The following is a 288,358-nucleotide window of genomic DNA, read 5'->3' on the forward strand; positions in this document are numbered from 1 at the left end:
TAATATAAATAATTATATTAATTATATAATATAATTAAATAATTATCTATAATTAGATTATTTAACTAATGAATATTTAAGTTAACTTAATATAAGCTTTATTTTATATTAATAACATATTACATTAAATTACATAATTGTATAAAATATAATTATTATATTAATTAATCTTTATTTATTATTAGTGAAAAGAAAGATTAAATAATAAAGAATATAATACATTTATCTGTATACATGTTCCATATTAATCTTTATTTATATATAATAGAGAAGTTGTGGTCATACGTGGCTCCGTTTCTTTTTTTTTCTGTCAATGTTTGTGATTTTTTTTTTAAATATTTGGATCTTTTATTTTTTCTTAATTTTATAAATTTTGAAATTTCATATTTTTGTTTCCAAAAGTTTCATTCTTGCTTGTTTACTCACTTTTTCTTTGTATTATATGTAAGTTTTGTTAAACTAAATGTTCTATTTTGCAGTAATTTGATTTAATTATCAAGTTATTTTGGATTTAGCAATTGATTTAGTATCGGCATAATTCGTGCCAGCAGCCGCGGTTATACGATTGATACAAGTGAATATTATTGGTTAAAACAGTTGTTTATATATTTTGGGTTAAAATATAAATTTGTAAGGTGAAATGTTAAAATTTATTTATAGCTCTTTTTATGAATCTGTGAAATTTAAATAATAAACTAGGATTAGATACCCTATTATTTTAAATGTTAATTATATTTACCAGGGTACTATTAGTTAAGGTCTTTAAACCCAAAGAATTTGGCAGTATCTCATTCCATTCAGAGGAACCTACCCTGTGATTGATAGTACACGATTTACTTTACTTAATTTATTTGTTTGTATATCTCCGTTATCAGAGAATCTTTTTAGAGTTACAATTCTCAAGATTTATAATTATAAAATATTTCAGGTCAAGGTGCAGCTTATAGTTAAGAGGAGGTGGGTTACAATAGATTTTTGTTTATAACAGATTTGATGGTGAAATACTATTAATGAAGGTGGATTTGATAGTAATTTAATTTATTTAATTTAACTGATATTGGCTCTGAGGTGTGTACACATCGCCCGTCGCTCTCATTATTGATTATTCTATCTTATTATTTTAAGGTAGCTTCAAGTTAGATAAGTCGTAACATAGTAGATGCACTGGAAAGTGTATCTAGTTAGAGTTTCAAGATATAACTTATTAGTAAAGTGTTTCACTTACACTGAAAATTTTTCTGTGCGAATCAGGATATCTTGATTATTTATTTCATTATATTTATGTTTTGTTTATTTAATTATTTAATAAAAATAATTTTGTCGAATTTTATCTTAGTATATTTTGTAGAATTGATATTTTAGATTATAGTTAATTAGTAATGTAAGTGTTTTATGAAATGTTATTTTAAATTTGTTAAAGTAGATTTTATTTACTGTACCTTTTGTATCAGGGTTTATCAAAATTTTGGTATTTACTTTGCTTGTCTCGATTTGGGTTGATTTATAAATAATTTATAGTTAATGTATCATAATTATTATTAAATTATTTATAGAAATGATATGTTAATCGTTTCCCAATTATCTAGTTACTTAAGAAAAAATTTAATTTTTTAAAGTTAATTGTTTTATTTAATTTTTTAATTATAAATATTAACTTATTTATTCTTTAAGGGATAAGCTTTGAAGTTAATAACCTATAATTTAATTTATAAAATATAATAGTAAGCTTTAAACTAGCTATCTTAAAGATTACGTTTTAGTTCATTATTATTTATCTCGATTTTATAAATATTTTAGATTTTTTATTAAGATTATAAATTTAATTTTAATATTTTTGTAATAATATTAGAATTCATTATTATATCATTTATTTATGTTTGTTGTTTTGATCCATAATTTATGATCATAAGATTAAGTTACCTTAGGGATAACAGCGTAATTGTTTTTGAGAGCAGATTCCGACCTCGATGTTGGATTAAGAAAAATTTTGGGTACAGGAGCCCATTAATTAGTTCTGTTCGACCTTTAAATTCTTACATGATCCGAGTTCAGCCCGGCGTGATCCAGGTCGGTTTCTATCCTAAGATTATTAATTCATATTAGTACGAAAGGACCATATGTTTGAAATATTTTTTATTATATTGATTAATATTAATTAGATTACTATTTTGACAGATTAATGTGTTGAATTTAGTATTCATTTATGTAGAATTTTTCTGCAAATAGTATTGATATTTTATGATTTATTTATGTTTATTTTGAATTTTTTATTAGTTATTTGTGTTTTAATTAGTGTTGCTTTTTTAACTTTATTAGAGCATAAGGTTTTAGGTTATATTCAAATTCGAAAGGGTCCAAAGAAAGTCGGATTTGTAGGAATTCCTCAACCTTTTAGTGATGCTATTAAGTTAATATGTAAGGAGCAGCCAATTCCTATTATATCTAATTATTTACTTTATCATTTTTCTCCTGTTTTTAATTTAATAATTTCCTTAGCTGTTTGAGTAATTTTTCCTTATTTAACTTATATATGTTCTTTTTCTTATGGATTTTAATTTTTTTTATATTGTACTAGATTAGGTGTCTATACTGTTATAATTGCTGGTTGGTCTTCTAATTCAATTATTGTTTATTAGGTTCTCTTCGGTCTGTTGCTCAAACAATTTCATATGAAGTTAGTTTGGCTTTAATTATTTTAATTGGTAGTTTTAACATGTTTGATTTTATAAATTATCAGCTTTATTGTTGATTTATTATTATTTCTTTTCCTTTAGCTTTAGCTTGTTTTGCTTCTTGTTTAGCTGAAACTAACCGAACCCCTTTCGATTTTGCCGAGGGTGAATCTGAGTTAGTTTCAGGTTTTAATATTGAATATGGTGCGGGAGGGTTTACTTTAATTTTTTTAGCTGAGTATACTAGAATTGTTTTTATAAGAATATTATTAGCTTTAATTTTTTTAGGAGGTGATTTTTATTCTTTTATATTTTTTATTAAGCTTGCTGTTATATCTTTTGGTTTTATTTGAGTTCGGGGTACATTGTCACGTTTTCGTTATGATAAATTAATGTACTTAGCTTGAAAAATGTTTTTACGTTTATCTTTGAATTTTTTTATTTTCTTTGTTGGTTTAAAGATTTTATTTATGTCATTTATTTAGTGAAATTTTTTAAAAAACGATAATAGAAGAGTTAAACTTCTAGTTTTATGTTTTCAAAACATATGCTTTTCCTAAGCTAATTAACTGATTATTCCTTAATTAGTTTATCTCAGCGTTTGCAACATGGACATTAATTAAGAAGTATGTAAAGTAAATAATTGTTAAGATTTGTCCTGTTCTAATATAATGTTCTTCAACAGGTCGCTTACCAATTCATGTTAATAAGCATACAACAACTACTATAATTCAGAATAAAATCTGATTAATAGGATAGAATTGAATACCTCGGAATGGTGTTTTATTATAAAATGGTAAAATTATTAAGATTCTAATTGATAGAAAAAATGCAATAACACCTCCTAGCTTATTCGGAAATGATCGAAGAATTGCATATGCAAATAAGAAATATCATTCTGGTTGAATATGAACGAGGGGTTACTAACGGGTTAGCAGGTACAAAATAATCTGGATCTCCTAGGAGGTAGGGATTAATCAAGCCTAGTATGATTAATAAAGATGTAATAGAATCCTTGAAAGTAAAGTATGGGTGAAATGGGATTTTTTCGATATCTCCATTTAGTCCTAAGGGGTTATTTGACCCTGTTTGGTGGAGAAAAAATAAATGAATTGTTGCCATTGCAGCAATAATAAATGGTAGTACGATATGGAATGTACAGAATCGAATTAATGTTGCGTTATCAACAGCAAAACCTCCCCACACTCATTGAACTAAATTTGTTCCTAAATATGGGATTGCTGATAATAAATTAGTAATTAATGTCGCACCTCAAAATGATATTTGACCTCAAGGTAAAACGTATCCTATAAATGCAGTTGCTATAACTAAGAATAAAATTACTGTTCCAATTATTCAGGTGTGTATGTATATGTAAGATCCATAGTAAATCCCTCGTCCTACATGCAAATAAATACAAATAAAAAATATAGAAGCTCCATTTGCATGTAAGGTTCGAATAATTCAACCATTATTTACGTCTCGGCAGATGTGCACTACACTACTAAATGCTATTTCAATATTTGATGTATAATGTATAGCCAAAAATAGTTCAGTTACAATTTGAATTACCAAGCATAACCCTAGCAGGGACCCAAAATTTCATCAAAATGAAATATTTGGTGGTGCGGGTAAATCAACTAAAGAGTTATTAATGATTTTAATTAAAGGATGTCTTAATCGTAAGGGTTTATTCATTAGTAAATTATCTTATTTTACGAATTAGTCCCTGGTTAATATTAGTGATTTTAACAACTGCTAACAGTGATAAAAATAAATAAATTATTATTATTATTGTAATAATAAATGTTGGTCTATTATATAGTTTTTCTAAAAATATTGTTATTTCTTGATAATTGATTGAATTGTCAATATTTATAGTTTCAGTATTTTTGAAAAAGTCTATAAATATTGTTATATCTAAGATAATTAATGTTGATATAATAAATATCCATATTGTTAAGGTAATAATTATGGTAATTGATTTAGGTTGAAATATTTCGTTTGATGCAGTTGTCGTATTATAAATAAATAAAACTAATATACCACCAAGAAACGTTAAAAATAAAATATATGATAATCAATAACTTTCCATTATTGTTCCTGTTATTAGTCCAACTAGAAAAGTTTGTAGGATAATGAAAAGTATTATTGATATTGGGTGTCTTAATTTAATAAAATTAATATTCATTACGTTTGATAGTGATATAATTATAATTTTGGTCATTTCAGGGGTTAGTTTACTTAAAATATCGGTTTTGGGGACTGATGATGGAAGCTTTTTCACCTCTAGAGTTTGAAAAGTGGGGGCTGGACTTATTTCCGGTTTACAAGACTGGCGTTTTTTTTAATCTATTAAAACTAATGTTTATATTCTCTGTCTTTACTTCTTTATTGGTTTATTTTGCTGGTGTTTATGTTATTTCTTCTAATCGTACGCACTTATTAATGGTTCTTTTGAGATTAGAATATATAGTTCTTTCTTTATTTATATTGATTATTATTTTTCTTATTGAGTTTGATTATGATTATTTTTTTCCTGTTATTTTTTCTGTTTTTTCTGTTTGTGAAGGTGCTTTAGGCCTTTCTATTTTAGTTTCGATAATTCGTTCTCATGGTAATGATTTTTTTAAATTCTTTTGGTTTATCCTTATGTTAAAGTATTTATTTATGACTATTTTTTTGATCCCTCTCTGTTTAGTTAATAATTGTTGATGGTTGGCTCATTCTTTAATATTTCTGTCTAGTTTTGTTTTTATAATTAGTGTTTATTCGTATGCTGATTTAAATATAATTAGATATTATTTTGGTATTGATTATTTTTCTTTTAGTTTGATTTTGCTAAGTTTATGGATTAGTTGTTTAATAATTACTGCTAGAGGTTCTGTTTATTTAAGTTCTTATCATTCTAATTTTTTTGTCTTTATGGTCTTAATTTTGATGGTTATGCTTTATTGTGCATTTGGTAGATTGAGTCTTCTTTCTTTTTATATTTTTTTTTGAGGCTAGATTGGTTCCTACTTTGCTTTTGATTTTTTATACTTTGTTTGCTAGATTACCTTTATTATTAGATTTTTTTAGGGTTTACGATTTTTCTAATACTTTATATTTTCGTTTATTGGTTGATTTTGGTTCTTATTACTTTAGATTTTATGTATTTATAATTCTTGCTTTTTTAGTTAAGATACCAATATTTTTGGTTCATTTATGGCTTCCTAAGGTTCATGTTGAGGCTCCTATTTCAGGTAGAATAATTCTTGCTGGTGTTTTATTAAAGTTAAGTGGTTATGGTATTTTCTGTGTTATGAAGGTTATTTCTTATCTTGGGTTAAAATTTTAATTATTTTTGATCGTCCTTAGGTTTATCTGGCAGGGTTATTGTTAGATTTATTTGTTTTCGTTAGGTAGATTTAAAGTGTTTAATTGCATATTCTTCTGTTGCTCATATAAGAATGGTTATTGGAGGTTTGATAACCATGAATTGATGAGGTTGCATAGGTTCTCTTCCTTTAATGGTTGGTCATGGTTTATGTTCTTCTGGATTATTTTATTTATCTAATATTATTTATGAGCATTTAGGTAGACGAAGATTATTAATTAACAAGGGTATAATTAATTTGATACCAAGAATGGCTTTATGATGATTTCTTTTGAGATCATCTAATATGGCTGCCCCTCCTTCTCTAAATTTGGTAGGTGAACTTAGATTATTAAATAGAATTATTTCTTGATCTTCTTTTAGATTTTTTGCTTTAATTTTTTGTCTTTTTTTAGAGCTGTTTATATATGTATTCTTATCCTCAGCATGCTAATTATTATTGTGGTGTTTATACTTGTTCTCTTGGTTATTTTCGTGAAACCAACTTTTACTTTTACATTGATTGCCTTTAAATATTCTTTGTCTAAAGGGTGAATATTTTTTTGTTTAAGTTGCTTAAGTATTTTAATTAAAAATGTTGTTTTGTGGAATCAATGATACGAATCTTTTTCATCTTAGGCCGTGAATTTATTTTCTATTTTTCTTTGAGTTTTTTTCTTTATTTTTTTCTCGAACGATAATTTTTATTCTTTTCTCCTGATATATAATCCTCTCTATAATAAATAACCAAAGAAGAAATATATATAACAAAAGACATAAAAATAAGAGACATTCAATCAAAAATTAAATTCATAACAACCATAGAACCATTTAAATTAAAAAGTTCTCATTCAACAAAAACTCTATAATCAATTATTAAATAATAAATACCCAAAATAAAAATTATAGTTCTAGAAAAAAATAAAGAAAAAGACTCAATGAACAAATAGAAAATAAATTCACGGCCTAAGATGAAAAAGATTCATATCATTGATTCCACAAAACAACATTTTTAATTAAAATATTTAAGCAACTTAAACAAAAAAATATTCACCCTTTAGACAAATAATATTTAAGGGCAATCAATGTACAAGTAAAAGATGATAAACATGAAAATAACCAAGAGAACAAGTATAAACACCAGAATAATAATTAGCATGCTGAGAATAAGAATACATATATAAAGTATAAACAGCTCTAAAAAAAGACAAAAAATTAAAGCAAAAAATCTAAAAGAAGATCAAGAAATAATTCTATTTAATAATCTAAGTTCACCTACCAAATTTAGAGAAGGAGGGGCAGCCATATTAGATGATCTCAAAAGAAATCTTCATAAAGCCATTCTTGGTATCAAATTAATTAAACCCTTGTTAATTAATAATCTTCATCTACCTAAACGCTCATAAATAATATTAAATAATCAAAATAATCCAGAAGAACGTAAACCATGACCAACCATTAAAGAAAGAGAACCTATACAACCTCATCAATTCATGGTTATCAACCCTCCAATAACCATTCTTATATGAGCAACAGAAGAATATGCAATTAAACACTTTAAATCTACCTGACGAAAACAAATAAATCTAACAATAACCCCGCCAGATAAACCTAAGGACAATCTAAAATAATTAAACTTTAAACCAAGATAAGAAATAACCTTCTTCTTCTTCTTCTTCTGCTTTTATGTCCTCATTGGACCACTTCAGTCAATCATTTCTGGTCCTCTTCTTTGGTATTTTCCCCTTTCGAGTGGCCCACGAAAAATACCATAACCACCTAACTTTAATAAAACACCAGCAAGAATTATTCTACCTGAAATAGGAGCCTCAACATGAGCCTTAGGAAGCCATAAATGAACCAAAAATATTGGTATCTTAACTAAAAAAGCAAGAATTATAAATACATAAAATATGAAATAATAAGACTCAAAATCAACCAATAAAGGAAAATATAAAGTATTAGAAAAATCATAAACCCTAAATAAAACTAATAATAAAGGTAATCTAGCAACCAAAGTATAAAAAATTTAATAAATACCAGCCTGTAAACGTTCAGGCTGATAACCTCAACCCAAAATCAAAAGCAAAGTACGAACCAATCTAGCCTAAAAAAAATATGAAAAAGAAAGAAGACTCAATCTAGCAAATGGACAATAAAGCATAATCATCAAATTAAGTCTATAAAGACAAAATAATTAGAATTTTGGGTCCCTGCTAGGGTTATGCTTAGTAATTCAAATTGTAACTGGACTATTTTTAGCTGTACATTATATATCAAATTTTGAAATAGCATTTAGTAGTGTAGTGCACATCTGCCGAGAAGTAAATAATGGTTGATTTATTCGAACCTTACATACAAATGGAGCTTCTATATTTTTTATTTGTATTTATTTGCATGTAGGATGAGGGATTTACTATGGATCTTACATATACATACACACCTGAATAATTGGAACAGTAAGTTTATTCTTAGTTATAGCAACTGCATTTATGGGATACGTTTTACCTTGAGGTCAAATATCATTTTGAGGTGCGACAGTAATTACTAATTTATTATCAGCAATCCCATAATTAGGAACAGATTTAGTTCAGTGAGTGTGGGGAGGGTTTGCTGTTGATAACGCAACATTAAATCGATTCTTTACATTTCATTTCGTACTACCATTTATTATTGCTGCAATGGCAGCAATTCATTCATTTTTTCTTCACCAAACATGGTCTTATAACCCCTTAGGACTAAATGGAGATATCGAAAAAATCCCATTTCACCCATACTTTACTTTCAAGGATTCTATTACATCTTTATTAATCATACTAGGCTTGATTAATCCCTACCTCCTAGGAGATCCAGATTATTTTGTACCTGCTAACCCGTTAGTAACCCCTCGTTCATATTCAACCAGAACGATATTTCTTTGCATATTTGCATATGCAATTCTTCGATCAATTCCTAATAAGCTAGGAGGTGATATTGCATTTTTTTCTATCAATTAGAATCTTAATAATTTTACCATTTTATAATAAAACACCATTCCGAGGTATTCAATTCTATCCTATTAATCAGATTTTATTCTGAATTATAGTAGTTGTTGTATGCTTATTAACATGAATTGGTAAACGACCTGTTGAAGAACCGTATATTATGACAGGACAAATCTTAACAATTATTTACTTTACATACTTCTTAATTAATGTCCATGTTGCAAACGCATGAGATAAACTAATTAAGGAATAATAAGTTAATTAGCTTAGGAAAAGCATATGTTTTGAAAACATAAAACTAGAAGTTTAACTCTTCTATTAACATTTCTTAAAAAATTTCACTAAATAAATGAGATAAATAAAATCTTTAAACCAACAAAGAAAATAAAAAAAATCAATGATGAAGGTAAAAAACTTTTTCAAGCTAAGTACATTAATTTATCATAACAAAAACGTGGCAATGTACTCCGAACTCAAATAAAACTAAAAGATATAACAGCAAGCTTAATAAAAAATATAAAAGAATAAAAATCACCACCTAAAAAAATTAAAGCTAATAATATTCTTATAAAAACAATTCTAGTATACTCAGCTAAAAAAATTAAAGTAAACCCTCCTGCACAATATTCAATATTAAAACCTGAATCTAACTCAGATTCACCCTCGGCAAAACCGAAAGGTGTTCGGTTAGTTTCAGCTAAACAAGAAGCAAAACAAGCTAAAGCTAAAGGAAAAGAAATAATAATAAATCAACAATTAAGCTGATAATTTATAAAATCAAACATGTTAAAACTACCAATTAAAATAATTAAAGATAATAAAATTAAAGCCAAACTAACTTCATATGAAATTGTTTGAGCAACAGACCAAAGAGAACCTAATAAAGAATAATTTGAATTAGAAGACCAACCAGCAATTATAACAGTATAGACACCTAATCTAGTACAACATAAAAAAATAAAAATTCATAAGAAAAAGAACATATATAAGTTAAATAAGGAAAAATTCCCCCCCCCTGAACCATGGACCTTGCCGTCGGTGGGGAGGCTTGCGTGCCTCAGCGATACAGATAGCCGTACCATAGGTACAACCACAACGGAGGGGTATCTGTTGAGAGGCCAGACAAACGTGTGGTTCCTGAAGAGGGGCAGCAGCCTTTTCAGTAGTTGCAGGGGCAACAGTCTGGATGATTGACTGATCTGGCCTTGTAACAATAACCAAAACGGCCTTGCTGTGCTGGTACTGCGAACGGCTGAAAGCAAGGGGAAACTACGGCCGTAATTTTTCCCGAGGGCATGCAGCTTTACTGTATGATTAAATGATGATGGCGTCTTCTTGGGTTAAATATTCCGGAGGTAAAATAGTCCCCCATTCGGATCTCCGGGCGGGGACTACTCAAGAGGATGTCGTTATCAGGAGAAAGAAAACTGGCGTTCTACGGATCGGAGCGTGGAATGTCAGATCCCTTAATCGGGCAGGTAGGTTAGAAAATTTAAAAAGGGAAATGGATAGGTTAAAGTTAGATATAGTGGGAATTAGTGAAGTTCGGTGGCAGGAGGAACAAGACTTCTGGTCAGGTGACTACAGGGTTATAAACACAAAGTCAAATAGGGGTAATGCAGGAGTAGGTTTCATAATGAATAGGAAAATAGGAATGTGGGTAAGCTACTACAAACAGCATAGTGAACGCATTATTGTGGCCAAGATAGATACGAAGCCCACACCTACTACAGTAGTACAAGTTTATATGCCAACTAGCTCTGCAGATGACGTAGAAATTGAAGAAATGTATGATGAAATAAAAGAAATTATTCAGATACTGAAGGGAGACGAAAATTTAATAGTCATGGGTGACTGGAATTCGAGTGTAGGAAAAGGGAGAGAAGGAAACGTAGTAGGTGAATATGGATTGGGGCTAAGAAATGAGAGAGGAAGCCGCCTGGTAGAATTTTGCACAGAGCACAACTTAATCATAGCTAACACTTGGTTTAAGAATCATGATAGAAGGTTGTATACATGGAAGAACCCTGGAGATACTAAAAGGTATCAGATAGATTATATAACGGTAAGACAGAGATTTAGGAACCAGGTTTTAAATTGTAAGACATTTCCAGGGGCAGATGCGGACTCTGACCACAATCTATTGGTTATGACCTGTAGATTAAAACTGAAGAAACTGCAAAAAGGTGGGAATTTAAGGAGATGGGACCTGGATAAACTGAAAGAACCAGAGGTTGTACAGAGTTTCAGGGAGAGCATAAGGGAACAATTGACAGGAATGGGGGAAAGAAATACAGTAGAAGAAGAATGGGTAGCTTTGAGGGATGAAGTAGTGAAGGCAGCAGAGGATCAAGTAGGTAAAAAGACGAGGGCTAGTAGAAATCCTTGGGTAACAGAAGAAATATTGAATTTAATTGATGAAAGGAGAAAATATAAAAATGCAGTAAATGAAGCAGGCAAAAAGGAATACAAACGTCTCAAAAATGATATCGACAGGAAGTGCAAAATGGCTAAGCAGGGATGGCTAGAGGACAAATGTAAGGATGTAGAGGCTTGTGTCACTAGGGGTAAGATAGATACTGCCTACAGGAAAATTAAAGAGACCTTTGGAGATAAGAGAACCACTTGTATGAACATCAAGAGCTCAGATGGAAACCCAGTTCTAAGCAAAGAAGGGAAAGCAGAAAGGTGGAAGGAGTATATAGAGGGTCTATACAAGGGCGATGTACTCGAGAACAATATTATGGAAATGGAAGAGGATGTAGATGCAGATGAAATGGGAGATACGATACTGCGTGAAGAGTTTGACAGAGCAGTGAAAGACCTGAGTCGAAACAAGGCCCCCGGAGTAGACAACATTCCAGTAGAACTACTGACGGCCTTGGGAGAGCCAGTCCTGACAAAACTCTACCATCTGGTGAGCAAGATGTATGAAACAGGCGAAATACCCTCAGACTTCAAGAAGAATGTAATAATTCCAATCCCAAAGAAAGCAGGTGTTGACAGATGTGAAAATTACCGAACAATCGGTTTAATAAGCCACAGCAGCAAAATACTAACACGAATTCTTTACAGACGAATGGAAAAACTAGTAGAAGCCGACCTCGGGGAAGATCAGTTTGGATTCCGTAGAAATACTGGAACACGTGAGGCAATACTGACCTTACGACTTATCTTAGAAGAAAGATTAAGGAAAGGCAAACCTACGTTTCTAGCATTTGTAGACTTAGAGAAAGCTTTTGACAATGTTGACTGGAATACTCTCTTTCAAATTCTAAAGGTGGCAGGGGTAAAATACAGGGAGCGAAAGGATATTTACAATTTGTACAGAAACCAGATGGCAGTTATAAGAGTCGAGGGGCATGAGAGGGAAGCAGCGGTTGAGAAGGGAGTGAGACAGGGTTGTAGCCTCTCCCCAAAGTTATTCAATCTGTATATTGAGCAAGCAATAAAGGAAACAAAAGAAAAATTTGGAGTAGGTATTAAAATCCATGGAGAAGAAATAAAAACTTTGAGGTTCGCCGATGACATTATAATTCTGTCAGAGACAGCAAAGGACTTGGAAGAGCAGTTGAACGGAATGGATGGTGTCTTGAAGGGAGGATATAAGATGAACATCAACAAAAGCAAAACGAGGATAATGGAATGTAGTCGAATTAAGTCGGGTGATGTTGAGGGTATTAGATTAGGAAATGAGACACTTAAAGTAGTAAAGGAGTTTTGCTATTTGGGGAGCAAAATAACTGATGATGGTCGAAGTAGAGAGGATATAAAATGTAGACTGGCAATGGCAAGGAAAGCGTTTCTGAAGAAGAGAAATTTGTTAACATCGAGTATAGATTTAAGTGTCAGGAAGTCATTTCTGAAAGTATTTGTATGGAGTGTAGCCATGTATGGAAGTGAAACATGGACGGTAAATAGTTTGGACAAGAAGAGAATAGAAGCTTTCGAAATGTGGTGCTACAGAAGAATGCTGAAGATTAGATGGGTAGATCACATAACTAATGAGGAAGTATTGAATAGGATTGGGGAGAAGAGAAGTTTGTGGCACAACTTGACCAGAAGAAGGGATCGGTTGGTAGGACATGTTCTGAGGCATCAAGGGATCACCAATTTAGTATTGGAAGGCAGCGTGGAGGGTAAAAATCGCAGGGGGAGACCAAGAGATGAATACACTAAGCAGATTCAGAAGGATGTAGGTTGCAGTAGGTACTGGGAGATGAAGAAGCTTGCACAGGATAGAGTAGCATGGAGAGCTGCATCAAACCAGTCTCAGGACTGAAGACAACAACAACAACAAGGAAAAATTACTCAAACAGCTAGGGAAATTATTAAATTAAAAACAGGAGAAAAATAATAAAGTAAATAATTAGATATAATAAGAATTGGCTGCTCCTTACAAATTAACTTAATAGCATCACTAAAAGGTTGAGGAATTCCTACAAATCCTACTTTATTTGGACCCTTTCGAATTTGAATATAACCTAAAACCTTACGCTCTAATAAAGTTAAAAAAGCAACACTAATTAAAACACAAATAACTAATAAAAGAAAATTCAAAATAAACATAAATAAATCATAAAATATCAATACTATTTGTAGAAAAATTCTAAATTCAACACATTAATCTGTCAAAATAGTAATTTAATTAATATTAATCAATAAAATAAAAAAATATTTCAACCATATGGTCCTTTTGTACTAATATGAATCAATAATCTTAGGATAGAAACCGACCTGGCTCACGCCGGTCTGAACTCAGATCATGTAAGAATTTAAAGGTCGAACAGACCTAATCACTGGGCTACTGCACCCAAAATTTTTCTTAATCCAACATCGAGGGCGCAATCTGCTTTTTCGATATGAGCTCTCAAAAACAATTACGCTGTTATCCCTAAGGTAACTTAATCTTATGATCATAAATTATGGATCAAAAAACAAACATAAATAATGATATAATAATGAAGAGTTTATTTATTCTTCATGTCACCCCAACAAAACATCATCATTAAATATAGAAAGGCAAACAAAAAACTATATAAAAGTTAAATGTTAAGCTCTATAGGGTCTTCTCGTCCTAAAAAAAAAATTAAGCCTTTTGACTCAAAAGTTAAATTCAAAAATTTATTGAGAGACAGTTGATTTTTCGTCAAGCCATTCATTCCAGCCACTAATTAAGAGACTAATGATTATGCTACCTTTGCACGGTCAAAATACCGCGGGTCTTTAAAAATCTGCTCAGTGAGCAGGCCAGACCTCAAAGTATTTTCAAGAGGGTATGTTTTTGATAAACAGATGGAAATCAATTTTGCCTAGTTCCTTATAATAAATTTACAAGGTAAAAATTTTATACAAATAAATATACTAATTCTATCATTATTACAAAAATTTTAAAATTAAATAAATTATCTTAATAAAAAACCTAAAATAATTATAAAATCAAAATAAAAAATAATGAACTAAAACGTAATCTTAAAGATAGCTGGTTTAAAGCTTACTATTATATTTTATAAAATAAATTATAGGTTATTAACTTCAAAGCTTATCACTTAAAGATAAAATAAGTCAATATTTATAATTAAAAAATTAAACAAAACAATTAACTTTAAAAAATTAAATTTTTTCTTAAGAAACTAGATATCTTGGGAAACGATTAACATCTTATTTCTATAAATAATTTAATAATAATTATGATACATTAACTATAAATTATTTATAAATCAACCCAAATCGAGACAAGGAAAGTAAATACCAAAATGTTGATAAACCCTGATACAAAAGGTACAATAAATAAAATCTACTTTTAAAAATTTAAAATAATATTTCATAAAACACTTACATTACCAATAAACTATAATCTAAACAATCAATTCTACAAAATATACTAAGACAAAATTCGACAAAATTATTTTTATTAAATAATTAAATAACCAAAAAATAAATATAACAAAATAAATAATCAAGATATCCTGATTCGCACAGAAAAATTTTCAGTGTAAGTGAAACACTTTACTAATAAGTTATATCTTGAAACTCTTACTAGATACACTTTCCAGTACATCTACTATGTTACGACTTATCTAACATGAAGCTACCTTAAAATAATAAAATATAATAATCAATAATGAGAGTGACGGGCGATGTGTACACACCTCAGAGCCAATATCAGTTAAATTAAATAAATTAAATTACTATCAAATCCACCTTCATTAATAGTATTTACCCATCAAATCTGTTATAAACAAAAATCTATTGTAACTCACCTCCTCTTAACTATAAGCTGCACCTTGACCTGAAATATTTTAAAATTATAAGTCTTGAGAATTATAACTCTAAAAAGATTCTCTGAAAACAGAGATATACAAACAAATAAATTAAGTAAAGTAAATCGTGTACTATCAGTCACGGCTTAGGTTCCTCTGAATGGAATGAGATACCGCCAAATTCTTTGGGTTTAAAGACCTTAACTAATAGTACCCTGGTAAATATAATTAACATTTAAAATAATAGGGTATCTAATCCTAGTTTATTATTTAAATTTCACAGTTTCATAAAAAGAGCAACAAATAAATTTTAACATTTCACGTTACAAATCTATATTTTAAACCTAGAAATATAAACAACTGTTGTAACCAATAATATTCACTTGTATCAATCATATAACCGCGGCTGCTGGCACGAATTATGCCGATACTAAATCAATTGCTAAATCCAAAATCACTTGATAGTTAAATCAAATTACTGCAAAAAGAACATTTAGTTTAACGAAACTTACATATAATAGTGAATAAACAAGCAAGAATATAACTTTTGGAAACAAAAAAAAGAAATTTGAAAATTTATAAAATTAAGAAAAATAAAAGATTCCAATATTTAAAGAAAAAAAAGAAAAATTCACAATCATTGACAACAAAAAAAAAGAAACGTGGACACGTATGACCATAACAACTTCTCTATTATATATAAATAAAGATTAATATGGAACATGTATACAAATAAATGTATTATATTCTTTATTATTTAATCTTTCTTTTCACTAATAAAAAGAAAGATTAATTAATATAATAAATATATTTTATACAATTATTTAATTTAATGTAATATGTTATTAATATAAAATTAAGTTTGTATTAAGTTAACATAAATATCCATTATTTAAATAATCTAATTATTGATAATTATGTGATTACATTATATAATTAACATAATTATCTGTATTAATATAATAAATTATATTTTATATCATTAATTATAATTATTATTACCAATTATAATAATATTTAATATTAAATTACATATTATTATATACTTTATAATATAATAACCTATTTTAAGCTAAAAACATAAGTAGCAATAATCCTAGGTAAATAAATGTATTAAAATAATCAGTTACTACTAATAATAATAAAATAACATTATAGGTATTGAAATTTAATTAAATATAATATATTAATATAAATTATATATACATATATATTTATCCGATCAAAGTAACCCTTTAATCAGGCACTTCATTTATATTTAATATATAAATTAAAAGTTTTTTTAAAAAATTTTTTATGTATTATTTTGGTTACTTGTAATAAATTTATCTCTGTTCGGATTATTTGAATATAAGTATAAATATATATATATATATATATAAATATATATATATATATATATATAAGCTTGTTTAGCTTACCTTTTTACATTATGGTGTGTGATGCACGTTAGTTTTTGATACTAAAGGAGGTAGTTTAATTCTGTCTTATGTAATTTTTACTGAAGGTAATTTTACTTATTTGATTTACCCTATCAAGGTAACCCTTTAATCTTATATTTAATATATATATATATATATATATATTTATTTATTTATTTATTTATATTTATATTTATATTCAAATTATCCGAACCGAGATAAATTAATTACAAGTAACCAAAATAATACGTAAACATATTTTTAAAAAAACTTTTAATTTATATATTAAATATAAATGAAGTGCCTGAATAAAGGGTTACCTTGATAGGGTAAATCAAGTAAATAAAATTGCCTTCATAAAAAATTACATAGGACAGGATTAAACTACCTCCTTTAGTATCAAAAATTAACGTGCATCATACACCTTAATGTAAAAAGGTAAGTAAACAAGCTAATGGGTTCATACTCCATTCATAGAGGTATCAATCCTCTCCTTTTAAATGACCAACAACTCTACAAAACTTCTCTTCCTATCAACATTAATGATAGGAACGATGCTGTCCATTTCATCAAACTCCTGATTTGGAGTTTGAATAGGACTTGAGATCAACTTACTTTCATTTATTCCGTTACTAACAAGAATTAAAAATAATGCTATTATCTTATTGTATTCGACTAAGAACTTTCATTTGAACAATTATCATTCTAAGAATTATTATTGGGGCAATAGGTGGATTAAATCAAACATCTCTACGCCAACTTCTAGCATATTCCTCAATTAGACACTTCAGGTTAATAATTAGATCCCTAACAGTCAGAGAAAACGTCTGAGAACTATATTTTATTGTTTACTCACTATTAAGATTAATTATGGTTTTATTATTTAAGCAAATAAACCTATTTTTTATAGACCAAATTTATTCGGCCAGAAATATAAAAACTGAAATTAAATTCATAATATTTTTATCTCTCCTATCCCTAGGTGGTTTACCACCGTTTCTTGGGTTTCTACCAAAATTAATTGTAATACAATCATTAATAGAAACCAACATAACAACTATTATAACCATTATGGTTGTATTAACTACAATTACACTTTATTATTACATACGTATTAGATTCTCAGCCCTAATTATGTCATACACAGAAAATTCATGATCTCTAAAGATAAAGTCTCAAAAATCAAGAATTATTCTTCCTATAACAGTAATAATTTCAACAATAGGATTAATCTCAACATCAGCCTTAATTTCATTATACTAAGGACTTAAGTTAATTAAACTAATAACCTTCAAAGTTATAATTAAAAGAATAATCTTTTAGGCCTTAGTAAAATTTTACACCTCTAGAATTGCAGTCTAGAATCATAATTGAATATAAGACCTAAAACATGGTAAGAGAGAAAACATCTCATAAGTAGATTTACAGTCTACCGCCTAAAATTCAGCCGTCTTACCGCAAAAATGATTATTCTCAACAAACCATAAGGATATTGGTACTTTATACTTTATATTTGGAGCCTGAGCAGGAATAGTAGGAACATCAATAAGAATACTTATTCGTGCTGAACTTGGTCAACCAGGATCTTTAATTGGAGATGACCAAATTTATAATGTTATTATTACAGCCCATGCATTTGTAATAATTTTCTTTATAGTAATACCTATTATAATTGGTGGATTTGGTAATTGACTTGTACCATTAATAATTGGTGCACCAGATATAGCATTCCCACGAATAAATAATATAAGATTTTGATTATTACCACCTTCATTAACCCTTCTTCTTACATCTTCCATAGTAGATAACAGTGCTGGTACAGGATGAACAGTTTACCCACCTCTAGCAGGAGCTATTGCACACGGGGGTGCATCTGTAGACCTAGCTATCTTCTCACTCCATTTAGCAGGTGTATCATCTATTCTTGGTGCAGTAAACTTCATTACAACAGCAATTAATATACGATCAGAAAGTATTACTTCAGATCAAACACCTTTATTTGTATGATCTGTAACTATTACAGCCCTTCTTCTTCTTCTTTCACTTGCAGTATTAGCAGGAGGTAGGTGAACTTAGATTATTAAATAGAATTATTTCTTGATCTTCTTTTAGATTTTTTTGCTTTAACATTTTTGTCTTTTTTAGAGCTGTTTATACTTTATATATGTATTCTTATTCTCAGCATGGTAATTATTATTCTGGTGGTAATACTTGTTCTCTTGGTTATTTTCGTGAATATCATCTTTAACTTTTACATTGATTGCCTTTAAATATTCTTTGTCTAAAACTTCTTTTATCTTAGGCCGTGAATTTATTTTCTATTTGTTCTTATAGTTTTTTTTCTTTATTTTTTTCTAGAACTATAATTTTTATTTTGGGTATTTATTATCTAATAAATGATTATAGAGTTCTTGTTGAATGAGAACTTTTTAATTTAAATGGATCTATGGTTGTTATGACTAATTTTCGATTGAATGTCTCTTATTTTTATGACTTTTGTTATATGTAATTCTTCTTTGGTTATTTATTATAGAGATGATTATATATCAGGAGAAAAGCATATAAATCGTTTTATTATTATTGTTTTAATATTTATTATTTCTATAGGGTTTTTAATTATTAGCCCTAATTACATTAGAATTTTATTAGGATGAGATGGTTTGGGGTTAGTTTCTTATTGTTTAGTTATTTATTATCAAAATGTGAAATCTTATAGTGCAGGTATGTTAACTGCACTTCCTAATCGTATTGGTGATGATGCTATTTTAATTTCTATTGCTTGAATATTGGATTTTGGTGGTTGAAATTATATTTATTATTATGATTTTATTTCTAATTCTTTTGAAATAAAGCTTATTACTATATTAATTGTTTTAGCGGCAATAACTAAAAGAGCTCAAATTCCCTTTTCTTCTTGACTTCCTGCTGCAATGGCAGCTCCTACTCCTGTTTCTGCTTTAGTTAATTCTTCTACTCTTGTTACTGCTGGGGTTTATTTATTAATTCGTTTCAGACCAATATTAGATACTTATAATTGTGGTTGATTTTTACTTGTAATTGGTTGTATAACTAAATTTATGGATGGGTTGGGGGCTAATTTTGAATTTGATTTGAAGAAGATTATTGCTCTTTCTACTTTAAGACAACTTGGATTAATAATAAGAATTTTGTCTATAGGTTATCCAAAACTTGCATTTTTTCATTTACTAGCTCATGCTTTATTTAAGGCGTTATTGTTTATATGTGCAGGTTCAATAATTCATAATTTAAAGGATTCTCAGGATATTCATTTTATAGGTTCAATTGTTAATTTTATACCTTTAACTTCAGTTAGTTTTAATATTTCTAGTTTGTCTTTATGTGGTATGCCTTTTTAGCAGGTTTTTATTCAAAGGATTTAATTCTTGAAATAGTTTGTTTAAGGTGAATTAATTGTTTAATTTTTTTCTTTATTTCTTTTCTGCTGGTTTAACTGCTTCTTATTCTTTTCGTCTTTTCTATTATTCAATATCTGGTGATAATAATTTTTATTCTAGATTTTCTTTTGATGATAAGGGTTATTATATTTCGTTTGGTATAATTGGTTTATTATTTGTTGCTGTTTTTGGTGGTAGCCTTTTGTCTTGATTAATTTTCCCTGTTCCTCATGTGATTTCTTTGCCTTATTATTTAAAGTTTTTAACTGTTACTGTAGTTGTTTTAGGTGCTTATTTGGGTTATCTTATTTCTAATTTTGATTTTTCTCAAAATTTATTTTCTATAAATATACTTTCTTTGGTCAGATTAGCTGGTTCTATGTGGTTTATACCTTTTCTTTCAACTAAATTTATTAGATATATTCCTTTAAATTTAGGTTATTTTTCATCTAAATCATTTGAATATGGTTGAGGTGAATTATTTGGTGGTCAGTGCTTGTATAGACTATTTATTTATTTAATTGGTTATATACAGGGTTGATATGATTCTAATTTTAAGATTTATCTTTTAAATTTTAGTTTTTGAATATTTATTTTGGTGATATCATTTTTCGTTTACTTAAATAGCTTATAATTAGAGCATGACACTGAAGATGTTAAGGAAGTAATTTTACTTTTAGGTATGTATAAATATAGATATATTATTTTTACAGTGAAAATGTAATGTTTTATTTCAACTATATAAATTTTAGAAATGTTAACGGAGTTTAACCGCTAATATAAAAAGTTAGCAGCTTTCATATTGGCTATACATTTCCTTAATTGGAACTTTACAGTTCAATTATATTATTAACAGTAATATGCCTCTTTTTGGCTTCAATTAATAAGAATAAGGGTATTTTATTTACCAATCTTCCCGGTCGAAACTGACTGCAATATTTCGCTTCTTAATCTATTTAAGGTTGATTGATTATATCAATACTTTTTGAATGCAACCCAAATGTTATAGTTAACTACAACCCTTTATTCTGCTCATTGTAAAGCTCCTTGATTTCATTCATGGTATAATCCACCTAATAATACTAGGATAAAAAATGTTGTTGATACTGTTCAGATTATAATGTCTGAGGTTTTAAAAATGATTAGAATTGGAAGGATTAGTGCGATTTCTACATCAAAAATTAAGAAAATTACTACGATTAAGAAAAATCGTAGTGAGAATGGTATTCGTGCTGATCTTTTTGGGTCAAACCCACACTCCAATGGTGATCTTTTTTCTCGGTCATTAATTAATTTTTTTGATAATGTTGTTGGAAAGGTTATAACAATTATTGGGATAATAAATCTAATAAAAATTCTTGTATATAGATTTAGGATTGTTTTTCTTGATTTATATCAAGCTTTTTGTTTGGAAGTCAAAGGTACTATTTATACTAGAAAAACATTTATCTACCTCATCAATAAATAGAGATGTATAGGAATAATCATACCATGTCTACAAAGTGTCAATATCCCGCTGCTGCTTCAAATCCAAAGTGGTGTCTTGGTGAAAATTGATTTATTGAATGTCGAAGTAGGCATGTTGATAAGAAAATTGTTCCAATAATTACATGTAGACCATGGAATCCTGTTGCAACAAAGAATGTCGACCCATAAACTGCGTCTGAAGTGGTGAAAGGTGCTTCTCAACATTCATACGCTTGAAGTATAATGAGATGTAGTCCTAGTAATACTGTAAAGAATAGTCCTTGTAATACTTGAGTATGATTAGATTCTATTAAACTATGATGTGCTCATGTTACTGTTACTCCTGATGCCAGAAGAATAGCTGTATTAAGTAATGGAATTTGTATAGGATTAAAAGGTTGAATTCCTATTGGAGGTCATAGTTCATTGTATGAATCTTAATCATATAGGTAGAGTGATTGGAAATGTTAATGCTAAACGTCTTGTTCTAGTAAAGATGTAAGGGAATAATCCTATAAAATTATTAAATAGTATTATAATAAAAATTGAGATAAAGATAAATGTTGTTCCATTAAATGTTGGGATCCGTACCAGATCGGGTTGACGGAGGAGAAAATCCAAAGAAGAGCGGCGCGTTTCGTCACAGGGTTATTTGGTAACCATGATAGCGTTACCAAGTTACTCAAGTGGCAGACTCTGCAAGAGAGGCGCTCTGCATTGCGGTGTAGCTTGCTCGCCAGGTTTCGAGAGGGTGCGTTTCTGGATGAGGTATCGAATATATTGCTTCCCCCTACTTATACCTCCCGAGGAGATCACGAATGTAAAATTAGAGAGATTAGAGCGTGCACAGAGGCTTTCAGACAGTCGTTCTTCCCGCGAACCATACGCGACTGGAACAGGAAAGGGAGATAATGACAGTGGCACGTAAAGTGCGCTCCGCCACACACCGTTGGGTGGCTTGCGGAGTATAAATGTAGATGTAAATGTAGATGTAGAAATGATTTTGGTCCTAGTAATGTTTTAAATTCATTATGTAAGGTTAAGTTTAGTTTGTTTCAAATAATATTAATCCGTGATGGTGTAAGTCAAAACATTGATGGGATTAATAATAGTCCTAAAAATGTTCTAGTTCAATTTAATGATAAGTTGAAGATGTTAGTTGATGGGTCAAATGTTGAAAATAAGTTTGTTATCATTTTCAGTTTAAGTTTTTTATCTCAGTTGTTATTTTTTCTGCTCTTTTAATAAGTTTTGGCTTAAATTAGAAAAAGTTTATATGGTTAAATAGAATTAATGTAGCCGAAAATATGATGAATAGGGAGAATCATATCAGAGGGGATATTTGAGGGATTTGGATTAAAAATTTCCCCATCAGAAGTAGTCATTAATTTACTATTTTTTGGTTTAAGAGACCATTACTTACTTTCAGTCATCTGATGTATTTCAAGGTGTACTAATTGTTTAGTTATTTTAGATTGACACTCTAATGTTATATATTTTAACTAACTCCTTAGATTATTTTAGATAATCACTTGATAAATAAGTTTACTGAAGTTCTTTCAATTACAATTGGTATGAATCTGTGGTTTGCTCCACAGATTTCTGAGCCTTGTCCAAAGAACAGTCCAGGTCGGTTTATTGTAAATGTTCCTTGATTCAGTCGACCTGGTGTTGCATCAATTTTAACTCCTAACGCGGGGACTGCTCATGAGTGTAGAACGTCTGATGCTCTTGATAATACTCGTGCTTCTGTATTTATTGGTAGGATTGTTCTATTATCTACATCTAGAACTCGAAATCCGTCGTTTTCTAGGTCTTGTTCTGGTGTTATATAAGTGTCAAATTCTACGTCTATAAAGTCTGAATATTCATATCTTCAGTATCATTGTAGTCCAATGGTTTTGATTGTGATTAATGCATCTACTGAATCATCAAGTAAAGATAATAGTCATAATGATGGAAGTGCAATAAATATTAGTGTAATTGCTGGTAATGCTGTTCAGATTGTTTCAATTAAGTGTCTGTGAAGTATGTTTCGGTTTGTATAGGCAATAAATAATATATAACTTAGGTCATAACCTACAATTACTGTAATTAATAATAATACGACCATAGTATGATCATGGAAGAATGATAGTTGCTCCATTAATGGTGAAGCTCCATCTTGATGGGATAAATTAGATTATGTTGCCATTAATGAATTTTCTAATAAAAGGTCAAACCTTTATTTATAGAGCTTAAATCTACTGCACTAATCTGCCATATTAGAATCTAGAAATTAATGGTAATTCTGAGTAACTGTGTTCTGCAGGTGGATTGTTATGTAATCATTCTTCTTATATTAGCTCTAAATATGATTGCTCGGTTTGTAACCATTCTTTCTCATATAATTACAATGAATATAATGATTCCTACGATAGAAATTGTAGACCCAATTCTTGACACTACATTTCATGATGAGTATGCATCTGGGTATTCCTGCTAACCCTAAGAAGTGTTGAGGGAAGAATGTTAAGTTTACTCCAATAAATATAATTGTAAATTGGATTTTTAATCATGTATTATTTATGGTTAATCCTGTAAATAGTGGGTATCATTGGATAACAGCTCCTATAATTGCGAATACTGCTCCTATAGATAATACATAATGGATGTGGGCTACTACATAATATGTATCATGTAATACAATATCAAGTGATGAATTTGCTAATACTAATCCTGTTAGTCCACCAATCGTGAACAGAAAAATAAATCCTAAAACTCATAATAGTGGTGGATTGAATTTGAATTTAGTTCCATATAGTGTAGCTAATCATCTAAATACCTTAATTCCTGTAGGTACAGCAATAATTATTGTTGCTGATGTAAAGTATGCTCGTGTGTCAACATCCATTCCTACTGTAAATATGTGATGTGCTCATATGATAAATCCTGTTAGTCCAATTGATAATATAGCATAAATTATACCTAATGTTCCAAATGATTCAATTTTTCCTCTTTCTTGACATACAATGTGAGAGATAATCCCAAATCCTGGTAGAATTAAAATGTATACTTCTGGGTGCCCGAAGAATCAAAATAGGTGTTGATATAAAATTGGGTCACCCCCTCCCGCAGGGTCGAAAAATGATGTATTTAAATTTCGGTCTGTTAGTAGTATAGTGATAGCTCCTGCTAATACTGGAAGTGAAAGAAGAAGAAGAAGGGCTGTAATAGCTACAGATCATACTAATAAAGGTGTTTGATCTAAAGTTATACTTTCTGATCGTATATTAATTGCTGTTGTAATGTAGTTTACTGCACCAAGAATAGATGATACACCTGCTAAATGGAGTGAGAAGATAGCTAGGTCTACAGATGCACCCCCGTGTGCGATAGCTCCTGCTAGAGGTGGGTAAACTGTTCATCCTGTACCAGCACCGTTATCTACTATGGAAGATGTAAGAAGAAGGGTTAATGAAGGTGGTAATAATCAAAATCTTATATTATTTATTCGTGGGAATGCTATATCTGGTGCACCAATTATTAATGGTACAAGTCAATTACCAAATCCACCAATTATAATAGGTATTACTATAAAGAAAATTATTACAAATGCATGGGCTGTAATAATAACATTATAAATTTGGTCATCTCCAATTAAAGATCCTGGTTGACCACGTTCAGCACGAATAAGTATTCTTATTGATGTTCCTACTATTCCTGCTCAGGCTCCAAATATAAAGTATAAAGTACCAATATCCTTATGGTTTGTTGAGAATAATCATTTTTGCGGTAAGACGGCTGAATTTTAGGCGGTAGACTGTAAATCTACTTATGATATGTTTTCTCTCTTACCATGTTTTAGGTCTTATATTCAATTATGATTCTAGACTGCAATTCTAGAGGTGTAAAATTTTACTAAGGCCTAAAAGATTATTCTTTTAATTATAACTTTGAAGGTTATTAGTTTAATTAACTTAAGTCCTTAGTATAATGAAATTAAGGCTGATGTTGAGATTAATCCTATTGTTGAAATTATTACTGTTATAGGAAGAATAATTCTTGATTTTTGAGACTTTATCTTTAGAGATCATGAATTTTCTGTGTATGACATAATTAGGGCTGAGAATCTAATACGTATGTAATAATAAAGTGTAATTGTAGTTAATACAACCATAATGGTTATAATAGTTGTTATGTTGTTTTCTATTAATGATTGTATTACAATTCATTTTGGTAGAAACCCAAGAAAGGTGGTAAACCACCTAGGGATAGGAGAGATAAAAATATTATGAATTTAATTTCAGTTTTTATATTTCTGGCCGAATAAATTTGGTTTATAAAAAATAGGTTTATTTGCTTAAATAATAAAATCATAATAATTTTAAAAGGAAGAGAAGTTTTGTAGAGTTGTTGCTCACTAAAAAGGAGAGGATTGATACCTCTATGAATGGGGTATGAAACCACTAGCTTGTTTAGCTTACCTTTTTACATTAAGGTGTATGATGCACGTTAGTTTTTGATACTAAAGGAGGTAGTATAATTCTGTCTTATGTAATTTTTAATGAAGGTACTTTTATTTACTTGATTTACCCTATCAAGGTAACCCATTAATCAGGCACTTCATTTATATTTAATATATAAATTAAAAGTTTTTTAAAAAAAATTTTTAATGTATTATTTTGGTTACTTCTAATTAATATATCTAGGTTCGGATAATTTGGATATATATATATATATATATATATATATATATATATATATATATATATATAATAATTTAAATACATATATTACATTTAATTAAATTTAAATACCTATAATGTTATTTTATTACTATTAAATGATTATTTTAATACATTTATTTACCTAGGATAATAGCTATTTATGTTTTTAGCTTAAAATAGGTTATTATATTATAAAGTATATAATAATATGTAATTTAATATTAAATATTATTATAATTGGATATAATAAGTATAATTAGTGATATTAAATATAATTTATTAAATTAATATAAATAATTATATTAATCATATAATATAATCACATAATTATCTATAATTAGATTTTTTAACTAATGAATATTTAAGTTAACTTAATATAAACTTTATTTTATATTAATGACATATTACATTAAATTACGTAATTGTATAAAATATATTTATTATATTATTTAATCTTTCTTTATTATTAGGGAAAAGAAAGATTAAATAATAAAGAATATAATACATTTATCTGTATACATGTTCCATATTAATCTTTATTTATATATAATAGAAAAGTTGTTGTGGTGATACGTGGCCGCATTCCTTTTTTTTTGTCAATGTTTGGAATTTATTTCTTTTTTTTTCTTTAAATATTTGAATTTTTTATTTTTTCTTAATTTTATAAATTATCAAATTTCTTATTTTCCATTCCAAAAGTTTTATTCTTAGATGTTTATTCACTTTTTCTTTGTATTCTATTTAAGTTTCGTTAAACTAAATGTTCTTTTTGCAGTATTTTGATTTAACTATCAAGTGATTTTGGATTTAGCAATTGATTTAGTATCGACATAATTCGTGCCAGCAGCCGCGGTTATACAATTGATACAAGTGAATATTATTGGTTAAAACAGTTGTTTATATTTTTATGGTTAAAATATAGATTTGTAACGTGAAATGTTAAAATTTATTTGTTGCTCTTTTTATGAATCTGTGAAATTTAAATAATAAACTAGGATTAGATACACTATTATTTTAAATGTTAATTATATTTATCAGGGTACTATTAGTTAAGGTCTTTAAACCCAAAGAATTTGGCGGTATCTCATTCCATTCAGAGGAACCTACCCCGTGATTGATAGTACACGATTTACTTTACTTAATTTATTTGTTTGTATATCTCCGTTATCAGAGAATCTTTTTAGAGTTATAATTCTCAAGATTTATAATTATAAAATATTTCAGGTCAAGGATCAGCTTATAGTTAAGAGTAGGTGAGTTACAATAGATTTTTGTTTATAACGGATTTGATGGTGAAATAGTATTAATGAAGGTGGATTTGATAGTAATTTAATTTATTTAATTTAACTGATTTTGGTTCTGAGGTGTGTCGCTCACATGATTGATTATTCTATTTTATTATTTTAAGGTAGCTTCAAGTTAGATGAGATAAGTCGTAACATAGTAGATGTACTGGAAAGTGAATCTAGTAAGAGTTTTAAGATATAACTTATTAGTAAAGTGTTTCACTTACACTGAAAATTTTTCTGTGCGAATCAGGATATCTTGATTATTTATTATATTATATTTATTTTTTGTTTATTTAATAATTTAATAAAAATAATTTTGTCGAATTTTGTCTTAGTATATTTTGTAGAATTGATTTATTAGATTATAGTTTATTGGTAATGTAAGTGTTTTATGAAATATTATTTTAAATTTTTAAAAGTAGATTTTTTTATTGTACCTTTTGTATCAGGGTTTATCAAAATTTTGGTATTTACTTTACTTGTCTTGATTTGGGTTGATTTATAAATAATTTATAGTTAATGTATCATAATTATTATTAAATTATTTATAGAAATGAGATGTTAATCGTTTCCCAAGATATCTAGTTTCTTAAGAAAAAATTTAATTTTTTAAAGTTAATTGTTTTATTTAACTTTTTAATTACAAATATTAACTTATTTATTCTTTAAGGGATAAGCTTTGAAGTTAATAACCTATAATTTATTTTATAAAATATAATAGTAAGCTTTAAACCAGCTATTTTAAAGATTATGTTTTAGTTCATTATTTTTTATCTTGATTTTATAAATATTTTAGGTTTTTTATTAAGATTATTAATTTAATTTTAAAATTTTTGTAATAATGATAGAATTAATATATTTATTTGTATAAAATTTTTAGCTTGTAAATTTATTATAAGGAACTAGGCAAAATTGATTTCCACCTGTTTATCAAAAACATGTCCTCTTGAAAATACTTTAAGGTCTGGCCTGCTCACTGAGCAGATTTTTAAAGAGCCACGGTATTTTGACTGTGCAAAGGTAGCATAATCATTAGTCTCTTAATTAGTGGCTGGAATGAATGGCTTGACGAGAAATCAACTGTCTCTTAATAAATTTTTGAATTTAACTTTTGAGTCTATATTTAATGATGATGTTTTGTTGGGGTGACATGAAGAATAAATAAACTCTTCATTATTATATCATTTATTTATGTTTGTTGTTTTGATCCATAATTTATGATCATAAGACTAAGTTACCTTAGGGATAACAGCGTAATTGTTTGTGAGAGCTCATATCGACAAAGCAGATTGCGACCTCGATGTTGGATTAAGAAAAATTTTGGGTGCAGTAGCCCAGTGATTAGGTCTGTTCGACCTTTAAATTCTTACATGATCTGAGTTCAGACCGGCGTGAGCCAGGTCGGTTTCTATCCTAAGATTATTGATTCATATTAGTACGAAAGGACCATACGATTGAAATATTTTTTATTATATTGATTAATATTAATTAGATTACTATTTTGACAGATTAATGTGTTGAATTTAGAATTCATTTATGTAGATTTTTTCTACAAATAGTATTGATATTTTATGATTTATTTGTATTTATTTTGAATTTTCTTTTATTAGTTATTTGTGTTTAAATTAGTGTTACTTTTTTTAACTTTATTAGAGCGTAAGGTTTTAGGTTATATTCAAATTCGAAAGGGTCCAAATAAAGTAGGATTTGTAGGAATTCCTCAACCTTTTAGTGATGCTATTAAGTTAACTTGTAAGGAGCAGCCAATTCCTATTATATCTAATTATTTACTTTATTAGTTTTCTCCTGTTTTTAATTTAATAATTTCCTTAGGTAATCCATTAAATTTCGGGCATGCAGCCGCGCAAATAAAATTTCTTCTACTGATATTTCGGCCGCGTATCGTCCGGCCATCTTCAGAGCGAGTCACAAGACTGATGACAAGGTGCCAAGCGCGGCCTTATATGCTCCACCGCGGCGGTACTGCGCATGCGGGTCACAGATGCTGCGCCGCCTGTGGCGAAAGCGTACGGACGTTCGATGTGCTTATCGATGTTTGATCGGCGGCGGTGACACGGCGTCGACTTCTCTGCAATTTAATTAGTCCAAGAGCCGGATTCCATGCTTTGTCCAAATTGAAACCTTTATCTCTGTTTATTAAATTGTTGGCTAATCGAATTTCTATGGCTTCCTTGAACACAAAGTCCCAAAAAGAAGAGGTGGATGTTAAAATCTTCACATCACTGTAATTCATTGAATGACCCGTATCAATACAATGTTCGGCCACAGCTGACTTGTCTGGTTGTAATAGGCATGTGTATCTTTGGTGCTCCACACACCTCTCATGAACGGTGTGTGTTGTTTGACCTATGTATGACTGCTCACAATTTCTGCAAGGAATCTGGTACACACCCGCCTTACGAAACAATAAATCGTCCTTCACTGAGCCGAGTAAAGCCGCAATCTTCGTGGGGGGCCGGAAGATCACCTTAACACAGTGTTTTAAACCTGCGGTCTTCTGGAGGTACGTGGACGACACATTCGTGGTATGGCCCCATGGTATGGATGAATTACATCGATTTCTTCAGCATTTGAATTCTATCCATGCTAGCATTAAATTTAACATGGAAATAGAAAAAGACGGGTGCCTCCCCTTTCTGGATGTTGTCGTTCGCCGTAAAAGTGATGGCACATTAGGACATGCCATACATCGGAAACCAACGCATACAAATCTATACCTTCATGCCGGTAGCTGCCATCACCCTTCTCAGAGCATGGGTGTCCTTAAGACCTTAGTGCATCGGGCGCACTGTGTATCCGATGAAGACAATTTACAAGGAGAGCTAACATACCTTAAGAGTATTTTTAAATCGAATGGATATTCTCCGCAACAAATTCGTAGAGCATTCGATGTAAAACCTAAAAAGAAGGTATACGATGCGGAAGAAGATAGTAATTTCTTCAGATCTAGGGCGTTTCTGCCTTATGTGGGTGCTCTTTCTTCAAAAATAGGCCGTATTCTTGAGAAACACTGTGTTAAGGTGATCTTCCGGCCCCCCACGAAGATTGCGGCTTTACTCGGCTCAGTGAAGGACGATTTATTGCTTCGTAAGGCGGGTGTGTACCAGATTCCTTGCGGAAATTGTGAGCAGTCATACATAGGTCAAACAACACGCACCGTTCATGAGAGGTGTGTGGAGCACCAAAGATACACACGCCTATTACAACCAGACAAGTCAGCTGTGGCCGAACATTGTATTGATACGGGTCATTCAATGAATTACAGTGATGTGAAGATTTTAACATCCACCTCTTCTTTTTGGGACTCTGTGTTCAAGGAAGCCATAGAAATTCGATTAGCCAACAATTTAATAAACAGAGATAAAGGTTTCAATTTGGACAAAGCATGGAATCCGGCTCTTGGACTAATTAAATTGCAGAGAAGTCGTCGCCGTGTCACCGCCGCCGATCAAACATCGATAAGCACATCGAACGTCCGTACGCTTTCGCCACAGGCGGCGCAGCATCTGTGACCCGCATGCGCAGTACCGCCGCGGTGGAGCATATAAGGCCGCGCTTGGCACCTTGTCATCAGTCTTGTGACTCGCTCTGAAGATGGCCGGACGATACGCGGCCGAAATATCAGTAGAAGAAATTTTATTTGCGCGGCTGCATGCCCGAAATTTAATGGATTATTCATTACGCCGCGAGAAGTTGAAAATGCACAATTTCCTTAGGTGTTTGAGTAATTTTTCCTTATTTAACTTATATATGTTCTTTTTCTTATGGATTTCTATTTTTTTATGTTGTACTAGATTAGGTGTATATACTGTTATAATTACTGGTTGGTCGTCTAATTCAAATTAGTCTTTATTAGGTTCTCTTTGGTCCGTTGCTCAAACAATTTCATATGAAGTTAGTTTGGCTTTAATTTTATTATCTTTAATTATTTTAATTGGTAGTTTTAACATGTTTGATTTTAAAATTATCAGCTTTATTGTTGATTTATTATTATTTCTTTTCCTTTAGCTTTAGCTTGTTTTGCTTCTTGTTTAGCTGAAACTAACCGAACCCCTTTCGATTTTGCCGAGGGTGAATCTGAGTTAGTTTCAGGTTTTAATATTGAATATGGTGCGGGAGGGTTTACTTTAATTTTTTTAGCTGAGTATACTAGAATTGTTTTTATATGAATATTATTAGCTTTAATTTTTTTAGGAGGTGATTTTTATTCTTTCATATTTTTTATTAAGCTTGCTGTTATATCTTTTGGTTCTATTTGAGTTTGGGGTACATTGCCACGTTTTCGTTATGATAAATTAATGTACTTAGCTTGAAAAAGTTTTTTACCATTATCTTTGAATTTTTTTATTTTCTTTGTTGGTTTAAAGATTTTATTTATATCATTTATTTAATGAAATTTTTTAAGAAAAGTTAATAGAAGAGTTAAACTTCTAGTTTTATGTTTTCAAAACATATGCTTTTCCTAAGCTAATTAACTTATTATTCCTTAATTAGTTTATCTCATGCGTTTGCAACATGGACATTAATTAAGAAGTATGTAAAGTAAATAATTGTTAAGATTTGTTCTGTCATAATATAATGTTCTTCAACAGGTCGTTTACCAATTCATGTTAATAAGCATACAACAACTACTATAATTCAGAATAAAATCTGATTAATAGGATAGAATTGAATACCTCAGAATGGTGTTTTATTATAAAATGGTAAAATTATTAAGATTCTAATTGATAGAAACAATGCAATAACACCTCCTAGCTTATTAGAAATTGATCGAAGAATTGCATATGCAAATAACAAATATCATTCTGGTTGAATATGAACGGTGGTTACTAACGGGTTAGCAGGTACAAAACTATCTGGATCTCCTAGGAGGTAGGGATTAATCAAGCATAGTATGATTAATAATGATGTTATTAATACAAATGTAATAGAATCCTTGAAAGAAAAGAATGGGTGAAATGGGATTTTTTCGATATCTCCATTTAGTCCTAAGGGGTTATTTGACCCTGTTTGGTGGAGAAAAAATAAATGAATTGCTGCCATTGCAGGAATAATAAATGGTAGTACGAAATAGAATGTAAAGAATCGATTTAATGTTGCGTTATTAACAGCAAACCCTCCCCACACTCACTGAACTAAATCTGTTCCTAAATATGGGATTGCTGATAATAAATTAGTAATTACTGTCGCACCTCAAAATGATATTTGACCGCAAGGTAAAACGTATCCTAAAAATGCAGTTACTATAACTAAGAATAAAATTACTCTTCCAATTATTCAGGTTGTACGTAGGCTGTTTAGGTTCTTATATGTAGGCTGTTTAGGTTCTTATATTGGTAACGCCGCCGCCATGTAGCGCTCTCTGTATGAAAATCACTGGCTGTGCTGTGTGCATTCTGTGGCTAGTTTGCATTGTTGTCTGCCATTGTAGTGTTAGGCAGCTGGACGTGAACAGCGCGTAGCGTTGCGCAGCTGGATGTGAACAGTGCGTAGCATTGCGCAGTTGGAGGTGAGCCGCCAGCAGTGGTGGATGTGGGGAGAGAAATGGTGGAGTTTTGTAATTTGTCATGAACTGCTCTATATATTATGACTATTAAGGTAAATACATTGTTTGTTCTCTATTAATATCTTTCATTTGCTAACTATCCCTATCAGTAGTTAGTGCCTTCCGTAGTTTGAACCTTTTATTTAGCTGGCAGTAATGGCGCTCGCTGTATTGCAGTAGTTCGAGTAATGAAGATTTTTGTGAGGTAAGTGATTTGTGAAAGGTATAGTTTAATGTTACTCAGGGCCATTCTTTTGCAGGGATCTTTGATAGTCAGATTGCGTTGCGCTAAAAATATTGTGTGTCAGTTTAAGCACAGTCTTGTACAATTGTTCTAAGGGGGACGTTTCATATGTCGACCCTTAGCCTAGGATACCTCACTGGACTCTTCTGATTTTTTGTTGTAGTTTGTGTAATTAGTGTAGCTTTTGTTTACTGCTAGCGCGTAATTATAGAGAGAATTTCCTTGGTAGTTGTGCTTTTTCATTGTTGCACAGTAAAACAGTTGTGGCATGCATGTAGATTTGCACCAAGTATTTCGCACAGCTGCGCTTGCTATTAACTAGATATTATATTCAGTTCTATGTTAATGTGTTCTCTTATTTTTGCTCTTAAAATTGTGCTTTCCTGTGTTGTTGTGTGAAATATTGTGACAATAATGTCGTGTGAAAAACGTAATACTAGGCTCCAAAGTAAACTGAGAAATGACAGTGAAGACGAAAGCAGTGTGTTAGCGCCACCAAGTAATGAATTAACTAATGTTCAAAGTAGTAATTTGGTAATTGTACATAGGGAAATGGAGTGGGCTGCAAACAATGGTGTAGACAGTGAAACAATTAGTGAACAGGGAAGCATTATCGATCGATCGGTCGGCAACAGCTCGCCTCAGGAATCCGGAATGACCGGACACAATCTTGCAAATACTGTAGATTCAGGTTTTGCGTCCTCACCCTTTTCTCAAATAAGTCAAGACACATTTTCTGCTATTCAAACTGCGAATATTGCTGGTTCAAATGCGTTGCCGAATAGCACTGAGGAACATGTTTCAGACACCAGTGCACTGTTTTTACAGTTAATGCAACAAATGGGACAAAGGCTACAAAAGTTAGACACAACGCTTGAACAAAATCAGAAACAAATGGGACAAAATCTTCAAAAGTTAGACACAATGGAACAACACCAGAGACAAACACAGCAACAGTTAGACAGAATGGAACAAAATCTTCACACCACGCTTGAACAAACACGTGAAGATTTAACTACTGAGTTACATAACATCGAATCGAAATGTCAAAAAGTCTGTAATGACGTAAAAACACAAATTTGTGAGCATTTTGAACCTATTTTTTCACGGCATGAAAATGCATTACAGAATCACGAAGCAGCCATAAAAGAACTGCAAACCATTGTTCATGAAAATCATGAGACCTTGTGGGCTAAAATTGACTCAGTTGCATCTACCGATTCGGTTACGCAACTTGCAAAAACTCAGGAAAACTTAAAGGACACAGTAGATTCGATTTCAACACAAATGGACGCTCTGAAACTTGGTTCAGAAAAACACACTGAGGAAATGTGTTCACTATCGGAGAAAGTAGCCGAACTTTCGGATCAGGTCACTAACTTATCTACAAAGGTAGATGATGATCTGAATGACACAAGACCCGTAGCCTTCACTGACACAGAAGAGTATGAACAAATAAGAAAATTCAAACAAAATCAAAATCAAATCAATACACAGTGCAAAAGAGAAATCCGGGAAGTACAAGATCAGTTGACGCAGGTGATACAAGAATTACATATTTCAGAGGACACTCTCGCTCCAAAACGGGAAGAGGAACTTAGAAATACGGAAAAGCCACAAAATAATAACACAGGGCATTTCGGTAATTATGAAAGGAATTGGCAAGGTGGACCGAATTTTGAGATGGAACCGCCGACACGACGTAACAATGACCGATATGCTACTCGCCGACACGATGACTTTGACTATAAGCTGTTCATTACTACAGGTAAATTCAAAACATTTAAGAATTCTGCCAACGACATTCATCCACAAGCGTGGCTCCATCAATTCTCTCTTTGTTTTCCTCCCAACTGGTTATTAGAACACAGATTAGAATTTATGTGTGGCTACTTGGAGAATGAACCAGCTGTAAGAATGCGATCGGTCATTCACGATTGTCACAGTGAAGGAGAATTTTATCATGCCTTCCTCTCAGCATATTGGTCTCAAGCTACACAATACCGAGTAAAACATAGCATCATAATGATGAAACGTTTCGAACAATCTGAATTTTCCAGTCTTATGAAATATTTTGAAGACATGTTGCATAAGAATCAGTATCTTTCAAACCCATACAGCCCCTCAGAACTCATCCGCATTTGCTTAATCAAACTGCCTGAACATTTACGACATATTATTTTAGCAGGACGTTGCAAAGACGACATTGAAGCTTTTCAGGGACTGTTACAAGAACTAGAAATTGACACTGACAATCGCGTAACGCGAAAACAGGAACACAACAACTACAGGTCACATCCGTCGCAATTCCGCGATGAAAGAAATAATAACTGGACACAACAAGGCTATTCTCACAACACAAATCGTGACCAAAACAGACACCACCCGTATGACAGAGCAGTAATAATTACAGGGAAAGATCACTTCTCCGCGGTAATCACTATCACAGAGACAATCAGAGAAACAGACAATATGGGAACCAAAACAATTATTATCAAGGGAGACAGAATAACTTTAGACGCAACGGTCCAGCGCGCAGTTACGACTCAGGGAGAAATTCTCCACCACGTGACCGTCAAGAAAGAAATTATGGAATCTACCGACATGACGACAGACGATATGATCGTAACAACAGACCTGAACTGCATCAGAACTGGCGGGATTCTCGTCATGGTGAATTTGTAGAAGGTAGGTCTCCAAATCCCAATAACGTCGCCCGCCAACAAAGAGACAATAGACAATGACTCACACCGCTGGCAGCCACAAAACGTACTTATGAAACTGACGACGCAGCTGCCGTAGCTAGTAATTACGTAAGAATGGAAGACATTAGAGACATCTTACTCCAGGAACACGACGTAAAACATAACAACATTGCATATCCTGTGATTCACATTACAGTAAATGACGTAAAATTTACGGCAGTACTTGACTCTGGCAGTCCCATTTCAGTAATTAGTGAAACAGCATTTAGCAAGTGCAACAAATCGAACGATTGCCCCACACTACCGTTATGTAAGATTAAATTACAAGGTGCAATCTTTGGAAAAAGTGTAGATGTACACCAACAAACCAACTTAGAATTCTTTTGTCAAAGCCACAGCTTCTCTATGAACTTCCTTATTGTTCCATTATTGTCGACGGAAATTATACTGGGAGTAGACTTTTTGAATGAATACAAAGCAATCTTAAGCTTTCATGATGCTGAAATAAGTTTAGAGAAAGAAGGTAAGTCAATAGCTTTGAAATTTGAAGATTGGCTCTCAATCCATGACGAGGAAATTAATCGGTTTTACCTTCTGTTAGACAACAGTTCGGAATTTTCTACGGAACTAGACACTAACAATCACTCTGCAATTACTGACAGGGATGACATCGACGGCATATTTGAAATTAATCAGTTAATTCAGAATAAAATTCAAACAATTGAGAATTGTAATGACACTGATAGGCAGGACCTTTTTGAGATTTTACAAGCACATTCCACAGTTTTTACTCACAAAACAGGAACAATCAAGGGATTTCAATACCAATTTCGTGTTCGTGAGGATACTAAATATCGTGTTAGACCATACGTAATTCCGGCGCATTATAGGGACCGTGTTAGAACAGAAATACAATCTATGCTTAATGAGGGCAGTATTGAGCCTGCAGTAAGCTCATACAACAACCCATTACATGTTGTTGAGAAGAAAAATGGATCGATCAGGCTTGTTTTAGATTCGAAACAAATCAATACTATCATCATTCCTGAAACAGACAGGCCGCAGACGATGGAAGAATTTCTTCAGAATTTTAATGGTGTAAAAGTGTTGTCTTCCATTGATCTCAGATCCAGCTTTTATCAGATCGAACTTCATCCAGAATGTAGAAAATACACAGCTTTCCTTTGTTTCGGCGTTTGTTATCAGTTTCGGAAACTTCCTTTTGGTTTGAACATTTCTTCAGCAGCATTCATTCGCAGGCTAAATTCCATATTACCCGAGTTCTTAAAACGTCACATCACCTTATATGTGGACGATATTCTAATAGCAGAAGCTTCAAGGGAACAACATAATCGCATCCTCAACAGTTTGTTACGTATTTTTGCAGAATCTGGAATTACAGTTAACTTGGAAAAGTCTGAATTCGGTAGGACAAAGGTGAAGTTTTTTGGGACATATTATTTCTTCTGAAGGCATTCAGCCGGATCCTGAAAAGTTAGAAGCAATCAGAGCCATTCCAGTTCCATCCACAAAAAAACAAGTCCGCAGTTTTCTAGGTCTCGTAAATTTTTACCGTCGTTTTCTGAATATGCAATTTCTTGTTACACCAAAACTTTGTTCTCTCACTGGAAAAAATACTATTTGGAACTGGGACGAACAAGCACAGTTGGAATTCAATTCTTTGAAAGAATCGCTACTTAACGCGCCAATACTAGCTCATCCAGATCTGTCACAAGATTTCTGCCTTAGCACGGATTCTTCTAAAGTCGGTCTTGGTGCACATTTATTTCAAGAAGCCATTGAAAATGACACTACCATTCAGAAAACCATTGCTTTTGCTAGTCGAGTGCTAACAAAATCTGAAAAAAATTATTCCATTACTGAATTAGAAGCTTTAGCTATCGTTTGGGCATTTAACAAATTCCGTTTCTTTCTTTCTGGTAAGCACGTAGAAGTATACAGTGATCATCGTGCATTACAATTTCTTATGTCTTCAAAATTAAATCATGACAGGTTAAAACGTTGGGCATTGTTTCTGCAAGAATTCCACTTTACAATAGTCTACATTCCCGGCAGGGAGAACATTGTTGCGGACGCGCTGTCACGCGCACCGCCTGGGCTTGAGAAAAGTAACACAGAACGCAACCTCGAGAAATATTTCAGTATTCTTTACATTCAGAAAGTCACCTTTGAAAACTTCATCACCACATCTTTAAAGGACATTGCTCATGAACAAGATAAAGATCCGATTTGGAAAGGCATCAAGAGCAAATGGCATGAAAAGACACACACTCAGATTCGGCATTATTACCTGGTTAGAAACAACATACTCTTCAAACGCTGCACTGTTGATGACAAGCTATGGGTACTTTGCATAACAGACGATTTTGTTAATAAGCTCATTTGGTACATTGGTACATTCATCTCAGCTACGCACATTTTGGTCCACGAAAATGTTATCATATTCTTCGAACGACTTGTTATTTTAACAATATGGAAAAGTGAATTCGAAGAGTCTTGTCTATTTGTAAACTTGGTCAAAAGGCGAAACCATCTACTATCTCACATCGTGCTCCATTGTTTCCTACTATTCCTTCTAAATTAAAAGAATTTGCTGCTGTTGATCTCTTAGGACCCCTTGTCAGAACATCGAATGGATTTTCGTACGTTCTAGTCGCTGTTGAACTTACTTCAAAATTTGTTTCTTTCACTCTGTTACGTAAAGCCACTGGACGGTCTGTATCCAACGCCTTTGTTAAAAATTTCTTACGTGAAGTTGGCCACGTTTCTAAAGTCATTTCAGATAACGGACCGCAATTCAGATCTGCTGTTTGGTCCCGCATGCTTCGGAATCATAAAATCAAACCTGTTTTTATTTCATTGTACTCACCACATTGTAACCCGTCTGAACGGATTATGAAAGAAATCAATAAGTTTTGCAGACTTTATTGTCACAGAAAGCATCAGCATTGGGACAGATATTTACACTTATTTCAAAACGTGCTGAATGAAATGCCTCATGACCCCACTGCTTTACCACCTACTCTTGTACTAAGGAATGAAGAACCACCGAACAGAATCAGAGAGCTTGTACCTTTCCCGAAGACACGTAAACTTCGACACAAAGACATATTTGATTTGGCTCTTAAAAATGTAAAATCTGCAGCAGACAAAAGGAGAAAACTACACGGTAAAGCAAATGCAAAGAAATTGTATATTGGTCAGAAAGTTCTCATTAAAGCTCATTCATTGTCACATAAGAAGAAACACTTGAGTCACAAATTCTTTCTAGTTTACATTGGACCTTACAGAATCCGACGTATACCACATGATAATTGCGTTGAAATTGAAACTCTGCGTACTAGGAAGAGTAAAGGTTTACACCACATTTCACATGTAAAACCGTTTGTTGAAAGATAATCTGCTTTTTAACTTTGTCTTTGCCATAAAACGTTTCACTTCACGTTACTAGTATGCTTTAGAAACTGTTACCATGCAACAATGTTTGAAGTTAAATATCCAGTCAAGAACCAAGAGAACTTATTTAAACAGAAATTACGAATGCATTGTTATTGCGAACAGACGACACAGTGTAATTGTGTGTGTACATTCTTGCTTGTTAGTTGCACGATTAGAACATTTACCAGTACTGCTAATGAGATTTTAATGCAACATTTTGGTTTACTTGAAAATACATTTGAAATTTAAAGTACTTTCTGTGAGATTAAAGATGACTTAGTATTTGGTTCCTTTGACAGCTACACGGTTATATTACGACACTACTAATGTGTGACACAATTTACATTGTTGCTTTTGCGGTGTATCTGTTTTATATCTGCACAGTTTTTCTGAATTCTTCTGGAAAGCAAAACATGTTTTATTAGTAACTTTTGTGGTATAGCTACAAGGAGACAGCCTTTTCCATAGCACAACAATACGTTACAGACAGTACTTTCATCATCACAACAATAAGCATAATAACTAAGATATCTCTACGCAAAGCATTTCACTTTTGTTTATCATGAGGTAAGTACATTGGCTTCTGCAGAACTTAGCTTGCAGAGGAAAATAACTACGACACTTCCACAGAGATTATCTTACAACAAGATGCACATTTAGCGCTACAGGACACGCATTTCAGTGATTAATTTTGTACTTAAAACATTTATTTTTAAAGATTTTTGAATTACAAAGAAAGTTTTCCGTGATACATTTCATTCCATTGCTGTAATCTGTAACACCTGAGGGTATAATTACAATAATCCTCAGGGGGGTACATGCTTACTTTGTGTACCATTTGTTTGGCAAGCACAAGGAGCCCTAGGTAGTATGGTATTTGCTTACACAACTTTACACATCGGTACCATATTTCTCTAACACACAAATTACACAGCTATCTGATCATTTAACTGAGAGATAAACATTTTTTTTTCTACATCAGTGACACATGTTTACTCAATTACACCGTTGGATAACTTCACACTTACGAAATTGTATTTTGTCTGTACTTTGTGAACTGTTCATATTTTTTTGGACCGATTGTGATATTATGAGAGCTTTGAATGACATATTTGTAATTGGATCATGATTTTTAAAGTACGTTTGAGGCAGATGACACTTTTGACATGAGCAGAGAATTTTTTTAGGTTTTGAAATTATTGGAGGAAGCTATGACGATTTTGAGAGTTGACTGAGGTCTTATGATGTTATTATTACGATGACTATGTGTATTATGCTGTTACGGTATGTTTATGATCAATAAGCTGATGCTATATGAGTTATTTGATTATGCTATGTATGTTATGATGAAATATTGAAGAAGTGTCAACGAATAAGGTAAGGAATAATGAGTAGTGGTTAGGGACTCTGGTTTGTGAATAAGGATGTTGGTAACCAAGAATCATACTTTAAGAGTTATGAAATGTATGTAAATGCGTGAATGTATTACAATGCCGACGAAAAATTTTTGGGCACTGTCATATCAATAGGATTTTGTTTCTACAGATTTGTAACCCAAATTCTTGACCTGTGAAATATTTTTACATGAGACTGTCACTGTAGCTAACTAGTGTCGTAAATATTTCGGTAAGAAAGCCAAGTGACCTTGACGTAATGCGTCTTGAGCTGCCAGCTGTGCGTCGCCTGGAAAAAAGCCATTAGTGCCTTTCGGAAGCACAGGTAGAACAAAAAAGGGATGCCATTCTCCTCGCTATAGACATTTCCTTGTTGAAAGCATACTGTGGAGCTCGTAATTTATGATATTTACTGAAATGCCTAATGTTGTAGAATTTCTCTAATACTAAGCTATATTCACTATGATGAGGAATACTGTTATCCTCAAATATAATTGGCATTAATAACATGTTATTTACCTTGTAAATATGCTTAGACATTATTTATTCTGTTTTGTTTTAATGCTCATGTGCGAAGTTGATGTTTCAAAAGTTATTCTGATCTTTTATGTAGGTACTTATAATTCCTGTAACACTGATGTATATGTTATTTCTATTCTTTTGTAAAGCCTGTATTACTACAAATATTATCTGTATTGTTATGTTTTTAATGATGTATTTTGTATGTTTGTAATTGTATTCTTATGTTATAATATTGTAATTGACACCAGTTCATCAAATTAAGTAACGTGTAAGCATTCATTTCACTGCACACAATTCTGTTGGCCATAGTAAGGCACAATATGTAAGAAGTTGGGACTGTTAGTGTTTGGACGTGTGTTACAAATTGAGCAAGGGACTGGATAACAGCAATGCTGGTTCTAAGGACAATTCCAAAAACTTCGTGAGTGTCCAAGTGGTGGTTTATGGACTTGCTATATTGTCTGCAAGACTTCTAAGGACAATTCGAAAAACTTTGTGCGTGCACAAGTGGTGGTTTATGGACTTGCTATCTTCTCTGCAAGACTCTTCGATGGTGATTGTGCACCCAGTCGAAGCAGATGGCTGGTGACCATCATCTCTACAAGGACTGCAGTGGGTCTACACCTTTGATGACCCACCAATACCATTATCTCTACAAGGACTGCAGGGGGTCTGCACCTCTGGTGGCCCACAAATACCACAATCTCTACCAGGACTACAGTGGGTCTGCTCTGTGATGACCTACCTACTAATATTCTTCAAAAGTTCGAATGACTCTGCTGTGGGTTTGCTCTATTGTGGCCCATTACCTGTCAGCATGTCAAGAGTCAGCACTGTCTTTCTGTTGGAAGGACAACACTACTTCTTCAAGACTGCATGGACATCCATTACTTCTGTGTGCATTGTCTTTTACTGCTAAGACTTTGATAAAAGAAACGGCAGTTTTACTGTGATGAATGATCAGGACTGTCTTTATGGACTGTGAGAAAATTTTAGCTTTTGACCGACATTGTATCAATAAGTGTGTGCATTTGATTTCTTTGTTAATGTAACAACGATTGTGAAAAATTTTAACAAATATGTATTGCCCAGTGCCCAAAACAATTAGTAAAATTTTTGTGGGGAGCATGGGGGCTATGTAAGTAGGCTGTTTAGGTTCTTATATGTAGGCTGTTTAGGTTCTTATATTGGTAACGCCGCCGCCACATAGCGCTCTCTGTATGAAAATCACAGGGTGTGCTGTGTGCAGTCTGTGGCTAGTTTGCATTGTTGTCTGCCATTGTAGTGTTAGGCAGCTGGACGTGAACAGCACGTAGCGTTGCACAGCTGGATGTGAACAGCGCGTAGCGTTGCGCAGTTGGAGGTGAGCCGCCAGCAGTGGTGGATGTGGGGAGAGAAATGACGGAGTTTTGTAATTTGTCATGAACTGCTATATATATTATGACTATTAAGGTAAATACATCGTTTGTTCTCTATTAATATCTTTCATTTGCTAACTATCCCTATCAGTAGTTAGTGCCTTCCGTAGTTTGAATCTTTTATTTAGCTGGCAGTAATGGCGCTCGCTGTATTGCAGTAGTTCGAGTAATGAAGATTTTTGTGAGGTAAGTGATTTGTGAAAGGTATAGTTTAATGTTACTCAGGGCCATTCTTTTGCAGGGATCTTTGATAGTCAGATTGCGTTGCGCTAAAAATATTGTGTGTCAGTTTAAGCACAGTCTTGTACAATTGTTCTAAGGGGGACGTTTCAAGGTGTGTTTGTATATGTAAGATCCATAGTTAATCCCTTGTCCTACATGCAAATAAATACAAATAAAAAATATAGAAGCTCCATTTGCATGTAAGGTTCGAATGATTCAACTATTATTTACGTCTCGGCAGATGTGCACTACACTACTAAATGCTATTTCAATATTTGATGTATAATGTATAGCTAAAAATAGTCCAGTTACAATTCGAATCACCAAGCATAACTCTAGCAGTGACCCAAAATTTCATCAAAATGAAATATTTGTTGGTGCGGGTAAATCAACTAAAGAGTTATTAATGATTTTAATTAAAGGATGTCTTAATCGTAAGGGTTTATTCGTTAGTAAATTATCTTATTTTACGATTTGGTCCCTGGTTAATATTAGTGATTTTAACAACTGCTAATAGTGCTAAAAATAAATAAATTATTATTATTATTGTAATAATAAATGTTGGTCTATTATATAGTTTTTCTAAAGATATTGTTATTTCTTGATAATTGATGGAATTGTCAATATTTACAGTTTCAGTATTTTTGAAAAAGTCTATAAATATTGTTATATCTAAGATAATTAATGTTGTTATAATAAATATCCATATTGTTAAGGTAATAATTATGGTAATTGATTTAGGTTGAAATATTACGTTTGATGGAATTCTCGTAATATAAATAAATAAAACTAATATACCAGCAAGGAACGTTAAAAATAAAATATATGATGATCAATAACTTTCCATTATTGTTCCTGTTATTAGTCCAACTAGAAAAGTTTGTAGGATAATGAAAAGTATTATTGATATTGGGTGTCTTAATTTAATAAAATTAATATTCATTACATTTGATAGTGATATAATTATAAATTTGGTTATTTCAGGGGTTAGTTTATTTAAAATATCGGTTTTGGGGACCGATGATGGAAGCTTTTTCACCTCTGAAGTTTTAAAAGTGGGGGCTGGACTTACTTCCAGTTTACAAGACAGGCGTTTTTTTAAACTATTAAAACTAATGTTTATATTCTCTGTCTACTGCTTTATTGGTTTATTTTGCTGGTGTTTATGTTTTTTTTCTAAACATAAGCATTTATTAATGGTTCTTTTGAGATTAGAATATATAGTTCTTTCTTTATTTATATTGATTATTATTTTTCTTATGGAGTTTGATTATGATTATCTTTTTCCTGTTATTTCTTGGTTTTTTCTGTTTGTGAAGGTGCTTTAGGTCTTTCTATTTTAGTTTCGTTAATTCGTTCTCATGGTAATGATTTTTTTAATTCTTTTGGTTTATCCTTATGTTAAAGTATTTATTTATAACTATTTTTTTGATCCCTCTCTGTTTAGTTAATAATTGTTGATGTTTGGTTCATTCTTTAATATTTCTGTCTAGTTTTGTTTTTATAATTTGTGTTTATTTGTATGCTGATTTAAATATAATTAGATATTATTTTGGTATTGATTATTTTTCTTTTAGTTTGATTTTGCTAAGTTTTTGGATTTGTTCTTTAATAATTACTGCTAGAGGTTCTGTTTATTTAAGTTCTTACCATTCTAATTTTTTTGTCTTTATGGTCTTAATTTTGATGATTATGCTTTATTGTTCATTTGGTAGATTGAGTCTTCTTATTTTTTATATTTTTTTTGAGGCTAGATTGGTTCCTACTTTGCTTTTGATTTTGGGTTGAGGTTGTCAGCCTGAACGTTTATTAGTTACGTTTATTAGTTTTATTTAGGGTTTATGATTTTTCTAATACTTTATATTTTCTTTTATTGGTTGATTTTGGTTCTTATTATTTTATATTTTATGTATTTATAATACTTGCTTTTTTAGTTAAGATACCAATATTTTTGGTTCATTTATGGCTTCCTAAGGCTCATGTTGAGGCTCCTATTTCAGGTAGAATAATTCTTGCTGGTGTTTTATTAAAGTTAGGTGGTTATGGTATTTTTCGTGTTATGAAGGTTATTTCTTATCTCGGTTTAAATTTTAAATATTTTTGATTGTCCTTAGGTTTATCTGGCGGGGTTATTGTTAGATTTATTTCTTTTCGTCAGGTAGATTTAAAGTCTTTAATTGCATATTCTTCTGTTGCTCATATAAGAATGGTTATTGGAGGTTTGATAACCATGATTTGATGAGGTTGTATAGGTTCTCTTTCTTTAATGGTTGGTCAGGGTTTATGTTCTTCTGGATTATTTTGTTTATCTAATATTATTTATAAGCGTTTAGGTAGATGAAGATTATTAATTAATAAGAGTATAATTAATTTGATACCAAGAATGGCTTTATGATGATTTCTTTTGAGATCATCTAATATGGCTGCCCCTCCTTCTCTAAATTTGGCAGGTGAACTTAGATTATTAAATAGAATTATTTCTTGATCATCTTTTAGAATTTTTGCTTTAATTTTTTTGTCTTTTTTTAGAGCAGTTTATACTTTATATATGTATTCTTATTCTCAGCATGGTAATTATTATTCTGGTGTTTATGCTTGTTCTCTTGGCTATTTTCGAGAATATCATCTTTTACTTTTAAATTGATTGCCTTTAAATATTCTTTGTCTGAAGGGTGAATATTTTTTTGTTTAAGTTGCTTAAGTATTTTAATTAAAAATGTTGTTTTGTGGAATCAATGATATGAATCTTTCTCATCTTAGGCCGTGAATTTATTTTCTATTTGTTCTTTGAGTTTTTTTCTTTATTTTTTTCTGGAACTATAATTTTTATTTTGGGTATTTATTATTTAATAATTGATTATAGAGTTTTTGTTGAATGAGAACTTTTTAATTTAAATGGTTCTATGGTTGTTATGACTTTAATTTTTGATTGAATGTCTCTTATTTTTATGTCTTTTGTTATATATATTTCTTCTTTGGTTATTTATTATAGAGAGGATTATATATCAGGAGAAAAGAATATAAATCGTTTCATTATTATTGTTTTAATATTTATTATTTCTATAGGGTTTTTAATTATTAGCCCTAATTTGATTAGAATTTTATTAGGATGAGACGGTTTGTGGTAAGTTTCTTATTGTTGAGTTATTTATTATCAAAATGTGAAATCTTATTGTGCAGGTATGTTAACTGCACTTTCTAATCGTATTGGTGATGTTGCTATTTTAATTTCTATTGCTTGAATATAGAATTTTGGCGGTTGAAATTATATTTATTATTATGACTTTATTTCTAATGCTTTTGAAATAAAGCTTATTACTATATTAATTGTTTTAGCGGCAATAACTAAAAGAGCTCAAATTCCCTTTTCTTCTTGACTTCCTGCTGCAATGGCAGCTCCTACTCCTGTTTCTGCTTTAGTTCATTCTTCTACTCTTGTTACTGCTGGGGTTTATTTATTAATTCATTTCAACCAATATTAGATACTTATAATTGTGGTTGATTTTTACTTTTATTTGGTTGTAGCACTATATTTATGGCTGGGTTGGGGGCTAATTTTGAATTTGATTTGAAGAAGATTATTGCTCTTTCTACTTTAAGACAACTTGGATTAATAATAAGAATTTTGTCTATAGGTTATCCAAAACTTGCATTTTTTCATTTACTAGCTCATGCTTTACTTAAGGCGTTATTGTTTATATGTGCAGGTTCAATAATTCATAATTTAAAGGAATCTCAGGATATTCGTTTTATAGGTAAAATTGTTAATTTTATACCTTTAACTTCAGTTTGTTTTAATGTTTCTAGTTTGTCTTTATGTGGTATGCCTTTTTTAGTAGGGTTTTATTCAAAGGATTTAATTCTTGAAATAGTTTGTTTAAGATGAATTAATTGTTTAATTTTTTTCTTTATTTCTTTTCTACTGGTTTAACTGCTTCTTATTCTTTTCGTCTTTTCTATTATTCAATATCTGGTGATAATAATTTTTATTCTACATTTTCTTTTGATGATAAGATTTATTATATTTCGTTTGGTATAATTGGTTTATTATTTGTTGCTGTTTTTGGTGGTAGCCTTTTGTCTTGATTAATTTTCCCTGTTCCTCATATGATTTCTTTGCCTTATTATTTAAAGTTTTTAACTATTACTGTAGTTGTTTTAGGTGCTTATTTGGGTTATCTTATTTCTAATTTTGATTTTTCTCAAAATTTATTTTCTATAAGTATACTTTCTTTTGTCAGATTTGCTGGTTCTATGTGGTTTATACCTTTTCTTTCAACTAAATTTACTAGATATATTCCTTTAAAATTAGGTTATTATTCATCTAAATCATTTGATTATGGTTGAGGTGAATTATTTGGTGGTCAGGGCTTGTATAGACTATTTATTTATTTAATTGGTTATATACAGGGTTGATATGATTCTAATTTTAAGATTTATCTTTTACCTTTTATTTTTTGAATATTTATTTTGGTGATATTATTTTTCATTTACTTAAATAGCTTATAATTAGAGCGTGACACTGAAGATGTTAAGGAAGTATTTTTACTTTTAGGTATTTATAAATATAGATATATTATTTTTACAGTGAAATTGTAATGTTTTATTTAAACTATATAAATTTTAGAAATGTTAACGGAGTTTAACCGCTAATATAAAAGTTAGCAGTTTCATATTGGCTTTACATTTCCTTAATTGGAACTTTATAGTTCAATTATATTATTAACAGTAATATGCCTCTTTTTGGCTTCAATTAATAAGAATAAGGGTATTTTATTTACCAATCTTCAAGATTGAAACTGACTGCAATATTTCGCTTCTTATTCTATTTAAGGTTGATTGATAATATCAATACTTTTTGAATGCAACCCAAATGTTATAGTTAACTACAACCCTTTATTCTGCTCATTGTAAAGCTCCTTGATTACATTCATGGTATAATCCACCTGATAATACTAGGATAAAAAATATTGTTGATACTGTTCAGATTATAATGTCTGAAGTTTTAAAAATCATTACAATTGGAAGGATTAGTGCGATTTCTACATCAAAAATTAAGAAAATTACTGCGATTAAGAAAAGTCGTAGTGAGAATGGCATTCGTGCTAATCTTTTTGGGTCAAACCCACACTCAAATGGTGATCTTTTTTCTCAGTCATTAATTAATTTTTTTGATAATGTTGTTGCAAGGGTTATATCAATTATTGGGATAATAAATCTAATAAAAATTCTTGTAGATAGAATTAGGATTGTTTTTCTTGATTTATATCAAGCTTTTTGATTGGAAGTCAAATGTACTATTTATACTAGAAAAACATTTATCTACCTCATCAATAAATAGAGATGTATAGGAATAATCATACCACGTCTACAAAGTGTCAAAATCATGCTGCTGCTTCAAATCCAAAGTGGTGTCTTGGTGAAAATTGATTTATTGAATGTCGAAGTAGGCATGTTGATAAGAAAATTGTTCCAATAATTACATGTAGACCATGGAATCCTGTTGCAACAAATAATGTCGACCCATAAACTGCGTCTGCAATGGTGAAAGGTGCTTCTCAATATTCATATGCTTGAAGTATAGTGAAATATAGTCCTAGTAATACTGTAAAGAATAGTCCTTGTAATGCTTGAGTATGATTAGATTCTATTAAACTATGATGTGCTCATGATACTGTTACTCCTGATGCCAGAAGAATAGCTGTATTAAGTAATGGAATTTGTATAGGATTAAAATGTTGAATTCCTGTTGGAGGTCATAGTATTCCTAGTTCAATAGTAGGTGCTAATCTTCCCCAAAAAAATGCTCAGAAAAATGAAACGAAGAATAGTACTTCTGATGCAATAAATAAAATTATTCCTCATCGTAATCCAATTGATACAAATCCTGTATGTAGCCCTTCGTATGTTCCTTCTCGTACTACATCTCGTCATCATTGAATTATAGTTAATAAGGTAATTCCGAATCCAATTATAAATAAGTTAATATTAAAAAGGTGGAATCATTTTGCTAATCCTGAAACTAGAACTATTGCTCCAATTGCTCCTGTTAATGGTCAAGGTCTATAATCTACTAAGTGGAATGGGTGATTTTAGTGAGTTGTTAACATAGGTTTAGTATACTTCTCTAGAATATAAAGTTCTTAAAATTGAGAAGACATAAGCTTGAATTATTGCTACTGCTGATTCTAGAATTAATAGGAGTACTTGTCCAATAATTAACAGTGAAATTAAGTTTATTGCTATAGATGGTCCTGTATTTCCTAGTAATGTTAATAGTAGGTGTCCTGCTATTATATTTGCTGCTAGCCATACTGCTAGTGTACCTGGTCAAATGACATTTCTAATTGTTTCAATTAATACGATAAATGATATTAATGCAGGAGGTGTTCCTTGTGGAACAATGTGTGTAAATATGTGATTGGTATGATTAATTCATCCAAATAATATGAATCTTAATCATATAGGTAGAGCGATTGCAAATGTTAATGCTAAATGTCTTGTTCTAGTAAAGATGTAAGGGAATAATCCTATAAAATTATTAAATAGCATTATAATAAAAATTGAGATAAAGATAATTGTTGTTCCATTAAATGATTTTGGTGCTAGTAATGTTTTAAATTCATTATGTAAGGTTAAGTTTAGTTTATTTCAAATAATATTAAACCGTGATGGTGTAAGTCAAAACATTGATGGGATTAATAATAGTCCTAAAAATGTTCTAGTTCAATTTAATGATAAATTGAAGATGTTAGTTGATGGGTCAAATGTTGAAAATAAGTTTGTTATCATTCTCAGTTTAAGTTTTTTATATCAATTGTTCTTTTTTCTGCTCTTTTAATAAGGTTGGGCTTAAATGAGAAAAAGTTTATTTGATTAAATAGAATTAATGTAGCCGAAAATATGATGAATAGGGAGATTCATATGAGAGGGGATATTTGAGGGATTTGGATTAAAAATTTCCCCATCAGAAGTAGTCATTAATTTACTATTTTTTGGTTTAAGAGACCATTACTTACTTTCAGTCATCTGATGTATTTCAAGGTGTACTAATTGTTTAGTTATTTTAGATTGACACTCTAATGTTATATATTTTAACTAACTCCTTAGATTATTTTAGATAATCACTTGATAAATAAGTTTACTGAAGTTCTTTCAATTACAATTGGTATGAATCTGTGGTTCGCTCCACAGATTTCTGAGCATTGTCCAAAGAACAATCCAGGTCGGTTTATTGTAAATGTTCCTTGATTTAGTCGACCTGGTGTTGCATCAATTTTAACTCCTAATGCGGTGACTGCTCATGAGTGTAGAATGTCTGATGCTCTTGTTAATACTCGTACTTCCGTATTTATTGGTAGGATTGTACAGTTATCTACATCTAGAAGTCGAAATCCGAGGTTTTCTAGGTCTTGTTCTGGTGTTAAATAAGTGTCAAATTCTACGTCTATAAAGTCTGAATATTCATATCTTCAGTATCATTGTCGTCCAATGGTTTTGATTGTGATTATTGCATCTACTGAATCATCAAGTAAATATAATAGTCATAATGATGTGTAACAGTTGTGATACTAAATGTAGCACTTCTGCTACTAAAAGTAACTGGGTTTTCTCCTTGATGCTGTCAATTGTCAGGATGAACATTCTCAAGCATTCTGTCAGGGTGAAAATATTAAATAAATAAACTTTTCTCTCTTAACAACATGTGGGCAGGGTGGGTTCTTCCTTGGCTCGGGTATGAGGTAGAATGAAACAGCATTTTTACATAAGATAACTTTTATCTTACTGGGACGTTCTGGTTCGGAGAGCGGCAGCCGTGTCGTTTGCGTGGCCTTCTCCTGCGGCATCGGCGGCGGCGGTGGCGGTGGCGTCTGATTACGCGTAGCGGTGTGTATCTCGTGTCGCCGTTTTGCCCAGCTGACCGGAGACGCGCAGAGCGAGGTGGCCCCTTTAATTATTGCGAGCGACGTCGTGCATCAGATGGTGATACCTTGAATGTGACGTCCCAGTGTTTCTCTTCTCTAAGCAGCCGCGTGTGTTGTGCGTCGACCAGCGGAGCGGCGCGGCGGGGGAAGGCCAGTGTCCCGGACTCGAACCACGGACTCCCGCTTGCCAGTCTTCAGCTGTCAGGTCATCATCCCAGCTCACAGGTGACTGCTGATGTGAGGCCATCTCCTTCCCGTCCTCACGAGTCACCCGGGTACGTAAAGATCAGACTTCAAATACCTATTAACTTCTGTCTTCTGGCACTGAGGCTGCTGCTTGCTATTCCATTACAGCGGTGGACTTGGTGCGTCTGTGCATAATGTAGTCTCTTCTTGCATGACGGTCTTCAGCACCGAAACTGACTTAAAACAACTGCTACGCTTCTTCACTTCTTCGTCTTCTTCATCGCTCGTCTCCGTCTCTGTCTCCGTCTCGTCTCGTCTTCCTCCGTCGGGTCCACCGCGTCTCGTGTATTTATTCACTTCAGTTCACTGGAGGTGAACGACTTTACGGCCATTGCCTCTTCTGTCACGTTGAAAAGCTTCTCGAAGACTCTTCTTAACGTCGGTTATTGGCTCTTGGGATGTAGGCGAGGGGCTTTGATCACATGTGACGACTGAGAAACACGTGAGCCGGTCATCGCCTCTTCTGTCATGTTGAAAAGCTTCTCGAAGAATCTTCTTAACGTCGGTTATTGGCTCTTGGAATATAGGCGAGGGCCTTTGCTCAGTGTGGTAAGATTGTGTAACTAACAGTTTGTAAAATGATGAGACGAAATCGTACAAATTCAGAGTCAGCACCACAAGCGGTTTCTACTGAGGAAGCTATTCAGAGCTTAGTTAATCAAATAGCACAGCTTAAAAATGGTAATAATACATTATTTAAACAGTTGTGTGAGGTTAGGCAAACCAGTTCAATCCCCCCCCCCACCCTAGATTCCTCAGCAGCAGCCTTGGTAACTCCTTTTTCAGGTAAACCTGGCGAAGACATAACAGCCTTTTGTGATGATTTAGTAGCAGCTTCAAAGTTAGGATCATGGTCAGCTCTTACAAATGACAAAGTTAAGATTGCTAGGAGAGGCTAAAGCACACATCTTATACCATGAAGAATTACGGAATGCTCCAACATTTGAGGAATTGAAGAAAGGATTGCTCAAAAGTTTTCAAAAACAAAACAGCTGTAGATTTTATAGGGAACAGTTAAACACTATCACTCAGAGGCAAAACGAGTCGTTACAAAGCTTTGTAGATAGGATTAGAAAAGTTAATATTAACACCTATCAGTTGACAAGTAGTGATGAAGCAAATAAAGTTATTTTACAAGAGGCAGAAGATAGAGCTCTAGATACATTTTTACGTGGGTTACCTCCTGAAATGTCCCGTCGTGTAAGGGCAGAGTTTCCTAAAAATTTAGCGGAAGCTGTATCTGTGGCGACGGCTTTTGAAGAAATTGACATTGCCACCAGATACAAGGAGAAGCGAAATGTATTTTCAGCAGGAGTACGATGTTTTAGGTGCGATCGACAGGGCCATATAGCAAAAAACTGCAGACAACCTCAATGAACTAATTGTCAAAGAATAGGTCACACATTCAAGGAATGCAGGTCTAAGAAAGTTTTTGGAAATAGAAATCAGTTAAACTCAAACGGGAATGTCGGAACCGCCGCCAGGCGTTCCCAATAAAATTTCATGCCATTAAGGCGAATGTGAAGGCGGAATGCTGGTTATCTGCTACCATACAGGATAAAGAGGCAAGGATACCGTTGGATACAGGCGCAAACGTATCAATAGTGAGTAGTGAATGCATTGGAGAAAAGAAATATGACCTTCCAAGGTTTAGATTGAGTGGGGTAGGAGGAGGTACAGTGAAGTCATTAGGATGTACATAATTGATTTTCTATATTCACGGTGTACAATTTCAAGAAGAGGTAGAAGCGATAACAAAGATAACTGATGGGTACGACGCGATCCTAGGGTTGGATTTCCTGAATAAACATCACGCTGCAGGCCGCGGTGGCCTTGCGGTTCTAGGCGCTGCAGTCCGGAACCGCGGGACTGCTACGGTCGCAGGTTCGAATCCTGCCTCAGGCATGGATGTGTGTGATGTCCTTAGGTTAGTTAGGTTTAAGTAGTTCTAAGTTCTAGGGGACTGATTACCTAAGATGTTAAGTCCCATAGTGCTCAGAGCCATTTTGAAAACATCACGCTAAAATTGACCTCAGACAGCAAACTGTAGAACTTAGCGGAATAGTATTTCAGCTAGGTGACACCGCTGCAAAGGGTGGCGACAGCTTTTGAAGAAATTGACATTGCCACCAGATACAAGGAGAAGCGAAACGTATTTTCAGCAGGAGTACGATGTTTTAGGTGCGATCGACAGGGCCATATAGCAAAAAACTGCAGACAACCTCAATGAACTAATTGTCAAAGAATAGGTCACACATTCAAGGAATGCAGGTCTAAGAAAGTTTTTGGAAATAGAAATCAGTTAAACTCAAACGGGAATGTCGGAACCGCCGCCCAATAATGGTGTTATCTTATTGTATTCAATTAAGAACTTTCATTTGAACAATTATCATTCTAAGAATTATTATTGGGGCAATAGGTGGTTTAAATCAAACATCTCTACGACAACTTCTAGCATATTCCTCAATTAGACATTTAGGGTGAATAATTAGATCTCTAACAGTTAGAGAAAACATCTGAGAACTATACTTTATTATTTATTCTCTATTAAGATTAATTATGGTCTTATTATTTAAGCAAATAAATTTATTTTTTATAAACCAAATTTATTCAGCCAGAAATATAAAAACTGAAATTAAATTCATAATATTTTTATCTCTTCTATCCTAGGTGGCTTGCCACCATTCCTTGGATGTCTACCAAAATGAATTGTAATACAATCATTAATAGAAAATAACATAACAACTATTATAACCATTATGGTTGTATTAACCACAATTACACTTTATTATTATATACGTATTAGATTCTCAGCCCTAATTATGTCATACACAGAAAATTCATGATCTATACAAATAAAGTCTCAAAAATCAAGAATTATTCTCCCTATAACAGTAATAATTTCAACAATAGGATTGATCTCAACATCAACCTTAATCTCATTATACTAAGGACTTAAGTTAACTAAACTAAAACCTTCAAAGTTATAATTAAAAGAATAATCTTTTAGGCCTTAGTAAAATTTCACACCTCTAGAATTGCAGTCTAGAATCATAATTGAATATAAGGCCTAACCACATGGTAAGAGAGAAACATCTCATAAGTAGATTTACAGTCTACCACCTCAAATTCAGCCATCTTACCGCAAAAATGATTATTCTCAACAAACCATAAGGATATTGGTACTTTATACTTCTTATTTGGAGCGTGAGCAGGAATAGTAGGAACATCAATAAGAATACTTATTCGTGCTGAACTCGGCCAACCAGGATCTCTAATTGTAGATGACCAAATCTACAATGTTATTATTACAGCACACGCATTTGTAATAATTTTCTTTATAGTAATACCCATTATAATTGGTGGATTTGGTAATTGGCTCGTACCATTAATAATTGGTGCACCAGATATGGCATTCCCACGAATAAATAATATAAGTTTTTGTTTACTACCGCCTTCACTAACCCTTCTTCTTACATCTTCTATAGTAGATAACGGTGCTGGTACAGGGTGAACAGTTTACCCTCCTCTTGCAGGAGCTATTGCACATGGGGGAGCATCTGTAGACCTGGCTATTTTCTCACTTCACTTAGCAGGTGTATCATCTATTCTTGGTGCAGTAAACTTCATTACAACAGCAATTAATATACGATCAGAAAGTATAACTCTAGATCAAACACCTTTATTTGTATGATCTGTAGCTATTACAGCTCTTCTCCTCCTTTTGTCGCTTCCAGTATTAGCAGGAGCTATTACTATACTACTAACAGATCGAAACTTAAATACATCATTCTTTGACCCTGCGGGAGGGGGTGACCCAATTCTATATCAACACTTATTCTGATTCTTTGGGCACCCAGAAGTTTACATTCTAATTCTTCCAGGATTTGGAATTATCTCTCACATTGTATGTCAAGAAAGAGGAAAAATTGAATCATTTGGAACACTAGGTATAATTTATGCTGTATTATCAATTGGACTAATAGGATTTATTGTATGAGCACATCACATATTTACAGTAGGAATAGACGTTGACACACGAGCTTACTTTACATCAGCAACAATAATTATTGCTGTACCTACAGGAATTAAGGTATTCAGATGATTAGCTACACTAAATGGAACTAAATTCAAATTCAATCCACCACTATTATGAGCTTTAGGATTTATTTTTCTATTTGCAATTGGTGGACTAACAGGGTTAGTATTAGCAAACTCATCACTTGACATCGTATTACATGATACATATTATGTAGTAGCCCACTTCCATTATGTATTATCTATAGGAGCAGTATTTGCAATCATAGGAGGTGTTATTCTATGATACCCATTATTTACAGGATTAACTATAAATAACACATGATTAAAAATCCAATTCACAATTATATTTATTGGGGTAAACTTAACATTCTTCCCTCAACACTTCCTAGGATTAGCAGGAATACCACGACGATATTCAGATTATCCAGATGCATATACATCATGAAATGTAGTATCAAGAATTGGATCTACAATTTCTATTGTAGGAATCATTATATTTATTGTAATTATATGAGAAAGAATGGTTACAAACCGAGCAATCATATTTAGAGCTAATATAAGAAGATCAACAGAATGATTACAAAATAACCCGCCTGCAGAACACAGCTACTCAGAACTACCATTAATCTCTAGATTCTAATATGGCAGATCAGTGCAGTAGATTTAAGCTCTACAAATAAAGGTTTGACCTTTTATTAGAAAACTTATTAATGGCAACATGATCAAATTTATCCCTTCAAGATGGAGCTTCACCATTAATGGAGCAACTATCATTCTTTCACGATCATACTATAGTCGTATTATTATTAATTACAGTAATTGTAGGCTATGCTCTAAGTTATATATTATTTATTGCCTATACAAACCGAAACATACTTCACGGACATTTAATTGAAACAATCTGAACAGCACTGCCAGCAATTACACTAATTTTCATTGCACTCCCATCATTACGACTACTATATTTACTTGATGATTCAGTAGATGCAATAATCACAATTAAAACAATTGGACGACAATGATACTGAAGATATGAATATTCAGACTTTATAGATGTAGAATTTGACACTTATATAACACCAGAACAAGACCTAGAAAATGATGGATTTCGACTCCTAGATGTAGATAACCGAACAATTCTACCAATAAATACGGAAGTACGAGTATTGACAAGAGCATCAGACGTTCTACACTCATGAGCAGTACCTGCATTAGGGGTTAAAATTGACGCAACGCCAGGTCGACTAAACCAAGGAACATTTACAATAAACCGACCTGGATTGTTCTTTGGACAATGCTCAGAAATCTGTGGAGCGAACCACAGATTCATACCAATTGTAATTGAAAGAACTTCAGTAAACTTATTTATCAAGTGATTATCTAAGATAATCTAAGGAGTTAGTTAAAATATATAACATTAGAGTGTCAATCTAAAATAACTAAACAATTAGTACACCTTGAAATACATCAGATGACTGAAAGTAAGTAATGGTCTCTTAAACCAAAATATAGTAAATCAACGACTACTTCTGATGGGGAAACTTAATCCAAATCCCTCAAATATCCCCTCTCATATGATTCTCCCTATTCATTATATTTTCGGCTACATTAATTTTATTTAATCAAATAAACTTTTTTTTCATTTAAACCAAATCTTATTAAAAGAGCAGAAAAAAGAACAATTGATATAAAAAACTTAAATTGAAAATGATAACAAATTTATTTTCAACATTTGACCCATCAACTAACATCTTCAATTTATCATTAAATTGAACTAGAACATTCTTAGGATTATTATTAATCCCATCAATGTTTTGACTTACACCATCACGAATTAATATTATTTGAAATAAACTAAACTTAACCTTACACAATGAATTTAAAACATTACTAGGACCAAATTCATTTAATGGAACAACATTCATCTTCATTTCAATCTTTATTATAATACTATTTAATAATTTCATAGGATTATTCCCTTACATTTTTACTAGAACAAGACATTTAGCATTAACATTTGCAATCACTCTACCTATATGATTAAGATTTATGTTATTTGGATGAATTAATCATACCAATCACATATTTACACACCTTGTTCCACAAGGAACACCGCCTGCATTAATATCATTTATAGTATTAATTGAAACAATTAGAAATGTCATTCGACCAGGTACATTAGCAGTACGACTAGCAGCAAATATAATTGCAGGACACTTACTATTAACATCACTAGGAAATACAGGACCATCCATAGCAATAAACTTAATTTCACTATTAATTATTGGACAAATACTTCTATTAATCCTAGAATCAGCAGTAGCAATAATTCAAGCTTATGTTTTCTCAATTTTAAGAACTCTATACTCTAGAGAAGTATACTAAACCTATGTTAACAACTCACTCAAACCACCCATTCCACTTAGTAGATTGCAGACCTTGACCATTAACAGGAGCAATTGGAGCAATAGTTTTAGTATCAGGATTAGCAAAATGATTTCACCTATTTAACATTAACTTATTTATAATTGGATTTGGAATTACCTTACTATCTATAATCCAATGATGACGAGATGTAGTACGAGAAGGAACATACCAAGGACTACATACGGGATTTGTATCAATTGGATTACGATGAGGGATAATTTTATTTATTGCATCAGAAGTACTATTCTTCGTTTCATTTTTCTGAGCATTTTTTAGAAGTAGACTAGCACCTACTATTGAACTAGGAATACTATGACCTCCAACAGGAATTCAACCTTTTAATCCTATACAAATTCCATTACTTAATACAGCTATTCTTCTGGCATCAGGAGTAACAGTATCATGAGCACATCATAGTTTAATAGAATCTAATCATACTCAAGCATTACAAGGACTATTCTTTACAGTATTACTAGGACTATATTTCACTATACTTCAAGCATATGAGTATTGAGAAGCACCCTTCACCATTGCAGACGCAGTTTATGGATCAACATTCTTTGTTGCAACAGGATTCCATGGGCTACATGTAATTATTGGAACAATCTTTTTATCAACATGTGTAATTCGACATTCAATAAACCAATTCTCACCAAGACACCACTTTGGATTTGAAGCAGCAGCATGATACTAACACTTTGTAGATGTAGTGTGATTATTCATATATATCTCCAGATATTGATGAGGTAGATAATTGTTTTTCTAGTATAAATAGTACATTTGACTTCCAATCAAAAAGCTTGATATTAATCAAGAAAAACAATCCTAATTTTATCTACAAGAATTTTTATTAGATTTATTATTCCAATAATTGTTATAATCCTTGCAACAACACTATCAAAAAAATTAATTAATGACCGAGAAAAAAGATCACAATTTGAGTGTGGATTTGACCCAAAAAGATCAGCATGAACACCCTTCTCACTTCGATTCTTCTTAATTGCAGTAATTTTCTTAATTTTTGATGTAGAAATCGCACTAATCCTTCCAATTGTAATTATTTTTAAAACCTCAGATATTAGAATCTGAACAATATCAACAATATTTTTTATTATAGTATTACTAGGAGGACTATACCATGAATGAAATCAAGGAGCCTTACAATGAGCAGAATAAAGGGTAGTAGTTAACTATAACATTTGGGTTGCATTCAAAAAGTATTGATATAATCAATCAACCTTAAATAGAATAAGAAGCGAAATATTGCAGTCAGTTTCGACCTGGAAGGTTGGTAAATAAAAATACCCTTATTCTTATTAATTGAAGCCAAAAAGAGGCGTATTACTGTTAATAATATAATTGAACTATAAAGTTCCAATTAAGGAAATGTTAAGTCAATATGAAAGCTGCTAACTTTTTATATTAGCGGTTAAATTCCGTTAACATTTCTAAAATTTATATAGTTTAAATAAAACATTACATTTTCACTGTAAAAATAATATATGTATATTTATAAATACCTAAAAGTAAAAATACTTCCTTAACATCTTCAGTGTTACACTCTAATCATAAGCTATTTAAGTAAACGAAAAATAATACAACCAAAATAAACATTCAAAAAATAAAAGTTAAAAGATAAATCTTAAAATTAGAATCATATCAACCTTGTATATAACCAATTAAATAAATAAATAGTCTATATAAACCTTGACCACCAAGTAATTCACCCCAACCATAATCAAATGATTTAGATGAATAATAACCCCAATTTTAAAGGAATATATCTAATAAAGTTAGTTGAAAGAAAAGGTATAAACCACATAGAACCAGAAAATCTGACAAAAGAAAGTATACTGAAAGAAAATAAATTTTGAGAAAAATCAAAATTAGATATAAGATAACCTAAATAAGCACCCAAAACAACTACAGTAATAGTTAAAAACTTTAAATAATAGGGCAAAGCAATAACATGAGGAATAGGAAAAATTAATCAAGACAAAAGACTACCACCAAAAACAGCAACAAATAATAAACCAATCATACCAAACGAAATATAATAACCCTTATCATCAAAAGAAAATCTAGAATAAAAATTATTATCACCAGACATTGAGTAATAAAAAAGACGAAAAGAATAAGAAGCAGTTAAGCCGGTAGAAAAGAAATAAAGAAAAAAAATTAAACAATTAATTCATCTTAAACAAACCATTTCAAGAATTAAATCCTTTGAATAAAAACCAGCTAAAATGGTATACCACACAAAGACAAACTAGAAACATTAAAACAAACTGAAGTTAAAGGCATAAAATTAACAATAGAACCTATAAAACGAATGTCCTGAGAATCCTTTAAATTATGAATTATTGAACCTGCACACATAAACAATAAAGCCTTAAATAAAGCATGAGCTAACAAATGAAAAAATGCAAGTTTTGGGTAACCTATAGCCAAAATTCTTATTATTAAACCAAGCTGTCTTACAGTAGAAAGAGCAATGATTTTCTTCAAATCAAATTCAAAATTCGCCCCTAAACCAGCCATAAATATAGTTATACAACTAATTAAAAGCAAAAACCATCCACAATTATAAGTATCTAATATTGGTCTGAAACGAATTAATAAATAAACACCAGCAGTAACAAGAGTAGAAGAATGAACCAAAGCAGAAACAGGAGTATGAGCAGCCATAGCAGCAGGAAGCTAAGAAGAAAAGGGAATTTGGGCTCTTTTAGTTATAGATGCTAAAACAATTAATATAGTAATAAGCTTTATTTCAAAAGAATTAGAAATAAAATCATAATAATAAATGTAATTTCAACCACCAAAATTTAATATTCAAGCAATAGAAATTAAAATAGCAACATCACCAATACGATTAGAAAGTGCAGTTAATATACCCGCACTATAAGATTTCACATTTTGGTAATAAATAACTAAACTATAAGAAACTAAACCTAAACCATCCTGTCCTAATAAAATTCTAATCAAACTAGGACTAATAATTAAAAACCCTATTGAAAGAATAAATATTAAAACAATAATAATAAAACGATTTATATTTTTTTCTCCTGATATATAATCTTCTCTATAATAAATAACCAAAGAAGAAATATATATAACAAAAGACATAAAAATAAGAGACATTCAATCCAAAATTAAAGTCATAACAACCATAGAACCATTTAAATTAAAAAGTTCTCATTCAACAAAAACTCTATAATCAATTATTAAATAATAAATACCCAAAATAAAAATTATAGTTCTAGAAAAAAATAAAGAAAAAAAACTCAAAGAACAAATAGAAAACAAATTCATGGCCTAAAATGAAAAAAAATTCATATCATTGATTCCACAAAACAACATTTTTAATTAAAATACTTAAGCAACCTAAACAAAAAATACTCCCCCTTTAAACAAGGAATGTTTAAAGGTAATCAATGTAAAAGTAAAAGATGATATTCACGAAAATAACCAAGAGAACAAGTATAAACACCAGAATAATAATTACCATGTTGAGAATAAGAATACATGTATAAAGTATAAACAGCTCTAAAAGAAGACAAAAAAATTAAAGCAAAAAATCTAAAAGAAGATCAAGACATAATTCTAATTAATAATCTAAGTTCACCTACCAAATTTAAAGAAGGAGGAGCAGCCATATTAGAAGAACTGAAAAGGAATCATCATAAAGCCATTCTTGGTATCAAATTAATTATACCCTTGTTAATTAATAATCTTCGTCTACCTGAACGCTCATAAATAATATTAGATAAACAAAATAAACCAGAAGAACACAAACCATGACCAACCATTAAAGAAAGAGAACCTATACAACCCCATCAATTCATAGTCATCAACCCTCCAATAACTATTCTTATATGAGCAACAGAAGAATATGCAATTAAAGACTTTAAATCAACCTGACGAAAACAAATAAATCTAACAATAACCCCACCAGATAAGCCTAAAGACAATAAAAAATAATTAAACTTTAAACCCAAATAAGAAATAACCTTCATAACACGAAAAATACCATAACCACCTAACTTTAATAAAACACCAGCAAGAATCATTCTACCTGAAATAGGGGCCTCAACATGAGCCTTAGGAAGCCATAAATGAACCAAAAATATAGACATCTTAACTAAAAAGGCAAGAATTATAAAAACATAAAATATAAAATAATAAGAACCAAAATCAACCAATAAAGGAAAATACAAAGTATTAGAAAAATCATAAACCCTAAATAAAACTAATAATAAAGGCAATCTAGCAACCAGAGTATAAAAAATTAAATAAACACCAGCCTGTAAACGTTCAGGTTGATAACCTCAACCTAAAATCAAAAGTTAAGTAGGAAGTAATCTAGCCTAAAAAAAAAATATAAAAAGAAAGAAGACTCAATCTAGCAAAAGAACAATAAAGCATAATCATTAAAATTAAGACCACAAAGCCAAAAAAGTTAGAATGATAAGAACTTAAATAAACTGAACCTCTAGCAGTAATTATTAAAGAACAAATCCAAAAACTAAGCAAAATCAAACTAAAGAAAAATAATCAACACCAAAATAATATCTAATCATATTCAAATCTGCATATGAATAAACACAAACCATAAAAACAAAACTAGACATAAACATTAAAGAATGAACCAATCATCAACAATTATTAACCAAACAAAGAGGGATTAAAAAAATAGTTATAAATAAATACTTTAACATAAAGACAAACCAAAAGAATTAAAAAAATCATTCCCATGAGAACGAATTATTGAAACTAAAATAGAAAGACCTAAAGCGCCTTCACAAACAGAAAAAACCAAAAAAATAACAGGAAAAAAATAATCATAATCAAACTCAATAAGAAAACCAATAATTAATATAAATAAAGAAAGAACAAAATATTCTAATCTCAAAAGAACCATTAATAAATGCTTACGTTTAGAGGAAAAAACATAAACACCAGCAAAATAAATCAATAAAGAAGTAAAGACAGAGAATATAAACATTAGTTTTAATAGTTTAAAATGACGCCGGTCTTGTAAACCGGAAATAAGTTCAGCCCCCACTTTTAAAACTTCAGAGGTGGAAAAGCTTTCCATCATCGGTCCCCAAAACCGATATTTTAATAAACTAACCCCTGAAATGATTAAAATAATAATTATATCACTATCAAACGTAATAAATATTAATTTTATTAAATTAAGACACCCAATATCAATAATGGTTTTCATTATCCTACAAACCTTCTTAGTCGGGCTAATAACATGAACAATAATGGAAAGATATTGATTATCATATATTTTATTTTTAACGTTTCTTGGTGGTATATTAGTTCTATTTATTTATATTACGAGAATTGCATCAAACGAAATATTTCAACCTAAATCAATTACGATAATTATTACCTTAACTATATGAGTATTTATTATATCAATATTAATTATTCTAGATATAACAATATTTATAGACTTTTTCAAAAATACTGAAACTATAAATATTGATAAATCAATCAATTATCAAGAAATAACAATATCTTTAGAAAAAACTATATAATAGATCAAAATTTATTTATTTTTGGCACTATTAGCAGTTGTTAAAATCACCAATATTATCCAGGGGCCTATTCGTAAAATAAGATAATTTACTAATGAATAAACCATTACGATTAAGACATCCTTTAATTAAAATCATTAATAACTCTTTAGTTGATTTACCTGCACCAACAAATATTTCATTTTGATGAAATTTTTGGATCCCTGCTAGGACTATGTTTAGTAATTCAAATTGTAACCGGACTATTTTTAGTTATACATTATACATCAAATATTGAAATAGCGTTTAGTAGTGTAGTTCACATCTGCCGAAACGTAAATAATGGTTGAATTATTCGAACCTTACACGTAAATGGAGCTTCTATATTTTTTATTTGTATTTATTTACATGTAGGACGGGGAATTTACTACGGATCCTACATATACATGCACACCTGAATAATTGGTACATTAATTCTATTCTTAGTTATAGCAACCGCATTTATAGGATACGTTTTACCTTGAGGTCAAATATCATTCTGAGGTGCGACAGTAATTACTAATTTATTATCAGCAATTCCATATTTAGGAACAGATTTAGTTCAATGGGTATGAGGAGGGTTTGCTGTTGATAATGCAACATTAAACCGATTCTTTACATTTCATTTTGTACTACCGTTTATTATTGCTGCAATACCAGCAATTCATTTATTTTTCCTTCACCAAACAGGGTCTAATAACCCTTTAGGCCTAAATGGAGATATTGAAAAAATCCCATTTCACCCATACTTTACTTTCAAGGACTCTATTACATTTGTATTAATAACATCATTATTAATTATATTATGCTTGATTAATCCTTACCTTCTAGGGGATCGAGATAATTTTGTACCTGCTAACCCATTAGTAACTCCCGTCCATATCCAACCGGAATGATATTTCTTATTTGCATATGCAAGTCTACAATCAATCCCTAATAAGCTAGGGGGTGTTATTGCACTATTCTTATCAATTAGAATCTTAATAATTTTACCATTTTATAACAAAACACCATTTCGAGGTATTCAATTCTATCCTATTAATCAAATTTTATTCTGAATTATAGTAGTTGTTGTATGCTTATTAACATGAATTGGTAAACGACCTGTTGAAGAACCTTACATTATAACAGGACAAATCTTAACAATTATCTACTTTACATACTTCTTAATTAATGTACATATTGCAAACGCATGAGATAAACTAATTAAGGAATAATAAGTTAATTAGCTTAGGAAAAGCATATGTTTTGAAAACATAAAACTAGAAGTTTAACTCTTCTATTAACTTTTCTTAAAAAATTTCACTAAATAAATGAAATAAATAAAATCTTTAAACCGACAAAGAAAATAAAAAAATTTAAAGATAAAGGCAAAAAACTTTTTCAAGCTAAGTATATTAACTTATCATAACGAAAACGTGGTAATGTCCCCCGAACTCAAATTAACCCAAAGGACATTACAGCAAGCTTAATAAAAAATATAAAAGAATAAAAATCACCACCTAAAAAAATTAAAGCTAATAATATTCTTATAAAAACAATTCTTGTATACTCAGCTAAAAAAATTAAAGTAAATCCACCTGCACCATATTCAATATTAAAACCTGAAACTAACTCAGATTCACCTTCGGCAAAGTCAAAAGGAGTACGGTTAGTTTCAGCTAAACAAGAAGCAAAACAAGCTAAAGCTAAAAGAAAAGAAATAATAATAAATCAACAATAAAGCTGATAATTTACAAAATCAAACATGTTAAAACTACCAATTAAAATAATTAAAGATAATAAAATTAAAGCCAAACTAACTTCATATGAAATTGTTTGAGCAACAGAACGAAGAGAACCTAATAAAGAATAATTTGAATTAGAAGACCAACCAGCAATTATAACAGTATAAACACCTAATCTAGTGCAACATAAAAAAAAACAAAAATCCATAAGAAAAAGAACATATATAAGTCAAGTAAGGGAAAATTACTCAAACAGCCAAAGAAATCATTAAATTAAAAACAGGGGAAAAATAATAAAGTAAATAATTAGATATAATAGGAATTGGCTGCTCCTTACAAATTAACTTAATAGCATCACTAAAGGGCTGAGGAATTCCTACAAAACCTACTTTATTTGGGCCCTTTCGAATTTGGATGTAACATAAAACCTTACGCTCTAATGAAGTTAAAAAAGCAACACTAATTAAAACACAAATAACTAATGAAAGAAAATTCAAAATAAACATAAATAAATCATAAAGTATCAATACTATTTGTAGAAAAAATCTACATAAATTAATTCTAAATTCAACACATTAATCTGTCAAAATAGTAATTTAATTAGTATTAATCAATAAAATAAAAAATATTTCAACCATATGGTCCTTCCGTACTAATAAGAATCAATAATCTTAGGATAGAAACCGACCTGGCTCACGCCGGTCTGAACTCAGATCATGTAAGAATTTAAAGGTCGAACAGACCTAATCACTGGGCTACTGCACCCAAAATTTTTCTTAATCCAACATCGAGGTCGCAATCTGCTTTGTCGATATAAGCTCTCAAAAACAATTACGCTGTTATCCCTAAGGTAACTTAATCTTATGATCATAAATTATGGATCAAAAAAACAAACATAAATAAATGATATAATAATGAAGAGTTTATTTATTCTTCATGTCACCCCAACAAAACATCATAATTATATATAGAAAGACAAACAAAAAACTATATAAAACTAAAATGTTAAGCTCTATAGGTTCTTCTCGTCCTAAAGAAAAATTTAAGCCTTTTGACTCAAAAGTTAAATTCAAAAATTTATTAAGAGACAGTTGATTTCTCGTCAAGCCATTCATTCCAGCCACTAATTAAGAGACTAATGATTATGCTACCTTTGCACGGTCAAAATACCACGGCTCTTTAAAAATCTGCTCAGTGAGCTGGCCAGACCTCAAAGTATTTTCAAGAGGACATGTTTTTGATAAACATGCGGAAATCAATTTTGCCTAGTTCCTTATAACAAATTCACAAGGTAAAAATTATATACAAATAAATATACTAATTCTATCATTATTACAAAAATTTTAAAATTAAATAAATTATCTTAATAAAAAACCTAAAATAATTATAAAATCAAAATAAAAAATAATGAACTAAAACGTAATCTTAAAGATAGCTGGTTTAAAGCTTACTATTATACTTTATAAAACAAATTATAGGTTATTAACTTCAAAGCTTATCCCTTAAAGAATAAATAAGTTAATATTTATAGTTAAAAAATTAAATAAAAAAATTAACTTCAAAAAATTAAATTTTTTCTTAAGAAACTAGATATCTTGGGAAACGATTAACATCTCATTTCTATAAATAATTTAATAATAATTATGATACATTAACTATAAATTATTTATAAATCAACCCAAATCGAGAAAAGTAAAATAAATACTAAAATTTTGATAAACCCTGATACAAAAGGTACAATAAATAAAATCTACTTTTAAAAATTTAAAATAATATTTCATAAAACAATTACACTACCAATAAACTATAATCTAAAAAATCAATTCTACAAAATATACTAAGACAAAATTCAACAAAATTATTTTTATTAAATAATTAAATAAACAAAAAATAAATATAATAAAATAAATAATCAAGATATCCTGATTTGCACAGAAAAATTTTCAGTGTAAATGAAACACTTTACTAATAAGTTATATCTTGAAACTCTTACTAGATACACTTTCCAGTACATCTACTATGTTACGACTTATCTCATCTAAATTGAAGATAAATTAAAACAATAAAATAGAATAATCAATAATGAGAGCGACGGGCGATGTGTACACACCTCAGAGCCAATATCAGTTAAATTAAATAAATTAAATTACTATCAAATCCACCTTCATTAACAGTATTTCACCATCAAATCTGTTATAAACAAAAATCTATTGTAACCCACCTCCTCTTAACTATAAGCTGCACCTTGACCTGAAATATTTTATAATTATAAATCTTGAGAATTATAACTCTAAAAAGATTCTCTGATAATGGTCATATACAAACAAATAAATCAAGTAGAGTAAATCGTGTATTATCAATCACGGGGTAGGTTCCTCTGAATGGAATGAGATACCGCCAAATTCTTTGGGTTTAAAGACCTTAACTAATAGTACCCTGGTAAATATAATTAACATTTAAAATAATAGGGTATCTAATCCTAGTTTATTATTTAAATTTCACAGATTCATAAAAAGAGCTATAAATAAATTTTAACATTTCACCTTACAAATTTATATTTTAACCCTAAAAATATAACCAACTGTTTTAACCAATAATATTCACTTGTATCAATTGTATAACCGCAGCTGCTGGCACGAATTATGCTGATACTAAATCAATTGCTAAATCCAAAATCACTTGATAATTAAATCAAATTACTGCAAAATAGAACATTTAGTTTAACAAAACTTACATATAATACAAAGAAAAAGGGAATAAGTAAGCAAGAATAAAACTTTTGGAAACAAAATAAGAAATTCAAAAAATTTTTAAAATCAGAAAAACTAAGAGATTCAAATATTTAAAGAAAAAAAAGAAAAAAACACAAATAGTGACAAAAAAAAGAAACGCGCCCTCGAATGACCACAACAACTTCTCTATTATATATAAATAAAGATTAATATGGAACATGTATACCTATAAATGTATTATATTCTTTCTTATTTAATCTTTCTTTTCACTAATAATAAAGAAAGATTAAATAATATAATAAATATATTTTGTACAACTATGTAAATTAATGTAATATGTTATTAATATAAAATTAACTTTATATTAAGTTAACTTAAATTTTAATTAATTAAATAATTTAATTATAGAAAATATATTTAATTATATTATTATAATTAATATAATTATCTATATTAATAAATATTTTATATTTAATAATATAGATTATATTTATTATATCCAATTATAATAATATTTAATATTAATTTACATATTATTATATAATTTATAATATAATAATTTCTTTTAAGCTAAAAACATAAGTAGCTATTATCCTAGGTAAATAAATGTATTAAAATAATCTTTTAATAATAATAAAATAACATTATAAGTATTTAAATTTAATTAAATGTAATATATTAATATAAATTAGTTATTGTATATAATATATAATATATGCTCAAATTATACGAACCGAGATAAATTAATTACAAATAACCAAAATAATACATAAACAAATTATCAAAAAAAATTTTTAATTTGTATATTAAATAAATGAAAAATAAAAATGAAGTGCCTGATTAAAGGGTTACCACGATAGGGTAAATAAAGTAAATAAAAATTACCTTCATTAAAAATTACATAAGACAGAATCAAACTACCTCCATTAGTATCAAAAACTAACGTGCATCATACACCTTAATGTAAAAAGGTAAGCTAAACAAGCTAATGGGTTCATACCCCATTCATAGAGGTATCAATCCTCTCCTTTTTAATGACCAACAACTCTACAAAACTTCTCTTCCTATCAACATTAATGATAGGAACGATCCTGTCCATTTCATCAAACTCCTGATTTGGAGTTTGAATAGGGCTTGAGATCAACTTACTTTCATTTATTCCGCTCCTAACAAGAAATAAAAATATAATAATAAATGAATCATCAATTAAATATTTTATTGTCCAAGCAATAGCATCGACAATACTATTATTTTCAATTTTGCTGATTCAAATAAAATATCCAATAGGATGAGAAACAGAATTTATTCCATCAATAATAATCAGATCTAGATTATTATTAAAGATCGGGGCTGCACCTTTCCATTTCTGATTTCCAGAAGTAATAGGAGCTTCAAGATGAAATAACTGTTTAACATGACAAAAAATTGACCCAATAATGGTGTTATCTTATTGTATTCAATTAAGAACTTTCATTTGAACAATTATCATTCTAAGAATTATTATTGGGGCAATAGGTGGTTTAAATCAAACATCTCTACGACAACTTCTAGCATATTCCTCAATTAGACATTTAGGGTGAATAATTAGATCTCTAACAGTTAGAGAAAACATCTGAGAACTATACTTTATTATTTATTCTCTATTAAGATTAATTATGGTCTTATTATTTAAGCAAATAAATTTATTTTTTATAAACCAAATTTATTCAGCCAGAAATATAAAAACTGAAATTAAATTCATAATATTTTTCTCTCTTCTATCCCTAGGTGGCTTGCCACCATTCCTTGGATTTCTACCAAAATGAATTGTAATACAATCATTAATAGAAAATAACATAACAACTATTATAACCATTATGGTTGTATTAACCACAATTACACTTTATTATTATATACATATTAGATTCTCAGCCCTAATTATGTCATACACAGAAAATTCATGATCTATAAAAATAAAGTCTCAAAAATCAAGAATTATTCTCCCTATAACAGTAATAATTTCAACAATAGGATTGATCTCAACATCAACCTTAATCTCATTATACTAAGGACTTAAGTTAACTAAACTAATAACCTTCAAAGTTATAATTAAAAGAATAATCTTTTAGGCCTTAGTAAAATTTCACACCTCTAGAATTGCAGTTTAGAATCATAATTGAATATAAGGCCTAACCACATGGTAAGAGAGAAACATCTCATAAGTAGATTTACAGTCTACCACCTCAAATTCAGCCATCTTACCGCAAAAATGATTATTCTCAACAAACCATAAGGATATTGGTACTTTATACTTCTTATTTGGAGCGTGAGCAGGAATAGTAGGAACATCAATAAGAATACTTATTCGTGCTGAACTCGGCCAACCAGGATCTCTAATTGGAGATGACCAAATCTATAATGTTATTATTACAGCACACGCATTTGTAATAATTTTCTTTATAGTAATACCCATTATAATTGGTGGATTTGGTAATTGGCTCGTACCATTAATAATTGGTGCACCAGATATGGCATTCTCACGAATAAATAATGTAAATTTTTGTTTACTACTGCCTTCACTAACCCGTCTTCTTACATCTTCTATAGTAGATAACGGTGCTGGTACAGGGTGAACAATTTACCCTCCTCTTGCAGGAGCTATCGCACATGGGGGAGCATCTGTAGACCTGGCTATTTTCTCACTTCACTTAGCAGGTGTATCATCTATTCTTGGTACAGTAAACTTCATTACAACAGCAATTAATATACGATCAGAAAGTATAACTCTAGATCAAACACCTTTATTTGTATGATCCGTAGCTATTACAGCTCTTCTCCTCCTTTTGTCACTTCCAGTATTAGCAGGAGCTATTACTATACTACTAACAGATCGAAACTTAAATACATCATTCTTTGACCCTGCGGGAGGGGGTGAACCAATTCTATATGAACACTTATTCTGATTCTTTGGGCACCCAGAAGTTTACATTCTAATTCTTCCAGGATTTGGAATTATCTCTCACATTGTATGTCAAGAAAGAGGAAAAATTGAATCATTTGGAACACTAGGTATAATTTATGCTACATTATCAATTGGACTAATAGGATTTATTGTATGAGCACATCACATATTTACAGTAGGAATAGACGTTGACACACGAGCTTACTTTACATCAGCAACAATAATTATTGCTGTACCTACAGCAATTAAGGTATTCAGATGATTAGCTACACTATATGGAACTAAATTCAAATTCAATCCACCACTATTATGAGCTTTAGGATTTATTTTTCTATTTACAATTGGTCGACTAACAGGGTTAGTATTAGCAAACTCATCACTTGACATCGTATTACATGATACATATTATGTAGTAGCCCACTTCCATTATGTATTATCTATAGGAGCAGTATTTGCAATCATAGGAGGTGTTATTCAATAATACCCATTATTTACAGGATTAACTATAAATAACACATGATTAAAAATCCAATTCACAATTATATTTATTGGGGTAAACTTAACATTCTTCCCTCAACACTTCCTAGGATTAGCAGGAATACTGCGACGATATTCAGATTATCCAGATGCATATACATCATGAAATGTAGTATCAAGAATTGGATCTACAATTTCTATTGTAGGAATCATTATATTTATTGTAATTATATGAGAAAGAATGGTTACAAACCGAGCAATCATCTTTAGAGCTAATATAAAAAGATCATCAGAATGATTACAAAATAACCCGCCTGCAGAACACAGCTACTCAGAACTACCATTAATCTCTAGATTCTAATATGGCAGATTAGTGCAGTAGATATAAGCACTACAAATAAAGGTTTGACCTTTTATTAGAAAACTTTATAATGGCAACATGATCAAATTTATCCCTTCAAGATGGAGCTTCACCATTAATGGAGCAACTATCATTCTTTCATGATCATACTATAGTCGTATTATTATTAATTACGGTAATTGTAGGCTATGCTCTAAGTTATATATTATTTATTGCCTATACAAACCGAAACATACTTCACGGACATTTAATTGAAACAATCTGAACAGCACTGCCAGCAATTACACTAATTTTCATTGCACTCCCATCATTACGACTACTATATTTACTTGATGATTCAGTAGATGCAATAATCACAATTAAAACAATTGGACGACAATGATACTGAAGATATGAATATTCAGACTTTATAGATGTAGAATTTGACACTTATATAACACCAGAACAAGACCTAGAAAATGATGGATTTCGACTCCTAGATGTAGATAACCGAACAATTCTACCAATAAATACGGAAGTACGAGTATTGACAAGAGCATCAGACGTTCTACACTCATGAGCAGTACCTGCATTAGGGGTTAAAATTGACGCAACGCCAGGTCGACTAAACCAAGGAACATTTACAATAAACCGACCTGGATTGTTCTTTGGACAATGCTCAGAAATCTGTGGAGCGAACCACAGATTCATACCAAATGTAATTGAAAGAACTTCAGTAAACTTATTTATCAAGTGATTATCTAAGATAATCTAAGGAGTTAGTTAAAATATATAACATTAGAGTGTCAATCTAAAATAACTAAACAATTAGTACACCTTGAAATACATCAGATGACTGAAAGTAAGTAATGGTCTCTTAAACCAAAAAATAGTAAATTAACGACTACTTATGATGGGGAAACTTAATCCAAATCCCTCAAATATCCCCTCTCATATGATTCTCCCTATTCATTATATTTTCGGCTACATTAATTTTATTTAATCAAATAAACTTTTTTTCATTTAAACCAAATCTTATTAAAAGAGCAGAAAAAAGAACAATTGATATAAAAAACTTAAATTGAAAATGATAACAAATTTATTTTCAACATTTGACCCATCAACTAACATCTTCAATTTATCATTAAATTGAACTAGAACATTCTTAGGATTATTATTAATCCCATCAATGTTTTGACTTACACCATCACGAATTAATATTATTTGAAATAAACTAAACTTAACCTTACACAATGAATTTAAAACATTACTAGGATCAAATTCATTTAATGGAACAACATTCATCTTCATTTCAATCTTTATTATAATACTATTTAATAATTTCATAGGATTATTCCCTTACATTTTTACTAGAACAAGACATTTAGCATTAACATTTGCAATCGCTCTACCTATATGATTAAGATTTATGTCATTTGGATGAATTAATCATACCAACCATATATTTACACACCTTGTTCCACAAGGAACACCACCTGCATTAATATCATTTATAGTATTAATTGAAACAATTAGAAATGTCATTCGACCAGGTACATTAGCAGTACGACTAGCAGCAAATATAATTGCAGGACACTTACTATTAACATCACTAGGAAATACAGGACCATCCATAGCAATAAACTTAATTTCACTATTAATTATTGGACAAATACTTCTATTAATCCTAGAATCAGCAGTAGCAATAATTCAAGCTTATGTTTTCTCAATTTTAAGAACTCTATACTCTAGAGAAGTATACTAAACCTATGTTAACAACTCACTCAAACCACCCATTCCACTTAGTAGATTACAGACCTTGACCATTAACAGGAGCAATTGGAGCAATAGTTTTAGTATCAGGATTAGCAAAATGATTTCACCTATTTAACATTAACTTATTTATAATTGGATTTGGAATTACCTTACTAACTATAATCCAATGATGACGAGATGTAGTACGAGAAGGAACATACCAAGGACTACATACGGGATTTGTATCAATTGGATTACGATGAGGGATAATTTTATTTATTGCATCAGAAGTACTATTCGTCGTTTCATTTTTCTGAGCATTTTTTAGAAGTAGACTAGCACCTACTATTGAACTAGGAATATTATGACCTCCAATAGGAATCCAACCTTTTAATCCTATACAAATTCCATTACTTAATACAGCTATTCTTTTAGCATCAGGAGTAACAGTAACATGAGCACATCATAGTTTAATAGAATCTAATCATACTCAAGCACTACAAGGATTATTCTTCACAGTATTACTAGGACTATACTTCACTATACTTCAAGCATATGAGTATTGAGAAGCACCCTTCACCATTGCAGACGCAGTTTATGGATCAACATTCTTTGTTGCAACAGGATTCCATGGGCTACATGTTATTATTGGAACAATCTTTTTATCAACATGTCTAATTCGACATTCAATAAACCAATTCTCACCAAGACAGCACTTTGGATTTGAAGCAGCAGCATGATACTGACACTTTGTAGACGTAGTGTGATTATTCTTATATATCTCCATTTATTGATGAGGTAGATAATTGTTTTTCTAGTATAAATAGTACATTTGACTTGAAATCGAAAAGCTTGATATAAGTCAAGAAAAACAATCCTAATTTTATCTACAAGAATTTTTATTACATTTATTATTCCAATAATTCTTATAATCCTTGCAACAACACTATCAAAAAAATTAATTAATGACCGAGAAAAAAGATCACCATTTGAGTGTGGATTTGACCCAAAAAGATCAGCATGAATACCCTTCTCACTTCGATTCTTCTTAATTGCAGTAATTTTCTTAATTTTTGATGTAGAAATCGCACTAATCCTTCCAATTGTAATTATTTTTAAAACTTCAGATATTAGAATCTGAACAATATCAACAATATTTTTTATTATAGTATTACTAGGAGGACTATACCATGAATGAAATCAAGGAGCCTTACAATGAGCAGAATAAAGGGTTGTAGTTAACTATAACATTTGGGTTGCATTCAAAAAGTATTGATATAATCAATCAACCTTAAATAGAATAAGAAGCGAAATATTGCAGTCAGTTTCGACCTGGAAGGTTGGTAAATAAAAATACCCTTATTCTTATTAATTGAAGCCAAAAAGAGGCGTATTACTGTTAATAATATAATTGAACTATAAAGTTCCAATTAAGGAAATGTTAAGTCAATATGAAAGCTGCTAACTTTTTATATTAGCGGTTAAATTCCGTTAACATTTCTAAAATTTATATAGTTTAAATAAAACATTACATTTTCACTGTAAAAATAATATATGTATATTTATAAATACCTAAAAGTAAAAATACTTCCTTAACATCTTCAGTGTTACGCTCTAATCATAAGCTATTTATGTAAACGAAAAATAATACCACCAAAATAAACATTCAAAAAATAAAAGTTAAAAGATAAATCTTAAAATTAGAATCATATCAACCTTGTATATAACCAATTAAATAAATAAATAGTCTATATAAACCTTGACCACCAAATAATTCACCCCAACCATAATCAAATGATTTAGATGAATAATAACCCAATTTTAAAGGAATATATCTAATAAACTTAGTTGAAAGAAAGGTATAAACCACATAGAACCAGAAAATCTGACAAAAGAAAGTATACTTAAAGAAAATAAATTTTGAGAAAAATCAAAATTAGAAATAAGATAACCTAAATAAGCACCCAAAACAACTACAGTAATAGTTAAAAACTTTAAATAATAGGGCAACGCAATAACATGAGGAATAGGAAAAATTAATCAAGACAAAAGACTACCACCAAAAACAGCAACAAATAATAAACCAATCATACCAAACGAAATATAATAACCCTTATCATCAAAAGAAAATCTAGAATAAAAATTATTATCACCAGACATTGAGTAATAAAAAAGACTAAAAGAATAAGATGCAGTTAAGCCGGTAGAAAAAAAATAAAGAAAAAAAATTAAACAATTAATTCATCTTAAACAAACCATTTCAAGAATTAAATCCTTTGAATAAAAACCAGCTAAAAATGGTACACCACACAAAGACAAACTAGAAACATTAAAACAAACTGAAGTTAAAGGCATAAAATTAACAATAGAACCTATAAAACGAATGTCCTGAGAATCCTTTAAATTATGAATTATTGAACCTGCACACATAAACAATAAAGCATGAGCTAACAAATGAAAAAATGCAAGTTTTGGGTAACCTATAGCCAAAATTCTTATTATTAAACCAAGCTGTCTTAAAGTAGAAAGAGCAATGATTTTCTTCAAATCAAATTCAAAATTCGCCCCTAAACCAGCCATAAATATAGTTATACAACCAATTAAAAGCAAAAACCATCCACAATTATAAGTATCTAATATTGGTCTGAAACGAATTAATAAATAAACACCAGCAGTAACAAGAGTAGAAGAATGAACCAAAGCAGAAACAGGAGTAGGAGCAGCCATAGCAGCAGGAAGCCAAGAAGAAAAAGGAATTTGGGCTCTTTTAGTTATAGATGCTAAGACAATTAATATAGTAATAAGCTTTATTTCAAAAAAATTAGAAATAAAATCATAATAATAAATGTAATTTTAACCACCAAAATTTAATATTCAAGCAATAGAAATTAAAATAGCAACATCACCAATACGATTAGAAAGTGCAGTTAATATACCCGCACTATAAGATTTCACATTTTGGTAATAAATAACTAAACAATAAGAAACTAAACCTAAACCATCCCATCCTAATAAAATTCTAATCAAATTAGGACTAATAATTAAAAACCCTATTGAAAGAATAAATATTAAAACAATAATAATAAAACGATTTATATTTTTTTCTCCCGATATATAATCCTCTCTATAATAAATAACCAAAGAAGAAATATATATAACAAAAGACATAAAAATAAGAGACATTCAATCCAAAATTAAAGTCATAACAACCATAGAACCATTTAAATTAAAAAGTTCTCATTCAACAAAAACTCTATAATCAATTATTAAATAATAAATACCCAAAATAAAAATTATAGTTCTAGAAAAAAATAAAGAAAAAAAACTCAAAGAACAAATAGAAAACAAATTCATGGCCTAAGATGAAAAAAAGTCATATCATTGATTCCACAAAACAACATTTTTAATTAAAATACTTAAGCAACCTAAACAAAAAAATACTCCCCCTTTAAACAAAGAATGTTTAAAGGTAATCAATGTAAAAGTAAAAGATGACATTCACGAAAATAACCAAGAGAACAAGTATAAACACCAGAATAATAATTACCATGTTGAGAATAAGAATACATGTATAAAGTATAAACAGCTCTAAAAGAAGACAAAAAAATTAAAGCAAAAAATCTAAAAGAAGATCAAGACATAATTCTATTTAATAATCTAAGTTCACCTACCAAATTTAAAGAAGGAGGAGCAGCCATATTAGAAGAACTCAAAAGGAATCATCATAAAGCCATTCTTGGTATCAAATTAATTATACCCTTGTTAATTAATAATCTTCGTCTACCTAAACGCTCATAAATAATATTAGATAAACAAAATAACTATATTAACTTTAAATTATTTATTATATATATATATATATATATATATATATATATATATATATATATAACCGTTTTCTCAAATAAGTCAAGACACATTTTCAGCTTGTCAAAATGTGAATGTTGCCGGTGCAAATGCACTGCCGAAAAGCGTAGAGGAACAGATTCCAGACACTAATGCATTGTTATTACAACTAATGCAACAAATGGAACAAAATCAGAGACAAACACAGCAAAAGCTTCAAAAGTTAGACACAATGGAACAAAATCTTCAAAAGTTAGACACAATGGAACAACATCAGAGACAAACGCAGCAATAGTTAGACGCAATGGAACAAAATCTTCACACCACGCTTGAACAAACACGTGAAGATTTAACTACTGAGATACATAAAATAGAATCGAAATGTCAAACAGCCTCTAATGACGTAAAAACACAAATTTGTGAGCATTTCCAACCTATTTTTTCGCGTCATGAAAATGCATACAGAATCACGAAGCAGCCATAAAAGAACTGCAAACTATTGTTCATGAAAATCATGAGACCTTGCAAGCTAAAATTGACTCAGTTGCGTCTACTGATTCGGTTACACAACTTGCAAAAACTCAGGAAAACTTAAAGGACACAGTAGAAAGACACATGGAGGAAATTAGTTCATTATCAGAGAAAGTAGTTGAACTTTCGGACCAGCTAAATAATTTATCTATGAAGGTAGATGATAATCTGAATGACACAAAACCGCTAGTCTTCAATGACACAGAACAGAGTGAACAAATTAGGAAACTGAAACAAAATCTGAATCAAATTGATACGCAACACCAAAGAGAAATCCGGGAAGTATAAGATCAGCTGACACAGGTAATACAAGAATTACGTATTTCAGAGGACACTCGCGCCCCAATAAGGGAAGAGGGACATAGAAATACGGAACAGCCACAAAATAATAACACAGGGCATTTCGGAAGTTATGAAAGAAATTGGCAATGTGCACCAAATTTTGAGATGGAACCGCCGAAGCGACGTAACAATGACCGACATGCGACTCGCTGACATGATGATTTTGACTATAAGCTGTTCACTACTACACGTAAATTCAAAACATTTAAGAATTCTGCCAACGACATTCATCCACAAGCGTGGCTCCATCAATTCTCTCATTGTTTTCCTCCCAACTGGTCATTGGAGCACAGGTTAGAATTTATGTGTGGCTACTTGGAGAATGAACCAGCTGTAAGAATGCGATCGGTCATTCAAGATTGTCACAGTGAAGGAGAATTTTACCATGCATTCCTCTCAGCATATTGGTCACAAGCTACACAAGACCGAGTAAAACATAGCATCATGATGATGAAACACTTTGAACAATCTGAATTTCCCAGTCTTGTCAAATATTTTGAAGACATGTTGCACAAGAATCAGTACCTGTCAAACCCATACAGCCCCTTAGAACTCATCCGCATTTGCTTAATCAAATTACCTGAAAATTTACGGCATATGATTTTGGCAGGACGTTGCAAAGACGACATTGAAGCTTTTCAGGGACTCTTACAAGAATTAGAAATTGACACAGACAGTCGCGGGATGCGAAAACAGGAATACAATCACTACAGGTCACATCCGTCACAATTCCGTGACGACAGAAACAATAAATGGCCACGACAAGCCTATTCTTACAACGTAAATCGTGACCAAAAGAGACACCACCCGTATGACAACCACTGGCAGAGTAATAGTTACAGAGAGAGATCGCATTTCCGTAGTAATGAATATGACAGAGACAATCATAGAAACAGACAATTTGGCAACCAGAACAATTATTATCATGGGAGACAGAATAACTTCAGACGCAACAGTCCAGCGCGCAGTTACGATTCAGGGAGAAATTCTCCACCACTTAACCGACAAGGAAGAAGCTACAGGAACTACCGACATGACGACAGACGATATGATCGTAACGACAGACCTGAACTGCATCAGAACTGGCGGGATTTAAACAGAGCAGAGCCCTATCGGCAAGGCGAATTTGTAGAAGTTAGGTCTCCAAATCCCAATAACGACGCGCGCCAACAAAGAGACAATAGGCAATGACTGACACCGCTGGCAGCCACAAAACGTACTTATGAAATTGACGACGCAGCTGCCGTAGCTAATAATTACGTAAAAATGGAAGACATTAGGGACATCTTACTCCAGGAACACGACGTAACACGTAACAACATTGCATATCCTGTGATTCACATTACTGTAAATGACGTAAAATTTACGGCAGTCATTGACTCTGGCAGTCCCATTTCAGTAATTAGTGAAACAGCATTTAGCAAGTGCAACAAATCGAACGATTGCCCCACACTTCCGTTACGTAAGATTAAATTACAAGGTGCAATCTTTGGAAAAAGTGTAGATGTACGCCAACAAACCAACTTAGAATTCTTTTGTCAAAGCCACAGCTTCTTTATGAACTTTCTTATTGTTCCATTATTGTCGACGGAAATTATACTGGGAGTAGACTTTTTGAATGAATACAAAGCAATCTTAAGCTTTCACGATGCTGAAATAAGTTTAGAGAAAGAAGGTAAGTCAATAGCTTTGAAATTTGAAGATTGGCTCTCAAACCATGACGAGGAAATTAATCGGCTTTACCTTCTGTTAGACAACAGTTCGGAATTTTCTACGGAACTAGACACTAACAATCACTCTGCAAGTACTGACAGGGATGATATCGACGGCATATTTGAAATTAATGAGTTAATTCGGAATAAAATTCAAACAATTGAGAATTGTAATGACACTGATAGGCAGGACCTTTTTGAGATTTTACAAGCACATTCCACAGTTTTTACTCACAAAACAGGAACAATCAAGGGTTTTCAATACCAATTTCGTGTTCGTGAGCATACTTAATTTTGTGTTAAACCATAAGTAATTCCAGCACATTATAGGGACCGTGTTAGAACAGAAATACAATCTATGCTTGACGAGGGCATTATTGAGCCTACAGTAAGCTCATACAACAATCCGTTACATGTTGTTGAGAAGAAAAATGGATCGATCAGGCTTGTCTTAGATTCGAGACAAATCAATACTATCATTATTCCTGAAACAGACAGGCCGCAGACGATGGAAGAACTTCTTCAAAATTTTAATGGTGTAAAAGTGTTGTCTTCCATTGATCTCAGATCCAGCTTTTATCAGATCGAACTTCATCCAGAATGTAGAAAATACACAGCTTTCCTTTGTTTCGGCGTTTGTTATCAGTTTCGGAAACTTCCTTTTGGTTTGAACATTTCTTCAGCAGCATTCATTCGTGGGCTAAATTCCATATTACCTGAGTTCTTAAAACGTCACATCACCTTATATGTGGACGATATTCTGATAGCAGAAGCTTCATGGGAACAACACAATCGCATCCTCAACAGTTTGTTACGTATTTTTGCAGAATCTGAAATTACAGTTAACTTGGAAAAGTCTGAATTCGGTAGGACAAAGGTGAAGTTTTTGGGACATATTATTTCTTCTGAAGGCATTCAGCCGGATCTTGAAAAGTTAGAAGCAATCAGAGCCATTCCAGTTCCATCCACAAAAAGACAAGTCCGCAGTTTTCTAGGTCTCGTAAATTTTTACCGTCGTTTTCTGAATATACAAATTCTAGTTACACCAAAACTTTGTTCTCTCACTGGAAAAAATACAATTTGGAACTGGGACGAACAAGCACAGTTGGAATTAAATTCTTTGAAAGAATCACTACTTAACGCGCCAATAGTAGCTCATCCAGATCTGTCACAAGATTTCTGCCTTAGCACGGATTCTTCTAAAGTCGGTCTTGGTGCTCATTTATTTCAAGAACCGACAGAAAATGACACTACTGTTCAGAAAAACATTGCTTTTGCTAGCCGAGTGCTAACAAAATCTGAAAAAAATTATTCCGTTACTGAATTAGAAGCTTTAGCTATCGTTTGGGCATTTAACAAATTCCGTTTCTTTCTTTCTGGTAAGCACGTAAAAGTATACAGTGATCATCATGCATTACAATTTCTTATGTCTTCAAAATTAAATCATGACAGGTTAAAACGTTGGGCATTGCTTCTGCAAGAATTCCGCTTCACAATAGTCTACATTCCCGGCAAGGAGAACATTGTTGCGGATGCGCTGTCACGCGCACCGGCTGGGCTTGAGAAAAGTAGCACAGAAGGCAACCTCGAGAAAAATTTCAGTATTCTTTACATTCAGAAAGTCGCCTTTGAAAACTTCATCACCACATCTTTAAAGGACATTGCTCATGAACAAGATAAAGATCCGATTTGGAAAGACATCAAGAGCAAATGGCATGAAAAGACACACACACAGATTCGGCATTATTATCTGGTTAGAAACAACATACTGTTCAAACGCTGCACTGTTGATGACAAGCTATGGGTACTTTGCATTCCAGACGATTTTGTTAATAAGCTCATTTGGTACATTCATTTCAGCTATGCACATTTTGGCCCACGAAAATGTTATCATATTCTTCGAACGACTTGTTATTTTAACAATATGGAAAAGAGAATTCGAAGAGTCTGTAACGTTGTTACTTTAATTTGGTATGCTGAAATCGGTGCTGATTGACAATGAAAGTGGGTTAAAAGCCGTGATCTGTCTGGGGAGATTAACCGTGGATTACTGGGCAACTGTTTCATCAGATATTTAGTCTAGGTTTACCAAGCAGACAAAACCGGTAATATATATATATATATAAAGGAGAATTTAAATAAAAGGAAAGAAATCACTTTATATTTGGAAATTTATTTTAAGATTGTTCATTGAAATTTCAGCATATTATACGTGAGTTATAACTGAGCTGGTGCCTTATTTACGATTAAAAAAAAAAGTGAGATTGTAATTTTACGGAACACATAAAATATGGACCCAAGATTGGGAGACTGGATACAACACTGCATTCATAAAATAACACACGAAGAACATTGAAACATAAGCAAGAAGAAATTAACCACAACCAACAGATTCAGTTTTTACCCAAAGAAATTACGTTCATACCACAATCCTGTCCGTCATGTAATTACCACACACTGGTATACTAAATTCATATTAACTCTTTGTGAAGTCTTCGCAAAAAGAATAGCTGAGGGCTACTTTGATGATTTCACCACATGCTCCACGTGGTCAACTTGGTTTACACAAAGCGTACAACTCCACAATAATTTTGATAATTAAAATACATTAGATCGAAAAGCAATTGACAAAAGAAAAACCTTGAACTGGTTATTAACGTCTTACTATTAACCTGATGGGTCAAACAGTTATATAAGCACGTGGTAGTGGTCTCGCAAAGTACACCCCACGTGGGCTGAACATAAAGAAAAGTTGCTATATTGAAAATATAGTCAAGACGAGACGTTATAATCACACAAACATTCGCATTTAAGATTGATGAACTTAGTTAGAGTTACTGATCAACACGTGGTGCCACTTTACTCACAAAGTAGTAACAAAGCAACTACCGCAAAATAATCTGAATTTAACACGAGAATTACACTCCGCTGCACTTTAAAATAGCATTAGATATTTTAGAGCTAAACCTGAAATCAAGGTGATTAAATTTTCAGTTAGGCTGAACTTAAGAAATCCATTGTCCTACGGACTTAACAGACACGCGCTTAGCCGGAGATCTTACCACTTCAGACGCTCGCCACGGCCACACAGCAACTCCTTACTGCCGAGCGTACTTCCTGAGGGTGGCTCACAAAGACCAACGGAAGTGGCCAGAGGGGCAGCTTCCTATACCAACATGACAACGGACGGACAGGACCATACTAAGGATAGAAACCTCTTTGCTTTTAGGAAGCGTAGCTACCTGTTCCGACGTTGGTCCTACTGTTCTCTAGCAGACAGCCTTGTCTGCTACCCTCAAGCATGCAACTAGAAATACATATGCTCATTCATCCTCTCACACAAAAGGGAAGGGGGATGACAGTATCTTATCATATACAGTATATAAAAGAAAGCGGATGTAGGTTCCGTATGAGACTGTGTGACATGAATTACATATAAGAATTACATATAAACTGTGCTTTAAAGTGTAGTAGTGTGACAGATCGTTCTTGTTTATGCGTAAAAGTAACACGTTCCACTGCTCAGTCTCCTCCCAGATAGTCAGAAACGCCACAGTACATTTAGAAGAGGAATTTATTCCATAAATGGCAACAGATTTAAGAAATTAAACATGAAAGGAATCCAACAGAGACCTTTCATAACCCCAACGCTCCGGGAAAAGACTGTGCAGGGAATTTTCTGGCCATGCTAGGACATTCCCAAGCAGGCTTCTCACACCCTACTTAAACTAAAAAAAATAAAGAAAAGGCAAAAGGTCACCATATACTTGCTAAAACACAATAATTTCAACACATCTTGAGAATCTACCAATTTCAAACAGAAAAAAAAGAACACAATCTGTGACACCTATTTAAAAGGTAGTGTAGACCTAATTCGGTCAGCAAGTAAAAACAATGGTTCCTGTGTCATTAATATGAAAACAATTTCTGGTTGTTACCCTTATGGAGTTCACCAGTATTTGCTCATTGCAAGAGCCAACTGATCACAGGAAAATTTATGACTGTTTATTAACAAGCAAAATTTATGAAAATAGCAAAGGTGCCACAGCAATTAAAAAAAAGAACATCAAATAACATCGGTATTAAAAAGCAGAACATAATGCACAATCTGCAAAAGCAACTAAATGATAAGAGAAAAAACATGTTTTACAAAGTGGTTATCGCAAAAAAATTCTATATCGTATAAAACTAATAATTTGTAGAATTAAAATAACTATGTGGCACTCATTTAATCACTCTACTATATTTCAATTAGCTAGCAAACAATGAGCACTGTGTCATTATACTGAAACTACAATAATTATGTGATTGTTACCCTTAAGGGGTTCCTCACAGTAAATATGCCCCATGCAAAGGCTAATCGATCACAGTTCAATGAGAATAAAAAGCTATCTGACTGATAAACGAAGCAATGCCACAGCAATGAATTTACGAAACAAAATATCACAAATCTAATACATCACACAAAAACAAACATTGATAAATAAAACAGTACAATAGTCAACATCTAAAACAAAAAAAAACACCTATAAATAAAACACCTGCAAAATACAAGAGTCAAAGTCTAAAAAAGATAAATAGAACACCTGCAAAATACAAGAGTCAGTCTAATAAACACCTATAAATCGAACTCCTGCAAAACACACGGGTCAGAGTTTCTCTGACAAAAACACACGTATATGCACTGGACTAAGAACCGTATAATCACTGTTCACTGACACACTCAGTACTTCCACTGTTCCGAGGCACAATATAGGGGAAAGAGGGGGGGGTTCGTCGCCGCAGCTGTCAGTAGGGATTTTTGTCCATCTGTTGCGTGCGATCCCGCCGTCTCTGCCCTCTCATGAAGTTTCTCTCGTGTCACGTACATCTCGATTTGGTTCCATGTTTGTATTGTCAAATTCGTGCGGTATACTCGTTTGACACGCCAGGTTGATATTCTCGGGCAAGGATGACACTTAATGGCTCTTCTTTTGTGCCACCCTTAGCGACCAGAGAACATCGAACCAAGATTTACTGTCGCTTGACAGTAGGCATCCATCAGGAAATGTCGATAGGCGTCGTTGACGTCTGCAAGTTTCTCTGGGCAGTACCTGTCAAAAGGCTCCACGCCCCTTGTGTTGTTTCACCGCGGCCGTCTAGCCACGGTCGCGTGCGTGTGGTGCGTTGCCAGCAGATGGATTTCCGCGCGGTGGACCGCTCGCCCATCTCAGGTCATCGCCTCGAGGAAGGGTCGCCCGGGGCGGCCGCCCATTAGCTCCAGGTACAAGCGAAAGTGTTTGCCGCTTACTCTCCTTTTGTTGTCGGCCGCACTCCCAAAGTGGCCCGGATGACAGCGTGTCCCGCTGGGAAACCCGCCAGTTTACAACTAGTCCGGCTGCTCCCGCTGTCTCTTAAGAGTTTTGCCGGTTCGCTTTCACGTTCTCAACTGCATTCACAGAAATTTTTCATCATCCTTATGTGATTACACAATGTCATACATAATACCACTTAGTATTGTCTTTCACAATTTTTAAGAACAAAGTGAGACTTAATTTTTTTTTAATAAAAAAATTAGATGAATCGACAATATAAAATAAAATTTAAATGACTTGACAATGTAAAAAAAAAATAAAAGTGAAATGACTTGACAGTATAAAAATAAAAATTTAAATGAACTGACAATATAATATTTAAATCCACATCACTAATGTGGTTCACTTACGTTTTAATAAATCAAATGCTATTTATTAATTCACTAAAATGAATAGGATTATGCCTTGTGCAAGTATAGGTCAGGACAGCATAGGGTCCACATGTTATTTACACACACATACATGCACACCTGTTGTCTATTCTACAAACTAACTACCCATAAACATGCATTACTCAATATTCTACTTCTATCCACTACTAGTTAAGCCAATAAGCTACTTCAATGCTATTTCAACACCGTGTATATACCACTACAACATTGTTCTAATTCGTCCTCTTCTTGACGCTCGCAGCATACGTCTTGTCACATGATAAATATGGAGAACTTTCCTTAAACATACACATTAAAAAGAACAATGGTTATTTACACGCCAAAACATTTATACCAGTTCGCACACCTGAAAAGAGACTCGCAATTATACATTTATCATACTCATATATTCACACATAAAACAGTAAGAAAATTTCACCTAAAATTACGTTATCACAACAATTAATCACGCAGATGACTCTGAGAAGGTTAAAAATATTTGCATTATACAGGTTATATTACATTTTCTTACCCATTTTGCTGCGATTTCGTTCCTTCTTTACGTTACCTTTCGCTTCCAAATCAGTTATTTCGCCTGTGGTGGTTATTCTGGATTCATTTCTCATGAATGGCAAAATTGTGGTCACCTCTATTCTGTAAAACAGTATCATCTTAACATATTGATCTTACAACAGACACAAAAGATCCGAATCCTCCTGTAGTTTAAATGACAAATGTTTTGCTTTATCCTTATTACCTTAAACCAAGCTTTCCTTCGTTCCCATAATCAAAATTATTTAATCATCCTCTACCTTCAAGAGGGATATTTCCTCAGTACAAATCATATAGGCTGCAGTGCATCCCGCACCAGCGAAAACAGTAAGCTGTAATGCTCACAGCATCAGCAAAACACATAAACGTCGCTTTTCTAGGACAAGTATTAACGCAGAATAATTTTTTTTAGGCTTTGGCTCAACATCAATCAAGACTACAAAAAGGATCCATATTTCCGTTCCATTCTCCATTTGCTGAAAAGCTGCTCGTATTTGACTACCACAATAATGTTTCAGAGCCACGTAAATTACACAAACCACAATTCTTCTTTCACCTTGAAGGGATTCAATATACTTACGAAATCCACAGACAGCACTTTACGTACTCAGCTATAAAGAACAAAAAAAGACATATATCATCAATATTAACATATCATCGCATATTGGAAGCCAATGGTTCAACAATCGTATTATCGCATTCTGTTTTCAAGATTCCAAACTTACTCATTCCTTTCTCAGAGTTCTCCTATCTTAAAATATTCATACAGCACGCATACTATAGTAAGAGATCCTCATTTATACTGACAGATATAGAATAGTAATAGATAGATAGTAGCACTGAAAGCAGAAAATCGGAAACAAGGCTACTAACAGCTGGGGACCTGGGTTTGCCAGACCCATAATACCCACAGATCGGATATTCCCCTGAGTTTTCCTATCTTAAAATATTCATACAGCACGCATACTATAGTAAGAGATCCTCATTTATACTGACAGATATAGAATAGTAATAGATAGATAGTAGCACTGAAAGCAGAAAATCGGAAACAAGGCTACTAACAGCTGGGGACCTGGGTTTGCCAGACCCATAATACCCACAGATCGGATATTCCCCCGAGTTTTCCTATCTTAAAATATTCATACAGCACGCATACTATAGTAAGAGATCCTCATTTACACTGACAGATATAGAATAGTAATAGATAGATAGTAGCACTGAAAGCAGAAAATCGGAAAAAGGCTACTAACAGCTGGGGACCTGGGTTTGCCAGACCCATAATACCCACAGATCGGATATTCCCCTGAGTTTATGCACTAATTCAACGCAGATATTGCTTCTCTCAGGAGCGGCTCTTTTCAATTTACACACAAAAAAAAACATAAACAGCATTTTACTCGTTCACAAAGAAACCTTTTATCTTCACGTTTGAATGAAACTAAATCCTAATTGCACAAGGAGAGAAAAAAATTAAAACATCACTTCAATCCATCACATAGAAACATCTTTATCAATAATTTTTATCAACATATTATTGAAAATGCATACGCCACAAATTTAAACTAATCAATTCTTTCTCCTCACCGTCCTCTTTACTTCTCACTGTCCTTTCTACTCATTTGCCATGTCGCTCATTTGTTCAGATTGGGCGCCTTCTGCGCTGATCGTTTGTCATTGCCGGTTTCGTTCATTTCTATTTGCTGGATTATGTCTAGGGTTAGCCGGCCGAATTTCGACATCATGAGGTGCTCCGCCTACAGTCCTATTCCCACCGTATTCATCGTAGTATCGATTCTGGTTGCCGTACCTGTAGCGTTCACGATCTTGTCCACGTCGCCGATCATTACCGTTGTTCCAGAAGTGTTCGCGACTGTTACCCCAGTATCTATACGGCCGGTCCCGATTATTGTTCCGTTCACGATTCTGTCTACGTCCTCGATCATTTCTGTTGTTCCCCCTGTGTTCGCGACTGTCACCCCAGTTTCTATACGGCCGGTCCCGATTATTGTTCCGTTCGCGTCGCGACGACCAGTCACGCCGTTGATTAGTAATACGGCCACGACTGCGATCGCGCTGCTGTGCCCCGTAATAACTTTGTGCCTGATTAGGCGGGCATTCTCCTGTATTGTATTCCAACTCTTGGAGAAGCGTCTTAAACGTTTCCACGTCCTCTTTGCATCGCCCCGCAAGAATGACGTGCCGCAAGTGCATCGGCAATTTGGTGATGCATATCCTAATTAGTTCCGCAGGCCCGTATGGGTCGTATAGGAATTGATTTGCCTGCAGCATGTGGTCGAATAGGCGTGCAGGGCTGCCGAAACCAGACTGGTTCAAATTTGGCAGCATAATTATGCCATGTTTGACCCTATCTTGTGCCGCTTCCGACCAATAGGCGGACAGAAAGGCTTGTCGAAACTCCCGAGTGGAGTTGCAGTGACGCGCTGCCGACCTCATGCGAATCGCCGGTTCGCCTTCCAAATAGCCACACATATATTCTATCTTATGTGAACTTGGCCAGTCGGGGGGAAGACAAAACTCAAATTGCTCGAGCCATGCACGTGGATGTATTCCTTTTTGCGAATTTCGGAATATCTCAAACTTTCTTACCGTAAGGAAATGTTTGAAATCAAATCCCCGCATTTCCTCCTGGCGAGGCCCTTGAATGTTTCTGTTTCTCTCATGTCTGCCCCTTAAATTACATTCTTCCCTGTCGTCAAAATCTCCCTCATGGCCGGAGTCCCTCTCTGCACTGTTCGTACGGCTATTTTTAGTGCTATTGGCGAGTTCGGAATCACACGCCATGCGGTTTTCCAGATGCGCCACGCGTTCTTGTAATTCGCCTGTTACAGCTTTGTGTTGTCTGTTCACTTCAAACTGTCCCTTCTGAAATCTAAGAAGCGAACGCACTTCTTCGGTCTCTGCGGCCGCTACCGGTGTAGTATTGTTCTCGTTTTCCGTCAGCTTCATCGTGCCTACAATGTCCGCTAATGCCGCAATCTTATCATCAATTTGTCTCTTGTCCTCCGGCCCAGTCTGCTTCAATTGTTCTACTTGCTGTTCCAACGCGTGGATCGCTAAACTGTTGTCCGCTATTGTGTTGCTAACGGACGTGGGACAATGCGTTTCCGCCTCTTGGAGCCTCGACAGTACCTGCTGGTGTTCTCTTTGGCATTCTTCCCTCAGCTCTTGGAAATTCCTAAGTAGCCGTTCTTCGCTTTCTTTAGATTGGGCATCGCCCCTCCGCTTGCTCTGTTCTAAGGTTTGCAGACGATCATCGATTTGTTCAAATGTACCGCCTAATTCTTTCATAATATCACTTTTTATCTCACTTGCCAGATTGTTTATTCTTTGTGAGATATCATCCGACACTCTCTGCATCGACTTGTCGACTTTATTTGTCTGCTGGATTAGTTTTTCGTCTATTTGTTCGCCTAGCTCGCGGATCGATTTTTCAGATGATTCTTTATGTTGTTGCAATAAGGCTTTCATGAGTTCTGCCAAATCAATTTGGTTAGTTGGAGGCAAATTAATTTGTGGCTCTGATGTGAGCCCGTTCGTCCTGTCTTGCATTTCGTCTGAAGTATTCCCCATTGCATTTTCGGAACCGCCCGACGCGTTAACATTCGAATTTAAATTATCCCCTTGGTCCATGTTGCTTAGGTTGTCGGACCGCTTACTTTTAGTTTGGTTACGTGTCTGCATTAGTGCAATTTATAACCGGTATGCGACACACTAATCAAAATAAATGTGTCCCACAAAAATTACGACAGTCACACGAAAGATACCCAACCTAGTACGCACTTTTTCACACGAAAAACAAATTTTTATCTTAGATCGAAACAGTGGAATTTACAAGCGAGAATAAAAAACACACAGACATATAAAACACACAAGTATAAAAAACAAAACAAGACAAACAACGCAACGCCGATCAACAACGCCGTGAATCTTTTGAAAGTCTGCTCGGAAACAACACAGAAGTTGTTTGAGCGCTGTAGGGAAAAAAAATCAAGATTATAACACGCTCGCAATCTCACCTTTCAGAGATTCCAGAGTCTAGCGGAATCACAGAACAGGGTCGCCATGTGTAACGTTGTTACTTTAATTTGGTATGCTGAAATCGGTGCTGATTGACAATGAAAGTGGGTTAAAAGCCGTGATCTGTCTGGGGAGATTAACCGTGGATTACTGGGCAACTGTTTCATCAGATATTTAGTCTAGGTTTACCAAGCAGACAAAACCGGTAATATATATATATATAATTAGGAGAATTTAAATAAAAGGAAAGAAATCACTTTATATTTGGAAATTTATTTTAAGATTGTTCATTGAAATTTCAGCATATTATACGTGAGTTATAACTGAGCTGGTGCCTTATTTACGATTAAAAAAAAAAGTGAGATTGTAATTTTACGGAACACATAAAATATGGACCCAAGATTGGGAGACTGGATACAACACTGCATTCATAAAATAACACACGAAGAACATTGAAACATAAGCAAGAAGAAATTAACCACAACCAACAGATTCAGTTTTTACCCAAAGAAATTACGTTCATACCACAATCCTGTCCGTCATGTAATTACCACACACTGGTATACTAAATTCATATTAACTCTTTGTGAAGTCTTCGCAAAAAGAATAGCTGAGGGCTACTTTGATGATTTCACCACATGCTCCACGTGGTCAACTTGGTTTACACAAAGCGTACAACTCCACAATAATTTTGATAATTAAAATACATTAGATCGAAAAGCAATTGACAAAAGAAAAACCTTGAACTGGTTATTAACGTCTTACTATTAACCTGATGGGTCAAACAGTTATATAAGCACGTGGTAGTGGTCTCGCAAAGTACACCCCACGTGGGCTGAACATAAAGAAAAGTTGCTATATTGAAAATATAGTCAAGACGAGACGTTATAATCACACAAACATTCGCATTTAAGATTGATGAACTTAGTTAGAGTTACTGATCAACACGTGGTGCCACTTTACTCACAAAGTAGTAACAAAGCAACTACCGCAAAATAATCTGAATTTAACACGAGAATTACACTCCGCTGCACTTTAAAATAGCATTAGATATTTTAGAGCTAAACCTGAAATCAAGGTGATTAAATTTTCAGTTAGGCTGAACTTAAGAAATCCATTGTCCTACGGACTTAACAGACACGCGCTTAGCCGGAGATCTTACCACTTCAGACGCTCGCCACGGCCACACAGCAACTCCTTACTGCCGAGCGTACTTCCTGAGGGTGGCTCACAAAGACCAACGGAAGTGGCCAGAGGGGCAGCTTCCTATACCAACATGACAACGGACGGACAGGACCATACTAAGGATAGAAACCTCTTTGCTTTTAGGAAGCGTAGCTACCTGTTCCGACGTTGTTCCTACTGTTCTCTAGCAGACAGCCTTGTCTGCTACCCTCAAGCATGCAACTAGAAATACATATGCTCATTCATCCTCTCACACAAAAGGGAAGGGGGATGACAGTATCTTATCATATACAGTATATAAAAGAAAGCGGATGTAGGTTCCGTATGAGACTGTGTGACATGAATTACATATAAGAATTACATATAAACTGTGCTTTAAAGTGTAGTAGTGTGACAGATCGTTCTTGTTTATGCGTAAAAGTAACACGTTCCACTGCTCAGTCTCCTCCCAGATAGTCAGAAACGCCACAGTACATTTAGAAGAGGAATTTATTCCATAAATGGCAACAGATTTAAGAAATTAAACATGAAAGGAATCCAACAGAGACCTTTCAAGTCTTGTCTATTTGAAAACTTTGTCAAAAGGCGAAACCATCTACTATCTCACATCGTGCTCCGTTGTTTCCTATTATTCCTTCTAAATTAAAAGAATTTGCTGCTGTTGATCTCTTGGGATCCCTTGTCAGAACATCGAATGGATTTTCGTACGTTCTAGTCGCTGTTGAACTTACTTCAAAAATTGTTTCTTTCACTCCGTTATGTAAAGCCACTGGACGGTCTGTATCCAACGCCTTTGTTAAAAATTTCTTACGTGAAGTTGGACACGTTAGTAAAGTCATTTCAGATAACGGACCGCAATTCAGATCTGCTGTTTGGTCACGCATGCTTTGGAATCATAAAATCAAACCTGTTTTTATTTCATTGTATTCACCACATTGTAACCTGTCTGAATGGATTATGAAAGAAATCAATAAGCTTTGCAGACTTTATTGTCACAGAAAGCATCAGCATTGGGACAGATATTTACACTTATTTCAAAATGTGCTGAATGAAATGCCTCATGATTCCACTGCTTTACCACCTACTCTTGTACTGAAGAATGTAGAACCTCCGAACAGAATCAGAGTGCTTGTACCTTTCCCGAATACATGTAAACTTCGACACAAAGACATAATTGATTTGGCTCTTGAAATATAAAATCTGCAGCAGACAAAAGGAGAAAACTACACGGTAAAGCAAATGCAAAGAAATTATGTATTGGTCAGAAAGTTCTCATTAAAGCTCATTCATTGTCACATAAGAAGAAACACTTGAGTCACAAATTCTTTCTAGTTTACAATGGACCTTACAGAATCCGACGTATACCACATGATAATTGCGTTCAAGTTGAAACTCTGCGTACTAGGAAGAGTAAAGGTTTACAACACATTTCAGATGTAAAACCATTTATTGCTTTTTAACTTAGTCTTCGCAATTTTCACTTCACGCTACTTGTACAATTTGTCACACTGAGAAACTGTTAACATGCAACAATGTTTGAAGTTAAATATCCAGTCAAGAACCAAGAGAACTTATTTAAACAGAAATTACGAATGCATTGTTATTGTGAACAGACGACACAGTGTTATTGTGTGTGCATTCTTGCTTGTTAGTTGCATGATTACATAACAACTATAAGGCTCACATACTTAGAACATTTACCAGTACTGCTAATGAGATTCTAATGCAACATTTTGGTTTACTTGAAAATACATTCCGGATTTAAAGTACTTTCTGAGAGATACCAGATGACACAGTGGTTAGTTTATGTGACAGCTACACGATTATATCACGACGTTATTAATGTGTGACACAATTTACATTGTTGCTTTTGCGGAGTATCTGTTTTATATCTGCACAGTTTTTCTGTATTATTCTGGAAAGTAAAACATGTTTTAGTAGTAACTTTCGTGGTATAGCTACAAGGAGACAGCCTTTTCTGTAGCACAACAATACGTTACAGCACAGTACTTTCTTCATCACGGCAATAAGCGTAATAAGTAGGATATCTATACGCAAAGCATTTCACTTTTGTTTATCATGAGGTCAGTACATTGACTTCTGCAGAACTTAGCTTTTGGAGGACGATAACTACGACACTTCCGCAGAGATTATCTTACAGCAAGACGCACATTTAGCGCTACAGGACACGTATTTGAGTGATTAATTTTGTACTAAAAACATTTATTTTCAAAGATATTTGAAGTACAATGATACAAAGGTTTTCCGTAATACATTTCATTCCATTCTTGTAATCTGTAACACCTGAGGGTAGAATTACGTTAATCCTCAGGGGGGTGCACGCTTACTTTGTGTATCATGTGTTTGGCAAGCACAAGGAGCCCTAGCTAATATGGTATTTGCTTATGCAACTTTACACATCGGTACCATATTTCTCTAACACATAAATTACACAGCTATCTGATCATTTAACAGAGAAACAAACATCTTTTTACTACGTCAGTGACACATGTTTACGCAATTACAGAGTTGGATTACTTCACACTTACGAAATTGTATTTTGTCTGTACTTTGTGCACTGTTCATATTTTTTTGGAACCAATGTGATACTATGAGAGCTTTGAATGATATATTTGGTATGGGATCACGATTTTTAAAGTACGTTTGAGGCAGATGACACTTTTGACATGAGCAGAGAATTTTTTTAGGTTTTGAAATTATTGGAGGAAGCTAGGACGATTTTGAGAATTGACTGAGATGTTATGATATTTTTACGACGACGATGTGTATTATGCTGTAAGATTTGGCTTCTACACATTTGCAACGCAAATTCTCGACCCGTGAAATTTTGTATATGAGACTGTCACTGTAGCGGAATCTGCTGTCGTAAATATTTCCGTAAGAAAGTTAAGTGACCACCTGCACGTAATGCGTCGTGGGCACGCAGCTGTGTCAGACGCCGGGAGAACAAGTCATTAGTGAGTGCCTCGTCAGAAGCACAGGTAGAGAAAAAGAAAGGGGAGGCCATTGTCCTCGCTATTGACATTTCCTTGTTGAAAGCATACTGTGGAGCTCGTGATATGATATTTACTAAAATGCCTAATGAAATGATATTTACTAAAATGCCTAATGAAATGATTAGAAACATTTTACATCTATTGTCTTTGTAGTTAAGAGATTGCTCATTTTGTTTAATATCTGGTTTCCAGCTGTGTTGCAGCATTAGTTTTATAAAATAAACTTAGATGCATCTCCTAATGTGAACACTTTCTGTCAACACATTTATTAAATAATTATTTTCTGATCCACATTCTTCGAAAATGGAGCTCTTGGAATGGAGAGAACAATAAGAAGGGAGTAATAACAATAACTGCATATATAATTTTCTTTTCAAGTACTTGGTAATTTTTTGTAGAATTACTTTTTATGGCGCACCACTTTAATTACTTAGACATTAAGATGTGAATATACATTTCCCTTATCTGCATTGTTGTTTTTACCGTAATATTTTGAAACGTCCCCTTAGAACAATTATACACGACTGTGCTGATAAACCTCTTACACTATTTGCTTTTCAAACAGCTGAGCAAAACTGAACGTACTCAAGCATTCACTAAAGTGACACACAATATTTTTAGCGCAACGCAATCTGACTATCAAAGATCCCTGCAAAAGAATGGCCCTGACTAACATTAACCTATACCTTTCACAAATCACTTACCTCACAAAAATCTCCGTTACTCGAACTACTGCAATACGGCGAGCGCCACTACTGCCAGCTAAATAAAAGATTCAAACTACTGAAGGCACTAACTACTGATAGGGATAGTTAGCAAATGAAAGATTTTAATAGAGAACAAACACTGTATTTACCTTAATATCATCAAAAGTCATAATATATGTAATTTCAAAACTCCGCCATTTCCTTCCACACATCCACCACTGCTGGCGGCTCACCTCTAACTGCGCAACGCTACGCTCTGTTCACATCCAGCTGCCGCTGCCCAACACTACAATGGCAGACAACAATGCAAACTAGCCACAGACTGCACACAGCACAGCCAGTGAGTTTCGTACAGAGCGCTACGTAACGTTGCCAATAAGAAAACATAAACAGCCTACTTACATAGCCTCCATGCTCCCCACAAAAAATTTTGCAAATTTTTTTGGCCAGTGGCCAATAATGATTTGATAAAATTTTTTATAATTACACTAACAAAGATATCCAATGCACACACTTATTGATACAATGTTGGTCAAAAGCTAAAATTTTCTCACAGTCCATAAAGACAGTCCTGATCATTCATCATAATAGTAATTACAGTTTTTTTCCCCAAGTCTCATTAGTAAAAAAAATTGCACACAGAAGTAGTGGATTTCCATGCAGTCTTGAAGAAGTAGTGGTGTCCTTCCAACGGAAAGACAGTGCTGACTCTTGACATGCTGACAGGTAATGGGCCACAATGGAGCAAACCCACAACAGAGTCATTCGAAGTTCTGACGAATATTGGTAGGTGGGTCATCACAGAGTAGACCCACTGTAGTCCTGGTAGAGATTGTGGTATTGGTGGGCCACCAGAGGTGCAGACCCACTGCAGTCCTTGTAGAAATTGTAGACAGGCCCACTATAGTCCTGGTAGAGATAGTGGTATTGGTTGGTCATCAAAGATGCAGACCCACTGTAGTCCTTGTAGAGACAGCCAGCAGCCATCTGTTGCGACTGTGCAGGTGCACAATCACTATCGAAGAGTCTTGCAGAGAAGATAGCAAGTCCATAAACCACCACTTATGCACTCACAAAGTTTGTGGAATTGTCCTTAGAACCAGCAATGCTGTTATCCAGTCCCTTGCTGAATTATTAACACACGTGCAAACACTATCAGTCCCTACTTCTCACATATTGTGCATTACTATGACCAACAGAAAAGTGTGCAGTGAAATGTAACTTACAAGTTACTTAATTAGATGAACTGGTGTCAATTACAATTTTATAACATAAAAATAAATTAACAAAGGTACAAAATACATCATTAAAACATAACAATACAGATAACATTTGTAGTAGTATGGGCTTTACAAAAGAATTGAACTAACATATACATCAGTGTTACAGGAATTATGACATAAGTAAATACATAAAAGATCAGAAGAACGTTTGAAACATCACCTTCACATGTGAGCAACCAAACAGTATAAATAATGTCTAAACATCTTTACAAAGTAAATAACAGAGTATTAGAAAATGTCTACAACATAGCTCTCATCAGCTAAACACATAAAGACAGGAAAAACACAAATACACAAGGGTACACAAACATATAGAGGGATGACACAAAAGGAAAGGACAGGGTTTGTTTTACTGCAGTATTTTCGTTCATCATTATTCCCAAAAAGTCCTATCTAAGCGTGCTTTCTGTATTCTGTTCACATCCTCTGTGAAAATAGTTTTACTCCACTGTACAGTATCCTTTTTTTTTGCCCAAACCATTTTCATATAGCTTCTCAATACATTTCTTCCAAGTCATCATAGTTAGTTTCTTATATAGTCTACCCCTCTTAAGCTAACTTAAATCTACTGAGCTCAGATGCTAAACTAAGGGACGAGGCAATGCAGAAGCATATAACAAATTAACACAAACAGCAATGCAAAAAAAATGGAAAATTGCAAAGCAAGCTACAGTAAATCTAAATTACCAAGCAATGCAACATTACAACTAATATGAGCCAATGTGCAGCAACAAGAAAAATAAGTCAGTAGTAAAATTAGCTTAACAGAGTAACACAATTTAAAATTCGGTAGCACTATGCCTGGCAAACAGCAGCAGCAACTTATATCTAAACATGACAAAGCTCAAGCAGAAAAAATATTACACTAAAATGGCCATGTCTAATACCTATGTCACATCTTAACACTAGAGTGATGCATCACGAGGACTTACACTAACAGATAAGTTACCAAATCGTAAAGAAATTATTTATGCAATTCCTGTGAAGGGAAATGTCTATTTATGTGCCCTCGTTTTCTTGGAAGTAGATCATAAATTTCTTATTGACTGGATCTGTAGGCATAAAATAACTATATTAGTACATATATTAAATTTTATTTTAACCAATGCTGCAGTGCAGCTAGAAACTAGATATTAAAGAAAATGAGCAAATACTGTATGTACAAAGGATGGCATGAAACATCATTCATTAGCCATATGGCATTTCATAACGCAGTAAAAATTCCCTCAATTCTAGAGAAAGACGCTTGTCATAATCAGGTGTGCAGATGTAAGCGTGTCCTGTTTGCGGTGCTTTCTACAAAGGTATGTCAAAAGCGAGTATAATGGCCTCCCTTTTTTTTCTTTTCTACCTGAGCGTCTGAAAAGGCTTGTTCTCCAGGTGTCTGATGCAGCTGTGTGCCCACGATGCACGTGCAGGTGGTCACTTAACTTTCTTACGGAAATATTTAAGACAGCAGCTTCCGCTACAGTGACAGTCACATATAAAAATATTTCACAGGTCAAGAATTTGCGTTGCAAATGTGTAGAAACAAAATACTATGAATATAACAGTGTCCAAAAAAATTTTCGCCGGCATTGTGATACATTCAACATCCTTTTTCACAAACTAGAGTCCCTAAACACTACTCATTATTCCTTACCTTATTACATATATACATATTCGTCGACACTTCTTCAATATTTCCTCACAATATATATGTAGCATAATCAAATAATTCATATAGCGTCAGCTTATTGATCATAAACATACCGTAACAGCATAATACACATAGTCATTGTAATAATAAAATCATAACACCTCAGTCAACTCTCAAAATCGTCGTAGCTTCCTCCAATAATTTCGAAACCTAAAAAAAAATCTCTCTGCTCATGTCAAAAGCGTCATCTGCCTCAAACGTACTTTAAAAATCATGATCCCATACCAAATACATCATTCAAAGCTCTCATAGTATCACAATGGTTCTGAAAAAATATGAACAGTTCACAAAGTACAGACAAAATACAATTTCGTAAGTGTGAAATTATCCAACGGTGTAATCACGTAAACATCTGTCACTGACGTAATAAAAAACATGTTTATCTCTCAGTTAAATGATCAGATAGCTGTGTAATTTGTGTTAGAGAAATATGGTACCGATGTGTTAAGTTGTATAAGCAAATACCATATTAGCTAGGGCTCCTTGTGCTTGCCTAACACATGGTACACAAAGTAGGCGTGTACCCCCCTGAGGATTAATGTAATTATACCCTCAGGTGTTACAGATTACAGCAATGGAATGAAATGTATCATGGAAAACTTTCTTTGTAATTCAAAAACCTTTAAAAATAAATGTGTTAAGTACAAAATTAATCACTCAAATACGTGTCCTGTAGCGCTAAATGTGCGTCTTGCTGTAAGATAGTCTCTGTGGAAGTGTCGTAGTTATCGTCCTCTGAAAGCTAAGTTCAGCAGAAGTCAATGTAGTTACCTCATGATAAACAAAAGTGAAATGCTTTGCGTATAGATATCTTAGTTATTACGCTTATTGTTGTGATGATGAAAGTACTGTGCTGTAACGTATTGTTGTGCTACAGAAAAGGCTGTCTCCTTGTAGCTATACCACAAAAGTAACTACTAAAACAAGTTTTACTTTCCAGAAGAATTCAGAAAAACTGTGCAGATATAAAACTGATACACCGCAAAAGCAACATTGTAAATTGTCACTCATTACTAGCATCGTGATATAATCGTGTAACTGTCACATAAACTAACCACTGGGTCATCTGGTATCTCACAGAAAGTACTTTAAATCCAGAACATATTTTCAAGTAAACCAAAATATTGCATTAGAATCTCATTAGCAGTACCAGATATAATGTTATTTTTCTCGGAGCCAGCCGGCGCACGTGTATGCCTGCGGTGCGAGTCATTGTCTGTCTCTTTGTTGCCGCCCGTCGTTACTGGGATTAGGAGGCCTAACTTCCACAAATTCGCCTTGCCGAGAGGGCCCAGCTCTGTTTAAAGCTCGCCAGTTCTGATGGAATTCAGGTCTGCCGTCTTGTCGGTAGTTTACACAGTTTCTTTTCGTGTCGGTCACATGGTGGAGAATTTCTCCCTGAATCGTAACTGCGCGCTGAACTGTTGCGTCTGAAATTATTCTGTCTCTCGTGATAATAATTGTTCTGGTTGCCAAATTGTCTGTTTCTATGAGTGTCTCTGTCATATTCATTACTACGGAAACGCGATCTCTCTCTGTAACTATTACTCTGCCAGTGGTTGTCATACGGGTGGTGTCTCTTTTGGTCACGATTTACGTGGTAAGAATAGAATTGTCGTGTCCAGTTATTGTTTCTATCGTCACGGAATTGTGACGGATGTGACCTGTAGTGATTGTTTTCCTGTTTTCCCATCCCGCGACTATCTGTGTCAATTTCTAATTCTTGTAAGAGTACCTGAAAAGCTTCAATGTCGTCTTTGCAACGTCCTGCCAAAATAATATGCCGTAAATGTTCAGGTAATTTGATTAAGCAAATGCGGATGTGTTCTGATGGGCTGTATGGGTTTGACAGGTACTGATTCTTGTGCAACATGTCTTCAAAATATGTGACAAGACTGGAAAATTCAGATTGTTCAAAGTGTTTCATCATCATGATGCTATGTTTTACTCGGTCTTGTGTAGCTTGTGACCAATATGCTGAGAGGAACGCATGGTAAAATTCTCCTTCACTATGACAATCGTGAATGACCGATTGCATTCTTACAGCTGGTTCATTCTCCAAGTAGCCACACATAAGTTCTAATCTGTGTTCTAATGACCAGTTGGGAGGAAAACAATGAGACAATTGATGGAGCCACGCTTGTGGATGAATGTCGTTGGCAGAATTCTGAAATGTTTTGAATTTACGTGTAGTAATGAACAGCTTATAGTCAAAGTCATTGTGTCGGCGAGTAGCATATCGGTCATTGTTACGTCGCTTCGGCGGTTCCATCTGAAATTTCGGTCCACATTGCCAATTCCTTTCATAATTACCGAAATGCCCTGTCTTATTATTTTGTGGCTTTTCCGTATTTCTAAGTTCCTCTTCCCGTGTTGGAGTGCGAGTGTCCTCTGAAATATGTAATTCTTGTATCACCTGCGTCAACTGATCTTGTACTTCCCGGATTTCTCTTTTGTACTGTGTATTGATTTGATTTTGATTTTGTTTGAATTTTCTTATTTGTTCATACTCTTCTGTGTCAGTAAAGGCTACAGGTCTTGTGTCATTCAGATCATCATCTACCTTTGTAGACAAGTTAGTGACCTGATCCGAAAGTTCGGCTACTTTCTCCGATAGTGAACACATTTCCTCAGTGTGTTTTTCTGAACCAAGTTTCAGAGTGTCCATTTGTGTTGAAATCGAATCTACTGTGTCCTTTAAGTTTTCCTGAGTTTTTCAAGTTGCGTAACCGAATCTGTAGATGCAACTGAGTCAATTTTAGCCCACAAGGTCTCATGATTTTCATGAACAATGGTTTGCAGTTCTTTAATGGCTGCTTCGTGATTCTGTAATGCATTTTCATGCCGCGAAAAAACAGGTTGAAAATGCTCACAAATTTGTGTTTTTACGTCATTACAGATTTTTTGACATTTCGGTTCGATGTTATGTAACTCAGTAGTTAAATCTTCACATGTTTGTTCAAGTGTGGTGTCTAACTTTTTAAGATTTTGTTCCACTGTGTCTAACATTTTAAGATTTTGTTCCACGTATCTAACTTTTTAAGATTTTATTGCACTGTGTCTAACTTTTTAAGCTTTTGCTGTGTTTGTCTCTGATTTTGTTCCATTTGTTTCTGATTTTGTTCAAGCGTTGTGTCTAACTTTTGTAGCCTTTGTCCCATTTGTTGCATTAACTGTAATAACAGTGCACTGGTGTCTGAAACATGTTAGACAGTGCTACTCGGCAACGTATTTGAACCGGCAATATTCGCAGTTTGAATAGCAGAAAATGTGTCTTGACTTATTTGAGAAAAGGGTGAGGACGCAAAACCTGAATCTACAGTATTTGCAAGATTGTGCCCTGTCATTTCGGATTCCTGAGGCGAGCTGTTGCCGACCGATCGATCGATAATGCTTCCCTGTTCACTAATTGTTTCACTGTCTACACCATTGTTTGCAGCCCGCTCCATTTCCCTATGAACAATTACCAAATTACTACTTTGAACATTAGTTAATTCTTTACTCGGTGGCGCTAACACACTGCTTTCGTCTTCACTGTAATTTCTCAGTTTACTTTGGAGCCTAGTATTACGTTTTTCACACGCCATTAATGTCCCAATATTTCACACGACAACACAGAAAAGCACAATTTTAAGAGCAAAAATAAGAGAACACATTAACATAGAACTGAAAATAATATCTAGTTAATTGTAGCTGCGAAATACTTGGTGCAAATCTACATGCATGCCACAACTGTTACACTGTACAACAATGAAAGACTGCAACTACAAAGGAGATTCTCTCTACAATTACGCAATAGCAATAAACAAAATCTACACTAATTACACAAACTACAAGAAAAAATCAGAAGATTCCAGTGAGGTATCCTCGGCTAAGGGTCGACATATGAAACGTCCTCTTAGAATTATTATACACGACTGTGCTGATAAACCTCTTACACTATTTGCTTTTCAAACAGTTGAGCAAAACTGAACGTACTCAAACATTCACTAAAGTGACACACAATATTTTTAGCGCAACGCAATCTGACTATCAAAGATCCCTGCAAAAAATGGCCCTGACTAACATTAATCTATACCTTTCACAAATCACTTACCTCACAAAAATCTCCGTTACTCGAACTACTGCAATACGGCGAGTGCCACTACTGCCAGCTAAATAAAAGATTCAAACTACTGAAGGCACTAACTACTGATAGGAATAGTTAGCAAATGAAAGACATTAATAGAGAACAAACAATGTATTTACCTTAATAGTCATAATATATATAGCAGTTCATGACAAATTACAAAACTCCACCATCTCTCTCCCCACATCCACCACAGCTGGCATAGAACCATTTAAATTAAAAAGTTCTCATTCAACAAAAACTCTATAATCAATTATTAAATAATAAGTACCCAAAATAAAAATTATAGTTCTAGAAAAAAATAAAGAAAACAACTATAAGAGCAAATAGAAAATAAATTCACAGATTAAGATGAAAAAGATTCCACAAAACAACATTTTTAATTAAAATACTTAAGCAACTTAAACAAAAAAATATTCACCCTTTAGACAGAATATTTAAAGGCAATCAATGTAAAAGTAAATGATGATATTCACGAAAATAACCAAGAGAACATGTATAAACACCGGAATAATAATTACCATGCTGAGAATAAGAATACATATATAAAGTATAAACAGCTCTAAAAAAAGACAAAAAATTTAAAGCAAAAATTCTAAAAGAAGATCAAGAAATAATTCTATTTAATAATCTAAGTTCACCTACCAAATTTAGAGAAGGAGGGGCAGCCATATTAGATGATCTCAAAAGAAATCATCATAAAGCCATTCTTGGTATCAAATTAATTATACCTTTGTTAATTAATAATCTTCGTCTACCTAAACGCTCATAAATAATATTAGATAAACAAAATAAACCAGAAGAACATAAACCATGACCAACCATTAAAGAAAGAGAACCTATACAACCTCATCAATTCATGGTTATCAAACCTCCAATAACCATTCTTATATGAGCAACAGAAGAATATGCAATTAAAGACTTTAAATCTACCTAACGAAAACAAATAAATCTAACAATAACCCCACCAGATAAACCTAAGGACAATCAAAATTAATTAAACTTTAAACCAAGATAAGAAATAACCTTCATAACCCGAAAAATACCATAACCACCTAACATTAATAAAACACAATTTTTCTACCTGTAATAGGAGCCTCAACATGAGCCTTAGGAAGCCATAAATGAACCAAAAATATTGGTATCTTAACTAAAAAAGCAAGAATTACAAATACTTAAAATATAAAATAATAAGAACCAAAATCATCCAATAAAGGAAAACATAAAATATAATAAAATCATAAACCCTAAATAAAAATAATAATAAAGGTAATCTAGCAACCAAAGTATAAAAAATTAAATAAACACCAGCCTGTAAACGTTCAGGCTGAAAACCTCAACCCAAAACCAAAAGCAAAGTAGGAACCAATCTAGCCTCAAAAAAAATATAAAAAGAAAGAAGACTCAATCTAGCAAATGAACAATAAAGCATAATCATCAAAATTAAGACCATAAAGACAAAAAAATTAGAATGATAAGAACTTAAATAAACAGAACCTCTAGCAGTAATTATTAAAGAACAAATCCAAAAACTAAGCAAAATCAAACTAAAGAAAAATAATCAATACCAAAATAATATCTAATTATATTTAAATCAGCATAATAATAAACACAAATTATAAAAACAAAACTAGACAGAAATATTAAAGAATGAACCAGCCATCAACAATTATTAACTAAACAGACAGGGATCAAGAAAATAGTTATAAATAAATATTTTAACATAAGGATAAACCAAAAGAATTTAAAAAATCATTACCATGAGAACGAATTATCGAAACTAAAATAGAAAAACCTAAAGCACCTTCACAAACAGAAAAAACCAAAAAAATAACAGGAAAAAAAATCATAATCAAACTCAATAAGAAAAATAATAATCAATATAAATAAGGAAAGAACATTATATTCTAATCTCAAAAGAACAGTTAATAAATGCTTACGTTTAGAAGAAAAAACATAAACACCAGGAAAATAAACCAATAAAGAAGTAAAGACAGAGAATATAAACATTAGTTTTAATAGTTTAAAAAAAACGCCGGTCTTGTAAACCGGAAATAAGTCCAGCCCCCACTTTTAAAACTTCAGAGGTGAAAAAGCTTCCAACATCGGTCCCCAAAACCGATATTTTAAATAAACTAACCCCTGAAATGACCAAAATTATAATTATATCACTATCAAACGTAATGAATATTAATTTTATTAAATTAAGACACCCAATATCAATAATAATTTTCATTATCCTACAAACTTTTCTAGGTGGACTAATAACAGGAACAATAATGGAAATATATTGATTATGGTATATTTTATTTTTAACATTTCTTGGTGGTATATTAGTTTTATTTATTTATATTACGAGAATTGCATCAAACGAAATATTTCAACCTAAATCAACTACCATAATTATTACCTTAACAATATGGATATTTATTATATCAACATTAATTATCTTAGATATAACAATATTTATAGACTATTTCAAAAATACTGAAACTATAAATATTGACAATTCAATCAATTATCAAGAAATAACAAAATCTTTAGAAAAACTATATAATAGACCAACATTTATTATTACAATAATAATAATAATTTATTTATTTTTAGCGCTATTAGCTAGTTGTTAAAATCACTAATATTAACCAGGGACCAATTCGTAAAATAAGGTAATTTACTAATGAATAAACCCTTACGATTAAGACATCCTTTAATTAAAATCATTAATAACTCTTTAGTTGATTTACCCGCACCAACAAATATTTCATTTTGATGAAATTTTGGATCGCTGCTAGGGTTATGCTTGGTAATTCAAATTGTAACTGGACTATTTTTAGCTATACATTATACATCAAATATTGAAATAGCATTTAGTAGTGTAGTGCACATCTGCCGAGACGTAAATAATGGTTTAATTATTCGAACCTTACATGCAAATGGAGCTTCTATATATTTTGTTTGTATTTATTTGCATGTAGGACGAGGGATTTACTATGGATCTTACATATACATACACACCTGAGTAATTGGAACAGTAATTTTATTCTTAGTTATAGCAACTGCATTTATAGGATACGTTTTACCTTGACGTCAAATATCATTTTGAGGTGCGACAGTAATTACTAATTTATTATCAGCAATCCCATATTTAGGAACAGATTTAGTTCAATGAGTGTCGGGAGGGTTTGCTGTTGATAACACAACATTAATTCGATTCTGTACATTCCATTTCGTACTACCATTTATTATTGCTGCAATGGCAGCAATGCATTTATTTTTTCTCACCAAACAGGGTGAAATAACCCCTTAGGACTAAATGGAAATATCGAAAAAATCCCATTTCACCCATACTTTACTTTCAAGGATTCTATTACATTTGTAATAATAACATCATTATTAATCATACTATGCTTGAGTAATCCCTACCTCCTAGGAGATCCAGATAATTTTGTACCTGCTAACCCGTTAGTAACCCTCGTTCATATTCAACCAGAATGATATTTCTTATTTGCATATGCAATTCTTCGATCAATTCCTAATCAGCTAGGAGGTGTTATTGCATTATTTCTATCAATTAGAATCTTAATAATTTTACCATTTTATAATAAAACACCATTCCGAGGTATTCAATTCTATCCTATTAATCAGATTTTATTCTGAATTATAGTACTTGTTGTATGCTTATTAACATGAATTGGTAAACGACCTGTTGAAGAACCTTATATTATAACAGGACAAATCTTAACAACTATTTACTTCACATACTTCTTAATTAATGTCCATGTTGCAAACGCATGAGATAAACTAATTAAGTAATAATAAGTTAATTATCTTAGGAAAAGCATATGTTTTGAAAACATAAAACTAGAAGTTTAACTCTTCTATTAACTTTTCTTAAAAATTTCACTAAATAAATGAGATAAATAAAATCTTTAAACCAACAAAGAAAATAAAAAATTCAAAGATAAAGGTAAAAAACTTTTTCAAGCTAAGTACATTAATTTATCATAACGCAAACGTGGCAATGTACCCCAAAATCAAATAAAACCAAAAGATATAACAGCAAGCTTAATAAAAAATATAAAAGAATAAAAATCACCTCCTAAAAAAATTAAAGCTAATAATATTCTTATAAAAACAATTCTAGTATACTCAGCTAAAAAAATTAAAGTAAACCCTCTCGCACCATATTCAATATTAAAACCTGAAACTAACTCAGATTCACCCTCGGCAAAATCGAAAGGGGTTCGGTTAGTTTCAGCTAAACAAGAAGCAAAACAAGCTAAAGCTAAAGGAAAAGAAATAATAATAAATCAACAATAAAGCTGATAATTTACAAAATCAGACATGTTAAAACTACCAATTAAAATAATTAAAGATAATAAAATTAAAGCCAAACTAACTTCATATGAAATTGTTTGAGCAACAGACCGAAGAGAACCTAATAAAGAATAATTTGAATTAGAAGACCAACCAGCAATTATAACAGTATAGACACCTAATCTAGTACAACATAAAAAAATAAAAATCCATAAGAAAAAGAACATATATAACTTAAATAAGGAAAAATTACTCAAACAGCTAAGGAATTTATTAAATTAAAAACAGGAGAAAAATAATAAAGTAAATAATTAGATATAATAGGAATTGGCTGCTGCTTACAAATTAACTTAATAGCATCACTAAAAGGTTGAGGAATTCCTACAAATCCTACTTTATTTGGACCCTTTCGAATTTGAATATAATCTAAAACCTTACGCTCTAATAAAGTCAAAAAAGCAACACTAATTAAAACACAAATAACTAATAAAAGAAAATTCAAAATAAACATAAATAAATCATAAAATATCAATACTATTTGTAGAAGAAATCTACATAAATGAATTCTAAATTCAACACATTAATCTGTCAAAATAGTAATCTAATTAATATTAATCAACATAATAAAAATATTTCAATCATATGGTCCTTTCTTACAAATATGAATTAATAATCTTAGGATAGAAACCGACCTGGCTCACGCCGGTCTGAACTCAGATCATGTAAGAGTTTAAAGGTCTAACAGACCTAATTAATGGGCTCCTGCACCCAAAATTTTTCTTGATCCAACATTGAGGTCGCAATCTGCTTTGTCGATATGAGCTCTCAAAAACTATTACGCTGTTATCCCTAAGGTAACTTAATCTTAGGATCATACATTATGGATCAAAACAACAAACATAAATAAAAGATATAATAATGAAGAGTTTATTTATTCTTCATGTCACCCCAACAAAACATCATCATTAAATATAGAAAGACAAACAAAAAACTATATAAAAGTAAAATGTTAAGCTCTATAGGGTCTTCTCGTCCTAATAAAGAATTTAAGCCTTTTGACTCAAAAGTTAAATTTAAAAATTTATTAAGAGCCAGTTGATTTCTCGTCAAGCCATTCATTCCAGCCACTAATTAAGAGACTAATGATTATGCTACCTTTGCACGGTCAAAATACCACGGCTCTTTAAAAATCTGCTCAGTGAGCAGGCCAGACCTCAAAGTATTTTCAATAGGACATGTTTTTGTTAAACAGGTGGAAATCAATTTTGCCTAGTTCCTTATTATAAATTTACAAGGTAAAAATTTTATACAAGTAAATATATTAATTCTATCATTATTACAAAAATTTAAAAATTAAATTAATAATATTAATAAAAAACCTAAAATATTTATAAAATCAAGACAAAAAATAATGAACTAAAACGTAATCTTTAATATAGCTGGTTTAAAGCATACTATTATATTTTATAAAATAAATTATAGGTTATTAACTTCAAAGCTTATCCCTTAAAGAATAAATAAGAAAATATTTATAATTAAAAAATTAAATAAAACAATTAACTTTAAAAAATTAAATTTCTTCTTAAGATACTAGATATTTGGGAAACGATTAACATCTCATTTCTAAAAATAATTTAATAATAATTATAATAGATTAACTATAAATTATTTATAAATCAACCCAAAATGAGACAAGTAAAGTAAATACCAAAATTTTGATAAACCCTGATACAAAAGGTACAATAAATAAAATCTACTTTTAAAAATTTAAAATAATATTTCATAAAACACTTCCATTACCAATAAACTATAATCTAAAAAATCAATTCTACAAAATATACTAAGACAAAATTCGACCAAATTATTTTTATTAAATAATTAAATAAACAAGAAATAAATATAATAAAATAAATAATCAAGATATCCTGATTTGCACAGAAAAATTTTTAGTGTAAGTAAAACACTTTACTAATAAGTTATATCTTGAAACTCTTACTAGATACACTTTCCAGTACATCTACTATGTTACGACTCATCTCATCTAACTTGAAGCTACCTTAAAATAATAAAATAGAATAATCAATAATGAGAGCGACGGGCGATGTGTACACACCTCAGAGCCAATATCAGTTAAATTAAATAAATTAAATTACTATCAAATCCACCTTCATTAATAGTATTTCACCATCAAATCCGTTATAAACAAAAATCTATTGTAACCCACCTCCTCTTAACTATAAGCTGCACCTTGACCTGAAATATTTTATAATTATAAATCTTGAGAATTATAACTCTAAAAAGATTCTCTGATAATGGAGATATACAAACAAATAAATTAAGCAAAGTAAATCGTGTACTATCAATCACGGGTTAGGTACCTCTGAATGGAATGAGATACCGCCAAATTCTTTGGGTTTAAAGACCTTAACTAATAGTACCCTGGTAAATATAATTAACATTTAAAATAATAGGGTATCTAATCCTAGTTTATTATTTAAATTTCACAGATTCATAGAAAGAGCTACAAATAAATTTTAACATTTCACCTTACAAATCTATATTTTAACCCTAAAAATATAAACAATTGTTTTCACCAATAATATTCACTTGTATCAATCGTATAAACGCGGCTGCTGGCACGAATTATGCCGATACTAAATCAATTGCTAAATACAAAATCACTTAATAGTTAAATCAAATTACTGCAAAAAGAACATTTAGTTTAACGAAACTTACATATAATACAAGGAAAAAGTGAATAAACAATCAAGATAAAACTTTTGGAAACAAAAATAAGAAATTAGAATATTTTTAAAATTAAGAAAAATAAAAGATTCAAATATTTAAAGAAAAAAAGACAAAATCACAATCATTGACAACAAAAAAAAAAAAGAAACACGGCCACGTATGACCACAACAACTTCTCTATTATATATAAATAAAGATTAATATGGAACATGTATACAGATAAATGTATTATAATCTTTATTATTTAATCTTCATTTTCACTAATAATAAAGAAAGATTAAATAATATAATAAATATATTTTATACAATTATGTAATTTAATGTAATATGTTATTAATATAAAACTAAGTTTATATTAAGTTAACTTAAATATTCGTTACTTAAATAATCTAATTATAGATAATTGTGTAATTATATTATATAATCAATATAATTATTTATAATAATATAATAAATTATATTTAATATCATTAATTATATTTATTACATCCAATTATAATAATATTTAATATTAAATTACATATTAATATATACTTTATAATATAATAACCTATTTTAAGCTAAAAACATAAGTAGCTATAATCCTAGGTAACTAAATGTATTACAACAATCTTTAATAATAATAAAATAACATTATTGGTATTTAAATTTAATTAAATGTAATATATTAATATAAATTATCCGAACCGAGATAAATTAATTAGAAGTAACCAAAATAATGCATAAACAAATTTTTTAAAAAAATTTTAATTTATATATTAAATATAAATGAAGTGCCTGATTAAAGGGTTACCTTGATACGATAAATCAAGTAAATAAAAGTACCTTCACTAAAAATTACATAAGACAGAATTAAACTACCTCTTTTAGTATCAAAAACTAACGTGCATCATACACCTTAATGTAAAAAGGTAAGCTAAACAAGCTAATGGGTTCATACCCCATTCATAGAGGTATCAATCCTCTCCTTTTTAATGACCAACTACTCTACAAAACTTCTTTTCCTATCAACATTAATGATAGGAACGATCCTGTCCATTTCATCAAACTCCTGATTTGGAGTTTTAATAGGACTTGAGATCAACTTACTTTCATTTATTCCGCTCCTAACAAGAAATAAAAATATAATAATAAATGAATCATCAATTAAATATTTTAATGCCCAAGCAATAGCATCGACAATACTATTATTTTCAATTTTGTTGATTCAAATAAAGTATCCAATAGGTTGTGAAACAGTATTTATTCCATCAATAATAATGAGATCTAGATTATTATTAAAGATTGGGGCTGCACCTTTTCATTTCTGATTTCCAGAAGCAATAGGAGCTTCAAGATGAAATAACTGTTTAACACTAATAACATGACAAAATATTGCCCTAATAATTGTATTATCTTATTGTATTCAACTAAGAACTTTCATTTGAACAATTAATATTCTGAGAATTATTATTGGGGCAATAGGTGGTTTAAATCAAACATCTCTACGCCAATTTCTAGCATATTCATCAATTAGACACTTAGGGTGAATAATTAGATCCCTAACAGTCAGAGAAAACGTCTGAGAACTATATTTTATTGTTTACTCACTATTAAGATTAATTATGGTTTTATTATTTAAGCAAATAAACCTATTTTTTATAAACCAAATTTATTCGGCCAGAAATATAAAAACTGAAATTAAATTCATAATATTTTTATCTCTCCTATCCCCAGGTGGTTTACCACCGTTTCTTGGGTTTCTACCAAAATGAATTGTAATACAATCATTATTAGAAAACATCATAACAACTATTATAACCATTATGGTTGTATTAACTACAATTACACTTTATTATTACATACATATTAGATTCTCAGCCCTAATTATGTCATACACAGAAAATTCATGATCAATAATGATAAAGTCTCAAAAATCAATAATTATTCTTCCTATAACAGTAATAATTTCAACAATAGGATTAATTTCAACATCAGCCTTAATTTCATTATACTAAGGACTTACGTTAATTAAACTAATAACCTTCAAAGTTATAATTAAAAGAATAATCTTTTAGGCCTTAGTAAAATTTTACACCTCTATAATTGCAGTCTAGAATCATAATTGAATATAAGACCTAAAACATGGCAAGAGAGAAAACATCTCATAAGTAGATTTACAGAGTACCGCCTAAAATTCAGCCATCTTACCGCAAAAATGATTATTCTCAACAAAACCATAAGGATATTGGTACTTTATACTTCCTATTTGGAGCCTGAGCAGGAATAGTAGGAACATCAATAAGAATACTTATTCGTGCTGAACTTGGTCAACCAGGATCTTCAATTGGAGATGACCAAATTTATAATGTTGTTATTACAGCCCATGCATTTGCAATAATTTTCTTTATAGTAATACCTATTATAATTGGTGGATTTGGTAATTGACTTGTACCATTAATAATTGGTGCACCAGATATAGCATTCCCACGAATAAATAATATAAGATTTTGATTATTACCAATTTCATTAACCCTTCTTCTTACGTCTTCCATAGTAGATAACGGTGCTGGTACAGGATGAACAGTTTACCTACCTCTAGCAGGAGCTATCGCACATGGGGGTGCATCTGTAGAACTAGCTATCTTCTCACTCCATTTAGCAAGTGTATCATCTATTCTTGGTGCAGTAAACCTCATTACAACAGCAATTAATATACGATCAGAAAGTATAACTCTAGATCAAACACCTTTATTAGTATGATCTGTAGCTATTACAGCCCTTCTTCTTCTTCTTTCACTTCCAGTATTAGCAGGAGCTATCACTATACTACTAACAGACCGAAATTTAAATACATCATTTTTCGACCCTGCGGGAGGGGGTGACCCAATTTTATATCAACACTTATTTTGATTCTTCGGGCACCCAGAAGTTTACATTTTAATTCTACCAGGATTTGGGATTATCTCTCACATTGTATGTCAAGAAAGAGGAAAAATTGAATCATTTGGAACATTAGGTATAATTTATGCTATATTGTCAATTGGACTAATAGGATTTATCGTATGAGCACATGACATATTTACAGTAGGAATGGATGTTGACACACGAGCATACTTTACATCAGCAACAATAATTATTGCTGTACCTACAGGAATTAAGGTATTTAGATGATTAGCTGCACTATATGGAACTAAATTCAAATTCAATCCACCACTATTATGAGCTTTAGGATTTATTTTTCTGTTCACGATTGGGGGACTAACAGGATTAGTATTAGCAAATTCATCACTTGATATTGTATTACATGATACATATTATGTAGTAGCCCACTTGCATTATGTATTATCTATAGGAGCAGTATTCGCAATTATAGGAGCTGTTATCCAATGATACCCACTATTTACAGGATTAACCATAAATAATACATGATTAAAAATCCAATTTACAATTATATTTATTAGAGTAAACTTAACATTCTTCCCTCAACACTTCTTAGGGTTAGTAGGAATACCACGACGATATTCTGACTACCCAGATGCATACACATCATGAAATGTAGTGTGAAGAATTGGGTCTACAATTTCTATCGTAGGAATCACTATATTCATTGTAATTATATGAGAAAGAATGGTTACAAACCGAGCAATCATATTTAGAGCTAATATAAGAAGATCAACAGAATGATTACAAAACAATCCACCTGCAGAACACAGTTACTCAGAATTACCAGTAATTTCTAGAATCTAATATGGCAGATTAGTGCAGTAGATTTAAGCTCTATAAATAAAGGTTTGACCTTTTATTAGAAAATTCATTAATGACAACATGATCAAATTTATCCCTTCAAGATGGAGCTTCACCATTAATGGAGCAACTATCATTCTTCCATGATCATACTATGGTCATATTATTAATAATTACAGTAATTGTAGGTTATGCCCTAAGTTATATATTAATTATTGCCTATACAAACCGAAACATACTTCACGGACACTTAATTGAAACAATCTGAACAGCATTACCAGCAATTACACTAATTTTTATTTCACTTCCATCTGTAACAGTTGTGATACTAAATGTAGCACTTCTGCTACTAAATGTAACTGGGTTTTCTCCTTGATGCTGTCAATTATCAGGATGAGCATTCTTAAGCATTCTGTCAAGGTGAAAATATTAAATAAATAAACTTTTCTCTCTTAACAACATGTGGGCAGGGTGGGTTCTTCCTTGGCTCGGGTATGAGGTAGAATGAAACAGAATTTTTACATAAGATAACTTTTATTGGAAGTTTCGTACAAGTGTATCTTACTGGGACGTTCTGGTTCGGAGAGCGGCAGCCGTGATGTTTGCGTGGCCTTCTGCTGCGGCAGTGGCGGCGGCGGCGGCGGCGGCGTCTGATTACGCGTAGCGGTGTGTATCTCGTATCGCCGTTTCGCCCAGCTGACCAGAGACGCGCAGAGTGAGGTGGCCCGTTTAATTATTGTGAGCGACGTCGTGCATCGGATGGCGATACCTTGAATGTGGCGTCCCAGTGTTTCTCTTCTCTAAGCGGCCGCGTGTGTTGTGCGTCGACCAACGGAGCGGCGCGGCGGGGGAAGGCCAGTGTCCCGGACTCGAACCACGGACACCCGCTTGCCAGTCTTCGGCTGTCAGGTCTTCATCCCAGCTCACAGGTGACTGCTGATGTGAGGCCGTCTCCTTCCCGTCCTCACGAGTCACCCGGGTACGTAAAGATCAGACTTCAAATACCTATTAACTTCTGTCTTCTGGCGCTGAGGCTGCTGCTTGCTATTCCATTACAGCGGTGGACTTAGTGCGTCTGTGCATAATGTAGTCTCTTCTTGCATGACGGTCGTCAGCACCGAAACTGACTTAAAACAACTGCTACGCTTCTTCACTTCTTCATCTTCTTCATCGCTCGTCTCCGTCTCTGTCTCCGTCTCCGTCTCGTCTTCCTCCGTCGGGTCCACCACGTCTCGCGTATTTATTCACTTCAGTTCACTGGAGGTGAACGACTTTACGGCCATTGCCTCTTCTGTCACGTTGAAAAGCTTCTCGAAGACTCTTCTTAACGTCGGTAATTGGCTCTTGGGATGTAGGCGAGGGCCTTTCATGACATGTGACGACTGAGAAACACATGAGCACTCTTGGTCGAAGATTGTATGGTGCCATGTCTGTATGTTGTGCTGGCGTGGCCACTCTTTTTCCTTTTCGGGTACTTCCTCCACCCTTCGGAAAAGCAGGCACTATTGTTGAAGGAATTACATCTGGGGCGCCCTTAAAAGGTTTTAAACGACTTACATGCACAACAGTAGTTCGGGTCGGCTGTTGCAATTTAACAATGACTGGTGACATGATCTCAATAATTTGATAAGGACCTCTGTAGTTTGTTACAAATTTCTTCGTTTTTCCTTTCGCAACATATGGAGTTGAAAGCATCACCCACTGACCGATTTTGTAATTTGGATATTTAACTTGGGTATTACCTAATCTTTCCTGTCGTTCCAAAGCCTTTGTATTAGATTTTTGAACCTTTTTCCATACATCTTTCATCATTCAACTGAAATCTCTTACTGTTTCTCCGACTTTTCCGTTTTTCTGCCTGATTACATCAAATGGGGACGGCATTTTTCTCCCATAGACTGCTTCATAAGGTGACATGCCAGTTGCTTCATGCGTTTTGGCGTTGTATACCGACACGATTATTGGTAAACACGTATCCCAATTAGAATGTTGTTCGTTAATATAATAACTAACCATCTTACCAATTGTCTGATGAACTCTTTCTGTGCGTCCGTTGCACTGAGGGTGTAACGGAGTTGTGCGTAATTTGCGTATTTTTAGTAACTGGCATAGCTGTTTCATTAGTTCAGACATAAAATTAGATACCTGATCTGTGATAATAGCTTCAGGTACGCCAAATTTAAGTATCCAGATGTTAACTAAAGCTTGGGCAACTGTATTTGCTTGCTGATCTGGGAAACTCACCATAGCTAGGTAGCGTGAAAAGTGATCTATAATTGTAAGAACATACTTCTTACCACCAGGTGTTTTATGAAAAGGCCCGTAGAGATCCACTCCACAGATTTGAAATGGACATGAAGCCTCGGGGAGCCTCTGTAAGGGTATTTTTGAACGAGAAAGTTCAGCTCGTTGTGCGCACGCAATGCAATTGCGAACGTACTGCGCAACATCCTGCTTTCTAGTTTGCCACCAAAATCGCTCTGCTACACGTCTTTCGGTTGTCCGCTGTCCACCGTGTCCCGCAAGGATATGGTCGTAGGCCTCTGCCATTATTTCTTGTCTAAGGTGTTGGGGAACAACAATTCGCGGTCCAAGTTTTGTTTTACGGCATAATACCCCATCTTCAAAGCAAAATTGTTTTTGAGTTGCGTATTTTTTGCATTCTGTATCCTCATCTTGTGCCTTTCTCCACCCCTCAATATCTCGGCCTGTTGCTTCCAAAAGTGCTATTTTCCGACTTAGACAATTTGCATTCATGTGTTTTTTGCCTGGTTTGTGGATAACTTCGAAATCCATTTCGTAAAGACATAGGGCCCAAAGCGTGAGACGACTAGATGGATCCTTTAATCCAAGCAACCATTTTAAAGCTGCGTGGTCTGTAATAACCTTGAATTTCCTACCATACAAGTAGCATTTAAAGTATTTGATACCATAACAATTCTTTCTCTGTTGTGGAATAATTTCTTTCTGCCATTGTTAGTTGTCTCGAAGCGTAGGCTATGGGGTGTTCCACGCCATTACTATTCTGACTCAAAACAACTTCTACTGAATAACCACTTGTGTCACAGGATAAAATAAATTCTTTATTATAATCTGGGTAGGCTAATACTGGACTGTGTGTTAACTTATCTTTAAGGGTTTGAAATGCTGATTCACAAACTTCAGACCAATGAAATTTTGCACCCTTTTTCAATAATTGGGTTAAGGGCCGGGCAATTTCAGCAAAATTTTGAACATATTTTCGGTAATACGATGCGAGACCAATGAAACTTTGTACTTCCTTAATGCGTTGTGGTGCTGGGAAGTCCTTAACTACCGAAATTAATCGAGGATCTGTTGTAATTCCTTTTTCACTAATGACATGCCCTAGGTATGTAACCTCTGTCAATGCAAAATTACATTTTTCCATATTTAATGTTAATTTAGCTTTTCTAAGTCTCTGAAAAACATTACGCAGACGCACAGCATGTTCATTAATTTCTTTGGAGAATACAATAATATCGTCTAGATATACACAACATTGCTGAGTTTTTAGTCCTCGCAATACTCCATCGAGTAGTCTTTGAAAAGTTGCTGGTGCATTTCTCAAACCGAAAGGCATTCTTTTAAATTGCCAGTGGCCTCCAGGGGTAGAAAATGCTGTTTTATGCCTATCTTCAGGTGCAACTTCCAATTGATGATATCCGCTACGTAAATCGATTGTTGAAAAGTATTTACTGTTACCCAAACTGTCAATGATATCTGTAATGATTGGAAGAGGATAAATATCTGAGATAGTTTGTTTGTTAAGGTGTCTGTAGTCACAACAAAATCTATATCATTTCGTACCATCGGGAGACTTCTTTGGAATAATTGCGATATTTGAATTATAAGGCGAATCAGAATATTCTATAATTCCATCTTTTAGGTGCTGTTCTAAAAATTCATCCAGTACTGGCTATAAGTGATGCGGAACTCTATAAGGCTACCTATAAACTGGGGGGCTATTTCCTGTTGGGATCCTATGCTGTGTGATATCTGTTGCTGGCAGTGGACCTTCTGCATTAAATAAATCTTGGAACTCAACTAAAACTGCTTCTATCGTGTCTCTATCCTTCCCTTGCAAATGCTCAATCTTCTGGCGTAATGCGGTTTTATAGGCGTCTGGTTTCTGACCATCATTAATATCTGACCAAATAAAATCTTCTTCTTCAAAAGTACTGAATGTAGCTACTAATATTCCCTTATGCAACTCTTTGTCCTCCACTCCCAAATTGTCAATAAGTACCGGTACTTTTCTTTCTCCCTCAACGTCTTGAACCCGTAAAACACTTCTACGTACAAAACAATGTGATACATCTAATTCCTCATTTTCCTCTAGTGGCTCTATTAGACATATTGTATCTATAGGTACCTCGGGGTCAACGGTCATCCAGAGAAGTTTTCCTCAGCCAGATGGTATCTGATCCCGCAAATCAACCTTCAAGGACGTTGCACGCAGTGTAGTTGGTTTCGCCTTCCGGTTAGGGAAGTCTTGCTCAATTAGCTCCTGCTAATACTGGAAGCAACAAAAGGAGGAGAAGAGCTGTAATAGCTACGGATCATACAAATAAAGGTGTCTGATCTAGAGTTATACTTTCTGATCGTATATTAATTGCTGTTGTAATGAAGTTTACTGCACCAAGAATAGATGATACACCTGCTAAGTGAAGTGAGAAAATAGCCAGGTCTACAGATGCTCCCCCATGTGCGATAGCTCCTGCAAGAGGAGGGTAAACTGTTCACCCTGTACCAGAACCGTTATCTACTATAGAAGATGTAAGAAGAAGGGTTAGTGAAGGCGGTAGTAAACAAAAACTTATATTATTTATTCGTGGGAATGCCATATCTGGTGCACCAATTATTAATGGTATGAGCCAATTACCAAATCCACCAATTATAATGGGTATTACTATAAAGAAAATTATTACAAATGCGTGTGCTGTAATAATAACATTATAGATTTGGTCATCTCCAATTAGAGATCCTGGTTGGCCGAGTTCAGCACGAATAAGTATTCTTATTGATGTTCCTACTATTCCTGCTCATGCTCCAAATAAGAAGTATAAAGTACCAATATCCTTATGGTTTGTTGAGTATAATCATTTTTGCAGTAAGATGGCTGAATTTGAGGTGGTAGACTGTAAATCTACTTATGAGATGTTTCTCTCTTACCATGTGGTTAGGCCTTATATTCAATTATGATTCTAGACTGCAATTCTAGAGGTGTGAAATTTTACTAAGGCCTATTTTTAGTTTAGTTATTAGTTTAGTTAACTTAAGTCCTTAGTATAATGAGATTCAGGTTGATGTTGAGATCAATCCTATTGTTGAAATTATTACTGTTATAGGGAGAATAATTCTTGATTTTTGAGACTTTATTTTTATAGATCATGAATTTTCTGTGTATGACATAATTAGGGCTGAGAATCTAATACGTATATAATAATAAAGTGTAATTGTGGTTAATACAACCATAATGGTTATAATAGTTGTTATGTTATTTTCTATTAATGATTGTATTACAATTCATTTTGGTAGAAATCCAAGGAATGGTGGCAAGCCACCTAGGGATAGAAGAGATAAAAATATTATGAATTTAATTACAGTTTTTATATTTCTGGCTGAATAAATTTGGTTTATAAAAAATAAATTTATTTGCTTAAATAATAAGACCATAATTAATCTTAATAGAGAATAAATAATAAAGTATAGTTCTCAGATGTTTTCTCTAACTGTTAGAGATCTAATTATTCACCCTAAATGTCTAATTGAGGAATATGCTAGAAGTTGTCGTACAGATGTTTGATTTAAACCACCTATTGCCCCAATAATAATTCTTAAAATGATAATTGTTCAAATGAAAGTTCTTAATTGAATACAATAAGATAACACCATTATTGGGGCAATTTTTGTCATGTTATTAGTGTTAAACAGTTATTTCATCTTGAAGCTCCTATTACTTCTGGAAATCAGAAATGGAAAGGTGCAGCCCCGATCTTTAATAATAATCTAGATCTGATTATTATTGATGGAATAAATTCTGTTTCTCATCCTATTGGATATTTTATTTGAATCAGCAAAATTGAAAATAATAGTATTGTCGATGCTATTGCTTGGACAATAAAACATTTAATTGATGATTCATTTATTATTATATTTTTATTTCTTGTTAGGAGCGGAATAAATGAAAGTAAGTTGATCTCAAGTCCTATTCAAACTCCAAATCAGGAGCTTGATGAAATGGACAGGATCGTTCCTCTCATTAATGTTGATAGGAAGAGAAGTTTTGTAGAGTTGTTGGTCATTAAAAATGAGAGGATTGATACCTCTATGAATGGGGTATGAACCCATTAGCTTGTTTAGCTTACCTTTTTACATTAAGGTGTATGATACACGTTAGTTTTTGATGCTAAGGGAGGTAGTTTGATTCTTACTTATGTAATTTTTAATGAAGGTAATTTTTATTTACTTTATTTACCCTATCAAGGTAACCTTTAATCAGGCACTTCATTTTTATTTTTTATTTATTTAATATACAAATTAAAAATATTTTTTGAAAATTTGTTTATGTATTATTTTGGTTATTTCTAATTAATTTATCTCGGGTCGTATAATTTGAGCATATATTATATATTATATACAATAAATAATTTATATTAATATATTACATTTAATTAAATTTAAATACTTATAATGTTATTTTATTATTATTAAATGATTATTTTAATACATTTATTTACCTATGATTATAGCTACTTATGTTTTTAGCTTAAAAGAAATTATTATATTATAAATTATATAATAATATGTAAATTAATATTAAATATTATTATAATTGGATATAATAAATATAATCTATATTATTAAATATAAAATATTACATTAATATAGATAATTATATAAATTATAATAATACAATTAAATATATTTTCTATAATTAAATTATTTAATTAATTAATATTTAAGTTAACTTAATATAAAGTTAATTTTATATTAATAACATATTACATTAATTTACAATGTTGTATAAAATATATTTATTATATTATTTAATCTTTCTTTCTTATTAGTGAAAAGAAAGATTAAATAAGAAAGAATATAATACATTTATTGGTATACATGTTCCATATTAATCTTTATTTATATATAATAGAGAAGTTGTTGTTGTCATTTGAGGGCGCGTTCCTTTTTTTGTCACTATTTGTGTTTTTTTTCTTTTTTTTCTTTAAATATTTGAATCTCTTATTTTTTCTTATTTTAAAAAATTTTTGAATTTCTTATTTTGTTCCCAAAAGTTTTATTCTTGCTTATTTATTCACTTTTTCTTTGTATTATATGTAAGTTTAGTTAAACTAAATGTTCTATTTTGCAGTAATTTGATTTAATTATCAAGTGATTTTGGATTTAGCAATTGATTTAGTATCGGCATAATTCGTGCCAGCAGCCGCGGTTATACGATTGATACAAGTGAATGTTATTGGTTAAAACAGTTGTTTATATTTTTAGGGTTAGATATCCTATTATTTTAAATGTTAATTATATTTACCAGGGTACTATTAGTTAAGGTCTTTAAACCCAAAGAATTTGGCGGTATCTCATTCCATTCAGAGGAACCTACCCCGTGATGGATAATACATGATTTACTCTACTTGATTTATTTGTTTGTATATCTCCGTTATCAGAGAATCTTTTTAGAGTTATAATTCTCAAGATTTATAATTATAAAATATTTCAGGTCAAGGTGCAGCTTATAGTTAAGAGGAGGTGGGTTACAATAGATTTTTGTTTATAACGGATTTGATGGTGAAATACTATTAATGAAGGTGGATTTGATAGTAATTTAATTTATTTAATTTAACTAATATTGGCTCTGAGGTGTGTACACATCGCCCGTCGCTCTCATTATTGATTATTCTATTTTATTATTTTAAGGTAGCTTCAAGTTAGATGAGATGAGTCGTAACATAGTAGATGTACTGGAAAGTGTATCTAGTAAGAGTTTAAAGATATAACTTATTAGTAAAGTGTTTCACTTACACTGAAAATTTTTCTGTGCGAATCAGGATAACTTGATTATTTATTTTATTATATTTATTTCTTGTTTATTTAATTATTTAATAAAAATAATTTGGTCGAATTTTGTCTTAGTATATTTTGTAGAATTGATTTTTTAGATTATAGTTTATTGGTAATGTAAGTGTTTTATGTAATATTATTTTAAATTGTTTTTGAGAGCTCATATCGACAAAGCAGATTGCGACCTCGATGTTGGATTAAGAAAAATTTTGGGTGCAGTAGCCCAGTGATTAGGTCTGTTCGACCTTTAAATTCTTACATGATCTGAGTTCAGACCGGCGTGAGCCAGGTCGGTTTCTATCCTAAGATTATTGATTCATATTAGTACGAAAAGACCATATGGTTGAAATATTTTTTATTTTATTGATTAATATTAATTAAATTACTATTTTGACAGATTAATGTGTTGAATTTAGAATTCATTTATGTAGATTTTTTCTACAAATAGTATTGATACTTTATGATTTATTTATGTTTATTTTGAATTTTCTTTTATTAGTTATTTGTGTTTTAATTAGTGTTGCTTTTTTAACTTTATTAGAGCGTAAGGTTTTAGGTTACATCCAAATTCGAAAGGGCCCAAATAAAGTAGGTTTTGTAGGAATTCCTCAGCCCTTTAGTGATGCTATTAAGGTAATTTGTAAGGAGCAGCCAATTCCTATAATATCTAATTATTTACTTTATTATTTTTCCCCTGTTTTTAATTTAATGATTTCTTTGGCTGTTTGAGTAATTTTCCCTTACTTGACTTATATATGTTCTTTTTCTTATGGATTTTTGTTTTTTTTATGTTGCACTAGATTAGGTGTTTATACTGTTATAATTGCTGGTTGGTCTTCTAATTCAAATTATTCTTTATTAGGTCCTCTTCGTTCTGTTGCTCAAACAATTTCATATGAAGTTAGTTTGGCTTTAATTTTATTATCTTTAATTACTTTAATTGGTAATTTTAACATGTTTGATTTTATAAATTATCAGCTTTATTGTTGATTTATTATTATTTCTTTTCCTTTAGCTTTAGCTTGTTTTGCTTCTTGTTTAGCTGAAACTAACCGTACTCCTTTTGACTTTGCCGAAGGTGAATCTGAGTTAGTTTCAGGTTTTAATATTGAATATGGTGCAGGTGGATTTACTTTAATTTTTTTACCTGAGTATACAAGAATTGTTTTTATAAGAATATTATTAGCTTTAATTTTTTTAGGTGGTGATTTTTATTCTTTTATATTTTTTATTAAGCTTGCTGTAATGTCCTTTGGGTTTATTTTAGTTCGGGGGACATTACCACGTTTTCGTTATGATAAGTTAATATACTTAGCTTCAAAAAGTTTTTTGCCTTTATCTTTAAATTTTTTTATTTTCTTTGTCGGTTTAAGGATTTTATTTATTTCATTTATTTAGTGAAATTTTTTAAGAAAAGTTAATAGAAGAGTTAAACTTCTAGTTTTATGTTTTCAAAACATATGCTTTTCCTAAGCTAATTAACTTATTATTCCTTAATTAGTTTATCTCATGCATTTGCAATATGTACATTAATTAAGTAGTATGTAAAGTAGATAATTGTTAAGATTTGTCCTGTTATAATGTAAGGTTCTTCAACAGGTCGTTTACCAATTCATGTTAATAAGCATACAACAGGTACTATAATTCAGAATAAAATTTGATTAATAGGATAGAATTGAATACCTCGAAATGGTGTTTTGTTATAAAATGGTAAAATTATTAAGATTCTAATTGATAAGAATAGTGCAAACACACCCCCTAGCTTATTAGGGATTGATCGTGGAATTGCATATGCAAATAAGAAATATCATTCCGGTTGGATATGGACGGGAGTTACTAATGGGTTAGCAGGTACAAAATTATCTGGATCCCCTAGAAGGTAAGGATTAATCAAGCATAATATAATTAATAATGATGTTATTAATACAAATGTAATAGAGTCCTTGAAAGTAAAGTATGGGTGAAATGGGATTTTTTCAATATCTCCATTTAGGCCTAAAGGGTTATTACACCCTGTTTGGTGAAGGAAAAATAAATGAATTGCTGCCATTGCAGCAATAATAAACGGTAGTACAAAATGAAATGTAAAGAATCGGTTTAATGTTGCATTATCAACAGCAAACCCTCCTCATACCCATTGAACAAAATCTGTTCCTAAATATGGAATTGCTGATAATAAATTAGTAATTACTGTCGCACCTCAGAATGATATTTGACCTCAAGGTAAAACGTATCCTATAAATGCGGTTGCTATAACTAAGAATAGAATTACTGTACCAATTATTCAGGTGTGCATGTATATGTAGGATCCGTAGTAAATTCCCCGTCCTACATGTAAATAAATACAAATAAAAAATATAGAAGCTCCATTTGCATGTAAGGTTCGAATAATTCAACCATTATTTACGTCTCGGCAGATGTGAACTACACTACTAAACGCTATTTCAATATTTGATGTATAATGTATAGCTAAAAATAGTCCGGTTACAATTTGAATTACTAAACATAGTCCTAGCAGGGATCCAAAATTTCATCAAAATGAAATATTTGTTGGTGCAGGTAAATCAGCTAAAGAGTTATTAATGATTTTAATTAAAGGATGTCATAATCGTAAGGGTTTATTCATTAGTAAATTATCTTATATTACAAATAGGCCCCTGGTTAATATTGGTGATTTTAACAACTGCTAATAGTGCCAAAAATAAATAAATTATTATTATTATTGTAATAATAAATGTTGGTCTATTATATAGTTTTTCTAAAGATATTGTTATTTCTTGATAATTGATTGAGTTATCAATATTTATAGTTTCAGTATTTTTGAAAAAGTCTGTAAATATTGTTATATCTAGAATAATTAATATTGATATAATAAATACTCATATAGTTAAGGTAATAATTATCGTAATTGATTTAGGTTGAAATATTTCGTTTGATGCAATTCTCGTAACATAAATAAATAGAAGTAATATACCACCAAGAAACGTTAAAAATAAAATATATGATAATCAATATCTTTCCATTATTGTTCCTGTTATTAGCCCGACTAAGAAGGTTTGTAGGATAATGAAAAGCATTATTAATATTGGGTGTCTTAATTTAATAAAATTAATATTTATTACGTTTGATAGTGATATAATTATTATTTTAATCATTTCAGGGGTTAGTTTATTAAAATATCGGTTTTGGGGACCGATGATGGAAAGCTTTTCCACCTCTGAAGTTTTAAAAGTGGGGGCTGAACTTATTTCCGGTTTACAAGACCAGCGTTTTTTTTAAACTATTAAAACTAATGTTTATATTCTCTGTCTTTACTTCTTTATTGATTTATTTTGCTGGTGTTTATGTTTTTTCCTCTAAACGTAAGCATTTATTAATGGTTCTTTTGAGATTAGAATATATTGTTCTTTCTTTATTTATATTAATTATTGTTTTTCTTATTGAGTTTGATTATGATTATTTTTTTCCTGTTATTTTCTTGGTTTGTTCTGTTTGTGAAGGCGCTTTAGGTCTTTCTATTTTAGTTTCAATAATTCGTTCTCATGGGAATGATTTTTTTAATTCTTTTGGTTTGTCTTTATGTTAAAGTATTTATTTATAACTATTTTTTTGATCCCTCTTTGTTTGGTTAATAATTGTTGATGATTGGTTCATTCTTTAATGTTTATGTCTAGATTTGTTTTTATGGTTTGTGTTTATTCATATGCGGATTTGAATATGATTAGATATTATTTTGGTGTTGATTATTTTTCTTTTAGTTTGATTTTGCTTAGTTTTTGGATTTGTTCTTTAATAATTACTGCTAGAGGTTCAGTTTATTTAAGTTCTTACCATTCTAACTTTTTTGGCTTTATGGTCTTAATTTTAATGATTATGCTTTATTGTTCTTTTGCTAGATTGAGTCTTCTTTCTTTTTATATTTTTTTTTGAGGCTAGATTACGTCCTACTTAAATTTTGGTTTTAGGTTGAGGTTATCAACCTGAACGTTTACAGGCTGGTGTTTATTTAATTTTTTATACTCTGGTTGCTAGATTGCCTTTATTATTAGTTTTATTTAGGGTTTATGATTTTTCTAATACTTTGTATTTTCCTTTAGTGGTTGATTTTGGTTCTTATTATTTTATATTTTATGTTTTTATAATTCTTGCCTTTTTAGTTAAGATGCCTATATTTTTGGTTCATTTATGGCTTCCTAAGGCTCATGTTGAGGCCCCTATTTCAGGTAGAATGATTCTTGCTGGTGTTTTATTAAAGTTAGGTGGTTATGGTATTTTTCGTGTTATGAAGGTTATTTCTTATTTGGGGTTAAAGTTTAATTATTTTTGATTGTCTTTAGGTTTATCTGGTGGGGTTATTGTTAGATTTATTTGTTTTCGTCAGGTTGATTTAAAGTCTTTAATTGCATATTCTTCTGTTGCTCATATAAGAATAGTTATTAGAGGGTTGATGACTATGAATTGATGGGGTTGTATAGGTTCTCTTTCTTTAATGGTTGGTCATGGTTTGTGTTCTTCTGGTTTATCTTGTTTATCTAATATTATTTATGAGCGTTTAGGTAGACGAAGATTATTAATTAACAAGGGTATAATTAATTTGATACCAAGAATGGCTTTATGATGATTCCTTTTGAGTTCTTCTAATATGGCTGCTCCTCCTTCTTTAAATTTGGTAGGTGAACTTAGATTATTAAATAGAATTATGTCTTGATCTTCTTTTAGATTTTTTGCTTTAATTTTTTTGTCTTCTTTTAGAGCTGTTTATACTTTATACATGTATTCTTATTCTCAACATGGTAATTATTATTCTGGTGTTTATACTTGTTCTCTTGGTTATTTTCGTGAATATCATCTTTTACTTTTACATTGATTACCTTTAAACATTCTTTGTTTAAAGGGGGAGTATTTTTTTTGTTTAGGTTGCTTAAGTATTTTAATTAAAAATGTTGTTTTGTGGAATCAATGATATGATTTTTTTTCATCTTAGGCTGTGAATTTGTTTTCTATTTGTTCTTGGAGTTTTATTTCTTTATTTTTTTCTAGAACTATAATTTTTATTTTGGGTATTTATTATTTAATAATTGATTATAGAGTTTTTGTTGAATGAGAACTTTTTAATTTAAATGGTTCTATGGTTGTTATGACTTTAATTTTGGATTGAATGTCTCTTATTTTTATGTCTTTTGTTATATATATTTCTTCTTTGGTTATTTATTATAGAGAGGATTATATATCGGGAGAAAAAAATATAAATCGTTTTATTATTATTGTTTTAATATTTATTCTTTCTATAGGGTTTTTAATTATTAGTCCTAATTTGATTAGAATTTTATTAGGATGGGATGGTTTAGGTTTAGTTTCTTATTGTTTAGTTATTTATTACCAAAATGTGAAATCTTATAGTGCGGGTATATTATCGGCACTTTCTAATCGTATTGGTGATGTTGCTATTTTAATTTCTATTGCTTGAATATTAAATTTTGGTGGTTGAAATTACATTTATTTTTATGATTTTATTTCTAATTCTTTTGAAATAAAGCTAATTACTATATTAATTGTTTTAGCATCTATAACTAAAAGAGCCCAAATTCCCTTTTCTTCTTGGCTTCCTGCTGCTATGGCTGCTCCTACTCCTGTTTCTGCTTTGGTTCATTCTTCTACGCTTGTTACTGCTGGTATTTATTTATAAATTCGTTTCAGACCAATATTAGATACTTATAATTGTGGTTGGTTTTTGCTTTTAATTGGTTGTATAACTATATTTATGGCTGGTTTAGGGGCGAATTTTGAATTTGATTTGAAGAAAATCATTGCTCTTTCTACTTTAAGATAGCTTGGTTTAATAATAAGAATTTTGGCTATAGGTTACCCAAAACTTGAATTTTTTCATTTGTTAGCTCATGCTTTATTTAAGGCTTTATTGTTTATGTGTGCAGGTTCAATAATTCATAATTTAAAGGATTCTCAGGACATTCGTTTTATAGGTTCTATTGTTAATTTTATGCCTTTAACTTCAGTTTGTTTTAATGTTTCTAGTTTGTCTTTGTGTGGTGTACCATTTTTAGCTGGTTTTTATTCAAAGGATTTAATTCTTGAAATGGTTTGTTTAAGATGAATTAATTGTTTAATTTTTTTCTTTATTTCTTTTCTACTGGCTTAACTGCTTCTTATTCTTTTAGTCTTTTTTTATTACTCAATGTCTGGTGACAATAATTTTTATTCTAGATTTTCTTTTGATGATAAGGGTTATTATATTTCGTTTGGTATGATTGGTTTATTATTTGTTGCTGTTTTTGGTGGTAGTCTTTTGTCTTGATTAATACTTCCTATTTCTCATGTTATTGCTTTGCCCTATTATTTAAAGTTTTTAACTATTACTGTAGTTGTTTTGGGTGCTTATTTAGGTTATCTTTTTTCTAATTTTGATTTTTCTCAAAATTTATTTTCTTTAAGTATACTTTCTTTTGTCAGATTTTCTGGTTCTATGTGGTTTATACCTTTTCTTTCAACTAAGTTTATTAGATATATTCCTTTAAAATTGGGTTATTATTCATCTAAATCATTTGATTATGGTTGGGGTGAATAATTTGGTGGTCAAGGTTTATATAGACTATTTATTTATTTAATTGGTTATATACAAGGTTGATATGATTCTAATTTTAAGATTTATCTTTTAACATTTATTTTTTGAATGTTTATTTTGGTGGTATTATTTTTCGTTTACTTAAATAGCTTATGATTAGAGCGTAACACTGAAGATGTTAAGGAAGTATTTTACTTTTAGGTATTTATAAATATAAATATATTATTTTTACAGTGAAAATGTAATGCTTTATTTAAACTATATAAATTTTAGAAATGTTAACGGAATTTAACCGCTAATATAAAAAGTTAGCAGCTTTCATATTGACTTTACATTTCCTTAATTGGAACTTTATAGTTCAATTATATTATTAACAGTAATACGCCTCTTTTTGGCTTCAATTAATAAGAATAAGGGTATTTTTATTTACCAACCTTCCAGGTCGAAACTGACTGCAATATTTCGCTTCTTATTCAATTTAAGGTTGATTGATTATATCAATACTTTTTGAATGCAACCCAAATGTTATAGTTAACTACAACCCTTTATTCTGCTCATTGTAAGGCTCCTTGATTTCATTCATGGTATAGTCCTCCTAGTAAAAACTATGATAAAAAATATTGTTGATATTGTTCAGATTATAATATCTGAAGTTTTAAAAATAATTACAATTCGAAGGATTAGTGCGATTTCTACATCAAAAATAAAGAAAATTACTGCAATTAAGAAGAATCGAAGTGAGAAGGGTATTCGTGCTGATCTTTTTGGGTCAAATCCACACTCAAATGGTGATCTTTTTTCTCGGTCATTAATTAATTTTTTTGATAGTGTTGTTGCAAGGATTATAACAATTATTGGAATAATAAATGTAATAAAAATTCTTGTAGATAAAATTAGGATTGTTTTTCTTGATTAATATCAAGCTTTTTGATTGGAAGTCAAATGTACTATTTATACTAGAAAAACAATTATCTACCTCATCAATAAATGGAGATATATAAGAATAATCACACTACGTCTACAAAGTGTCAGTATCATGCTGCTGCTTCAAATCGAAAGTGCTGTCTTGGTGAGAATTGGTTTATTGAATGTCGAATTAGACATGTTGATAAAAAGATTGTTCCAATAATTACATGTAGCCCATGGAATCCTGTTGCAACAAAGAATGTTGATCCATAAACTGCGTCTGCAATGGTGAAGGATGCTTCTCAATACTCATATGCTTGAAGTATAGTGAAGTATAGTCCTAGTAATACTGTGAAGAATAATCCTTGTAGTGCTTGAGTATGATTAGATTCTATTAAACTATGATGTGCTCATGATACTGTTACTCCTGATGCTAAAAGAATAGCTGTATTAAGTAATGGAATTTGTATAGGATTAAAAGGTTGGATTCCTATTGGAGGTCATAATATTCCTAGTTCAATAGTAGGTGCAAGTCTACTTCTAAAAAATGCTCAGAAAAATGAAACGAAGAATAGTACTTCTGATGCAATAAATAAAATTATCCCTCATCGTAATCCAATTGATACAAATCCCGTATGTAGTCCTTGGTATGTTCCTTCTCGTACTACATCTCGTCATCATTGGATTATAGTTAGTAAGGTAATTCCAAATCCAATTATAAATAAGTTAATGTTAAATAGGTGAAATCATTTTGCTAATCCTGATACTAAAACTATTGCTCCAATTGCTCCTGTTAATGGTCAAGGTCTGTAATCTACTAAGTGGAATGGGTGGTTTGAGTGAGTTGTTAACATAGGTTTAGTATACTTCTCTAGAGTATAGAGTTCTTAAAATTGAGAAAACAGAAGCTTGAATTATTGCTACTGCTGATTCGAGGATTAATAGAAGTATTTGTCCAATAATTAATAGTGAAATTAAGTTTATTGCTATGGATGGTCCTGTATTTCCTAGTAATGTTAATAGTAAGTGTCCTGCAATTATATTTGCTGCTAGTCGTACTGCTAATGTACCTGGTCGAATGACATTTCTAATTGTTTCAATTAATACTATAAATGATATTAATGCAGGCGGTGTTCCTTGCGGAACAAGGTGTGTAAATATATGGTTGGTATGATTAATTCATCCAAATAACATAAATCTTAATCATATAGGTAGAGCGATTGCAAATGTTAACGCTAAATGTCTTGTTCTAGTAAAAATGTAAGGGAATAATCCTATGAAATTATTAAATAGTATTATAATAAAGATTGAAATGAAGAGAATGTTGTTCCATTAAATGAATTTGGTCCTAGTAATGTTTTAAATTCATTGTGTAAGGTTAAGTTTAGTTTATTTCAAATAATATTAATTTGTGATGGTGTAAGTCAAAACATTGACTAATCTGCCATATTAGAATCTAGAGATTAATGGTAGTTCTGAGTAGCTGTGTTCTGCAGGCGGGTTATTTTGTAATCATTCTGTTGATCTTCTTATATTAGCTCTAAATATGATTGCTCGGTTTGTAACCATTCTTTCTCATATAATTCCAATAAATATAATGATTCCTACAATAGAAATTCTAGATCCAATTCTTGATACTACATTTCATGATGTATATGCATCTGGATAATCTGAATATCGTCGTGGTATTCCTGCTAATCCTAGGAAGTGTTGAGGGAAGAATGTTAAGTTTACCTCAATAAATATAATTGTGAATTGGATTTTTAATCATGTGTTATTTATAGTTAATCCTGTAAATAATGGGTATCATTGAATAACACCTCCTATGATAGCAAATACTGCTCCTATAGATAATACATAATGGAAGTGGGCTACTATATAATATGTATCATGTAATACGATGTCAAGTGATGAGTTTGCTAATACTAACCCTGTTAGTCCACCAATTATAAATAGAAAAATAAATCCTAAAGCTCATAATAGTGGTGGATTGAATTTGAATTTAGTTCCATATAGTGTAGCTAATCATCTGAATACCTTAATTCCTGTAGGTACAGCAATAATTATTATTGCTGATGTAAAGTAAGCTCGTGTGTCAACATCTATTCCTACTGTAAATATGTGATGTGCTCATACAATAAATCCTATTAGTCCAATTGATAATATAGCATAAATTATACCTAGTGTTCCAAATGATTCAATTTTTCCTCTTTCTTGACATACAATGTGAGAGATAATTCCAAATCCTGGAAGAATTAGAATGTAAACTTCTGGGTGCCCAAAGAATCAGAATAAGTGTTGATATAGAATTGGGTCACCCCCTCCCGCAGGGTCCAAGAATGATGTATTTAAGTTTCGATCTGTTAGTAGTATAGTAATAGCTCCTGCTAATACTGGAAGCGACAAAAGGAGGAGAAGAGCTGTAATAGCTACGGATCATACAAATAAAGGTGTTTGATCTAGAGTTATACTTTCTGATCGTATATTAATTGCTGTTGTAATGAGGTTTACTGCACCAAGAATAGATGATACACCTGCTAAGTGAAGTGAGAAAATAGCCAGGTCTACAGATGCTCCCCCATGTGCGATAGCTCCTGCAAGAGGAGGGTAAACTGTTCACCCTGTACCAGCACCGTTATCTACTATAGAAGATGTAAGAAGAAGGGTTAGTGAAGGCGGTGGTAATCAAAAACTTATATTATTTATTCGTGGGAATGCCATATCTGGTGCACCAATTATTAATGGTACGAGCCAATTACCAAATCCACCAATTATAATGGGTATTACGATAAAGAAAATTATTACAAATGCGTGTGCTGTAATAATAACATTATAGATTTGGTCATCTCCAATTAGAGATCCTGGTTGGCCGAGTTCAGCACGAATAAGTATTCTTATTGATGTTCCTACTATTCCTGCTCACTCTCCAAATAAGAAGTATAAAGTACCAATATCCTTATGGTTTGTTGAGAATAATCATTTTTGCAGTAAGATGGCTGAATTTGAGGTGGTAGACTGTAAATCTACTTATGAGATGTTTCTCTCTTACCATGTGGTTAGGCCTTATATTCAATTATGATTCTAGACTGTAATTCTAGAGATGTGAAATTTTACTAAGGCCTAAAAGATTATTCTTTTAATTATAACTTTGAAGGTTATTAGTTTAGTTAACTTAAGTCCTTAGTATAATGAGATTAAGGTTGATGTTGAGATCAATCCTATTGTTGAAATTATTACTGTCATAGGGAGAATAATTCTTGATTTTTGAGACTTCATTTTTATAGATCATGAATTTTCTGTGTATGACATAATTAGGGCTGAGAACCTAATACGTATATAATAATAAAGTGTAATTGTGGTTAATACAACCATAATGGTTATAATAGTTGTTATGTTATTTTCTATTAATGATTGTATTACAATTCATTTTGGTAGAAATCCAAGGAATGGTGGCAAGCCACCTAGGGATAGAAGAGATAAAAATATTATGAATTTAATTTCAGTTTTTATATTTCTGGCTGAATAAATTTGGTTTATAAAAAATAAATTTATTTGCTTAAATAATAAGACCATAATTAATCTTAATAGAGAATAAATAATAAAGTATAGTTCTCAGATGTTTTCTCTAACTGTTAGAGATCTAATTATTCACCCTAAATGTTTAATTGAGGAATATGCTAGAAGTTGTCGTAGAGATGTTTGATTTAAACCACCTATTGCCCCAATAATAATTCTTAGAATGATAATTGTTCAAATGAAAGTTCTTAATTGAATACAATAAGATAACACCATTATAGGGGTAATTTTTTGTCATGTTATTAGTGTTAAACAGTTATTTCATCTTGAAGCTCCTATTACTTCTGGAAATCAGAAATGGAAAGGTGCAGCCCCGATCTTTAATAATAATCTAGATCTGATTATTATTGATGGAATAAATTCGGTTTCTCATCCTATTGGATATTTTATTTGAATCAGCAAAATTGAAAATAATAGTATTGTCGATGCTATTGCTTGGACAATAAAATATTTAATTGATGATTCATTTATTATTATATTTTTATTTCTTGTTAGGAGCGGAATAAATGAAAGTAAGTTGATCTCAAGTCCTATTCAAACTCCAAATCAGGAGTTTGATGAAATGGACAGGATCGTTCCTATCTTTAATGTTGATAGGAAGAGAAGTGTTGTAGAGTTCTTGGTCATTAAAAAGGAGAGGATTGATACCTCTATGAATGGGGTATGAACCCATTAGCTTGTTTAGCTTACCTTTTTACATTAAGGTGTATGATGCACGTTAGTTTTTGATACTAAAGGAGGTAGTTTGATTCTGTCTTATGCAATTTTTAATGAAGGTAATTTTTATTTACTTTATTTACTCTATAAAGGTAACCATTTAATCAGGCACTTCATTTTTATTTTTTATTTATTTAATATACAAATTAAAAATATTTTTTGAAAATTTGTTTATGTATTATTTTGGTTATTTCTAATTAATTTATCTCGGTTCGTATAACTTCAGCAAATATTATATATTATATACAATAAATAATTTATATTAATATATTACATTTAATTAAATTTAAATACTTATAATGTTATTTTATTATTATTAAATGATTATTTTAATACATTTATTTACCTATGATTATAGTTACTTATGTTTTTAGCTTAAAAGAAATTATTATATTATAAATTATATAATAATATGTAAATTAATATTAAATATTATTATAATTGGATATAATAAATATAATCTAAATTATTAAATATAAAATATTATATTGATATAGATAATTATATTAATTATAATAATATAATTAAATACATTTTCTATAATTAAATTATTTAATTAATTATTATTTAAGTTAACTTAATATAAAGTTAATTTTATATTAATAACATATTACATTAATTTACATAGTTGTATAAAATATATTTATTATATTATTTAATCTTTCTTTATTATTAGTGAAAAGAAAGACTAAATAAGAAAGAATATAATACATTTATTGGTATACATGTTCCATATTAATCTTTATTTATATATAATAGAGAATTTGTTGTGGTCATTCGAGGGCGCGTTTCTTTTTTTTTTGTCACTATTTGTGTTTTTTTCTTTTTTTTTCTTTAAATATTTGAATCTCTTATTTTTTCTTATTTAAAATTTTTTTTGAATTTCTTATTTTGTTTCCAAAAGTTTTATTCTTGCTTATTTATTCACTTTTTCTTTGTATTATATGTAAGTTTTGTTAAACTAAATGTTCTATTTTGCAGTAATTTGATTTAATTATCAAGTGATTTTGGATTTAGCAATTGATTTAGTATCGGCATAATTCGTGCCAGCAGCCGCGGTTATACGATTGATACAAGTGAATATTATTGGTTAAAACAGTTGTTTATATTTTTAGGGTTAAAATATAAATTTGTAAGGTGAAATGTTAAAATTTATTTATAGCTCTTTTTATGAATCTGTGAAATTTAAATAATAAACTAGGATTAGATTCCCTATTATTTTAAATGTTAATTATATTTACCAGGGTACTATTAGTTAAGGTCTTTAAACCCAAAGAATTTGGCGGTATCTCATTCCATTCAGAGGAACCTACCCAGTGATTGATAATACACGATTTACTCTACTTTATTGTTTTAATTTAGCTTCAATTTAGATGAGATAAGTCGTAACATAGTAGATGTACTGGAAAGTGTATCTAGTAAGAGTTTCAAGATATAACTTATTAGTAAAGTGTTTCATTTAAACTGAAAATTTTTCTGTGCAAATCAGGATATCTTGATTATTTATTTTATTATATTTAATTTTTGTTTATTTAATTATTTAATAAAAATAATTTTGTTGAATTTTGTCATAGTATATTTTGTAGAATTGTAATTGTTTTATGAAATATTATTTTAAATTTTTAAAAGTAGATTTTATTTATCGTACCTTTTGTATCAGGGTTTATCAAAATTTTAGTATTTATTTTGCTTGTCTCGATTTGGGTTGATTTATAAATAATTTATAATTAATGTATCATAATTATTATTAAATTATTTATAGAAATGAGATGTTAATCGTTTCCCAAGATATCTAGTTTCTTAAGAAAAAATTTAATTTTTTGAAGTTAATTGTTTTTATTTAATTTTTTAACTATAAATATTAACTTATTTATTCTTTAAGGGATAAGCTTTGAAATTAATAACCTATAATTTGTTTTATAAAATATAATACTAAGCTTTAAACCAGCTATCTTTAAGATTACGTTTTATTTCATTATTTTTTATTTTGATTTTATAATTACTTTAGGTTTTTTATTAAGATAATTTATTTTATTTTAAAATTTTTGTAATAATGATAGAATTAGTATATTTATTTGTATATAATTTTTACCTTGTGAATTTATTATAAGGAACTAGGCAATATTGATTTCCGCCTGTTTATCAAAAACATGTCCTCTTGAAAATACTTTGAGGTCTGGCCTGCTCACTGAGCAGATTTTTAAAGACCCGCGGTATTTTGACCGTGCAAAGGTAGCATAATCATTAGTCTCTTAATTAGTGGCTGGAATGAATGGCTTGATGAGAAATCAACTGTCTCTTAATAAATTTTTGAATTTATCTTTTGAATCAAAAGGCTTAAATTTTTCTTTAGGACCAGAAGACCCTATAGAGCTTAACATTTTATTTTTATATAGTTTTTTGTTTGTCTTTCTATATTTAATGATGATGTTTTGTTGGACATGAAGAATAAATAAACTCTTCATTATTATATCATTTATTTATGTTTGTTTTTTTGATCCATAATTTATGATCATAAGATTAAGTTACCTTAGGGATAACAGCGTAATTGTTTTTGAGAGCTCATATCGACAAAGCAGATTGCGACCTCGATGTTGGATTAAGAAAAATTTTGGGTGCAGTAGCCCAGTGATTAGGTCTGTTTGACTTTTAAATTCTTACATGATCTGAGTTCAGACCGGCGTGAGCCAGGTCGGTTTCTATCCTAAGATTATTGATTCATATTATTACGAAAGGACCATATGGTTGAAATATTTTTTATTTTATTGATTAATATTAATTAAATTACTGTTTTGACAGATTAATGTGTTGAATTTAGAATTCGTTTATGTAGATTTTTTCTACAAATAGTATTGTTACTTTATGATTTATTTATGTTTATTTTGAATTTTCTTTTATTAGTTATTTGTGTTTTAATTGGTGTTGCTTTTTTAACTTTATTAGAGCGTAAGGTTTTAGGTTACATCCAAATTCGAAAGGGCCCAAATAAAGTAGGTTTTGTAGGAATTCCTCAGCCCTTTAGTGATGCTATTAAGTTAATTTGTAAGGAGCAGCCAATTCCTATTATATCTAATTATTTACTTTATTATTTTTCCCCTGTTTTTAATTTAATGATTTCTTTGGCTGTTTGAGTAATTTTCCCTTACTTGACTTATATATGTTCTTTTTCTTAGGGATTTTTGTTTTTTTGATGTTGCACTAGATTAGGTGTTTATACTGTTATAAATGCTGGTTGGTCTTCTAATTCAAATTATTCTTGATTAGGTTCTCTTCGTTCTGTTGCTCAAACAATTTCATATGAAGTTAGTTAGGCTTTAATTTTATTATCTTTAATTATTTTAATTGGTAGTTTTAACATGTTTGATTTTATAAATTATCAGCTTTATTGTTGATTTATTATTATTTCTTTTCCTTTAGCTTTAGCTTGTTTTGCTTCTTGTTTAGCTGAAACTAACCGTACTCCTTTTGACTTTGCCGAAGGTGAATCTGAGTTAGTTTCAGGTTTTAATATAGAATATGGTGCAGGTGGATTTACTTTAATTTTTTTAGCTGAGTATACTAGAATTGTTTTTATAAGAATATTATTAGCTTTAATTTTTTTAGGTGGTGATTTTTATTCTTTTATATTTTTATTAAGCTTGCTGTAATGTCCTTTGGGTTTATTTGAGTTCGGGGGACATTACCACGTTTTCGTTATGATAAGTTAATATACTTAGCTTGAAAAAGTTTTTTGCCTTTATCTTTAAATTTTTTTATTTTCTTTGTCAGTTTAAAGATTTTATTTATTTCATTTATTTAGTGAAATTTTTTAAGAAAAGTTAATAGAAGAGTTAAACGTCTAGTTTTATGTTTTCAAAACATATGCTTTTCCTAAGCTAATTAACTTATTATTCCTTAATTAGTTTATCTCATGCGTTTGCAATATGTACATTAATTAAGAAGAATGTAAAGTAGATAATTGTTAAGATTTGTCCTGTTATAATGTAAGGTTCTTCAACAGGTCGTTTACCAATTGATGTTAATAAGCATACAACAACTACTATAATTCAGAATAAAATTTGATTAATAGGATAGAATTGAATACCACGAAATGGTGTTTTGTTATAAAATGGTAAAATTATTAAGATTCTAATTGATAAGAATAGTGCAATAATACCCCCTAGCTTATTAGGGATTGATCGTAGAATTGCATATGCAAATAAGAAATATCATTCCGGTTGGATATGGACGGGAGTTACTAATGGGTTAGCAGGTACAAAATTATCTGGATCCCCTAGAAGGTAAGGATTAATCAAGCATAATATAATTAATAATGATGTTATTAATACAAATGTAATAGAGTCCTTGAAAGTAAAGTATGGGTGAAATGGGATTTTTTCAATATCTCCATTTAGGCCTAAAGGGTTATTACACCCTGTTTGGTGAAGGAAAAATAAATGAATTGCTGCCATTGCAGCAATAATAAACGGTAGTACAAAATGAAATGTAAAGAATCGGTTTAATGTTGCATTATCAACAGCAAACCCTCCTCATACCAATTGAACAAAATCTGTTCCTAAATATGGAATTGCTGATAATAAATTAGTAATTACTGTCGCACCTCAGAATGATATTTGACCTCAAGGTAAAACGTATCCTATAAATGCAGTTGCTATAACTAAGAATAGAATTACTGTAACAATTATTCAGGTGTGCATGTATATGTAGGATCCGTAGTAAATTCCCCGTCCTACATGTAAATAAATACAAATAAAAAATATAGAAGCTCCATTTGCGTGTAAGGTTCGAATAATTCAACCATTATTTACGTCTCAGCAGATGTGAACTACACTACTAAACGCTATTTCAATATTTGATGTATAATGTATAGCTAAAAATAGTCCGGTTACAATTTGAATTACTAAACATAGTCCTAGCAGGGATCCGAAATTTCATCAAAATGAAATATTTGTTGGTGCAGGTAAATCAACTAAAGAGTTATTAATGATTTTAATTAAAGGATGTCTTAATCGTAAGGGTTTATTCATTAGTAAATTATCTTATTTTACGAATAGGCCCCTGGTTAATATTGGTGATTTTAACAACTGCTAATAGTGCCAAAAATAAATAAATGTTGGTCTATTATATAGTTTTTCTAAAGATATTGTTATTTCTTGATAATTGATTGAGTTATCAACATTTATAGTTTCAGGATTTTTGAAAAAGTCTATAAATATTGTTATATCTAGAATAATTAATATTGATATAATAAATACTCATATAGTTAAGGTAATAATTATCGTAATTGATTTAGGTTGAAATATTTCGTTTGATGCAATTCTCGTAATATAAATAAATAGAACTAATATACCACCAAGAAACGTTAAAAATAAAATATATGATAATCAATATCTTTCCATTATTGTTCCTGTTATTAGCCCGACTAAGAAGGTTTGTAGGATAATGAAAAGCATTATTGATATTGGGTGTCTTAATGTAATAAAATTAATATTTATTACGTTTGATTGTGATATAATTATTATTTTAATCATTTCAGAGGTTAGTTTATTAAAATATCGGTTTTGGGGACCGATGATGGAAAGCTTTTCCACCTCTGAAGTTGTAAAAGTGGGGGCTGAACTTATTTCCGGTTTACAAGACCGGCGTTTTTTTTAAACTATTAAAACTAATGTTTATATTCTCTGTATTTACTTCTTTATTGATTTATTTTGCTGGTGTTTATGTTTTTTCCTCTAAACGTAAGCATTTATTAATGGTTCTTTTGAGATTAGAATATATTGTTCTTTCTTTATTTATATTAATTATTGTTTTTCTTATTGAGTTTGATTATGATTATTTTTTTCCTGTTATTTTTTTGGTTTTTTCTGTTTGTGAAGGCGCTTTAGGTCTTTCTATTTTAGTTTCAGTAATTCGTTCTCATGGGAATGATTTTTTAAATTCTTTTGGTTTGTCTTTATGTTAAAGTATTTATTTATAACTATTTTTTTGATCCCTCTTTGTTTGGTTAATAATTGTTGATGATTGGTTCATTCTTTAATGTTTATGTCTAGTTTTGTTTTTATGGTTTGTGTTTATTCATATGCGGATTTGAATATGATTAGATATTATTTTGGTGTTGATTATTTTTCTTTTAGTTTGATTTTGCTTAGTTTTTGGATTTGTTCTTTAATAATTACTGCTAGAGGTTCAGTTTATTTAAGTTCTTATCATTCTAATTTTTTTGTCTTTATGGTCTTAATTTTAATGATTATACTTTAATGTTCTTTTGCTAGATTGAGTCTTCTTTCTTTTTATGTTTTTTTTGAGGCTAGATTAGTTCCTACTTTACTTTTGATTTTAGATTGAGGTTATCAACCTGAACGTTTACAGGCTGGTGTTTATTTAATTTTTTATACTCTGGTTGTTAGATTGCCTTTATTATTAGTTTTATTTAGGGTTTATGATTTTTCTAATACTTTGTATCTTCCTTTATTGGTTGATTTTGGTTCTTATTATTTTATATTTTATGTTTTTATAATTCTTGCCTTTTTAGTTAAGATGCCTATATTTTTGGTTCATTTATGGCTTCCTAAGGCTCATGTTGAGGCCCCTATTTCAGGTAGAATGATTCTTGCTGGTGTTTTATTATAGTTAGGTGGTTATGGTATTTTTCGTGTTATGAAGGTTATTTCTTATTTGGATTTAAAGTTTAATTATTTTTGATTGTCTTTAGGTTTATCTGGTGGGGTTATTGTTAGATTTATTTGTTTTCGTCAGGTTGATTTGAAGTCTTTAATTGCATATTCTTCTGTTGCTCATATAAGAATAGTTATTGGAATGTGGATGACTATGAATTGATGGGGTTGTATAGGTTCTCTTTCTTTAATGGTTGGTCATGGTTTGTGTCCTTCTGGTTTATTTTGTTTATCCAATATTATTTATGAGCGTTTAGGTAGACAAAGATTATTAATTAACAAGGGTATAATTAATTTGATACCAAGAATGGCTTTATGATGATTCCTTTTGAGTTCTTCTAATATGGCTGCTCCTCCTTCTTTAAATTTGGTAGGTGAACTTAGATTAATTACTTAGATTATTGATCTTCTTTTAGATTTTTTGCTTTAATTTTTTTGTCTTTTTTTAGAGCTGTTTATACTTTATACATGTATTCTTATTCCCAACATGGTAATTATTATTCTGGTGTTTATACTTGTTCTCTTGGTTATTTTCGTGAATATCATCTTTTACTTTTACATTGATTACCTTTAAACATTCTTTGTTTAAAGGGGGAGTATTTTTTTTGTTTAGGTTGCTTAAGTATTTTAATTAAAAATGTTGTTTTGTGGAATCAATGATATGAATTTTTTTCATCTTAGGCCGTGAATTTGTTTTCTATTTGTTCTTTGAGTTTTTTTTCTTTATTTTTTTCTAGAACTATAATTTTTATTTTGGGTATTTATTATTTAATAATTGATTATAGAGTATTTGTTGAATGAGAACTTTTTAATTTAAATGGTTCTATGGTTGTTATGACTTTAATTTTGGATTGAATGTCTCTTATTTTTATGTCTTTTGTTATATATATTTCTTCTTTGGTTATTTATTATAGAGAGGATTACATATCAGGAGAAAAAAATATAAATCGTTTTATTATTATTGTTTTAATATTTATTCTTTCTATAGGGTTTTTAATTATTAGTCCTAATTTGATTAGAATTTTATTAGGATGGGATGGTTTAGGTTTAGTTTCTTATTGTTTAGTTATTTATTACCAAAATGTGAAATCTTATAGTGCGGGTATATTATCGGCACTTTCTAATAGTATTGGTGATGATGCTATTTTAATTTCTATTGCTTGAATATTAAATTTTGGTGGTTAAAATTACATTTATTATTATGATTTTATTTCTAATTTTTTTGAAATAAAGCTTATTACTATATTAATTGTCTTAGCATCTATAACTAAAAGAGCCCAAATTCCCTTTTCTTCTTGGCTTCCTGCTGCTATCGCTGCTCCTACTCCTGTTTCTGCTTTGGTTCATTCTTCTACTCTTGTTACTGCTGGTGTTTATTTATTAATTCGTTTCAGACCAATATTAGATACTTATAATTGTGATTGGTTTTTGCTTTTAATTGGTTGTATAACTATATTTATGGCTGGTTTAGTGGCGAATTTTGAATTTGATTTGAAGAAAATCATTGCTCTTTCTACTTTAAGACAGCTTGGTTTAATAATAAGAATTTTGGCTATAGGTTACCCATTTGTTAGCTCATGCTGTATTTAAGGCTTTATTGTTTATGTGTGCAGGTTCGATAATTCATAATTTAAAGGATTCTCAGGACATTCGTTTTATAGGTTCTATTGTTAATTTTATGCCTTTAACTTCAGTTTGTTTTAATGTTTCTAGTTTGTCTTTGTGTGGTATACCATTTTTAGCTGGTTTTTATTCAAAGGATTTAATTCTTGAAATGGTTTGTTTAAGATGAATTAATTGTTTAATTTTTTTTCTTTATTTCTTTTCTACCGGCTTAACTGCTTCTTTTTCTTTTCGTCTTTTTTATTACTCAATGCCTGGTGATAATAATTTTTATTCTAGATTTTCTTTTGATGATAAGGGTTATTATATTTCGTTTGGTATGATTGGTTTATTATTTGTTGCTTTTTTTGGTGGTAGTCTTTTGTCTTGATTAATTTTTCCTATTCCTCATGTTATTGCTTTGCTCTATTATTTAAAGTTTTTAACTATTACTGTAGTTGTTTTGGGTGCTTATTTAGGTTATCTTATTTCTACTTTTGGTTTTTCTCAAAATTTATTTTCTTTAAGTATACTTTCTTTTGTCAGATTTTCTGGTTCTATGTGGTTTATACCTTTTCTTTCAACTAAGTTTATTAGATATATTCCTTTAAAATTGGGTTATTATTCATCTAAATCATTTGATTATGGTTGGGGTGAATTATTTGGTGGTCAAGGTTTATATAGACTATTTATTTATTTAATTGGTTATATTCAAGGTTGATATGATTCTAATTTTAAGATTTATCTTTTAACTTTTATTTTTTGAATGTTTATTTTGGTGGTATTATTTTTCGTTTACTTAAATAGCTAATGATTAGAGCGTAACACTGAAGATGTTAAGGAAGTATTTTTGCCTTTAGGTATTTATAAATATACATATATTATTTTTACAGTGAAAATGTAATGTTTTATTTAAACTATATAAATTTTAGAAATGTTAACGGAATTTAACCGCTAATATAAAAAGTTAGCAGCTTTCATATTGACTTTACATTTCCTTAATTGGAACTTTATAGTTCAATTATATTATTAACAGTAATACGCCTCTTTTTGGCTTCAATTAATAAGAATAAGGGTATTTTTATTTACCAACCTTCCAGGTCGAAACTGACTGCAATATTTCGCTTCTTATTCAATTTAAGGTTGATTGATTATATCAATACTTTTTGAATGCAACCCAAATGTTATAGTTAACTACAACCCTTTATTCTGCTCATTGTAAGGCTCCTTGATTTCATTCATGGTATAGTCCTCCTAGTAATACTATAATAAAAAATATTGTTGATATTGTTCAGATTATAATATCTGAAGTTTTAAAAATAATTACAATTCGAAGGATTAGTGCGATTTCTACATCAAAAATTAAGAAAAATACTGCAATTAAGAAGAATCAAAGTGAGAAGGGTATTCGTGCTGATCTTTTTGGGTCAAATCCACACTCAAATGGTGATCTTTATTCTCGGTCATTAATTAATTTTTTTGATAGTGTTGTTGCAAGGATTATAACAATTATTGGAATAATAAATGTAATAAAAATTCTTGTAGATAAAATTAGGATTGTTTTTCTTGATTAATATCAAGCTTTTTGATTGGAAGTCAAATGTACTATTTATACTAGAAAAACAATTATCTACCTCATCAATAAATGGAGATATATAAGAATAATCACACTACGTCTACAAAGTGTCAGTTTCATGCTGCTGCTACAAATCAAAAGTGGTGTCTTGGTGAGAATTGGTTTATTGAATGTCGAATTAGACATGTTGATAAAAAGATTGTTCCAATAATTACATGTAGCCCATGGAATCCTGTTGCAACAAAGAATGTTGATCCATAAACTGGGTCTGCAATGGTGAAGGGTGCTTCTCAATACTCATATGCTTGAAGTATAGTGAAGTATAGTCCTAGTAATACTGTGAAGAATAATCCTTGTAGTGCTTGAGTATGATTAGATTCTATTAAACTATGATGTGCTCATGTTACTGTTACTCCTGATGCTAAAAGAATAGCTGTATTAAGTAATGGAATTTGTATAGGATTAAAAGGTTGGATTCCTATTGGAGGTCATAATATTCCTAGTTCAATAGTAGGTGCTAGTCTTCTTCTAAAAAATGCTCAGAAAAATGAAACGAAGAATAGTACTTCTGATGCAATAAATAAAATTATCCCTCATCGTAATCCAATTGATACAAATCCCGTATGTAGTCCTTGGTATGTGCCTTCTCGTACTACATCTCGTCATCATTGGATTATAGATAGTAAGGTAATTCCAAATCCAATTATAAATAAGTTAATGTTAAATAGGTGAAATCATTTTGCTAATCCTGATACTAAAACTATTGCTCCAATTGCTCCTGTTAATGGTCAAGGTCTGTAATCTACTAAGTGGAATGGGTGGTTTGAGTGAGTTGTTAACGTAGGTTTAGTATATTTCTCTAGAGTATAGAGTTCTCAAAATTGAGAAAACATAAGCTTGAATTATTGCTACTGCTGATTCTAGGATTAATAGAAGTATTTGTCCAATAATTAATAGTGAAATTAAGTTTATTGCTATGGATGGTCCTGTATTTCCTAGTAATGTTAATAGTAAGTGCCCTGCAATTATATTTGCTGCTAGTCGTACTGCTAATGTACCTGGTCGAGTGACATTTCTAATTGTTTCAATTAATACTATAAATGATATTAATGCAGGCGGTGTTCCTTGTGGAACAAGGTGTGTAAATATATGGTTGGTATGATTAATTCATCCAAATAACATAAATCTTAATCATATAGGTAGAGCGATTGCAAATGTTAATGCTAAATGGCTTGTTCTAGTAAAAATGTAAGGGAATAATCCTATGAAATTATTAAATAGTATTATAATAAAGATTGAAATGAAGATGAATGTTGTTCCATTAAATGAATTTGGTCCTAGTAATGTTTTAAATACATTGTGTAAGGTTAAGTTTAGTTTATTTCAAATAATATTAATTTGTGATGGTGTAAGTCAAAACATTGATGGGATTAATAATAATCCTAAGAATGTTCTAGTTCAAATAATGATAAATTGAAGATGTTAGTTGATGGGTCAAATGTTGAAAATAAATTTGTTATCATTTTCAATTTAAGTTTTTTATATCAATTGTTCTTTTTTCTGCTCTTTTAATAAGATTTGGTTTAAATGAAAAAAAGTTTATTTGATTAAATAAAATTAATGTAGCCGAAAATATAATGAATAGGGAGAATCATATGAGAGGGGATATTTGAGGGATTTGGATTAAGTTTCCCCATCAGAAGTAGTCGTTAATTTACTATTTTTTGGTTTAAGAGACCATTACTTACTTTCAGTCATCTGATGTATTTCAAGGTGTACTAATTGTTTAGTTATTTTAGATTGACACTCTAATGTTATATATTTTAACTATCTCCTTAGATTACCTTAGATAATCACTTGATAAATAAGTTTACTGAAGTTCTTTCAATTACAATTGGTATGAATCTGTGGTTCGCTCCACAGATTTCTGAGCATTGTCCAAAGAACAATCCAGGTCGGTTTATTGTAAATGTTCCTTGGTTTAGTCGACCTGGCGTTGCGTCAATTTTAACCCCTAATGCAGGTACTGCTCATGAGTGTAGAACGTCTGATGCTCTTGTCAATACTCGTACTTCCGTATTTATTGGTAGAATTGTTCGGTTATCTACATCTAGGAGTCGAAATCCATCATTTTCTAGGTCTTGTTCTGGTGTTATATAAGTGTCAAATTCTACATCTATAAAGTCTGAATATTCATATCTTCAGTATCATTGTCGTCCAATTGTTTTAATTGTGATTATTGCATCTACTGAATCATCAAGTAAATATAGTAGTCGTAATGATGGGAGTGCAATGAAAATTAGTGTAATTGCTATCAGTGCTGTTCAGATTGTTTCAATTAAATGTCCGTGAAGTATGTTTCGGTTTGTATAGGCAATAAACAATATATAACTTAGAGCATAGCCTACAATTACTGTAATTAATAATAATACGACTATAGTATGATCATGAAAGAATGATAGTTGCTCCATTAATGGTGAAGCTCCATCTTGAAGGGCTAAATTTGATCATGTTGCCATTAATAAGTTTTCTAATAAAAGGTCAAACCTTTATTTGTAGAGCTTAAATCTACTGCACTAATCTGCCATATTAGAATCTAGAGATTAATGGTAGTTCTGAGTAGCTGTGTTCAGCAGGCGGGTTATTTTGTAATCATTCTGTTGATCTTCTTATATTAGCTCTAAATATGATTGCTCGGTTTGTAACCATTCTTTCTCATATAATTCCAATAAATATAATGATTCCTACAATAGAAATTGTAGATCCAATTCTTGATACTACATTTCATGATGTATATGCATCTGGATAATCTGAATATCGTCGTGGTATTCCTGCTAATCCTAGGAAGTGTTGAGGGAAGAATGTTAAGTTTACCCCAATAAATATAATTGTGAATTGGATTTTTAATCATGTGTTATTTATAGTTAATCCTGTAAATAATGGGTATATTTGAATAACACCTCCTATGATTGCAAATACTGCTCCTATAGATAATACATAATGGAAGTGGGCTACTACATAATATGTATCATGTAATACGATGTCAAGTGATGAGTTTGCTAATACTAACCCTGTTAGTCCACCAATTGTAAATAGAAAAATAAATCCTAAAGCTCATAATAGTGGTGGATTGAATTTGAATTTAGTTCCATATAGTGTAGCTAATCATCTGAATACCTTAATTCCTGTAGGTACAGCAATAATTATTGTTGCTGATGTAAAGTAAGCTCGTGTGTCAACGTCTATTCCTACTGTAAATATGTGATGTGCTCATACAATAAATCCTATTAGTCCAATTGATAATATAGCATAAATTATACCTAGTGTTCCAAATAATTCAATTTTTCCTCTTTCTTGACATACAATGTGAGAGATAATTCCAAATCCTGGAAGAATTAGAATGTAAACTTCTGGGTGCCCAAAGAATCAGAATAAGTGTTGATATAGAATTGGGTCACCCCCTCCCGCAGGGTCAAAGAATGATGTATTTAAGTTTCGATCTGTTAGTAGTATAGCAATAGCTCCTGCTAATACTGGAAGCGACAAAAGGAGGAGAAGAGCTGTAATAGCTACGGATCATACAAATAAAGGTGTTTGATCTAGAGTTATACTTTCTGATCGTATATTAATTGCTGTTGTAACGAAGTTTACTGCACCAAGAATAGATGATACACCTACTAAGTGAAGTGAGAAAATAGCCAGGTCTACAGATGCTCCCCCATGTGCGATAGCTCCTGCAAGAGGAGGGTAAACTGTTCACCCTGTACCAGCACTGTTATCTACTATAGAAGATGTAAGAAGAAGGGTTAGTGAAGGCGGTAGTAATCAAAAACTTATATTATTTATTCGTGGGAATGCCATATCTGGTGCACCAATTATTAATGGTACGAGCCAATTACCAAATCCACCAATTATAATGGGTATTACTATAAAGAAAATTATTACAAATGCGTGTGCTGTAATAATAACATTATAGATTTGGTCATCTCCAATTAGAGATCCTGGTTGGCCGAGTTCAGCACGAATAAGTATTCTTATTGATGTTCCTACTATTCCTGCTCACGCTCCAAATAAGAAGTATAAAGTACCAATATCCTTATGGTTTGTTGAGAATAATCATTTTTGCAGTAAGATGGCTGAATTTGAGGTGGTAGACTGTAAATCTACTTATGAGATGTTTCTCTCTTACCATGTGGTTAGGCCTCATATTCAATTATGATTCTAGACAGCAATTCTAGAGGTGTGAAATTTTACTAAGGCCTAAAAGATTATTCTTTTAATTATAACTTTGAAGGTTATTAGTTTAGTTAACTTAAGTCCTTAGTATAATGAGATTAAGGTTGATGATGAGATCAATCCAATTGTTGAAATTATTACTGTTATAGGGAGAATAATTCTTGATTTTTGAGACTTTATTTTTATAGATCATGAATTTTCTGTGTATGACATAATTAGGGCTGAGAATCTAATACGTATATAATAATAAAGTGTAATTGTGGTTAATACAACCATAATGGTTATAATAGTTGTTATGTTATTTTCTATTAATGATTGTATTACAATTCATTTTGGTAGAAATCCAAGGAATGGTGGCAAGCCACCTAGGGATAGAAGAGATAAAAATATTATGAATTTAATTTCAGTTTTTATATTTCTGTATAACTATATTTATGGCTGGTTTAGGGCGAATTTTGAATTTGATTTGAAGAAAATCATTGCTCTTTCTACTTTAAGACAGCTTGGTTTAATAATAAGAATTTTGGCTATAGGTTACCCATTTGTTAGCTCATGCTGTATTTAAGGCTTTATTGTTTATGTGTGCAGGTTCGATAATTCATAATTTAAAGGATTCTCAGGACATTCGTTTTATAGGTTCTATTGTTAATTTTATGCCTTTAACTTCAGTTTGTTTTAATGTTTCTAGTTTGTCTTTGTGTGGTATACCATTTTTAGCTGGTTTTTATTCAAAGGATTTAATTCTTGAAATGGTTTGTTTAAGATGAATTAATTGTTTAATTTTTTTTCTTTATTTCTTTTCTACCGGCTTAACTGCTTCTTTTTCTTTTCGTCTTTTTTATTACTCAATGCCTGGTGATAATAATTTTTATTCTAGATTTTCTTTTGATGATAAGGGTTATTATATTTCGTTTGGTATGATTGGTTTATTATTTGTTGCTTTTTTTGGTGGTAGTCTTTTGTCTTGATTAATTTTTCCTATTCCTCATGTTATTGCTTTGCTCTATTATTTAAAGTTTTTAACTATTACTGTAGTTGTTTTGGGTGCTTATTTTGGTTATCTTATTTCTACTTTTGGTTTTTCTCAAAATTTATTTTCTTTAAGTATACTTTCTTTTGTCAGATTTTCTGGTTCTATGTGGTTTATACCTTTTCTTTCAACTAAGTTTATTAGATATATTCCTTTAAAATTGGGTTATTATTCATCTAAATCATTTGATTATGGTTGGGGTGAATTATTTGGTGGTCAAGGTTTATATAGACTATTTATTTATTTAATTGGTTATATTCAAGGTTGATATGATTCTAATTTTAAGATTTATCTTTTAACTTTTATTTTTTGAATGTTTATTTTGGTGGTATTATTTTTCGTTTACTTAAATAGCTAATGATTAGAGCGTAACACTGAAGATGTTAAGGAAGTATTTTTGCCTTTAGGTATTTATAAATATACATATATTATTTTTACAGTGAAAATGTAATGTTTTATTTAAACTATATAAATTTTAGAAATGTTAACGGAATTTAACCGCTAATATAAAAAGTTAGCAGCTTTCATATTGACTTTACATTTCCTTAATTGGAACTTTATAGTTCAATTATATTATTAACAGTAATACGCCTCTTTTTGGCTTCAATTAATAAGAATAAGGGTATTTTTATTTACCAACCTTCCAGGTCGAAACTGACTGCAATATTTCGCTTCTTATTCAATTTAAGGTTGATTGATTATATCAATACTTTTTGAATGCAACCCAAATGTTATAGTTAACTACAACCCTTTATTCTGCTCATTGTAAGGCTCCTTGATTTCATTCATGGTATAGTCCTCCTAGCAATACTATAATAAAAAATATTGTTGATATTGTTCAGATTATAATATCTGAAGTTTCAAAAATAATTACAATTGGAAGGATTAGTGCGATTTCTACATCAAAAATTAAGAAAATTACTGCAATTAAGAAGAATCGAAGTGAGAAGGGTATTTGTGCTAATCGTTTTGGGTCAAATCCACACTCAAATGGTGGTCTTTTTTCTCGGTCATTAATTAATTTTTTTGATAGTGTTGTTCCAAGGATTATAACAATTATTGGAATAATAAATCTAATAAAAATTCTTGTAGATAAAATTAGGATTGTTTTTCTTGATTAATATCAAGCTTTTTGATTGGAAGTCAAATGTACTATTTATACTAGAAAAACAATTATCTACCTCATCAATAAATGGAGATATATAAGAATAATCACACTACATCTACAAATGCTGCTGCTTCAAATCCAAAGTGGTGTCTTGGTGAGAATTGGTTTATTGAATGTCGAATTAGACATGTTGATAAAAAGATTGTTCCAATAATTACATGTAGCCCATGGAATCCTGTTGCAACAAAGAATGTTGATCCATAAACTGCGTCTGCAATGGTGAAGGGTGCTTCTCAATACTCATATGCTTGAAGTATAGTGAAGTATAGTCCTAGTAATACTGTGAAGAATAATCCTTGTTTGCTTGAGTATGATTAGATTCTATTAAACTATGATGTGCTCATGTTACCGTTACTCCTGATGCTAAAAGAATAGCTATATTAAGTTATGGAATTTGTATAGGATTAAAAGGTTGGATTCCTATTGGAGGTCATAATATTCCTAGTTCAATAGTAGGTGCTAGTCTTCTTCTAAAAAATGCTCAGAAAAATGAAACGAAGAATAGTACTTCTGATGCAATAAATAAAATTATCCCTCATCGTAATCCAATTGATACAAATCCCGTATGTAGTCCTTGGTATGTTCCTTCTCGTACTACATCTCGTCATCATTCGATTATAGTTAGTAAGGTAATTCCAAATCCAATTATAAATAAGTTAATGTTAAATAGGTGAAATCATTTTGCTAATCCTGATACTAAAACTATTGCTGCAATTGCTCCTGTTAATGGTCAAGGTCTGTAATCTACTAAGTGGAATGGGTGGTTTGAGTGAGTTGTTAACATAGGTTTAGTATACTTCTCTAGAGTATAGAGTTCTTAAAATTGAGAAAACATAAGCTTGAATTATTGCTACTGCTGATTCTAGGATTAATAGAAGTATTTGTCCAATAATTAATAGTGAAATTAAGTTTATTGCTATGGATGGTCCTGTATTTCCTAGTAATGTTAATAGTAAGTGTCCTGCAATTATATTTGCTGCTAGTCGTACTGCCTTTGTACCTGGTCGAATGAAATTTCTAATTGTTTCAATTAATACTATAAATGATATTAATGCAGGCGGTGTTCCTTGTGGAACAAGGAGTGTAAATATATGGTTGGTATGATTAATTCATCCAAATAACATAAATCTTAATCATATAGGTAGAGCGATTGCAAATGTTAATGCTAAATGTCTTGTTCTAGTAAAAATGTAAGGGAATAATCCTATGAAATTATTAAATAGTATTATAATAAAGATTGAAATGAAGATGAATGTTGTTCCATTAAATGAATTTGGTCCTAGTAATGTTTTAAATTCATTGTGTAAGGTTAAGTTTAGTTTATTTCAAATAATATTAATTTGTGATGGTGTAAATCAAAACATTGATGGGATTAATAATAATCCTAAGAATGTTCTAGTTCAATTTAATGATAAATTGAAGATGTTAGTTGATGGGTCAAATGTTGAAAATAAATTTGTTATCATTTTCAATTTAAGTTTTTTATATCAATTGTTCTTTTTTCTGCTCTTTTAATAAGATTTGGTTTAAATGAAAAAAAGTTTATTTGATTAAATAAAATTAATGTAGCCGAAAATATAATGAATAGGGAGAATCATATGAGAGGGGATATTTGAGGGATTTGGATTAAGTTTCCCCATCAGAAGTAGTCGTTAATTTACTATTTTTTGGTTTAAGAGACCATTACTTACTTTCAGTCATCTGATGTATTTCAAGGTGTACTAATTGTTTAGTTATTTTAGATTGACACTCTAATGTTATATATTTTAACTATCTCCTTAGATTACCTTAGATAATCACTTGATAAATAAGTTTACTGAAGTTCTTTCAATTACAATTGGTATGAATCTGTGGTTCGCTCCACAGATTTCTGAGCATTGTCCAAAGAACAATCCAGGTCGGTTTATTGTAAATGTTCCTTGGTTTAGTCGACCTGGCGTTGCGTCAATTTTAACTCCTAATGCAGGTACTGCTCATGAGTGTAGAACGTCTGATGCTCTTGTCAATACTCGTACTTCCGTATTTATTGGTAGAATTGTTCGGTTATCTACATCTAGGAGTCGAAATCCATCATTTTCTAGGTCTTGTTCTGGTGTTATATAAGTGTCAAATTCTACATCTATAAAGTCTGAATATTCATATCTTCAGTATCATTGTCGTCCAATTGTTTTAATTGTGATTATTGCATCTACTGAATCATCAAGTAAATATAGTAGTCGTAATGATGGGAGTGCAATGAAAATTAGTGTAATTGCTGGCAGTGCTGTTCAGATTGTTTCAATTAAATGTCCGTGAAGTATGTTTCGGTTTGTATAGGCAATAAATAATATATAACTTAGAGCATAGCCTACAATTACTGTAATTAATAATAATACGACTATAGTATGATCAAGAAAGAATGATAGTTGCTCCATTAATGGTGAAGCTCCATCTTGAAGGGCTAAATTTGATCATGTTGCCATTAATAAGTTTTCTAATAAAAGGTCAAACCTTTATTTGTAGAGTTTAAATCTACTGCACTAATCTGCCATATTAGAATCTAGAGATTAATGGTAGTTCTGAGTAGCTGTGTTCTGCAGGTGTGTTATTTTGTAATCATTCTGTTGATCTTCTTATATTAGCTCTAAATATGATTGCTCGGTTTGTAACCATTCTTTCTCATATAATTCCAATAAATATAATGATTCCTACAATAGAAATTGTAGATCCAATTCTTGATACTACATTTCATGATGTATATGCATCTGGATAATCTGAATATCATCGTGGTATTCCTGCTAATCCTAGGAAGTGTTGAGGGAAGAATGTTAAGTTTACCCCAATAAATATAATTGTGAATTGGATTTTTAATCATGTGTTATTTATAGTTAATCCTGTAAATAATGGGTATCATTGAATAACACCTCCTATGATAGCAAATACTGCTCCTATAGATAATACATAATGGAAGTGGGCTACTACATAATATGTATCATGTAATACGATGTCAAGTGATGAGTTTGCTAATACTAACCCTGTTAGTCCACCAATTGTAAATAGAAAAATAAATCCTAAAGCTCATAATAGTGGTGGATTGAATTTGAATTTAGTTCCATATAGTGTAGCTAATCATATGAATACCTTAATTCCTGTAGGTACAGCAATAATTATTGGTGCTGATGTAAAGTAAGCTCGTGTGTCAACGTCTATTCCTACTGTAAATATGTGATGTGCTCATACAATAAATCCTATTAGTCCAATTGATAATATAGCATAAATTATACCTAGTGTTCCAAATGATTCAATTTTTCCTCTTTCTTGACATACAATGTGAGAGATAATTCCAAATCCTGGAAGAATTAGAATGTAAACTTCTGGGTGCCCAAAGAATCAGAATAAGTGTTGATATAGAATTGGGTCACCCCCTCCCGCAGGGTCAAAGAATGATGTATTTAAGTTTCGATCTGTTAGTAGTATAGTAATAGCTCCTGCTAATACTGGAAGCGACAAAAGGAGGAGAAGAGCTGTAATAGCTAATGATCATACAAATAAAGGTGTTTGATCTAGAGTTATACTTTCTGATCGTATATTAATTGCTGTTGTAACGAAGTTTACTGCACCAAGAATAGATGATACACCTGCTAAGTGAAGTGAAAAAATAGCCAGGTCTACAGATGCTCCCCCATGTGCGATAGCTCCTGCAAGAGGAGGGTAAACTGTTCACCCTGTACCAGCACCGTTATCTACTATAGAAGATGTAAGAAGAAGGGTTAGTGAAGGCGGTAGTAATCAAAAACTTATATTATTTATTCGTGGGAATGCCATATCTGGTGCACCAATTAAATAATGGTACGAGCCAATTACCAAATCCACCAATTATAATGGGTATTACTATAAAGAAAATTATTACAAATGCGTGTGCTGTAATAATAACATTATAGATTTGGTCATCTCCAATTAGAGATCCTGGTTGGCCGAGTTCAGCACGAATAAGTATTCTTATTGATGTTCCTACTATTCCTGCTCACGCTCCAAATAAGAAGTATAAAGTACCAATATCCTTATGGTTTGTTGAGAATAATCATTTTTGCAGTAAGATGGCTGAATTTGAGGTGGTAGACTGTAAATCTACTTATGAGATGTTTCTCTCTTACCATGTGGTTAGGCCTCATATTCAATTATGATTCTAGACAGCAATTCTAGAGGTGTGAAATTTTACTAAGGCCTAAAAGATTATTCTTTTAATTATAACTTTGAAGGTTATTAGTTTAGTTAACTTAAGTCCTTAGTATAATGAGATTAAGGTTGATGTTGAGATCAATCCAATTGTTGAAATTATTACTGTTATAGGGAGAATAATTCTTGATTTTTGAGACTTTATTTTTATAGATCATGAATTTTCTGTGTATGACATAATTAGGGCTGAGAATCTAATACGTATATAATAATAAAGTGTAATTGTGGTTAATACAACCATAATGGTTATAATAGTTGTTATGTTATTTTCTATTAATGATTGTATTACAATTCATTTTGGTAGAAATCCAAGGAATGGTGGCAAGCCACCTAGGGATAGAAGAGATAAAAATATTATGAATTTAATTTCAGTTTTTATATTTCTGGCTGAATAAATTTGGTTTATAAAAAATAAATTTATTTGCTTAAATAATAAGACCATAATTAATCTTAATAGAGAATAAATAATAAAGTATAGTTCTCAGATGTTTTCTCTAACTGTTAGAGATCTAATTATTCACCCTAAATGTTTAATTGAGGAATATGCTAGAAGTTGTCGTAGAGATGTTTGATTTAAACCACCTATTGCCCCAATAATAATTCTTAGAATGATAATTGTTCAAATGAAAGTTCTTAATTGAATACAATAAGATAACACCATTATTGGGGCAATTTTTTGTCATGTTATTAGTGTTAAACAGTTATTTCATCTTGAAGCTCCTATCACTTCTGGAAATCAGAAATGGAAAGGTGCAGCCCCGATCTTTAATAATAATCTAGATCTGATTATTATTGATGGAATAAATTCTGTTTCTCATCCTATTGGATATTTTATTTGAATCAGCAAAATTGAAAATAGTAGTATTGTCGATGCTATTGCTTGGACAATAAAATATTTAATTGATGATTCATTTATTATTATATTTTTATTTCTTGTTAGGAGCGGAATAAATGAAAGTAAGTTGATCTCAAGTCCTATTCAAACTCCAAATCAGGAGTTTGATGAAATGGACAGGATCGTTCCTATCATTAATGTTGATAGGAAGAGAAGTTTTGTAGAGTTGTTGGTCATTAAAAAGGAGAGGATTGATACCTCTATGAATGGGGTATGAACCCATTAGCTTGTTTAGCTTACCTTTTTACATTAAGGTGTATGAAGCATGTTAGTTTTTGATACTAAAGGAGGCAGTTTGATTCTGTCTTATGTAATTTTTAATGAAGGTAATTTTTATTTACTTTATTTACCCTATCAAGGTAACCCTTTAATCAGGCACTTCATTTTTATTTTTTATTTATTTAATATACAAATTAAAATTTTTTTTTTTTAAATTTGTTTATGTATTATTTTGGTTATTTCTAATTAATTTATCTCGGTTCGTATAATTTGAGCATATATTATATATTATATACAATAAATAATTTATATTAATATATTACATTTAATTAAATTTAAATACTTATAATGTTATTTTATTATTAATAAATGATTATTTTAATACATTTATTTACCTAGGATTATAGCTACTTATGTTTTTAGCTTAAAAGAAATTATTATATTATAAATTATATAATAATATGTAAATTAATATTAAATATTATTATAATTGGATATAATAAATATAATCTATATTATTAAATATAAAATATTATATTAATATAGATAATTATATTAATTATAATAATACAATTAAATATATTTTCTATAATTAAATTATTTAATTAATTAATATTTAAGTTAACTTAATATAAAGTTAATTTTATATTAATAACATATTACATTAATTTACATAGTTGTATAAAATATATTTATTATAATATTTAATCTTTCTTCATTATTAGTGAAAAGAAAGATTAAATAAGAAAGAATATAATCCATTTATTGGTATACATGTTCCATATTAATCTTTATTTATATATAATAGAGAAGTTGTTGTGGTCATTCAAAGGCGCGTTTCTTTTTTTTGTCACTATTTGTGTTTTTTTTCTTTTTTTTTCTTTAAATATTTGAATCTCTTATTTTTTCTTATTTTAAAAAATTTTTGAATTTCTTATTTTGTTTCCAAAAGTTTTATTCTTGCTTATTTATTCACTTTTTCTTTGTATTATATGTAAGTTTTGTTAAACTAAATGTTCTATTTTGCAGTAATTTGATTTAATTATCAAGTGATTTTGGATTTAGCAATTGGTTTAGTATCGGCATAATTCGTGCCAGCAGCCGCGGTTATACGATTGATACAAGTGAATATTATTGGTTAAAACAGTTGTTTATATTTTTAGGGTTAAAATATAAATTTGTAAGGTGAAATGTTAAAATTTATTTATAGATCTTTTTATGAATCTGTGAAATTTAAATAATAAACTAGGGTTAGATACCCTATTATTTTAAATGTTAATTATATTTACCAGGGTACTATTAGTTAAGGTCTTTAAACCCAAAGAATTTGGCGGTATCTCATTCCATTCAGAGGAACCTTCCCCGTGATTGATAATACACGATTTACTCTACTTGATTTATTTGTTTGTATATCTCCATTATCAGAGAATCTTTTTAGAGTTATAATTCTCAAGATTTATAATTATAAAATATTTCAGGTCAAGGTGCAGCTTATAGTGAAGAGGAAGTGGGTTACAATAGATTTTTGTTTATAACGGATTTGCAGTCTAGAATCATAATTGAATATAAGGCCTAACCACATGGTAAGAGAGAAACATCTCATAAATAGATTTACAGTCTACCACCTCAAATTCAGCCATCTTACTGCAAAAATGATTATTCTCATCAAACCATAAGGATATTGATACTTTATACTTCTTATTTGGAGCGTGAGCAGGAATAGTAGGAACATCAATAAGAATACTTATTCGTGCTGAACTCGGCCAACCAGGATCTCTAATTGGAGATGACCAAATCTATAATGTTATTATTACAGCACACACATTTGTAATAATTTTCTTTATCGTAATACCCATTATAATTGGTGGATTTGGTAATTGGCTCGTACCATTAATAATTGGTGCACCAGATATGGCATTCCCACGAATAAATAATATAAGTTTTTGATTACTACCGCCTTCACTAACCCTTCTTCTTACATCTTCTATAGTAGATAACGGTGCTGGTACAGGGTGAACAGTTTACCCTCCCCTTGCGGGAGCTATCGCATTTGGGGGAGCATCTGTAGACCTGGCTATTTTCTCACTTCACTTAGCAGGTGTATCATCTATTCTTGGTGCAGTAAACTTCATTACAACAGCAATTAATATACGATCAGAAAGTATAACTCTAGATCAAACACCTTTATTTGTATGTTCCGTAGCTATTACAGCTCTTCTCCTCCTTTTGTCGCTTCCAGTATTAACACCTTTATTTGTATGATCCGTAGCTATTACAGCTCTTCTCCTCCTTTTGTCGCTTCCAGTATTAGCAGGAGCTATTACTATACTACTAACAGATCGAAACTTAAATACATCATTCTTTGACCCTGTGGGAGGGGGTGACCCAATTCTATATCAACACTTATTATGATTCTTTGGGCACCCAGAAGTTTACATTCTAATTCTTCCAGGATTTGGAATTATCTCTCACATTGTATGTCAAGAAAGAGGAAAAATTGAATTATTTGGAACACTAGGTATAATTTATGCTATATTATCAATTGGACTAATAGGATTTATTGTATGAGCACATCACATATTTACAGTAGGAATAGACGTTGACACACGAGCTTACTTTACATCAGCACCAATAATTATTGCTGTACCTACAGGAATTAAGGTATTCATATGATTAGCTACACTATATGGAACTAAATTCAAATTCAATCGACCACTATTATGAGCTTTAGGATTTATTTTTCTATTTACAATTGGTGGACTAACAGGGTTAGTATTAGCAAACTCATCACTTGACATCGTATTACATGATACACATTATGTAGTAGCCCACTTCCATTATGTATTATCTATAGGAGCAGTATTTGCAATCATAGGAGGTGTTATTCAATGATACCCAATATTTACAGGATTAACTATAAATAACACATGATTAAAAATCCAATTCACAATTATATTTATTGGGGTAAACTTAAGATTCTTCCCTCAACACTTCCTAGGATTAGCAGGAATACCACGACGATATTCAGATTATCCAGATGCATATACATCATGAAATGTAGTATCAAGAATTGGATCTACAATGTCTATTGTAGGAATCATTATATTTATTGTAATTATATGTGAAAGAATGGTTACAAACCGAGCAATCATATTTAGAGCTAATATAAGAAGATCAACAGAATGATTACAAAATAACCCGCCTGCAGAACACAGCTACTCAGAACTACCATTAATCTCTAGATTCTAATATGGCAGATTAGTGCAGTAGATTTAAGCTCTACAAATAAAGGTTTGACCTTTTATTAGAAAACTTATTAATGGCAACATGATCAAATTTATCCCTTCAAGATGGAGCTTCACCATTAATGGAGCAACTATCACTCTTTCATGATCATACTATAGTCGTATTATTATTAATTACAGTAATTGTAGGCTATGCTCTAAGTTATATATTATTTATCGCCTATACAAACTGAAACATACTTCACGGACATTTAATTGAAACAATCTGAACAGCACAGCCAGCAAATACACTAATTTTCATTGCCCTCCCATCATTATGACTACTATATTTACTTGATGATTCAGTAGATGCAATAATCACAATTAAAACAATTGGACGACAATGATACTGAAGATATGAATATTCAGACTTTATAGATGTAGAATTTGACACTTATATAACACCAGAACAAGACCTAGAAAATGATGGATTTCGACTCCTAGATGTAGATAACCGAACAATTCTACCAATAAATACGGAAGTACGAGTATTGACAAGAGCATCAGACGTTCTACACTCATGAGCAGTACCTGCATTAGGAGTTAAAATTGATGCAACGCCAGGCCGACTAAACCAAGGAACATTTACAATAAACTGACCTGGATTGTTCTGTGGACAATGCTCAGAAATCTGTGGAGCGAACCACAGATTCATACCAATTGTAATTGAAAGAACTTCAGTAAACTTATTTATCAAGTGATTATCTAAGATAATCTAAGGAGTTAGTTAAAGTATATAACATTAGAGTGTCAATCTAAAATAACTAATCAATTAGTACAGCTTGAAATACATCAGATGACTGAAAGTAAGTAATGGTCTCTTAAACCAAAAAATAGTAAATTAACGACTACTTCTGATGGGGAAACTTAATCCAAATCCCTCAAATATCCCCTCTCATATGATTCTCCCTATTCATTATATTTTCGGCTACATTAATTTTATTTAATCAAATAAACTTTTTTTCATTTAAACCAAATCTTATTAAAAGAGCAGAAAAAAGAACAATTGATATAAAAAACTTAAATTGAAAATGATAACAAATTTATTTTCAACATTTGACCCATCAACTAACATCTTCAATTTATCGTTAAATTGAACTAGAACATCCTTAGGATTATTATTAATCCCATCAATGTTTTGACTTACACCATCACGAATTAATATTATTTGAAATAAACTAAACTTAACCTTACACAATGAATTTAAAACATTACTAGGATCAAATTCATTTAATGGAACAACATTCATCTTCATTTCAGTCTTTATTATAATACTATTTAATAATTTCATAGGATTATTCCCTTACATTTTTACTAGAACAAGACATTTAGCATTAACATTTGCAATCGCTCTACCTATATGATTAAGATTTATGTTATTTGGATGAATTAATCATACCAACCATATATTTGCACACCTTGTTCACAAGGAACACCGCCTGCATTAATAACATTTATAGTATTAATTGAAACAATTAGAAATGTCATTCGACCAGGTACATTAGCAGTACGACTAGCAGCAAATATAATTGCAGGACACTTACTATTAACATTACTAGGAAATACAGGACCATCCATAGCAATAAACTTAATTTCACTATTAATTATTGGACAAATACTTCTATTAATCCTAGAATCAGCAGTAGCAATAATTCAAGCTTATGTTTTCTCAATTTTAAGAATTCTATACTCTAGAGAAGTATACTAAACCTATGTTAACAACTCACTCAAACCACCCATTCCACTTAGTAGATTACAGACCTTGACCATTAACAGGAGCAATTGGAGCAATAGTTTTAGTATCAGGATTAGCAAAATGATTTCACCTATTTAACATTAACTTATTTATAATTGGATTTGGAATTACCTTACTAACTATAATCCAATGATGACGAGATGTAGTACGAGAAGGAACATACCAAGGACTACATACGGGATTTGTATCAATTGGATTACGATGAGGGATAATTTTATTTATTGCATCAGAAGTACTATTCTTCGTTTCATTTTTCTGAGCATTTTTTAGAAGAAGACTAGCACCTGCTATTGAACTAGGAATATTATGACCTCCAATAGGAATCCAACCTTTTAATCCTATACAAATTCCATTACTTAATACAGCTATTCTTTTAGCATCAGGAGTAACAGTAACATGAGCAGCCCATAGTTTAATAGAATCTAATCATACTCAAGCACTACAAGGATTATTCTTCACAGTATTACTAGGACTATACTTCACTATACTTCAAGCATATGAGTATTGAGAAGCACCCTTCACCATTGCAGACGCAGTTTATGGATCAACATTCTTTGTTGCAACAGGATTCCATGGGCTACATGTAATTATTGGAACAATCTTTTTATCAAAATGTCTAATTCGACATTCAATAAACCAATTCTCACCAAGACACCACTTTGGATTTGAAGCAGCAGCATGATACTGACACTTTGTAGACGTAGTGTGAATATTCTTATATATCTCCATTTATTGATGAGGTAGATAATTGTTTTTCTAGTATAAATAGTACATTTGACTTCCAATCAAAAAGCTTGATATTAATCAAGAAAAACAATCCTAATTTTATCTACAAGAATTTTTATTAGATTTATTATTCCAATAATTGTTATCATCCTTGCAACAACACTATCAAAAAATTAATTAATGACCGAGAAAAAAGATCACCATTTGAGTGTGGATTTGACCCAAAAAGATCAGCATGAATACCCTTCTCACTTCGATTCTTCTTAATTGCAGTAATTTTCTTAATTTTTGATGTAGAAATCGCACTAATCCTTCCAATTGTAATTATTTTTAAAACTTCAGATATTATAATCTGAACGATATCAATTATTTTTATTATAGTATTACTAGGAGGACTATACCATGAATGACATCAAGGAGCCTTACAATGAGCAGAATAAAGGGTTGTAGTTAACTATAACATTTGGGTTGCATTCAAAAAGTATTGATATAATCAATCAATCTTAAATAGAATAAGAAGCGAAATATTGCAGTCAGTTTCGACCTGGAAGGTTGGTAAATAAAAATACCCTTATTCTTATTAATTGAAGCCAGAAAGAGGCGTATTACTGTTAATAATATAATTGAACTATAAAGTTCCAATTAGGGAAATGTAAAGTCAATATGAGAGCTGCTAACTTTTTATATTAGCGGTTAAATTCCGTTAACATTTCTAAAATTTATATAGTTTAAATAAAACATTACATTTTCACTGTAAAAATAATATATGTATATTTATAAATACCTAAAAGTAAAAATACTTCCTTAACATCTTCAGTGTTACGCTCTAATCATAAGCTATTTAAGTAAACGAAAAATAATACCACCAAAATAAACATTCAAAAAATAAAAGTTAAAAGATAAATCTTAAAATTAGAATCATATCAACCTTGTATATAACCAATTAAATAAATAAATAGTCTATATAAACCTTGACCACCAAATAATTCACCCCAACCATAATCAAATGATTTAGATGAATAATAACCCAATTTTAAAGGAATATATCTAATAAACTTAGTTGAAAGAAAAGGTATAAACCACATAGAACCAGAAAATCTGACAAAAGGAAGTATACATAAAGAAAATAAATTTTGAGAAAAATCAAAATTAGAAATAAGATAACCAAAATAAGCACCCAAAACAACTACAGTAATAGTTAAAAACTTTAAATAATAGGGCAAAGCAATAACATGAGGAATAGGAAAAATTAATCAAGACAAAAGACTACCACCAAAAACAGCAACAAATAATAAACCATTCATACCAAACGAAATATAATAACCCTTATCATCAAAAGAAAATCTAGAATAAAAATTATTATCACCAGACATTGAGTAATAAAAAAGACGAAAAGAATAAGAAGCAGTTAAGCCGGTAGAAAAGAAATAAAGAAAAAAATTAAACAATTAATTCATCTTAAACAAACCATTTCAAGAATTAAATCCTTTGAATAAAAACCAGCTAAAATGGTATACCACACAAAGACAAACTAGAAACATTAAAACAAACTGAAGTTAAAGGCATAAAATTAACAATAGAACCTATAAAACGAATGTCCTGAGAATCCTTTAAATTATGAATTATTGAACCTGCACACATAAACAATAAAGCCTTAAATAAAGCATGAGCTAACAAATGAAAAAATTCAAGTTTTGGGTAACCTATAGCTTAAATTCTTATTATTAAACCAAGCTGTCTTAAAGTAGAAAGAGCAATGATTTTCTTCAAATGAAATTCAAAATTCGCCGCTAAACCAGCCATAAATATAGTTATACAACCAATTAAAAGCAAAAACCAACCACAATTATAAGTATCTAATATTGGTCTGAAACGAATTAATAAATAAACACCAGCTGTAACAAGAGTAGAAGAATGAACCAAAGCAGAAACAGGAGTAGGAGCAGCCATAGCAGCAGGAAGCCAAGAAGAAAAGGGAATTTGGGCTCTTTTAGTTATAGATGCTAAAACAATTAATATAGTAATAAGCTTTATTTCAAAAGAATTAGAAATAAAATCATAATAATAAATGTAATTTCAACCACCAAAATTTAATATTCAAGCAATAGAAATTAAAATAGCAACATCACCAATACGATTAGAAAGTGCAGTTAATATACCCGCACTATAAGATTTCATATTTTGGTAATAAATAACTAAACAATAAGAAACTAAACCTAAACCATCCCATCCTAATAAAATTCTAATCAAATTAGGACTAATAATTAAAAACCCTATAGAAAGAATAAATATTAAAACAATAATAATAAAACGATTTATATTTTTTTCTCCTGATATATAATCCTTTCTATAATAAATAACCAAAGAAGAAATATATATAACAAAAGACATAAAAATAAGAGACATTCAATCAAAAATTAAAGTCATAACAACCATAGAACCATTTAAATTAAAAAGTTCTCATTCAACAAAAACTCTATAATCAATTATTAAATAATAAATACCCAAAATAAATATTATAGTTCTAGAAAAAAATAAAGAAAAGAAACTATAAGAACAAATAGAAAATAAATTCACAGCCTAAAATGAAAAAGATTCATATAATTGATTCCACAAAAAAACATTTTTAATTAAAATACTTAAGCAACTTAAACAAGAAAATATTCACCCTTCAGACAAAGAATATTTAAAGGCAATCAATGTAAAAGTAAAAGATGATATTCACGAAAATAACCAAGAGAACAAGTATAAACACAGAATAATAATTACCATGCTGAGAATAAGAATACATACATAAAGTATAAACAGCTCTAAAAAAAGACAAAAAAATTAAAGCAAAAATCTAAAAGAAGATCAAGAAATAATTCTATTTAATAAACTAAGTTCACCTACCAAATTTAAAGAAGGTGGAGCAGCCATATTAGAAGAACTGAAAAGGAATCATCATAAAGCCATTCTTGGTATCAAATTAATTATACCCTTGTTAATTAATAATCTTCGTCTACCTAAACGCTCATAAATAATATTAGATAAACAAAATAAACCAGAAGAACACAAACCATGACCAACCATTAAAGAAAGAGAACCTATACAACCCCATCAATTCATAGTCATCAACCCTCCAATAACTATTCTTATATGAGCAACAGAAGAATATGCAATTAAAGACTTTAAATCAACCTGACAAAAACAAATAAATCTAACAATAACCCCACCAGATAAACCTAAAGACAATCAAAAATATTTAAACTTTAAACCCAAATAAGAAATAACCTTCATAACACGAAAAATACCATAACCACCTAACTTTAATAAAACACCAGCAAGAATCATTCTACCTGAAATAGGGGCCTCAACATGAGCCTTAGGAAGCCATAAATGAACCAACAAAAATAGGCATCTTAACTAAAAAGGCAAGAATTATAAAAACATAAAATATAAAATAATACGAACCAAAATCAACCAATAAAGGAAAATACAAAGTATTAGAAAAATCCTAAACCCTAAATAAAACTAATAATAATGGCAATCTAGCAACCAGAGTATAAAAAATTAAATAAACACCAGCCTGTAAACGTTCAGGTTGATAACCTCAACCTAAAATCATAAGTAAAGTAGGAACTAATCTAGCCTCAAAAAAAATATAAAAAGAAAGAACTAAAAGAAAAATAATCAACACCAAAATAATATCTAATCATATTCAAATCCGCATATGAATAAACACAAACCATAAAAACAAAACTAGACATAAACATTAAAGAATGAACCAATCATCAACAATTATTAACCAAACAAAGAGGGATCAAAAAAAATAGTTATAAATAAATACTTTAACATAAAGACAAACCAAAATAATTAAAAAATCATTCCTATGAGAACGAATTATTGAAACTAAAATAGAAAGACCTAAAGCGTCTTCACAAACAGAAAAAACCAAAAAAATAACAGGAAAAAATAATCATAATCAAACTCAATAAGAAAAACAATAATTAATATAAATAAAGAAAGAACAATATATTCTAATCTCAAAAGAACCATTAATAAATGCTTACGTTTAGAGGAAAAAACATAAACACCAGCAAAATAAATCAATAAAGGAGTAAAGACAGAATATAAACATTAGTTTTTATAGTTTAAAAAAAACGCAGGTCTTGTAAACCGGAAATAAGTTCAGCCCCCACTTTTAAAACTTCAGAGGTGGAAAAGCTTTCCATCATCGGTCCCCAAAACCGATATTTTAATAAACTAACCACTGAAATGATTAAAATAATAATTATATCATTATCAAACGTAATAAATATTAATTTCATTAAATTAAGACACCCAATATCAATAATGCTTTTCATTATCCTACAAACCTTCTTAGTCGGGCTAATAACAGGAACAATATTGGAAAGATATTGATTATCATATATTTTATTTTTAACGATTCTTGGTGGTATATTAGTTCTATTTATTTATATTACGAGAATTGCATCAAACGAAATATTTCAACCTAAATCAATTACGATAATTATTACCTTAACTATATGAGTATTTATTATATCAATATTAATTACTCTAGATATAACAATATTTATAGACTTTTTCAAAAATACTGATACTATAAATATTGATAACTCAATCAATTATCAAGAAATAACAATATCTTTAGAAAAACTATATAATAGACCAACATTTATTATTACAATAATAATAATAATTTATTTATTTTTGGCACTATTAGCAGTTGTTAAAATCACCAATATTAACCAGGGGCCAATTCGTAAAATAAGATAATTTACTAATGAAGAAACCCTTACGATTAAGACATCCTTTAATTAAAATCATTAATAACTCTTTAGTTGATTTACCTGCACCAACAAATATTTCATTTTGATGAAATTTTGGATCCCTGCTAGGACTATGTTTAGTAATTCAAATTGTAACCGGACTATTTTTAGCTATACATTATACATCAAATATTGAAATAGCGTTTAGTAGTGTAGTTCACATCTGCCGAGACGTAAATAATGGTTGAATTATTCGAACCTTACACGCAGATGGAGCTTCTATATTTTTTATTTGTTTTTATTTACATGTAGGACGGGGAATTTACTACGGATCCTACATATACATGCACACCTGAATAATTGGTACAGTAATTCTATTCTTAGTTATAGCAACCGCATTTATAGGATACGTTTTACCTTGAGGTCAAATATCATTCTGAGGTGCGACAGTAATTACTAATTTATTATCAGCAATTCCATATTTAGTAACAGATTTAGTTCAATGGGTATGAGGAGGGTTTGCTGTTGATAATGCAACATTAAACCGATTCTTTACATTTCATTTTGTACTACCGTTTATTATTGCTGCAATGGCAGCAATTCATTTATTTTTCCTTCACCAAACAGGGTCTAATAACCCTTTAGACCTAAATGGAGATATTGAAAAAATCCCATTTCACCCATACTTTACTTTCAAGGACTCTATTACATTTGTATTAATAACATCATTATTAATTATATTATGCTTGATTAATCCTTACCTTCTAGGGGATCCAGATAATTTTGTACCTGCTAACCCATTAGTAACTCCCGTCCATATCCAACCGGAATGATATTTCTTATTTGCATATGCAATTCTATGAGCAATCCCTAATAAGCTAGGGGATGTTATTGCACTATTCTTACCAATTAGAATCTTAATAATTTTAGCATTTTATAACAAAACACCATTTCGAGGTATTCAATTCTATCCTATTAATCAAATTTTATTCTGAATTATAGTAGTTGTTGTATGCTTATTAACATGAATTGGTAAACGACCTGTTGAAGAACCTTACATTATAACAGGACAAATCTTAACAATTATCTACTTTACATACTTCTTAATTAATGTACATATTGCAAATGCATGAGATAAACTAATTAAGGAATAATCAGTTAATTAGCTTAGGAAAAGCATATGTTTTGAAAACATAAAACTAGACGTTTAACTCTTCTATTAACTTTTCTTAAAAAATTTCACTAAATAAATGAAATAAATAAAATCTTTAAACTGACAAAGAAAATAAAAAAATTTAAAGATAAAGGCAAAAAACTTTTTCAAGCTAAGTATATTAACTTATCATAACGAAAACGTGGTAATGTCCCCCGAACTCAAATTAACCCAAAGGACATTACAGCAAGCTTAATAAAAAATATAAAAGAATAAAAATCACCACCTAAAAAAATTAAAGCTATTAATATTCTTATAAAAACAATTCTTGTATACTCAGCTAAAAAAATTAATGTAAATCCACCTGCACCATATTCAATATTAAAACCTGAAACTAACTCAGATTCACCTTCGGCAAAGTCAAAAGGAGTACGGTTAGTTTCAGCTAAACAAGAAGCAAAACAAGCTAAAGCTAAAGGAAAAGAAATAATAATAAATCAACAATAAAGCTGATAATTTATAAAATCAAACATGTTAAAACTACCAATTAAAATAATTAAAGATAATAAAATTAAAGCCAAACTAACTTCATATGAAATTGTTTGAGCAACAGAACGAAGAGAACCTAATAAAGAATAATTTGAATTAGAAGACCAACCAGCAATTATAACAGTATAAACACCTAATATAGTGCAACATAAAAAAAACAAAAATCCATAAGAAAAAGAACATATATAAGTCAAGTAAGGGAAAATTACTCAAACAGCCAAAGAAATCATTAAATTAAAAACAGGGGAAAAATAATATAGTAAATAATTAGATATAATAGGAATTGGCTGCTGCTTACAAATTAACTTAATAGCATCACTAAAGGGGTGAGGAATTCCTACAAAACCTACTTTATTTGGGCCCTTTCGAATTTGGATGTAACCTAAAACCTTACGCTCTAATAAAGTTAAAAAAGCAACACTAATTAAAACACAAATAACTAATAAAAGAAAATTCAAAATAAACATAAATAAATCATAAAGTATCAATACTATTTGTAGAAAAAGTCTACATAAATGAATTCTAAATTCAACACATTAATCTGTCAAAACAGTAATTTAATTAATATTAATCAATAAAATAAAAAATATTTCATCCATATGGTCCTTTCGTACTAATATGAATCAATAATCTTAGGATAGAAACCGACCTGGCTCACGCCGGTCTGAACTCAGATCATGTAAGAGTTTAAAGGTCTAACAGACCTAAATAATGGGCACCCAAAATTTTTCTTAATCCAACATCGAGGTCGCAATCTGCTTTGTCGATATGAGCTCTCAAAAACAATTACGCTGTTATCCCTAAGGTAACTTAATCTTATGATCATAAATTATGGATCAAAACAACAAACATAAATACATGATATAATAATGAAGAGAGTATTTATTCTTCATGTCACCCCAACAAAACATCATCATTAAATATAGAAAGACAAACAAAAAACTATATAAAAGTAAAATGTTAAGCTCTATAGGGTCTTCTCGTCCTAATAAAGAATTTAAGCCTTTTGACTCAAAAGTTAAATTCAAAAATTTATTAAGAGACAGTTGATTTCTCGTCAAGCCATTCATTCCAGCCACTAATTAAGAGACTAATGATTATGCTACCTTTGCACGGTCAAAATACTGCGGCTCTTTAAAAATCTGCTCAGTGAGCAGACCAGACCTCAAAGTATTTTCAAGAAGACATGTTTTTGTTAAACAGGCGGAAATCAATTTTGCCTAGTTCCTTATTATAAATTTACGAGGTAAAAATTTTATACAAGTAAATATATTAATTCTATCATTATTACAAAAATTTAAAAATTAAATTAATAATCTTATTAAAAAACCTAAAATAATTATAAAATCAAAATAAAAAATAATGAACTAAAATGTAATCTTAAAGATAGCTGGTTTAAAGCTTACTATTATATTTTATAAAACAAATTATAGGTTATTAACTTCAAAGCTTATCCCTTAAAGAATAAATAGGTTAATATTTATAGTTAAAAAATTAAATAAAACAATTAACTTCAAAAAATTAAATTTTTTCTTAAGAAACTAGATATCTTGGGAAACAATTAACATCTCATTTCTATAAATAATTTAATAATAATTATGATACATTAACTATAAATTATTTATAAATCAACCCAAATCGAGACAAGTAAAATAAATACTAAAATTTTGATAAACCCTGATACAAAAGGTACAATAAATAAAATCTACTTTTAAAAATTTAAAATAATATTTCATAAAACAATTACATTACCAATAAACTATAATCAAAAAAATCAATTCTACAAAATATACTAAGACAAAATTGAACAAAATTTTTTTAATTAAATAATTAAATAAACAAAAAATAAATATAATAAAATAAATAATCAAGATATCCTGATTTGCACAGAAAAATTTTCAGTGTAAATGAAACACTTTACTAATAAGTTATATCTTGAAACTCTTACTAGATACACTTTCCAGTACATCTACTATGTTACGACTTATCTCATCTCAATTGAAGCTAAATTAAAACAATAAAATAGAATAATCAATAATGAGAGCGACGGGCGATGTGTACACACCTCAGAGCCAATATCAGTTAAATTAAATAAATTAAATTACTATCAAATCCACCTTCATTAACAGTATTTCACCATCAAATCCGTTATAAACAAAAATCTATTGTAACCCACCTCCTCTTAACTATAAGCTGCACCTTGACCTGAAATATTTTATAATTATAAATCTTGAGAATTATAACTCTAAAAAGATTCTCTGATAACGGAGATATACAAACAAATAAATCAAGTAGAGTAAATCGTGTATTATCAATCACGGGGTAGGTTCCTCTGAATGGAATGAGATACCGCCAAATTCTTTGAGTTTAAAGACCTTAACTAATAGTACCCTGGTAAATATAATTAACATTTAAAATAATAGGGTATCTAATCCTAGTTTATTATTTAAATTTCACAGATTCATAAAAAGATCTATAAATAAATTTTAACATTTCACCTTACAAATTTATATTTTAACCCTAAAAATATAAACAACTGTTTTAACCAATAATATTCACTTGTATCAATTGTATAACCGCGGCTGCTGGCACGAATTATGCCGATACTAAAACAATTGCTAAATCCAAAATCACTTGATAATTAAATCAAATTTCTGCAAAATAGAACATTTAGTTTAACAAAACTTACATATAATACAAAGAAAAAGTGAATAAATAAGCAAGAATAAAACTTTTGGAAACGAAATAAGAAATTCAAAATTTTTTAAAATAAGAGATTCAAATATTTAAAGAAAAAAAAAGAAAAAAAACACAAATAGTGACAAAAAAAAAGAAACGCGCCCTCGAATGACCACAACAACTTCTCTACTATATATAAATAAAGATTAATATGTAACATGTATACCAATAAATGTATTATATTCTTTCTCATTTAATCTTTCTTTTCACTAATAATAAAGAAAGATTAAATAATATAATAAATATATTTTATACAACTATGTAAATTAATGTAATATGTTATTAATATAAAATTAACTTTATATTAAGTTAACTTAAATATTAATTAATTAAATAATTTAATTATAGAAAATATATTTAATTATATTATTATAATTAATATAGTTATCTATATTAATATAATATTTTATATTTAATAATATAGATTATATTTATTATATCCAATTATAATGATATTTAATATTAATTTACATATTATTATATAATTTATAATATAATAATTTCTTTTAAGCTAAAAACATAAGTAGCTATAATCCTAGGTAAATAAATGTATTAAAATAATCATTTAATAATAATAAAATCACATTATAAGTATTTAAATTTAATTAAATGTAATATATTAATATAAATTATTTATTGTATAAATAATTTGTATATATAATTGAGCAAGATTTCCCTAACCGGAAGGCGAAATCAACTACACTGCGTGCAACGTCCTTGAAGGTTGATTCGCGGGATCAGATACCATCTGGCTCAGGAAAACTTCTCTGGATGACCGTTGACCCCGAGGTACCTATAGATACAATATGTCTAATAGAGCCACTAGAGGAAAATGAGGAATTAGATGTATCACATTGTTTTGTACGTAGAAGTGTTTTACGGGTTCAAGACGTTGAGGGAGAAAGAAAAGTACCGGTACTTATTGACAATTTGGGAGTGGAGGACAAAGAGTTGCATAAGGGAATATTAGTAGCTACATTCAGTACTTTTGAAGAAGAAGATTTTATTTGGTCAGATTTTAATGATGGTCAGAAACCAGACGCCTATAAAACCGCATTACGCCAGAAGATTGAGCATTTGCAAGGGAAGGATAGAGACACGCTAGAAGCAGTTTTAGTTGAGTTCCAAGATTTATTTAATGCAGAAGGTCCACTGCCAGCAACAGATATCACACAGCATAGGATCCCAACAGGAAATAGCCCCCCAGTTTATAGGAAGCCTTATAGAGTTCCGCATCACTTATAGCCAGTACTGGATGAATTTTTAGAACAGCACCTAAAAGATGGAATTATAGAATATTCTGATTCGCCTTATAATTCAAATATCGTAATTATTCCAAAGAAGTCTCCCGATGGTACGAAATGATATAGATTTTGTTGTGACTACAGACACCTTAACAAACAAACTATCTCAGATATTTATCCTCTTCCAAACATTACAGATATCATTGACAGTTTGGGTAACAGTAAATACTTTTCAACAATCGATTTACGTAGCGGATATCATCAATTGGAAGTTGCACCTGAAGATAGGCATAAAACAGCATTTTCTACCCCTGGAGGCCACTGGCAATTTAAAAGAATGCCTTTCGGTTTGAAAAATGCACCAGCAACTTTTCAAAGACTACTCGATGGAGTATTGCGAGGACTAAAAACTCAGCAATGTTGTGTATATCTAGACGATATTATTGTATTCTCCAAAGAAATTAATGAACATGCTGTGCGTCTGCGTAATGTTTTTCAGAGACTTAGAAAAGCTAAATTACATTAAATATGGAAAAATGTAATTTTGCATTGACAGAGGTTACATACCTAGGGCATGTCATTAGTGAAAAAGGAATTACAACAGATCCTCGATTAATTTCGGTAGTTAAGGACTTCCCAGCACCACAACGCATTAAGGAAGTACAAAGTTTCATTGGTCTCGCATCGTATTACCGAAAATATGTTCAAAATTTTGCTGAAATTGCCCGGCCCTTAACCCAATTATTGAAAAAGGGTGCAAAATTTCATTGGTCTGAAGATTGTGAATCAGCATTTCAAACCCTTAAAGATAAGTTAACACACAGTCCAGTATTAGCCTACCCAGATTATAATAAAGAATTTATTTTATCCTGTGACACAAGTGGTTATTCAGTAGAAGTTGTTTTGAGTCAGAATAGTAATGGCGCAGAACACCCCATATCCTACGCTTCGAGACAACTAACAATGGCAGAAAGAAATTATTCCACAACGGAGAAAGAATTGTTATGGTATCAAATACTTTAAATGCTACTTGTATGGTAGGAAATTCAAGGTTATTACAGACCACGCAGCTTTAAAATGGTTGCTTGGATTAAAGGATCCATCTAGTCGTCTCACGCGTTGGGCCCTATGTCTTTCCGAAATGGATTTCGAAGTTATCCACAAACCAGGCAAAAAACACATGAATGCAAATTGTCTAAGTCGGAAAATAGCACTTTTGGAAGCAACAGGCCGAGATACTGAGGGGTGGAGAAAGGCACAAGATGAGGATACAGAATGCAAAAAATACGCAACTCAAAAACAATTTTGCTTTGAAGATGGGGTATTATGCCGTAAAACAAAATTTGGACCGCGAATTGTTGTTCCCCAACACCTTAGACAAGAAATAATGGCAGAGGCCTACGACCATATCCTTGCGGGACACGGCGGACAGCGGACAACCGAAAGACGTGTAGCAGAGCGATTTTGGTGGCAAACTAGAAAGCAGGATGTTGCGCAGTACAATTGATACAAGTGAATATTAATGGTTAAAACAGTTGTTTATATTTTTAGGGTTAAAATATAGATTTGTAAGGCGAAATGTTAAAATTTCTTTGTAGCTCTTTCTATGAATCTGTGAAATTTAAATAATAAACTAGGATTAGATACCCTATTATTTTAAATGTTAATTATATTTACCAGGGTACTATTAGTTAAGGTCTTTAAACCCAAAGAATTTGGCGGTACCTCATTCCATTCAGAGGTACCTACCCCGTGATTGATAGTACACGATTTACTTTGCTTAATTTAGTTGTTTGTATATCTCCATTATCAGAGAATCTTTTTAGAGTTATAATTCTCAAGATTTATAATTATAAAATATTTCAGGTCAAGGTGCAGCTTATAGTTAAGAGGAGGTGGGTTACAATAGATTTTTGTTTATGACGGATTTGATGGTGAAATACTATTAATGAAGGTGGATTTGATAGTAATTTAATTTATTTAATTTAACTGATATTGGCTCTGAGGTGTGTACACATCGCCCGTCGCTCTCATTATTGATTATTCTATTTTATTATTTTAAGGTAGCTTCAAGTTAGATGAGATGAGTCGTAACATAGTAGATGTACTGGAAAGTGTATCTAGTAAGAGTTTCAAGATATAACTTATTAGTAAAGTGATTCACTTACACTGAAAATTTTTCTGTGCGAATCAGGATAACTTGATTATTTATTTTATTATATTTATTTCTTGTTTATTTAATTATTTAATAAAAATAATTTGGTCGAATTTTGTCTTAGTATATTTTGTAGAATTGATTTTTTAGATTATAGTTTATTGGTAATGGAAGTGTTTTATGAAATATTATTTTAAATTTTTAAAAGTAGATTTTATTTATTGTACCTTTTGTATCAGGGTTTATCAAAATTTTGGTATTTACTTTACTTGTCTCGATTTGGGTTGATTTATAAATAATTTATAGTTAATCTATCATAATTATTATTAAATTATTTATAGAAATGAGATGTTAATCGTTTCCCAAATATCTAGTATCTTAAGAAGAAATTTAATTTTTAAAGTTAATTGTTCTATTTAATTTTTTAATTATAAATATTAACGTATTTAATCTTTAAGGGATAAGCTTTGAAGTTAATAACCTATAATTTATTTTATAAAATATAATAGTAAGCTTTAAACCAGCTATCTTAAAGATTACGTTTTACTTCATTATTTTTTATTTTGATTTTATAAATATTTTAGGTTTTTTATTAAGATTATTAATTTAATTTTTAAATTTTTGTAATAATGATAGAATTAATATATTTACTTGTATAAAATTTTTACCTTGTAAATTTATAATAAGGAACTAGGCAAAATTGATTTCCGCCTGTTTAACAAAAACATGTCTTCTTGAAAATACTTTGAGGTCTGGTCTGCTCACTAAGCAGATTTTTAAAGAGCCGCGGTATTTTGACCGTGCAAAGGTAGCATAATCATTAGTCTCTTAATTAGTGGCTGGAATGAATGGCTTGACGAGAAATCAACTGTCTCTTAATAAATTTTTGAATTTAACTTTTGAGTCAAAAGGCTTAAATTCTTTATTAGGACGAGAAGACCCTATAGAGCTTAACATTTTACTTTTATATAGTTTTTTGTTTGTCTTTCTATATTTAATGATGATGTTTTGTTGGGGTGACATGAAGAATAAATACTCTCTTCATTATTATATCATGTATTTATGTTTGTTGTTTTGATCCATAATTTATGATCATAAGATTAAGTTACCTTAGGGATAACAGCGTAATTGTTTTTGAGAGCTCATATCGACAAAGCAGATTGCGACCTCGATGTTGGATTAAGAAAAATTTTGGGTGCCCATTAATTAGGTCTGTTAGACCTTTAAACTCTTACATGATCTGAGTTCAGACCGGCGTGAGCCAGGTCGGTTTCTATCCTAAGATTATTGATTCATATTAGTACGAAAGGACCATATGGATGAAATATTTTTTATTTTATTGATTAATATTAATTAAATTACTGTTTTGACAGATTAATGTGTTGAATTTAGAATTCATTTATGTAGACTTTTTCTACAAATAGTATTGATACTTTATGATTTATTTATGTTTATTTTGAATTTTCTTTTATTAGTTATTTGTGTTTTAATTAGTGTTGCTTTTTTAACTTTATTAGAGCGTAAGGTTTTAGGTTACATCCAAATTCGAAAGGGCCCAAATAAAGTAGGTTTTGTAGGAATTCCTCACCCCTTTAGTGATGCTATTAAGTTAATTTGTAAGCAGCAGCCAATTCCTATTATATCTAATTATTTACTATATTATTTTTCCCCTGTTTTTAATTTAATGATTTCTTTGGCTGTTTGAGTAATTTTCCCTTACTTGACTTATATATGTTCTTTTTCTTATGGATTTTTGTTTTTTTATGTTGCACTATATTAGGTGTTTATACTGTTATAATTGCTGGTTGGTCTTCTAATTCAAATTATTCTTTATTAGGTTCTCTTCGTTCTGTTGCTCAAACAATTTCATATGAAGTTAGTTTGGCTTTAATTTTATTATCTTTAATTATTTTAATTGGTAGTTTTAACATGTTTGATTTTATAAATTATCAGCTTTATTGTTGATTTATTATTATTTCTTTTCCTTTAGCTTTAGCTTGTTTTGCTTCTTGTTTAGCTGAAACTAACCCAACCCCTTTCGATTTTGCCGAGGGTGAATCTGAGTTAGTTTCAAGTTTTAATATTGAATATGGTACGGGAGGGTTTACTTTAATTTTTTTAGCTGAGTATACTAGAATTGTTTTTATAAGAATATTATTAGCTTTAATTTTTTTAGGAGGTGATTTTTATTCTTTTATATTTTTTATTAAGCTTGCTGTTATATCTTTTGGTTTTATTTGATTTCGGGGTACATTGCCACGTTTTCGTTATGATAAATTAATGTACTTAGCTTGAAAAAGTTTTTTACCTTTATCTTTGAATTTTTTATTTTCTTTGTTGGTTAAAGATTTTATTTATTTCATTTATTTAGTGAAATTTTTTAAGAAAAGTTAATAGAAGAGTTAAACTTCTAGTTTTATGTTTTCAAAACATATGCTTTTCCTAAGATAATTAACTTATTATTACTTAATTAGTTTATCTCATACGTTTGCAACATGGACATTAATTAAGAAGTATGTAAAGGAAATAATTGTTAAGATTTGTCCTGTTATAATATAAGGTTCTTCAAAAGGTCATTTACCAATTCATGTTAATAAGCATACAACAAGTACTATAATTCAGAATAAAATCTGATTAATAGGATAGAATTGAATACCTCGGAATGGTGTTTTATTATAAAATGGTAAAATTATTAAGATTCTAATTGATAGAAATAATGCAATAACACCTCCTAGCTTATTAGGAATTGATCGAAGAATTGCATATGCAAATAAGAAATATCATTCTGGTTGAATATGAATGGGGGTTACTAACGGGTTAGCAGGTACAAAATTATCTGGATCTCCTAGGAGGTAGGGATTAATCAAGCATAGTATGATTAATAATGATGTTATTATTACAAATGTAATAGAATCCTTGAAAGTAAAGTATGGGTGAAATGGGATTTTTTCGATATTTGCATTTAGTCCTAAGAGGTTATTTCACCCTGTTTGGTGAGAAAAAATAAATGCATTGCTGCCATTGCAGCAATAATAAATGGTAGTACGAAATGGAATGTACAGAATCGAATTAATGTTGTGTTATCAACAGCAAACCCTCCCCACACTCATTGAACTAAATCTGTTCCTAAATATGGGATTGCTGATAATAAATTAGTAATTACTGTCGCACCTCAAAATGATATTTGACCTCAAGGTAAAACGTATCCTATAAATGCAGTTGCTATAACTAAGAATAAAATTACTGTTCCAATTATTCAGGTGTGTATGTATATGTAAGATCCATAGTAAATCCCTCGTCCTACATGCAAATAAATACAAACAAAATATATAGAAGCTCCATTTGCATGTAAGGTTCGAATAATTCAACCATTATTTACGTCTCGGCAGATTTGCACTACACTACTAAATGCTATTTCAGTATTTGATGTATAATGTATAGCTAAAAATAGTCCAGTTACAATTTGAATTACCAAGCATAACCCTAGCAGCGATCCAAAATTTCATCAAAATGAAATATTTATTGGTGCGGGTAAATCAACTAAAGAGTTATTAATGATTTTAATTAAAGGATGTCTTAATCGTAAGGGTTTATTCATTAGCAAATTACCTTATTTTACGAATAGGTCCCTGGTTAATATTAGTGATTTTAACAACTGCTAATAGTGCTAAAAATAAATAAATTATTATTATTATTGTAATAATAAATGTTGGTCTATTATATAGTTTTTCTAAAGATTTTGTTATTTCTTGATAATCGATTGAATTGTCAATATTTATAGTTTCAGTATTTTTGAAATAGTCTATAAATATTGTTATATCTAAGATAATTAATGCTGATATAATAAATATCCATATTGTTAAGGTAATAATTATGGTAGTTGATTTAGGTTGAAATATTTCGTTTGATGCAATTCTCGTAATATAAATAAATAAAACTAATGTACCACCAAGAAATGTTACAAATAAAATATACCATAATCAATAACTTTCCATTATTGTTCCTGTTATTAGTCCGCCTAGAAAAGTTTGTAGGATAATGAAAATTATTATTGATATTGGGTGTCTTAATTTAATAAAATTAATATTCATTACGTTTGATAGTGATATAATTATAATTTTGGTCATTTCAGGGGTTAGTTTATTTAAAATATCGGTTTTGGGGACCGATGTTGGAAGCTTTTTCACCTCTGAAGTTTTAAAAGTGGGGGCTGGACTTATTTCCGGTTTACAAGACCGGCGTTTTTTTAAACTATTAAAACTAATGTTTATATTCTCTGTCTTTACTTCTTTATTGGTTTATTTTGCTGGTGTTTATGTTTTTCTTCTAAACGTAAGCGTTTATTAACGGTTCTTTTGAGATTAGAATATAATGTTCTTTCCTTATTTATATTGATTATTATTTTTCTTATTGAGTTTGATTATGATTATTTTTTCCTGTTATTTTTTTGGTTTTTTCTGTTTGTGAAGGTGCTATAGGTCTTTCTATTTTAGTTTCGATAATTCGTTCTCATGGTAATGATTTTTTAAATTCTTTTGGTTTATCCTTATGTTAAAGTATTTATTTATAACTATTTTCTTGACCCCTGTCTGTTTAGTTAAAAATTGTTGATGGTTGGTTCATTCGTTAATATTTATGTCTAGTTTTGTTTTTATAATTTGTGTTTATTCGTATGCTGATTTAAATATAATTAGATATTATTTTGGTATTGATTATTTTTCTTTAGTTTGATTTTTCTAAGTTTTTGGATTTGTTCTTTAATAATTACTGCTAGAGGTTCTGTTTATTTAAGTTCTTCTCATTCTAATTTTTTTGTCTTTATGGTCTTAATTTTGATGATTATGCTTTATTGTTCATTTGCTAGATTGAGTCTTCTTTCTTTTTATATTTTTTTTAGGCTAGATTGGTTCCTACTTTGCTTTTGATTTTGGGTTGAGTTTTTCAGCCTGAACGTTTACAGGCTGGTGTTTATTTAATTTTTTATACTTTGGTTGCTAGATTACCTTTATTATTAGTTTTATTTAGGGTTTATGATTTTTCTAATACTTTACATTTTCCTTTATTGGTTGATTTTGGTTCTTATTATTTTATATTTTATGTATTTATAATTCTTGCTTTTTTAGTTAAGATACCAATATTTTTGGTTCATTTATGGCTTCCTAAGGCTCATGTTGAGGCTCCTATTTCAGGTAGAATAATTCTTGCTGGTGTTTTATTAAAGTTAGGTGGTTATGGTATTTTTCGTGTTATGAAGGTTATTTCTTATCTTGGTTAAAGTTTAATTAATTTTGATTGTCCTTATGTTTATCTGGCGGGGTTATTGTTAGATTTATTTGTTTTCGTCAGGTAGATTTAAAGTCTTTAATTGCATATTCTTCTGTTGCTCATATAAGAATGGTTATTGGAGGTTTGATAACCATGAATTGATGAGGTTGTATAGGTTCTCTTTCTTTAATGGTTGGTCATGGTTTATGTTCTTCTGGATTATTTTGTTTATCTAATATTATTTATGAGCGTTTAGGTAGACGAAGATTATTAATTAACAAAGGTATAATTAATTTGATACCAAGAATGGCTTTATGATGATTTCTTTTGAGATCATCTAATATGGCTGCCCCTCCTTCTCTAAATTTGGTACGTGAACTTAGATTATTAAATAGAATTATTTCTTGATCTTCTTTTAGAATTTTTGCTTTAAATTTTTTGTCTTTTTTTAGAGCTGTTTATCCTTTATATATGTATTCTTATTCTCAGCATGGTAATTATTATTCCGGTGTTTATACATGTTCTCTTGGTTATTTTCGTGAATATCATCATTTACTTTTACATTGATTGCCTTTAAATATTCTCTGTCTAAAGGGTGAATATTTTTTGTTTAAGTTGCTTAAGTATTTTAATTAAAAATGTTTTTTTGTGGAATCTTTTTCTTCTTAGGCCGTGAATTTATTTTCTATTTGCTCTTATAGTTTTTTTTCTTTATTTTTTTCTAGAACTATAATTTTTATTTTGGGTATTTATTATTTAATAATTGATTATAGAGTTTTTGTTGAATGAGAACTTTTTAATTTAAATGGTTCTATGCCAGCTGTGGTGGATGTGGGGAGAGAGATGGCGGAGTTTTGTAATTTGTCATGAACTGCTATATATATTATGACTATTAAGGTAAATACATTGTTTGTTTTCTATTAATATCTTTCATTTGCTAACTATTCCTATCAGTAGTTAGTGTCTACAGTAGTTTGAATCTTTTATTTAGCTGGCAGTAGTGGCGCTCGCCGTATTGCAGTAGTTCGAGTAACGGAGATTTTTGTGAGGTAAGTGATTTGTGAAAGGTATAGATTAATGTTAGTCAGGGCCATTCTTTTGCAGGGATCTTTGATAGTCAGATTGCGTTGCGCTAAAAATATTGTGTGTCACTTTAGTGAATGTTTGAGTACGTTCAGTTTTGCTCAACTGTTTGAAAAGCAAATAGTGTAAGAGGTTTATCAGCACAGTCGTGTATAATAATTCTAAGAGGACGTTTCATATGTCGACCCTTAGCCGAGGATACCTCACTGGAATCTTCTGATTTTTTCTTGTAGTTTGTGTAATTAGTGTAGATTTTGTTTATTGCTATTGCGTAATTGTAGAGAGAATCTCCTTTGCAGTTGCAGTCTTTCATTGTTGTACAGTATAACAGTTATGGCATGCATGTAGATTTGCACCAAGTATTTCGCAGCTACAATTAACTAGATATTATTTTCAGTTCTATGTTAATGTGTTCTCTTATTTTTGCTCTTAAAATTGTGCTTTTCTGTGTTGTCTTGTGAAATATTGTGACAATAATGGCGTGTGAAAAACGTAATACTAGGCTCCAAAGTAAACTGAGAAATGACAGTGAAGACGAAAGCAGTGTGTTAGCGCCACCGAGTAAAGAATTAACTAATGTTCAAAGTAGTAATTTGGTAATTGTTCATAGGGAAATGGAGCGGGCTGCAAACAATGGTGTAGACAGTGAAACAATTAGTGAACAGGGAAGCATTATCGATCGATCGGTCGGCAACAGCTCGCCTCAGGAATCCGAAATGACAGGACACAATCTTGCAAATACTGTAGATTCAGGTTTTGCGTCCTCACCCTTTTCTCAAATAAGTCAAGACACATTTTCTGCTATTCAAACTGCGAATATTGCCGGTTCAAATACGTTGCCGAATAGCACTGTGGAACATGTTTCAGACACCAGTGCACTGTTATTACAGTTAATGCAACAAATGGGACAAAGGCTACAAAAGTTAGACACAACGCTTGAACAAAATCAGAAACAAATGGAACAAAATCAGAGACAAACACAGCAAAAGCTTAAAAAGTTAGACACAGTGCAATAAAATCTTAAAAAGTTAGACACGTGGAACAAAATCTTAAAATGTTAGACACAGTGGAACAAAATCTTAAAAAGTTGGACACCACACTTGAACAAACACGTGAAGATTTAACTACTGAGTTACATAACATCGAATCGAAATGTCAAAAAATCTGTAATGACGTAAAAACACAAATTTGTGAGCATTTTCAACCTGTTTTTTCGCGGCATGAAAATGCATTACAGAATCACGAAGCAGCCATTAAAGAACTGCAAACCATTGTTCATGAAAATTATGAGACCTTGTGGGCTAAAATTGACTCAGTTGCATCTACAGATTCGGTTACGCAACTTGCAAAAACTCAGGAAAACTTAAAGGACACAGTAGATTCGATTTCAACACAAATGGACACTCTGAAACTTGGTTCAGAAAAACACACTGAGGAAATGTGTTCACTATCGGAGAAAGTAGCCGAACTTTCGGATCAGGTCACTAACTTATCTACAAAGGTAGATGATGATCTGAATGACACAAGACCTGTAGCCTTTACTGACACAGAGGAGTATGAACAAATAAGAAAATTCAAACAAAATCAAAATCAAATCAATACACAGTACAAAAGAGAAATCCGGGAAGTACAAGATCAGTTGACGCAGGTGAAACAAGAATTACATATTTCAGAGGACACTCGCACTCCAACACGGGAAGAGGAACTTAGAAATACGGAAAAGCCACAAAATAATAAGACAGGGCATTTCGGTAATTATGAAAGGAATTGCAAGGTGGACCGAAATTTGAGATGGAACCGCCGACACGACGTAACAATGACCGATATGCTACTCGCCGACACAATGACTTTGACTATAAGCTGTTCATTACTACACGTAAATTCAAAACATTTAAGAATTCTGCCAACGACATTCATCCACAAGCGTGGCTCCATCAATTCTCTCATTGTTTTCCTCCCAACTGGTCATTAGAACACAGATTAGAACTTATGTGTGGCTACTTGGAGAATGAACCAGCTGTAAGAATGCAATCGGTCATTCACGATTGTCATAGTGAAGGAGAATTTTACCATGCGTTCCTCTCAGCATATTGGTCACAAGCTACACAAGACCGAGTAAAACATAGCATCATGATGATGAAACACTTTGAACAATCTGAATTTTCCAGTCTTGTCACATATTTTGAAGGCATGTTGCACAAGAATCAGTACCTGTCAAACCCATACAGCCCCTCAGAACAAATCCGCATTTGCTTAATCAAATTACCTGAACATTTACGGCATATTATTTTGGCAGGACGTTGCAAAGACGACATTGAAGCTTTTCAGGGACTCTTACAAGAATTAGAAATTGACACAGATAGTCGCGGGATGCGAAAACAGGAAAACAATTACTACAGGTCACATCCATCACAATTCCGTGACGATAGAAACAATAACTGGACACGACAATTCTATTCTTACCACGTAAATCGTGACCAAAAGAGACACCACCCGTATGACAACCACTGGCAGAGTAATAGTTACAGAGAGAGATCGCGTTTCCGTAGTAATGAATATGACAGAGACAATCATAGAAACAGACAATTTGGCAACCAGAACAATTATTATCACGAGAGACAGAATAATTTCAGACGCAACAGTTCAGCGCGCAGTTACGATTCAGGGAGAAATTCTCCACCACGTGACCGACACGAAAAGAAACTGTGTAAACTACCGACAAGACGGCAGACCTGAATTCCATCAGAACTGGCGAGCTTTAAACAGAGCTGGGCCCTCTCGGCAAGGCGAATTTGTGGAAGTTAGGCCTCCTAATCCCAGTAACGATGCGCGGCAACAAAGAGACAGTCAATGACTCGCACCGCAGGCATACACGTGCGCCGGCTGGCTCCGAGAAAAATAACATTATACCTGGTACTGCTAATGAGATTCTAATGCAATATTTTGGTTTACTTGAAAATACGTTCTGGATTTAAAGTACTTTCTGTGAGATACCAGATGACACAGTGGTTAGTTTATGTGACAGCTACACGATTATATCACGATGCTAGTAATGAGTGACAATTTACAATGTTGATTTTGCGGTGTATCTGTTTTATATCTGCACAGTTTTTCTGAATTCTTCTGGAAAGTAAAACTTGTTTTAGTAGTAACTTTTGTGGTATAGCTACAAGGAGACAGCCTTTTCTGTAGCACAACAATACGTTACAGCACAGTACTTTCATCATCACAACAATAAGCGTAATAACTAAGATATCTATACACAAAGCATTTCACTTTTGTTTATCATGAGGTAACTACATTGACTTCTGCAGAACTTAGGTTTCGGAGGACGATAACTACGACACTTCCACAGAGACTATCTTACAGCAAGACGCACATTTAGCACTACAGGACACGTATTTGAGTGATTAATTTTGTACTTAACACATTTATTTTTAAAGGTTATTGAATTACAAAGAAAGTTTTCCGTGATACATTTCATTCCACTGCTGTAATCTGTAACACCTGAGGGTATAATTACATTATTCCTCAGGGGGGTACACGCCTACTTTGTGTACCATGTGTTTGGCAAGCACAAGGAGCCCTAGCTAATATGGTATTTGCTTATACAACTTTACACATCGGTACCATATTTCTCTAACACAAATTACACAGCTATCTGATCATTTAACTGAGAGATAAACATGTTTTTTATTACGTCAGTGACAGATGTTTACGTGATTACACCGTTGGATAATTTCACACTTACGAAATTGTATTTTGTCTGTACTTTGTGAACTGTTCATATTTTTTCAGAACCATTGTGATACTATGAGAGCTTTGAATGATGTATTTGGTATGGGATCACGATTATTAAAGTACGTTTGAGGCAGATGACACTTTTGACATGAGCAGAGAGATTTTTTTTAGGTTTTGAAATTATTGGAGGAAGCTACGACGATTTTGAGAGTTGACTGAGGTGTTATGATGTTATTATTACGATGACTATGTGTATTATGCTGTTACGGTATGTTTATGATCAATAAGCTGATGCTATATGAATTATTTGATTATGCTACATATCTATTGTGAGGAAATATTGAAGAAGTGTCGACGAATATGTATATATGTAATAAGGTAAGGAATAATGAGTAGTGTTTAGGGACTCTAGTTTGTGAAAAAGGATGTTGGAAACCAAGAATCGTACTTTAAGAGTTATGAAATGTATGTAAATGCGTGAATGTATCACAATGCCGGCGAAAATTGTTTTGGACACTGTTATATTCATAGTATTTTGTTTCTACACATTTGCAACGCAAATTCTTGACCTGTGAAATATTTTTATATGTGACTGTCACTGTAGCGGAAGCTGCTGTCCTAAATATTTCCGTAAGAAAGTTAAGTGACCACCTGCACGTGCGTCGTGGGCACACAGCTGCGTCAGACACCTGGAGAACAAGCCTTTTCAGACGCTCAGGTAGAAAAGAAAAAAAAAGGGAGGCCATTATACTCGCTTTTGACATACCTTTGTAGAAAGCACCGCAAACAGGACACGCTTACATCTGCACACCTGATTATTACAAGCGTCTTTCTCTAGAATTGAGGGAATTTTTACTGCGTTATGAAATGCTATATGGCTAATGAATGATGTTTCATGCCGTGCTTTGTACATACACTCCTGGAAATTGAAATAAGAACACTGTGAATTCATTGTCCCAGGAAGGGGAAACCTTATTGACACATTCCTGGGGTCAGATACATCACATTATCACACTGACAGAACCACAGGCACATAGACACAGGTAACAGAGCATGCACAATGTCGGCACTAGTACAGTGTATATCCACCTTTCGCAGCAATGCAGGCTGCTATTCTCCCATGGAGACGATTGTAGAGATGCTGGATGTAGTCCTGTGGAACGGCTTGCCATGCCATTTCCACCTGGCGCCTCAGTTGGACCAGCGTTCGTGCTGGACATCCAGACCGCATGAGACGACGCTTCATCCAGTCCCAAACATGCTCAATGGGGGACAGATCCGGAGATCTTGCTGGCCAGGGTAGTTGACTTACACCTTCTAGAGCACGTTGGGTGGCACGGGATACATGCGGACGTACATTGTCCTGTTGGAACAGCAAGTTCCCTTGCCGGTCTAGGAATGGTAGAACGATGGGTTCGATGACGGTTTGGATGTACCGTGCACTATTCAGTGTCCCCTCGACGATCACCAGTGGTGTACGGCCAGTGTAGGAGATCGCTCCCCACACCATGATGCCAGGTGTTGGCCCTGTGTGCCTCGGTCATATGCAGTCCTGATGTGCCGCTCACCTGCACGGCGCCAAACACGCATACGACCATCATTGGCACCAAGGCAGAAGCGACTCTCATCGCTGAAGACGACACGTCTCCACTCGTCCCTCCATTCACGCCTGTCGCGACACCACTGGAGGCGGGCTGCACGATGTTGGGGCGTGAGCGGAAGACGGCCTAACGGTGTGCGGGACCGTAGCCCAGCTTCATGGAGACGGTTGCGAATGGTCCTCGCCGATACCCCAGGAGCAACAGTGTCCCTAATTTGCTGGGAAGTGGCGGTGCGGTCCCCTACGGCACTGTGTAGGATCCTAAGGTCTTGGCGTGCATCCGTGCGTCGCTGCGGTCCGGTCCCAGGTCGATGGGCACGTGCACCTTCCGCCGACCACTGGCGACAACATCGATGTACTGTGGAGACCTCACGCCCCACGTGTTGAGCAATTCGGCGGTACGTCCACCCAGCCTCCCGCATGCCCACTATACGCCCTCGCTCAAAGTCCGTCAACTACACATACGGTTCGCGTCCACGCTGTCGCTACATGCTACCAGTGTTAAAGACTAGGATGGAGCTCCGTATGCCACGGCAAACTGGCTGACACTGACGGCGGCGGTGCACAAATGCTGCGCAGCTAGCGCCATTCGACGGCCAACACCGCGGTTCCTGGTGTGTCCACTGTGCCGTGCGTGTGATCATTGCTTGTACAGCCCTCTCGCAGTGTCCGGAGCAAGTATGGTGGGTCTGACACACCGGTGTCAATGTGTTCTTTTTTCCATTTCCAGGAGTGTAGCTAGGGCTCCTTGTGCTTGCCAAACACATGATACACAAAGTAAGCGTGCACCCCCCTGAGGATTAACGTAATTATACCCTCAGGTGTTACAGATTACAAGAATGGAATGAAATGTATTACGGAAAACCTTTGTATCATTGTACTTCAAATATCTTTGAAAATAAATGTTTTTAGTACAAAATTAATCACTCAAATACGTGTCCTGTAGCGCTAAATGTGCGTCTTGCTGTAAGATAATCTCTGCGGAAGTGTCGTAGTTATCGTCCTCCAAAAGCTAAGTTCTGCAGAAGTCAATGTACTGACCTCATGATAAACAAAAGTGAAATGCTTTGCGTATAGATATCCTACTTATTACGCTTATTGCCGTGATGAAGAAAGTACTGTGCTGTAACGTATTGTTGTGCTACAGAAAAGGCTGTCTCCTTGTGGCTATACCACAAAAGTTACTACTAAAACATGTTTTACTTTCCAGAATATTACAGAAAAACTGTGCAGATATAAAACAGATACTCCGCAAAAGCAACAATGTAAATTGTGTCACACATTAATAACGTCGTGATATAATCGTGTAGCTGTCACATAAACTAACCACTGCGTCATCTGGTATCTCTCAGAAAGTACTTTAAATCCGGAATGTATTTTCAAGTAAACCAATTTGTTGCATTAGAATCTCATTAGCAGTACTGGTAAATGTTCTAAGTATGTGAGCCTTATAGTCGTTACATAATCGTGCAACTAACAAGGAAGAATGCACACACACAATAACACTGTGTCGTCTGTTCACAATAACAATGCATTCGTAATTTCTGTTTAAATAAGTTGTCTTGGTTCTTGACTGGATATTTAACTTCAAACATTGTTGCATGTTAACAGTTTATCAGTGTGACAAATTGTACAAGTAGCGTGAAGTGAAAATTGCGAAGACTAAGTTAAAAAGCAGATTATCTGTCAATAAATGGTTTTACATGTGAAATGTGTTGTAAACCTTTACTCTTCCTAGTACGCAGAGTTTCAACTTGAACGCAATTATCATGTGGTATACGTCGGATTCTGTAAGGTCCATTGTAAACTAGAAAGAATTTGTGACTCAAGTGTTTCTTCTTATGTGACAATGAATGAGCTTTAATGAGAACTTTCTGACCAATACATAATTTCTTTGCATTTGCTTTACCGTGTAGTTTTCTGCTTTTGTCTGCTGCAGATTTTATATTTTTAAGAGCCAAATCAATTATGTTTTTGTGTCGAAGTTTACATGCATTCGGGAAAGGTACAAGCACTCTGATTCTGTTCGGAGGTTCTACATTCTTCAGTACAAGAGTAGGTGGTAAAGCAGTGGAATCATGAGGCATTTCATTCAGCACATTTTGAAATAAGTGTAAATATCTGTCCGAATGCTGATGCTTTCTGTGACAATAAAGTCTGCAAAGCTTATTGATTTCTTTCATAATCCATTCAGACAGGTTACAATGTGGTGAATACAATGAAATAAAAACAGGTTTGATTTTATGATTCCAAAGCATGCGTGACCAAACAGCAGATCTGAATTGCGGTCCGTTATCTGAAATGACTTTACTAACGTGTCCAACTTCACGTAAGAAATTTTTAACAAAGGCGTTGGATACAGACCGTCCAGTGGCTTTACATAACGGAGTGAAAGAAACAATTTTTGAAGTAAGTTCAACAGCGACTAGAACGTACGAAAATCCATTCGATGTTCTGACAAGGGATCCCAAGAGATCAACAGCAGCAAATTCTTTTAATTTAGAAGGAATAATAGGAAACAACGGAGCACGATGTGAGATAGTAGATGGTTTCGCCTTTTGACAAAGTTTACAAATAGACAAGACTCTTCGAATTCTCTTTTCCATATTGTTAAAATAACAAGTCGTTCGAAGAATATGATAACATTTTCGTGGGCCAAAATGTGCATAGCTGAAATGAATGTACCAAATGAGCTTATTAACAAAATCGTCTGGAATGCAAAGTACCCATAGCTTGTCATCAACAGTGCAGCGTTTGAACAGTATGTTGTTTCTAACCAGATAATAATGCCGAATCTGTGTGTGTGTCTTTTCATGCCTTTTGCTCTTGATGTCTTTCCAAATCGGATCTTTATCTTGTTCATGAGCAATGTCCTTTAAAGATGTGGTGATGAAGTTTTCAAAGGCGACTTTCTGAATGTAAAGAATACTGAAATTTTTCTCGAGGTTGCCTTCTGTGCTACTTTTCTCAAGCCCAGCCGGTGCGCGTGACAGCGCATCCGCAACAATGTTCTCCTTGCCGGGAATGTAGACTATTGTGAAGCGGAATTCTTGCAGAAGCAATGCCCAACGTTTTAACCTGTCATGATTTAATTTTGAAGACATAAGAAATTGTAATGCACGATGATCACTGTATACTTTTACGTGCTTACCAGAAAGAAAGAAACGGAATTTGTTAAATGCCCAAACGATAGCTAAAGCTTCTAATTCAGTAACGGAATAATTTTTTTCAGATTTTGTTAGCACTCGGCTAGCAAAAGCAATGTTTTTCTGAACAGTAGTGTCATTTTCTGTCGCTTCTTGAAATAAATGAGCACCAAGACCGACTTTAGAAGAATCCGTGCTAAGGCAGAAATCTTGTGACAGATCTGGATGAGCTACTATTGGCGCGTTAAGTAGTGATTCTTTCAAAGAATTTAATTCCAACTGTGCTTGTTCGTCCCAGTTCCAAATAGTATTTTTTCCAGTGAGAGAACAAAGTTTTGGTGTAACTAGAATTTGTATATTCAGAAAACGTCGGTAAAAATTTACGAGACCTAGAAAACTGCGGACTTGTCTTTTTGTCGATGGAACTGGAATGGCTCTGATTGCTTCTAACTTTTCAGGATCCGGCTGAATGCCTTCAGAAGAAATAATATGTCCCAAAAACTTCACCTTTGTCCTACCGAATTCAGACTTTTCCAAGTTAACTGTAATTTCAGATTCTGCAAAAATACGTAACAAACTGTTGAGGATGCGATTGTGTTGTTCCCATGAAGCTTCTGCTATCAGAATATCGTCCACATATAAGGTGATGTGACGTTTTAAGAACTCGGGTAATATGGAATTTAGCCCGCGAATGAATGCTGCTGAAGAAATGTTTAAACCAAAAGGAAGTTTCCGAAACTGATAACAAACGCCGAAACAAAGGAAAGCTGTGTATTTTCTACATTCTGGATGAAGTTCGATCTGATAAAAGCTGGATCTGAGATCAATGGAAGACAACACTTTTACACCATTAAAATTTTGAAGAAGTTCTTCCATCGTCTGCGGCCTGTCTGTTTCAGGAATAATGATAGTATTGATTTGTCTCGAATCTAAGACAAGCCTGATCGATCCATTTTTCTTCTCAACAACATGTAACGGATTGTTGTATGAGCTTACTGTAGGCTCAATAATGCCCTCGTCAAGCATAGATTGTATTTCTGTTCTAACACGGTCCCTATAATGTGCTGGAATTACTTATGGTCTAACACAAAATTAAGTATTCTCACGAACACGAAATTGGTATTGAAATCCCTTGATTGTTCCTGTTTTGTGAGTAAAAACTGTGGAATGTGCTTGTAAAATCTCTAAAAGGTCCTGCCTATCAGTGTCATTACAATTCTCAATTGTTTGAATTTTATTCCGAATTAACTCATTAATTTCAAATATGCCGTCGATATCATCCCTGTCAGTACTTGCAGAGTGATTGTTAGTGTCTAGTTCCGTAGAAAATTCCGAACTGTTGTCTAACAGAAGGTAAAGCCGATTAATTTCCTCGTCATGGTTTGAGAGCCAATCTTCAAATTTCAAAGCTACTGACTTACCTTCTTTCTCTAAACTTATTTCAGCATCGTGAAAGCTTAAGATTGCTTTGTATTCATTCAAAAAGTCTACTCCCAGTATAATTTCCGTCGACAATAATGGAACAATAAGAAAGTTCATAAAGAAGCTGTGGCTTTGACAAAAGAATTCTAAGTTGGTTTGTTGGCGTACATCTACACTTTTTCCAAAGATTGCACCTTGTAATTTAATCTTACGTAACGGAAGTGTGGGGCAATCTTTCGATTTGTTGCACTTGCTAAATGCTGTTTCACTAATTACTGAAATGGGACTGCCAGAGTCAATGACTGCCGTAAATTTTACGTCATTTACAGTAATGTGAATCACAGGATATGCAATGTTGTTACGTGTTACGTCGTGTTCCTGGAGTAAGATGTCCCTAATGTCTTCCATTTTTACGTAATTATTAGCTACGGCAGCTGCGTCGTCAATTTCATAAGTACGTTTTGTGGCTGCCAGCGGTGTGAGTCATTGCCTATTGTCTCTTTGTTGGCGCGCGTCGTTATTGGGATTTGGAGACCTAACTTCTACAAATTCACCTTGCCGATAGGGCTCTGCTCTGTTTAAATCCCGTCAGTTCTGATGCAGTTCAGGTCTGTCGTTACGATCATATCGTCTGTCGTCATGTCGGTAGCTCCTGTAGCTTCTTCCTTGTCGGTTAAGTGGTGGAGAATTTCTCCCTGAATCGTAACTGCGCGCTGGACTGTTGCGTCTGAAGTTATTCTGTCTCCCGTGATAATAATTGTTCTGGTTGCCAAATTGTCTGTTTCTATTATTGTCTCTGTCATATTCATTACTACGGAAATGCGATCTATCTCTGTAACTATTACTCTGCCAGTGGTTGTCATACGGGTGGTGTCTGTTTTGGTCACGATTTACGTTGTAAGAATAGGCTTGTCGTGGCCATTTATTGTTTCTGTCGTCACGGAATTGTGACGGATGTGACCTGTAGTGATTGTATTCCTGTTTTCGCATCCCGCGACTGTCTGTGTCAATTTCTAATTCTTGTAAGAGTCCCTCAAAAGCTTCAATGTCGTCTTTGCAACGTCCTGCCAAAATAATATGCCGTAAATGTTCAGGTAATTTGATTAAGCAAATGCGGATGAGTTCTAAGGGGCTGTATGGGTTTGACAGGTACTGATTCTTGTGCAACATGTCTTCAAAATATTTGACAAGACTGGAAAATTCAGATTGTTCAAAGTGTTTCATCATCATGATGCTATGTTTTACTCTGTCTTGTGTAGCTTGTGACCAATATGCTGAGAGGAACGCATGGTAAAATTCTCCTTCACTGTGACAATCGTGAATGACCGATCGCATTCTTACAGCTGGTTCATTCTCCAAGTAGCCATACATAAATTCTAACCTGTGCTCCAATTGGGAGGAAAACAATGAGAGAATTGATGGAGCCACGCTTGTGGATGAATGTCGTTGGCAGAATTCTTAAATGTTTTGAATTTACGTGTAGTAATGAACAGCTTATAGTCAAAATCATCATGTCGGCGAGTCGCATGTCGGTCATTGTTACGTCGCTTCGGCGGTTCCATCTCAAAATTCGGTGCACATTGCCAATTTATTTCATAACTTCCGAAATGCCCTGTGTTATTATTTTGTGGCTGTTCCGTATTTCTATGTCCCTCTTCCCTTATTGGGGCGCGAGTGTCCTCTGAAATACGTAATTCTTGTATTACCTGTGTCAGCTGATCTTATATTTTCCCGGCTTTCTCTTTGGTGTTGGTTATCAATTTGATTCAGATTTTGTTTCAGTTTCCTAATTTGTTCGCTCTCTTCTGTGTCATTAAAGACTACCGGTTTTGTGTCATTCAGATTATCATCTACCTTCGTAGATAAATTATTTAGCTGGTCCGAAAGTTCAACTACTTTCTCTGATAATGAACTAATTTCCTCCATGTGTCTTTCTACTGTGTCCTTTAAGTTTTCCTGAGTTTTTGCAATTTGCGTAACCGAATCAGTAGACGCAACTGAGTCCATTTTAGCTTGCAAGGTCTCATGATTTTCATGAACAATAGTTTGCAGTTCTTTTATGGCTGCTTCGTGATTCTGTATGCATTTTCATGACGCGAAAAAATAGGTTGGAAATGCTCACAAATTTTTGTTTTTACGTCATTACAGGCTGTTTGACATTTCGATTCTATTTCATGTATCTCAGTAGTTAAATCTTCACGTGTTTGTTCAAGCGTGGTGTGAAGATTTTGTTCCATTGCGTCTAACTGTTGCTGCGTTTGTCTCTGATGGTTTTCCATTGTGTCTAACTTTTGAAGATTTTGTTCCATTGTGTCTAACTTTTGAAGCTTTTGCTGTGTTTGTCTCTGATTTTGTTCCATTTGTTGCATTAGTTGTAATAACAATGCATTAGTGTCTGGAATCTGTTCCTCTACGCTTTTCGGCAGTGCATTTGCACCGGCAACATTCACATTTTGACAAGCTGAAAATGTGTCTTGACTTATTTGAGAAAACGGTTTTATATATATATATATATATATATATATATATATATATATATATATATAATAAATAATTTATATTAATATAGTACATTTAATTAAATTTAAATACCTATAATGTTATTTTATTATTATTAAATGATTATTTTAATAAATTTATTTACCTAGGATTACAGCTACTTATGTTTTTAGCTTAAAATAGGTTATTATATTATAAAGTATATAATAATATGTAATTTCATATAAAATATTATTATAATTGTATATAATAAATATAATTAATGATATTAAATATAATTTATTATATTAATATAAATAATTATATTTATTATATAATATAATTACATAACTATCTATAGTTAGATTATTTAACTAATGAATATTTAAGTTAACTTAATATAAACTTAATTTTATATTAATAACATATTACATTAAATTACATAATTGTATAAAATATATTTATTATATTATTTAATCTTTCTTTATTATAAGTGAAAAGAAAGATTAAATAATAAAGAACATAATACATTTTTCTGTATACATGTTCCATATTAATCTTTATTTATATATAATAGAGAAGTTGTTGTGGTCATACGTGGCCACGTTTCTTTTTTTTGTCAATGTTTGTGATTTTTTTCTTTTTTTTCTTTAAATATTTGAATCTTTTATTTTTTCTTAATTATAAAAATATTCAAATTTTTTATTTTTGTTTCCAAAAGTTTTATTCTTGCTTGTTTATTCACTTTTTCTTTGTATTATATGTAAGTTTCTTTAAACTAAATGTTCTTTTTGCAGTAATTTGATTGAACTATTAAGTGATTTTGGATTTAGCAATTGATTTAGTATCGGCAAAATTCGTGCCAGCAGCCGCGGTTATACGATTGATACAAGTGAATATTATTGGTTAAAACAGTTGTTTATATTTTTAGGGTTAAAATATACATTTGTAAGGTGAAATGTTAAAATTTATTTGTAGCTCTTTTTATGAATCTGTGAAATTTAAATAATAAACTAGGATTAGATACCCTATTATTTTAAATGTTAATTATATTTACCAGGGTACTATTAGTTAAGGTCTTTAAACCCAAAGAATTTGGCGGTATCTCATTCCATTCAGAGGAACCTACCCTGTGATTGATAGTACACGATTTACTTTGCTTAATTTATTTGTTTGTATATCTCCATTATCAGAGAATCTTTTTAGAGTTACAATTCTCAAGATTTATAATTATAAAATATTTCAGGTCAAGGTGCAGCTTGTAGTTAAGAGGAGGTGGGTTACAACAGATTTTTGTTTATAACGGATTCGATGGTGAAATACTATTAATGAAGGTGGATTTGATAGTAATTTAATTTATTTAATTTAACTGATATTGGCTCTGAGGTGTGTACACATCGCCTGTCGCTCTCATTATTGATTATTCTATTTTATTATTTTAAGGTAGCTTCAAGTTAGATGAGATAAGTCGTAACATAGTAGATGTACTGGAAAGTGTATCTAGTAAGAGTTTCAAGATATAACTTATTAGTAAAGTGTTCCACTTACACTGAAAATTTTTCTGTGCGAATCAGGATATCTTGATTATTTATTTTATTATATTTATTTTTTGTTTATTTAATTATTTAATAAAAATAATTTTGTCGAATTTTGTCTTAGTATATTTTTATAGAACTGATTTTTTAGATTATAGTTTATTGGTAATGCAAGTGTTTTATGTAATATTATTTTAAATTTTTAAAAGTAGATTCTATTTATTGTACCTTTTGTATCAGGGTTTATCAAAATTTTGGTATTTAGTTTACTTGTCTTGATTTGGGTTGGTTTATAAATAATTTATAGTTAATGTATCATAATTATTATTAAATTATTTATAGAAATGAGATGTTAATCGTTTCCCAAGATATCTAGTTTCTTAAGAAGAAATTTAATTTTTTAAAGTTAATTGTTTTATTTAATTTTTTAATTATAAATATTTACTTATTTATTCTTTAAGGGATGAGCTTTGAAGTTAATAACCTATAATTTACTTTATAAAATATAATAGTAAGCTTTAAACCAGCTATCTTATAGAATACATATTAGTTCATTATTTTTTATCTTGATTTTATAAATATTTTAGGTTTTTTATTAAGATTATTAATTTAATTTTATAATTTTTGTAATAATGATAGAATTAGTCTACTTATTTGTATAAAATTTGTACCTTGTAAATATATTATAAGGAACTAGGCAAAATTGATTTCCGCCTGTTTATCAAAAACATGTCCTCTTGATAATACTTTGAGGTCTGGCCTGCTCACTGAGCAGATTTTTAAAGAGCCGCAGTATTTTGACCGTGCAAAGGTAGCATAATCATTAGTCTCTTAATTAGTGGCTGGAATGAATGGCTTGACGAGAAATCAACTGTCTCTTAATAAATTTTTGAATTTAATTTTTGAGCCAAAAGGCTTAAATTCTTTATTAGGACGAGAAGACCCTATAGAGCTTAACATTTTACTTTTATATAGTTTTTTGTTTGTCTTTCTATATTTAATGATGATGTTTTGTTGGGGTAACATGAAGAATAAATAAACTCTTCACTATTATATCATTTATTTATGTTTGTTGTTTTGATCCATAATTTATGATCATGAGATTAAGTTACCTTAGGGATAACAGCGTAATTGTTTTTGAGAGCTCATATCAACAAAGCAGATTGCGACCTCGATGTTGGATTAAGAAAAATTTTGGGTGCAGGAGCCCATTAATTAGGTCTGTTAGACCTTTAAACTCTTACATGAACTGAGTTCAGTGCGGCGTGAGTCAGGTCGGTTTCTATCCTAAGATTATTAATTCATATTAGTACGAAAGGACCATATGATTGAAATATTTTTTATTATGTTGATTAATATTAATTAGATTACTATTTTGACAGATTAATGTGTTGAATTTAGAATTCATTTATGTAGATTTTTTCTACAAATAATATTGATATTTTATGATTTATTTATGTTTATTTTGAATTTTCTTTTATTAGTTATTTGTGTTTTAATTAGTGTTGCTTTTTTAACTTTATTAGAGCGTAAGGTTTTAGGTTATATTCAAATTCGAAAGGGTCCAAATAAAGTAGGATTTGTAGGAATCCCTCAACCTTTTAGTGATGCTATTAAGTTAATTTGTAAGGAGCAGCCAATTCCTATTATATCTAATTATTTACTTTATTATTTTTCTCCTGTTTTTAATTTAATAATTTCCTTAGCTGTTTGAGTAATTTTTCCTTATTTAACTTATATATGTTCTTTTTCTTATGGATTTCTTTTTTTTTATGTTGTACTAGATTAGTTGTCTATACTGTTATAATTGCTGGTTGGTCTTCTAATTCAAATTATTCTTTATTAGGTTCTCTTCGGTCTGTTGCTCAAACAATTTCATATGAAGTTAGTTTGGCTTTTATTTTATTATCTTTAATTATTTTAATTGGTAGTTTTAACATGTCTCATTTTATAAATTATCAGCTTTATTGTTGATTTATTATTATTTCTTTTCCTTTAGCTTTAGCTTGTTTTGCTTCTTGTTTAGCTGAAACTAGCCGAACCCCTTTCGATTTTGCCGAGGGTGAATCTGAGTTAGTTTCAGGTTTTAATTTTGAATATGGTGCGGGAGGGCTCACTTTAATTTTTTTAGCTGAGTATACTAGAATTGTTTTTATAAGAATATTATTAGCTTTAATTTTTTTAGGAGGTGATTTTTATCCTTTTATATTTTTTATTAAGCTTGCTGATATATCTTTTGGTTTTATTTGAGTTCGGGGTACATTCCCACGTTTTCGTTATCATAAATTAATGTACTTAGCTTGAAAAAGTTTTTTACCTTTATCTTTGATTTTTTTTATTTTCTTTGTTGGTTTAAAGATTTTATTTATCTCATTTATTTAGTGAAATTTTTTAAGGAAAGTTAGTAGAAGAGTTAAACTTCTAGTTTTATGTTTTCAAAACATATGCTTTTCCTAAGATAATTAACTTATTATTCCTTAATTAGATTATCTCATGCGTTTGCAACATGGACATTAATTAAGAAGTATGTAAAGTAAACAATTGTTAAGATTTGTGCTGTTATAGTATAAGGTTCTTCAACAGGTCGTTTACCAATTCATGTTAATAAGCATACAACAACTACTATAATTCAGAATAAAATCTGATTAATAGGATAGTATTGAATACCTCAGCATGGTGTTTTATTATAAAATGGTAAAATTATTAAGATTCTAATTGATTTGAAATAATGCAATAACACCTCCTAGCTTATTAGGAATTGATTGAAGAATTGCATATGCAAATAAGAAATATCATTCTGGTTGAATATGAACAGGGGTTACTAACGGGTTAGCAGGTACAAAATTATCTGGATCTCCTAGGAGGTAGGGATTAATCAAGCATAGTATGATTAATAATGATGTTATTAATACAAATGTAATAGAATCCTTGAAAGTAAAGTATAGGTGAAATGGGATTTTTTCGATATCTCCATTTAGTCCTAAGGGGTTATTTCACCCTGTTTGGTGAGAAAAAATAAATGCATTGCTGCCATTGCAGCAATAATAAATGGTAGTATCAAATGGATTGTAAAGAATCGATTTAATGTTGCGTTATCAACAGCAAACCCTCCCCACACTCATTGAACTAAATCTGTTCCTAAATATGGGATTGCTGATAATAAATTAGTAATTACTGTCACACCTCAAAATGATATTTGACCTCAAGGTAAAACGTATCCTATAAATGCAGTTGCTATAACTAAGAATAAAATTACTGTTCCAATTATTCAGGTGTGTATGTATATGTAAGATCCATAGTAAATCCCTCGTCCTACATGCAAATAAATACAAACAAAATATATAGAAGCTCCATTTGCATGTAAGGTTCGAATAATTCAACCATTATTTACGTCTCGGCAGATGTGCACTACACTACTAAATGCTATTTCAATATTTGATGTATAATGTATAGCTAAAAATAGTCCAGTTACAATTTGAATTACCAAGCATAACTCTAGCAGGGATCCAAAATTTCATCAAAATGAAATATTTGTTGGTCCGGGTAAATCAACTAAAGAGTTATTAATGATTTTAATTGAAGGATGTCTTAATCGTAAGGGTTTATTCATTAGTAAATTATCTTATTTTACGAATTGGTCCCTGGTTAATATTAGTGATTTTAACAACTGCTAATATGCGCTAAAAATAAATAAATTATTATTATTATTGTAATAATAAATGTTGGTCTATTATATAGTTTTTCTAAAGATATTGTTATGTCTTGATAATTGATTGAATTGTCAATATTTATAGTTTCAGTATTTTTGAAAATGTCTATAAATATTGTTGTATCTAAGATAATTAATGTTGATATAATAAATATCCATATTGTTAAGGTAATAAGTATGGTAATTGATTTAGGTTGAAATATTTCGTTTGATGCAATTCTCGTAATATAAATAAATAAAACTAATATACCACCAAGAAACGTTAAAAATAAAATATACGATAATCAATAACTTTCCATTATTGTTCCTGTTATTAGTCCACTTAGAAAAGTTTGTAGGATAATGAAAATTATTATTGATATTGGGTGTCTTAATTTAATAAAATTAATATTCATTACGTTCGATAGTGATATAATTATAATTTTGGTCATTTCAGGGGTTAGTTTATTTAAAATATCGGTTTTGGGGACCGATGTTGGAAGCTTTTTCACCTCTGAAGTTTTAAAAGTGGGGGCTGGGCTTATTTCCGGTTTACAAGATCAGCGTTTTTTTTAAACTATTAAAACTAATGTTTATATTATCTGTCTTTACTTCTTTATTGGTTTATTTTGCTGGTGTTTAGGTTTTTTCTTCTAAACGTGAGCATTTATTACTGCAAAATTGTTAAGGCTTTCGTGGCCACTTGTTGACAAACTGCCTGTTGGCTTCTGTCTCGGGTTCTTCGGCCGACGTTCATCTAATGATTTTTCTGACGTTTCGCCAGCATGAGTGGCTGGCATTGTCAAAGCTTCACCCTCCATTTCCGGTGGTGAACTGGAGGCGAGCTCGCGGCCGCAGGCTATATGTACCTGGCGCGCCGACGTCCGAGGGCTTCTCCGCGGTCATTTCCGGTGCGTTTCTCCTCTTGCTACCTGCGACGGTCGTTCGCTGCAGTACGGGAAGCCAGGATCCGTTTACCTTAAGGCTTTCCTCTTTCTTGTTGAAACTGTTCGCGTGTTTTTGGATTTCTACAGCTTCTCTGAACAAGCGCGTGTGATAGTGCTTCTCTACAAACAGAACTTCCGTGTCGGCGAATTTTATTACGTGGTCGGTCTCATTCAGTGCGTGCTCTGCCACGGCCGATTTCTCCACCTGCCCCAACCTGCAATGTCGCTTATGCTCTTTGGTCCTGGTGTTAATGGATCGTCCAGTCATTCCGACATAAAGTTTTCCGCATGTGCAAGGTATACGGTATATTCCAGACATTGCAAGTGGATCTCTTTTCTCCTTCGCCGATCTAAGACACTCTTTGATCTTCCTTGTCGGTTTTAAAATCGTCTTTACGCCGTGTTTGCGCAATATACGGCCGATTCTGTCCATCAGTCTGGAAATGTATGGCAGAAAGGCCGTACCCGACATTTCTTTTTCTGGTTCCTTACTTCGCCGAGTGTTTGGCTCTGTTACACTTCTAATGTCATTTGTGGAGTACCCATTGCTCCTCAGAACAGTTTCCAGGTGTTGCATTTCTCGTTTGAGGTGTTGAGGCTCACATATTCGTCCTGCTCTCGTTACGAGCGTACTAATCATGCCTCTTTTCTGGCTCGGGTGGTGGTTTGACAGTTTGTGCAGGTATCGGTCCGTGTGTGTCGGTTTTCGATACACGCTGTGTCCCAGGTTTTCGCCGTCCCTTGTGACCAGCACATTTAGAAATGGCAGTTTCTTATCCTTTTCTACTTCCATGGTAAATGTTATGTTGGCATGGAGGCTGTTCAAGTGTCTCAGGAATTCACCGAGCTGTTCTTCACCATGGCTCCACACCACGAAAGTATCATCGACGTACCTGTACCACACCTTAGGTTTGCAAGTCGCCGAGTCCAGTGCCTGTACTACGAATTGTTCCATGAAGAAGTTGGCCACCACTGGACTGAGAGGACTACCAATGGCGACGCCTTCCAGCTGTTCGTAGAAATCTGACATAAAACAATTTTGTAAAAGCAACTATGGCACAAAGCAACAGAACAGTGTTACCCTCTAAGAGGAATTTTGTTAAATTGACCGTGTTGCTCCTAACGGAGGTGGCTTACCAGATATGAAAGTCAGAATTACGTAAATATTGGAATAGTGACAAACAAAATTTTGCCTAGCTATACTATACCTAGAATAAGGGAAACGGTCGCCAGCCTAATTAGGCAAGCGAAAGATTAACGTTCTCGTTTAAGAAAGCAGGTATAAGTAACTGAAATGGACAAACACAACCTAGACAGCCACACCCGAGTGCAATGAACTCTGACACACATATGTTTTAAGATTGAAGCTGACAACTGGAGCAGCAAAAACTATTTGCAAAATTGTAAGAGATACCATTAACATGCACTTCTAATACACAAGACACACAAACACTTAGCAAACATGAATATATACTGTTTCACAACTGCAGCTTTCTTACTTTTACTACAGCAAAACACAATGCTGACCAAATTGCAAGAAACTGACTCACCTTTTAAGAATTCACTACAGACAATAATGTGATCATTTGCCTTATAAGCCTCAGTCTTAAGAACTTTTAATATTGAAGTTAGCAACAGCACTTTAAATAGCAGTTTTAATAGGAAAATTATTTTTGGACAAATAACATTTGCTTTAACTCACTCTGTTACCACATTAGCTTTAACTATCTTTTTAATAAGTTCAAGAGGCATTATTTAAAAAACTGAGTTTCAATGTACTTTCAGTAAGGACACTCGGTAATCACTTTACTTCAAACGGAGAGGACCCTGAGAGGTGTTATGATGAGGAGTAAAATCAAGGTAGGTACATAAATTCAGATATGAATTACCTTATATTTCAGCACACTAACACATCCATTAGGCTGATCCTTCACTGTACATCAATGTAGCATTCCGATACAATGATTGCGCAATGTGGTGGCAACTGCATGTTGTTAGGTGGAATTGCAGGTAGGATTGCCGGACTCTGTCATTTCTTGGTGGCGATGATAAATACGAATTCCAGAATAGTTGCAGCTATTTATCCACCCATCCGAGGCATTGGAAAGTGGCAGTAAAGGCCTCCCTTGGAATCATCACAATATGCATCGGTTACTTGGCAGTGCACGGACTCGTAGCTCATCTCCGACTGACTGCTCGTATCCGACTGCTGGCTCCTCTCCGACTGACTATCAGTTCCACCTTTTCCACCTAGGCCAACCACAATTTGCGCGCGCAACACAGTTCCGTTCCCGAGGGGAACTACTACACCTTTTACATACAAATTAACTAAGAGCCCCAAGTGAGGATCAGCAGTTTACATAACAGCAAACAAATACATTAAATAAAACAGAACATTTTCACATATTGACACTTCTACGAAAAATTATTCACACAAAATTACAATTATATACAGTAAGTTTTGTTCCCTCCAAATGGGACAAAGAATATAAATTGCAGATACACTACTTTGCATAGAATTAAATCAAGAGACCAAAGTTTTAACAAAGAAAAGAGTACACAATTTTATGTTATCGATTTAAACACATTTACAGAAGATCAACAATGTGACATTAAATAAAGCAAAAAACAAAATAAATCCATACAGCATAAGAGCTGTGGTGTTACAAGCAAGCTTAATAAAAAATATAAAAGAATAAAAATCACCTCCTAAAAAAATTAAAAGCTAATAATATTCTTATAAAAACAATTCTAGTATATTCAGCTAAAAAAATTAACGTAAACCCTCCCGCACCATATTCAATATTAAAACCTGAAACTAACTCAGATTCACCCTTGGCAAAATCGAAATGGGTTCGGTTAGTTTCAGCTAAACAAGAAGCAAAACAAGCTAAAGCTAAAGGAAAAGAAATAATAATAAATCAACAATAAAGCTGATAATTTATAAAATCAAACATGTTAAAACTACCAATTAAAATAATTAAAGATAATATAATTAAAGCCAAAGTAACTTCATATGAAATTGTTTGAGCAACAGACCGAAGAGAACCTAATAAAGAATAATTTGAATTAGAAGACCAACCAGCAATTATAACAGTATAGACACCTAATCTAGTACAATATAAAAAAAATAAAAATCCATAAGAAAAAGAACATATATAAGTTAAATAAGGAAAAATTACTCAAACAGCTAAGGAAATTATTAAATTAAAAACAGGAGAAAAATAATAAAGTAAATAATTAGATATAATAGGAATTGGCTGCTTCTTACAAATTAACTTAATAGCATCACTAAAAGGTTGAGGCATTCCTACAAATCCTACTTTATTTGGACCCTTTCGAATTTGAATATAACCTAAAACCTTACGCTCTAATAAAGTTAAAAAAGCAACACTAATTAAAACACAAATAACTAATAAAAGAAAATCCAAAATAAACATAAATAAATCATAAAATATCAATACTATTTGTAGAAAAAATCTACATAAATGAATTCTAAATTCAACACATTAATCTGTCAAAATAGAAATCTAATTAATATTAATCAACATAATAAAAAATATTTCAATCATATGGTCCTTTCGTACTAATATGAATTAATAATCTTAGGATAGAAACCGACCTGGCTGACGCCGGTCTGAACACAGATCATGTAAGAATTTAAAGGTCGAACAGACCTAATTAATGGGCTCCTGCACCCAAAATTTTTCTTAATCCAACATCGAGGTCGCAATCTGCTTTGTTGATATGAGCTCTCAAAAACAATTACGCTGTTATCCCTAAGGTAACTTAATCTTATGATCATAAATTATGGATCAAAACAACAAACATAAATAAATGATATAATAATGAAGAGTTTATTTATTCTTCATGTCACCAAAACAAAACATCATCATTAAATATAGAAAGACAAACAAAAAACTATATAAAAGTAAAATGTTAAGCTCTATAGGGTCTTCTCGTCCTAAAAAAAATTTAAGCCTTTTGACTCAAAAGCTAAATTCAAAAATTTATTAAGAGACAGTTGATTTCTTGTCAAGCCATTCATTCCAGCCACTAATTAAGAGACTAATGATTATGTTACCTTTGCACGGTCAAAATACTGTGGCTCTTTAAAAATCTGCTCAGTGAGCAGGCCAGACCTCAAAGTATTATCAAGAGGACATGTTTTTGACAAACAGGCGGTAATCAATTTTGCCTAGTTCCTTATAGTAAATTTACAAGGTAAAAATTTTATACAAATAAATATACTAATTCAATCATTATTACTAAAATTTCAAAATTTAATTAATAATCTATATAAAAACCTAAAATATTTATCCCTTAAAGAATAAATAATTTATTATTTAAAATCAAAAAATTAAATAAAACAATTAACTTTAAAAAATTAAATTTTTTCTTAAGAAACTAGATATCTTGGGAAACGATTAACATCTCATTTCTATAAATAATTTAATAATAATTATGATACATTAACTATAAATTATTATAAATCAACCCAAATCGAGACAAGTAAAGTAAATACCAAAATTTTGATAAACCCTGATACAAAAGGTACAATTAATAAAATCTACTTTTAAAAATTTAAAATAATATTTCATAAAACACTTACATTACCAATAAACTATAATCTAAAAAATCAATTCTACAAAATACACTAAGACAAAATTCGACAAAATTGTTTTTATTAAATATTTAAATAAACAAAAAATAAATATAATAAAATAAATAATCAAGATATCCTGATTCGCACAGAAAAATTTTCAGTGTAAGTGAAACACTTTACTAATAAGTTATATCTTGAAACTCTTACTAGATACACTTTCCAGTACATCTACTATGTTACGACTTATCTCATCTAACTTGAAGCTACCTTAAAATAATAAAATAGAATAATCAATAATGAGAGCGACGGGCGATGTGTACACACCTCAGAACCAATATCAGTTAAATTAAATAAATTAAATTACTATCAGTTCCACCTTCATTAATAGTATTTCACCATCAAACCCTTTATAAACAAAAATCTATTGTAACCCACCTGCACTTAACTATAAGCTGCACCTTGACCTGAAATATTTTATAAATATAAATCTTGAGAATTATAACTCTAAAAAGATTCTCAGATAACAGAGATATATTTTAACCCTAAAAATATAAACAAATGTTTTAACCAATAACATTCACTTGTATCAATCGTATAACCACGGCTGCTGGCACCAATTATGCCGATACTAAATAAATTGCTAAAACCAAAATCACTTGATAGTTAAATCAAATTACTGCAAAAAGAACATTTAGTTTAACGAAACTTACATATAATACAAAGAAAAAGTGAATAAACAAGCAAGAATAAAACTTTTGGAAACAAAAATAAGAAATTTAATAATTTTTTAAATTAAGAAAAAATAAAAGATTCAAATATTTAAAGAAACAAAGGGAAAAAATCACAAACATTGACAAAAAAAAGAAATGCGGCCCCGTATGACCACAACAACTTCTCTATTATATATAAATAAAGATTAATATGGAACATATATACCGATAAATGTATTATATTCTATAATTATTTAATCTTTCTTTTCACTAATAATAAAGAAAGATTAAATAATATAATAAATATATTTTATACAATTATGTAATTTAATGTAATATGTTATTAATATAAAATTAAGTTTATATTAAGTTAACTTAAATATTCATTAGTTAAATCATCTAATTATAGATAAATATGTAATTATATTATATAATTAATATAATTATTGATATTAATATAATAAATTATATTTAATATAATTAATTACATTAATTATATCCAATTATAATAATATTTCATATTAAATTACATATTATTATATACTTTATAATATAATAACCTATTTTAAGTTAAAAACATAAGTAGCTATAATCCTATGTAAATAAATGTATTAAAATAATCATTTAATAATAATAAAAAACATTATAGGTATTTAAATTTAATTAAATGTAATATATTAATATAAATTATTTATTATATATATATATATATTCAAATTATCCGAACCGAGATAAATTAATTAGAAGTAACCAAAATAATACATAAACAAATATTAAAATAAAATTTCTAATTTATATATTAAATAAAAATGAAGTGCCTAATTAAAGGGTTACCTTGATAGTGTAAATCAAGTAAATAAAATTACCTTCATTAAAAATTACATAAGACAGAATTAAACTACCTCCTTTAGTATCTAAAACTAACATGCATCATACACCTTAATGTAAAAAGGTAAGCTAAACAAACTAATGGGTTCATACCCCATTCATAGAGGTATCAATCCTCTCCTTTTTAATGACCAACAACTCTACAAAACTTCTCTTCCTATCAACATTAATGATAGGTACGATCATGTCCATTTCATCAAACTCCTGATTCGGAGTTTGAATAGGACTTGAGATCAACTTACTTTCATTTATTCCACTCCTAACAAGAAATAAAAATATAATAATAAATGAGTCATCAATTAAATATTTTATTGACCAAGCAATAGGATCAACAATACTATTATTTTCAATTTTGTTGATTCAAATAAAGTATCCAATAGGGGGGAAACTGAATTTATTCCATCAATAATAATCAGATCTAGATTATTATTAAAGATTGGGGCTGCACCTTTTCATTTCTGATTTCCAGAAGTAATATGAGCTTCAAGATGAAATAACTGTTTAACACTAATAACATGACAAAAAATTGCCCCAAAAATGGTATTATCTTATTGTATTCAACTAAGAACTTTCATTTGAACAATTATCACTCTAAGAATTATTATTGGGGCAATAGGTGGTTTAAATCAAACATCTCTACGCCAACTTCTAGCATATTCCTCAATTAGACACTTAGGGTGAATAATTAGATCCCTAACAGTCAGAGAAAACGTCTGAGAACTATATTTTATTGTTTACTCACTATTAAGATTAATTATGGATATATTATTTAAGCAAATAAACCTATTTTTTATAAACCAAATTTATTCTGCCAGAAATATAGAAACTGAAATTAAATTCATAATATTTTTATCTCTCCTATCCCTAGGTGGTTTACAACCGTTTTTTGGGTTTCTACCAATATGAATTGTAATACAATCATTAATAGAAAACAACATAACAACTATTATAACCATTATGATTGTATTAACTACAATTACACGTTATTATTACATACGTATTAGATTCTCAGCCCTAATTATGTCATACACAGAAACTTCATGATATATAAAGATAAAGTCAAAAAAACAAGAAGTATTATTCCTATAACAGTAATAATTTCATTAATAGGATTAATCTCAACATCAGCCTTAATTTCATTATACTAAGGACTTAAGTTAATTAAACTAATAACCTTCAAAGTTATAATTAAAAGAATAATCTTTTAGGACTTAGTAAAAATTTACTCCTCTAGAATTGCTGTCTAGAATCATAATTGAATATAAGACCTAAAACATGGTAAGAGAGAAAACATCTCATAAGTAGATTTACAGTCTACCGCCTAAAATTCAGCCATCTTACCGCAAAAATGATTATTCTCAACAAACCATAAGGATATTGGTACTTTATACTTCCTATTTGGAGCCTGAGCAGGAATAGTAGGAACATCAATAAGAATACTTATTCGTGCTGAACTTGGTCAACCAGGATCTTTAATTGGAGATGACCAAATTTATAATGTTATTATTACAGCCCATGCATTTGTAATAATTTTCTTTATAGTAATACCTATTATAACTGGTGGATTTGGTAATTGTCTTGTACCATTAATAATTGGTGCACCAGATATAGAATTCCCATGAATAAATAATATAAGATTTTGATTATTACCACCTTCATTAACCCTTCTTCTTACATATTCCATAGTAGATAACAGTGCTGGTACAGGATGACCAGTTTACCCACCTCTAGCAGGAGCTATCGCACACGGGGGTGCATCTGTAGACCTAGCTATCTTCTCACTCCATTTAGCAGGTGTATCATCTATCCTTGGTGCAGTAAACTTCATTACAACAGCAATTAATATACGATCAGAAAGTATAACTTTAGATCAAACACCTTTATTTGTATGATCTGTAGCTATTACAGCCCTTCTTCTTCTTCTTTCACTTCCAGTATTAGCAGGAGCTATCACTATACTACTAACAGACCGAAATTTAGATATATGATTTTTCGACCCTGCAGGAGGGGGTGACCCAATTTTATATCAACACCTATTTTGATTCTTCGGGCACCCAGAAGTTTACATTTTAATTCTACCAGGATTTGGGATTATCTCTCACATTGTATGTCAAGAAAGAGGAAAAATTGAATCATTTGGAACATTAGGTATAATTTATGCTATATTATCAATTGGACTAATAGGATTTATCGTATGAGCACATCACATATTTACAGTAGGAATGGATGTTGACACACGAGCATACTTTACATCAGCAACAATAATTATTGCTGTACCTACAGGAATTAAGGTATTTAGATGATTAGCTACACTATATGGAACTAAATTCAAATTCAATCCACCACTATTATGAGCTTTAGGATTTATTTTTCTATTCACGATTGGTGGACTAACAGGATTAGTATTAGCAAATTCATCACTTGATATTGTATTACATGATACATATTATGTAGTAGCCCACTTCCATTATGTATTATCTATAGGAGCAGTATTCGCAATTATAGGAGGTGTTATCCAATGATACCCACTATTTACAGGATTAACCATAAATAATACATGATTAAAATCCAATTTACAATTATATTTATTAGAGTAAACTTAACAGTCTTCCCTCAACACTTCTTAGGGTTAGCAGGAATACCACGACGATATTCAGACTACCCAGATGCATACACATCATGAAATGTAGTGTCAAGAATTGGGTCTACAATTTCTATCGTAGGAATCATTATATTCATTGTCATTATATGACAAATAATGGTTACAAACCGAGCAATCATATTTAGAGCTAATATAAGAAGATCAACAGAATGATTACAAAACAATCCACCTGCAGAACACAGTTACTCAGAATTACCATTAATTTCTAGATTCTAATATGGGAGATTAGTGCAGTAGATTTAAGCTCTATAAATAAAGGTTTGACCTTTTATTAGAAAATTCATTAATGGCAACATGATCAAATTTATCCCTTCAAGATGGAGCTTCACCATTAATGGAGCAACTATCATTCTTCCATGATCATACTATGGTCGTATTATTATTAATTACAGTAATTGTAGGTTATGCCCTAAGTCATATATTATTTATTGCCTATACAAACCGAAACATACTTCACGGACACTTAATTGAAACAATCTGAACATCATTACCAGCAATTACACTAATTTTTAGTGCACTTCCATCATTACGACTATTATATTTACTTGATGATTCAGTACATGCAATAATCACAATCAAAACCATTGGACGACAATGATACTGAAGATATGAATATTCAGACTTTATAGACGTAGAATTTGACACTTATATAACACCAGAACAAGACCTAGAAAACGACGGATTTCGACTTCTAGATGTAGATAACCGAACAATCCTACCAATAAATACGGAAGTACGAGTATTAACAAGAGCATCAGACGTTCTACACTCATGAGCAGTCCCCGTGTTAGGAGTTAAAATTGATGCAACACCAGGTCGACTAAATCAAGGAACATTTACAATAAACCGACCTGGACTGTTCTTTGGACAATGCTCAGAAATCCGTGGAGCAAACCACAGATTCATACCAATTGTAATTGAAAGAACTTCAGTAAACTTATTTATCAAGTGATTATCTAAAATAATCTAAGGAATTAGTTAAAATATATAACATTAGAGTGTGAATCTAAAATAACTAAACAATTAGTACACCTTGAAATACATACTGAAAATAAGTAATGGTCTCTGAAACCAAAAAATAGTAAATTAATGATTACTTCTGATGGGGAAATTTTTAATCCAAATCCCTCAAATATCCCCTCTCATATGATTCTCCCTATTCATCATATTTTCGGCTACATTAATTCTATTTAATCAAATAAACTTTTTCTCATTTAAGCCAAACCTTATTAAAAGAGCAGAATAAAGAACAATTGAGATAAAAAACTTAAACTGAAAATGATAACAAACTTATTTTCAACATTTGACCCATCAACTAACATATTCAATTTATCATTAAATTGAACTAGAACATGTTTAGGACTATTATTAATCCCATCAATGTTTTGACTTACACCATCACAGATTAATATTATTTGAAATAAACTAAACTTAACCTTACATAATGAATTTAAAACATTACTAGGACCAAAATCATTTAGTGGAACAACATTTATCTTTATCTCAATTTTTAATTATAATACTATTTAATAATTTTATAGGATTATTCCCTTACATCTTTACTAGAACAAGACATTTAGCATTAACATTTGCAATCGCTCTACCTATATTATTAAGATTCATATTATTTGGATGAATTAATCATACTAATCACATATTTACACACCTTGTTACACAAGGAACACCTCCTGCATTAATATCATTTATAGTATTAATTGAAACAATTAGAAATGTCATTCGACCAGGTACACTAGCAGTACGGCTAGCAGCAAATATAATTGCAGGACACCTACTATTAACATTACTAGGAAATACAGGACCATCTAAAGCAATAAACTTAATTTCACTGTTAATTATTGGACAAATACTCCTATTAATTCTAGAATCAGCAGTAGCAATAATTCAAGCTTATGTCTTCTCAATTTTATCGACCTTTATATACTCGAGAAGTATACTAAACCAATGTTAACAACTCACTCAAATCACCCATTCCACTTAGTAGATTATAGACCTTGACCATTAACAGGAGCAATTGGAGCAATAGTTCTAGTTTCAGGATTAGCAAAATGATTCCACCTATTTAATATTAACTCATTTATAATCGGATTCGGAATTACCTTATTAACTATAATTCAATGATGACGAGATGTAGAACGAGAAGTGACATACGAAGGGCTACATACAGGATTTGTATCAATTGGATTACGATGAGGAATAATTTTATTTATTGCATCAGAAGTACTATTCTTTGTTTCATTTTTCTGAGCATTTTTTTGGAGAAGATTAGCACCTACTATTGAACTAGGAATACTATGACCTCCAATAGGAATTCAACCTTTTAATCCTATACAAATTCCATTACTTAATACAGCTATTCTTCTGGCATCAGGAGTAACAGTAACATGAGCACATCATAGTTTAATAGAATCTAATCATACTCAAGCATTACAAGGACTATTCTTTACAGTATTACTAGGACTATATTTCGCTATACTTCAAGCATATGAATATTGAGAAGCACCTTTCACCATTGCAGACACAGTTTATGGGTCGACATTCTTTGTTGCAACAGGATTCCATGGCCTAAATGTAATTATTGGAACAATTTTCTTATCAACATGCCTACTTCGACATTCAATGAATCAATTTTCACCAAGACACCACTTTGGATTTGAAGCAGCAGCGGGATATTGACACTTTGTAGACATGGTATGATTATTCCTATACATCTCTATTTATTGATGAGGTAGATAAATGTTTTTCTAGTATAAATAGTACATTTGACTTCCAAACAAAAAGCTCGATATAAATCAAGAAAAACAATCCTAATTCTATCTACAAGAATTTTTATTAGATTTATTATCCCAATTATTGATATAACCCTTGCAACAACATTATCAAAAAAATTAATTAATGACTGAGTAAAAAGATCACCATTTGAGTGTGGGTTTGACCCAAAAAGATCAGCACGAATACCATTCTCACTACGATTTTTCTTAATTGCAGTAATTTTCTTAATTTTTGATGTAGAAATCGCACTAATCCTTCCAATTGTAATCATTTTTAAAATCTCAGACGTTATAATCTGAACAGTATCAACAATATTTTTTATCCTAGTATTATTAGGTGGATTATACCATGAATGAAATCAAGGAGCTTTGCAATGAGCAGAATAAAGGGTTGTAGTTAACTATAACATTTGGGTTGCATTCAAAAAGTATTGATATAATCAAACAACCTTAAATAGAATAAGAAGCGAAATATTGCAGTCAGTTTCGACCTGGAAGATTGGTAAATAAAATACCCTTATTCTTATTAATTGAAGCCAAAATGAGGCGTATTACTGTTAATAATATAATTGAACTATAAAGTTCCAATTAAGGAAATGTAAAGCCAATATGATTGCTGCTAACTTTTTATATTAGTGGCTAAACTCCGTTAACATTTCCAAAATTTATATAGTTTAATTAAAACATTACATTTTCACTGCAAAAATAATATATCTATATTTATAAATACCTAAAAGTAAAAATACTTCCTTAACATCTTCAGTGTCACGCTCTAATTTAAGCTATTTAAGTAAACGAAAAATAATATCACCAAAATAAATATTCAAAAAATAAAATTTAAAAGATAAATCTTAAAATTAGAACCATATCAACCCTGTATATAATCAATTAAATAAATAAATAATCTATAAAAGCCCTGACCACCAAATAATTCACCTCAACCATAATCAAATGATTTAGATGAATAATAACCTAATTTTAAAGGAACATATCTAATAAATTTAGTTGAAAGAAAAGGTATAAACCAGATAGAACCAGAAAATCTGACAAAAGAAAGTATACTTATAGAAAATAAATTTTGAGAAGTATCAAAATTACAAATAAGATAACCCAAATAAGCACCTAAAACAACTACAGTAATAGTTAAAAACTTTAAATAATAAGGTAAAGAAATCACATGAGTAACAGGAAAAATTAATCAAGACGAAAGGCTACCACCAAAAACAGCAACAAATAATAAACCAATTATACCAAACAAAATATAATAACCCTTTCATCAAAAGAAAATCTAGAATAAAAATTATTATCACCTGATGTTGAACAATAGAAAAGATGAAAAGAATGAGATGCAGTTAAACCAGTGGAAAAGAAATAAAAAAAATTAAACAATTAATTCATCTTAAACAAACAATTTCAAGAATTAAATCCTTTGAATAAAACCCTGCTAAAAAAGGCATACCACATAAAGAAACATTAAAACAAACTGAAGTTAAAGGTATAAAATTAACAATTGAACCTATAAAACGAATATCCTGAGAATCCTTTAAATTATGAATTATTGAACCTGCACATATAAACAATAACGCCTTAAATAAAGCATGAGCTAGTAAATGAAAAAATGCAAGTTTTGGATAACCTATAGACAAATTTCTTATTATTAATCCAAGTTGTCTTAAAGTAGAAAGAGCAATAATCTTCTTCAAATCAAATTCAAAATTAGCCCCCAACCCAGCCATAAACATAGTTATACAACCAATTAAAAGTAGAAATCAACCACAATTATAAGTATCTAATATTGGTCTGAAACGAATTAATGAATAAACCCCAGCAGTAACAAGAGTAGAAGAATGAACTAAAGCAGAAACAGGAGTAGGAGCTGCCATTGCAGCAGGAAGTCAAGAAGAAAATGAAATTTGTGCTCTTTTAGTTATTGCCGCTAAAACAATTAATATAATAATAAGCTTTATTTCAAAAGAATTAGAAATAACATCATAATAATAAATATAATTTCAACCACCAAAATTCGATGTTCAAGCAATAGAAATTAAAATAGCAACATCACCAATACGATTAGAAAGTGCAGTTAACATACCCGCACTATAAGATTTCACATTTTGATAATAAATAACTAAACAATAAGAAACTAACCCCAAACCGGCTCATCCTAATAAAATTCTAATCAAATTAGGGCTAATAATTAAAAACCCTATAGAAATAATAAATATTAAAACAATAATAATAAAACGATTGATATTCTTTTCTCCTGATATATAATCTTCTCTATAATAAATAACCAAAGAAGAGATATATATAACAAAAGACATAAAAATAAGAGACATTCAATCAAAAATTAAAGTCATAACAACCATAGAACCATTTAAATTAAAAAGTTCTCATTCAACAAAAACTCTATAATCAATTATTAAATAATAAATACCCTAAATAAAAATTATAGTTCTAGAAAAAAATAAAGAAAAAAAAACTATAAGAACAAATAGAAAATAAATTCACAGCCTAAGATGAAAAAGATTCATATCATTGATTCCACAAAACAACATTTTTAATTAAAATACTTAAGCTACTTAAACAAAAAAATATTCACCCTTTAGACAAAGAACATTTAAAGGCAATCAATGTAAAAGTAAAAGATGACATTCACGAAAATAACCAAGAGAACAAGTATAAACACCAGAATAATAATTACCATGCTGAGAATAAGAATACATATATAAAGTATAAACAGCTCTAAAAAAAGACAAAAAAATTAAATAAAGAATCTAAAAGAAGATCAAGAAATAATTCTATTTAATAATCTAAGTTCACCTACCAAATTTAGAGAAGTAGGGGCAGCCATATTAGATGATCTCAAAAGAAAACATCATAATGCCATTCTATGTATCAAATTAATTATACCCTTGTTAATTAATAATTTTCGTCTACCTAAACACTCATAAATAATATTAGATAAACAAAATAATCCAGAAGAACATAAACCATGGCCAACCATTAAAGGAAGAGAACCTATACAACCTCATCAATTCATGATTATCAAACCTCCAATAACCATTCTTATATGAGCAACAGAAGAATATGCAATTAAAGACTTTAAATCTACCTGACAAAAACAAATAAATCTAACAATAACCCCGCCAGATAAACCTAAGGACAATCAAAAATAATTAAACTTTAAACCAAAATAAGAAATAACCTTCATAACACGAAAAATACCATAACCACCTAACTTTAATAAAACACCAGCAAGAATTATTCTACCTGAAATAGGAGCCTCAACATGAGCCTTAGGAAGCCATAAATGAACCAAAAATATTGGTATCTTAACTAAAAAAGCAAGAATTATAAATACATAAAATATAAAATAATAGAACCAAAATCAACCAATAAAGGAAAATGTAAAGTATTAGAAAAATCATAAACCCTAAATAAAACTAATAATAAAGGTAATCTAGCAACCAAAGTATAAAAAATTAAATAAACACCAGCCTGTAAACGTTCAGGCTGATAACCTCTACCCAAAATCAAAAGCAAAGTAGGAACCAATCTAGCCTCAAAAAAATATAAAAAGAAAGAAGACTCAATCTAGCAAATGAACAATAAAGCATAATCATCAAAATTAAGACCATAAAGACAAAAAAATTAGAATGAGAAGAACTTAAATAAACAGAACCTCTAGCAGTAATTATTAAAGAACAAACCCAAAAACTTAGCAAAATCGAAGTAAAAGAAAAATAATCAATACCAAAATAATATCTAATTATATTTAATTCAGCATACGAATAAACACAAATTATAAAAACAAACCTAGACAGAAATATTAAAGAATGAACCAACCATCAACAATTATTAACTAAACAGACAGGGATCAAAAAAATAGTTATAAATAAATGCTTTAACATAAGGATAAACCAAAAGAATTTAAAAAATCATTACCATGAGAACGAATTATCGAAACTAAAATAGAAAGACCTAAAGCACCTCCACAAACAGAAAAATAATAATCAATATAAATAAAGAAAGAACAATATATTCTAATCTCAAAAGAACCATTAATAAATGATTATGTTTAGAAGAAAAAACATAAACACTAGCAAAATAAACCAATAAAGAAGTAAAGACAGAGAATATAAACATTAGTTTTAATAGTTTAAAAAAAACGCCGGTCTTGTAAACCGGAAATATGTCCAGCCCCCACTTTTAAAACTTCAGAGGTAAAAAACTTCCATCATCGGTCCCCAAAACCGATATTTTAAATAAACTAACCCCTGAAATGACCAAAATTATAATTATATCACTATCAAACGTAATGAATATTAATTTTATTAAATTAAGACACCCATTATCAATAATAATTTTCATTATCCTACAAACTTTTCTAGTTGGACTAATAACAGGAACAATAATGGAAAGTTATTGATTATCATATATTTTCTTTTTAACGTTTCTTGGTGGTATATTACTTTTATTCATTTATATTACGAGAATTGCATCAAACGAAATATTTCAACCTAAATCAATTACCATAATTATTACCTTAACAATATGGATATTTATTATATCAACATTAATTATCTTAGATATAACAATATTTATAGACTTTTTCAAAAATACTGAAACTATAAGTATTGACAATTCAATCAATTATCAAGAAATAACAATATCTTTAGAAAAACTATATAATAGACCAACATTTATTATTACAATAATAATAAAAATTATTTATTTATTTTTAGCACTATCAGCAGTTGTTAAAATCACCAATATTAACCAGGGACCAATTCGTAAAATAAGATAATTTACTAATGAATAAACCCTTACGATTAAGACATCCTTTAATTAAAATCATTAATAACTCTTTAGTTGATTTATCCGCACCAACAAATATTTCATTTTGATGAAATTTTGGGTTCCTGCTAGGGTTATGCTTGGTAATTCAAATTGTAACTGGACTATTTTTAGCTATACATTATACATCAAATACTGAAATAGCATTTAGTAGTGTAGTGCACATCTGCCAAGACGTAAATAATGGTTGAATTATTCGAACCTTACATGCAAATGGAGCTTCTATATATTTTGTTTGTATTTATTTGCATGTAGGACGAGGGATTTACTATGGATCTTACATATACATACACACCTGAATAATTGGAACAGTAATTTTATTCTTAGTTACAGCAACTGCATATATAGAATACGTTTTACCTTGAGGTCAAATATCATTTTGAGGTGTGACAGTAATTACTAATTTATTATCAGCAATCCCATATTTAGGAAGAGATTTAGTTCAATGAGTGTGGGGAGGGTTTGCTGTTGATAACGCAACATTAAATCGATTCTTTACATTCCATTTCGTACTAGCATTTATTATTGCTGCAATGGCAGCAATTCATTTATTTTTTCTCACCAAACAGGGTCAAATAACCCCTTAGGAGTTTTACTGCTAATATAAAAAGTTAGCAGCAATCATATTGGCTTTACATTTCCTTAATTGGAACCTTATAGTTCAATTACATTATTAACAGTAATATGCCTCATTCTGGCTTCAATTAATAAGAATAAGGGTATTTTATTTACCAATCTTCCAGGTCGAAACTGACTGCGATATTTCGCTTCTTATTCTATTTAAGGTTGTTTGATTATATCAATACTTTTTGAATGCAACCCAAATGTTATAGTTAACTACAACCCTTTATTCTGCTCATTGTAAAGCTCCTTGATTTCATTCATGGTATAATCCACCTAATAATACTAGGATAAAAAATATTGTTGATACTGTTCAGATTATAATGTCTGAGATTTTAAAAATGATTACAATTTCAAGGATTAGTGCGATTTCTACACCAAAAATTAAGAAAATTACTGCGATTAAGGAAAATCATAGTGAGAATGGTATTTGTGCTGATCTTTTTGGGTCAAACCCACACTCAAACGGTGATCTTTTTTCTCGGTCATTAATTAATTTTTTTGATAATGTTGTTGCAAGGGTTATAACAATTATTGGGATAATAAATCTAATAAAAATTCTTGTAGATAGAATTAGGATTGTTTTTCTTGATTTATATCGAGCTTTTTGTTTGGAAGTCAAATGTACTATTTATACTAGAAAAACATTTATCTACCTCATCAATAAATAGAGATGTATAGGAATAATCATACCACGTCTACAAAGTGTCAAATTCATGCTGCTGCTTCAAATCCAAAGTGGTGTCTTGGTGAAAATTGATTTATTGAATGTCGAAGTAGGCATGTTGATAAGAAAATTGTTCCAATAATTACATGTAGACCATGGAATCCTGTTGCAACAAAGAATGTCGACCCATAAACTGCGTCTGCAATGGTGAAAGGTGCTTCTCAATATTCATATGCTTGAAGTATAGTGAAATATAGTCCTAGTAATACTGTAAAGAATAGTCCTTGAATTGCTTGAGTATGATTAGATTCTATTAAACTATGATGTGCTCATGTTACTGTTACTCCTGATGCCAGAAGAATAGCTGTATTAAGTAATGGAATTTGTATATGATTAAAAGGTTGAATTCCTATTGGAGGTCATAGTATTCCTAGTTCAATAGTAGGTGCTAATCTTCTTCTAAAAATGCTCAGAAAAATAAAACAAAGAATAGTACTTCTGATGCAATAAATAAAATTATTCCTCAATGTAATCCAATTGATACAAATCCTGTATGTAGCCCTTCGTAAATCCCTTCTCGTACTACATCTCGTCATCATTGAATTATAGTTAATAAGGTAATTCCGAATCCGATTATAAATAAGTTAATATAAAATAGGTGGAATCATTTTGCTAATCGTGAAACTAGAACTATTGCTCCAATTGCTCCTGTTAATGGTCAAGGTCTATAATCTACTAAGTGGAATGGGTGATTTGAGTGAGTTGTTAACATAGGTTTAGTATACTTCGCTAGAATATAAAGTTCTTAAAATTGAGAAGACATAAGCTTGAATTATTGCTACTGCTGATTCTAGTATTAATAGGAGTATTTGTCCAATAATTAACAGTGAAATTAAGTTTGTTGCTATAGATGGTCCTGTATTTCCTAGTAATGTTAATAGTAGGTGTCCTGCAATTATATTTGCTGCTAGCCGTACTGCTAGTGTACCTGGTCGAATGACATTTCTAATTGTTTCAATTAATACTATAAATGATATTAATACAGGAGGTGTTCCTTGTGGAACAAGGTGTGTAAATATGTGATTAGTATGATTAATTCATCCAAATAATATGAATCTTAATCATAGAGGTAGAGCGATTGCAAATGTTAATGCTAAATGTCTTGTTCTAGTAAAGATGTAAGGGAATAATCCTATAAAATTATTAAATAGTATTATAATTAAAAATTGAGATAAAGATAAATGTTGTTCCATTAAATGATTTTGGTGCTAGTAATGTTTTAAATTCATTATGTAAGGTTAAGTTTAGTTTATTTCAAATAATATTAATCCGTGATGGTGTAAGTCAAAACATTGATGGGATTGATAATAGTCCTAAACATGTTCTAGTTCAATTTAACGATAAATTGAAGATGTTAGTTGATGGGTCAAATGTTGAAAATAAGTTTGTTATCATTTTCAGTTTAAGTTTTTTATCTCAATTGTTCTTTTTTCTGCTCTTTTAATAAGGTTTGGCTTAAATGAGAAAAAGTTTATTTGATTAAATAGAATTAATGTAGCCGAAAATATGATGAATAGGGAGAATCATATGAGAGGGGATATTTGAGGGATTTGGATTAAAAATTTCCCCATCAGAAGTAGTCGTTAATTTACTATTTTTTGGTTTAAGAGACCATTACTTACTTTCAGTATGTATTTCAAGGTGTACTAATTGTTTAGTTATTTTAGATTCACACTCTAATGTTATATATTTTAACTAATGCCTTAGATTATTTTAGATAATCGCTTGATAAATAAGTTTACTGAAGTTCTTTCAATTACAATTGGTATGAATCTGTGGTTTGCTCCACGGATTTCTGAGCATTGTCCAAAGAACAGTCCAGGTCGGTTTATTGTAAATGTTCCTTGATTTAGTCGACCTGGTGTTGCATCAATTTTAACTCCTAACACGGGGACTGCTCATGAGTGTAGAACGTCTGATGCTCTTGTTAATACTCGTACTTCCGTATTTATTGGTAGGATTGTTCGGTTATCTACATCTAGAAGTCGAAATCCGTCGTTTTCTGGGTCTTGTTCTGGTGTTATATAAGTGTCAAATTCTACGTCTATAAAGTCTGAATATTCATATCATCAGTATCATTTTCGTCCAATGGTTTTGCTTGTGATTATTGCATCTAATGAATCATCAAGTAAATATAATAGTCGTAATGATGGAAGTGCACTAAAAATTAGTGTAATTGCTGGTAATGATGTTCAGATTGTTTCAATTAAGTGTCCGTGAAGTATGTTTCGGTTTGTATAGGCAATAAATAATATATAACTTAGGGCATAACCTACAATTACTGTAATTAATAATAATACGACCATAGTATGATCATGGAAGAATGATAGTTGCTCCATTAATGGTGAAGCTCCATCTTGAAGGGATAAATTTGATCATGTTGCCATTAATAAATTTTCTAATAAAAGGTCAAACCTTTATTTATAGAGCTTAAATCTACTGCACTAATCTGCCATATTAGAATCTAGGAATTAATGGTAATTCTGAGTAACTGTGTTCTGCAGGTGGATTGTTTTGTAATCATTCTGTTGATCTTCTTATATTAGCTCTAAATATGATTGCTCGGTTTGTAACCATTCTTTCTCATATAATTACAATGAATATAATTATTCCTACGATAGAAATTGTAGACCCAATTCTTGACACTACATTTCATGATGTGTATGCATCTGGGTAGTCTGAGTATCGTCGTGGTATTCCTGCTAACCCTAAGAAGTGTTGAGGGAAGACTGTTAAGTTTACTCCAATAAATATAATTGTAAATTGGATTTTTAATCATGTATTATTTATGGTTAATCCTGTAAATAGTGGGTATCATTGGATAACACCTCCTATAATTGCGAATACTGCTCCTATAGATAATACATAATGGAAGTGGGCTACTACATAATATGTATCATGTAATACAATATCATGTTATGAATTTGCTAATACTAATCCTGTTAGTCCACCAATCGTGAATAGAAAAATAAATCCTAAAGTTCATAATAGTGGTGGATTGAATTTGAATTTAGTTCCATATAGTGAAGCTAATCATCTAAATACCTTAATTCCTGTACGTACAGCAATAATTATTGTTGCTGATGTAAAGTATGCTCGTGTGTCAACATCCATTCCTACTGTAAATATGTGACACTGACCTAGATAGGGAAAAACAATCATCACAATAAAGTAATGCAAATCAAAGCCCATATGTAAAGATAAAGGTGTTCATTTTTTCTGCACGCTATTCAAAGTTTGCAACAGAAGAGAATTATTGTGGAGGTGGTTTGATGAACCCTCTGCCAGGCACTTAAGTGTGATTTGCAGTGTATCCCTGTAGATGTAGACCCCAAGAAACTACTGAAATAACTTAGATCAACAAAACTGAGGTAAAAAATGTACATTAGACAACACATTAATGGACTGCCAAACTACACTGAAAACATAACACTGACAAGAGCTTGCATCTCCTGAGAAAATGATAACATTAACTGCAAACAAATGCCTACTGAACTCAAGATAACCACACAAATGAACACAGTTACAGAAATCAAGAACTGACCAGACCATATCTGGAAAGTGGAAGGACACACATGCACTGAAGTAGGATGTAAATACAGGCAGGCATAACACAATAAAGTGGCATACACTGATCCATAAAGCTGAATTAGCACAGAAGTGGAAAATTAGTTTTCTGAAAAATGTATGAGCAACTGAGAAAAATGAAACCCTCTTCCACAAACTCAAATGAAGACACATCAGGACACTTTGAAACAAATGTGAAGAAGTGGCTTAATCATCCCCTTCATGTCCAGGCATTGCCACCATTCACACATGGGCCAGTCATGGCTGCATCATGCAGGTGAAGTGTGACATGGTATGCCAGTGTTAGGCTTGATGTGAAGGTGTGCAGTAGCCTGGTGATGAACAAGACCAGGAGCTGGCATAGGAGCCAGGTGCTGGAAAGGCTAAATTTTGATCAGGTCTTGTACTGAGAATCCACACAAACTATGAGTGCCACACCTGAGAGAGTCAGCCACATTACACTGTAGTGTGTGGCTGAAGAGGAAATATCACTGTAACATGAAACCATTATTCCCATTTCCACTGAGGTAACCCTAACCAAGTACTGTGGTTCAATTCATCCGTTGTAATAACAGCTCTTTATTTATAAACCTAGAACTAAACTCAGCACAGCTACAAAGGACAACAGTCCACACTTTAATATAACTGGAAAGCCCATATTTATGATATGTAGTGAATAGCTGCTACGGTGAGGTCCACCAATGCCTGACAGACCAGCAGCTGATGATACCAGGAACAGTGTGAGACGGAGGTGTATAATGGGTAGCAGTAGTGGCAGGTGATGTGGTCTGAAGCATAGGCGCGAGATGGCTGACGGTCAGCGTGGAGCCCGGTGTGGAACCAGCTGTTGAAGATCTTAGTGGTGACCTAAGTATTCATCAGCAGGGGAATACAGGCACGGCATCACTCGGACACCTGACCGCATGGACACAAATACCTGCCTGTGACTGCAGCATTTATTACTGTGGCTTGCATGCCACATGTTGGCATGACTTGTGCCCCCAGATGCTGAAGCAGCTGCAAGAGGCTTAGTGGTAAAGAGCCCAGCAAATCTGATGTTGACAAACAACTTCCAGTGGTAAAGCAGGGACTCTACCTGGCCCATCAAGCCCATCCATGAGTGCAGTGGCCCAATTTGCTGGGCCCCCAGCCCTGCATATACTACAGTAACATACACTTTGATAAGGAATAACTTGTGACTCAGTCCTCATCCATCAGCCAATGTTACTCACTGCAATAGGATCAAATGTCATAGTAATAATATGAATAGTAATGGTAGTAACAATAAAAATAATAATAGTTTCTACACTTTCTAATTCCAAAAGTGTGGGTAACCACTGAATCTATTTGTAAGGGACTCGGAGAATAGTTCACTTAATATGTATGAAGTCCGCAGCATCTGGTCTCATGGTAGCATTCTCACTTCCCAAGCACGGGGTCCCAGGTTCGATTTTTGACGAGGTCAGGGATTTTCACCTGCCCCAAGATGACTGGGTGTTGTTGTGTCATCTTCATCATCATCATTTATCCCTATTACGGTCAGAGGATGGCAATGGCAACCCATCTCCATTACAACTTTGCCTAGTATGGCAGTGCATGTCTCCCACATTGTTCCCCTACATTCTTTCAAGAAACCTGGGACTTTATTCCCATTTCCAATATGTATGAAACTAAGCTTGGTTTTAACTGAATGTTCAGAGTCAGAGAAGTTTCTTGCTCACTCAAAACATCAAAAAAGTTGCTACATCCAAACCAGTGGGAGATATGTCCCCAGAGACAGTCAGTTGTTGAGCAAATAATTGAATCAGTCATACAAACCCAATTAAGTAGTCACTTTGTGAAACATACCTGCTGTGCAACAAAGAGCCTCCACCAGGCACCTCCATCAAGACAGTTGACAACTACTTGATGGGCGTTGGTGCATGTGGACATGTTGCAATATATCTTAGCAATGGATCCCACACATATTTGAAGAGATTTAAGTCGAGTGCATGGGTAGGGCAGTCCATTCATTGAATATCGCTCCAAGATGTCCTCCACCTGCACTGTTTGATGCAGTTGCACATTGTCATCCATAAGAATTATGTCAGGGCAGAATGCGCCCTGAAAAGATACACATGGGGATGAAGTACACTGTCACAGTATCCCTGAGTGTACCTTTTTCAATGATTTGGAGGTCAGTATGCCCATGCAACATTGCACCTCCCCATACTGTAATACCCGAACCACCAAGCAACCATGTTTGGCAATGATCCTGGCTCCATTATGTGTTTCCACCTCTTTCATATGAGGGTGCATCCAGAATCACTACTGGGACTGAATTTCTCTCTTCCCAGAAGCACATGATCTTCTTCTCATTGTTCCACTCCCTGTACTCTTGGCACCATTGCAAACTGTGCTACCAATGTGCTGATGTCAACAGAACACAACATACCTGTCATCAAGCAAAGAGACCTCTCTCATACAGTCACAGTGCCACTGTGGAATGTAAGTTTGCATGCCCTGCAGTCCTGTTAAATATGATTGCAATTACACCTGCTGTTTGATGTGTCTGTGCAAAATGTAACAGTCATGTGCTGCTATAGTTGATTGTGGTTGATCATCTCCTCCCTTCAGGCTGCAGTGCCTGTGTTTTGGAATGCTCCCCATGCATGTGAAACATTGCTGTGAGAAATACCAAGCTCCTGGGTTACAGTTGTCACACTTCTTCCAGTTTCCCAATGATTCTTCCCCATGTGAAGACTTCCAGATGTTGTCTTTGGGCCATTCTGTAACAAAGAACATCACCATGATGATGATGAGCGTTTGGCGTCATTGGCCGGGAGGCCCCTCGCGGGGCAGGTCCGGCCGCCTTGGCGCAGGTCTTATTACATTCGGCGCCACATTGGGCGACCTGCACGCCGGATGGGGATGAAATGATGATGAACACAACACAACACCCAGTCCCTGAGCGGAGAAAATCTCCGACCCAGCCGGGAATCGAACCCTGGCCCGGAGGACGGCAATCCGTCACGCTGACCACTCAGCTACTGGGGCGGACAACATCACCATTGTGCACTGTAACTGTTTGCTGACTGAGACATATTGTTTTCTCCTGTTCCTTCAACTGCCTTGTTTTGTGGGGACACCACCTCTTGGCACTATAGTCACACCATGTGATGACCAATTTTCTTTGCTTGACTGGGAAACCATCGGCAACAGGCTCCAGCATTTTCATTCATTTCCACCAACTTTTTAATATTTTATATTACTTTATCTATCTCATCCATAAATTTTGTACTATGTTAATTTTAGTTAATGTGTTCATTTAGATCCCAGATGTGATTGGAATCTTGTGACTTGCACATTTAGATTAACTGGTCCACCCCACGCAAATTTCATTTGCTTTTACTTCGGGTAAGCACATAGCCTTGGAAGAAATACCACATGATTGTAAATTTTTAAGAGTTCAACCTCTAAATACATACTCCACAACCACCATATGGTGCATGGCAGAGGTTAACTTGTAATGATACTAGTTATTTCCTTCCCTGCAATGAGAAAAAGAGGGAAATGACTGTCTAAAAGCCTCTGTATAAACCTAATTTCTCACATCTTATCTTCATGGTCCTTATGTGAAATGTATGCTGACAGCAGTAATATCACTTTGCAGTCAGCCGCAGCTGCCAGTTCTCTAAATTTATGCTATAGTGCCTTGCAGAAAGAGCATTCCCATTTGATTTCATGAAGCATCCCCATAATACCTGTGTGCTGAATGAACATACCAGTAAAAATTCTAGGAGCACTCCTCTGAATTGCTTCAATGCCTCCCTTTAATGAGATCTGGTGGGGATTGAACACACTTGAACAGCACCTAGGAATGGGTTCCACTAGAATTCTTTACGCCATCTCCCTTATGAATGAGCTACACTTTCCCAAAGTTCTTCCAATAAAATGATGTTGAGCATTCACCTTGCCTAATATCAACCTGATGTGTTCATTCCATTTCATATCTGTTTGCAATGTTACAGCTTGATATTTAATCAAAATGACTGTGTCAAGCTGCAGCCTACTAATGCTGTATTCAAATGTTGCAGGGCTGTTTTTCCTATTAATACACATTAACTTACATTTTTCTACATTTAGAGCAGTCTGCCATTCATCACACTAAATATAAACTTTCTCTAAGTAATTACTTATCTTCCTACAGTCACTGAATGACAAAACATTCTCATACACCACAGCATCATCAGCAAACAGCTGCAAACTATTGCTCACCTTGCCCAGCATTTCATGCATACAGAGGGTATTAATTTTAACTGAAGAGACTGAAATACCTCAAAAATTACAAATCAGACCAAAAAAGTTATAGTTACAATTTCACTTGTTTGTCTTAGAGTGGTACGTCCAATGATACCACACTCAACCCCCCCTCCCCCACACTCCGTGTGTGAGTGGAGGGGGGCAACATTGAAATCTTCAATGGTAAGCCCCATTTTTTTATTGCAGATTATATTGTCAGAGCAAAATACACACACATTTTTTCTGCAACATTACCCATTTATATTCCTCTGATTACAGTGCCAACTGTGGTGAAATAAAGAAAATGCTTGATAAAACATAAGTAGATTTATCCATAGAATCATAATCTGCAATTAAAAATGGGGATTCCCATTGAAGACCTTAAAGTTGCCCTCTGCACCCAGACGCTGAGTGGAGTGGTGGGTCGAGTGTGGTATTATTCGATATCCCTGTCCGAGACAAACAAATTGGAATTATAACTTTTTTATCTGATGTGGAGTTTTCAAGATATTTCAATGTCTTTAGTTAAAATGAACGCCCTGTATAGAGACAATAAATGTTGTTCTATCAAACTTCCATGGGGCAGTCCTGATGTTTCCTCATGACTATGGCCACTGGATATTTATTACAAGTTTTTTGCTGTGGTTCGTGATGTGTTGGCAGAAGAGCCAACACCGTGTTGCTAGAGGAGGCCAAAATGCACGCCTTTAAGCTCACACAGGCTGGCGTGAGGTCTGGAACAGTTATAGGAGTTGTCTAGTAAAAAAAGGAGGTAACTGGTAGAATAATTAACTTTAATCCACAATTGGTGAACATCTCTCTTGACGGTACATGCATCACAAGATTAAAGACAATTGATACTGGCGCCTTGCTAGGTCGTAGCAAATGACGTAGCTGAAGGCTATGCTAACTGTCGCCTTGGCAAATGAGAGCGTAATTTGTCAGTTCCATCTCTAGCAAAGTCGGCTGTACAACTGGACCGAGTGCTAGGACGTCTCTCTAGACCTGCCGTGTGGCGGCGCTCGGTCTGCAATCACTGACAGTGGCGACACGTGGGTCCGTCGTATACTAGCGGACCGCGGAAAATTTAAAGGCTACCACCTAGCAAGTGTGGTTTCTGGCGGTGACACCACAGTATGGATGTATTACAGCAAAGGAAAATCCAAGCTGGTTTATGTTATGCATTGTGGATGGGTCCCTACTCACCAAATGAAAGCATTGATGAGCTTCTGGAGAGAAAATAAAAATAAATAAAGATTACATTTGGTACATTAGGGCTGGGTAGAAAAGTAGCAGGGGGATGGTACCGTATTTACTCGAATCTAAGCTGCACTCGAATCTAAGCCGCACCTGAAAAATGAGACTCGAAATCAAGGAAATAAATTTTCCCGAATCTAAGCCGCACCTGAAATTTGAGACTCGAAATTCAAGGGGAGAGTGAAGTTATAGGCCGCATCTCCAAATCGAAACAAAGTTGGTCCAGTGTAATATGAGACACAATTTAGGTCGAAAGAATGGCGATACAGCTACAGTAGTTTGGTTCGAGTCGTAAGCTTAGCAGTTAAGCTTTTCCAGGTAGCCATTGCAATGCGTCAGGCACTCCATCCGTATTTATACGGGTACCCTTCCTTTTACACGTGCCTCATCTTGTTTGAATTGATTGCTTATTTTTTCTTTGATCTGATAAGCGCAGTTTTCCTTGTTATAGGTGTTTACATCACTCTAAGCTGAAAATGCATTACTGTACTGTGTCATGCATTGTTTGTCGCATTTTGATAGTGCGTGTTTATGGCCTGTCGCCGCTCGTGGCATGGCTTGCTTTTGTGCGCGCTACCGCCGCTTACAATAAAAAAAAAAGAAAACAGAGGAATCGTCTCATTAGCGAAACAATGGCAAGAAACTGCTATTTGTTGTTACTTACACTGCTGCTTTCTTTGATAATGATCAACAAGAACCAAATAATAGACTGCGTATGATAGAAGATGTTCTGAACGAGAGTTTAGCGAAAATTTTTCTCCGTTTGAAAATCTTTGCAGGCGCCTCTTTAGTGCATTACATTCTACACAGAAATTAGAGTCATCATAGATTTAAAAATCTAGTCAATTGCCGTGCTTCATTTCTGACTATCACTATTAAGCATAAGAATAATACGAATATAAACATGACATGATATGTATATTCCTCCGTGTTTGCTGTTGTCTCACTCTAGTTTCGTAGTTTATTAGGCAGACAGGACTTAAATGAGATAGCAGCCAACATGAAACAATACATGGCAAAATGTTTATATTCGTATTATTCTTATGGTGACGATAATACTGCATGTGATTCACAATTTGTAAAAGTTCCTATTAGCAACCAACTCGTCTCACAGATAGGAAAAAAATTCAGAACCTAGAGTTGGCCATATTGACAAACATCCCAAACAGTCTTCCCAGTCGGATTTTCGTAGTACATTGAAATGCTGCTACATTCGAAGATGAACAATATGGAATTTGTATTTACTTCATTGGATAATGTATTAAAATGCAGTGGTCGAAACTCGGGGCGGAGAAAAAAGCTCGTCTTCCACCTTTTTTTTTTTAAATTTATTTCCTGACGCAGAGGTTTTGGCGATTTGTGCCTACAAAGCATGCCTGTGTAGCGCTACATATATTCGACAGCAGAAGTAAGTTGTGGCGGCACCCACCAACATTTTTCAGAACTTCCGCTTGCTTTGCACTCGATTCTAAGCCGCAGGCAGTTTTTTGGATTACAAAAACCGGAAAAAAAGTGCGGCTTAGATTCGAGTAAATACGGTAGTGAGGTTCAGGCACAGGCAAGATGATTGAATGTGTGTGGAACAAGAGAGGCAAGTGGAACTGTAAGGCAGGTGGAGAAGCAGTAGGAATTAAGGATAGGGGAAAAGAGGGAGGTTGTGGGTTCTCATTGGCACCATATAGGAAGCTTGGTGCTGAAAGGGAGGATCTAAATGTCAACATTTTCCAAGCAACAATTAGAGTAAAAATCATTATATTTTACAATGTGGTTTGAAAGTAGATGGTCAGATTTATGTTTGTTATGGTTTTCTGATAGTCATTCATCTGGGAGAATAGTTTATTAGATAATTATACTCATTTAGATTGTTGTGCAGCAGCTGTAGTGAAGCAGATATATGTTGTGACTGCTTTCATTGGAAGTCATGAGTTTGATGAGGTATGACATGTGGGTGACAGGGCTGGAAATAAGAGTTGGTGGCTAGATGCATGAAACAGATTCTACAAGCAGGTGATCCATAGGGATAGTCAGACTTATTGGCCAATGGACTGGGATCAGGAAGGACATAGGGATGGACATGAAAATTAATGCAGGGGTCAATTTTCATTTCAGAACCTGACAAGAGGAAGTCCCTCAATAAAAAAGTTCTCTTTGCTGATGACGGCAATATTGTAGTCATTGAGAAAACAAGAGAAGTCCTTGCAGAGAAATCAAATTGAAACCTTAAGGAAGTTTGCAATTGGTCAATATGTAGAAAAGCAAGAATGAACATAAAGAAAACAAATGTCATGAATTTCAGTTTGAAGAGGGAAAATGACATCATTAAATTCAATGTAGATGGCACCTGTATAGACTCCATAATATACACAAAATGTCTAGGAATGAATATTGATGCTCAGTTGAAGTGGTGTGAACGCTGTAATGGTATTGGTCAGTGCTCCTATCTCTCTCTCTCTCTCTTTTATATTGCAAAACACAATACTCATATTAAATTTATGTCACAATCCAGTGGGATCAAAATTGTAAATCTAAATTCCAAAATTATTCTTATATTATTCTTACAAATATAAGTGATCTCAAAAAATAGCACAAGAATTATTTATAATTTAATTTGAAATTGTAATTATAATTTAAATTTATTGAAAATGTTCAATTAGAAGTAGTAAATGTATGAGTCTCTTTGGTTGTAAAAGATCAGTGTATTTTATGATTGTTGAATTGCAATTTGATGTATTGTTGTTGTTGATCTGTGTATAGCAAGTTTTTTGGAGTCTGTCAGTTATGGAGGAGAGAGTTGTTAGTTATATGAGGAAACAGATATTAAACACTAATCCTTCCCATCTAATAATCAGTTTGCATACTTAGGAATGTAAACTAAAAAAGTGCACTTGCTTTGGACTTAATTTTTGTCAATTATTTATTCAGTTTAAGAAAACAGTGTGTCTCAGTACACAACGATACTTGCAGTGAAAATGTCATCAGCATGTTATGTCCTTAGATTTCTTTCATCAGTGCATAACAGCCAGTGTCTTTTAGTTATACACTGTTCATAAGTACACTCAGTTCTTAAGCATGGAATTCTTTTTGGGGAAAAATGCACAGAATATGAACACAGCTTTCAAACTACTGAAAAAGTCATAAAAAATAATAATAAAAAGTAGTACTCAAGCTCACTGTAGAGGGATTTTAAGTGCATCAAGAGAGTACATTTATAAATCAGTTGTAAGCATAAAAAATAAACAGCTCTGGCCAAAAACTAGACTTAACTTACATCTACCATTAAAGAATAAACATAAAACTGAAGAAAAGGTTTTCTACCAAGAAATAAAACTGTACAATAAACTGTCCAGTAAGATTAATCTTTCTGGAGAGAGATAACTAAAACAAGTGTATTTAAAAAATCAAATTAAAAGGTAACTGTTAAGCAACACATTGTAAACACTAAAGGATTATAAGGTAACACAGAGGAGAGGTTTGTTAAAAAATGTAATACATATAAATAATAATAACTATAATAAAACTTAAATCATTTCATATTACAAGTTCACACTCTAGATTTTTCCTCCTTTTTTCCTTTTCTCGAAAAACTTACCCCTAATCTATGCAGTGTATAATACTAGCACCTTATCCTCTTTCTGAACTCAACATCTCACTCATTGTAAAGGGATGCTGACACACTTTTTCAGGATAGCAATAGGGAAGTTACCATACACAAAACAGAAACCAGACATTGTTGCTATGGCTCTGATATCAGCCGATAGTGTGTGTAATGTTACATTATGAAACAATATATGTCTACCACGTGCATAGTGTGTGTAGTGACTGAGAGTGAGAAATGAATGAATTATTAAATAACACACATTTGAAAAACAGAATTGTATACTAGGGACATACCAAATGAGGTAGCACTGTTTTAAACAGACCAGGAGCGTGGACATTTCAGTCTTCATCCAGCCATCCTGATTTAGTTTTCCTATGTTTCCCAAAATTACTTCAGTCAAATGCCAGGATGGTTCCTGCTATAAGGCCATATCTTACAAGCATTCCAATACTTGTGAAACTAGACCTGTAAATATGTAAACGCTTGTATACAGGGTGATGCATTTCAAACTGTTTGTTGGAATATTTGGCAAAATACACATCGGATTTAAAAAATAGTGGTAATAAATGTCACTTACCTCAAAGAGGGACATCCATAAACATAACCCCGCTGCACCACCCCCAAGGACTGGAGGAGGTATGACCTTGAAATCTTAAATAAGAACCCGTACTTTTTATTAGAGATTTAGATACATCGTGAAAAAATATGTAACTTTTATATAGAATGTTTGTTTCGTATCATGATAAATTGTGCTGTATTCGGCACACATCAATATGGGGTGTTGCAAAATGGTAGTATCTCACAAAAATACACATGCAATTAGGAAAAGCAAAGTGCATAATTTAAACAATAGAAAATCCAGGAAGGAATGTAACAATACTGTAAGAACGAAAGTTGCTACTCACCATATAGTGGAGATGCTGAGTCACAGATAAGCACAACAAAAGGAGTTTCACACTTAAAGCTTTTGGCGAATGTCCTTCGTCAAGAATAGAAAAACACACACACACACACACACACACACACGCAATGGCAACTCACACACACGACTGCAGTCTCAGGCAACTGAAACCAAACTGTGAGCAGCAGCACCAGTGCATGATGGGAGTGGTGACTGGGTGGGGGTAAGGAGGAGGCTGGGACGGGGAGGGGGATTGATATTATGGTGAGGATGGAGGGCAGTGAAATGTTGCAAGTTAGGCAGTGGCAGCGGTGTGAAGAGGGGGAGGGGGGAAGTAGTGGAAAAAAAAGACTGGCTGTGGTGGTGGAATGGCTGCTGTGTAGTGCTGGAGTGGGAGCAGGAAAGGGGCTGGATGGGCGAGGACAGCGACTAACAAAGTTTGAGGCCAGGAGGGTTACTGGAACATAGGATGTATTGCAGGGAAAGTTCCCACCTGTGCAATTCAGAAAAGCTGGTGTTGGTGGGGAAGAATCCATATGTCATAGGCTGTGAAGCAGTCATTGAAATGAAGTATATCATGTTAGGCTGCATGTCCAGCAACAGGGTTGTCCACTTCTTTCTTGGCCACAGTTTATCTGTGGCCTACATGCGGACAGACAGCTTGATGGTTGTCATGCCTACATAGTATGCAACACAGTGGTTGCTGCTTAGCTTGTAGACAACATGACTGGTTTCACAGGTAGCCCTGCCTATGATGGGACAGGTGGTGCTAGTGACTGGACTGGAGAATGTGGTGGTCGGCGGATTATGAGACAGGTCTTGCAGCTAGGTCTATTACAGGGATATGAGCCATGAGGTAAGGGATTGGGAGCAGGGGTTGTGTAAGGATGGATGAGTATATTGTGTAGGTTCTGTGGACAGCAGAATACGACTGTGGGAGGGGTGGCAAGGATAGTGGGCAGGACATTTCTCATTTCAGGGCAGGACATGAGGTAACCGAAACCTTGCCGGAGAATGTAATTCAGTTGCTCTGTGGCTGGTCGGTGGGACTTTGGGAGGTGGTGAGAGACTGGACACAGTTATGAACCTGTCCTCCAGAAATATCTGTCCTTTTGAAAGGCCTCACCTTTTGCCCACTCCCAAATTCAATTATGCAGGACTTGGTAAAGACCTCCTCTCCTTCTCCCAATCTCTACAGTGGAAACACTTTTTCTGCAACAGACCCACCAATCAGACTCAAACAAAGACCAATACTGAACCTTGCCTAACTCAGTTCACTCCTCCATCCAACCATGATCCACCCCCACTGCCCCCAAACCACCTCCTGTTACCTTTCCAGATTTTCTTAACCTCAAACCTTGCCTCACTATCATTCCCCAAATCCCTCAACATGCAGAGTAAACTTACATCCACAGAAAGAACTGGAATCCACCATCTAAAAACTGATTCCGATCTTATAATCCTACCTGCAGATAAAGGCTCCACCACTGTCGTTCTGAACAGCAAGGATTACCTGGCAGAAGGACTCCATCAGCTGTCAGATACTTCCACCAACCAACCTTTCCACAGTGACCCTATTCCAGTAATCCAGTAGGATCTCCAGTCACTACTCAAATCCTTAGGCCCATCGCAAAACCTCTCCCCAGAGTCCATCTCTCTATTCGCCCCTACCACTCCCCACACTCCTACCTTCTACATACTTCATAAAGTCCACAAACCTAACCATTCAGGGTGTCCCATTGTGGCTGGCTACTGTGACCCCACTGAGACTGTGACACATCATTGCAAACGGAACATTCATATCAGGGAATAGAGTAGCATACGTTTGACAAGCTTTGTCAACATTTCCATGAGCCTCAAAGTACGCAGCAATGATGTTGACCTTCTCTGCAATTATTAACATTGTTGAACGATTGCAACGAGATGTGTACAGTCCGAAATATTGAAGTAACTTACACAGTCTGACCGCGGACTGAGCGCATGATCACAGTCTGTGCTTCATTTGATTGTGGGAGGTGTCACATGATGGCATTATCAAAAATATAAAAAAAATACTTTGATTTTCTTAATAGGACCATTTTGCAACAGTTGTCACCCCATTTCCATGTTTGCCAATTACAGTGCCATCTATCATGAAACAAAACAAATGTTTCACACAAAACATACATATTTTTTCACAGATAATTCAAATATGCAGTAAAAAATATGGGTTCCTATTTAAGATATCAATGTTACCTCCCCTTCCGGCCTTGGGAGTGGTGCAGGGGGTTCGAGCATTATTTTAATGGATGTTCCTCTTCGAGGTGAACAATGTGTATTACTACTTTTTTTTAATACGATGTGTATTTCACCAAATATTCTGACAAACAGTTTTAAATGCCTCACCCTGTATAAGAATTAAATTATTTTTATTGCTCTTAAATTGTGATACCAAGATATGTCCAATATCATTGCGAAAGTGATACAAAACTGAGTAAAACTACTACTACTACTACTACTACTACTACTACTACTTGAAGCCCTAGCAGAAAATGTGATTCAGATGTTATAGTCATAGATGTTATTGAGTAATGAAGGGAGACAGGACAGGAGAAAAAGTTACTGACAAAAGAAGAGGAGTTCAGTGGGGAATCTAGAGTGCAAGAAAGAGATAAAGGAAGGCCAGCAAGAGTGTGAGGAGTGTAAAGGAGGGGCAGGAGGGTCTTTCTTTTATTTGAAGGCCTTGATAAGATCCCCATTATAATGAGAGAGGGGCTGTTTGTCATTTACAATGTCTTACAGAGATTTGTGGGAGTGATTGTTTGATGTGGAATGAGTGTTAGCTTTTGATATATTGCTAGTAATTGTAGGTTTGATCTGAAAATGCCTTCTTGTAGACTCCTCAAGGTGTCTCTTCAACAGGTTAGTGAAAGATTATGCCATATGAGTCCCCAAGGCAGTGCTGTCGATTTCTTCAAAGGAAGATGCTCATGAGTGAGTGTACAAGGCACTTAAAACAAAGCGCTCATATTCTTGCAGGCAAAAATAGAAAAAAAGTCCTGTAAACATACATTCAGAAAAAATATTTGAGGAGATAAATGGCACCTGACTTGTATTGAGAAAAAAATTCTTTTGTGTCTCTATATACACTGATGGGAAAAAATGCAACACCAAGAAAGAGTTGTAGTACATAAATGAAAACTGATAGGCATGTTTCTACATCTGAAAGATGATGTCTACTCTAATTTTGCACCAGTCGCATAAGAGTGGTGCTTTGCATAAGTACATAATGTAATGATTGTGAGTGTTAGTTTCCTTTGAGAATGGATACACAGTATCTCATCAGTGTTACTATACAATAGTAACAGTGATGCAAAATGACTGAGGCACACTGCTGGCAGCATAAAAGACGCTGCTCCTCCAGATGGCACTCACATGGATGGCTGTTGTAATATACAAAGAATACATATCTTTGCATTACAAAAATGATTTAGTATTTATGATCCCTCTGCATTAACATATAAAGTATAATTCCATATATTAATTACAGTTTTGTGTTTTAAGTACAGAAGACATTTCATGAGGCTGACATTCACTATACAGTTTTTGTGTACACATTCCATGATAGACAGTGCTGACATACAATGATGTCTATGCTTGTAATGAATACTCAAAATTACAAAAGTTCAAAAAGTTGCAAGCATACGGATTTATAATATTTTTGAAACATTTGTAATACAAATGTAATGCAGAACATTGTACATGCTGAAAAATACTCCGATGGAAAACAATCACAACACAAAAAAATAATTAATGTAGAATAATGAAACTTCAGGAATACATTTGTCTACACAACATATTTAAGTGATTAAAATTGTAAGATCACAGGTGTGATAAACCATTACAAATGTGAAATGCTGGTACATTAATAACTGGTGTAACCACCAGAATGTTGAATGCTAGCCTGCAAACATGAATTCATTGTGCTGTACAGGTGCTGGATATCAGTTGGTGCGATAGAGTTCCACATGTATTCCCCTTGGTTGGTCAATACAGGGATGGTTATTACAGCTTGTAGATGATGCTAGAGTTGTCGTCTGATGATGCCCCATATGTGCTTGATTGGAGACAGATTTGGTAATCGAGCAGGCCAAGGCAACATGTCTACACTCTGTTGTGGAGGGTTGCCAGGAGGTGCCGCATTAAAACTCAGCAAGAACTTTCCAAATTATTTATTTGTTTCCACTACAGGGTTCCGTTCACCTCGGTCCATGTCACAGGGCTTCGCAATTGCATAGGAAGCACCCCAGCAGCCTGTCCAACACAACGCTGTATCGTGCTGTCCTTGTACACCAGCTGCAGAGTTCCGATTATGTCAGGATGGCTGTGCCAGCAGCCGATTCAGCAGCCACCATCCTCATTGTTTCCACACTGCTCCGCCGGCAGCCGTAGGCCGGTCCTGCTGCTGCTTTTTCCTTGCTGGCATAGCTGAGAACGCGGCAGCAATGACAGCCCACTATCCGGCATCCAAATCTGTGGCTCTCGCCTCGGGAAGTCTCCAGCATGTGTCAGGAGCCGAGATGACTGCCTGTGGTAGGGGGCCAAAGAGTGGCATGCCCTGGCTGGCTGCGAACCCTGCGTCAGCATCAGAGGGTCGAACCAATGACCCGCCATGGACTAGGACGCTGGCGCCTCATCTGTTGCTGCGTGTAGCCAGCAGTGTGACACACCTCGCCATCCAGGAGAGCTGCCACACTTGAATGAATCTTGTTAGAAAATGGCACCTATTTATACATGGCTGTTCGCCTCTGTTTTGCTAATGCTCCACTCCGAGTCATGTACGCCCCACACCACGGTTGCGCCAGTGGGCCCCCTTCTGCCTGTAGCTTGCGCCGTGTGAACTGCTGCGTTTATGCTTTTCAGCAGGTTGACAGCCCTGTGGCCTCCATTCTACTTCACAGCCACTGGTCGGTGTAACTTACTGCAATTGGGCCCGCATTTGGCTGTAACTTGTGCACTCCGAAATATTGCACCAAATCTAACTTCCCTATCTTAAACTGTGGTGGCGCTACATTATTCCCCTCTTCAGAAAGACCCAGCCCCTGGGTCGACAGTTAACTAGTTCTAAACTTGTTTGAATCAGCACCTATGGCATATTTCCTTACTACTAGAAAACTTAAATTTGGGCCTAGTGCTCCTTAAAACCATGACACGAAATGAAACGTAAAAATTCCTTATTGGATGACCACTGCTCGATCAACCCCTTACCTACTCGTCTCATGCCCTGAGTATCCAATCCACTGGGACTTGGACTACCCTTGGTTCACTCTTGGAATTAGCTCTCTGCCTGATCAGAAAGAAAAAACAAAACATAACAAAGTTAAGGCTGTGATGACACTTGACACAGAGGTTCTCAAAATCATAGTTATTGCCTTTGCCTTTCCCTATAGTGAGTGACATGTTGAACAAGCTGTTCGGCTGATATGCTCCCTCTTGCTCTAAAATGAACTGGTTTATGGATCTCAACAGACATGGCTCCAGAGTTTGATTTAACAAGGTCAGATTCTGCCTTTGCAAAATTCTAAAGTTGCTTCTGACCAGTACAGCTGTGGCTGTGTGACATTCAGTTGTGTGACTCCTGAAATTAACGCTGGCAAATGGAAGATTGGTCCTATTATGTTACACTTAGTTCCATTGATTAAAGTTCCGCTTCGTTCGAGCTCTACACGTTTCGTTCAAATGGTTCAAATGGCTCTGAGCACTATGGGACTCAACTGCTGTGGTCATAAGTCCCCTAGAACTTAGAACTACTTAAACCTAACTAACCTAAAGACAGCACACAACACCCAGCCATCACGGGGCAGAGAAAATCCCTGACCCCGCCGGGAATCGAACCCGGGAACCCGGGCGTGGGAAGCGAGAACGCTACCGCACGACCACGAGATGCGGGCCCTACACGTTTCGCTTCCGTAAACATGCCTTACTCAGAACAACTTGCTACTACTACCAAATTCTCGTGGGTGGAGAAGATCCAGTACATCCCAACCCATTGCAAGCTCAATTTTGGCTCCACGATGTCCCTTGGACAGTCTATTCCTTTCCCCCTGGCTAAAAATAACAGCACCGTCCATGTATCCCATATTTGTAGCTTCACATATTTTCCTACAACATTCACTATTTTTGATCCAAACTCAACACCGATTATGTGACTACTTTCATCCTTAAATTTACATTATATAAACTGGTGCAATAAACATGACATTCCTGACTCAGCACTAAACTAAAAATTTAAACAAGAAATCGTACGACTCTGACATCGTTCAACACATATTTATTACGACTTTGCCTCAAAATTTACTGCAGTGCATTTATTTTTTCAGAACTGCATTTGATTTCTCCTCTAACAACTCCACATATGTCAGACACTTCGCCGGCCGCGGTGGTCTCGCGGTTCTAGGCGCACAGTCTGGAACCGCGCGACTGCTACGGTCGCAGGTTCGAATCCTGCCTCGGGCATGGATGTGTATGATGTCCTTAGGTTAGTTAGGTTTAAGTAGTTCTAAGTTCTAGGGGACTGATGACCACAGATGTTAGGTCCCATAGTGCTCAGAGCCATTTGAACCATTTTGTCAGACACTCCACTTCCCTTTCCAGTAACCTGACAGGCATCACCATCACCCTTCCTCCCTCTTCAAAAGGACTGCTGCCCCAGCAGGCTCACAACACTTGAAAACACACACAACACATAAAAACATAATGCCAAAAGAATCTACACAAACCCAATGACACATAAAAAACCCACAAATACTCTACTACTTTCTGGATCACAAAGCATAAGGTACTTCATGCTATACTCTATCTTCCTGGTTTTCTTTGTGCTTAGCACCTCTCTTCACTCTCTTTTTCTTCCTCTTTCCTTCGTGTGACATGCCTGGAATCGCATCTGGGCAACCCTTCAATGGCCATAACCGCCTATCGTTGTTCTCGTTGGCAGAAGCTTAACATTAATGGGAGATGTGGTTTCAATAACTTCTTATGGCCCTTGATACCTCATGAGGAACTTCTTCATTTTCCCTTTTTGCGTATAAGTGTTGACCAGCAGTACCCATTGCCCCACTCTATATTGCAGTAAACTTCCTTTCCGCTTCACTGGGTCTTACTGCCTTTCCAAAGCCTTCGTATTCGCCTTTTGTACCTGTTTCCCAACATCCCAAATTGTTCTAGCAAACTGATGTACAGATTCACCGGTCCTTCCTTTCTGTAGCTTCACTAAATCAAATGGTGACAGCATTTTTCACCTATACATTGCCTCATATGGAGACAAACTGGTATTTGTATGGACTTTTGCATTGCATGCATGTACAATATGCCTCAAATACTTGTCCCACTGATGGTCATGAGAATCCACATAAAAACTCAGCATCTTCCCGATTGTTCTGTGTACCCATTCTGTCCTTCCATTGGCCTGTGGATGCAATGTGCTTGTCCTCAACTTCTTCACATTCAACAATTTACACAGTTCCTTCATTAAATCCGACATGAAGTTCGTCCGTTGGTCAGTAATTATTGCCTCTGGTACACCAAATTTCAAAATCCAGTTATTTACTAACGCTTGCGCAACCATTGCTGCTTGTTGATTTGGCATAGCCACTATCTCCACATACCTTGAAAAATGGTCTATTATTGTCAGAATGAATCTGTTCCCCGATGGTGTTTGCCTAAAAGGTCCTAAGACATCAATCCCCAGAAAAGAAAATGGACATGTTGCTTCTAGTAATCATTGTAGCTGTGTCTGTTTCTAACTCAAATTTGCTCTCTGTGCACATGGTATACAATTCTTGACATACTGATCCACATCTACTTTCCTACCTCTCCACAAATACCTCTCCACCACTCTCCTATTCGTCACTCTACACCCTCAATGACCAGATAACACGTGATCATGTGCTTCCTTTAAAACCTCATCCCTCAGCTTCACTGGCACTACTACCCTTTGCCCTAACTTCGTTTCCCTGCACAGAAGACCATAGTACACATTAAACTGTGGCTGTGACTGATACAGTTTACAATCATTGTCAGCATCCTGTAATTCTTCCCATACTGCTAGGTCATGACTTTTACTTTTGCCACCTTCCTACTTAGTGCATCCGCATTACCGTACTTCTTCCCAGGCTTGTGCACCACCTCGTAGTCTAATTCACTAAGCCTCACAGCCCATCTAGCGAGTCTAGTGGATGGATTCTTCAACCCCAACAACCACTTCAATGCAGCATGATCTGTCACTACCTGAAATCTTCTCCCATATAAATAACATTTAAAATATGCGATTCCATAGATTACGCTAAGCATCTACCTCTCTGTTGTTGAGTAATTCCTCTCTGCTGCATTCAACTGCCTAGACGCATAGGCTACAGGATGTTCTTTCCCATCAATTTCCTGACTAAGAACACACCCTAATACTTGATTCGATGCATCGCATGCTAGCATAAACTCCTTTTCAAAATTTGGAGACACAAGAACTGGACTTGATGTTAACACTTCTTTCAGTTTGTTGAATGCTTTCTGATACTCTTCTGTCCACTCAAATTTCACAGCCTTCTGTTAAAATTGCGTCAATGGCTGTGCTAAATCTGCAAAACCCTTCACAAACTTTCGATAGAGATTGCAAATTCCAATGAATGACTGCACTTCCTTAACTGTTTTCAATTCCTGAAAATCTCTCATAGCCTGTACCAACCTTGGATCTGTTAGCAGTCCGTACTTACTGATAATATGACCCAAATATTTTACTTCTTATAATGTGAAATGACACTTCTCCAGGCTCAACTTCAAATGAGCTGCTCTTAACCTCATAAAGACTTCCCTTAACCGCTGCATATGTTGCTCCATTCTACTTGAAAACACTATAATGTCATCCAAACAGACAAGACACTGCTGTGGTGTCAAATGCCTCAAGATATTGTCTAGCAACCTCTCAAACATTGCTGGAACATTTTTCAAACCGAATGGCATTCTAATGTACTGGTAATGGCCTGCAGGTGTAGAGAAAGCAGTTTTGGGACGATCCTCTGGAGCCACCTCTAACTGATGAAAACCACTTGTCGAATCCATCATAGAAAAATACTGGCACTGTCCTAAGTGATCCAAAGTATCTGATATGTTTCGAATGGGGTAGGCATCCATTATTATTGAGGTATCGGTAGTTGCAACCTGTATTTCTTAGTTCCATCTGTAGATTTTTTTGGCACAACGACAACGCCCACTCCCCAGAAACTATTACTATGCTCTATAATACTGTCCACAAGCTGCTGATCAATGAAATCGTCCAGAATGAGATCCAGAATGAGATTTTCACTCTGTGGCTGAGTGTGCGCTGATATGAAACTTCCTGGCAGATTAAAACTGTGTGCCCGACCGAGACTCGAACTCGGGGCCTATGCCTTTCGCGGGCAAGTGCTCTACCATCTGAGCTACCGAAGCACAACTCACACCCGGTACTCACAGCTTTACTTCTGCCACTATCTCGTCTCCTACCTTCCAAACTTTACAGAAGCTCTCCTGTAAACCTTCGAAGAGTCAATGAGTTCCTGGATCATGCCTCTTTCCCAGCACCCATGGTTGCCATAAATCCTGAGAAGAAGAAGATTGCTCACCGCAAAGTGATACTTGGACACCATCGTCAGTGCCGGATGCTGCAGTGGATGTAGCAAGTGTAGCAGCATCTGATGGCGGTGGCCATGGAGAAGTTCCACCAGTGATGGTCCTTCTCATGGATGGAAGTGATAGGAGGTGAGAAAGAGTTGCAGCACCTGTTCCCCTGTGTGGGTGGTGCGATTCTTGGCCATCTGTTGCTTGAAAGTGTGTACAAGACATTCTGCATCTCCGTTGGACTGTGGGTGAAACAGAGTACTTGTTAGATGACAAATGCCATTGCATTCACAAAACTGTTCAAAATCACATGAAGTGAACTGTTGTCCATTACCCATCACAAGTACTTCTGGCAATCCTTCGATGCGAAGTATGAAGGACAAAACTTGAATGGTGCTACGTGATGTGGTAGAGTTCATAGGCACTGGAAATGGGAATTTTTCTATCTGAGTCTACCATGTCTACCACTATGAGCCAGCAAGTGTTCCAGAATGGTCCTGCAAAGTCTATGTGCACTCATTGCCATGGCAACTGAGTCTTAGGCTAAGCTGTAAATGTCTGTGGTGGAGCAGATTGGTTCTCCGTGCCTGTGCAACACTGTGATGTCATCTGTTCAATATGTGCATCCATGCTCTGCCAATTACAGTGTCAGCACGCTAACCATTTAGTGTGAACAGTTCCCCATTGTCGTTGATGGAGCAATTGCAACATAAGATGGCGGCAGTAGAAGATGTACGAATTGTGAGTTCCATATAGAATGGTAAGAAACATGTGCGTAAATGCTCTCTGTGCTAGAAATATAGTGCAGTGTATGAAAATATGTGTGTGCCGTGTCATATCTTAATGATAAACACAAGAAGAAAAGAACAAGCAAATCCTTGTGTAAGTAAAAGTGACAGTGACCAACTCTCAAAATGCGGACCTTTGCAGAAAAACAAAGATTTATTTATTTATTAGCATCCGTGTCATTGTACAAACAATATTGGACTTATCATACATAGAAATTAATGATATAGAATATACAAAATGAAATTGTCTACAATTGGATTTGTCATACACAGAAATTAAAATATAGAATGCACAAAATGAAGCTGTCTATAATAAATGACAGTAAACTTACAGTTTCTTTCCACATAAATGGTTTATTGCAATTCGTTTCTCAGTAACAATATATAACTAGTACTATAGATAGTAAAGTATAATAAAACCTGAAACTAACGAAGATAGAAAATTTTGGAGGTTAGTTTGTAAAGTCATTTTCTTGGTCTTCAAGATATTCATTTATTGAGTAGCAACATTTATCAATTAAAAATTTTCTAAGTTCCAATTTAAAACTTGTATTGTCCTTTAAATATTTAATGTACTGAGGCAGTAACTCTCAGTGCAAATCAAGCTGAGTTAAGTCTGTGTGTAAGAAATTTTACATGGTGTTTCCTATTCATAGCTTCATCTATATACATTCCTAACACTTTTGCAAAATGCACTCTCTCTATTAGTCTGTCATCCAGTTCTAGATTAATGTCTTCATCCTAAATCATTTTACTAAACTGTATGTAATTTGTTTTCTTTGCACTGAGTGTAAGTTTATTTGCACTGAACCAAGTCTAAATACTTTTTAGGATTTTGTCAGTAGTTGACTGTAACGAGTTTTTAAAGTCACTCACTGTCAGACTTGTGTCATCTGCATATAGTACAATTTTGGCTGTATCATATTGTAACTGTAAATCATTGACATATATGAGAAAGAGTAGTGGCCCTAAGATGCTGCCCTGGGGTACTCCTAGAGAAATTTTTTTCGTTTCTGAAACTAACCTAATTTTTTGATTTGAATTTACAGTGGTGAGCTCTACAATGAAATACTTCATGAAACAGACACAAAAGAAAAAGTTATTAACATCTTGTGTGATGATATTATAAAATAACGGCAAGACTTGAAATATTTACAGTCTCGCAAAAATGCAAATATGATGCCTTTTATGCCAAACAAAAGCTATGCCAAGTCTGTTAGACCTAAACAATTCACTCATGGAAAACAAAGTGATAACATATTCAAAGTGCCATAAAAAAACAGTTTAAGTGTTTTAAAAACAGACGATAGACCAGACGAATTATATGCAAGTCAAAACGCAACTCAAAGTGTGTCTATAATTATGATGAGAAAGGAAGGAACAAAATTTTTCAAAGTACCAAAGTAAAGATACAGTCAGATAGCCATGTGCATGTACATTATGGACATGGTTCATACGCATATAGTTATGTGAAACCAGGGGCACCTATGCACAAAATTACAAAAAACATAAAAGCCAAAACTTCATCAAATGCAAATGATGTTTATCAAAATGAATTATCGAAAACTTAAAGGAAACACTGGATGCCAATCAGAGTACAGCAATGATCATCATTGGAATTACAGACAGACATGACATCATAAATGATTTGTGTAGAAATAAAGAAATCATGAAAACCAACAAACAGTTCAAGAACATATGCAAAATGTATGAAAATGCTCAATTTCTACCTGTTAACTACCTAGAGAGAGACTGTTTTACAAGACATGGTACCAGTATGCGCTTAAACAGAAAGGGAAAGAGACTTCACAGCTCTAAAATTATGGAGATGTTGATGGCAACAGCAGAACCAAGATTACCATGCCAGCCACAAATAACAGTACAGCAACCACCAACAATTACAGCCGTGAAACCTTCAAAAAATACAGCAACAAAAAAACCACTATTGATATCAGAAACAAAACCACCATCATCAGCTAATACAGCACAGTCCTCACCAGGGGCTGAAAAACCAGCATCAACCAAAACAAGACAATCCTCATCAGATGTGGCAGGAACTACAGATGCAGCAACATCATCTCAATGAATGGCAGAACTACCATCATAAGAGACAACAACAGAGCCACTATCTCAAGTGGTGGCAGCATCAGCATTGCCAGAATCAGGGCTATCATCATCACATGAACAATCAACAAGGGAAGAAGCAACAACAGAAGAACCAACAACATCAACAGAAGAAACAACAGCAGAAGAATCAATAGAAACGACTCATAACAAGAGAAAAACTTCACCACCATGCCATCTTAAGGATTTTTTAGTAGAAACTGGGAGGAAAGAACATTAAGATAAGCAATCTACAAAAAGTTGTGTCTGGCCAGTTTAGAGTAGATAATCTTGATGACATCACATCTAAAATAGCAAATACCATAATAATCTTATTATGCATTTGAATATTGGAGGTTTATCAAGTAATCTGATCAGTAAGCTTCATGGTTTAGAAATATATCTAGAGAGAACAAAATGGTCTGTAAGGGTTTTTTACTTAAGTGAACATTGGCTTAGAGATGAAACTATAAATTTATTGAACAAACTTACAGATTATGTAGTAGCAGCTAGCTTCTGTAGAGACAATGGGTATGGTGGTTCATATATTCTGGTTCATTCATCAGTAAAATATCAAATTATGCAAAATTTCAATAATTTAAATGAGGAACGCACATTTGAGAGTTGCTGCATAGAACTTAAGGACTATAACATTTTTCTATTCAGCATACATTGTACCCCTAGTTACTCAATCTCCTGCAGTTTTCTTGCCAAACTTGAAAATTTACTCCACCATCTCAAAACTGAAAAGCTATGTAAAAAATTGATGTTTGTGCTGATTTTAATACAGATGTGAAAAAATTGACAAATTTCCCTTATGATGAAGGAGCTGATGTCCACACATAGTTTTATTATAAATTTTGTAGAAATGACAAGGGTAACTGTTTCGTTGGCATCCTGCATAGATAACAATGCTAGTATTGATTGGTGACTCCATTGAGTGCTGTGTGCACAACGACCATATACATGATCATTACATAGCTTTGGTTACTGATAATAACTTTACACCAGTGCCTATAAGTTTAATTTGTACACTACAGCACTGAAGATGATCACTATGTGATTGAAAATCGATTTTGCTGTCAATAAACAATCAAAATTATGGCCAACGCTGACCTTCCTTCTAACAATGCTAGTAGCTTAAAGGGTTGTTGTGGGGGAGGAGACGAGACAATGAGGTCATCAGTTAGGGAAGGACAGGAAGTCAGATGTGCCCTTTCTCGGCATTTGCCTGGAGCAATTTAGGGAAATCACGGAAAACCTAAATCAGGATAGCCGGATGCAGGATTGAACCGTCATCCTCCCAAATGCGAGTTCAGTGTGCTAACCACTGCACTACGTAGGGATCTCAGACCACAGTGCTCTATTAGTGCCATTACTCTGTGTTAGCCCAATGCACACAAATAAGAAAACCAGAAATTTTAGACAAGAAAATATAGAAAAATTTGTCAATAAAATCAGCCTCATCTCATGGTCATTTACTGCTAAGTCCTCAGTAAACGAACATTTTAACAACTTTCTGGAGGCCTTCTTGATGGTGTTCAATGAATGGTTTCCTTTTATAACTATAAAAACTAACACACTTAACAAGGGTTCATGGATAACAAGGGGTATTCAAATTTCAAGCATGAGGAAAAGAGAACTTCCTATGGAAGCAAAAGTCAGTTGAGACCCAGAATTCTTAAATTATGTAGGGCAATATAAGAAAATCTTTGATAAAGTTGCCGTATGTTTTTGCTTTTAGGAAGTTTTAATTTTTGCGTACTAGTAATAGTGCTCCATAGATTTCATGTTTGTTTTGAATACAGTCAGAAAGAGCCCCTTTAGTCAGCCACAGTGCCAGTAGTGTCAGTGTCATTATAACTGCTGTCTGCTTCACATCTGCTGTGCAGCAAGCTACGTTAATTTAAGTATTAACTATGTTTTTCTTACTTGTCACTTCTTTTTCCGTGTGTTTTTGCTTTTAGGAAGCTTTAATTTTCGAGTACTAGTGATAGTGTCCCATAGATTTGTGTTTGTTTTAAATACAGTCCAGAGACAGGTAGTGCTTATTTTCATTGTTTTCAACAAGAAGTGTCTAGTAACCACAGTTTAGTCAGCTATCAGCCGCCTTTAGTGAATTAGCAGTCTAGTTAAAAGTTTATTAACTCTCTACAGTAAATTGTTGATTTCTTAGGATGGATAGGGTGTGTGACTGCTGTGTACAGACGCAGGAGGAGCTGGCCACTGTTTGCGAATAGCTGAACGTGTTGATGGCCACAGTCAGCCATCTTCAGGTTGCTGCTTCAGAGTGTAGCGGCAGTGGGGAGTCTGGTGTATCGCATGGTACGCCCCAGGTGTTACATGCTTCACCCATGGTCCCTGCTGGCGAGACATCTTCGCGGGTACCGGGTGCGGTTGGGCCACCCTCTCCCCAAGAGGAGTGGTGGGTTCAGCAGTGTTTGCATCACATGAGACGGGGGTCAATGTGGAGGCTGGCCGTCTGGCATCACTTGCTCTGCCCGTGAGTGAACATGTGGCTGCTCCTTCAGCAAGGTCTGAGCAGGCGCACAGGGGGAGGGGTTTATTAGTGATTGGGAGCTCTAATGTTAGGCGGGTGATGGAGCCCCTTAAGGAAATAGCGGAAAGGTTGGGGAAGAAGGCCTGTGTTCACTCTGTCTGCTTGCCGGGGGGGTGGGTCTCATCCGAGATGTGGAGGAGGCCCTGCCAGCGGCGATAGAGAGCACTGCAAATTGTTGCTCATTTGGGCACCAATGACTCCTGCCGTCTGGGTTCAGAGGTCACCTAAGTTCATACAGGCAGTTGGCGGAGTTGGTGAAGGTGGAAAGCCTTGCTCCTGGGGTGGAATCTGAGCTAATTACTTGTAGTATCATTCCCACAACCGATCATGGTCCGCTGGTTTGGAGCCGAGTGGATAGCTTAAACCAGAGGCTCAGATGATTCTGCAGAGATCTGGGGTGCAAATTTCTCGACCTCCGCTATCGGGTGGAGAAATGTAGGGTCCCCCTGAATAGGTCAGGTATGCACAACAGGCAGGGAGTGGCTACAAGGGTAGCGAGTACGTGTGGAATGCACATGTAGGTTTCTTAGGTTAGAGAATTCCCTCCCTAGGCCCAACAAGATGCCTCTAGAGACACGACAATGTGGTACTAGGCAATAGGGAGTAACAATATTAACATGGTAATAGTAAACTGCAGGAGCGTCTATAGAAAGGTCCCAGAACTGCTGTCATTAATAAACGGTCACAATGCTCACATAGTACTAGGAACAGAAAGTTGGCTGAAATCAGGTGTAAAACAGTATTGGAATTCTAAACTCAGATTGGAATGTATACCGCAGAGACAGGCTGGGCAGTGAAGGGGGAGGCGTGTTTATAGTGATAAAAAGTGCAGTAGTATAGAAGTAAATTGATGGAGATCCGAAATGTGTAATAATTTGGGTGAAGGTCACGGTTAAAGCAGGCTCAAACATGGTAATTGGATGTCTCTATAGGCTCTGCAGCTGTTGTGGCAGAACACCTGAAGGAAAATTTCGAAAATATTTCGAGTATATTTCCCGACCATGTTATGGATCTGGGTGGAAATTTTAATTTACCAGATATAGACTGGGAGATTCAAAAGTTAATTAGGGGTGGCAGGGACAAAGAATCCAGTGAAATTTTTTAAAGTGGATTATCTGAAAACTACCTTGAGCAGTTAAACAGAGAACCGACTCATGGTGATAACATATTAGACCTTCTGGTGACAAACAGACCTGAACTATTTGAAACAGTTAATGCAGAACAGGGACTCAATGATCATAAAACAGTTACTGCATTGATGACTTCAGCCATAAATAGAAATATTAAAAAAGGTAGGAAGATTTTTCTGTTTAGCAAAAGTGACAAAAAGCAGATTTCAGAGTACTTGACGGCTCAACACAAAAGTTTTGTCTCAAGTACAGATAGTGTTGAGGATCAGTGGACAAAGTTCAAAACCATCGTACAATATGCATTAGGTGACTATGTTACAAGCAAGGTTGTAAGAGATGGGAAAGAGCCACTGTGGTACAACAACTGAGTTAGAAAACTGCTGTGGAAGCAAAGGGAACTTCACAGCAAACATAAACATAGCTAAAGACTTGCAGACAAACAAAAATTACACGAAGCGACATGTAGTGTGAGGAGGGTTATACAAGAGGCATTCAATGAATTCGAAAGTAAAATTCTATGTATTGAGTTGGCAGAAAATCCTAAGAAATCTTGGTCTTATGTCAAAGCGGTAGGTGGATCAAAACAAAATGTCCAGACACTCTGTGACCAAAATGGTACTGAAACAAAGGATGACAGACTAAAGGCCGAAATACTAAATGTCTTTTTCCAAAGCTGTTTCCCAGTGGAAGACTGCACTGTAGTTCCTTCTCTAGATTGTCGCACAGATGACAAAATGGAAAATATAGAAATAGATGACAGAGGGATGGAAAAAAAATTAAAATTGCTCAAAAGAGGAAAGGCCGCTGGACCTGATGGGATACCAGTTCGATTTTACACAGACTACGCAAAGGAACTTGCCCCCCTTCTTTCAGCAGTGTATTTTAGGTCCATAGAAGAGTGTAGCATTCCAAAGGATTGGAAAAGGGCACAGGTCATCCCCGCTTTCAAGAAGGGACATCAAACAGATGTGCAGACCTATAGACCTATATCTCTAATGTCGATCAGTTGTAGAATTTTGGAACACATATTATGTTCAAGTATAATGACTTTTCTGGAGACTGGAAATCTACTCTGTAGGAATCAGCATGGGTTTCGAAAAAGACGATCATGCGAAACCCAACTCGCGATATTCGTCCATGAGTCTCAGAGAGCCATCAGGTTCCCAGGTAGATGCCGTGTTTCTTGACTTCCGCAAGGCGTTTGATGCAGTTCCCCACAGTCATTTAATGAACAAAGTAAGAGCATATGGACTATCAGACCAATTGTGTGATTGGATTGAAGAGTTCCTAGATAACAGATCACAGCATGTCATTCTCAATGGAGACAAGTCTTCCGAAGTAAGAGTGATTTCATGTGATCGACAGGGGAGTGTCATAGGACCGTTGCTATTCACAGTATATATAAATGACCTTGTGGATAACATCGGACATTCACTGAGGCTTTTTGCAGATGATGCTGTTGTATATTGAGAGGTTGTAACAATGGAAAATTGTACTGAAATGCAGGAGGATCTGCAACGAATTGACACATCGTGCAGGGAATGAATCTCAATGTAGACAAGTGTAATGTGCTGCAAATACATAGAAAGAAAGATCCTTTATCATTTGGCTACAATATAACAGGTCAGCAACTGGAAACAGTTAATTTCATAAATTATCTGGGAATAGGCATTAGGAGTGATTTAAAATGGAATGATCATATAAAATTTATCGTTGGTAAAGCAAATGCCAGACTGAGATTCATTGGAAGAACCCTAAGGAAATGCAATCCGAAAACAAAAGGAAGTAGGTGACAGTACACTTGTTCGCCCACTGCTTGAATACCACTCAGCAGTGTGGGATACGTACCAGATAGGGTTGATAGAAGAGATAGAGAAGATCCAACGGAGAGCAGCGCTCTTCATTACAGAATCATTTAGTAATCGCGAAAACATTACGGAGATGATAGATAAACTCCAGTGGAAGACTCTGTAAGAGAGACCCTCAGTAGCTCGGTACGGGATTTTGTTGCAGTTTTGAGAACATACCTTTGCCAAGGAATCAAGCAGTATATTGCTCCCTCCTACGTATATCTCGCAAAGAGACCATGAGAATAAAATCAGAGAGGTTAGAGCCCACACAGAGGCATACCGAAAATCTTTCTTTCCACGAACAATAAGAGACTGGAATAGAAGGGAGAACCAATAGAGGCACTCAAAGTACCCTCCGTCACACACCGGCAGGTGGCCTGCGGAATATGGATGTAGATGAAGATGTAGACAAGCCAAAAAATTGGCGAATAATAACTACATTTCAAACGCTAAAAATAAGTTAAAGCAATATGGACCACTGTATAGATTGAAATAGGTATCAAAAATGGCAGACAATGGAACCTTGAAGTGGTGTTTGAAGATGAGACTGTTTGGGACCCTACACAAATCTGTGAAGCGTTTAACAGCCATTTCATTAATCCATGTAAAACTGATGAACTTTCACCGCCAAACGTGTACCCCATTTCCAGTTTATGTAATCCAACTAAATTTAAATTCACCCATATATCCTATTCTGAAGTAGCTGAAATCATAATGTCCTTGAAGAATTTCAATTCTGTAGGCTGGAATGGAATTCCCACAAAAATAATAAAGGCAGTCACCCATAATATTGCACATCCTATGTTACTTATAATGAATCAATCTTTCGATGCAGGATATTTTCCCAATAGACTGAAGTATGCTGAAATATGACCCATTTACAAAAAAATGCGGATACGATGAAGTGAGTAATTATTGACCAATCTCATTGTTATCAATATTTTCCAAAATACACTACTGGCCATTAAAATTGCTACACCATGAAGATGACGTGCTACAGATGTGAAATTTAATCAACAGGAAGAAGATGCTGTGATATGCAAATGATTAGCTTTTCAGAACATTCACACAAGGTTGGCAGTGGTGGCGACACCTACAATGTGCTTACGTGAGGAAAGATTCCAACCGATTTCTCATACACAAACAGCAGTTGACCGGCGTTGCCTGGTGAAACATTGTTGTGATGCCTCGTGTAAGGAGGAGAAAGGCATACTATCATGTTTCAGACTTTGATAAAGGTCAGATTGTAGCCTATCATGATTGCGGTTTATCGTATCCCAACATTGCTGCTCGCGTTGGTCGAGATCCAATGACTGTTAGCAGAATATGGAATCGGTGGGTTCAGGAGGGTAATACGGAATGCCGTGCTGGATCCCAATGACCTCATATCACTATCAGTTGAGATGACAGGCATCTTATCTGCATGGCTGTAATGGATCGTGCAGCCACGTCTCGATCCTTGAGTCAACAGATGGGGTCGTTTGCAAGACAACAACCAACTGCACGAACAGTTCGATGACGTTTGCAGCAGCATGGACTATCAGCCCAGAGACCATGGCTGTGGTTACCCTTGACACTGCATCACAGACAGGAGCGCCTGCGATGGTGTACTCACCAACGAACCTGGGTGCACGAATGGTAAAAGTCATTTTTTTGGATGAATCCAGGTTCTGTTTACAACATCATCGCCATACTGGCGTATCACCCGGCATGATGGTATGGGGTGCCATTGGTTACACATCTCGGTCACCTCTTGTTCGTATTGACAGCACTTTTAACAGTGGACCTTACATTTCAAATGTGTTGCGACCCGTGGCTTTACCCTTCATTCGCTCCCTGTGAAACCCTACATTTCAGCAGGATAATGCACGACCGCATGTTGCAGGTCCTGTACAGGCCTTTCTGAATACAGAAAATGTTCGACTGCGGCTTTGGCCAGCACATTCTCCAGATCTCTCACCAACTGAAAATGTCTGGTCAATGGTGGCTAAGCAACTGGCTCGTCACTATACGCCAGTCACTACTCTTGATGAACTGTGGTATCGTGTTGAAGCTGCATGGGCAGCTGTACCTGAACACGCCATCTAAGCTGTATTTGACTCAATCTCCAGGTGTATCGAGGCTGTTATTATGACCAGAGGTGGTTGTTCTGGGTACTGATTTCTCATGATCTATGCACCCTAATTGTGTGAAAATGTAATCACACGTCAGTTTTAGTATTTGTCCAATGAATACCCGTTTATCATCTTCTTCTTGGTGTAGCAATTTTAATGGCCAGTAGTGTATTTGAAAGTGCTGCATGTAACCAGATAGTTAACTATAATAATCTGCATAACATTATCCAGAATGATCAGTATGATTTCCAAAGATGATGCTGCATTGTGCAAGCCATTAATGAACTTATTACAAAAATTAGTAGTAGTCTAGACAAAAATATTAATGTATCAGGCATCTTTTGTGACCTAAGTAAAGCTTTTGACACAGTAGATCACTAACTACTACTTCACAAGCTACAAGCATATGGTTTTAGTGAAAATCTTCCAAGATGAATGTCATCTTACCTATTAAATAGGAAACAAAGAACAGTAATAGAAGAAACCAGTAAGAGATTCTTCTCAAGTCAGAAAAAGACAAAACAATGTGTGCCACAAGGATCTATCCTTGGGCAAATTTTGTTCTTATATTATATAAATGACCTGCCGACTAAAATAAATTCAGACACTATTCTTTATGAGGATGGCTCTACAGCAATAGTCTGTTGCAAGAAAAGTGAAAAGTTAATTAGTCATCTTCAGCAGTCTCTGGTTGAAATTGAGGCCTGTGTTAGAAATAATGGTCTGAAATTCAATCTAACAAATACACAAATCATTCTCTTTACCACAAAACAAGCTGTACAGGATATACTAGAAATGCCATATGAGAACAATCACCTTGCCACCACAAACTGTACCAAATTTCAAGGTGTAATGATGAACAAGAATTTATCATGGACAGACCATGTAGATGCCATGTGTCACTGTCTAAACAGTCTAATATTTTCAATGAACATTATAAATGGTATAATAAAAATACCAGTCAAAAAAGTTGTATATCATGCATATTTTGTATCAGTGATTTTATATGGTATAATTTTTTGGGGACCAATGAAAAAAACTTACAGAGAGTCTTTAGGCTACAGAAAAAAATCATTAGAGGTATGGCAGGTGCAGAAAGAAGACAATCGTACAGACATATGTTCAAGGCCCTTGATCTTATGACTTTTCCTGGCCTCTATATCTATGAGACAATTAAGTTTTCTAAACAAAACCCACAACTTTTTGAGGATAACCTGTTTAAGCATGATTATGAAGCAAGAAACAAATGTCAGCATAAGTTACCATCTCATAGGCTAAAACTGCTAGAGGAGACACCTTACTATATGGGTATGAGGATGGGAAATAAAGTCTGTGCAAAATTTAAAAACTGTGAACCAGAAGAATTTGGACATCATTTAAAAAAATACCTAGCAAGTAAATATTATTACAGTGTAGAAGAATTTATGACTGACTGTCACAAATAACTGTGCCTGATGTTACATTTTATTCTGTCATGCTTAAAAAAGTACTTTCCGTAAATACTTATTCTTAATTTTACTTTATTCTCAACATGATTATTTTAAATCATTTCATGGTACTTAAAACTACAAAATACCTGTAATTATTCTGTATACTTACGATTAGAAAGTAGCATTAAGCTGACGAGTCACCTATGTCCCAATCATCTGATTGTATATGACATGTTATGTGACAATAAAGCTTCTATTCTATTCTACGAAGACGTGTGAATGTAATGCAACAAAATCTTGAGGTCTGGGTCTGCTTCTGTGGCCTGTGCAATTTCTGTAGTGCAAGAGAAAAGATTCCAGCAATTCAGAGTCCTTTGCATCAATTTTGCAACAAGAAGCCACAGATGCATTAAAATCAGAGTCTGGGCCAATTGGAAGGTGAGATAGGGCATCTGCATTGCCATGCTTTGCCATAGGTCTGTACACAATTTCATACCAATACTGCAAAAGCAGCAAAGCCCAGCATTGCACTTTTTGAGCACTACATATAGGAACCAGCTTTGATGGATGTAACAAGGACTGCAAAGCTTGTGATGTGCAATTAAATAAAACTTGCAACCATAGAAATTGTGATGGAATTTTGTCACACCATACACAATAGCAAGGGCTTCTTTTTCAATTTGAGAATAATTGCACTGAGTTTGAGTTAACAACTTTGAGGCACCAACTCTGTGCGAAAGCACAGTGCCAATTTCATAAGAAGAAGCGTCACATTGCAAAACTACCAGCTTGGCAAGGTCAAAATGCACTACACATCTGCCAGTAGGCAAGGCATTTTTGAGTTTCTGAAATACATCTTGACAATCTTTAGTCCACACAAAAGGTACATTTTTGAGAGGCAATGGAGCTGTGATCTGAGAGGTATTCAGTATGAACCGAATATATATGTTATTTTGCCTAGCACTGACTGCTGTTCTAACACATTGTGAGGAACAGGCAGGTCACAGATTGCAAGCATGTTTATCACATGACCTGAGTATTGTAGTCACATTTTTTCAGACAACACTTGAGTCCTGCATCTGATAACACTCGAAGATGAGAATGCAAATTGGCAATGTGTTGCTCTGGTGCATGAAATGAGATGACAATATCCTCAAGGTAGTTTGAACAAAATGGAACTTTTGCAGACAGCTGTCCCAAGTACTGTTGAAAAATGGTGGGTGCAGAAGCACTGCTCAAGGGCAGTCACAAATACTTCAACAGTCCTCATTGTGTATTTACAATGAACGCTTTCTGTGATTCTTCATCCAATGGTATTTGCAAGTAGGCATCATGCAAATCTATCTTAGAAAAGTAACCTCCTGCACCAAGCCTGTCCATGAGTTCCTCAGGGCGAGGTAATGGATAAGTGTCAACTACTGTCTGTGGGTTGACTGCAGACTTGAAGTCAACACAAATGTGAATGCGACCAGAAGGCTTAGGCAACAAGAGGAGAGGACTGGCCCATTGGCTAGCTTGAATGGGAGCAATTACACCATTATCTTGCAATTCTTTCAATTTACTGGCTACTTTGTCTCTTGAAGCAATTGGAACAGGGTGGGCATGGGAAAACTTAGGCTTTGCAGTATCTTTCAGTGTAACATGTGCTACAAAGTTGTTAGCTTTTCCCATTCCTTCTAAAAATAGTTCAGGAAATGCTTTAAGTAAGCTAGCTACATTGTCTTTTGGATAACAAGGGGATATGGAAAGTACATTGTCATAGATGCCAAGGCAAAACGAATCAAAGGCATCTAAACTGTCTTAGTGTGAGATTTGTAAGTGGCTGCAAAACTACACTGTTGAGTCACTGGAATTTCCTGTCCGTTGTAAGCAATGAGGTGCTTGCTAGAGTTAGAAAGGCATGGTGAGGCTAATTGCCTGTATGGTGGCATGATTTAGCAAAGTTACTGAGGCACCTGTGTCTAACTGAAAGTTCAAATGACAGGCAGCAATCTGCAATGAGACAAATAGTTTTAAAACGGCACTGCATAGCACTAGGGCAAGAAGGAGGTAGTAGTAGTAGTAGTAGTAATAGTAGTAGCTTTATTAGATTAGATTAGATTAGATTTACTTTCATTCCAATTGATACGTAGTGAGGGGGTCTTCCAGGATGTAAAACATGTCAGGAAAACAACAATACATGACAAATATTTACAACTAAGACAAATAAGCTAATGTACCATTCCACAGGTCCCAAGAGGAATAATCGTAATTTTTTAATGAACACTATAAGAAAGACTCATTTTTCAAGTACTAATGCATTGAATTTAAAATAAAAATGTTTATTTATTTATTAGGTAATAAACATGTAATACAACTACTATAATACTTATTTACAATTACCACATTACTGCACTGAAATGGTGCAGAAGTTAGATTGTACTTACACACACACACACACACACACACACGCACACACACACACACACACACACACACAGATATTTACAATGAACACATTACTGCACTGAAATTGTGCAGAAGTTATATTGTATTTATACATACATACACAAATCAGTTGGTTTTACTGAGAAATTCATCGATGGAGTAGAAGGAGTTGGCCATCAATAAATCCTTTAGGCTTCTCTTAAACTGAATTTCATTGGTTGTTAAGCTTTTTATGGCTGCTGGCAAGTTATTGAAAATGTGTGTTCCTGAATAATGCACACCTTTTTGTACAAGACTAAGTGGCTTTAAATCCTTGTGAAGATTATTCTTATTTCTAGTATTGATTCCATGAATTGAGCTGTTGGTTTGAAAAGTGATATATTTTTAATGACAAATTTCATTAAGGAATAAATATATTGGGAAGCAGTAATTAGTATCCTTAGTTCCCTAAACAGGCTTCTGTAGGATGTTCTTGAGTTCACACCACATATAGCTCTTACTGCACAGTTTTGTGCCCAGAAAACTTTAGTGTGGCTTGATGAATTGCCCCAAAAAATAATCCCATATGACATTATGGAATGAAAGTAAGCATAGTATGCCAGCTTTTTCATTTTTATATCCCCTATGTCTGACACAATTCGCATGGCAAATAGAGATTTGTTAAGATGCTTCAGCAGTTCTGTAGTGTGCTCCTCCCAGTTGAATTTATTATCAAGCTGTAATCCCAAGAATTTAACACTGTCCACTTCTTCTATCTTCTTGTCATTGTACGTTAGACATATACTCGTGGGGCACCCCTTACAAGTTCTGAACTGCATGTAGTGTGTTTTTTCAAAGTTTAATGACAAATAATTGGCTAGGAACCAGTGATTAATGTCCACAAATATTTTATTAGCTGATCTTTCTAAGACTACACTTAATTTGCTATTTATTGAAATGTTTATATCATTGGCAAACAAAACGAACTTGGCATCTGGTAATGTTACTGATGAAAGGTCATTGATCTACATCAGAAAAAGTAAGGGCCCCAAAATGGAACCTTGTGTGACCCCACATGTAATTAGTTCCCAGTTGGTCGATGCCTGATAGCTTGATACATGTCTCTCTCCTAATAACACCTTTTCTTTCCTGCCAGAGATATAAGATTTGAACCATTTTGCAGGATTTCCTGTTACGTTGTAATATTCTAATTTACTTAAAAGGATATTGTGATTTACAGAGTCAAATGCCTTTGACAGATCACAAAATATACCAGTGGCCTGCAATTTTTTGTCTAATGACAAAGTGTAGATAGCCTTCTCAGTATCAGAACCCTTTAGAAATCCAAACAGTATGTTATTTGAGATAAGATGGTTATAAAGCCGATTGTACATTACTTTTTCTAAAATTTTTGAGAATGCTGACAACAGTGAAATTGGATGGAAATTTGATGCTATTTCTTTATCTCCCTTCTTAAACAGTGGCTTAACTTCAGCATATTTCAACCATTCGGGAAATATTCCACTGATAAACGACTGGTTACACAGATAGCTTAATATGTTACTTAGCTCAGAATCACATTCTTTAATTAACTTTGTTGATATTTCATCATACCCACTAGATGTTTTTGATTTTAAAGATTTTATGCTGGACATTATTTCTGCTGGGGTAGTGAGGGTCAAATTCATATGATGGAAGTTACTTGAAATGTCTGGTCTGAGGCATTCCATGGCAGCATCTACCAAACCTGACAACCCCATCTTGTCAGTAACAGTTATAAAATGTTTGTTAAAATGTTCTGCAACACTATACACAACTGTCACCAATGTATCATTTACTCTTAATGCTATTTGTTCCTCTTCATGTCTGGTTCTACCGGTCTCCTCCTTAACTATATCCCATATTGTCTTTATTTTTTTATCTGATATGACTATCTTTTCCTTATAATATATTTGCTTTGACATCTGTATTACAGTCTTTAATATTTTGCAGTATTTCTTGTAATGTGCTATAGCATCAACATCGGAACTGTTTCAGATTGACAGATAGAGTTTTCTTTTTGTTTTACAAGATACCCCTATTCCTTGAGTAATTCATGGCTTCTTTGTAGATTTTGCTCTAACCTTGGTAAGTTTTTGGGGAAAACAGTGTTCGAATAAGGTAAGCACTTTATTAGCAAAAGTGTTATATTTTTCATTCATGCCATGAGCACTGTAAACATCAGTCCAGTGAATGTCTCTGAGGAGTGTCCTAAAATAATCAATTTTTGGCTTATTGATTACCCTCTTGAGCTCAGACTTAACAGATTTTATATCCTGTTCAGTATTAACATTTAACAGAAGGAACTGCACGTCATTGTCTGAGGGGCCACTGACTATTGGTTTTGTAATATAATTTTGTTCACTGGACTTTTCTATAAAGATATTATCAATGGCTGTTTGTGAGCAATTGGCTACCCTAGTGGGGAACTTTACAGTGGGAATTAAGTTGAATGATAGTGTTACTAACTCAGATAAATCCTTATTGGGATAGTCTTTAAGGAAATCTACATTGAAATCACCTGCAACCACTATTTCTTTCTTTTGGTTGTTAAATGGGCCAGTACAGCTTCAAGGTGGTTTACAAACAGATTAAAGTTACCTGCAGGTGCTCGATATACACTTAGTAGTATGAAGGAGTTTTTGTGAAATTCTGTTGCACATGCTTCCATATGCTGTTCTAGGCAAAATTTATGAATGTATATTTTCTTAAATTTATGACAGTTCCTGATGAATGTGGCAACTCCTCCTTTCTCCATTTCTGATCTACAAAAGTGAGATGCTAACCTAAACCCTGTAACACTTAAAAGTCCTATACCAGTGGTCACATGATGTTCAGAGAGGCAGATTATGTCAGCTGTTTTTGAAGACTCTAATTCATCTATGCAGATAGTAAATTCATTGATTTTATTTCTCAGTCCTCGAATATTTTGATGCAGTAAAGATAGCTGACATTTCACATTGACTGAGTTAGAATTGGGTAGAGTTAAAATATCTGCTGGCTGTTGAAAATTCTTAACCAATAGCTGTTTATGCTGATGTAATAAGCTAGAATTATGTTTTTTGGTTTCTTTCTCAAACTAAAGGTTTGTCTCAGTTCTAACCTCTCTTAAAATTTGCTTTCCTTCTGTCCTCCCTACCCTAAAAAAGGGTCTTTTCTGAACCCTATAACCACTGGTATTTTACCACTCATGACAGTGCCTCTCCCGTTTAACTTTCCTGCTATTTCCCCAGCCAATTTACCCTTCCCCTTCCTGTTGAGGTGAAGGCCATACCTAGTATAATCCCACCTATTGAGAGAATCAACAGGAACCACACCAACATGTGACTCTGCACCCGACACAAGCAGCCGTTCCAGCTCCAAATTAACTCTCTTGAGATCTCTTTTTACAAGGACATAGGATATGTCAAAGTATTTACAAGTTTAGATCAATTTAAATAAGCTAATTGATATACACATATATTTACAGACTTCTAATTAGAGACAATTATTAGATTTACTCCTGGTATACAATACTTTTTACACAAATAACTTATTAAATAATGTAATGCCACACTGTTCACTCATATCTCACTATCAGTCACTGCACACACTATACACCCATTGTTTCATAACACTTCACTCACTGCACTTGCAAACACACACACACACACACACACACACACACACACACACACACTGGTAATCTCTGGGCCATTTTCTCTACTGCAATTCCCATTTGCTATCCTGAAAAACTGAGTCAGTAACTCTCCATAATGAATGAGATGTTGAGCTGAGAAAGAGGAAGAGGTGTTGGTATTGTGCTATGCATAGCTTGGGGGTAAGTATTTCTAGAAAGGAAAAAAGAAGGAAAAAAATAAAGTGAAGGTGTTACATGGAATGTTGGATGTTTTATAATCATTATTAATATTAATTATTTGTATAACTTTTTTTATCAAACCCCTGCTCCTATATAAGTAATCCTTCAATGTATAAAATGTATTGCATAACAGATACTTTTTAGCTGCCTTTTTAAATAAGTGTATTTTTGCAATTTCTTTAATCTCTTTTGCTAATTTATTGTACAGTTATATTCCTTGGTAGAAAATGCTGTTTTGAGTCTTATGTTTATTTTTTCTTGGTAAATGTAAGTTGAGTCTATCTCTTGTTGCATGGTCATGGGCAGAGCTGTTTATGCAGTAATTACCAATTTTATTTTTGATGTGTACAACTGACTGGTAAATGTTTTCACATGGGGCAGCTAAAATCCCCAGTGTTCTGAACAGATCTTTACAATGAGCTCGACTAGTAGTTTCTGATATTATTCTTATGGCTCTTTTCTGGAGTTTGAAAATTGTGTTTATATTTTGTGCATTTTTCCCCAAAACAGAATGCCATAGCTAAGAATTGAGTGTACATATGAATAATATGTAACTAAAAGACACTGCATGTTACACACTGATGATAGGATTCTAACAGCATAACATGCTGATGACATTCTGTTTGCAAGTACCTTTGTGTGTTCACACCACTTCAACTGAGAATCAATATTCATTCCTAGAAAGTTTGCATTTGTTACACAGTCTTTAGATGCCATCTACATTTAATTTAACATTGTCATATTTCCTCTTCAAACTGAAATTCAAGGCATTAGTTTTCTTTATGTTCAGTGCCACTTTATTGCTTATTGACCAATCATAAACTTCCTTGAGAGTTTCATTTGCTTTCTTGGCAAGGAGTTCTTTTGTTTTCTCAGTGTCTATAATATTGCTGTCATCAGCAAAGAGAACTTTTTCACCATGAGTAACACTACTGGGAAAGCCATTGATGTATATGAGGAACAGTATTGGTCCTAATATGCTGCCTTGCAGAACCCCTATATTAATATCTTTCGATTGTGATAAGTGTTTTACTAAATGTTTAGATCTATTTGAAGTATGTGTTATCTCTACTCTTTATACTGTATCTGTTAGGTATGATCAAAACCCGTCATTATCTACCCCTCTTATTCCTAATGCTTCTAATTTACTTAATAGAATCTTGTGGTCGACTGTATCTAACACCTTAGAAACGTCCAAAAATATGCCTGTGACACACTCATCTTTATCAAGAGCATCAAGTACAACTTTTGTGAATTGTACTATGGCTGACTCCGTATTTTTTCCACTTCAGAAACTTAAAAGGTTGTATTTATTCAGGTAATTCATTAATCTGTCTTTCATAATTGTTTCTATTATTTTTGAGAATGCTGACATCAGGGAAATGTGCCAGTAATTGTTAAGGGGCCTTGTATAATCCCTATGAACTGTTTCAGTACACACATTGGTACTTCGTCTATGCCTACTGACTTTTCATTTTTTAGTTTTTGAACAGTTTCATTGAGTTCACACTCTGTGGTTGGAAGTAATGTCATTGTATTTAGTACAACATTATTTATAGGTGTTAGTTATTTATTTTAGGAAATTTTTACTGTAACTTCTCTGCAATACTTGAAAAATGCTCATTTACATAGTTTGCTAAGTGTTGTGAATCATTTATTACCTTATCCCCCTCCCTTAGTAGTATATTATTCTGCGATTCTTTGACTCTCCCTGTTTCCTTTTTTATAACACCCCAGACTGCTTTCCTTTTATTCTCTGCATTATATATTATTTTGTCATTAAATGACTTTTTTCAGAACCTGTTGTAGGTTTGGAGAACACAATGTTCACTGCATGTGCATGAGCCTGTTTTTTCTCAGAGTGGGAAAAATTGGCATCATTGCAAACAAACTGCTTCGACATGGCCTTTTTTCCTGCATGTTGCATTACATGATGGGCAATCTTGTCTTTGATGGCGGGAAAACATCTAGGGCAAGACTTCACTAAGTTCACTGGTCTGTTTACCTGTCTACATGGCTCTCCAAACTTATGCAAAGTTTGGAAGGTAGGAGGCGAGATACTGGTAGAAGTGAAGCTGTGAGGATGGGGCGTGAGTCGTGCTTGGGTAGCTGAGTTGGCAGAGCACTTGCCCGCGAAAGGCAAAGGTCCGGATTTCGAGTCTCTGTCTGGCACACAGTTTTAATCTGCCAGCAAGTTTCATATCAGGGCACACTCTGCTGCAGAGTGAAAATCTCATTCTAGAAACTTGATTAGTTCTGTGGCGCCCCTCCTGGAAAACATGCAAGAACACAATAAGAAATTAATTGAGCACTTGAATAGGATCACTCCTGCAATCTGAAACATAAGAGAACCAAGCAAAATCTTCACTGAATTGTACTCGTTGCCAGTTTTTTGTTGTTGTCTCATAGTCCCTGTTGGTTTGTACCATGGGAGGCAAGGAGAGGATGTTGCCTTGTGGCTGGAATCCTCTTTCTATAACACAACTGCATACATTAATAACAGGGTTCTTTTTGCACATAAACAAAGAGCTACTTAAGATAGTCCAGGTGTTGCGGTACAAGCTCTTCCTAATTAGTCCATGATAGCCTCACTGTTGGTGATGTACAAGTCCACCACGTTTATTACTCTGGTCACCATGTGCTGCATGAAGCTGAGCTAAGTGCTACTGTGACTCCCACTATGCTGCGACTGATAACTCAACTTGTCTCATTGGATAACTGACTGGAACGGACTGGCCTCTCTGATCCATGACAACAATCCAGACACTGGCGGCCAAGAGTGCGTTGGCAGTGCATGTCTTGTGAGTCTGTCTTTGGCCTCTGTCTATCTTCTTGCAACCTGTTTTCCGCATGGTGTGCTGGCACTGGCTTATGCCAGGACAAGTAATAGTAGTAGTAGTAGTTTTATTCATTTGTATATCACTTCTGCAATGATATTGGACACACCTTGGCGTTTCAATTTAAGAACAATAAAAATAATGTAATTTATATATATAGACATTTACATATTTAGAGGTCTTGTTTCACAAATGTAGGAATGTTAATAATATGTGGCCTCATAGCAGCAACTATCCTGACATTTGCCTGAAGTCATTTCGGGAAACCACAGGAAAACTAAATCAGGATGGCTAGGTGAAGACTGAAAGCTCCACCCTTCTAGTGTGTTTAAAATAGTGCTACCTCATTTGATTTGTCCCTAGTGTAATTATACTGTTTTTCAAATATGTGTAATTTAATAATTCATTCATTTCTCACTCTCAGTCACTACACACACTATACTATGCACACTGTACACACATTGTTTCATAATGTAACATTATACACATTATAAGCTGATATCAGAGCCATAGCAACAATGTCTGGTTTCTGTTTTGTGTATTGGTATCTTCCCTATTGCTATCCTGAAAAAGTGAGTCAGTGTCCCTTTACAATGAGTGAGATGTTGAGTTCAGAAAGAGGATAAGGTGCTAGTATTATACACTGCATAGCTTAGGGGTAAGTTTTTCAAGAAAAGGAAAAAAGAAGGAAAAATCAGAGTGAGAACGTGTAATATGAAATGATATATGTTTTATTATTGTTATTATTACTTATATGTATTACATTTCTTAACAAACCTCTCCTTTGTGTTACTTCAATAATACTTTAGTGTTTACAATATGTTGCTTAACAGTTACCTTTTAATTACCTTTTTAAATAAGCTTGTTTTAGTAATCTCTTAGTCTTACTGGACAGTTTACTGTGCAGTTTTATTTCTTGGTAGAAAACCTTGTTTTCAGTTTTATGTTTATTCTTTCCTTGTGGATGCAAGTTAAGTCTAGCTTTTGGCCAGAGCTGTTTATGGTGTAACTATGAATGTTATTTTTGATGCTTACAACTGATTTGTAAATGTACTCACTCACTTGATGTACTTAAAATCCCTATACAGTGAGCTTGACTACTACTTTTTATTATTATTTTTATGACTTTTTCAGTAGTTTGAAAGCTGTGTTCATATTCTATGCATTTGTTCCCCCCAAAAGAATCCCATACTTAAAAACAGAGTGTACTTATGAACAGTATGTAACTAAAAGGCACTGACTGTTATGTGGATCAAGAATAGTTCCAGAGCCAAAAGATGAAGCATCATTAGCTTCCAGAGTATCAGCTGCAGCTGTAGCAGAACCATGAGAGCAGCTAACAGACAAGAATTCTTCACCATCTGAAAGAGAAGTGCCACCTGCAGGAAGCAGGAGTCGGATGCCCAAAAAATTCGCAGAACACAGTGAGAATTTTCATCCAGAGGAAAGGAAAATTGTGTCATAACTACATCTTCATGTAAGCCTAATGTTAATACTTTAAGAGAACAAACCTCAAATCACTAGTCAGTGCTAATAAATTCCCTGTTTTCCATCAGAACATTCCAGGCTTATTAAATAAACCACATGAGCTATCCATTAGTATTTTAGACAAGGACTTTATTAATATTGCTGATGTAATCTGTTTTTAGTTCTGACATGCTGCAACTGAACAACTATAACCTAGCAGCTCTTTACTGTAGACATTCTTAAGATAAAGGTGGAGTGGTGATTTATGAGAACAAAATAACTGATACATCTGTAGTCTCAAGTGAATACTGTACTGATCAATGCTGTGAGGTCTGTGGAGTTGTAATCTGTACTGACTTTTGTAAAATTACTGTCCTCTCATTTTACAGGGCTCCTGCAGGCAAAATTTGTGTTTTCCTAAAACAGTTAGAACCTCTGTTAACTCTTTTTTTTCAAAAACAGAAGATATTATAGTTGTAGGTGATTTTAATGTTGATTTTTTTACTGAGAAGATGGGAAGAAATGACTTATCATATTTAATGAACTCTTTTTAATTCAGCGGCACTGGTGGATTCTCCCACTAGAGTCACAGCTAGCTCCATGAGTTGAATTGACAGACATCTTCTTAGACAGAAGAAGAAATATAACACAACTTTAAACCATATAGTAAATGGGCTCTCAGACCATGATAGTCAGCTACTTTCGATTGAAGCTGTTAGCCCACTTAGTAAGAACAATTACTGCAGTAAAATTTGAAGAGTAATTAACACACAATTTATCAAAACCTTCTGTGATTCCCTACATCAAGTTGACTGGAACCAGTTTGAGCTCTTTGACAATGTTATTGACAAGTACAATGCTTTTCTAAATGAATTTATCTGCCTATTTGAAGCAGTGTTTCCTAAAAGAACCGCCAAATTCGAACATGAAATCTATTCTAATAAAAACTGGTTACCTTTTTGCATCAAAACCTCCTGCAGAATGAAAATGAATATGTATGCTTCACTCAAATCCAGTTATAGTCTTGAAAAGGAAAAACATTACAAAATACATTACTGTATCCTTAAACAAGTTCTAAGAAGGGTGAAGAGTATTTCTATAAAATCAGAAATTGATGTCTCTAATAACAAGATTAAAACTATGTGGGTCATATTAAAAAGGGAAACAGGTAAAATACCTGCTGCAGAAAACACCATAGAAACTAAAAAAATGATACCATTCATGAAATTTTTGAAATAATTACTGACATTTTTAGCAACCAGTTTTTTCTATCAGCATCCCAAACTGGAAAAACATGTTCTGTTAATGAAGCCATGTTATCCCTTCAACAAGCTATTAACAAAAAAACCAAGCAGATTAAACTGTCTCCTGTCACAGTAAATGAAATTGAGAATGTAATTAGAGAGATGAAAAGCAAGAATTCTGTTGGCATTGATGGTATCTCTTTAAGATTACTAACGGAATGCTATAAGCCAATAGGTAAAATGGTGTACCAGGTATTCAGTGAATCCATTCAGCATGGAACTGTTCCTGAGAGACTAATGTGTGCTATTGTCAAACCTCTCTTTAAAAAAGGTGATAAAACTGAAATTACCAACTATCGGCCTATCTCCCATTTAACAAGGTTATCTAAAATTCTTGAGAAATTGGTTCACAAAATACTTACTGATCATTTCATTCATTATAAGGTATTAAAAAGTAGATATTTTGGATTTAAACAGGGTGTATCAACAGAACAAGCTATTTTATCCTTCACCTGTCATGTTTTAAAATCTTTTAATAATAAATTATCTCTGTTGGTATCTTCTGTGACCTTTATAAGGCCTTTGATAGTGTTCACCATGAAATCCTCATAACAAAAGGTTGAATATTATGGTATAAGTGGATGAACTGGCTCTTGGATTAAATCCAACATAATTGGAAGAAAGCAGAAGGTCATGTTCAGCGACTGTGATGGGCACTCTGCGTCATCTATCTGGGGCTCTATTGGCTGTGGTGCTCCGCAGGGCTCTGTATTTGGCCCCCTTCTCTTCCTCATCTTTATCAATGACCTTCCCTTGTGTGCTAGCTTTAAAGCTCATTTTACTCATTTTGCTGATGACATCTCGATCCTCATCAACAAAACTCCCAACAATTGGCCAATATTGTCTATAATGAAGTATTTAATTGGTTTGGAAATAATGGCTTATCACTAAATGTTAACATTTCACAGTTTGTTCATTTCCAAGTAAGTAAAACAATGAAGGATCAATTAAGTATTAAATGTAATGGTAGTGAGTTACTACAAGTGGAGCCATCCAAGTTCCTGGTTATACACATTGACAGCAATCTAAAATGATCTGAACATATTTTACAACTTCTAAAAAAAAAAAAAAAAAAATTCAGCTCAGCAACATTTGCTATTCGCATTACATCCACTGTCTGTGTCCGAGATACCACAAAAACAGCTTATTTTTGTTACTTCCAAGCACTGTTGTTGTATGGCATAGTTTTCTGGGGTAATCAGCCACATTCCAAAAAGTTATTCATTGCACAAAAGAGAGTTATTAGGATAATGAGTGGAGTCCAACCTAGACATTCTTGTAGAAACCTTTTTAGAAAATTAGGGATACTGCCAACTGCATGTCAATATATCTACTCCCTGTTATGTTTCATCAGTAAAAATGAGCAACTATACAAAACCAATGGTTCATACCATACCCACAATACCAGGAGGAAGATGGACTTCCATTATGAAATAAAAACCTGTACAAAAAGGAGTTCATTACATGAGCTGCAAGGTGTTCAATGCTCCGCCACTATCACTAAAATCATTTTTCCATGAGCTTCCCAGATTTAAACAACAGCACAAACCTTATCTAATAAATATTACCTTTTATTTGGTTGAAGAATATTTCAACTGTGTTAACTGTAACTGATTTTTTCTTTTAATTAAATCTGATGTACTTGTATGCATTATGATAATTTGAATCATTGTTAACATTACTATGTCTTTTATGTAGCTATTAAACTCTACCTTTATTTTTACTTTTTTTTAAAAGTGTGATTTCGTCTATACCTATTAATATGTACTTTGTCTTGTACCTATACCCCCTCTTGCAAGATGCACTTTTTTAGTACATATCGCTAAGTATGCTGAACTGATTATTAGGCAAGAAGGAAAAGTGCTTAATCTCTGTTTCTTATGTTTGTTGATTAATATCTTACTTGTATAATATTGTGGCTCACTGTAACAAAACAGTGCACATGCCCACTGTGTACAACTAGGTTTAATAATACACTTAGGACACTGTTTTTGTCATTTTCTTCATCAACTTGTTTATTCTCTTCACATCACTTATATTTCTATAAGATCCCACTAACTAAATATCCCGGAATGAGATTTTCACTCTGCAGCGGAGTGTGCGCTGATATGAAACTTCCTGGCAGATTAAAACTGTGTGCCCGACCGAGACTCGAACTCGGGACCTTTGCCTTTCGCGGGCAACTGCTCTACCAACTGAGCTACCGAAGCACGACTCACGCCCGGTACTCACAGCTTTACTTCTGCCAGTACCTCGTCTCCTACCTTCCAAACTTTACAGAAGCTCTCCTGCGAAGAAGTTTCAACTAAATATCCATTGTAAACACAGTCATGAACAAAAATAATTTCCAGCCAACCACAAATGAATTCACAGTCCAATAACTCATACAACCTCCAACTCACTCCTCCATAACTGACAGACTCCCAAAAACTTGTTATACACACATCAACAACAACAATACATCAAATTGCAATTCAATAATCATAAAATACACTGACCTTTTACAACCAAAGAGGCTCACACAAGTTACCACTTCTAGGCAAACATTTTTAACAACTTTAAATCATAATTAAAATTTCAAATTAAATTATGAATAATTCTTGTGCTGTTTTTATATAACACTTATATTTGTAAGAAAAATATAAGAATAATTTTGGTTATTAGATTTACAATTTTGATCCCATTAGATTGTGCCATAAATTTAATATAAGAGAGAGAGAGAGAGAGAGAGAGAGAGAGCATGAGAGAGAGATAGGAGCATTGACCAGTTCCATTACAGTGTTCACACCACTTCAGCTGAGCATCAATATTCATACTAGACATTTTGTGTATGTTATGCAGTCTATAAAGGTGCCATCTACATTGAATTTAATGATGTCATTTTCTCTCTTGAAATTGAAATTAATAGCATTTGTTTTCTTTATGTTCATTCTTGCTTTGCTGCATATTGACCAACTGTAAACTTCCTTGAGAGTTCAATTTCATTTCTCTGCAAGGAGTTCTCTTGTTTTCTCAATGATTACAATATTGCAGTCATCAGCGAAGAGAATTTTTTTCCTGTAGGATTTCCTCTTGTTATGTTATGAAATGAAAATCGACCCCTCCACTATTTTTTCTACCTCTCCAAAAATGGTATTCCCAACTTACATAATCTTGTTGTCTATCCCTATGCCCTTCCTGGTCCCAGTCCATTGCCCCATAAGTCTGCCACTCCCTATGGATTACATGCTTGCAGAATCTGTTTCATGCATCTGGTCTCCACCACTTCTTCCTGCCTTATTACTCACATTTCATACCTCATTAAACTCATGACCTCCTATGAAAGCAGCCACAACATGTATCTGCTTCACTGCAGCTACTGCACAACATTCTACGTGAGTATGATTATGGAACAAACTATTCACCCAGATGAATGGTGGTCAAAATACCATAACAAAGATACATTTGACCATCTACTTTCAAACCACATTGTAAAATATAATAATTGTTACTTTAATTGTTGCTTGGCAAATGCTGACATTTAGACCCTCCCTTTCAGCACCAAGATTCTTATATGGTGCCAATGAGAACCCACAACTTCCCTCTTTTCCCCTATCCTTAATTCCTACTCCTCCTCCACCTGCCTTACAGTTCCAGCCACCTCTCTTGTTCCACACACATTCAATCATCTTGCCCCTGCCTGAACCTCACTATCACCCTGCTACTTTTCTACCTAACCCTAATCCACCAAATGTAATCTTTCTTTATTCCTTTTTTGCACTTTAGACAGTCCACTACTCCATTTACTTTCACTCTCTCTCTCTCTCTCTCTCTCTCTCTCTCTCTCTCTCTCTCTCTCTCTCTCTCTTTCTCACACACACACACACACACACACACACACACACACACACACACACACACACACACACACACACACACACACACAAAGAGAGAGAGAGAGAGAGAGAGAGCTGTGAAGAGGACTTCGTTCAAACATTGGGCAATTTATTTTCTTTCCAAAAGCTCAACATCTCTTTAATTTGGTGAGTAAGGCTCCATCAGCAATGCATAGCATAAACCACCTTGGATTTTCCATTGTTGTAATACATCCAAACAACAGCAAAAAACTTGTACCAAATATCCAGTGGCTGTAGTCATGAGGAAACATCAAGACTGTCCCATGGAAGTTTGATAGAACTACTTTTATTCTCTCTACACAGGGGGTTAATTTTAACTAGAGACATTAAAATATCTTGAAAAATACACATTGGATAAAAAAAGGTTATAATTCCAATTTGTTTGTCTCAGAGGGGGACATCCAACAATACCCCACTCAACCCACCACTCCACTCTGTGTGTGGGTGTGGGCAGCAACATTGAAATCAACAATGGAAATCCCCATTTGTTATTGCAGATTATGATTCTATGGAAAAATCTACATATGTTTTTTCTTCATTTCACCATAGATGGAACTGTAATCAGAGGAATATAATTTATGACACGTTATGAAAAGGCCCTTGAATATCCAGTGGCACATAGGAACCCACCTCCATCCTGTGAGGGTAGAACAGGCCAGCATTTCATAACTTTGAATTGGAAGCCCCATTTGCAGTGTTGTATTCCTCCAACATATCGAACAACGGACTCTTGATACACCACCATGGCCATATAGTGAACTACAACATATTAGAGCAGGCAGTAGACTGTGACCAGAGCTCACATATCATGTTGACATGGAACACATAGTGGCTCTAAACATTACAATACTTGTGCAGTGTTTATTGCCTCCATACCTGCCTATCATTTGGAGAACAGCCATGCAAGTTGATGATGAATGTTGCAACCACAGAAGAAAAATAATTGAAATGATCCTGATTTACAGAGAATGTAGGAGAAATGTTGACTCTGCTCTTGCCTTGTATGCTGAGTGTTTTCTAAAGAAAGCTTGCTCTCATTCATTATTATACAAGGCTGTGCCTGATGCCAGTGTACAACTATACTAGTGGCAGTGCACCCATGGATAAGCACCCGGTAGTTACACCACAATTCTGATATGTCCGTAGGTAGTATTGTCACAATACTCCATCATCATGAGGGTAATCCATACCACATGTCACTGCATCAAGAACTTCATGGTGTCGATTTCCATAACCGAGTAGTCTTTTGTGTATGGGCAGGTCAACAAATGCAAACAACCCCCATGTTATTTGCCAAGGTACTATTTTCCAGTGATTCTGCATTCACAAGCATGATAGCATAAAATGATTTACTGGAGTGTAGAGAACCCTCACTGGTTACAGCAAGTAGACTGTCAGCGTCCTTGGTTCTTTAAGATATGGTGTGGTATCATGGGGAACAAACTCGTTGGTATGTATTTTGTCAATGGCACATAGAATGGACGTAAATACTGCACATTTTTGGAACAGGAACTACTGGTCCTACTGCAGGATGTTGCCCAGGATGTTCAACAATGTATTTGGTTTCAGCATGATGGCTGCCCAGCGCATTACACAATTGAAGCACAGGAGATATTAGTCCATGTTTATGCTGGAAGATGTATCGGCGGAGGCGGCCCTATTAATTGGCTCGCAAGTTGCTGTATTTGACATCACTGCATTTTTTTTTCTGTGGGGATATTTAAAAGATAAGATTTATCAGCAAGTGCTCACAGGTTGTGAAGACACAGTCAACCACATCAGAAATGCCTGTGGTGACATTCCTGCAGAAATGCTTTTGTCCCATATATGGTCATTTCACTAAGTGAATTGAAGTTGATGTACTATATTTGAACACTTACTCTAACTGGAAAGGTAGAGCAGCATTTGCCATGAGCCACTGCCACAATGGCACATCAAGAAGTCCCCACTTTGACATGTTGGAGGAATATAATGTTGCAAATGGGGTTTCCAATTATTAGATATGAAATACTGGCCTGTCCTACCATCACAGCATGGAAATGGGGTCCCATCTGCCACTGAATATGCAAGGGACATTGAGTAGCATGTCATAAATTATGATTGTCTACCCATTTCTATTCCTCCGCCATCTTTGATAAATAAAGAAAATGCTTCAGAAAAGATGTCTGTAGATTTTGCTGTGGAAATAAATTTACAATAGAAAATGGGGTTACCATTGAATATTTTAATGTTGTTCCTTGCCACCCACACACACAGTGGGGTGGGGGTCGAGTGTGGTATCATTCAATTTACCCCTCTGCAACAAACAAATTGGAATTATAGCTTTTTTGGTCTGATGTATAGTTTTTGAGCTATTTCTATGTCTTCAGTTAAAATTAACAACTTCTGTATAAATGAAATGATGGACAAGGTGAGAAACAATTTACTGCTCTTTGCAGATGATACTTTAGACTATGAGAATGTTTTGTCATTCAGTGACTGTAGGAAAATAAGAGATGTGTTAGACAAAGTTTATAATTAGTATGATGAATGGCAGACTTCTCTAAATGTAGAAAAATGTAAGTTAATGTGGATTAATAGGAAAAACAGCCCTGCAACATTTGAATACAGCATTAGTAGGCTGCAGCTTGACACAGTCATTTTGATTAAATATTGCAAACAGATATGAAATGGAATGAACACATCAGGTTGATAGTAGGAAAGGTGAATGCTCAACTTCATTTTATTGGAAGAATTTTGGGAAAATGTAGCTCATTCATAAGGGAGATGGCATAAAGAATTCTAGTGGAACCCATTCTTAGGTGCTGTTCAAGTGTGTGCAATCCCCAACAGGTCCCATTAAAGGGAGGTATTGAAGCAATTCAGAGGAGTGCTCCTAGAATTTTTACTTGTATGTTCATTCAGCACACAGGTATTATAGGGATGCTTCGTGAAATCAAATGGGAATGCTCTTTCTGCAAGGCATTATAGCGTAAATTTAGAGAACTGGCAGCTGCGGCTGACTGCAGAGTGATATTACTGCTGTCAGCATACATTTCACATAAGGACCATGAAGATAAGATGTGAGAAATTAGGGTTGTAAAGCGGCTTTTAGACAGCCATTTCCCTCTTTTACTCATTGCAGGTGGAACAGGAAAGGAAATGACTAGTATCATTACAAGTTACCCTTTGTCATGCACAATATGGTGGTTGTGGAATATGTATGTAGGGGTTGAACTCTTAAATGTTTACAATCATGTGGTATTTCTTCCAAAGCTGTGTACTTACCTGAAGTAAAAGTAAATGAAATTTGCATGAGGTAGACCATTTAATCTATAGGTATAAGTCACAAGATTCCAATCACATCTGGGATCTAAATGAACACATTAACTAAAATTAACATAGTACACTGCTATACAAAATTTATGGAAAAGATAGAAAAAGTTACATAAAATATTAAAAAGTTGGTGGAAATTAATGAATGTGCTGGAGCCTGTTGCCAATGGTCTCCCAGTCAAGCAAAGAAAATTGGACATCACATGGTGTGACTATAGTGCCAAAAGGTGGTGTCCCCACAAAACAAGGCAGCTGATCCTTCAGGAAAAAGCGGTGTGTCTCAGTTAGCAAACAGTTACAGTGCACTGTGGTGACATTCTTCATTACAGCATGACCCAGAGACAACATCTGGATGACTTCACATAGGGAAGAATCATTGGGAAACTGGAAGAAGGGCAAAGTGTGATAACCATAAACCAGGAGCTTGGTATTTCTCTCAGCACTGTTTCACATGGATGGGGAGCATTCCAAAACACAGGCACTGCAGCCTGTAGGATAGGAGGTGGTCAACCACAATCAACTACAGCAGCAGATGACTGCTACGTTTTGCACAGCCACATCAAACAGCAGGTGTTATTGCAACCACATTTAACAGGATTGCAGGGCATGCAATCTTACATTCCACAGTGGCACTGTGGCTGCATGATCAGAATCAGAATCAGAATCAGAATTTTATTGTCTTATAACGTACAAGTTACATAAATGATTTTATATACAGGACACTCCTCAGCATATAACTATGATAAATTATACATGGAATAAGTTTTTTATATAATCACAATAAAATCTGAATATTATTTATTATTATTGTTTTAATCCTGATGAGATGGTGAGATCATGAAAAAATTCATCAACAGAGTAATAACATTTTTGTACCAGGGTGCTATACAGTTCTCTTTTTACTGCCTCAGTTTGGACCTTTCTAAAATTTGTGTCTTTCAGTTCATTGTATACATACATTCCCATATATCATGGAGTCTGTGCAAAAAGATTAAGCCTGTGTGTAGGCACCATGAAGCTTTCTTTGTTTCTAGTTTTGTAACTATGCTGGAAATTATTTAACAAAAAGAGTTTAGGGTTATTACTTGAGAAAAGAATTATTTCATACAGATAGAATGAGGGAATGCTTAGTATCTTAAGATCTCTTAATAATGGCCAACAATATTCTCTTGGTTCTGCACTCCATATGTTTCTCATGTTGTTAGCATTTCCCAAGAAGACAATACTGTATCTCACTACTGACTCGAAGTAACTATGGTATACTACTTTTTTTGTGTCTATACTAGTGACATTGCCTAAGATTGTCATAGCAAACGTCAGGCTGTTTATTTTTTAGATAACCTATGTGTGAGGACCATGATAGGTGTCTGTCCAATTTCATTGCTAAGAATTTAACATGCTCTGCTTCATTTAGCTCCTGGCTTCTGTGCAAAATGTGAATATCATTTATTCGAGACTGCTTTGTCTTAAATTGCATCAGCTGTGTTTTTGAAATATTTAGCTTTAGACCATTTAGATGGAACCAAATATCTAGGTTTTCTAGAGTTTCTATGACATTTTCAGGAATTTCTTCTGTGTTTTTATTTCCTACTAGTGCTGATGTGTCATCAACAAATAAAACTGAATGATAATTTTTATTTATGGGTAAGTCATTTACATAAAAAGAAAGACAATTTGGCCCAGAATTGAGCCTTGTGCTACTCCCTGTGAGATGGTTCTCCACATTGAGGAGTATTTCCCTTTGCTTGATGTTTCGACAACCCTTTGCTTTCTCTCTGTTATATATGACTTACACTACCGTAAGGCGCTACCCATGATTCCATATTTTTTCATTTTATATAATAGTAAAGAGGGATTCCTGCTGTCAAATGCTTTGGATAAGTCATAGAAGATTCCCACAACTTTTTGTGACTTGTCCAAAGTGGAACTAACTTTAGTCACAAATTCATTGAGTGCATGAATTGTACTTTTGCCTTTTTGGAATACAAATTGATTTTTTGAGATTACATTGTATGTTTAGCAAAAAGTATGAATTTGAATTGGAACAATCATTTCAAATATCTTAGAAAACACAGGAAGAAGAGAAACAGGATGGTAATTTCCCATATCATCTTTGGAGCCTTTCTTAAATACTGCTTTGACTTCTGCATATTTTAGAGATTCTGGAAAGTACCCTTCTTCAAGTGATTAATTAATTATTTTGTGTAGTGGGTGTGCTATTATATTTGTAGCTGCTTTAATGACTTCATCCCATCCTACAGAATTTTTATTTTTTAGGTTTAGTATAGTTTTTTCTAGATCTTTTACTGTTACTTTGTTAAATTTAATTAGGCTCTCTTTCTTGCTCTGTTTTGAGCCAAACAAATGTACATTATCTTGATAAGAGTCTACATCAACATCAGATTTTGTTACATTTATGAAGAATTTATTAAAATTTTCTGATATCTGAGCAGGATGTGCAATTATTTTGTCTTGTACCTTTATTTTAGAGATTTCCTGTTTGCTACGTTTGATTCTAAGTTCAGATCTGACTACTGTCCATACTGCCTTGGATTTATTTGTGTTTTTTAAATGAATTTAGTGTTTGCCAATTCCTTTCCTGCTTTTGCAACCTTCTTAAATAGTTTTTTTATATGCTTTAACATAGTTTATGAACTAAGGACTCTTATTTGATTTCAGTTCATCATGTAGATCTTTGTTTCTACTGCTAGATATTTTTATGCCAGTGGTAATCCACTTTAGTTTATTTGTTGCACTTCTTGGGCGAGCTATGGGTGGAAATGTTTCATTGAAGACATGTAAAAAGCTGTTTAAAAACTTAACAGAATTTTTGAACAAGAGTTTTCTTGTTATAATGACCAGTCTACCTCGTTTAATCTATAACAGAACAAGGTTATGTTTTCTTCACTGAACTGTCTTTTCATGAACCATCTACTCCCATTTTTTTGCTATTTATTTTTTTGTAAGTTTAATTCTATAAGTAGAGTAGAGTGATCTGAGATACCTAGGTTTAAAGCGAATTTGGCAGTGTCCTCAAATGTATAATTTGTTAAGATATTGTCTATGCATGTTGCTGTTTGCTCATTTACTCTGGTGAAGTCAGTGAAATTAAGTCTGAAGCCATATTCTTGAATTACATCAATAAACTTAGTTAACATGCTTGTTTTGCTTGCTGTATCTATGTTGAAATCAGCAGCAATTACGATTTTTTTCCTATTTTCTTTAGTGAGTTTATATAGGAGGCACTGGAATTTATCTAAGAATAAATAATACCAGCATCTTGTTTTACACATTGACTGTTGTTTTCAGTTTTGAAACTTTCGGTGGAATATTTGCGTCACTTAGTCCATTCGTTGTTTCTGCTAGCACACTGAATCTGTTTTTGCATATGATTTTAGGTTCATGTTTTCTTTGAGAATGTGACACTTTGAGGTTATTGTGAGGCAAGTTTGTTTCGTTTGCATGCTTTTGGCTGTTATTTTTCACGAACACTCTATAGCTGTTTGTGCACATGCCTTTTTGTTTACTTATATTTTTTTGCACCATACTTTTGTTAGATGGCTTTATTCCATAATTTGTTGCATTCGATATGCCAATATTGTTTTGTTGCAATATGGTTTCACTGTTTTTTTAGATTTTACTTCCTGAATGCTGTCTTCTTCTGACACTGTTTTCCACTTATCTGTAGAGATCAGGTTGTCTTGTTTCATTAGCATCTCACTTTTTCCCGTTTGAAGTTTTTTAATATCCTGTTTTAGGGCACCGATTATGAATTGTGAACTTGTTACAAGTTTGTTTAACTTTGATATCTCGTCCTTACAATTCACACACACTTTCTTTTTTTCACCTAAATATACTTTTTTTTTGCTGAGATACACGACATACTTTCACACTGGCCACCATCTTTTGACCTACTCAGGTCAAAAGTCTCTTTGCTTGATGATGGCTATGTAGTGCTCTGTTTGCAATGGTGCCAAGAGCATAGGGAGTGGAACAACAAGAAGAAGATCATGTGATTCTAGCAAGAGAGAAAATTCAGTTCCAGTAGTGATTCAGGATGTACCCTCATATGACAAGGGGCGAGAACACATGATGGAGCCAGGATCAATGCTGAACGATTGTTTGGTGGTTGGTAGTACAGTGTGGGGAGGTGTAATGTTGCATGGGCGTACTGACCTCCAAATCTTTGAACATGGTACACTCAGGGATATTCTGACACTGTACTTCTTCCCCATGTGTATCTTTGCAGGATGCATTCTGCCCTGACATAATTTTTATGGATGACAATGGGCAACTTGTGAAATTATTATTAATAAAACTTATAATTTGGTAGGGTGTGCTCATCCATTTGCTTTATATCTGCTGCTGCCACAGGCTCATGTTGTCAACTGTAACATGGTTTTTACACAATGAATAATAAATACAAATATTAAGTTTCAGAACCTTTATTCTAAGTCACTTCATAATTATACTGACATGCTTACAACACTGATGTACATCTTCCTTAAGCCATCACATACTTCTTGCATGGAATCTAATAAGACACTGCTCCCTTATGCCAACATGGCTGCCCCTTTATATATAAATCCGAACAATTCTCGATATTGTTAGAAAGGGTTTCTTAATAAAATTACAATTAAAACTGTTGCCTTAATATTAATGACATATTTTAACAGTTGCACTGGCACTTATAGAGCAAATACATTTATCACATTTTAAGCATTTAACATTTTAGAAGTGTCAGAATACTCAGTTATGAAATATTCACAATACTTTTACTATTTTTATAAAATTTTTTTGGAAAATGTTCCCACCAGTATATATGTTTCCACGTCTCTCATTGAATGTGGCAAAATAGGTCTTTTACTTATTATTGACAAAATACCTCAAGAACTACCTATGTTTAGATGCCACTTATAACATTATCGCTAATAACATTTAAATTTTCTAATCAGTTTTGATTCTCTCAGTTGGTTTTTCATTTATATACAACAAAGTTTAATTTAGTTATTGTCTTAACACAATACCATCTCAGTTTCAACGAAATGACTTTGACCAATGTACTTGATCATTTGTTCAGATTTCACCTAATTATGTTAATCCTAAATATTCCTACCAATTACAGGACTTATATACTTCAATACAATTATAATTAATTCATTGTATCAGCTTTGTAAGTACTGGTTTACCTATACCACTACCTTCTGTTTACATCAGTGATTACTGTTTATTTTAAATTGGATCAAAAATACGTGTTTTAAGTGTGTTTCAATAGACTGTTACGTCTCAACAAACCACAAAAGGATTTGTTCAACTAAAAGTTGAACAAAACCTTTTCTGATAGATCCACGTAACAGTACTCATTTTACAATCAGTTGGATGGACTGACAATTTATTTATGATGTGAGATCAGATTTCTGCTTACTCTCCAAAATGAACTGTACACATATGTCACAATGAACTCTAAACTGTGTTTTCAGTTAAATATGTAAGATAAACTACTTTGTATCAGTTTTATCTGGATCATACAAAATATTGATTAATAGCACAAAGAAAGAACAAGTTAATTTGTGGGATTGTCTGCAGCCTGTATTTCAGCATGAATAGGAGGTAAATCTATTTCAATCAGAAAAATTATCTAATGGAAGTTAGCTGAACTGGTCTTGTTTCTGAATAATTATGTCAGTGATTAGAGCCTCCAGGTTTTCCTTTGCACAATGGAGACTCTGGTATATATAACTCTTTCTCAATACTGTTGATGTGATTGTGGAACAAGCATTAGTATCGGATACTACAATACTCAAAATCCATATCAGATTCTATTTGACAACCTTCTACTGTAGGCAGGTGCACCAAGTTCTTCTTAGTAACTCATAGCATTAGACCATAATATACCAAAGTGTTCAGTTTCCTCCATGTGTAATGAGGAGCAGTGAACTGTAGCTCAATATGGTTCTCTGCTCGTTGGAAGTTCTTCGTTGCAAAACCTGGAATGTGGTTTATGTTCCACTCTTTATTACCATCATATATTGTGTAATTGATTGTTTCGAACAGAATTGTTAAATTCAGGAAAGTTCCAACTGATCATTTTAAACATTTCCTGTCTTAACTCTCATTTGTAATTTTAACTTGTTCTTTGATAATATATCATGAAAAATATATCTTATTAATTACATGAAGTAAAATTGTAACTTTGGATTTCAAATTATATAACTAGTACAAAATTCTCAAGTGCTATTGCACTAGTTTCTGCATTTTACACTAATATTCCCATATATTACTGAATAATCACACTTCGACATATTGCCATCTGCAGCTGACTAAAAGACACTTCTCCACAGAGTCCACTTGGACTACATGTACAAATATTGAGTCACAGAACACAGACTGTTTCAACAGTTTTTATAATATGGTACTACACTTTATGATACAAGAAATTTCTTGAAATTTGGTTCTTCGCCATTTTTGGTTGCAACACACAACAAAATGAAACATAAGTGAGTAATATATTAATTATATAAAAATTATCTATACAAGTGACATCTTTGAAACTATGGTTATACATCTATACACAATACATGTTTAAATCATCCTTATCAAAAACCACCAGAACATCAAGTTGAAAACTGTATACTTGCTCTCAGATTAGCAAAAGTGTATCATCAATTATATCAAAGATTATCTATGCATGTGACATCTTTGAAACTATGGTTATACGTTTATACATAATACATATTTATATCATCCTTCTCAAAAACGACCAGTACATCAAGTTTAAAACTGTATACTTGCTTTTAGATTAGCAAAAGTGTATATACATCTATACATAACGACATCTTTGAAACTATGGCTATACATCTATACATAATACATGTTTAAATCATCCTTACCAAAAACGACCAGTACATCAAGTTTAAAACTGTATACTTGCTTTTAGATTAGCAAAAGTGTATCATCAATTATATCAAAGATTATCTATACATGTGACATCTTTGAAACTATGGTTCTTTCATAATGCAGAAATGCTGACTTGTTTCCCAGGTCCTCCTATACAATAGGCTTTAGTCACAAAGACAAAACTGACATGCCAAATGAGAAGGGTCTCAGCAATAGAGACATATGTATATGGACAGAGGGAAGGCCACCTTGGTGCTCTGGTGAGAAATAAGAAATGAAATTGAAGATTTGGAGTGTTGGAGCTGAAGAAGAAAAGATGACAGACCCCAGAGACAGGAAACCCTCTACCCAGGACCCCCACTGTTCAGATACTTCACTGTGGTGCTGGAGGGAGAAGTGTGTTTGGCATTCCCTACAGAACGGACTTGCCGCAGCTTCGCCTTCCCAGTCCCCAAAAATTAACCCCAACACTCCGTATTGACTGATCAACGAAGGGTAAACAATAGCATTCTGCTAGACAAAGTAATTGAAATATTTAACTTTGTATAGGTTAATACACGTATCCAATGCTAGATATAAACAGCTAACTTACAAGCAGTTCCTCTGATATCTGGTTCAGAACAAACATAATTAATACAACAGTCTAACATAACAGTCGCAACACTCACTGCTGTAAAAGTTGTTACCATTTGACATACGGAGTGACATTAGTGCTCCAAGTGGCGAATAAGGTGTATGTCAGACACGTCGTAAACATAAAGATTGTTTTGCATCCATTTCTTACGTAATCTACGAAATATTTGAGTTATTTTCTTGCCTCCAAGGGTTTGTGTTGTATCAGAAGGCATATATGTTTCTAAAAATGATTCTAAAATAAGAACAAGTTTGTATAAAAACCATGAATCGAGTGAAATTTGTGAAGAAACACTTGTGACGTTGGGTAGAGTTGTAACTTACCACATTGATATCAAAAGAATATAAACAGACAGATTCACATGTAAAAAGCACAGGCATGTACCTCTACATGCAAAATTGATCGACAACTTATTTATCGTTCTGTAGGCCTACTGCTTTTGTCATTGTCTCCTGTTGCCACAAATATGACCTTCATCTTTATATTATTCTAAGTGAGACAAGCAACTGCCAAATAGTGGGAGAAATATGTTGAAAACATTATAATGAACTGATTACATTACATTTCATGCAAAATCAAATATTTGAATAATTTCGAACAGTATGTCAGTGAACAAGGTGCTAACAAAATAATGTCAACACAGGAAGGAAGCAAGGAAAATTAAGTGACTAACAACAGAAGTGAATGAAACACATACCAAAGAAATCAGCAGCCAAAATGAGCCAACTTTTTCAGTTTCTTATTTGCTTTTTTGTTGTTAGAAACTATGTCTTGATTCCAATATTTGAGCCAGTAAATGAATCTCACTTTAACAAATATCTTGATCAACAGCAGCTTAGTTTCTTCACAACATCCAGGAGGAAAACTTGGGATAGCCATCAACAAGTCTATTTTTCTTGTGAGAATGTTCATCAAAAACTGAAGCCATCTGATCTTCACAATCGCTCAAAAATAAACTAACATGTTCATTGCAAATAACCAAGCTTCCAAAATTGTCTCCATAACTTCTGAAATGGCAGTAAAGTTTGTCATTTGCATCTAAGTCCTGGCTGTTGTCTACAAGTAGATTGCTGCACTTGACACAATTATGTAAAGGAAAAAGTTTCTTCAAGATGTAGCCACACACATATCTCATACTGTTTTGTTCTCCGAGGCCTGCTGGTGGCTTTATTTTAGAACTTGTATCATACTGCATAAAAATGGTGAGACCTTTAATGTTTGAGCTGATTTCATGTCCAGTATTGCCTTACCCTAGTCAGTTCCTTCACAATTACTGCTTGCCACGTTAGAAGAGTTTATCAATTTACTTAGTGTACAGTTATTAAATGCAGCACAAACTGGCCTTGGAGATGGGTTGCTGCAAAAACCACCTCTCTGCCTTATAGTTGAAAAAAAGTTTTCTAATGAGCCTTGGTTAATTTTACATGAAAATAAGTACAATTTTGTTCCAGTAACTCAGCAACAAACATTTCCAAAGCACATATATTACTTAGAAGCCCCTTTACCCATTTTATACTCGGGGAGTAATTTTTTCCATCACAGTCTACAAATTTCCAAGAGTGGATCCATGGCTTCATCACATTTAGAACATCCAGATGCTCTGAATCACTCCTAATACAGTTCCTTAGATGCACAGGCCCTTTCGCACTGCATGTATTTAAGATATCAAAAATGTCATTAACTTTCTCACAAAAGTCTGAAATGCCAATTGCAGATAATGGCATACTACCACAAAATGCAAGTGTGTCAATACCAGCTGCCACTGTGTGGCTTAACACATGAATGGCAGTACCCACTTTCATTTTGGAAAAAGCCGGCATTTCGACAGCTTTTTAGTTAGCTTGGGAGTTAACTTGTATTTTCTGTGTAAGTAATTTGAATAGAGCTGAGAAATGTCCTTCCAAGAAACAGTGCCACCAAACCATCATTTGATGTATGAATTATGATATACCTAAACAGGTTGTTTCTGATACCCTTAAACAAATGTGGGATGTCATAGGAGAAGTAGATCTTCTGCTCCTCATATACCAAATTTGGATTGTTTTGTGTAATTCCAAGTCTCTTTCCCCAGTCCACAAAATTTGAACCCTGTTTGGTTACACAAGTCTTCACAGCCAAGCCAATTTCCTTAAGTCTTTTGACTACTTCATAAAATAAAGCAGTCAAATGCACAGCTCCCACTGTTCCTCTACAAAAACAGTACAGCAATGGTTGTTTGAAACATGAAAAAATGCCATTAATCATTATCACCAACACACTGTTGGCAATTTTAGTTGTGCTCGCAAACCCCAAGTCCTCAAAACCAATAACACTGTCATAAGTGCCGTGATATGTTAAATTTGCCATTAGAGACATTTTATCCAAAGACATATTCACTCGTTTATCATTATCAGAGAAATGCTGCACCTTTTGCTTTAAAAGATGGAATATATTGTCACTTATACCACATTTTATTTGTATGCCTTCCACATACCTTTTTAATGTATGCACTGATGTAAGCATAAAACATTTTGAAAAATTACCTGTGTAATGTATGCACTAATGGAAGCATAAAACATTCTGACAAAAACCTGTATGCCTGAGTGCTGTAGTATAATAAATTTAGAACAAACAGCTTATTTTTGTCTTTCCATCTTGCAGCACATTTCTCTTCCAATGGCATGCTTATCTGGCTTAATAACAAGTCAAGGGCATCTTTTTTTAAATATTGGGATCCTACAGTCTTCAACATTCATTTGTCCTTGTTCACCTGATCCTTCTGATACAGTTACTGTCGCTGTCTGTAGGCACTTTCCTTGTCCTGTAATAGTTTTGCTTGAAGTGTAGCGATCTGCACATTCTGACACTTCACACGCTTTTGTAATACATGAATAACTGCACTTAATCTAACCACGTCATCGTCAAAGCAAGTTTGTGTTGATGATTCACATGAATCTGACACTAATACATGGAGAGTTGAACCGGGTGCTTCTGTGTCATAGAACTGTTTTACAGCTTTAGATGGATTGTCGAATCTTTGTGGCAGTTTCATCTTCATCATCAGTTGAGGTGGCTTATTTGGGATGTCAAACAGTGTGGGTACTGCATTCCAAACGAGTTTATTATTGTCTGCGTTCATGAACTGGTTTTGTTCAAAATGTAGCGAGCAAAACCTAATATTATTAAAAAAGGTAAACTGGGTCTTTTTTCATAAGGCTTTCTCATCTGCTATTAACTAGCCATATTCTGCTCATAAAACGAAACATTAATCATTAATACACATGCAGTTTGCAAGTGAATCCTGACGATACAGTTCAGTAACATGATGGTATATACCTCTCAGGATCCTTAGGAAACCTAAAAAAAGACAGCTGTGGTGTCTTCTTCCTGTTGTTGCTGCAATTTATTGCACTACAAACGCTCCTGTTTGTAAAATTCCATTGCAGAAATCAAAATAACAGCCACTATTTGCTTTCATGATCACGCTAAACTCATAGTTTGATTTACTGGCCGCTTCAGGCACTGCTGGCACAGTAGGCAACAAAATCAAGGTGAAGTGTTGTGTCTGTTATGTTAGACTGTGATTAATACATAAACATGAAAATATAGAAATAAGGTACACAAATATCATATCAAGTCACTATAAGTTTCAAATAAATTAATAGACAAAGTGGAATGCCTCTTTGGGCTAATCATCCAAGTGCGAAAAATGCTCACTTATGAATATGTATCATTTCTGGTCAGTATTTTCTTTCAGGAAGCAGGTCTGAGAGATATAAATCAAGTTACAGAACTCTGATACACACATCACATATGTTCTCCTGTCTTACATTTCATATGCATGGCTTACAAAATCAACATAAAATCTTACCACCTCTTACCACAAAAATCTTTCTTACTCTGTTACATTTTACTGGTATACAGTGGCAAACTACCACACATTGAATCTTAATAAGAAAAATGAATATCATTTGACTGGTCAAGATATAAACTTGTGTCTTACATGTTGTACACTGTATACCCTAGAATAGTAGAAAAACCTAACTGCTCTTACTATCTAGATAGAATAGTAGAAGAGGAGTGATTTCAGAAAATAAATATGAAGTCACTGGATGGGGCAAGGCACCATATGCCACATGGTGTATCTATGAAAGTACCATAGATCTCTTACCTGTTAAATTTCACCACAAAATTACTGATAACATGTTTCTGAGAGGATTTTTGCCCTCAGATTTTGCCTTGACTATATAGTGCACAGAATGTAGTCTCAACTATATCAACTCCTCAAATCACTATTTAACTCATAATTCATGATGGATATAAGAATTAAAAAAAAAAGGAAGTTCAAATGTTCAGTGATAACAGAGATGAGAATAAATTTCTTTCTATTAATTATTTCACTTTTACTGGGTTAAAGTACTCACTGTAGGGTTTTGCTAAAGTATACAGTATGATTTTGACTTTGTAATGTTAGATGCATTTCAAATAAATTTCTGATGGTGTGTCAAATATCAAAGAACAAATATCATGATGCTAAATGAGTAATTAAGGTTGTCTGTACAATTTTAGCTGTGTAATATCGCTAAGTCCAAGTAACCTTTTGGACTTTGGATATACAAGTCTGTATGCATTTGGATGTGGGTTTTCAACAATTTCAAATGGTCCTACATAAATATCAAAGAATTTTTAATTTAATTATTTAGAGCTTTAGATTTGGTGTAACTTTTTGTCAAAACTAGATCTCCAACTTTGAATTCTGTATTTTTATGCATTTGTCATGCCATCTCTTTCTTTTTTCGTAATAGTCATTCTTGGTTCTTCTAACTACTTCCTCTCTTTCTGCTGCTGTTATGCTTTTACATGCTTGAAACTCTATAAGTTCTTTAATTAAAGTAAGGTGGCTTTTGATCAAACATGATCTTGTAAGGAGAGTATCCTGTGGTAGTATGTTGTAAGCTATTCATAATATCTTCAAAACCATTGATATAGTTGAACCAGTGAGTGTGATCCTTTTGACAGTGAATTATACATAACCTTCCAATTTCCCTCATATAACGCTCAGTCGGGTTACACTTTCCGAAACTTTGAAGTAAACTGGCTCCCCTGATAAAATTGCTTTTGGTATACCCACTTTAATAAAGTAGTCTTTCACAAATTTGGTTACTATTTTCTTGCTAGTTGCTTTCTTTAAAGGATAAAATTTTACATATATTGAAAATAAATCTACAATAAAAAAAAAAAAATACTGAAACCCTCCTTCAGCTCTCGGAAGTTGGCCATACAAATCTATTCCCACTAAATCCAACTGTTTATGAGGTATCACATTTTGTAAAAGACCCTTGTTGGTTTTGATATTAACTTTTATTCTTTGATGACATTGATCACAACTGGTAAGTAAAGTCCAAACCCTCCTAGACATGCTGTGAAAATATATACATTCTTGGATTTTTTGAATACGTTTCAATGCACCACAGACTCCAAAACTTTCACGTGTATATTTTGTCAAAGTACTGATGTGAGAATCTGGCCAGTAGACATTCCATACATCACTGTCTGGGTTGTGTTTATAAAACAGAATTCCTTTGAAGACTTGGTAGTACATTTGTACCTTCTCATGAACTTTCTTCCCTAAATAACTTTTAACAAGCTTCCAATGATCATCACCATTTTGGTACCTTCTCAATTGATTACAAATTTTCCTAATTTCCTTTTCTTCTTTCACATCTTTAAAGTACATAATTTTGAAATTCTTTCCTTGACTATCATTTTCACTATCATTTACATTTCCCACTGCCATTCTTGACAGGGCATCAGCAATTACATTTTCCTTTCCTTTTATGAAATGAACTGTATTTCTAAACTGCTGTAAGAACATTGACCACCTGGTAATTCTCCCACCATACAATTTACATTCCTGTATGTAAGTTAATGCTTTATGATCTGTATAGACTTTGGCTTCATGCCAAAACAAATAATTTCTTAATTTTTTGAATCCCCATACTATTGCCAAAAGTTCCTTTTCTGTAATCATATAATTTATCTCATGTTTTTGTAAGGTTGTACTTGCAAATGCTATAGAATGGTGTTGTATTTCCCCATTGATTTCCTTTTCTTGGAAAAATTTACCCCCAAATGATAATCACAACTGTCAGTCATCAAGCAAAAGGGAAATGATAAATCAGGCCTATAAAGGATTTCACTTTCAATCAACTCTTTCTTAGTTTCCACAAAAGCTAATTGACATTCATCAGACCAATCCCACACTGCATTTTTTCTTAACAGGCTATTTAAACATGGCGCATTAAGTGTCTGTGTTTTGACATATTTATGATAAAAGTTCACTAATCCAAAATATGACTCCAAATCTTTTTTATTCCTAGGTTTTGGGAATTTTTCAGTGGCCTTGATCTTTTCTCCATTAGGCAAAAACCCTTTTTCACTTATTTGATGGCCAGGAAGTTTTAATTGTTTCAATGCAAATTTACATTTTTCTAATTTTAGTGTCATACTCCCCTGACTCATTTTCTCTCCAGTTTACTTTAAGATTTGTATATACTCTTCCCTGGTTCTGCTTGATACTAAAATGTCATCCACATATATGATTAATTCTTTCAACAGTTCTTTACCCAAAACAAAGTCTAATCCTCTAATGAATTCTGCTACAGATACATTTAAACCAAATGGTACAACACAGTATTGAAAACTTTTTCCATTAAAAAAAATGCAGTGTACTTTCTAGAATCTCTCTCCAGTTCAATCTGTTGAAACCCAGAAGTTAAGTCAAGGCTAGTCATATACCTTACATTTCCAAACCTGTTAAGCAGTTCATCTGCTTTCAGGATGGTCAGTTTCTCTCTCTAAGTATCTATTTAGATGTCTTGAATCAAGAACTAACTGGATAACCCCATCTCATTTTGAAACCTCAACTAATGGGTTATTGTATGAACTACAACTACTTTCTATTATTTTCCACATTTCCATTTTCTGAAGCTGTCTTTCCACTTCTTTTCTTTTGCAGATGGGAATAGCATATGGTTTAATGAAGAATGGATCATGCACTTTTAATTTCAGCTTACATTGAAACCCTTTCACTCTTCCAGGTCTTACATCAAATATGTCATTATAATCCCACAAAACATCCTCAAGTTCTCTTCTGTTCTCTACATTAAGGCTTTCAGTTTCAGACACTTTTTAGCTACCATTTCACTGTAGGAGTCAACACTGTTATCATTAATACAAAATTCTTCCCCTTCCTCACAATAACCATCACCGTTAGTCTCTTGCAGCCCCTAATCAAATTACTTCAGCCATGATCTTCCATTATAGTACTAGCTTCCCCATGAATTCCACTTTTTGGTTCAACAAATGTTATTTTCATGTCAGTCCAGATAAAATTTACTTTTGCCTTAACTATCCAGTTCATACTCAATATCAAGTTTTCATTCAAGTCATCAATCACTAAACATCATTGTACAAATTGCACATCATTAATTTTAAATTCTAGTAAGGCTTGTCTGGTAACCAATTTACTAGTTTTTCCTGTTGCACCTTTTACCCTTACTCCTGTTACTGGAAATTCTGTGAAATTCTCATTATTTTTAATCCTATTTCTTAGCTTCTTTGAAAATCCTGTAATTGGGCTACCTGTGTCCAGAAAAAAAATTAAAAATATTAAGTGTTGTGTAAATTTTGTGTGATGTAATATCTTGTGTAGACACCTTTTATTAATCTGACAAGTTCCACATCATTACAAAGTGTCATATTCATGATCTATGGAACAAGTAATAATCTAATCTAATCTATCCAATCAAAGATCTGTACTACAATATACGGACTTCAAAGTTCTTAACCAATTTCATTGACTTCATTTTCAAATAATTTCTGTATCCCGGAAATTCAACCCTTTGTCACAATCATGTCTTTCTTCTACTGTTTCTACACATCCACTGATTATTTTTCTATTAAATGACTGTTTTAGATTTTTAGAACAACTTTCCTTCCCTAAATACACATTTTGACAAATTCCATTTATGATTTTAAACCTTTGGTCACAATGGGCACATTTGTTATCATAGTCACTAACTACTTTCACTATTTTAGCACTGATCAAATTTTCTCTCTCATTTTTATTAATACATTCAGACACAATATCACTGACATCTACTGGCAAAATTAAACTATCATGTACTTTTCTGCCTGTTTCAAAAACATCACTCAAGCTTACATCAGAGTTTCCACAATCATTCAGCATACAATCATCACCCTTAACTTCTGCATATACCATTCCATCCAATTCTGTGAGCAATACAGTATCATCAACCTCATCATCATCATCAGAATTTCCATCTTCACACACTTCTTTAAATACACCAACAACTTCAACACTATGATCCTTCTGTTCTACTCCATCATCATCTTGTTTTTGTTTATTGCTTACTGAAATTTTATCTGGAATAACACTGTCATCTTCACTTTCATTTCTAAGTACATGATCATCAGCTTCCATACATAGCACTCAATATTATTCTCAACACTAAATTCATTTCCATCTTCACACACTTCTTTAAATACACCAACAACTTCAACACTATGATCCTTCTGTTCTACTCCATAATCATCTTTTTTTTGTTTATTGCTTACTGAAATTTTATCTGGAATAACACTGTCATCTTCACTTTCATTTCTAAGTACATGATCATCAGCTTCCATACATAGCACACCAGTGTCAGTTCTTTCACTCATTTTGCAATCACTCAACATTTTCAATAAACCATACACATCATAATCTCCCTCATCACTATCGGTAGCTACTATTACATTACTGCTATCAAAGAGATTTGTCAAAACGTTTTCCTCTATTTTAAATTCAGATTTTCTTTTCTTTTTGTTCATCTTTCTTCTCAGATAAAAAATTCTCCCAAAATTCCCTATCAAAATTCATTCTCTTCACTTCAGGTTGTCTTCTGGAAATATAGTTTTGGTATGCCCTATTTGCTCTACCCCCTCCCTTTCTGAAATCACCACAATGTGCCTGATTATAAACACCATTTCTATTTGCCTCACTCTGCCAGGCTCTGAAAGAGGCAGGCCTTAGTTTTCTGGACCATTCCTTCTGTTATCAAAGTTGTTATCATTATTTCCTAGACCTTGTCCCCACTGCCTATTTCTTGGCTCAAAATTTCTGTTCTCTGGTCTCTGCCTATGATTTTTCCCCATTTCTTCTGTCACCATTTTCTGAATCTACTATTCTCTTGGTACTCTCCCCTATAATTTTCATTTTTAAAATTTCCCCTACTATCCCTATGTTCAAAATGATCATTGAAAGCTCTGTTATTTCTATTTCTACTGTCATCTTTCCTGTCATAATACTTTCATTTCTTTCCCAGTCTAAGTCTAATTTGTCAATATATCTCAAAAATTCCTCAATAGTGTCATCAGGCCCATAGACCAGACTCCACTGTACTCTTTGTGGCAAACATCTTTTCAAAGCATCAATTTGAATCATCTCATCTAATAGTTTGTCTAACTGCACTAATGTTTTTAACTGCTGTTCACAAAATGTTTTCATTTGACCACTACCTTGCTTGAAATTTGGACCATTTATGAAATTGGACTTGATTCTGGCTTCTCTAGTTTCTGACCAAAATTTATTCATAAAAGCATGTTGAACTTCACAAAAGGTCATGTCAAGTTTGATTGCCTGGTTAGCCCACGTGAGAGCCTCACCATCCATGAATTTTTTAATGAATTTAATTTTTCACTCATGCTACTTTCAAAATTGTCTTTAATTTGAAACATAAAGTCGACAGGATGTATATTCCCTTCTCCTGAAAAGATTTTGATATTGATATTATTCCAAAATTGATTGTAGTTGCTGAAAGATTTTATAGTAACAGTGTCCTCGATTTCCTGAATTTCTGACTGAAATTTGAAATTTGCCCTAAACATGTACGTACATCTTCTTTTAGTTCTGTAAAATTGTCATTCGCAATTTTGGTAAAGTTTTGTATACTTTTATCTGTCACATTAAACTTTTCCACTACATCTATGTTAAACTTTTTTAAATGTTGAAATTCTGAGGTTGCAAAGTCTTCGAAACTATCATCTTTCCTTTCTACAGAATCTAATCTTTCTTCAAAATTCTGCTGTTCTTGTTTTAAAGTAGAAATTTCCCCCTCTACAACTGACAGGTTTTTGGTATTTTTGTCTGCTTGAAACCAACATTTTTCTAAGCTATCTTTCATTTCATGTATTTGGTTCCCATGTTCATCTAATTTCTTTTCAATAGAGTCAAGTTTTTGATCAAGAGAAATTTTATGTTCATCAATCGACTTTTTCTGTTCTTCCATTAGTTGAACTAATCTATCCAAAACAGACACACTTGATTTGAAGCCACGAAAAGGTGAACCTTCACTTACATTATTGTGGTCACTGCTCTCCCCAATTCCATTGTTTTGATTAACTACATTACCATCATCATGGATTGATGAGCAAATACTTGCATCATTATCATTTATTTCCTCCCCACTAACATTTGCATCATTCTGATTATTTATGTCAACCTCCACGTTGTCTTCCATGTTAACAAAGGTAGTGAAAAATTTTCAAAAAGTAACAAAAAAATGAAATAAAATTTGTACTTACAATACTTTTCTTCTACTAAGCTTTTTTTGATTACTTCAGTTAACCTCATTTTGGCAATTATCATTATATTGTTCTTATTGTAGTGCTACTGATTACCATCTAGTTGTTTGCCTTGCACAACCCTCAAATACAATATGGAATTACAAACTTTTTCTGAAACAAAATGTAAGATTAATTTACAGAATTATGACATATTCCAGCTCCATTCACCACATGTGAAATTATTATTAACAAAGCTTATAATTTGGTAGGGTGTACTCATCCATTTGCTTTAGCCTATATCTGCTGCTGCCACAGGCTCTTGTTGTTGACTGTAATATGGTTTTTACACCATGAGTAGTAAATACAAACATTAAGTTTCAGAACCTTTATTCTAAGTCACTTCATA

General features: G+C 32.8%; 3 long non-coding RNA genes, 1 other non-coding gene and 3 pseudogenes across 4 annotated transcripts; 3 read left to right on the plus strand and 4 right to left on the minus strand.

The window, feature by feature from the left end:
- The first annotated feature begins 429 nt into the window (after nucleotides 1-429).
- LOC126184848 (uncharacterized) lies at nucleotides 430-134,157 on the plus strand. The gene is made up of 2 exons (XR_007536890.1): nucleotides 430-758; nucleotides 133,987-134,157. It is a non-coding gene; the product is annotated as an uncharacterized LOC126184848 (long non-coding RNA).
- On the minus strand, nucleotides 13,655-67,798 carry LOC126184849 (uncharacterized). The gene is made up of 2 exons (XR_007536891.1): nucleotides 66,258-67,798; nucleotides 13,655-14,270 (listed from the first exon to the last, which is right to left on the minus strand). It is a non-coding gene; the product is annotated as an uncharacterized LOC126184849 (long non-coding RNA).
- Nucleotides 65,647-107,406, plus strand: LOC126184847 (uncharacterized). Its single transcript, XR_007536889.1, has 2 exons — nucleotides 65,647-65,898; nucleotides 107,231-107,406. It is a non-coding gene; the product is annotated as an uncharacterized LOC126184847 (long non-coding RNA).
- Nucleotides 134,158-162,755: 28,598 nt separating the features above from the next.
- Nucleotides 162,756-163,944, minus strand: LOC126184846 (NADH-ubiquinone oxidoreductase chain 4-like; annotated as a pseudogene).
- A 13,323-nt stretch (nucleotides 163,945-177,267) lies between these two features.
- LOC126184450 (NADH-ubiquinone oxidoreductase chain 4-like) lies at nucleotides 177,268-178,773 on the plus strand (annotated as a pseudogene).
- Nucleotides 178,774-211,861: 33,088 nt separating this feature from the next.
- Nucleotides 211,862-213,193, minus strand: LOC126184845 (NADH-ubiquinone oxidoreductase chain 4-like; annotated as a pseudogene).
- Nucleotides 213,194-264,741: 51,548 nt separating this feature from the next.
- Nucleotides 264,742-264,816, minus strand: Trnas-cga (transfer RNA serine (anticodon CGA)). The gene has a single exon. It is a non-coding gene; the product is annotated as a tRNA-Ser (tRNA).
- Between the last annotated feature and the right edge of the window lie 23,542 nt (nucleotides 264,817-288,358).

The sequence above is a fragment of the Schistocerca cancellata genome, chromosome 4 (assembly GCF_023864275.1).
Source record: "Schistocerca cancellata isolate TAMUIC-IGC-003103 chromosome 4, iqSchCanc2.1, whole genome shotgun sequence".
In the NCBI taxonomy this organism is placed as follows: Eukaryota; Metazoa; Arthropoda; class Insecta; order Orthoptera; family Acrididae; genus Schistocerca; species Schistocerca cancellata.